This window comes from Sebastes fasciatus, chromosome 9, assembly GCF_043250625.1.
Source record: "Sebastes fasciatus isolate fSebFas1 chromosome 9, fSebFas1.pri, whole genome shotgun sequence".
Lineage (NCBI taxonomy): Eukaryota > Metazoa > Chordata > Actinopteri > Perciformes > Sebastidae > Sebastes > Sebastes fasciatus.
Window position 1 is genome coordinate 20,242,680 of NC_133803.1, and position 243,190 is coordinate 20,485,869.

At 42.1% G+C, this 243,190-nt stretch overlaps 5 protein-coding genes and 3 long non-coding RNA genes across 22 annotated transcripts; 2 read left to right on the forward strand and 6 right to left on the reverse strand.

The window, feature by feature from the left end:
• Positions 1-455: 455 nt before the first annotated feature.
• Positions 456-28,864, reverse strand: sptlc3 (serine palmitoyltransferase, long chain base subunit 3). The gene is made up of 12 exons (XM_074646551.1): positions 28,611-28,864; positions 23,376-23,567; positions 22,007-22,161; positions 20,854-21,002; positions 16,343-16,467; positions 14,278-14,371; positions 10,595-10,700; positions 9,081-9,300; positions 6,053-6,179; positions 3,560-3,695; positions 1,694-1,823; positions 456-1,606 (listed from the first exon to the last, which is right to left on the reverse strand). The coding sequence occupies exons 1-12, from the start codon at positions 28,719-28,721 to the stop codon at positions 1,493-1,495; spliced, it is 1,659 nt and encodes a 552-aa protein (XP_074502652.1). The 5' UTR covers positions 28,722-28,864; the 3' UTR covers positions 456-1,492.
• Positions 25,678-214,539, forward strand: LOC141774164 (uncharacterized). Of its 14 annotated transcripts, none has more exons than XR_012595247.1 (10): positions 25,678-25,776; positions 40,961-41,116; positions 53,929-54,084; positions 54,950-55,097; positions 58,592-58,686; positions 154,011-154,134; positions 198,841-199,056; positions 199,330-199,389; positions 208,822-208,911; positions 209,366-214,539. It is a non-coding gene; the product is annotated as an uncharacterized LOC141774164 (long non-coding RNA). The 14 variants fall into 14 exon arrangements; XR_012595246.1 differs by lacking the exon at positions 25,678-25,776 and adding an exon at positions 27,245-27,447 and having other exon boundaries at positions 40,961-41,127; XR_012595238.1 differs by lacking the exon at positions 25,678-25,776 and adding an exon at positions 27,245-27,447.
• LOC141773505 (uncharacterized) lies at positions 71,862-73,228 on the reverse strand. Its single transcript, XR_012595137.1, has 3 exons — positions 73,006-73,228; positions 72,692-72,776; positions 71,862-72,383 (listed from the first exon to the last, which is right to left on the reverse strand). It is a non-coding gene; the product is annotated as an uncharacterized LOC141773505 (long non-coding RNA).
• btbd3b (BTB (POZ) domain containing 3b) lies at positions 87,646-94,644 on the reverse strand. Its single transcript, XM_074646547.1, has 4 exons — positions 93,648-94,644; positions 92,579-92,669; positions 90,577-90,695; positions 87,646-90,029 (listed from the first exon to the last, which is right to left on the reverse strand). The coding sequence occupies exons 1-4, from the start codon at positions 93,968-93,970 to the stop codon at positions 88,997-88,999; spliced, it is 1,566 nt and encodes a 521-aa protein (XP_074502648.1). The 5' UTR covers positions 93,971-94,644; the 3' UTR covers positions 87,646-88,996.
• On the reverse strand, positions 122,203-131,005 carry LOC141773506 (uncharacterized). The gene is made up of 8 exons (XM_074645366.1): positions 130,950-131,005; positions 130,588-130,713; positions 130,418-130,506; positions 130,161-130,322; positions 129,833-130,029; positions 128,563-128,692; positions 123,978-124,171; positions 122,203-123,221 (listed from the first exon to the last, which is right to left on the reverse strand). Exons 1-8 carry the CDS (start codon positions 130,990-130,992, stop codon positions 122,978-122,980), a joined length of 1,185 nt encoding a protein of 394 aa, XP_074501467.1. The 5' UTR covers positions 130,993-131,005; the 3' UTR covers positions 122,203-122,977.
• Positions 134,684-153,712, reverse strand: LOC141773507 (uncharacterized). 2 transcript variants are annotated; one of them, XR_012595139.1, is made up of 3 exons: positions 153,577-153,712; positions 135,805-135,905; positions 134,684-134,810 (listed from the first exon to the last, which is right to left on the reverse strand). It is a non-coding gene; the product is annotated as an uncharacterized LOC141773507 (long non-coding RNA). The 2 variants fall into 2 exon arrangements; XR_012595138.1 differs by lacking the exon at positions 153,577-153,712 and adding an exon at positions 137,831-137,878.
• LOC141773550 (general transcription factor II-I repeat domain-containing protein 2A-like) lies at positions 181,274-183,029 on the reverse strand. The gene has a single exon (XM_074645393.1). It carries the CDS (start codon positions 183,027-183,029, stop codon positions 181,695-181,697), a length of 1,335 nt encoding a protein of 444 aa, XP_074501494.1. The 3' UTR covers positions 181,274-181,694.
• Positions 214,540-214,900: 361 nt separating the features above from the next.
• Positions 214,901-242,771, forward strand: jag1b (jagged canonical Notch ligand 1b). Its single transcript, XM_074646548.1, has 26 exons — positions 214,901-215,271; positions 215,480-215,785; positions 221,959-222,010; positions 224,430-224,687; positions 225,181-225,241; positions 227,383-227,513; positions 227,610-227,729; positions 229,774-229,887; positions 229,975-230,088; positions 230,182-230,295; positions 230,700-230,746; positions 231,187-231,360; positions 231,740-231,890; positions 232,812-232,976; positions 233,087-233,200; positions 233,347-233,460; positions 233,636-233,749; positions 234,200-234,316; positions 235,085-235,112; positions 235,527-235,612; positions 236,201-236,314; positions 236,408-236,517; positions 238,948-239,187; positions 239,810-239,941; positions 240,192-240,333; positions 240,882-242,771. The coding sequence occupies exons 1-26, from the start codon at positions 215,215-215,217 to the stop codon at positions 241,355-241,357; spliced, it is 3,651 nt and encodes a 1,216-aa protein (XP_074502649.1). The 5' UTR covers positions 214,901-215,214; the 3' UTR covers positions 241,358-242,771.
• The last annotated feature ends 419 nt before the right edge of the window (positions 242,772-243,190 follow it).

Genomic DNA, 243,190 nt, shown 5'->3' on the forward strand with positions numbered 1-243,190 from the left:
GGTGCTGCATACTCGGCATGCTTACCTTCACAACTCTTACGCAGTCTGTGTGTGAAAGAGAACAGCGGGTCTTTAAAACATCAACAATTAAGCTGTTAAGACTCGGTGAATATGAGCAGTCTCGCCACAGAACAAGCCATAACTCCTCTTTTATTCTGCGCGGGGGTTGTTGGGATTTAACTCAGTTGTTAAGTAATTGCTGCATGATCTATTATTTACAGGAAGGTTATCATCTGCCTTGGAGATGAAAGTGGTGTTACGCTGAGGAAAGTTTTACAAAAACAGTTCACTTTGGAACACAACAAAGGCATCTTCGTCATCTCTCGCTCAATCAGTTCAGCCTTGAGTTGTGTAAATAATTGTGTGTCAGGAAATTAACAAAGGGAAGGTTCAGGACTTTTAGACGTCTGTCATCTGGATCATTCATCTACCTTTCTAGTCATAAACACAGGAAGTTTTCATCTGCATTATTTCTGTTTTATTGGAAAAAAACATAAAAATACAAATCAGCAGATTCAACATTTTAGCAATGCAGCACCACAGGGGGGGGATTTCAAACAACAAATGCCTTTTCCATTATTTATAATTCATGTTCAGGAAGTAAATGGGGCTCCGTACATCAACTTCATAGAGACTGTGCTTCATTCTCTAATAATAACCACCACCAGTATTTTTAATAAATGTGGCTGATATTATATTATGCGTTTTTAACGTCTAAATATAGACAAGACGGATTCAAATAACAGTGTAAAAAAGCCTCTGAAAGGCCCTCTCAACTGTTATAACAATATGTGATTTGTCTCCATATAAAAAGGCTAAATGACTCAAGATATTTTACACCGTACTTGAGTTTGAGACCAATCCAGCAGCGCTTGTGCAATAATTTCAAGTGTGTATTCACATATAAATGTATTCAGCAATAAAGCATTTAAATAGTTCATATACAGTATTTTGTTAAGAAGCACAAGTACACAAATAAGTGTTCTATTAAAGATGCTAAATTCGAAATTCAGTGCATATCTATGATTGACGGATTGCCTCCACGCGGCTCCCAACATGGCAAGGGTTGAGCCGGCCGCTAACAGCTAACGGTGCTAACAGTGCAAAAACAACGGCAACAGTGCTGACAGAGATAACGGGGGGGAACCAGAGCGAGTGCAGAGCGAGCGTACAGAGATGGCAATTATAGCCAGTGGGGCACACACTGGGACTAACATGCATATGCGGCCGGACCGGCTACGTAAACAAAGCACAGAGAAACTCGGATTATAATTTACAACAATTTGTTCGCTGCTTTATTAATGCTCGGAATTTTGAATTCAGCACCTTTAAATCGCAATGTTTTCCAAACATATAAAAAGCAGCTGCTAAACATTTGCCCCCTTTTCTGCCGTGAGACATGAGTGTTACTCTGCGTTGTGTGTTTATGGGTCGGCTGTGGCATGGACACTTTCATTTTTGACACTTTGAAATGAAGGTGTCAAGGGTCATATCAGCTGCCCAGCTCAAAGTCTGTCTCCTCATGGAGGTCAGGACAAGAGGAATATTTCAGCCGTGAGAACTTGAGACAGAGATCGTCTCCCACCTCGTTCAGATTGTGCAGCACCTGAGGACAAAAGGAAACGTCTCAGAACATGTGTGTATATGTTTGAGCCTCAGAGAGGAATTTCATGTTGGTAAATGTGTGTTTTACCTGGTTCAGCATGGCTCTGGTGTGCGCTGCAGACAGACAGAAGCGAGCTCGGGCCTCTGTAATCGGCGTGGCTGGAAAGCCGACTACCACTACGCCAATTTTCCTCGCCAGCATTTCTCGAGCAAAAGCACTGTTCAAAAAAAGAAACAACTATCAGTTTTTATATATGCTAGTACACAAATGACTGTAGAGACTAAAAGTAAATCACACCTAAAGTGATTGTTTTCATTTCCTATTTCCAATGCTAAACATATAGGGTTGTTTCTTCTGTTTATGTCTTTTCAGAATTACAAACCTTCACGACAACACGCAACCTCTCACCAACAACAGAACCTATAAACACAACTTAGCCTACAAAGTGCAGTTGACTAGAGAATCGAATCAGGGCAAAAATGGACATCAATAGTCGTCTACCGAATACAAAACTCATTTCTCACATTTTTAAGGTTTTGAAGTCTCCAAAATGCACAGAGACCCCACAAGCCACCTCATAATGTGGGAGCATTCATCATGATCATCTGAATCCTTAATTATTTAGTTGGGATTTGTGGTATCGATAAATTAAAAAGAACACATAGCTAACAATTTTAGGGGCTACAATCAGCATATCTCTGATGGCTTTTACTTTTATGAGTCCAAGCCGTGAATACTTCTTCATCTTGTGGCAAAGTTTGGAGAATTCAAACCGTAAAATGTGCTCCACGAAAATGGTTTAAGTGAATATGACACCGCAAACTTTGACAGTTTTAGTATATTTCAGATGATTGTTGATGTGTGTGGAGACAGTGCTCCATACAGATGCTGATGCAGAACCTCAATCTAACACCAACATCTTTAAGATCTATTATATGTCGTTAGGAAGGTGGCGATCCAAAAAGGGTAACAAGCAAATGGCCACAAGTAGATCTGATATAGAGTAGAATAGCTACAGATCATAGACTGTATATCATAAGTAGTGGACGTAGTCACCGTGACGCCACCCATTGGTTTGTGGACTGCCGTTTTTAATGCCTCATACCCTGCTTTATGGTCTATTTGACTCTAAATGGGACCATAATTTACTAAATGAACATCATGCTGTATTGAAGAAGACTTGAAACTAGCGATTGAGACCATAAAATAAATCAAGTGAGAAGTAGGCTCATTTTCTCATAGACTTCTGTACAATCAGACTTCTTTTTGCAACCAGAGGAGTCGCCCCCTGCTGGCTATTAGAAAGAATGCAAGTTTAAGGCACTTCAGCATTGGCTTCACTTCTCAGATCCTGGAGTTTCCGACTGCTTCTACAGATACATTACTTTTTCATAACAATTGTTATGAAATGCACTTCAGCGTTGTTACAAGACAAAAATTCTCAAAAGCTTGAAAACTCCAAAAAATTATTAAAAAAAAAATAGATTAAGTGAAATTAAACTTTTTTTTCTCCAATCATCATTACTGGCCATGAAAACTGAGCAATGAAAAACCAGAAGCTACCGATTATGGCAATTACTGGGTGGGCTTGACCTTTTCATGGATATTAATGGTGACTGGCATTGAAGGACACTTTATACTCAATTGATTATACCTGAGTGGCTCAAACAATCCTGGGTTATACCTAATCAATACCTGATGTTGCCTCTTAAGTGGTTACAGAAACCCAGTCTTCACAGACACAGTCCACACTGCTGATTCATGGAAACTCTAGTGTGTAATATGGCAGCAGTCCAAATCACTTAGAGATGATACTGACCTGAAATTGCTTGTGAAATCAAGGGATAGTGACGTTGATATTTATTGTTTCAAATTTAGTCTATGCGCAATGAACATCCCGATATTTTTACTCTCTAAAAGAGGCATTGTATGTGAGAGTTTAAGAGTACTTACACCACTTTGCCTGGCATGTAGAGCAGGATTGGAACCACAGGTGAGTCATCATTACCGTAGATGATGAAGCCCATCTCCTTCAGTCTGGCCCTGAAGTACCTCGTGTTCTCTGCCAGTTGGTGGATTCGTCTAATGCCTGCAATTAAAACAAGGATACCATCAGATACACATGAGTAAAACACTCCTGTCCCCTGCAGGGAGGGACATCACCTGTCAGTAGTAGCTAATGTAGTGTGAGATCTCTGTGGTGCCATCTCATTCTGAGTCCTGCACCTCCATCTGGGCCATTCCAGCCTCCACTATGAACTCGCTCATGATTACAACGCAGCTGCGGGCGGCAGCAGATGGTTCAGTTTTGTCCGTCTGACGGCATGGTATACGCTCTCGCACGTTGCCAAAATGAGGGTTTGCAAATTGGATACGATGGATTTCGCACAAAATGAGTGACTGCGGACTGCCGCTGGAGCGCAGCCACGACTGAAACGGAATACAAATAACGCTTAAGTATCACATGTATTGCAGATAAATGTATTAGAAAACAAATCAAAGACAGCAGAGGCGGCCCTGCCCTGCTAACCCCCTGTGTTTCCAAATGATGTGAATCACTGGGGAGCCTGGTGCTTCGTGGCTGAAGCAGGGTTTGGCATGGCTCAGCCTTGGAACACAGCTCTGTTTCCCTCTGATTACCTGGGAACAGATTGGCAGTTCTTTTATGGGGATGTGAGAGAGCACTTTACATCCCCTTATCTCAGCAGAGAGAAAGAGAGAGAGAGCGAGGAAAAAAAACATAACATTCAGGCATCTGCCAAGCCCAGGCCTCATTTTGTAAATCGTTCCTCTCTGCTGAGATAGAGGGCACGGAGGTCAAAAACCTGCTGCCAGACTCAGAAATCATATGAGTAGGTGAGAATGTGTGGATGTTGCTGTCTGTCAGGGCTTTTTCCCTGTTTCAGAGTTTGCTTTAAAGTGCGAAATTCAACATTGAGGAGAAAGATGAGGGGGGCGGAAGACGACTGAGAGAAAGAGGAATAAAAACGTATCAGGCGTGTATGCAGTGTGACGTTTCTTGTCACAGTGGGCTTTTATAGTGTCGTGACTACGGCTGTAGAAGAAATCCATTTGTACCAACCATGTCATACTAGCTTGTCGCGAAGGAGGCTAAATAACACTCAAAAACGTACGCTAAATTTTGGCGAGTAAAACCTGGCAGGGCCATTTTCAAAGGGGTCCCTTGACCTCTGACCTCAAGAATGTGTGAATGAAAATGGGTTCTATGGGTACCCACGAGTCTATGATGATCACATGCAGTTTGGAGCAAGTCACAGTCGAGTCAGCACACTGACACACTCACAGCTGTTTGCCATGTTATGATTTCAGCATATCTTTTATGCTAAATGCAGTACCTGTGAGGGTTTCTGGGCAATATTTGTCATTGTTTTGTGTTGTTAATTGATTTCCAATAATAAATATATACATACATTGGCATAAAGCAAGTATTTGCCCACTCCCATGTTGATAAGAGTATTAAATACTTGACAAATCTCCCTTTGGAAAATGTACCATTAATTTGCGATTAACTATGGACAATCATGCGGTTAATCACGATTTCAATATTTTAATTGATCGACAGCCCTAGTTGTGACGGATGTTTTGAGCCTGTTTGCCGTGTTCCTTGCCCTCTATGAGACAGGTCAAGACTCATTTTTCCACAAAAGCTATTTCGCTGGGCTACGTCAGATGCAAAGCATGTCTGGTTCAGAGCCAGATGAGAAAGTTACTCATCTCTACATGAAACGGCAATACATGTCAACTATACGACCCCAGCCTTTGGTCCTTGGTGTGATAAACCCATCACATGCACCCCACGACAGACATGGTGAGTATTTTTGCCTTGTGGTGCACACTTTAAATCCTGTAGATCTGTGTAAAGTGTATAACTATCTACCATACTACCTCCACCACTACATGCATTAACTCTATTCCCACTAATGCTCCTTGTATTACAGCTACCACCAGAACTACAACTACAATAACTCAAGAAGAATTGCTCTGGCAGTGCTACAACTGGTCTGGTAATGACTACTTCCCTGCCCCGATGTCTGATGCCATTAAAGCAGAAACTTCTCAGAGGTACAGTGTTCCTCACAACACACACATGAGAATGATTTCCTCCACGTTAGGGTCACGTGTGCTCCGGGACTGCACGCCCCCCCCTCTTTCTACCACTACAGACCCCTGTAATTGCTACCACGTTTTCTGACCAAGCAGCTGTTTGTCTTTCCCTCCTTATGTTAACATTGGTACTGTCCTCTGGATTTGGTTTGCTATTGTTTCCATAAAACATTATAGTAAAGGTGTAAAACCTTTTATAAGCCAGTCAGACATAATATTTGTCCGAGTAAAGAACATCAGGTTTGACGAGCATGTGGGTAATAAGACTGAAATTGAGGGTGACGTTCAACGGAAGGAGACGCAATGAGCTCAGACTCTCACCTTCTGTGCTCTCGTCTTTTCCCATGATGCACTTCATGGCACGTATGATCTGCTCGGTGACGGGAGGGGACATAGCCGAGGCGTATACTGCGCTGTGGGAATGACTGCGCAGGTAGTCCACCAGCTCCTGCAACACAGGACACAGTATGTTTACAATACATTTAGAGAAAATCTGATAAGGATTCACAGAAATAAAGTGTTCAGATCTTCTATGAAGCAGAAGTGCAGCCCTGCACTTTTATTTCAGCGCCACTAGAGCGAGCTCATGTGTAGTCAACAACTGAGAATCAATTAAAATACCTCAAGTCATTTCTCTGTCATTAAGACTATCTTGGCGTTGACTGTAAAGTAGCTCTGGACCGTTTCCTGCTCTCTAATCTGAGGTAGCCAGCGCACTAATTTGAGAAAGAACGAATGCTGAAATGAGCCAGAATGAGGACTGCCATGCTCATTATTCCTAAATGTCAGCAGGAGATTAATTCTGCAAGTGGTTGTCAAGAGAAGAGCAGGGTTTCAGGAAAACTGATTCGGTCATGGGTCCCTAGGGCATGTATGTGTAAGTGGTCTGAGGTTGGGAGCGGGGCCTGGAGCTGTGATGGGCTGCTGCTCAGTGGCTGCTCGGTGGCCAGCGGCTGCGGGGTGATGACACGTAGCCGGAGATGCTGTCTGGCCACCATTTCCACTCAACGCCATCTGTCCCCACTGGGTGGAGGCTGCGGCTTCCTCACACACACACACACACACACACACACACACACGAGGGGAGGGGATTTTAGAGGAAATGCTCCAACGTAGGATAAGAACCCTGAAACAACCTGACATCTGTTTTCGTTTACGGCGAGGGATTTTCACCGCTTAAGGGCCCCGCAGGATTTCGCTGCGACCAAGATAAACCAGTTAAGAGAACATGTCCGAAATCCATCTCACGTCTGCGGCGTGGAGTGACAGCTCAGAGTGTTTCCTCAGCCACAAGGTGGCCGCAAAACTGATGTGGTGATACATGTCCACAATGCCACAGTAGCAGGAGCGGTGCCAGAACAGCATACACACACACACTTCAACGGATGTATTTAATAAACCTAATCTCACAGGTTTAGAGTAAAGGGTTAATGACTAAAAGCCTCCTTCTTGCAAGGTTGAAGTGAATTAGAAGGAGCTTGGAGTGTATTTATTGGGGTATTTATTTTTGGTGCTCTCATAAAATAGCTATAACATGACTGTTTTCCAGAACACATCTGCAGAGTCTTTTGTCCATCAACCAGAATCCACTTAATGTAGGATTTAGGGGATTTCACCACAACAACAAATACGTAAAATCTAAAGGCTTTCTCTCTCTTTTCCTGCCTGATCCTTTCAGGACTTTACTACAGCCAGCTGTCAAACCAGGCAGAGTGTTCTTACTTCAAACATTATCATGCTTGTTAAAAGTCATCCTGTTAAATCTGGAGCGCAGTTCCGACGCCTGCCACAAGAAGGGGCTGGCCCTCTGCCAGCTTTACCTTCTTATTATGGCAGAGAGCGGGGCCGAGCCAACATCAGGCAGGAAGGGTCCCTCTCTGAATACCTAATTCAAGCAACATGGCCGTTTCCTCTGTTGCTTTCTAATCAACTGCCACAAAACCAGTGCGGTTATGTACTAAAGTGTACTTTTTAATGGAGTAAAACGGAATTACAAAGGCCCCGAGTCACAGCCTGGGGAACATTTGTTGGACACATGAGAGCTACGACAGAGGTGGGGTGTGATGGAGTGAGTATGGTCGAGTCCCACACATCTTTTAAACAGACCTGGGTACAATAATATTTGAATTGTATGATGTGTTTTAACCTGCGTCGGAGCCAAATGGGTTAATGCTGTTACTGTGCACAGACAACGGCTGCCAAGTTGTTTAAACAATGTCAGGAAAGTATCAGAAAGTCAGCTCAGTTTCTGGATTTTCTAAAAATGGCATTTTACTTAAGGCTGTTGGAATTGCTTCAGTGTGATTAATCCCACCTACGCACATATATTTTGAAATGTATCTTGACCCCTTTGCATAGCAACCAGACTAGTTTCTGCCTGACTGGAGAATCAGCAGATGTATAGATATCACTGCAAACAGTGTTGATGAATATATAACTATCGTAGCTTATTTTTGTCTTATATTTCATGTTAAATGTGTCTTTTTATATTGCCTTGTGTTTCTCGTATATATTGTTTCATGTAAAGCACTAAACTGCCTTGTTGAAATGTGCCAAACAAATAACTTTGTCCTTCCATTGCTTCTCTCGCCTCATGTTTTCATTCACTCTATACCGCCAGCTATCTAAGTGTTCTGAGTAGGCTGACTTTTATAATAAATGTGTGTAAGAAAATTCAGTATAGAATGAAATCCTGTGAACAAAAATACTCTGGTATATAATGGTTTAAAAAAAATCAAAAGGAACTTACATTCATAATGAGAAAACTGTGATATAAATATATGAATATTGACTACAAACGATAAAATGAAAGCAGAGACAGCCCGTTCTCATTCCCAGGGCGTCAAATACCGAGGTTTTGTCATGGGCGTCGGCGTTAGATACCGCCGCACAAGGGACCCTTTTGCGTTAGTAGGAGACGCACTGGGCTTTCCATTAACTACTATTAACTACATCCGCAGCAACAGTAAACGCTCAGAGAAAGTGCTGTAGTGATGTATTATAAAGAGCGTGGATGGGCCCAACAAACTCAAGGCTTTCACCCAGGAGGCCGCTGTTCCCGTACTTAAGTTTCACTTTCACGTTACAATCAGCTGATCGTTCGTAACGTCAAGCCACATTTCCACTGTACAAATATAGTAATTTCATTTCCAAACATGATGTTTTTACCTAAACCTAAATTTTGTTGCCTAATCCTGAGAAGGCGTTTAATTCACAACATGAAGCGTGTGTTTACTGCAACCAAAAAATGACACCGAGGGGTCTGACGAAGCGTCAGTATGGGACGAGGTGGGATGAGAACATGTTGGCAGAGAAAGCTGAAACAGAAAATCCAAAAATCCTCAGTAACCTTATTCCCTGCGATATATCCTCCAGCAGCCCCAAAGCTCTTGGTGAAGGTGCCCATCATCACGTCCACGTCGGCAGGGTTCACATTGAACAGCTCGGTCACGCCCCTCCCTGATGGTCCCACTGCTCCGATGCTGTGAGCCTCGTCCAGGTACAGATACGCTTTATACTTCTTCTTCAGAGCGATGATCTCAGGAAGTCGCACCACTGAGCCCTCCATGCTATAATGACATAAACAAAGAATACAGTTACAACGGGAACACCAAGGGCACACACACTTCATCAATTATAAACCACACTCTTAAAGTGCTTAAAAGGGAAAGAATCTGACCCCGCCCTCACTTTATCCACTGAGGAGCATCTGTACATCTGCAAATGCATATTACATAATTTGACAACCTTCCAAGTATCTTTCTTCTGGCCTCTTTCACTTCACTCCCACCTCGCTCCCATCTCTTCCTCCCCTCTGATGCAAGCCTTTTAAGGCTACAAACAGACAGCATGAGTGAGTATATGGCAGGCGAAAATAGAGCAATCCCAGACCTGCTATCCTCGCTATGGCTGAAAACGTCTGCAGCCCAAATGACACAAGACAGGGTTTCACCCGGGCCGATGTGGACATCAAAGGCAGGGCCAGGATATAGCTAAGCATGCTTACTCTTTATCTGAGCCTTTTGATGTTACAGGGAGGCGAGAGAGGGAGCATTAGTTATTTTAGAGCCGTACAGAAAGGTTTCTTTAATGCCTGACATTAGACATTATTGCCAGAGAAAGCCAGTCTGATTACATGCAATTAAGTTGTCTCTCAAATCACCAGTATTGATGTGGAACTAATAGTTATATTGATGGCCATGTTCAAGATTTTCCTCTCCATTTGATAAGAGGATTGCCATAAAACAAGGTAAACTTCACAGCTGACTGATGGTGTAAATGTGTAGAGAAAAAAGTAACATGTTTTTGTTAAGAAAGGCTGAATGTAGGGCGCGATTGAGGGGTAAAAAGAGGGAAGAAAGGAGAAAAGAAAAATGGCCGTGATAAACAGTTGGAGCTGGGGGTGCAGCCAAGTCAATCTCCGTGGCTCCATTTGGCCTTGATTTGGAGCTAATGAGCAGATGGAGAGGGTCACTAAGACTCAGGATAGCTCACTGCCGGGAGAGACACACGATACCTTTCTCCTCTCTCTAGTAATGAAACGCTACCCGACCATAGAAACACACACACAGATATACACACTGTCTATTATTCAAGAGTAGTGAGGGAAGCGATTGAAAAAGAGACCATTACAGGGACTGCTAAACACAGGTTGAAAGTTAAAGCTCTCCTCAGGTTGCAATTTAAGATTTCTACCTGAGTCTGGCTGTGCAAAAGTCTGCTAAAGACCACCTGGAAGCCTGTACTTACAAAGATTGATGCATTAGCTCGACTGACCCAAGATATGCATCTGTGAGAGAGCGACTACACTAGTGTGTGTGTGTGTTTGTTTGTGTGTGTGTGTGTTGTATGATGACGGCTGACCTATAGATGCCTTCCACCATGATGAGGATCTTCTTCCAGGGCCTGTGGGTCCGTGGCTGCCCTGAGCAAATGGCCTCTCTTAGCATCTTCTCCAGACTGTGCATGTCTGACAGACACACACACACACACACACACGCACACACGCACACACACGCACACACGCACACACGCACACACAAGAGTGAGAGAGAAAAAATGTGAAAAAACAGGCAAGAACTCAACAATCTGAGGGTGCTTTCACGCCTAACCTGTTTGGTTTGGTTAAAACAAAGTCTGTTTGCCCGGTTAGTGCGGTTCATCTGGGCTGGTTTGAAAGATGTTAATCAAACCCTGGTGCGGATCAAACAACCAAGATCGTTTGAAAAGCTAGATTGTTTGTGGTATGAAAGCAAACAAACCAACCACAGGATATTATGATAGCAGATATGTGATTTTAGCATGATTTAAAAATCTAAACTACTAATAAATCCATCTGCTGATGGTGAAATCTGTTCAGGAAGTGAGCTTATAATTGATCTGTATAAAGCCATGATGCCTACATAACCTATTTATGCAAATAACCACGTATCCACGTCAGTGCGGGTATTTTCCCTGATTAATAGGTCTAAAGTTGTTAAAACTACTGGGCTTGTATCTGACTCTGTGTACTTTGTCATTTCATTAAGTCCATTAAAAAGTGTGTGACAGCTTAGTATAAGCCCTGAATCATTACTGTACAAGACGCCTTGTATGTGTCTGTGCACTCCTTAGCGTTCCTACTCGTTCCCATCCCATCTCTTGACATACTAACGCTTTGTCAGACCCTTGGCGTCACTTTTTGGTCGACAAAACCACTTACTTAGGTTTAGGAAAAAACAGCATGGTTGGGCTTAACATTATTACGTTTGTAAAGTGAAACGGGACACGAGCCATAAGCTGATTGTAACGTGAAACTTAATGCACGGGACACGAACAGCGGTCTCCTGGATGAAAGCCTTGTGTTGTAGGACCCATCCACCTCCCCCTCGCACTCGCCCTGTGTGTCTCTTTTGCTCTTTAAACTACGTCAGCACAGCACTTTCCTTGTGCGTTTACTGTTGCCGCAGATGCGTTTACATTGTAGTTAACGGAAAGCCCGGTGTGTTGCATACTGGCGCTCAAGGGTTGCCTTGTGCGGCGGAATCAAACACTGACGACCGTCGGTATTTGATGCCCTGGGAACAGGCTGGGCATTCGCACCAGTCATCTGGGAGCGCGCAAAGGGACTTTTGCACAGTTCTGTCTCGCCCTTAAGGTCATTATTCATAACATGCAGTCTATTTGCAGTCTAATAATGCTTATAATCCGTTATTTCTTTGTGAGCACTTTGTGACGCCAAAGAACATAAATATACACATTAGAAGCATTAAAGTGCTGCATAAACTTCTGTCAGTCACCAGAATTTGATTTCCCCACGTGGTTTCCTGATGATGCAGGATGACAATCACCAACTAGTTACGAGTCAGTCTGTATAACTTCATGTTTACACCAATTGGTTCATTTGTAAAAAGTCAGTGTGAACAGGAACCGGACCAGAACCAAAATACAACAATGTATAATTTTTTCCTCTTGATCCAGACCAAAATGAACAAAACTATAGGTGTGAAAGCATCCCTAAATCTAAATTCAAACCTCATTAAGGGGGAAAAAAACAAAAAACTTAACACAATAATGTTTGCAAGTGTAGTTTAGGCTTGTACTATGACATCACATACAACTTTATATGTACAAAACAGATCTAGTAAATAGAGTGTAGCAATGATCAGATCATAGCTGGCTACCAACTGAAAGCAAACAACAGTAAGTAGAGTAATAACTTCCACAGGGCAGGGCAGTTCACAGAGTACACATGGCACTACTTTATCTGCCAGAAACACCTTCCACAAACTCTGCAGTCTGATGCTAATGAACACCTGCAATGTCTGCATCAGGGAGGATTACTAACTGAGATAAATATGGGTTTGGCCAAAGGTCTCTTCAGTGCAGTCTGTATGGCTGCTTAGAATTAGGATTGAAATTTTGGCTTCAGCAAAATAACTTCCCAGTGGCATTTAGAGTAACGGGTAATGGTAACACTATTTATGATCCTCCGCTGCAAACCAGCAGATGGCAGTATTGAATAGCTGTGGTTTAGAAATCAGCATTACTCAAAATATGACCGCAATCCAACCATCTTAAGCTGTCATAGCTAATTATCTGTCATAGATGATCGATAACGCTCCCTCAGCACAAAAAACAGGAGGCAGCAGATGCTCTTCTGATAAAAAAAATAAATAAAAAATCACTTCCTGAAGCTCAACATAGCAGAGTACACCTAATGTTGTCAATATCAACATTCAGGAAACCATGCAGTGAAAGAGAAATCCACAGTGGTTTGCTGTGTGCAAAGACAAGAATGAGGAAAAGATTATTTCACAGTTAAGCACTGATTTGAGATAAGCCCCGGCCTGATATGAGACGCTGTATCGCTGTCATGAGGGGGATGGTGCTGGAAGTCTTTGCTTCTACACAAGAAACATGCATACAGTTGTGGTGGATACCAACAGAAATGTTATTATCTCATATTTGCACTAACCCTCGGGGTGCAAAAATGCTACTAGCTCAATAAACATAGCCTTTAACCTTCAATTAAATACATAAGTATTTGAATGAATGCCATCCTTCAACATGAGCGTGCTTTGTCTATGACAATTTGAAGTATTTCCGAAATACACGCCTCACAATGCTAGACCGGACAAACCAGTTCATCCACCCTCTGGTTTGAAATTCCATCCTCCCATGTGAAACACACACCACTGAAACATTTCAAATGCCACAAATAAGGGATAGACATTTTAAACAGAGATCGCACCAGTAAATATTATGTTTTTTACTTATCTGTTGATGTGGCTGAGCTAATTGGTGAAACCCTCTAAGTAAATATTGGCCTTGTGCTAATAAAAGAGTGTCTGGTGCTGGAAGTATAAAGGCAGGGAGGGGTCAGCCGCTCAGGTGCCTGAGGGCTCTTTGCCTTTAGACAGGCCTCTGGGATCTGCTTGGAGGACCCATAACTGACTCTGCTTGTACCTGTCAGGACACATTTGCAGCCAGAGGACCGGCTCATTTGTCCTGTCTCCTGGAAGAGCAGCGGATGTTTCCAATGCAAGCACGATGAATGCTCACGCTTAACAATTCTCCCTTTATCATCTATTGACATTGTGTAATTTGATAATATAATAGAGAGCATTTCGTTTAAGTGAGGTGACATTTTCATATATAAATAAACTTGTGTTTTGCTGCTCTGCTGGATGAAACACAGTCGTGACTGTAAACTGAACCCATTTCATTAAAGCTTTTACATTTGCTGCTCTAAACTCAGAATGTTAAGTAGGTCTTTCCTAAGGCGAATCCTGTACCGCACAGAAAGTAATGTGCTTCTCACAGCAGCAACAGTTTGGAACGAATAGAAGGAAAACTAGATAATATGAGCAGTGGTGGCTGCACAAACAGAACTTCATCAACAGATAATCTATGGCAAGGAGCATTGAATGTTAAGCACCAAAGATGTTGGCAGACCGAAACACATTCTTTTTCATTGGTTAAAGCTTAAATAAAGCTGTATATCGTGTTGTTGTAAAGTAGAAGCACTGTAACTTATGCTCAAACAAAAGAGTTGCTGGACTCACTGTTGTGTTTGAACACCCGGATGGTCGCTCCTGACAGTCTGGCTCCTAAGATGAGAGATGTGTGATTCAGCTCATCGCTCAGTATCAAACCACCCTGGAAATCAACAGAGAGAAAAGATTATATTCAAATTTCCCTAAGAAAGCTGAATCACATGTTCTTGCATCCTTGAAGTCAAACCTGTCTTACAAACACAACAGTAATCCTGTATATCAACTCTGTCACATACCTAGGCTTTGTCAGACCCCTCAGCGTCACCCTTCAGTAAACACGTGCTTAACAAGCCCTTTGTCACTTTTTGGTCGCAGTAAACACATGCTTAATGGTGTGAAGTCAACAAAAACACATGCTTAGGTTCAGGCAATAAAACCACTGTAGTTAGGTTTAGGAAAAAACAACATGGTTGGGCTTAAAACTACTACGTTTGTACAGTGAAAATGACTCTGAAAGTTGTGAACACGGGACCCGATCAAACAGCAGATTGTAACGTGACATACGGGACAACAGTGACCCAACCACTTCGTCATTTTGCTCTTAAAGCTACGTCACCTCACTCCCGGCGCACTTTCCCTGAGCGTTAAATAATGACGTTGATGGGTTTACATTATAGTTAATGGAAAGCCTGGTGCCTCTCATACCGATGCTCAAGGGTACCTTAAGCCGACGGCCGTGACAAAGCATCTGTATTTGATGCCCTGGGAATGAGAACGGGCTGTGTATATACATTACACTGACTATTTGGTAGTAATCTCTGATTACTGATAAGATGATGACATTTGCATAGACAGTGTATGATATTGTTTCAGATTCAGTGGTCTATACTTAGTGAGAGAGCCAATTAGATTCTCCCTTGGGTACAGAGGAAATTAATTAGCTTGTAAGCAGTATCATCAGTATAAACGTATACGGATGGAAAATCATAGCAGTGTGTGCTACCCACCTATACAATTCTGTTTTCTGAGAGACTGCATGTTTTTCTATGCATTTCAAATCTGTTTTGTTGCTTTGTACTGTGTCCTTGTAGAATGTGCTGTATAGTAGTTGTTGCTCTATAAGGATCCACCAGGCCAATGACATGTCAGCCCACTCCTCATGCCCTGCTTCCCTTCCAACACGCCGTCATAATCCTCTGCGTCTCTGTGTATGATAATAGTTGAATGTACTGCACACGTTAGTAATTTCTTTCGTGTCTGATGAAGTTTTTGACCAACAGACACATCACAATTTTCGTAATGGTGCCTCATATTCCATAAAAATCAGCATGCAAATTAATTCAGCAGTTCCACGAGATGCACTGGAGAACATTAGCATATTTAACACTGAAGCTCTGAGCATTTGACTGCATTAGTTTGAATGAACTCTTGTAGAGGGTATGTTGACACCGTCTCAGTGACAGATACCCTCGGTTTGGCCTGGGGTCCAGCTGGCCTGGTCCCTGGTCTACCAGCAGCTGTCACTCTAATGTGGCTCTGCCTGCACAGCGAGGCCCGGCCTGGCACGGCCTGTCCCTGTAGGATAGGGTTGGCAGTGTGGGTTGACCCCCAGCCCCCGCAGGGTTACTGTGGGGGCTGCAGCCTACGGGGCCGATACACCTCTTGAGCTAAATAAACGACCCCGTTCTCATCACTTAAACAGTCGACCTCCCCTTCCTCCTGTCCAGTCCAATCACGGATATTCATGCAGTGTGTTGCCCCTGGTAACCCGCGGCTGTCTGTGTGAGAGCCAGGCTGTGTGTGTGCGCCGACAGGCCACAGTATGGGTAATCAAACCCTTGAGTTGTGCTCTTAACAAAACCTGCCCTTCCTTGTCTATGTGATGGAAAGCAGCGATGTATGCCCAGAGCCTCGTCCTTCTGGCTACTGTAATGTTTAATTATGATTTTAATTAATGGGGGTGGGTCGGGAGTTGTTCGCAGCTGAGTTTAGTTGACTGTTATTCATTAATTTAGGCCATATGCAAGGAAGGAACAAAAGCTAGGCTAATTAGATAAATTTTTGCTGCGCTGTAAAAATGACACCCATATACTGTAGGGTTTCTATGTGGCATTTAGTGCGTAAAATCACAAACCTTGCCAACAAGTGCTGGGATGTTCATTGAGTTGGTGGCGAAACCCATCCCAAAAGTCATGGAGGACTCTACTCCGAGGAAATTTGCCACTAGTTTCTCCAGCTCTTTGTGGATGCTCAGGTTACCTACAAGACACAAATCACAAAAGAATAACTCACCCTGACAAGATCACTGTACCTGTTGGCTTATCTGCTAGTCCTTTAGTTTCTTTTTTGTCATCCAATCACAAGCTTTGACAGAGACGAATGCCTCCTGAGAAAAAGCAGGAGACCCACAGCCTGGACTAGCAGCACACATACAGCATCAGCCAGCAGCTCTCTAGGTATTTGTAGAGATTTATAAAGACTCAAGATGTGGCAAATTTGTAATTTCGTTCAACTACCCTTTTTCATCCCAGCAGGTAATATCAAGGCCAGTTCTGCAAAGTCTAAAATGGTTCTGCAGCACATTTTGGGACAGAGGCAGTTTGTTATAACCCAATGTGACAGGTGGGGACCAGAATTCATTTAGAAAATTTATCACATTGTAATCTGTCACCTGACATGGTGTTTTTCTATTTCGTGCAATAAAAGTGTGATTTTCAGGTACATTCAGTACTGCTCTTGTGGTCAGCTGATAAAAAGAAGAATTACAGTCATAATTGTGAGCTACAGGGAGAGAGGTCGGCAGTGAAAGGTTCATATATACTGTATTTTATTTCTGCTGGCTCTGGCAAATGTTATTTATAGGCTTACTGTAGAAATATACTATACTAGAATGGCACTCGGGGAGCGCAGACCTCCGCCAAGGTGCGTGACTTTAAAAACAGATCATAGCTCACAGCTGGCGGTACCGTGAGGTGGTCGGCTTATCATTAACACGGAGTGTTTCCGTGTAACGTATTGGCGGATGCCTCTCTCATTCAGCAGCCTTGTTATGTCTGTATAACGTTACACTACGTTGTCTGTCATCCCGTCATCTACCGCTTTTTTCTTTCTCACCGCGGATGGACAGCAGCTCCTGCACACACCCCACAGAAGGGGGCTGGGTCACGCGTCATCAACACGTCATCAGTCACACTGCGCATGTGTTATACCCTGTGGTCTTAATGCTCAGGCTTAAAAAAATTCCTGAATCCAGATTGCCACCAAAATCGAATGGATTGGTCATCGTGCCACATCCCATCACTCCAAAAAATGTCATTCAAATCCATCGCAAACTTTTGGAGTAATCCTGCTAACAGACAGACAGACAGACAGACAAACCAACGCCGGTGAAAACATAACCTCCTTGGCCCAAGGCCTTTGGCCTTGGCGGAGGTAAATATACAGTATATGTTCAATACATTTTAACACACTCTATACTTAATATAGTTAAAGTTACTCTATATATATGTCCAACTGATACGTACTGTAACTAATACTGTTAACAGGTGTATTAATTAGCGGTGCAATGGTTCAACAAGCCCACGGTTCGGTTCGTATTGCGGTTTCGGTTTGGTTTGTTTTGCACGCTAGGGAGAAGAAATACATAACCATTTCCAATTTGTTTGAACTCCAAAATATATAAATTGATTGATAGTAATACATTATATTTCTATATTATAGTAATGAATGATAAATCTTTATTATATGAAGCCATAACACTGACGTTATACTTGAAATAAGGCAGGCTACTTCAAGTCAAGTAGGCCTATGTTCAGATAATTGCCTCTTCTATGTCTCTGGCATATCATCAAACAATTAATAATACAAGATGTCACTACTGTAAATGTAAAATCAACATCACAACGGAAAGACAGTAAAACTGTCAGTAAAAAGATCTATATTAAATATTTATATCGAGCTCTTTGAACAACTACAAGATGAAATCAGTTACCATCAATGTAAACGAAAAGGAAGCCTGGTTTTGAGATATTGTGAGGCAATCCTCATGAGAAAATAGCACATTCATTTATATATATGGGATACTAAACATTGTAGTCATAATCAATAACAATCAGTAACCACAGAGAGCAAGCATTAAAAAGTTCAAACAGACTGAATGTCTAAGGACTGGAAAATTGGTATTTAATGTGTACAATATAAAACAATAACACAGTGAAGCAGCTCTGTCTTTATCCCAGTTAAATCGATTCATACATTTCCTCAACCACTCAGGCTCACAGACCCCTGCTGGCATGTGCAGCATTTTTGGTCAGACTGCATCGGCATTTGCTCTGGATATAAAACATTTTACTCAAGGTCTGGATACTCTTCAGATAAGAGAGAGCGGAGATCTCACTCACTTTGCTGACTTGAGTTAGCTCTTGAGTCATATGCATCTCATTAAGCTCGGTCCCTCTGTCCTCTGAATCACCAAGGTCCCCTTTGTGCCATCACAATCATCAAAGCTTGTTGACGAAAAAAGAAGCTATACAACAATTGCCAAGGTTGGAAGGCATTATTGTGGAGAGACAATAAAGATTGTGCTTGCAAATCTCCAAGCTAAATCCATCTCTTTCATTGTAAACCTGTGATTGAGGTTTTTCTTCAAAAGGCTTTATAACAAGCCTGGAAGAGTTAATCATTTCTATCACCAACCTCGACTCGAGTCTCAGCAGACAAGTACAACGTTTATGGCTTCGTTTTAGCACGTACACATACAAAACAACCCTATTACATTAATACATTGGTGTACACATTATGGTCAAATACTCAGTAGTGTACTATGTGCTTGGTAGCTGCACTTACGTCTTGGTAATTTGTCATTCATTTGAATACATGACATCATTATCTAATTTACTGTATGTTAATAATTGCAGAAAAGCAGGAAGAGTGAGCTATCCATTAATACAAATCTGTGAATGTTTGACATGTCAGTTTATTTACAGGGGCGAGGGGCGTGCTTTCAGTGCACTTTGTATCTACTTTCACATGCCTATTCAATAAAAAAAATACCTCATATTGCTCTGTGAACTTACATATAGTATTTGTGGGAGAATGTTTGGTAACTTTTGAACTGAACTTGACATTGTGTTTTTCTAGGAGTTGACCCAAAAGCCTAAAATTGAACTGCAGTTTCTAAAAGAATTTAATATCAGATAATTTCAAAGGAGAGATGAGAGGAAACATTTGCATCACAAACATTTGAACTTAAATCTTAAGAGGGTGTCAGAAGCACAGACAAGAGTGAAGTGTAAAATATTCTTTTAAATCATCATCACTTTTGTTTTGAATAAACTGAGTGCTGGTGAATTCAATAAAAACACATCCTGTGTACTGCCGACACAAATCGCTGCATGTGAACTAAAACACTGCTGATGGCGTCACCGCTACTACAGAGATACTTGGCTCTTTAATAATTGATGCTTAATAAGGTCTCATGGGAGAAATGCTTGTTGTTGCTTAACCCTCTCAGTGAGCCAGCTGAAACACGGATTACAAACGCAGGGAAAAACAGTCCCATTTTAAAAGAGAAATAAACATATAAATAAATCACATAAATGAATAATGGATGGCGCAGAGGAGTGTGTGTGTGTGTCTGAGGCGTCCTTGCACTCTGACAAACGAACGTATAGCTAACGATCGCATGCCCCATAATTCCTCTGGTTTTCTCTGTTCTTGTCAAACTGCTGATATCATGAAACGCTACGCAGCCACTCAGCCCGCTCTGAGCTTGTATGTCAGCTCACTGCTAGCCTGCTCTCAGTAGATATACAGCACGGTGGTGTCAGAAGTGCCATAAACGAAACATCATTGACAGAGATGAAAAGGAACTACTTTTTCTCAAGTTAACTTGAAGCTAACTAAGAGCAGCCTGCTCAGTGAGCTCCATAATGTTCACCTATTGGCAGGTTTTGACCAATAAACACACAGCCGACCGTCAGATTTGCTGCCACAACATTGCTATGCAGGAACATGAGATCCTGGCACTTAAACACCATCAGAGGTAAAAGTTCAGAGGATAAAACACCATTCAAAATTCATTAGAAGCCACAGATACCACTTTCTGATCCATGCTGTTCGAACTCTTCCATCACACATATTCCTTTCGCATCTTGCCTAATGCCCAGGGTGTTTCTTAATGTTACATCCCACTATGATACCATTTCCCCCACTCCTCCTCAGTGTGGACCAGTATGTAATGATCTCAGCTTATGCCCAATCGGTACATAATTCAACAAAGGTTGAATAATTCATATTACACTGCAGCCACTGAAAGATAATTAAACACGCGGGCAGTATAACTCACAAGAAAGATAATAAACGATGGCATATGTGATGAGGGAGATGGAGTTTTTATTTCCAGTTTGATACTCAGCCTATTCAGTGTCATCAGGGTCTGCCAGAGACTTTTAAAATAGATGCACTAGTGAGAAATGTGAAGCACTGTGAGATGAAAAGAGCCACCAGCATATGCTCTTTTAACTTGAATTATGAAGCGGACCTTTTTTTGCTCAAGATAAAATGAGTGCCCCTGTTGAAACTAGCTTAAGAGGACAAGTATCACACATTTTTTTTTCTACAACTGCACATTGACCACAAACTCACCTATTTCCTGCCTTGTGCTGCAAACCCCAACCCCATACTGCCGCGTTTTGTCTGCCACCGTTTTCAGGAAATCAGCGTTGTTCTCAGCAAAACCGAGGTAGTTGTAAGAGCCCATGTTGATGGCATTGTGTATTGTCTTCCCGGTAAACCTGCAAGCATGTAAACATTAGGAATCACTTAGCCTTACTAAACATACACACACACTCAGATAATGAATTACATATTCTAAAAAGTAATCAACATTCAATTAAATATAATGCTGATCATAAACTTGTTTCTTTGTCAGTGGAGTTACAAGAGGAGCAATTATAACACTGTTTATATAAGGCAAACAGCAGCGACTGCGTGTGTAAGCAACATTTGTTATTCCTATTTACTTGGACATTTTTTTTTAAGTATATAATCAAATATTCACAAGTGTTTATGCTACCCTTTAATATGTAAGCACACATGTAACTCCACAGAGAATAAACAAGAGAAGATGGAAAATGTGTGCGTCATAATTTCTTGCAATAAGGCAAGTGGAAGTAAGTTCACATGGTCAGTTATGAGCCTCGCTGTACATCAGCATGAGAGTTTAAAAAGTATTTTAGGAGAACTGCTGACCTACTTTTTTTCCACTGTGCATGTAAACCTGCACACACCACAACAAAACCCATCCCCATCCTGTCACCACAGACAAGACAAGCTGACTGCTCCACTTCTACTTTTTCCAGTCACATTAAACCTTTTAAAACATGTAATCCACGCCTACCTCTGTTTCCAGATTCATAATGTCATATCCCCTCCCCATGGCTCTGTTCATATTCCTATTCAAAATATATTCCCTGACCCTGCTGTGCAACACAGAGACATCGCAACTCTATCCAAACATTCAGGACTGACATATCCTTGCTGATTTCATATACCCATGTGCTTTAGTTTCTATCTCTCCCCATTGGCTCTTAGTGCAGGAGCTAGATCTAGCCAATTACATCTTGGTTGTATAGATTCTAGCCCCAGAGGAGAGATGGTTGTGTTCAAAACTACTTGCTGGCCTGTCTTAAGATGGAAATTCTTTTGTAAATTCTCAAATTGAGCAGTACACATATATATGATTATGCGGCTACAGTAATCTGCAGAATGTATATCATAGATGACTGGATTAAAGTACCTGAATGTCCAGTTGTAGTCATCAGACACCCTCTCCATCAGGTCAAAGACAGGTCCTGGCAGGCTGCATACGGGACGGTTCCAGTTGTCTCGTACCCTCATGTACAGGTTTCGAGTGTAAAAGTTCTCAAAATCTTGATAAAGCGGTACGAAATCCTGAGAGCGGGGAGAAACATTTTCACAGCAAGCCAGTAACAGGATGTCAGAGTGGTGGATCACACTAAAAGCTATCCAAGCACTAGAACAAGACAAACAATCCATGTCAAAACTAAACATTAAGAAAAGATTGCTGTTGTTGAGACGAATTACAGCAACTTCTTAGTGATTTTCTTCTTTAAAAAACAAAATATTCTGCACATTCTTTATCGTAAGCATTAACAATGCCTCAGAATTAACAAGAAAAACAAATCTTTTTTATGTTGAACTTGAAGTTATAGAGATTAAAAGCAGACATAAATTATTTGCTTTAGTTTTGTGACCAGATATATTTCCTTGCCCATCTTCTCAAAGTAGTTTGCCATGTAAGAAGGGGCTCTTCCATATAGTATATGATGTGTGTTTGATGCTCTAACTCTTTGAGTCCATACAGGTGTTCATTATATGGTGTCTACCTCTGTTCATGGCAGGTGACTTATGTAATTACCTTACATTCAAATCATCAGTTTTTCCCTTGGTAAGAGAGTTAGATCTACACCACTGTAGCCTTTACATGTACTGTATGTTTTCATATACAATGATCCCCTGACCCCGACAACGCTATATACCAAGATTATTAGCCCACGTACAGTAAAGCTCTTCTTCACTTTACTTCATGCTGTAAATTATCGTCGTCAAACACAGGGAGCAAACTGCCTGGTTATTCCTGCTTTATTGTCTCTGCCCATGTACCTGTCTTATCAAATAATAACAAAACATGGTCACAGCATTTGTTTTTATAAGGTCATAGCTTTTTTAATATGAGCCACAAAAAAAACAAATCAGTAACTACTACCAACTTACAATTTTTTTAAGATTTAAGAAATCGAATCTATGGTAATACAATGGCTCTTATGTGGCAGTAGCCTTATCTTGGATGTGAAGCACAGTAACGAAGAAAGAATTTGAATCCTCTGAGATTTAATTAGGTCTTCAACAGATATTCTCTGTGGTGTCCTGTCTCACCCATGGCAACATTATATTGCAGAGGAACATGAAGGAAGGAGGCAGAGAGAGAGCTTAAGAGCAAAAATTGAAATAATTAGGGGGAAACAAAATGTGTTGACACCCAAGGCATGCATGCTCTTCTACTCCAACTGTCTGAGTGCATGTGTGCGTCTACAGTATGTGTGTATGCCTGAAATATGCCTATACTGATTGCATGTTTTACCTACCTTCTGTTCACCTCTTTCCTGGGCAAGGTGGCACTTCTCTAAGCCCACAGCTCTGAGGAAATCTCTGAGGTAGCCAAACAGCGTGACAATGCCAAAGCCCAGGTATGTCATAACAGCCACGTACATCGGCGCCTGTTCAAAGAACTCCTGCCTGTGCTGCCTGGAGGCGACACCAGTCCCTGGGCCATTTTTCTATACAACAAGAGGGCCACATAAGGAGTCTTACATTGCAGACGAGACAAGAGAGAACAATACCGTTTGAATAAAAGTGGCTCGATTTCAAATGAAGGGTTGTAGTTAACGCACCCATTAACCTAAATAATAAGGAGACAGACAGAGGCCTATACTTGTGCACTTACAGAAGTCATTAACACATATTATTCAACACTGAAGCGAGCAAATTGGAAGACTATCCGTAGTAATGTAACACCAGAATATTGTCACTTTGCATCGTTAACATTCAAATAAGTAGAAAGTAAATTTACACTAAGGGGTAATTTTGTAGACACACTGATTTTGTGTATATAAAATCAGCTTAACAGATACCTCTGTACCCAACTGAGCCAATTTTGGTTCAAAATGTACCTTTTCTAAATGAATAAAGTCATAACATGTTTAAAGGGAGTAGAGTGTTGCGAGTGAAGCAGAAATCACAATATAAACTAGCATAAGTGAGATGTTAATATGGAAAAATTATTGTTATTAAGTTACAGAGATACAGAGATTGTACTGTAAAATTATTTTATTGTGAAAGGACTACATTTTATTCTTTTATTTTTCTTCAACCAAAGATGGCAGCTGGGAGAGACATTTTTGTTTTGAATGACAAATATGAAAGGCCTCATTACTTGTGAAAATATAAATAACGTCAATATATGCCTTGATAGAGGAACCTGTGGTGCAATTTTGGTAATGCCTTGTTTGACACCACCAAGGGGATATTGTCACTTCTGGCTGCCATTTTTGTTTAGCAGTCGCAGTTTGAACATTTGGCTTGGATATCGTATTAAAAATGTGCTTTTTGTGCAACAGACGGAATATATAAACTGGGGGAAAAAAGTTCGGAAACTTGTGTTTGGTGGACTATTTCTCTGTTGTTACAATGCTAATTGGCATTGTATTTTACATCGTTGGAAAGCCTGTTTATTTACCTTCACATTGATGTCCAACTTGTAAGGATCATGCGTTTGTGGGATGAGCAGCACAGCTGATTATATGGGTAGCGCCCAAGAAAAAATTGCCAAAATGCTCTGCCAATGGTAAACAGTGTATTCTCCTGTTGGAATTGACTCTTGTTTTGAGTTGTTTGGTGGATTGGATGATTGAACTCTCTATCAGTAACAAGGAACAAACAAGACATATTGGCTATTTGACACTTTATTCATTTAATACACCGTCAGGAGCCTCATTAGCGGGTGGAAGATCCATACGTAGCCACAACAGCTGGCATCCTCCTTCTCATGCTGGTCACCAACCTGGTCACACGTTGCTGTGGGATGTCATTCCATTCCTCAACCAGGATTTGTTGCAGGTCAGCCAGCGTGATTGTGTTGGTCACTCTAACACGTACAGCACGCCCAAGCTGATCCCACAAGTGTTCAATTGGGTTGAGGTCTGGACTCTTGGCAGGCCGTTCCATTCTCTCTACTCCCAAATTGTGGAGGTAGTCTGTGATAACCCTGGCTCTGTGGGGGCGAGCATTGTCATCTTGGAGGATGAAGTTAGGTCCCCGATTGTGGAGATATGGAATCGCCACTGGCTGCAGAATCTCATCCCGATATCTCACTGCATTGAGATGGCCTTCAATGATGACAAGCCTTGCTTTGCCAGTGACATCATTGAGGGAACACACAACCACGCTGGCTGACCTGCAATGAATCCTGGTTGAAGAATGGAACGCCATCCCACAGCAACGTGTGACCAGGTTGGTGACCAGCACGAGGAGGAGGATGCCAGGCTGTTGTGGCTGTGTGTGGATATTCCACCCGCTACTGAGGCTCCTGACGGTGTATTAAATTAATAAAGTGAAAAATTGCCAATATTGTTTGTTCCTTGTTACTGATAGAGAGTTCAATCATCCAATCCACCAAACAACTCAAAACAAGAGTTAATTCCAACAGGAGAATACACTGTTTACCATTGGCAGAGCATTTTGGCATATTTTTTCTTGGGCGATACCTACATAATCAGCTGTGCTGCTCATCCCACAAATGCATGATCCTTACAAGTTGGACATCATTGTGAAGGTAAATAAACAGGCTTTCCAATGATAACGATAACAACAGAGAAATAATCCACCACAAAACAAATTTCCAAACTTTTTTTTCTCAGTTTATATATATGTTTTTCTACTATTTGCAAAGGATATTTGGATAATATTTGGATAAATCTCTAACCAGCGGTAAGTGATGTTGAACCTGCCAGCTAATGTTAGCTTAATGCTAGTTAGGTAAAGTTAGCAGTTTGAAAAGTCACCAGTTAATGCTAGTTAGGTAAAGTCACCAGTTAATGCTGGTTAGGTAAAGTCACCAGTTAATGCTAGTTAGGTAAAGTCACCAGTTAATGCTAGTTAGGTAAAGTCACCAGTTAATGCTAGTTAGGTAAAGTCACCAGTTAATGCTAGTTGGCAGTTTGAAGTCACCAGTTAATGCTAGTTAGGTAAAGTCACCAGTTAATGCTAGTTGGCAGTTTGAAGTCACCAGTTAATGCTAGTTAGGTAAGGTTAGCAGTTTGAAAAGTCACCAGTTAATGCTAGTTAGGTAAAGTCACCAGTTAATGCTAGTTAGGTAAAGTCACCAGTTAATGCTAGTTAGGTAAGGTTAGCAGTTTGAAAAGTCACCAGTTAATGCTAGTTAGGTAAAGTCACCAGTTAATGCTAGTTAGGTAAAGTCACCAGTTAATGCCAGTTAGCAGTTTGAAAAGTCACCAGTTAATGCTAGTTAGGTAAAGTCACCAGTTAATGCTGGTTAGGTAAAGTCACCGGTTAATGCTAGTTAGGTAAAGTCACCAGTTAATGCTAGTTGGCAGTTTGAAGTCACCAGTTAATGCTAGTTAGGTAAAGTCACCAGTTAATGCTAGTTGGCAGTTTGAAGTCACCAGTTAATGCTAGTTAGGTAAGGTTAGCAGTTTGAAAAGTCACCAGTTAATGCTAGTTAGGTAAAGTCACCAGTTAATGCTAGTTAGGTAAGGTTAGCAGTTTGAAAAGTCACCAGTTAATGCTAGTTAGGTAAAGTCACCAGTTAATGCTAGTTAGGTAAAGTCACCAGTTAATGCTAGTTAGCAGTTTGAAAAGTCACCAGTTAATGCTAGTTAGGTAAAGTCACCAGTTAATGCTAGTTAGGTAAAGTCACCAGTTAATGCTAGTTAGGTAAAGTCACCAGTTAATGCTAGTTAGGTAAAGTCACCAGTTAATGCTGGTTAGGTAAAGTCACCAGTTAATGCTAGTTAGGTAAAGTCACCAGTTAATGCTAGTTAGGTAAGGTCACCAGTTAATGCTAGTTAGGTAAAGTCACCAGTTAATGCTAGTTAGGTAAAGTCACCAGTTAATGCTAGTTAGGTAAAGTCACCAGTTAATGCTGGTTAGGTAAAGTCACCAGTTAATGCTAGTTAGGTAAAGTCACCAGTTAATGCTAGTTAGGTAAGGTCACCAGTTAATGCTAGTTAGGTAAAGTCACCAGTTAATGCTAGTTAGGTAAAGTCACCAGTTAATGCTAGTTAGCAGTTTGAAAAGTCACCAGTTAATGCCAGTTAGGTAAAGTCCCCAGTTAATGCTAGTTAGGTAAAGTCACCAGTTAATGCTAGTTAGGTAAAGTCACCAGTTAGCGTTAATGCTAGTTAGCTTTCACAATAACTGATGCTATGATGCTAACAGTCATATAAGACTCGAGAGCTTTAGCTAGCTCACTTGAGTGTCAGCTATAATACATGTTTTAATTACAGCTACATTTGATATGGCTCGGCTTGGATATCGTATTCAAAATGTGCTAGTTGTGCAACAGACGGAATATATGATTTTTTTCCTACTATTTGCAAAGAATATTCCTATATTATTTGGATATATCTCTAAGCAGCGGTGAGTGTTGTTGAACGTTATACTGCCACCTAACGTTAGCTTAATGCTAGTTAGCTAACGGTAGCTCAATGCTAGGTAGCTTAATGCTAGTTAGCTAACGTTAGCAGTTTGAACAGTCACCAGTTAATGCTAGTTAGCTTTCATAATAACTGATGCTATGATGCTAACAGTCGTATAAGACTCGAGAGCTTTAGCTAGCTCACTTGAATGTCAGCTATAATACATTTTTAATTACAGCTACATTTAATATGTAAATTGCATGATTCTAAATAACATATACAGAAATTCAGAATGGCTTTGAAGCCTCAGCAAACCAGGTAAGAGACATCTAGCTAACTCACCACATTTACAGACAAGTTACAAACAAACAAACATGTTAAAGAAAACACAGGGGCTGCACCTTTCCCCACCTTCCCCAGCCTGAAGGCAAAACAAAAAACCTGCTTCTGCAAAGGGGAAGAATGTCAGGGCGCGGTCCAACCTTCATTTATATCTGTTTACTATGTTATCAGGAAAACTAGCCAGTTCCTCTGCTTAAAAACAAGAACAACAACTCATATAGCTAATAGTTTGTTTATAATGTAACTAAATACAACTTCAAGTCGCCTAAATATCATCTGCACATGTATTGGCACTGTAAGAGCTGGAAAAAACAATGATCTTTTACTTGCATTATTGCCAATGACTGTGTAAGTATAGTATGGATGTGTGTTGTTGTTATTGTCGCATGTAAGCAGATGTAATTGGAGCATAATGTAATTGTAATTGGTGATCAGCCTCTATGGTTACTAAATGTGCCTACGTCAGAGAGGTCGTTTCAGGTAAGAGCTCCAATGATGCTCAGATTCAAGACTATCTCTCTTAAGAAAATGGTAATTTATTTATTTATTTTATTAGTTTATTTAAAAGGGAACCATGCACAGTTTAAAACATAAATGTCACCATTTGATGCACCGTACCTATATTATAGCTTAAAAGCTAATTCGCATCTGTAGTCCCTTTGGCAGGTCAAAAACAAAGAAACATACTACAGAGTCATACAAGAAATAAGTGCGGCGAAATAACTTACATTACCTTAAAGCAGGTGCACGAAGTAATTTGCTGCACGAATATATTTAGTAAATAAATCCACAGCGCCTGACAGACAGTTCACGTTAACTCACCTCTCTCCTGTTGTTGTGATAGCCATTTCTCTTGATATCCTCGCATTTCACTCCATTCTGGTGGCTCAAATGTGGTTTAAAATTGCCGTTTACTGCCGAAGTTATTGCCATATTCCCCCGAAAGCACAACAGCTTTCGCGACTGTCCCGTCTTGTTTGACTGTCAGGTGTGTGCTTTGCTGAACTTACAAAAGGTGACTTCCTCCTTTTTGGTCGCTTCGGTTCAGCCTCTTGTGATCGCTGTTCCGGGCTTCTCTAAAAAAAAAGTCACACTTCAGTTATTGCACTGTTGTTTCGATATCCTGGAAATGTGCCAACTGTCTTTCTCTCTTCTCCTTTTATCTAAAAATGAAACTTGCGTGCATTTACTTAATTACTGTACTTAAGTAGAACTTCCATTTACTGTAAGTTTACTTTATACTTCTTCTGCTACACTACATTTTATAGCAAATTGGATTCTTTATTACACTGCATTTATTAGACAGCTTGTTACTTCTCAGATTAATATTTTTGTACATGCAAAAACATCATGATCTTATAAAATATGTTGTTTTACAACCACTAAACATATATAATGTAGTTAAACTTATCCCCAACTAATGCATCAGTATTACCAATACTATACTGCACTATAATGTTCTATATATAATGATATAGAACTCACAGGGCCTATTTTCCTGCGTAAAGCATACTTTTTCTTTTTTCTTAAAGTACATATTGCAAATAATACTTGTACTTACTTTATCTTGAAAAAAAAAAAAATCTACAAAAATGGAGCTAGGTAAATATTACACAACAGTAAACATGTTTTTATTTTTTTCCTTTTTTTTTAAAACTCTTTTCTGTCGAACCTCTACACAAAACCAAAATTCTTGGTCTTAATGGCTAGCAGGAGTTTCTGTTTCAGTATCTGTTTTGAAGAATAGAGTACTTAAGTAAGTACAAGTACTAAAGTAGCCGGTATAGATACAGGAAAAAAATATTATATATAAAAAATAGATAAATAAGTAAAAAGAATATACACAAGTAAAAAAATAAAATTAAAAACAATAAAATTAAATAAAATCTATTTATATATACATATATATACTGTATACACATATACATACATATACGCACACGCAGTACATACACATACAGAAACACATATAATCAATAAAAAAAAATCAGTATACAATTCAGTAATTTAGTAAATTTACACTGAGATATTTGTACTTTTACTTGTACTTGTATTGTCCTTTGTATAGTGACTACCAGTGGCGGCTGGTGGATTTTTTTTTGGGTAGGGCCAATCAATTTCAACAAACATCCTAGTACGATTCAATGCAAAAAAAGGTATCAAAAACGCATTACTACTTTGCAGTTACATTTTTATCATTTATTCCAACACTGACATAAGGACAAGATCATTTATAAAGGAAATGGGCTGTGAGAGAAGAGAAGTGGAGAGAAGCGAGAGACGAGAAGACAAGATCACGCGAGAACTGACATGAGCCCTGACGAGAACAGAGAGAGACACACGTGAACGTGCGCGCGCACACCATGGGCCAAATCAGTTTGGCCCTCCCGGAAGTCTTTTTTACGGCGCTGATTGGATGAATTGTATGTCATTCATGCTTGTAATCATATATCTTTAATCAGTGATTGGCTGTACTGCTTATTAGACCCGCCTTCCTTGGGCCAAATCCATTTGGCCCCAGAAAGTGCACGTGCAGCAGAGCAGCTGAGAGGTGCACTAGCAGAGAGTTCAAGGAGGAAAGCAGATATTTGGCGCAGTTATCCTATTTTACAAATATTACGGGTATATTCCATAGGTCAAAAACACACATATTGACAATTTTTTGAATTTTTAGAATTTTTAGAATTAATAATTTTATAATTTTTTTTTTTTTTTTTTTTTTTTTTTTGGTGGCTCAAGGTGGGTGGGGCCAGGCCCCGTGGCCCTCTATTGGCCGGCCGCCACTGGTGACTACTATCATTTAAAAAGCAGCTAAGAGGCTGAAGTAGGCTCTTGACTGTGTGACTCTTTCCAAAAAGTCCAAAAGTCCAAAGAAGAAGAAGAAGAAAAGAAAATATCCAAGCCTATCTCACCCTCTTTGTCTAACTCCCGCGGTCCAAGTAAATAGGTGAAACCACACTCCTGTTCCAATACCGAAAGTGATAACCAAAAGAACATGCAGCCTAAACAAATAATAATAATAAACAACAGGCTAAATACACACTTTGGCTCCTACAATTTGTTCACCTAATTTTATATATAATATATATCACATGGCTGGAGAGTATAGAAAACATATTGCTGTCCTAAATGTACCGTAAGTAATAAGAACATTTTATTGACTACATGCAGCCAAATGGATTATGCGTCAGGTTACAGCTTTAAGCAGTAATGTGTAACAGTTCAGCAGCTCAGCCTAATGATACACTTTACACCTCCCTACAGCTACTGTGGCATTGTTTTTGCAGAGCACAGAGACGTTTAGAGCAGGAAGGTGCGCCACAATTTGCTGTCACCGCAGTTAGTCTTTTTGGTTGATGATTTACTGAAGTGTCATAAATCAGACGCACATGTTCTTGGCATAGGTCAAATCAAAATAGCCTGGAAAATTTACTTCTGTATGCAGGCTGTTGACAATTCACTGTCCGCCTGCATTGTTGAGATTTTCCCTTCTGGGCAAACACAAAGAGATTGTTTGTTAGTAAAAGGTCAACGCCTACTCAGTGGTCTCTGGTGCACTTAGTTTGTGGGTACACAGTAAATAAGAATATGCACGGTATTGTGACAGACAGTAAGTGTAATGAGGCCTTTTCTTCACATATTTACATTGACCTGTTGCTGTTTTGGAGAGCTTGTCTCTCGGTGGGCGTTCACAAGCTGCATATGAGGAGCAGACAGTCAAAGTGATAATGTTAAGGGAACGAGTTTGGAATGTAAATGCATGTCTGAACATTATGCTGCGAGATTAGGAAATGTTTTAGATGACAGTATCTGCTATACACTCTCTACTTACTCTCTGTTGGGCTATTCTGCTGGTGTGTGTTTGGACAGGGAGCAATTGGACTGAAGAACTGCCATATGGGATATTTTACAGCCTGTCTAATATCCCCCACCTCTATGTCATTTTAACACAAATCATTTATCACTATAGGTACGAGACTCTTTTCTTCACAAGTATTCACAATTCGACAGACATCATTTCCTCCTTTCCCAACCCTCCACAAAAGGAAATTGTGCTGTCTCTTTGACATGTGTCTGTAGTTCTTAAGTCTTCATTTGAATTGCAAAGCTGGTAGAATCAGGCCTTCTTTGAATGCATTGTGTGATGTTTTGGCTGAAAACACTCAGGCCCTGTGGGATGACACGTGTCATCCGCTCTTCAAAGCTGCCCTCACTTCACACTAACTGATGAGGGTTGGTGTTGTCTAATAACTCGGGACCCTAGTCTGGAAGGGAGGGGTTGAGACGCAGGCTGACACTTGCATGAGGGTAAACTAGGAAGGCTGACAGGAGAGTGCTGGGAGATCGTGGGTATTGCAGTTTGAGTGAAGCAGAGAGAAAACGACATATTGTGAATTCGGAGTAGTCGGCTTGCATCCAACTGTTACAGAGAGAATGATTGAATGGAGGGTAGCATACTGCAGTCTTAGTAAATTAAAGGTATCCGCAGCTCTCACCTCCTCTTAGCTCAACTTGGATTCTTGAATGGAGCTGTCACAGCGGCTGGTGCCTCCCTGCCTTCACGACAGGATTGCTTTCTTCCAGTGGGACCAGATGTAACCTACATCTGTCAGGCTTCATTAGTTATGTCAATCTGGAGATGGCACTGTTCATTTTGGCTACACAAATGTTTTTATTGTTAATTCTACTATTCAGTTTGCACATTTAGGCAATTATGATTTGAAGTTTTCCAGCATTGAACTTTTACTCGTACTTTATCTTGAACATACTGTCATTGTGTGTTTAACCAAAGTTGATCAGTCTTTAAGGAGGATCACAAAATTAGGCTCATCTCCACAGGGAAATTCTCCATTTTACACTTCAGCAAGCATCTTTCATGTTTTTCAGTGTGACTGAAGATTGGACTTCATTTCTTTGCTTCCTGTTTGATATTGATTGATGTTTTAATTTCCTAACAGGATTGATCCTTGTATGTCTCACCCTGACTTCTCTTTTTCTGCATTTAAGATTATTAGATGCGGTTTCCCTTTTTAAGATGTGATGGGGAAAATGATTTTGAAGCCTCCATGAAAGAGAATTCCCACCATACAGATGAATGGTGAAACGGTGTATATAGGGAATAAGCTGCCCACGGCGCCCAGTGGGACGTCTCCATCTACATTGCTTTCATGTGAATGTCATGTAAAATGGGCTTTCCTTAAATACATGATGAATACTAATCCATATTTGATATAATTGCATATTTTAAATAGACTCATATTCACAATTTTGCAAGCTTGACAAAGTATTTTTTTTTAATTCAATAAAAATAAGGTTATGTGTGTTCATAAAACACGTTGTAGAGTCCAGAATACTCACACAAGAGTAGCCTACAATAGATATGGGTTGTCCCTCCACCTAGTGGCAGTGCAGGAGACAGCACCTCAGCCAACACACACAGCCCTATTGCCACTTCCTACACCCCACCCATGCTTTCCCAATGCTGAAATATTTGATTATAAGCCAATACGTTTGCTGAAGCAGATGGACAGTTCTTTACTGACATGTAGTATATGCTCACTGTAATACTTGTGTAATACCATCCAGGATTTAAGTGTTTATGGATGAACTCATGTCACGCTGTGCTGTTCGAGGCCAGTTGTAATGCAGAGCTATATTTAAACTTCCCCTGGGGTGCCATTAAATCATGTAATTTCTTCGTCAGGCCTGGCTGACCTCATTTTAATATCCACATCAGACAGCATTAAGAAAAAAAACATTAAAAAGAGGAATATTGAATTTTGTATCTACTGTGCTATCTTACATTTACATTTTAAATGTAAGCCCTTTGCAGACATGCTTATCATTTGAGACTTACTGGCAGAATAAGCTGAAATTCCTTACATTTGGATGTTTGAGCGGCAGGGGCGTTATATTGTGTGCTGTGCTGTGATACGGTTGTGTTTGTGTCGGCTGCCAGGAGGGAGAGTTGAAAGCGCGTCTATGTATAGTTCTGCAAAGCGCACAATCCATTTGGACCACCGAGAGAAATGAGAAAATCATAAAAGGTTGATGCATAAAATGGCTGCATTGTTGTTTCTTTTGCTTTGCCGGGGATAGGAATACAGAAAGCGTTTTTCACTCAGCTAAATAGGATTATAAAACTTTAATTGTGTTTTGGTGTATTATTTTGGGGAAAGAAGGGACAGACTGAAACATCACATTGTATTACAATGGTATAGACTGTAAAATCTAATTTGGCTTTAGTTTTATTTGCAGATAAGTGAGTTTGTTTTTGACCTATTAATGCTGTGGTCTGTACAAATGTCTTCAATTAGTCCTGTATGACAGTAGAAACCCTGGGATGTTAGCTCGTTGCAGCTGCAGTACTCCTAACCTTGAGTGGGTGTTCACATCCACAGGGGATGGAAGATTCCCCTGTTCTCTTTAAAAGCAAGCGGGAGAGGGGGGAAAGACAGACTCTGAGACAGATATTTATAGAGAGAGTGGGAGAAAGTGAGATTGTGGCTTGAAAGGTTAACGTAAGAGGGAGCAGCAGAATGACAGAGAAGGAGAATGACAGAGTTGTCGGGTGAAACAGAAAGATGATGGAAAATAAAGATGAAGACTTAAAAATGGATGATGCTGCAGACATCACCAGAGGGTGTGTGGACCCTGCTGTAAATTTCTGTGCCTCTGTAGGTCAGGTTGCCACTTTATTGTCTCTGTTGACCCTAATTAAGTCCTGCAGATATTGTGAATGAGTCACTGAAGGGCTAGAGGAAATATCTTCTTAGGGTATGTCCTGCATTAATGGTTTCTCCCCTGTGTCATCCACTCCTCGGTCTATAAACATTACTTTACTGTGCTGATCCTAAAAGCAGATTGTTAATACCATGAGAGAATTTTAAATATTTATATGCTGCAGAAATAATATAGCTACCTGAGTTTATTAGCATAGTCAGTTGAAGTGAAATGGGCTTTGCTGAAGTGTTATTAATGTTGAATGGCTTATACATAAGTCAGAATGTGAACTCAAAGTCGTAATATTCCCATCTGGGTAGAATTGTGTCACTAAGCAGACAGCTAAAACAGTAAATCCCCTCCTCTGAAGTCAAATTTGCCCAAATCTGCACCTCTTTTTTCTGCTCTGACAACTGAGGCAACCATTTGTCCCAGGCACCCAGGAATCTATTGGCCTTATGACATTGAATCTCTGCAGGGCTCCAGACTCCTAGCGAGCCTCCCATCCAGCTGTAATTACAGTTTCCTATCTACCGGGACTGTCCCGACCCGGCCCACTGAGACTCCGCACTAAATCTCCTTGATATCGTCAGTCAGTCATCCAGATAGGTAGCCGGACAGCCAGGAAAAGGCAGGGCCTCCTGGAAGCAAGCTCCTCTCCAGGGTGGTTGATATATGGACCGTCATGGGCTGATTTTAACGGATGGTCTCTCCTCCCACACTGGGCCGTTCTGAAGTCATTGTCACACTGGGAAAATGTGTCCGTGAGGATAGATGGGAGTTTGCCGTGTTCAGGATAGGGTGGAGAAAATGTTGTCTTGTGGACACACGGCTGATGAGATGGCGCAGACTGCCATTTTCCTGCCGTAAAAAGAAGGAGTTTTGTAGGAGCTGGGCTGTCAAGAAAAGGCATAAATGAGGATATGTGGAGGGAGGTGTTAGTTACAACTCAGATGTTCAGCATTGTACTTGTACACTGCGTGTGTTTTGTGAGTGCAGGTACTGTATATATATTACAATTATTTTGATCAATGGTTCTTTTGCAGGGAAGACATGGTTAATGCAGCAACATAACATGTAGTTTCAGATAGAATAATTCATAGACAATCTTGGAGGAAGTAAGAAAGAGGAACAAAGGAGTGTAGAGAGCTTAGAGCATTAATTAGTGTTAAGTTTGTTATACATTTTTTTTATTTAGTCTTAGTCCTGCGTCAAATGTCCTTGATAAGAGAAGGTAAGATAAGATGTACATCATTATTCCCAAGGGGAAATTTTGCTGCAAAACAATACCGTACATGGCCAATAAGACAGTACAGGGGTACACCAAAGACGCAGTAGAGAGAGATATGTAAAATGCCCTGAGAAATAAAAAATATAAATACATATAGGCATTATAAAACAGGAGAGAATAATAAAAGCCATAATACATGATACATAAAACAAAATGTAACAGTGCCTCCTTCCTGTGAACTACAAAAGCAAGGATTAACCTGTTTTCTGGTTGAGTAGTGTTATAGACGTTGGGAGGAAAGATAGCTTGAAGCAGTTGTTTTTACATTTACTGGCTCTGTAACGGCTATCTGTAGTAATAGTTTGTATTCAGAATACAGAATGTGTGACGGGTCCTTCAGAATTTGTTATTCATTTTAATCATATTTAGTCAGCATCATCCTGTTTTCTTTAGTCAAGTTTTAGTTGACAAAGTATGGGCAGTCTTATCTTAGTCAAAGAAATCCTTTACTATTTTCTTATATTTAACTAGTTTCTTTCTCCTTAGCTCTGTTGTTCAGTCATTGTTAACTTTAACTTAAGTAAGTAGTTACTCCAAGTCCTCCTGACTGTGCTCATTGTGTGCTGCCGGTGTAGTCCTGATATGGCACGCGCAACACTGGACATGAAACTGCTGCATTGAAAAAAGTCTATAATATTTTGTCTCCACTTTTTTTGTCAATGAAAATAAAGAGATTTTGGTATAAAGTTTTTATTTTTTTAACTACATTTTAGTATTGTCTTTTTAAGGACATTGGTACATCTCATTATCGCCTTGTCTTCTTAGTCATGGAAAAAAGGTTTTTGTTAACGAAATTAACACTGATGGGTATGTGGATGTTTCACTTTCCATTTGTTTCCAATTATTTGAAATAACAAGTGTTCAATCTGGTTTTGATGTAGAAGGCCAATTGACTGAGGGCGCCGTTGAATTTTAGTGGCATACGTTTCAATGTATTGTTAAAAGGACATTTGGGGCTTTGTGCTTCCTTTATGTTGAAAAGATCTTTTTAAAGGACATGAATTAGACTGAGATGTAAAACATTTCATTGAGCTTTGTTGCAGGCTGAGAGGGGTTGATGTTAAAAGGCGCTGATTGTCTCAGTGCCTTTAGTGTGAAATATTGATTTGTTTTTATGTTGTTGTCCAAAAGTAGATTAAACACTTTTTAAATCGATGCATGGCTTTTCAAAGTAAACCAAGATGAAATAATCACACTTTCTCAGTGGAACAGGTTGGAAGATGGCTATTCATTTTTTAACACACCACTATTGTGTGTTCAACAAAAGAAGATTAAAATGTGAAAAAAAAGTGACACTGTACACAATTTGCAAAAATATAAAGCACTGATAAAGCATATACAGTAAAACTCATTATCTAGAGTTATTCACAACCATGGATATTGTCGGTACACAAGATAAGTGGGACTGGTTGTGCTTTCAGCTGGTCTGCCATGCAATCAAATTTGCATTGGTACGAAAAATGAAAGAAATAAAAAGAGAAAGACAGATAGCTGAAGGGGCTTTTTTTTAAAACCCTGCTTAGTCGAGCACAGTTATTATGAGAGTATCAATCCACATTACGACACACTGCTGTTCCACTCATTTACAACACGCTGCCAGTCCTCAAATGGGAATATCACAGTTACTGTATTTAAAAGTCACATTCAATATTTGTTATTCTCCCAGCTTCAGTTGGAGAGGAATGTTAATAAGCCTTATATGCCATGCAGAGTTTGACTCCTTGTTACTGCACTGCAGGTTTTATCATGGCTTGTGAGGCAACATGGTGAGAGCCTGACACCCATGCCTCTTATTTTCCCAAAACTGGGTGCAAATGCAGTGGCCAGTAAAAACTGCGGGTGCAAGCTTGCAAAGAAGTAATTATTGCAATTTTTGAAATGTGAAGAGGAGGCTGGAGCTGGATGCTGGATGAATTATCAGTAGGATGAAGACAGTATCAGCAGGTGGAGTTCTGGTGGGCCTCCATAAAGGCCAATCACATCAGCTCTTATTTCCTTTAAGAGCCTCAGATAGTCTTATAGACCAGGGCTCAACACTAACTTTTAAAAGTGGTTGCCATGCTGGCAACCAGGCATCAGCTTTTGGTTGCGGAAACTGAAATATGCAGTTAAACCTGCAGTAGGCAGAATGTTTTTGGCATCATTGGGCAAAAATTCCATAATAACCTTTCAGCATATTGTAATTCAAGTGCTCTGAGAGATAACTAGACTTCTGCACCTCCTCATGGCTCTGTTTTCGGGCTTTAAAAAATCTAGCCCGTGACAGGAGACTTTGGCCAATCACAGGTCATTTCAGAGAGAGCCTTCCCATTGGCTGTGCTCCGGCTGGTGGGCGGTGCTTGGTATTTCCTCAGCAGATCTCAACATGGCTGCCGGGTCACAAACTTTCTCATTTAACAGCTAAACAGTACACAGAAGATGATTCTGAAAACATTTGAGGTGAGAAATTAACACTGATGGGTATGTATACTGATGGATAGGCATTACAGTAACAGAATATTGATTCATTTTTGATCAGCGCTGCTTAGTTTGACCGTCTGATCGGAGTTCGCGAGTGATTGACAGCCGGCTCATAGACGCCAGCTGGATGGCAGACTCCAGCTCGGCTCTGATTGGTTGTTTTCCTCTGGTCTGTGAAATCTTGCAGATGCCATTAGGAGCACCGGAGGACACAGAGGCACATGATTTCTTTCAGATTACCTGTCTCATGCACTACTGTCAGGAAGAGTGACCGTTTTATAAAAAAAAAAAAATGTTAATCATATTTTCTCCATTTCTACCCACTGCAGCTTTAAGGTTGTTGCACACCGGCAGCATTTTTTTTTCTTGGGATTAATTCGCACGTCAATATATTTTGTCGAACTGTTGTTTTTGTCATGAATACTTTCACACAGAATGTGAATATTATGCGGCGATAAAGCGACAAAACGTTTTTCCGGAATAAGGTTGATTTTCTGAGCTTTCGCATCACGAATAAAGGCATCAACCTTGACAAAGGTTGATCTTACCTTTCACAATAAAATCAATAGACATATTATATTATCAGGCTAGTATATCGCCTTTTTGTGTCGTTTATTCGTGTGTAAAGGCCTTGATACGTCAGCTTAATAATGAAAATGGAACATAAAATAATTAAAAGCTTTATTACAGTAACTGAACAAAATTCTTTGTAGGTTGTGTTTTTTCTGAAACTTAAACTTAAACTTAAATTTTAAGTGTTGTCAGTTAACGTGTCAACCTTCAATTCCTGGTACAAAATACAAGTAGTGCAGCTGTTATGTTCTTCACAGATCCCTCAAAAATGAATCCAGCAAGTCACTGGTTGTTTGTTCATCCGTTCTCTTTCTTTCAAATTGTGTGCTGATTCCCAGCACAGATCAACTGGCCCTTCATCATTGAAGTCTTGGATTGTGGGTCCCTCAAGTCCATTGTCTGCTTTCAGAGTTGACCTCCAAACTGTCTTCATCCTATTTAAACAGCTAAATCCCCTCTCACATACAGTACGTTTTTTTGTCCCTCTTTCGATATGTTAAAAAGCCAGTAATTGGTTGCCAATTTCTCAAAATGGTTATATGGTTTTGTATAATATACGCCTGAAATTAAAGGCCTCTATATTCTTTGAAGCTTCTGCTAATCTATGGACTTTCCAGTGTCTACAGTTCACTTCACTCTCAGTAGTACTCTCACTTTGGAAGAGTCCCAGAAAAGAACGGGTCAATACAGGAAACTCCCAGAGCAAAGAAGGAAGTTAATGTTCACTTTAACCCTATGAAAGAGAGATCAATAAAACAAATTGGTGCATTTAGCACAGTATTCCTCAAATGTCTGGCATGTTCTTCAAAGAAACACAGTAGGGATCGGGCTGGTTGCTGTTAATGTATGAAGTAATTCTACCAGTTTGAATCGGTTAGAAATGTTTTCTGTACAGCTTTGAATTTCAATACTACACCATGAATACATTCATCTCTCTCTGATCACATCCATCCTCAGTGGTTTACAATGGTTCATGTTAGCTACAGTAGAATAAACTCACACCATTAAGTGATCTTTTTCCAAATCTTGCCTCTGATTTGGTGTTAAAAGCTGAAGTGCTAAAACCTTCACAATTTGCACAATGCCTTGCTTGTGCTAAAACCTGAGAAATTGCATTCCTGCAGCGTGTCTGCTCATGTTATCATCACCGTGGGTATCCACCAGCCTGCCACACACATATGTTGTGGTTGAAGCTATGACATGCTGTGCTCTGATACTTCTTTTACTGATGTGCTGAATATCAACTATTTTCATGCCACTAACACAAGGTTTTCTTAGTCTGTCTTTATTTCTGGGAGAGCAGGGAAAACATACTGTGAAGTTCCTTTAAGATTAGCCGCCATTCAGAGCTTCCCCCACCTATTCAATGGTATGGGAAGATTGAATTAATTCAGCACAAACATTTGTGACAACCTGATAAATAATAGTATTTTCCAGTATTGAAAAGTGATGGTTGGACTTGCTGTGCTGAGTCTGCAGTTGAAAAAGGGACATTGAGAATGATGGCGGCTGGCTGTGACACTGGTGGCAACAGGCCTGCGAGTCTGGAGGCAAGGGGGGGAGGGTTGCGTGCAGGCAGAGGGAGGGGAAAAGGAGAGGTGAGTGACTGATGGGCATGTGTCAACCCTCCTTCTATGGTAAATGTTGAGAGGGAACAAGGGTGGCTCGCTAATTGGGGCTAGATGTAAAAGTCCCTGTCACTCATCATCATCTTCACTAATATGTTTGGAGGCAAAAGTCAGCTGAAGCATAGGGCTGAATGATTAGTCACTAGAGTCGGAGGCAGCCGAATGAAGGATGCATTTCCACTCGCAGCATCTTTTTTGGACGTAGATCTTGTACTGATAAGATTGGAACCACACTGTGCCGCTGATCACAAAGCTTCTGCTTTAATTATTGAACATCTGTACATTTAATGTGCAAGGCAATTTCAGAGAGCAACACTTGTGGGACCAAGTCTTGTACTGATGTTTTTTTCTCTTTTGAACAATCTGTCCAACAGTGAATCACTCCAGCAATGATAGCAATGTCATGGATTATCATGATGGTCATAATTAAGAGTCCAGATCTTTCCCTTCTAGCATCTATACTTTTTCTGTGACCTTGATTTGTCCCCTTCTTTCAGAACCCTTCATGCAATGTCCTGAGGGAAATAATGGCAAAGAGAAGGAGAGCGGGATGCAGCCTCTGGAATTGACTGTGAAATTAACGAGAGGCACGTTATTCCAGCGCGCTGCTTAACCGGTGTGAAAAACAGATAGTGACAGCGATAACGAAGCAGGTAATGAAATAGTAAGTGCTCTTCTTACTGTTGTATGTGTTTATCACTTTCTTTACTTTGTTGTAGTCTCACCTGATTTTAACAGTGGAACAGCAATGTAGCGGTTTCAGTTCATGATTGTAGTCACATTAAAAGGCTAAATTTGATTACGAGATGATTTCATTTTACACCATCCAAAACATTTTTTTTTCCTCACACAAATTAACCATTGCTTTCAAATACTGTAACTGCAAAACTAAGCTTCAACAGGTTTAATTAAGCTCAAATTACCATTTAATTAGATAAATATGCTACCAACAATTCCCAGTCTCCTTTTTAATGGCTCTTTAATACTAGTAGTTGGCAGTCTCCTCTCAGTAATTCCTGCTCTTGAATCTAACGATCCGAACAAAGCCGACCAGTTATATTATCTAATTTGAGTGGCTTTTAAAACCTGCTAAGATCTCATTTCCATAACCCTCTAACTGGGAAAACAACAATTATGGGAGTGATATTAGCATGAAGTGACACCCCTGAGCTGCAGTCATGCAGCAGGTGGGTAATTGGCCCTGAACTGTACAGTGGGCACTCTGTGGGACTGTCCTTGTCTCGTGATGGGGACACCGGCTGCTCCACAGGGTAGACTTATCAGCCTGCTGCCCTCTGAGCCAGATGCAGCATTTCATAATTAACCAAGTGAGACGAGCGGGGTCAGAGAGAGAGAGACGCCGCGGTTCTGTACTGTAACTAGCTCTGCTCAAGCCGCGATCGTACATGTACAGTAAAGTCTCTAGTCTGCTTTTGTTCTCATTTCATCAGATGTACAGTATGTAGATTATTTGCATGCAGACAGTGTGTTAGTGAGGGAGACAGAGAGTTTTATTGCTGAGAATGAAACTGGACTCCAGAGGCCTCCCTGGTGTTAATTGAGGTGTAATGTGATTTGTTTTGCTGGCCCTTCAAACAGCCCTTCCCAGTCCATTGAATCAGATCCCCTGCGATTACTCTCTAATGGCCTGAGTTACGTCTGTGTGCTTTAAAACACCCTACAACTACCGAAGATAAAATGATAAGGTTAATGCCGCAATGACACTATGCAAAGTGAATAATCATTTAAACTGACTATCTTTACTGCACCACTGCATTGTACTTAAGAGTAACTACTGTCCTTAAACACAAAGACTGTTTTCAAGCAGATGTAAAAGGGCTGATGCAAGCACAACACCATTTGTATTTGGTGGACATCCATATTTTTGTGCTTACATAATTACTTAACCCACTGAGTCTTGCAGGTGAGGTGGTGTGAGCAAAGGAACAACCAACAAAGAGCTATAGTTGGGAAAAGTACACACAGAGACCTTTCCTTGTAGGTCATGCACTGTAAAAGTCGTCCCTTTCAGTTCATTAAATACCTGTAGCCATCATTCATCATCATCCACTGGACATAATTACTGTACGCTAGTGATGCGTGGGTCGACCCATAATTGTGAAGGTTCGGGTGAGCTTACTAGACCGCGAGTGGCGGCACCCAATTACGTTTGTCTCTGTTCTCGTGTCAGACCTCAGTCCTGACATGTATTGTGCTACAGTACTATAATACATAAAGTTTGCGGTTTGCAGGCCGGGTTTGCTTGGTTGATTAACGTATATTTTTGCGGGTCAGGTGGTGCGGATTGACTCTCATAACGGGTCAGGTGGGTACGGGTAATAAAAAGCCCTGAGTCCTGCATCACTACTGTATGCACTTCAGCAATGTGACTATGAGGAGTCTGGTAATATCAGTAGAACTTCATCCTAATGCGATTATGCCCTCGAAGCACCAAAGAATTAAATTAGAAGAAGTCAACATGCATGTCTCTTTTCAAATACGATGACATGGTTACTCGTAGTAATCCACAGACCTCATTGTCTTCTTTTTATTTACTTTTTACCAAATCACGTCTGCAAGCTGTTTAGCTCTGAGTAGAAGGAAGAAACTATTCATGACAAGGTTTGTTACTTATTTCCACTGATTGTGTCATTTCATTTGGAAAGACACTTTGATATTAAAATTTACAAATGCATATTTTTGGACCTTCGATTGAAACCGCTATCTGCCACGTCTCAAGGTCCCATTCACGAAAGATTTTGCGATAATGATATTACAGCGCAAACACTCCCATAAAGTTTTGCAGCTGCGTGTAATTTGCCCTTTTTTTTGCGTCTGATTGTAATAACCCATGTGGCAAAGTATAAATGTTGCCTTTGCGCCAAGAACACAGTAGGTAGAACGATGGCACAGAGAAAAAGAAAAAGACCTTGAGCTACAGGTCCTGACCGACGAGGTACAGAGGCATTCCTCAAAACTTCAGGTAAGGAATTTAAACGTGACAGAGAGAAACCATGATTCCTGGAAAGTCTGGGCATGACATTCCTTATAAATGGGCTTCAGTTACACCAACTCTCTGAAGACGCTGATAATTTCACTGTATGCATGTGGCTATTAGTGGCTATTTGTGGATTGGACTGTTGTTGCGATGAGGCTCATTTGCATAGAAAGGGGATAAATTTGCACCAAATTTATGCTAAAGACGTGCAAATAGCACAGGAGCATCGAGACACTATTTGCTTGGCAGCGCAGTTAGGGGTGGATTTCAGCCGTTAAAGGGCATTTGAGAGTTTTGAGTTTCCTTTTGTCGTATTTGTTCAGGTTTAGCGAATTTGCCCCCGAGTCATTTTAAAACAGAATAAGCTATGGTCAATATCTCCAAACCTCAGCAGATAAAAAAGATAGATGTAGATCACAGTCTAAAAAAAAGGTTCTGCTGTGTTTTAGGTGAACTGCCTCTGTTAACGATACAATCAGTGACCTCGTCATTTAAAGACACAGCTGTTGGATGGGCTTACATTTGGCTGTGCTGCATCATTTGCTTCAATACCATATTCAGTAGGGACCATGTGCAACAATGGGATTCTCTTTTTCTATTATGAAAACCTTATGGCTACCAGGTGCAGGTCTGTGGGGAACGTATTTATTTATTATAGACAGGCGTGTTGATGCGCGGAACTATACCCGACTAAACCGATCATTCTTGAGTGACCTTTCTGTATTGGTGCCACTGCACTGCAGTTCATGAATGTTTAATGGAAATGCTGGCTGTTTTGGGCCTGCCAAGCTGGGTTTGCTGCCTGACAGAAACATCCTAACTCAAAGGCAGAATGGAGGTTTAAAACAGTGGGTGCTACAAACAAAGGAGACCAGACACAACCTCTGAGAAGTAAACACCCCTCAGACCCACAGAAAGCAGTTGACCCATATAATATTAATTAATGCTATCCGATATCACTCAAGAACACTAGATAGATGGCTAGAATGACAAAAAACAAGCACAGGCAGAGTGGAAATGCATACGACTAAGTAGATAATGAGAGAGGGACTTTGTAGAGAGAACAGGAACAACAGGATGCACTCCTGGTGAGGTGTTGTCGCGACGATGTCTTCTTTACATTTGCATCCCCGACACCTTTTTTTGTCTCTTTGTATTTCTTGCCTACCACCATATACTCTAATCACGAAAAACCTTGAAATACTTACAAAAGAAGACAAAAGCAAGAAGCAGTTTGCTAAAAGAAATGATATTAAAAGAGGACGGGGAAGATAATTGGGTTTGAGAGTGAACTGAGATTATATATGAAATAGTGAGAAAATATGTGGAGGAGAGGTGCTGGTTTGGCAGGCGGACAGTAATGCAGATAACAATTACCTAATTTATTTAAAAAAAAAACACACACACATATCCCTGAAACAAAACCTCCACCAGTTTGTAGATGCCATGTTTGACTATAAAGGCACAAACAACATCAAATCAAATCAAAGTCTTTTACTCTCTGTTTGCCAGATAAACACAATCAGCTTTTCATATCTGTCTGACAGCATCCCACTCTTCCAGCTTTATGGAGGAGACAGCACAAAGGGAATACTAGTCAACTGTGTCATGAAGTGTGAGCGTGTGTGTGAGAGAAAAAGAGAGACACCAAGGCTACCTTCAACACCATCAAAGTGTGGGGAAACTTTTACTCCAGTGAAGTCTAACATTTTACTTCCAGTGTGGCATGACGAGATAAAACCTTCAGCTCCGAGCGGAAATCTGAGAGAGAGAACAACTGCACTAACAGAGTGGACGGCATATGAATATGATTTCAATAAAAGCTCTCTACTTTAGAGCTCCTACATATTCAGTGAGTCCAACTGTGGTCACTCAGTTTGACAACTTTAGCATAATATATGTCTAAAAGAAGGGGAAGCAACAAAAAGAGGATGATATTTGAAAGGTCAGATCAGATCTTGACGATATACAGTACGTTATGCACATGATGAGAAGCAGCAGAAATTGTTTCTAATTATTATTTGCACCTTTCAACTTGCAAAACCCCTAAACCACTGCAATGACAGCTCACTGCACCTTGAGGCGTCTCGTTAAATTTCCAGTGGTTCTTAGTGGAGAGAAGCACTGAAGAGGGAAATAAATGATGGAGCCTTTTCTGTCTGGGCTGAGTCTGTGATGCAGAGAGCGGGTCTCATTGATAATGCATCAGGAGAAGAAATCCATCAGGACCACATCCATTTAATGCATGAAGCAGATATTTATGCATGAAAATGCGTGTGGCCTCCTGCCCCAAACCTGTGGCCAGGCTAAGCGGGGCTGTCCTCTCCGGGTCGTCACCGAGTACAGTTGCTCCGGTCTCAGGGACACAGCGACTCCCCTAGACATCCCCACTGCCCAGGTCCAGACAAAAGGATGAAACATTCATGAGGTGTCTTTGCGACAATGGCAGATTCAACATTGTTTGGTTACTGTGGCCTCCCCGCCTCTTCTTCCACACTCCACTCCACCCCCCCTCACACACACATCATCATATCTGTTGGCCCATTTGATGGAGCTTTCAGGTGAAAACATAAACCCGGTGTGGAGTGATTACCGAATGTGCTCCTGCAGAGGAAGGACTGGCATTTCTCTCTCTTTGTTGTGCCTCTGACCTTTTGAAAATATCACGGATTAAATCTTTAATTATTTATGAAGGCTAGTTGTGGTGATGGGAGAAGAGAGGGGGGTGTTGCCACATGTGATGGGGCATTTTACTGTAAGAGAAAAGATTGACGTTGCGGTTGGTGTCGTTCTAATCCGACAAGTGCTGAGATGCCCAGTTTGCTGTTTGACATTATCAGATGTTTTGTGTTGTGCTTTGCCATGTGTTTTTTATGTCCCTTCAGATATTTGTACTCTAACATTGGAAGCAGGGACCTCTTCCCAACATGTGTATCACGCTGTTTAGTGAACTTCTAAACAGCAACCCTCAGATCCTCCTAACTCATCACGTCACCTACCCTCGTGCTGTAAACATTCCTGACACATTCATTTTAAAATAATCAAATAATCATGATGCGAGAAATAATAAACAAACAACAGAGAAAATAACCATTCTATATGGGGAAAAAAGTATTTCCCGGGAGAATGGTTTAACCAGTGTTTGATATGCAAATGCTCTTTTTCATCGGAACCCCCAGTAAATGTCAGGAAGGGACACTGGGGAGGGGCTGAACATCTCAATTAAAGAGCGCTAACATGCATCATTCCAAACAACCCATGAAATGAAAGGCATCATTTAGATTGATCTACAGCATCACTGAGAATAAATCGGAGCAGCAGCCTAATAATGCAACACTCCAGGGTGCGTCTGAATATTGCAGATAGGAATTCGGAACAGTATCTGCATAATGATGTTCCAGCTGATGAAGTTGGCCATCAGTATTTGGGAGGCGGCCAATGTCGCTGTGAAGTTAAATGCTAAAATGTTTCTGTGGGAGAAGAGTTAGTGTATACGACTGTACCTCTCTAATGGCTGAATCGTGCTTACAGTTTGTTTTCTCTGGACCAAACTGTGGTTAAAGGCAATTAAATGATTTGTCTGCCCTCCCAATTAACCTTCTCCGGTGTTCATGCCAGTTAAGCACTTTCACAGAGTTTGGAAATGTGCTCCTTGGCACACTGGGTCTGTACTAAATAGTGGGAAGATGCTTAAAGTTGGCTCTTGGATAATTGTAGTATTTTAGTATTTAGTTTTCCAAGCATAGGAAGCTCCTGGCTATCTGTTTATTGTCTTAGAATAACCAAAACAGGTTGTGCTCCTATACAGTAATTACCTAAGTTCTGATTATGTTTGGACTAGTGCTGTCAAAGTTAATGCGACAATAACATGTTAACGCAAATTTGTTTTAACGCTACTAATTTCTTTAACGCATTAACGCAATCGATCTTTCGGAGGTTGTAGCGGTCTAGCTTGTCACGAAGGAGGCAAAATAACTCTCCAAACTTGCGCTAAATGTTGGCGAAAAACTGGCATGGCCATTTTCAAAAGGGTTGAGCATATTTTTTATGCTAAATGCAGTACCTGTGAGGGTTTCTGGACAATATTTGTCATTGTTAATTGATTTCCAATAATAAATATATACATACATTTGCATAATGCAAGCATATTTGAGTATTAAATACTTGACAAAATCTCCCTTTAAGGTACATTTTGAATGTGCGATTAATTTGCGATTAATCACGATTAATTTGTGATTAAATATTTTAATCGATTGACAGCCCTCGTTTGCATTTGTGACAAACTGCGCCACATATTTTGTGGTAGACCTCTTTCTTGAGACACCACATAATTACTTGGTTAAAAGAATAAAACTAAATCTGTACTTACTGCACCTATTGACTTTTTTCATACAAACCTTTTTGTGTGTTTCAAAGTTAACACTCAACCTTTCTTTTACCACCATCAGTAAAACCAAAATGAATATATTTTGGCACAGTCCTCTCACACAATTTGATGGGTGAAGGCGTATCCTATCAGCTTAAGTTTTATAAATGGTTTCTATTTTGATCAGGTACAGTCCAGAATAATGTGTCTAGCTACCCTAAAGGACAGATCTTTGTACTCATTACTCTTATGTCTAAAAATTGCTCACTTGCAAGTCGGGAGACGTTCTTTAAAAATTACTCAAGTGAACATAAAAGTACTGACTTTCATTAATCAGAATGTGAATTTATTGGCCCAGTATGAGAATATACTTGGATTTATCTGGTGGCATCAGTGCAGGAACATGGCAATAGCTCACAAAGTCTAATCAAATAAAGTATAAAGTATAAAGTCTGGAGCTGCTCAGTAGACAGTGAATGGGAGATTGATTTTATGGACCTGCAGAATATTTGTTTTTCTTTTTTATATCCAAATGAGCTTTATTTTATTGCAGTGTTCTCATTTGTGAAACAAAAAATATCCCCATATACTCCGAACATTCCTCTGGGTGTTCTCATTGTCATCTATAACATCTCTCCCCATTTATTGTCTGTGGAGCAGCTCCACACTTTATACCCTATGACATCACACATTTGAGTTTTAACACTCTTTTGTCTGATTTGGGTTGAGTTGTTCATGTTTACTAATACAGTATAATATAATTAATAATAATATAATATCATTTTTGGACTGTCTTAGATCATAGGAATAACATGTATGTTTGAAAATGGGCGTCGTTCCCCTGTAAGCCTGCAGTATACGTATGACAGTATCAACTGTTATATTACTTTAACAACCCCCACTGAGAATGACCTAATTATCTGACCATGGAGTGGGTGAGATTTTAGCGACCATGAGAGGTTTTACCACTGATGCCACCTCTGATTGCTCTGTTTGCCCATGTGGAAAGATCTATTTGAGGTGTTTAGAGGTGGTAAAAGATATTTAAGTAGCAGAAAGTAACATATCAAATGATTTGCAGCCTCTGTGTACTATATTGTAGGATTAGTTTACAGTAATTGGACGATGATGTAAATATATGCCTCTCAATACATGCTCTTTTATTTTCCACTGGATGTACTGTATGTTTTCTGCTAGGTCAGAGTGTTCTGTCACATAGTACGACGCTGTTGGGGGCATGACCACCAGTTCTGCTCAGACTGTAATCTGGGACAGTTTTTGCTTGTTACACTGCTCAACATATTCTCCAGCATCTAACGCAAATACGAATGCAAATACAAGATGTTGAAGATTAAAAGAATTACTTGGAATTTGAAAAAAAAGACTGCATTTAAGGCTTTAGATGACCCAGTTTCCAGGCATCTAGTGGCTTAGTTGCTCTGGAGGCTTCTGAATGTAGTATTTGTGGATTCAGTGTGTGTGTTTGTGTGTTTCTGTTTGTGCATATGTGTTGTCAGCGCAGACACATAAATGCAAAATGCTTTTTTTGTTTTCGTGTTCTTGCTTATATGCAGCGTTTTTTTCCCCCTGCTTGTGTCGGTTTGTACACATCCTTAGATCTCATCAAAAAACAGTGACCTAGATATAATTAACCCCTTCAAACCAGCAGAAAATTGTATTTAAAAGTAGCACACACCCATCAAAATCTGCTCTGCATGTCAGTACGGAGCTGCTCCCCGTGTTAAAGTCGGGTTCCTAATAGAGGGAGATATCGTGGACTCCCTGCAGCATGTCAAGCTGGCGGCACATAAGGCATGCGCTCAGAGAAATGTTGTAGACAGGTGATGGAATGAATAAGCTCGTCTCAGGGCAGTCTCCTGGCTGACAGCTACTTCACACGAAACACATAAATTCTAGAAAATAAGAGCTTCTGTTGAAATGAGCATCGCTTATTGAATAGCAGAGAAACAATGAATGCCCTGAACCGTGGCTTTTGCTTCTGTGGCTCAGATGCTTGAGAGGGATTGAAATTTAATTTATTCTTACTCAGATAGCCACTTGTAAGACATTATGGGGTGTAATTTTCCGTTGGCTAAACAGCTCCCCTCGTTTCCTTTTTAAGGTGAACGAGCACACACATCACACGGCGCCTTTAAGAATCTTCACTAACGCGTAAGATCCTCATTACACTTTGCCTTTAATCTAATAATCTGATTCAATTGGACCATTTGTTCATGCATATCAATGTGGGAATACAGTACACGTTCAAACCATTTTCTTCAGAATGGTAGGGTGACTTATGGATGCTGTATAGTTATTAAGATAAAAAGACACCATTCTATCTGATCAGATCAGTCGTTTTCAGTGTTCACTTTTTCACGTTCTTGTGAGATTGATTTCCTCTGAAGACCTCTTAGAAGATCAAGATCCTCTTAGCAGCTCATGCATGTATCTGTTTGCATAAATTATGAGTTACATCAACTGTTGCTCACATGTTCACAGTATGTCATGAAGTAGCTGCTTAGTCAGAAAAGGGGGAAGTGAATTCGAGGATATGAAATGAGGATTGATATGATTACAGGCAGAGAACTAATGCTCCTCTGAAAAGGAAATTATCAACTCCACCAATCCGTAATCATACAAAGGGTAAATTCACTGGATTTCAAGCAGCACTCTCAGTTTCTTTAACAAATTTCAATTTCTCTCTTAGTTTTACACAAAAAGGTTGAAATGAATGTGGCCACAGTTGGTGGAAAAGTACAGATTTTGTACACTAGTACACAAATACAATCAGTTCTTCTATGCTTCATTTGACGAATTGAAATAATTTCCTTTTTTGTGCATGTTGAGAATGTAACTCAACGTCAAAGTTGCGACTGTTATTTGTGATGTGAGCATCCTAATGCGGATATTTCTTCAGACCAAGTTTATGAGAGGCACTAAGTAGCAGATTTGTCTTTTTTTGTCTCAGATTCTGCTCAACTCTTCTCAACTCTTACCAGGCTTATATCTTACAACACAGCAATATTCTGCAAAGAGCCTTTTTTCCGTCTGCTTTTTTCCTGCACAATGCGGCAGTGCTGATGCGTGGTTTCCTCACCCTCCCTGTGGGAGGTGTGAACCAAGGGAAGGGAAGGGAAGAGACAGGAGAAAGTGGAGGCGGAGAACACAGAACACAGTAAACTTCAATAAGCACAATGTCCTCATCTTCTTGTTCTGGAGATCAGAGTTTCCAGTTTTTTGTCTAGGAAATGAAGAATTGGTAATCCAATACCCCTGATATTTTGAATAGTGTATAATAATTAGATAATGGGGTTGTCATACAGAGCTGTGGTTAGAGCAGGATCTTCACACACTTATTACATCTGCTGATTTTGTTTGATGAATCAAAGCAAACCCATTCATATATTGAGACTGAATCAGACAAACTGTGCCTCCAGGGGCATTTTATGATATAGCTTAAAGATAAACATCAAAACCCTGCGTCTGTTGGACTTTGTGGAAAGTCAGAAGAAGACTGGTGCATCCTAGAATTAAATAAGTGAATATATTTATCTTAATATATCTTTTCTCAGTCTTCGTCAGAATGGCAGCACTGCTGAGAATCCTACTGGCACACAGTCCTACCCCGGGGCTCGGGGATTACATGTGCTGCGTACACGTTAAAGCCTCTAAACCCTCGCCTCCGCAGAGCTGATCTGACTGCACAATCATCCCCCTCACTCTCAGCTCCACTCCATCGGCCACGAGGCCTCCGTTCTCCCAGGATGCCAGCTGCTTACTTCCAGATCAGCAGAGCTCCGCAGTGCCCGCGAAGGTCGGACCATGAGTAAATTTGTCAGCTTGCCTCTGTGCTCACTGGCTCACCTGGGAGTTGACCGTCTAGCTCACCATCAGTTCATAGAGTCGGACATTCTGACTGGAGTGAGGATTTTTCAAAATAAATGCATCTATTTTTATACGTCACTCTATTTTTAGAAGAAAAAACAGGCCAAAAGAACAGTTGGAGTTATTGTTTTGCTCATTGCACTTGAACTCCCACTCACTTAAACTGGGACACGTGCTCAAATACACCTATGTGTAGTACAATCGCACGTGGCTGCACAAAACCACTCACTCACACCCACGCACACTCTCACGCCCACCCACACAAACACACAACACATCTGCAATTTCAAGGGGTGGATTGAGGACCTAGAGCCAAGGAATACCGTGCAGGGCAGACCATATTCAATTAGCCCCTGGCAGTTCTTCACCCTTATCTATCGTCATTGCATCACAGTTCAATATTGCACAGAGGTGTGCCGCCAACGCACTGCTGACACATCAAAGGGCTGCGGCAAATCCACACTCCTCCTCGGAGCCTCACAGCTATGTCACAGCTGTTCTGGGGTAGGCCAGACAGGCGTAGGGAGAGGCCAGGCATGACTAAAGACCTTAGCAGACATATTAAAAAATGGATTCTCTATTTCCCATTTTGATGAGTTAAAGTTCAGGCCAGCCTGTGGGTAGAACTTGATGGTTTCCTGGTTCAGCATGGCATGGTTAAGTCTGAGGGTTAAGGAGAGAGATGATCTGGATCATGAAATGTGTACGACAGGGTAGATGTGATGAATGAATTTTAAGTGTAGCACTTTATCAGAATACTTTTTTTTGGCCTAAAGTTAGTTTTCTGATGCAGCTAACTTAAAGGGAAACTTCGGTATTTTTCAACCTGGATCCTATTTTCCTAATCTCGCAAGAAAGTTTGGCCTCATCCACGTTGTTGAAATCAACTAAATATTCAGCCATGACACTGAAAATCTTTTAGATAACACTAAGCTACACTTTCTGTACTCCTAGGGTCCTTTCCATAATGTTGTCAGACACTTTCATATGATTATAATCTGAGCCGGTCAGTGTCATAAACAAGCACTTTTAGTGGACACATATTGATTATGTGCAATTACACCTACATTGCAGCCTGTTTTGTGGCTGCCGGCTGCAGCACTCTCGCTCAATACCGGACTCATTTAAAAAATTGTTGTCGCGATTAGGCACTTAGACTAAAAACATGGGAAAATAAGCTCCAGGTTGAAAAATACAGAAGTTTCCCTTTAACCATGTCCTCTATCTATGAAGTTGGTACCCAAGTACACTAGTACAGGCGTGGTGCAAAGCAAGTAGTCAGTCCATTCAGCACTGTGATGACAGTCATATCCTCATTTCGTACAATAAATGAGTGCAAGGGCATAAGTCCAAGACGTGATGTAGATGGAGGCGCTACGGGCAGCATTGGCTCACTGAGATCTTAATCAGGATATAGAAGATACAGATATATTTGCAGAAGCAGCATTAACAGAGCGAGTTAAAGTTAAAACACTGTGCTCATTTGTTGCCGCTGGCTTTGCCTCCTTACCTCTGCATTGTCTCTTCCCCTCTCTTTTCTCCTTTACTGTTGGCCAAATGAGTTAGGGCTCTAAATTGAATTCCATCTTCATGTATTTCTTCCAGAGGGCTTGCTAATTAAGAATTTAATTATGGCTGAGAGCAAAACAGGCAACAAAACCCCCTCATGTTTAAAACATGATCACCATCTCTCTCTCCCCCGCTTTGTCTTTCTCTCTCTGCTTCCTTCTGCAAGTGGGTTTTCTGCAAGTTTTGAGGTGAACTGAAGGTAAGACATACACTAAGATGGTAATCAGAAAGGACTTTACCAGAAATTCTCCAGGGTGAGCATGTGATGCATGCATGATCAAAGAGAGTCAGGAGGTTGGACCGTGAAAAAGATATTCAACGCTGGTTGATGTTATTAAAATGATACTCTAGGCCTGTTTGCTTAAAGTAAAAACTTTCATTGCCTAAATTCTCCAAAATAAAATTAATATTTGATGATTATAACAATAAAAAAAATAGCACAATGTTATTAGCGTCCTGTGTTGTACTTTGTACTTTGACTTTGCGAGCACTGCTCTGTGTGATATTCTACAATTATGACAATGTCTGCTCTCTGGTGACACTCTGCCTGGAGGATTGTTCTCGTGCCTAGGGGCTCTCCACTCTGTAGGCCTGTCCTGTTCACCTACTGTACTGTACCTTTTCTCCCTCTCTCCATTACGCAGTCCTTTCATCTTGTCTCTGTGGGCCAACCCTCCAGCAGCTATTTGTCACAAGCAGATGTTTCAGAGAACCATGACCTCCAAGTGTGGTTGCTGGGGAATGGGAGCTTGGCGCCACTTCTGATTGGAAACCTGCAGAGCAGAGAGGGCATGGTCAAGGTGAGTAATACTAGCTCCTCTCGGGCACTCAGGTCAGCTAATCTCCCATGGCAATCAGGAAGGCAATAGAAGGAGTAAGAGGTCCCTGAGTGGGGCTGTCCAGGCCCTGACATCGCAGTGATGGGGCCAGACAGGGACCGACTTTCAGGGACGATATTTAATGTCTCCTCTCCCACTCACACTTATTATGGGATAAGTTGTACGGTCTATAGAATGGCATCAAATGTGGCTCCAGAAATCTATTGAGGTGGTAAAAATAAGCAGATGCATGTTATTGTGGCTGTAGGATGTATGGATAAATTTGAACCTACACTAGTTATATCTAATCTGTATTATAGATGTTTACAGAAGTCTGTAAGAAAGCAACAATACTCTGGCATCGAGGGCATGCTGGTTTCTGTTTGGGGGCCAGGTAGCACTAATGAGCAACACATTTGAACAGGAATTGGACTTAAAATGTGCAGGTAAACTGTCCTTGTGGAGAGGGAACCAGGAACACATTGGCTGAAATATCTTTTGGCACTGAAAACATCTTCTTAAAGGATAACTTTGGTATTTTTCAACCTATTTTCCCATTTGTTTGTGTCTAAGTGACTAATGGGAACAACACGTTTTGAAATAGGTCCAGTATTGAGGGAGAATGCTGCAGCCGCCAGCCGCTAAACAAGCCTAATATAATCATTTGGGGCAACCTGGCACAGTCATTTTACATCCACTAAAAGTGCTTATTTTTGCCACTGACAGGCTCAGATTGTTATTATAAGTGTCTGACAACATTATGGAGAGGGCCCTCCAGAGAAATGAAACCTTTTTCTTATCTTTTGCTTTCTGTTTGTCATTGTGTCATGTGACTTGTTGCTGGAAGACGACGATGGAAACATGAGTGAGAGTTGGAGAGAGAAGTGCCACCGGACACCTAGCTGATTTCGACAATGTGGATGCAACGCGAGCTTTCAGGGCGAGGCTTCTCCAAGCGAGACACAGAATAACAAACAGTCCGGAGCAAGTGAAAGGTATTCAAATGGGAAACGGTGGACTTTTGTTTGGATGTGATTGAATGCAACTGATACAGATTGGTGAAAAACAACATAAAAGTAAGATGTTGGGCCACCACGAACTGCCAAAACGGCATCAATGGCAAAACTTGTTTAAACTCTACTAAAGGGATGAACACCATTCTTCCAAAAGATATGCCCTCATTTGGTGATTTGATGATGATGGGGGAGAGCTCCAAAATACAAATGTTCATTTTCATTCATTCAAACCATTCAATCACATTGTGTTACTCCACTTTTTGATTCAGGTGTTTCATTAATTTGAATATGTATATATCAGATGGCATGGGTATTGGTTATCCCCCCCCCCAGAAGCTAAATTGTCTTAAGCTAGCTAATAGCTAATTTAATTTTGGTCACTGCTTAAGCTGTAGAGCAGTGTAATATAACGTCTTCTCCCACTATGTCTACAAGAACACACATACACGCCATGATGGCGGGATGACGTGATGTACATTTCTACCAGCTGTGGAGGGTGTTAACAGTTGGTGGCAGTAATGTGCTCTAAAAGTAGCAATATGACAATAAAAGAGAAGAAGACCACAAGCCGATATAAATAGTGCATTCAAAAACAAAGACTTTGCTTTATGAGGTAGGAAATGACTTCAGCATGTTTGTTAGATCTTCAAGATGCAGACAATGCATTTTTGTGAAAAACTTAAAACGTGACAAAACCATTGCTGTTTATAATGAAAACTCCACATGGTAGCATCAAAATGTCTCTTTCTCTATTTCTCTCTCTCTCTCTCTTTCTCTCTCTCTCTCTCTCTCTCTCTGACTCACACAGACTGTGCCACCTCATACCTTGCAGGTCATGTGTTATTACAGTCCATTGTTGTGTTCCCACAGCCACGAGTGAAATGATTTTCCAGTGGCCTGTTGCATATAATTTTGTTTCAATTGGAGAGAGGTAGAAAGAGACAGGAAAGATAAGGGGACGTTTTGTGGGCCAAGTAGAAAGATAAGGGGACATTTTGTGGGCCAAGTAGAAAGATAAGGGGACGTTTTGTGGGCCAAGTAGCCATTGTACAGTCCATAATGAGGCATGTTCCTTGGTAGGCATCGTAGTTCAAATGTGCACTGTGAAAGTACTTGTCAAAAATCTTGTTTGTTTACAGTGAAACCGTGTGTTTTTTCCAATTCAAACTACAGTGTACCATTTAAAATGAATGAGTGGTCAGTCTGTAAGCTAATAGAGCAAAAACACAAGCAACAGGTGTAACTGCATTGAAGATACATTAAAGGTGCTAAATTCGAAATTCAGAGCACTAATATAGCAGCAAACAACAATTTACTATGTTAAGATATAGTGGAGTAATGGTGTCCTGAAAAGGGATGGGTCATGATTTTTGAATAGTCATTCAATTATAAAATATGAAATAGTTTATGCGACTATCGTCATGTCTTAAAAATATATATTTGTTCTTGTTTTTAATCGTCGCAGGCGCCTGGTTGTAACGTTTCTACCGGTAAAACGTGTGGCACGTTCAGTTCGGCTCTTTCCCGTCGGCCCAGGTGTGTTTGTGTGTGGGTGTATGTGTGTGTACGCGGCTCCTCTCCCTCCCCCCGTAGTTTCAGAGGGTAGATCAGCCATTACAGTTTCGGAACATTGTAAAACACACTTCGTCACACTTCTTTCAAAACAGACAGAAACAGAATAAAACTCAGCAAATCCATCTTGGTTAGTCTCTCCACTGGTCTCCTCCACTGGGGGGGTTTCAAAAATTGATCGACTAGTTCGCAGTGATTATCGAATTGTAATTTTGCTTGAAATGCACATCCTTAGTCCTGAGCAGAGAATGAGGTCGCTCTCTGTCAGTCTGTGTTGTAATCCGAGCTTCTCTGTGTTTTGTTTATACAGCCGGTCCGGCCGCACGTGCATGTTAGTTCATTGGAGTCTCTCTGTTGTGCCCCACTGGCTAGCTAATGGCCGACGCTCTGCACTGCGCTCATACGGCAGTGACCACTGATAATGCCGTCCCGACCAACGGCTTCCTCACTGAAGCGTAACGGCCACCCTCTGGTTCCCCCCAGGGTTAACACTGTTAGCTCTGTCAGCACCTTTGTTTGCACTGTTCGTGCTGTTAGTGCCGTTAGCTGCTAGCCGGCTCAGCAGTCGCCATGTTGAGTGCATTGAGAGGCAATAGAAATGCTCCCAATCGAGTATTTAGCATCTTTAATAATAAGATCACACATACAAAATGAACGGAGACCCCTCCAGGTAGCTCGCATAGATACTAATGAATTGCGATAGATGTGTATATAGGGGAATCAAAAATAACAAAGCAGTAATTGTTGGTGGCGAAGGATTATGTATTAAGGAAGAAAGAGTGCAGCACCAATGTGTTTTGATGTAGGAAGGAGAATCAGTATGTATCAAACAGATATTATTTTATTCCAGTGGAATACATATCAGGATTCCAATAGATGCATGTTAATGGCTGTGTTAAAGCACTGTGAGCGCAAGTGCAAAATATATTCCAAATATATCCAATCACTTAATCTTGTTCATGATCATTAATATGTGGAGTGTAACCACATACAATGTAATAGTGATTTAAAATCTATGACGCAGTGTACCATTTTAGCCAAAAAGCAGTTTCAACCATGCAGAGACATTCTGTTACATTTAACTATCCACGCCTTATTAGTTGCTATTGCCAAGTCTGTGGTAACAACTTTATAGTTACAGATCTGTTTTGCATCTCATATATATTTTATTTCCATCTTGTGTTCTACTTCTTAGTCATAGGTAACCGTATATGAGCCATAATATATTTAATACTTGTCTGAATTACATACCTTTTGCATCACCTTTGTGGTAATAATAATCACAGCGAGCAGCCTGGGGACGGGACTCTGAGACTCTGCTATAAATATAAAAGACATATGTCGAGCAATCATTTGATATCGTATTACAAATAGAGCGCAATAGCAATATGATGATTACTCAGACTCTACTACTACTAACAGGGAAGTTGCTTATATGTAATGTGATTAAAACAAAACTCTCTTATTCTCTTCATTAGCAAATTACTGCCACCTCTGTGGCTAAAGCATCGCCATCTGCATTCTCAAAGAGCCAAGAGGGAATGTGGTGTGACAAATTCCCCTAATGATATGATATACATACTGTAATTCATTAAAGGATGCATTTGCTGAATAATATTGTAACTTTCATAATGAAGATAATGAAGAGCACTCATCCCTTTCTCCTTGAATTACTGCACAAGCATAGACTGTGGTTGTATAATTAATATGTTCTGAAATCAGTAATTAATAGAAAGGTTGGCATGCACATAATTCTGTGATTTAATCTATTAAGCCTTGGATTTCAGAGTCAAATCACTCTGCCGTGAAACCACTTTGAATTTTAATTTGTCCTTTCACGAGCTGTTGTTAGCGTTTACATCTACCCTTGTCCCTCACTTTGTCTATCTCACTTCGCTTAGGGTTTTAATGAAGATTTTGAGGCTGGAGCTGATGACGAGTCTATTTCCCCGGATTTGATTCAGCTGTTTCTCCATCTGGCGTTCGAGCACCTGGGGTAAGCCTTCCTCTACAAACTGCTTTCCAAGGTCTCCCTCTGTAAACCCATTTTCCATTTTTGTACGCTTTGTCTTTTCTTCCCTCTTCTTCTGCTTCTCTGCTATCTCCTGGTTCCCAACCCTCCTGTGTGGATTTCCACCAACACATTAACATATTTAAAAAGAAAAAAAACAAACAAAACAACAGGAGAACATCAGCACCTATTTCTGAGTAATTTCAACACAAATCTTGCATTCAGGAATGTCTGAATGGCACAACACCTTAAATCTTTATCGATTGCATTACAATTGCATTTCCAAAACTACTCTAAAGATCTATTTAACTTAAACTTTTGATTTGACCAACATGAATGTGAGCACTGAGCACTGATCCGGCGACTCAAATTGGAACTTGCAAAGTGAACAGTCTGAGAGGCCAGATTTGATAACACAGTGTATCACAGAGCTCGTCAGCCCTAATGAACACTACAGATGTGTCAAGCAGGAGAGGAGGGGTATGCCAACAGCAATGTAAACAGCAGCCAATTACCTGCCTGGATGACGATTCTTTACTCCTGCTTAGTGCATACACGTGAAGAGGCCAGCGCATCTGCTGCGAGGCCTGGCACCGGTGTACTACACACACCAACATCAACCACAGAGCTGCCGTTAGACACGCTGCATCTCAAGCACGTCTTCTTTCATTGTCACTTCTTTCAGTTGGATGATTCAGTTGGTTTTGGAAAAAATATATAAATATGATCCTGTGATATTATTTTAACATATTAACATGCAAGATCGTGGAAGTAATGCATGACGTGCTATGCGAACAAGCATACTCTTTGAGAGTGATGGTGATCTGTTGTGCTTTTGAATCAAATTGGACGTGAGCATGGCACACGGATGCAGATACAAACATAACGGGATAATGCAGTGAATGTAAGTATGAGAAGCAGACATTTAGTGGGTAGTTTAAGCATTACAACGATATGTTTCAGCTCACACTGGCATTATAATTGTTCATGTGGCATTGTTATTAAGCAAAACAGGCAAAATACGATTTGAACAGCAGTCATGAGTCAAACAGGGAGAAGTAGAGAGAGAGAGAGAGAGAGAGAGACTTGCCATCTGGATGTCTCCTGATCTCAGCCTCAGGCAAGATTGGCCGATGTGAAGGGCTGCCCTGCTGTAATCTAGATGCTCTATAGTTTGGTTTTGTTCTTTATGTAAGAGTTATATAACAGATGCACTCGAGAAGCTTATTGCCTCCACATTTTGGAACCATCTGTTTTAATGTATTCACACCTTTTAGGAGAAGTTCCTTCTCTCAAACATACCTGCAAAAAGTAAGCTCTTCTTGTGCACCAAGTCTCAATAAGTCAGATTTGGCAAGCTAGCGTTGCTTGCTCCGACAACGTGTTAATGCATACACCTTTTTCTTGGCCACATTTATGTCGTCCTCCAGCAATTTTATCGTCTTTGATGAAGTCATTTCTTCAGAAAGGAGAGGAAAATAATGTCCACTCACTGAGGAGAAAGAAGCTAACGTTTAGAAAATGAATGAGGAAACCAGATGATAACTTGTGTAAAGAGCTAATCATTTCAAAACTTGACATTTTGATGGCACTGCAGTGCAATACTACGTGTTCAGAGGAAAGATGTTCCTGCAAGTCAGGCTCGGTCCCACAGCTGAAATTGTGATATAATGTTAGAAACAAGGCATCCATATCCATCTTACCCTGAGGTGCTACCCTTTATCTCTGTTTCCCTATCAAAATAGCTCCTTATGCATAGACGTATGGAACGAATAAAACTGAATAAACATTAGATGTTGATCATATGAGATGAAGAAGCACAGATGACCGAATGCAAGCCGTTTGCACAGTGTGCCTGTTTTCCAGCCTGTCTGCATGTAGTCATCTAGCCGATGCATTTAAAAGTGCCTGAAAGGCAGCATGGCTTTCATTTGGTGTGGTCCGACAGTAATGCATGGTGACAGATCTTGACTGAAGGTAGCTCATTATAGTGCACTATAAAATAAAAGAAATCAATATTAGTGATGCCTGGCTTCCCACCAATAGGGATACTGTACAGCACTGCAGCGGTCGGCTCACTTTCATGTCCACTATGCAATATGTTTAGAAATAGAGAATGTGACTGTTTTTATTAAGAGATATTGCTGATGCACGCTCCTGAATTGGGTAAATAAGAACATCCTTATCATAGTAGGCAGGGTGTTTACAGGGATTCATCTCTTTGAATTCAGCGAGCTGTAAAAGTGGTACTCCTCGCTGCGAGCGGAAGAGGAGCTACTCCCGGTAAACGCGCTGTTGAGCGATATACTGTGGGACGGCTACAATATCACTGACGGAAGGAACATGCCTCTCTGGAGTCTATAATCATATTTCACTGTGGAATGTGGCGATTCAGATATGATGTAAGTCTGTTTTGCGCTGCAAGGCAGAACACGCGCACCATTGTTTCAGAGGTTTCTCAAAGGCAGTCACACTTTATGATGCAGAAAGCATAAATCTCATTACCTTTAAGTGCTATAATGCTGACACACAAGTCGACAGTGCCTCTGCTATGTGTGAAGCACAACGCACCCAGAACTAAAGTGGCCTGACTTTATTCTGCCGGGACAAAAGCCAGCGCCCATCCAGGCCTCCCAGGGGTTTAAATTAGTTACACCCGTGCCTCTCTGTGGCCTCTGAAGCCCTCTCACTTCTACTGCATAGGGTTACACCATGTCTCTGGTGGCAGGGCTTACGTAAAGCCCAACCCACATATTGTACCAAGACATGAGCTATCTTTGAAAATAACCTTGAGAAAGTAGGGCTGGAGGGGAGGGTTTTGGTACACTTGATTTGTCTCCTCTATAATAAGACTACATGATTTGGCCTCTCCTGAGAGCCTGTCACAGAGCTGCCGATGCTGAATGCTGCCCTCTAAAACTGTTGGAAGACCAACAATGCATTTAATGGTTTGGCTTAATGTGGTGCAGTTATGTAAGCACTGTGTTAAACAAAAATGAAAATGTGTGGGTGACAATGAAATAGCGCCTAACCAAGCACCTTATTAACCAGATAAATATGGCGTAGCTTTGTGTTGTACAACGTCTAAGCTGTACTGTATGCTCTGCTTTCAAGAGGAGAAGCTCTTTAATAAGCCTACAGGGGATTTTTTGTATTTGGGTAAGTCACTGCTCAACGTCAGCCAGGAAAGAAGCTAACTCCTCTGAGATGTGTGCACTATGTTAGATAGTTGAATGTGTCAACTCCTCTTCATATGGTGTGCACATGTGTGTCCATATACAATACTTCTCTATGAATACTAATGCCCCCCCAACACCCCTCTATACACTCTTTCTTCTGTCTATCAGAGCTGCCCTGTGGCCAGAAGTACTGTCAGCTCTGAGACGCCTGCCATGAAATATTCACTATACCATGAGTCATGTTCAGACTGCAGGGAGAGCTGTGCTTGACTATCCTGTTCCCGGATCAGACCTGGCTAAGAGGAGTCGCTGTTCACTTTGATCCTCTGCTGGGCCTCCTGACTAAAAACTGTCTCTCCACATGCCAAGCTGGTTCCTTATACACTACTTTTGTCCTTTACCAGCTGCGGCAGCGTGTGGCGCGTATTGTTTTCACCTTGTGAGTCTGTGTTTGTGTCATCGTGGCACAATGTGGTCCTGGAGACACCTACTGTAGCGGGAACTGCCACAGAAGCAGTTTTGAGTACTTTGCCAGGTGTTCATATCTGTGTCTGTCTGTGGACAGAGCAAGGCGCAGGAAGTAGGGGGTAGGAAGTGGGGAAGGCACCATTGGCTCCGCTCTTTACGCCCCTGGCCCGATGTGACATTGCGGCTGATGTGATCCCATCACAAGATAGTCTCTAGTTCTATCTCAATTCAACATTTAGTAGTGGTAGTTGCCAGCTGTGACAGCGACGCTGGTATTATTTTCACCTTGTGAGTTTGTGTGTGAGTTGCCAGGTGTTATATTTCTGTTTGTGGACAGATCTTGTCACCGCGATGGTCTACAAGTGTTTATATGTCAGTCTGTCACTGGACAGAGCAAGGTGCGGGAAGTAGGGGGTAGGAAGTGGGGAAGGCACCATTGGCCCCGCTCTTTATGCTCCTGGCATGATGTGACATTGCGGCTGATGTGTTCCCATCACAAGATGGTCTCTAGTTCTATCTCAATTCAACATTTAGTAGTGGTAGTTGCCAGCTGCGACAGCGACGCTGGTATTATTTTCACCTTGTGAGTTTGTTTGTGATTTGCCAGGTGTTATATTTCTGTTTGTTGACAGATCTTGTCATCACGATGGTGTCGCAACCGTATAACATGAAGTCATGAAACTTAACTGTTCTGTAGTTGAGATCAAAATGAAGGTTGACTTCGAAGTTTGCCATGATCCGAGCAAGGGGGGCGAGGGGGCCTTTGGCCCTCCCACTTTACGCCCCCACTTTTACGGCCTTGGCCCGAATTGGCGTCACAAAACTTTACAGGTGTGTAGTTGAGATCAAAATGAGTTTGGAGATGGTTGTGGTCCGAGCAAGAGTGCTGGAAGTAAGGGGGTAAAAAAGTGGGGAAGTTGGTCTGATTTGGTGTCGTAGCAGGTGTGATCCCATCACAAGATGGTCTTTAGTTCCCAGCGTTAGATAACTCCTGAATGGTAATAAGAAACAATGCTGTAGATAGATAGATAAAGAGAAAGAAGGAAGGCAGAATAACAGCTTCAAGCACCTTTTTGTTACACGGAAGCAACCGTGTATTAGCCCTGATATCTTGTTTATGTACAACTCATCTTGTTGCTCTGAACATTTGCTAAAGAGGTGCCTAAGGAGCTGTCGATGATTAGTGGCGTACAGTATGTGAGAGGCGTGATGTTGGTTCAGGGTCTTGGCTGTAAAGAGACCATAAATTACCAGAAACAAAGAATATCATCCCCCTCAGCAGCAGTGATTAATCTTACTTTGGGCTTTTAACTCTGGAGCCGGGTAGCTGCATGTTCCGAAGTCAGGCAGCATTTGCTTGGCCATTTATCCATTAGAGAGCCCTAAAGAACATCCGCTGGAAAAAAAATTGTCTTTCATGTTTTGCTGCTCATTAAATCCAGTACCAAATGTCATTTTAGTTGAATCACATATGTGACATTCACAGTGGAACCATTGTATAGACAAACACAAGCTGTTTTTGATTGACAATGCAGTTTGATTTATTTTTAGTAGTAGACCATATGTGTCACAGATTCTCATAAGTCCTTAATTCTTACTGCACACCCTGGAGGCACACACCAGAGCGACAGTTCATTTACTGTTAAAAGGAATTTGCTCTACCTGCAGAGGAAACAAAGTGCACTCTCTTTGTACTCAGTCACTACAACTGCATAATTGGACTATACACATCTGCTCTTTTACTCATTATGTCCAAACTATGTCCTACTTTCTCAGACAAAAGTGCTCTTAAAGGTTTAAATCCACGAGGCTTTCCTCAAAACCAGTAGCCAACTATCATGTCTTTGTTCAGTCTTTGATTTTCTCCTACCTCAAGTCAATGTGGTCGTTAGTCTGTATGGCCTGCTTAGAGTAATAATAAGCCACAGTTCATCCACTTTAAAAAAAACTTTTCAGTGTGTTGTACTTTTAAAACACTGTGAAACAATGTGAACAATGAAAGTCCTCCAAGGACAAACAGGGCTTTCCAAAGGTGTCACAACCAGTACATTTGTTGTCCAAAATAGAAATAAAGAGTCAAGTGTCCTTTCGTGTCTGATAAGAGAACATGTTCTCTGCCTTCAGTTCCCATTGGTGGTGAACTGGTTAAGGTCCCCAAATTGATCAATAGAGGTACAGAGCCTCTCAGAGGATAAGCAGTTATGTGACTTAGTACACTTTCTCACTTGGCACCACTAATCCGTCGGCCTGTTGTTGTTATTTCTGCAGTTGTCGAGTGTCAAGAAGCTGACATTTCTTTTGTAGAAAGTCCCAGTAGTTTCTATTTTTCAGCCTAGATTGTTAGGGAAGAGAAAGGCTTTTTTAGAAATGACAAGAACTGTTCAGCTGCCTTGAAAGACAAAACTTTTAAAGAACATTGTGTCCTTGCTTTTTTTTTTTTTTTACCCACTAGACCTGTTCTTCACTTGTGGCTGAGTGAATAAGTGGCTGATATTGACTTTGGAACAAAAATGTCAATGAAGACTGAATGACAATGCTTTGCATACTTGTGACAAGCAAAAATACACTCTAGCTATGAGAGCAGAGGGAGGTTATTGAACCTGGCACTCATCTCACCAGAGTGCTGAGATGTTAGTGCATGCTGTTAAAAGAACTCCTAATCAATGATTGACAAACACCAAGAATTCTCAGCAGGGACTTTGCTCCGCTTCACAAAAAGGACCAAGCAAGGACATCCTATGGTCTCTCTCGGAACAGAAACAAAAGATACCGCAGGCATTTTAAAGGACATTGATGATTTAAAAGCGAAAACGCTCCTTTGTCATTCAAGTTAAAATATTTTCCAGATTTGGAGAGTACAATTAAAACTCTATATTGTCAGTGAGTTTGCCTGGGTCTTTTTAAACCAATCTCAAACTTATTTGAGTTCTTTAATAGCACATAATTATGTAAGTGTCCTTATATTTGAATTGCCTTAATGAGTGTAATTTGGAGTGGTGCTCTTAGCATCAAGAGGCTGTAGTGTTGTTCTTTCGACACCTGCTGCCCTTGGGAGAAACAGGAAGCCCTTTCAAGAAAAAAGTCTACTAAAGAACCAATTAACCAGTCTGACAAGTTCCCATAGTAATCACCACTGAAAGGATGGCACCACTTAAGGCCAATCAAAGAGACAGGCAATCAGAAATTAAAAGACCATTAAGTTTTAGCCTTTACTTGGACTCGTTGGAGAGTGGATAGGAGAGAGATTCATCATGTCTGTCAGTTTTGTGGGAAACGTTATAATGAATGTTTTGGTCAGGTTTGCTGCTCAAGAGTCAAAGTGCTTTTTGATTTGGAACTTATATACCATAACAAAATGTCTGGTGATGTATGATGGCAAACAAATTGATATATGCATGCAACCATGAATGTAGGGGCCCTCTAATACCAAACATAAGGCAATCAAAGAGTTAAATGAGGACACATCACCGGTTGAATGCCCAGATGAAGACCTACAGTGGTCGAAACATGTTGGGTTTTTAAACAATTTAGCCACTACAATAAAGGCTTTTTAGTATATTTCCTTCCTCGTTGCCACTTGTTTTAGTATTTTGGAGTGCCTGGATTGCCTTCCTGTCTATCCTGACCTTTTCCCCCCGTTTTCCAAGAGCACCTGACACGTTTTGCCTTACGGTTGAATACACAGCAACCAGTCATCGCTCTTTCCGAGGAGACATCACTCTTTTATGATATATGAACAAAGCATAAAACAAGAGATGAAAGGACAGCTCTAACTGAGAAAATATAGAAAATACAGCAAACAATTGTCTCAAGTTGGAGTCATTTGGAGGTAATATCTAATCAAAAAGATCCGGGTTGACTCACCAGATATATACAGCTTTATAAATCCTTTTATCCATGCCTATTGTAAACCCTCCTTTTTCATCTTCCTGTGTTGCCACTTTTTGAAAGATCAGTATCTATGAGTTATTTTAAAGATATTCAGGCAATACTCTTATCATTTATACTTGAATATTTTGCACAGATATTCAATTTGTATACACGGATACAAATGTTGTATGAAGAGAAGGCTGAACTGGATGTGAAGCTTGGCAGAGACGTACAGTAGTAGAACATTGCAGCGCTTACAGTTCCCCATCAATTGCGTGGCATGAAAGAACATTTGTAGCATATCTGCTGACATACTAGAAATGTAATTTGTATTGATTTTTGATGAAATACAGTGCAGATAAAGCAGGAGTGGTCGCACAGAGAAACAACGATTGCGGAGAGATCAATATAGAAGAAAGATGTACGATGAATTAGTCATTGCTTCAGAGATGTTTTTGTTCTTGCATTGAAAAATACAGTTTTTTAAGGAGCATTAAAAAATTCTCATGATATCCAGTACTAAAATAAAACTGTGGCAAATCCTTCTCTTGACTAGCATGAAGTCTCAGCAGAGTATCACAGTTGCTGTGATCAAGGTCAGCTCTCATCCTCCAGACCTGATTTTCCTTGTCGGTATTCCAAGCACCTCAGAAACTGTTGGCAACAGTTTTTACTTGGCAGATACCTCCCCGACCCGATAGGGCACATGGAAGAGACGCACTCTGAATAGTCGATTCTTCCAACCTGTGGTCAGCATTCCACATGCGTCCCTCGGAGCTAAACGCTCTTCCTCTGCTCTCCTTTTAAGCCCTCTGACAGGAAGGATGCGATATTGCACCTGGCCTCTTTCATGGCTCCCTCCCCCCTTCGCCTCTGCCTCGGCGTGGAACTGTTCCACCACTCCACACTAATTGTTCATTCCTTCTCTCCCTCTTATTCCGCTCTGACACCTCCTCCCTGTAGAGCTCCACTGCTCACGCCTTGAGAAAAGAGGACAACTCGTTATTCAAACTGTTAAACAGATGAGTTCATGAGCAAGAACAGCTCTGCACCCCGGGATACAGAAACAGGGAAACCTCCCTATAAATCTGTTTTGATCTGGGCAGAGTTTCAGCGCAGTAGACCTTTCTGATGCCAGAAAGATAAACATAAGATCCTACTGCTCAGCCTCAATAAGTCCATGTTGTTTAATGAAGCCCCATCAGTGGGAACAACCTGGCAAAAGATTTCAATCAAACTTCATCTTCTTATCTAATGACTCCCTGTGGGACTTCCAGGTCCTGGCCTGATGCACCTCCAGCTCCATGTCCGGCTTTTCTAATAAGCATCCGGAACCCAAATGTGAATCTGTACTCATTAAAATGCACTAAGTCACACAAGTAATACTTTTTTTTTTATATGTTTCATACTTCAAGGATGATTTAGAAGTTGTTACAAAAATGCACTCTTCATTTCAGTTTCTCATCACAAAGTCTAGGTAATGCTGTTATTTGCTCTTACATCACAGTACAGTGGGCTGTTTTTTAATGGCAGTGTAGTGTAAGTAATGTGCATCGATACATGTGGTGTGTGGGCACTGAATTTCAGGATTATCAATTTATCATTATCCAAAGAAGACAGTGATCATTAATTTCAATATTTTACATGGGTAAAAGGTGTTTGAATTATTACACAGTGGTTTGTGGTGGCTTGTATTAAGGCCCTGACACACCAAGCCGACGGTTGGGCGTCGAACAGTTTGGGGCCGCCGGTGAGCGTTCGACTGTCGGCAGTGTTTTTTTGACAGATTCAGCATGTTTATGCGGCGGCGCCCATCAGTGAGAGAAATCTCTGTGATTGGCGGTTCAGCTTAAACGAATCGGTGGACAAGAAGAGAAACGGAAGTTAAGAAAGTAAGCCAACGAGTAAAGTCAAGAAGAAAAACACAGAAGGCTCTTCTCATTTTTCATCTTCATCTCATCTGATCATTCTGATACACGGATATTTTCACAACGACATGGACATCTAGAATGAAGCTGAGTGGTGAGTGAGAGTGGTGTGAAAATGGTCGGCAAACGCCACTTTATTTTATGTAAGTATCATAACAACAGCTTGTATATCCGCCATCCTCGGTCTTCCGGTTTCCCTATTTGAATGACAAATACAGACTACCGCGACCTGCTGGTGTGGAGAGTTATTTCATCTTACACAAGCGCAGAACGTACGTGGTAGTTGGCTGTCGGTTGTAGTCTTTGCAGTGTGTTTGAGTGCAACTTTTTGGCCAAGACACAGGCGACATGAGGCGACGCAGCTGGTGGCTTTGGTCGCCCCTAGCTTTTTTATGTCGGCTTGGTGTGTCCCTAGCTTTACGTGTGCCTGTGCACTCAGTGATCTCAAATTGCTGAGTTTCTCTAGGACAGAACTTTTAATAAATACAACTCAAATAAAAATATAGTCCAAACAATATTTTATATGTAACACAGTTCAGTCAGTACATTAAAAACATTTTCCAACATTTACAGGCAAGTATACAATACAACTAAGACTTTTTTTGTCTGTGGCTATAAATAATGAACTAAGATGATTTTAGTGACATTTAGTTATTCTTTACACGGATCAAGAATATAATAGTAGTAGTTTTTTTATGATGCAACCAGTGCCACTGGAGCACAAACGTTATTCAAGAAGTATACGACTCCAGCTTCCTAGCACAATACGCAACCTTTGTGATGATAGGTGGAAGCTTGCGGATATAATTCTCAACTGATTCTATGCTTGTTTACAGCAGATGTACAATTTAAAACAGGATTTAGTCCACAATAAGTATCCCGATTTCTTCTGATGCTCAAACCAGAGCCAGATGCACGCATAGAATTAATAGGAAAAAAATGATTTAGCAGCAAGAAATACTTGAGATGCAATTTTCTGTTTATTTTTAAGCATTTGTATTCATTGTCCGTGATCCTGCCACATATGAAAGTGATTAGGGATTCTTTATAACATGGCCTGTCAGTGCTCAGCCTGTGTACATGTGTGCAGTGGATCAATGGTGATTCTCCAGCATGGAGCCTGGCCTTGTCGTGTGGCGAGGGGGTGTGCATGGAAGGAGCGGGCAGATTAAAGCAGCTTTGTCTGTGTGTAAGTGGATTATCAGCAGGTAGAGTGCTCCCTGTGTTTCTGCAGCGATTGTGTTAGTGCACTTCCTGCCTGGCCACAGAGAGGACCATCTGCCATTTAGCTCTGATGGATGGTCCCAAGCAGACGTCAGTCTCCTCAACGCAGAACACCTGCTGAATCCTGATCAGAGTGTTGGCTCGTATTAGTAAAGCCCATCACTTTGTCATGATAGCATCCGTGTCTTACTGCTGAGGTTCAAACAGGAACAACCATGCACACACACACACTAACACACGCACACACACTGTAGAACAAGGTGAACAGATTTGGGTGCTTAACCAATATGGCATTGTTCCAATACATACTACACCAGGTAGACATATAAACAAGCCTCATTATGGGCTGCATTATGTCCATTGCTCATTATATCAGTGAACAGACTGTAATATTTTGACTGGCATCAAATGGACGTAGCTGTGCCAATTCCTAACAGGATTGTGTGTCTTGAAGCATAAGCTCACCCAGTGACAAAGTACAGTATGTCTACTTCTTCCGCACAATAGATAAAAGAGAAGCAGAGGGACAGACAAGAAAAGAATACCAGAAGGAGGAAGAGGAGAATAAATATAACATGCAGTATATCGAGAGTAACGTCACTATAAAGAGGAAATATCCAATTGATCTAAGTTATACTGTAACCCCATGGATCAGACTAGAGGATCACTCAGACATTAGACAATAGAAACTTTAGAAGAGGAAGACATAACGGCCTTTCATGTGACAAGTTGGGAGACATAAATCAAAAGACAAAATGTATCCATACATAATAATAGAGAAGAGGAGATCTTTGTGCAAAGAAAGTTGAATTCTTAGATGACAAAAAATTGCTCTTGCTTGTCAAGTGACCATCAACACCTGCAAGACATGCAAACTAGAAACGGATCATTTACAAATGGAAATTTCATACAGTAAAACGTGTACATTTGGTATATTTGAATATTCAAATGCAATATGTGATAGTAGGGTTAGTGCTTGATATGATAAAATAAAACATAAGGCTTGTCTGTCTACTTCACTGGGCTACCTCCGGGTCTGAAAAGTGAAGTAAGTGCCTTAAACTGTCATTCTCTCTAATAGCCAGCAGGGGGCGACTCCTCTGGTTGCAAAAAGAAATCTACTTCTCACTTGATTTATTACCTCAGTAAACATTGTAAACATGAGATTATGGTCTCAATTGCTAGTTTCAAGTCTTCTTCAATACAGCATGATGTTCATTTAGTAAATTATGGTCCCATTTAGAGTAAAGTAAACCATAAAGCAGGGTATGCTTTAGGGCGTGGCTACCTTGTGATTGACTGGTCGCTACCACAGCATTTTCCAGTCTGAGAGTTGTCTGTGTTTTTGTGTTAGAACTTTAACCCTTTCACAGTGTGTTTTCAGTTCATGAAAGGCAATTGTACTGTAACATTTTATTGCCTAGAAATGTCTTATTCACTGTTCGGTTGTACTTAGCTCCACCCTCTCGTGTCCCTTTTGGTTGCAAAAAACAAGATGACGACGGCCAAAATGCCAAACTCCAGACTTAAAACTGGCAGTCCACAATCCAATGGGTGACGTCACGTTGACTATGTCCACTTCCTCATATAGTCTATGGTCTGCTTACACTGTGTTGAAGATCCTGTCATACAGCTACATGTGTGTTAATAGATAAAGTCTGTCACCAAGACACTGGTGCATTTTTTATTATTACCTATTCTACCATTGTCACATTGATAACCATCTCCCAGTTTACCTCATATAGAATACATCTCTGATTCAGCTTGCTCTTTGTGTATTATTTTTTTTTTCTTTCATCCCCCAGAACGAGAAAGCTTTTTCCCTATTAAGACATTTATACACTTAACAGCAACTATATGTGTGGTGAATCACTGTCAGTCACAGAACAAAAACGGGGTTCGTTGCATTGTGAGGGCCATTGACCCTCTCAGTGTGGCAGGCATGCTCTCAGCCAGATCAGAAGCCCTGATAGCCACCAAAAGGCAGCCAGAAGAAAGACCCTGTCACCTCCTGACAGCCACCTCCTACCACTCGTCACTTTATCTCATCAAGCCTGTCAAGGAATAAATTAGAATACAGCCGACGCAGGGAAAACAGAAGCCGTGTCCTTTGTGGCACATGTGACATTAGCTGACAATCTAGTTTTGCCATGAATGCTTCCATAATTTCATGCATGTGCATTTTGAGATTGATTACAGTTTGATGCACAGCTCTGGTTTGTTGATATAACGCTGTTGCCTTTCAAATTATACAAAATGAAATGCCATCATGTTGGTGTGATACTCATAACAAATGTAATTGCCACTGAAATTGTAATTTTCACAGCAGTAGAACTTCAATTAAAAGAAAAAATGATTTTGAATGAGGGAGATTTCTTTTTCAAAATAATATTTAAAATTTTACAGAAATGATAGTAGTGAGTGTAGTTGTAGACTAAGACATTTCTTAAACTATTGATTTTTACCTCTACTTGTAACACTGGATCCCAGATGTGCTACCTGAAATCAGACACAGGAAGCACAGCAGCACAGTGGTGAAGAGTCTGTAATAGGTCAAAAAGCAAGAATCAGCATTGTGAAAGCAGTCAGACCAGAGGGTCAAGGCAAGCGTGCAGTTGTGAAAATGTAATGGTTTATTAGAAACCAGCTCCACTTTTAAGTGGTACATGTAGCTTATAGTGTTCAGTTGTCAAAAATCTCTGAAGGTGTTGAGCATATTTCCGTGATCTTTCTCTGCTGCGGCTTCCAGCTGTTTCTGCAGCTCTGCAAACCTGGTCACCCACAGTCGAACTCTTCATCTCACAGTGATGAAGCCTTTAGCTTTCTCCTTCTCTGCATTTCCAAATCCTATTTATTAAGCCGCTCTGTGAGGGAGATGTGTTTTGTACTTTCATCCAAAAAAAAAAAAAAAAAGTCCTTTAACCACGAGGAAAGCCGGACATGGACTTTAGCTTTCTTAGCATCAGTTAGTGGGTTGCCATCATCCAGCATGTGTGAAACGAACGAAACAGTCCTGATGGGAGTGTGAGCAGTAAACAGTACCATCAATCAAACTAAATAAGACAGGCAATGCAACTGCTCACGGCGTAATATGGCATTCAGAGGAGAGGGCACTTCAACATAATCAAAAATCACTTGCATGTGTGCCCATGACTACGCTACTACTTGCATGCCACATTACCAATCATTTCCAATCATTCTCACCAAACTTATCTGATACAGAAAGAACAGTGAGTGAACAAATATCATTTATTTGCAGTAACTATAATGAAAATTCTCTGTGTTGCACCTTTAATCCTTAGTATAGGTTATATTTCTTACCGTGCTCTATGCTGTCTGTTGTAAGCTTTATGGTCCTCTAGATAAAGTAATCAGTCCTGGAGGGGAGGACTCCTATCTCACCAATCTGAAACAGATATCAAGCCCATGCCTGTGTGTTACACCATGCCTGCCTCTCAATAATAACCCTAAATCTTCGCTATAGCTCTCCATCGGCTGCTCACTGCCTCAGGCCACTTATATTCTATCAAAACAACCAGCATGGACATCTCAGTCTTCCACCACCTGCAGTGCCTTTTACTGCCCTTCCCATGAGCGCCGGGGCGCTGATGAAACTGAAATACACACCCACTCACCTAACTGCCGACAGGTGGAATGGTTTTGCCGTCAGCACTGAACGCACTATAGAGGGGCGAACGGAAAAAACTTTGTTTCTCTCTGGTGCCTCCAGGATTCTGATTTCAAATCATCACAGAGAATCAGTGCGACTTCTGAAGTCAGTATTTAATCTGTGAATGCTTGCTTAACCCCAAGAGTTCTCGCTGAATGTTAACAGTCACACCCAGCCGGCATCCGAAACCAAAGTGATCCGGTTGTCTGTCAGATAAAGCCCCCCCACATCTGCCCCCACCCTTCCATCCCTTTTTGACCCAGTGCTGCTTTCATCTTCCTCCTTCGAGTACAAAGTGAATGCTGTGCTGGTGCTGGGACTCAGCCAGTCAAGGAAGAAGTCTACCACTCAGACACTGACTACAAACTATAAAATCACCCCAACTCTGCCTCGACTCTCTCTCACCCTCTCTTCTTTCTCTCTCTCTCTCTTTCCAAGCTCATAAACACTCAGGCTTCCATTTTGCAGAAAAGACATTTTGCCGTAACTGCTGTGCTGTTCGTTTTCTGGGCTGCAGGATTACAGGTTATATTCAGGCCGCCAGATATACACTGGCAGACCAGTGTCCCACTGACCCTCCAAAGCCTGCAATTTAGCAGGGTTATTTATGGGGAGAGAAGAATACATCCTCCCCGCCTGCTCCTCTGCTTTCATGATGCTGGACAGCCGCAGAGGCCCTTCACACTTGTGCCTCAGCCCTCCCCTGCTTGGTGAGCATGGCACTTTCTCCGTGAGTCACAATCCTATTACCCCTCTACGGCCCGCGTGGTGGGGCGATAAGAGCAGCCCGGCGCCCTGCAAGAGGGGTAGCGCTGAGCCCCCTTTAGCTGCGGTAGGTGGCTTAACCATGGGAAGAATGCTCCACAGAGCTTTTGCTCTCATCATTTCAGTGGGAATTAGCTTTTGCAAAGAGGTGTGTATGTTTGTTAAAGATGAAATTGCCTGCAGAAAAATAAACCAGAATATGACTGTCAAAACATATGCAGCATAAGAGACTTTGAAATAGACCTTATGATTTAAGGAAAAGGGGCAGGAAATAGTCTTCTGTGGAGAAAACTGAACTGAATTTCAATTTTTAGAACAAAAAAAAAATGCAATACCATTTTGAAAAACAAGAGTTTTGATTGAAGCATATTTGATACCGTCTGTCTGTCAGGGGTGATCTGCTATACATTTTCACTTACGGGAACACTGCACACCTAATAGGAATACGGTCTTTACAAAACCTTATTTGGGTTATTTATGCCCGCATCTCCTCCTCTACTCACTGAATTATAGCAACAATGGTACAATGCTAGTTGTCTCATAAGGTAAAAGAAAATGTACATCCTCAATTTAACATTCACTCACATACAGTATGCAGTAGATTTTGTACACTCTGAGACAAGAACACAAACGGCAAAACAGTGACGCATTCACTTAACACTCAATGTGATATTTATCCACATCGTAATGCATGTTTATGCAAATAGCAACAATTTTTGTGCAGTGATTTGAAAAATGCGGTCGACTACAGTATATCTCCCTATGTACTTGCCTCTGCTGTGCGCTACCAGAGGCTCTGACACTGTTAAATATATTAAAAAGCAGACAGCCTATCTCATCCTCCTCTCACCACCTGAAAGGAAATGAATGTCATATCATTGAGATTGCCTCTTTTTCATTGCAAGTAATATTTCAGATGTCTATATGCTATTTGGGGCTGCCTCTGCGTCCCCGCATTTTGAACTGCACTGGCCTTTGATTACATTAAAGTCTCTTTATGCAAAAATGCATTTGATATTTCAGACCATATTTAGTTTAGTGTACCAATTTCTTGCTGCTGTGTGTCCAAGTTTCGTGTAAGGCAGCTTGTGTGTCATCTGACAGGGTGTTTCATTGTTACATGTGTTAGAGCGAGTGTGCTGACAGTGCTCTTAACCCTCTCATCAAAGCCCCAGCTTTCCTCTGAACCCCCTCCTCGCTCAGGCCTTTATGTGAGCATCAATCCCTGTTCAGCCCCGTACACTGCGCCTAATTATGCCGAGGCCAGCATGAGAAGTAGAAGGATCTTCCACAGTACGACTCTAACCCTGTCAAGAAGGAATAGGAAAAAAAATAGGGGCGGATAATTAGGAATCTGGTCCGTTTTCCTTTTCCACTTTCGCTCCTCTCCATCTCACCCTGCTTCATCTGCATGTTTCAGAAGGTTTCTCCAATTACCGAGGCAGTACCCCCAACCGTTACTCCATCCGCCACCAGGGGGGAAAGTAGGAGGGTGAGTGTGAGGAGATGAGAAAATGGAAGGATTCAGAGAACAGTGTGAGTTTGAATTAATGGTTTAAATTAGCAGTTCTATGAGAGAGCGTAAAATTGAAGATGAGTGTTATCTGCTCTATTAGGGCTGGAATATGGCCAGAATCCTTTATCACAATATAGGTCATTTCATATCTCAATAACGATATATATCACGATATAGCATGTTTTCTGGCAATTCAGTAAGTAAATAGTCTATGTGAAATAACCACATGGTAAAATATATTTTTGTACACGCCTGTTTGATTTAAATACTTTATAAATAGAAAGTATTTCTCATTTTAAGAATCTGAGTGCAAAATGAACATAACAGTTTTAAGTGGAATTATAGAGAAAAAATAAATAAATATAGGCCTAGCCTATATTGCAATCGAAACAATAAGATACGATAAGACATTTCATATTGTTTTGACAATATATATCATCATATTGCCCAGCCCTGTACACATTTCAGGTCAGTGACAGTAAGAGAGCTTACCTTTATATAGCCTTGTTTTTACTGCCAGCTTGATCCACACATATGCTACAGTAGATATTTCCCCGAAACGCTCTTTAAAAATGACGGTGTGACATCAACTAAAGCAGGATATGGTGTGAATCAGTAGCCTTGAGGGAGCATATAGATGTCATGCATCGTGCAGGATTTACACTTCTTCGTATGAGTCATTGGCTTCTGTACCTCATGGATTATCAGTCATCAGTGAGGACAGCGGCCTTTAAATGGCAAAGCAGTAATATCAATCTTATTGAAATATTGACTGATTAGAGACATCTGAGTCTGTAACAGCCACTGCAATATACGCACAGTGTAGATTACTACCACATGCACACCACATAGACATACACACACACACACACACGCAGTAAAACCCCCCCTCACACTCTATATCTCATTTCTCAGTTTTGCAGAATCAGCTGTAGCAGAGGTGACAATATGATGGTGCTGAGGGGAGGATGTTGAAGGTGAAAATGACTGAAATCTGGCAGGGAGGGTGGACTGGTGATTTGGATTTAGTGTCACCTTTTCACACTGATTGGAGTAGAGGTTAATGTTGTTCTGGGGGAAAAAAACATCATGAATACTAGCTCTAGTAGTAAGCAGTTCTGTCACTTCTGTATGAGGTAAGCAGTTCAAATTGGTTGACCACTGAATATGCCCTTTTTGTACAAATAGCCCTTCCACAGTAACTGTAAAACAGAGGCTTTTAAGAAGAAAAGTTGATAGCTTTTATAATAGATTTTCCATCAGTCCTAATTTCTTCATTATTTCCCAGCTTGAACGGCGGGCATGGAAGCTCTAGATGACTGCACGGCTGCCGCGTGAAACCCTTTCACTGTGCCCGAACAGAGAAAAACTGTTTTAAAACAGCCAATTATTACACTCTAATAGTCCCGACTGCTTAAAATATCAGCTTTGATGGAAAAGGGCTCTTTGATGGAAAAGTTAGGTGTGCTCGGCTTAATGGTAATAATGCATCTAGAGCAAGAATTATAGAGAAGAGCATTTGTGACAGTAACTACAACCATTATCTTCCATTTTCACCTGGAAAAGGCATTGAATGAAGGACTTTTTCCCCCCGATGTCCGCTTCAGCTACTTTTACTGGATCTGGAGTCATTGTTTCCCTGTTCAGTTGCCATTAGTTTCCCCCTAAAATAGCAGACGGCAGCAAAAAGCTCTGTAGCTAATCTCCTCCTTCGTAGTTGGTCAGTATCAGCCCTGTCCTCGCTCTGCCGCTCACTTTCAGCAGAGATTAGGATGTATGAATTTATTGGGCTGGCTGTGGCTGTAGTCGTATAAAATGAACACATGTGAGCTTTGTATCTGGTCTTGTGTGCTGCACATCCACGGATACACTATCACTTTATTTTTCTGTTGACCCCATAATTCTCAGTTGTCCATGATTTATAACTGAAAATTGCTACAAAATCCCCTCCACCACCGCATTCACGCACAGAAACCAATGAGAGGCATGTCGTAGCTTCTTATGAATAAAAATGGATAACATTATGGGGGATTCATTTCAACCATGTAATGTTGCTGTCATTTCTACTACTAGGAGCCCAATGTATGCCACACCAGAGAAATATCCCCCAGATCCCAGGAGAGAAATATTCATTCTCACACGGCCATAAGTCAGCAACATCCTCAGAATATGCAATCAGCCTGCAGGGATGGATGGAAACAAAATTGCTTCTGGGTATAATAGGTAGACCTATTAAAAACATACTGCGGTCATGGGAGGAGTTAGTGTGGTTACAAGGTCATGGTGGGGACCAACCTAATTTACCCGAGCCTGTAATGTTGCCTAGAAATGATCTAAAGTACTTAACCAGCAGTGTGGTGAGAGAAAGCCTCTCCTAATGCATTAATATCATGGCATTACTAATTACTAAATGACCTGTATGAAACCAGTGCCCTGCCACAGATTTGACCCTTTCAGCGAAACAGATTGGTAGAGTGCCTCCAGCATATGCGGTGGGAAAATAAAAAACAGGGGAAGGCTGAGAGAGAGAGAGAGTTAGTTTTAAACAACACAACACACAACAGATTAACAAAGCACCATATTAACCTTCAGGTGCATCTAATTGTTGGGAAATTGAATGCAGCTCTCAGTGAGGGGGGGGGGGATCAATATATCGAGCTGGCCTGGCTTACAACCTCTAATCCTGCAAATCTTCTTGAGGTCCTGAAGTGCTGTATTGAATATCTGAATGACTCGGAGAGCACTGCTTAAGCATAATTTATGTAATGCGCCTGCTTGTGTCAACATTCATTCCCACTAGTGCCTGGTGATTTTTCAAGATCAGTCAACCTTTCTCCCATCAAGATATATTTAGCTGCAGTGAGGTTAGATTACCGTCATCATATCAAATATTAAAAAATAAGATTTGAAAGGTTGAAAGTAGGTGTAAACTATGGTTTTAATACTGAAACGTTTTGATTTGAATCTGCTCTTTCAGCTTTGCATTCTGGGATTTCTGACGGTGTTTCAACAGGGGAAAGGAGTTGACAGCAACGCTGAAAACACCAGACCAGCCAGGGCGGGAGCTCATCATTTAGATGGATCCCTGTTAGCTGATTGGCTTACATTCTATTAGAAGCCAAGTGAGTGGTTGGGAAAACATGAGCTTCTGCCCAGTCTTTCGGTGCTGCCTTTTTTCAGTTTTTAATAGTTTCTTCTGTTGAAAAACCGTCAGAAATCCCAGAATGCAAAGCTGAAACAGCAGTTTTGGTTCCCTGAAAAGACAATGAAAACATCACAATGCAAACATTGTCAGACTAAAGCAATTAATTCAGATATTTAAGTTATTTCCAATTATTTGAATCCCATTTTTAAGTTTTAAAACCATAATTTACACTTTAAAGACTTAGGTTCAACCTTTCAAATGTGTTGGAAGTGTTAATTCGATATGAAACATTAATCTAACCTCATAATTTAGGCCTTGGTACAAACACTTTGAACCTGTGTTGCTTTATCTGCGGCTTGCCCAGGCTGTTGTGTGCAGAGTACCTCTTATCTGTTCCGACCTTATCAGCCATCGGCTTGATCTAAATAGTAATGATACACAGCTAGATAGGGAAACATCTGAAGCTATTGATCACAGTTGGTTCAGCCGTAGACAAATCCAGCATGGCACAGAGAAAGTGAAATATCCTTTATAAGAGCTGAGTGAACCCTGCACGTATGCTCTGCCTCCCACGACGCTAATGTTTATCATGACCACAAACTGCCTCCTCTCTTTGTTTAGAAGCTGTGACGCTGCATGAGCTGGTATCAGAGGAAATAACAAATGTACGTCTCACTACATTTTTTAATTGCAGATGTGTTACTGTTAATCAAATGATTTCTTATTTGTAAATATAAAAACACATTTAGTATCTTTGAGTTTCTTAATCCACTGAGTCGTGTCATTTGTGCAGGGTGACGTGCCTTAAAGCCTCCTGTCTGTCCTCCAATCACAGGTTATTGTGCCCCTGTCATCTGCAGTCAGGCCTGTTATTGAGAGGCTTCCCTCAGGCCGCCTCTTTGTCTTTAGCGGCTCGATTAAATTAGAGTGACACCTGGCGTGGATCCTCAGCAGTAATGGCCCTTCTTTTCATCCCATCCCTTTTTATCAGCATAATAGACCTCTGATGAAATATTACAAACCTATAGCTCCTTCTCTGCGCTTCACTGAACTGTGTGGGGTCGAAAGAAACAAGTCATTGGTTCATGAGGCTTTAATGATATAGCAAATTAAAAGAATGTATTCAAATAGATATGAATAACATCTGGAAATAGCAGAGCGTCTGCAACGCTCACATATTGTACTCATTGGATAAATTAGTTTTGAAATTACATGAGCCCTCTAATCACATTAAATGTATGGTTAGTGACTCGTGCACACTTGTCATGTAGAGGTAGTGGTGGGTGGGGATATTTTTAACCTCTCAAAGGCAATGGTGGGTATTGTGCTGAAGCGTTTTGCTTCTATTCCTGGAAATAGAGGACTGCGTCGAAAAGACAGCCTTTTTGTGGCGGCTCGCAGTTACACTTTGCCATATATAATGCATTTTATGCACCTTTGTTATGCAAAAGAGGCATGATGAAAAGAATTTCATCATTGAGAAATGGAATTCCAGCTGCCCCTCCTCCTCCCCGTGGTCATGAGTGCTGCTGGAGGTGCAGCACTGCACACTGGAGGAAAATCCCCTCCACTCCAATCTCGTTGAGCTGACGTACATGGCCTTTTGATATTTCATGCGTCTCTTCTATGCAATAGAGGGATGGGCAGGGAGATGCTAACGGGGCATGTTCAGAGCAGTCAAAACCTTTATTCAAACTCATTCAGTTTCCTTGTAAACAGAGAATTCTGTGGATGTGAGCAGAAACTACAGACTGTGCCTTTTCAATGAACCTAGTGGTATTTGATGAAAGATATTAATTATTCACACAGTATCTTGCTTACAGTATCAATGCACATTTCCTGACCCTGCACATTTTTTAGAATATTTTAACTACTTTCTATTGTTCCACCTCCATTCACGAATGCTAATTCTGCAAGAACTGCAAACGGTTGTGCAGTATTTAGCAGTGGATGCTTGCAAATGTTTTGTTCTTGCTCCGCTTGCTTTAGTACTGCTCTGGGTGACAACATAATAATTGATAGCCAAAGAAATAATGTCAGAATTAGATGCACCACTGGTTGGTTGATATTACATCTCTCTGTTGACTCTTTGTTGCCTTGCGGTGCTCAAGATCTTCTGTTGTGTGAGAATCTTAAGGATTCATATTGTTTTGCTCTCATAAACTCAAATTATTTGACAGATACAAATGAATTACATTAAGATTAAAAGCTAAATATGTCAACAGCAAATCTGACAATCCCAGCTTTTATCATAGCACTTTTCTGTGGTGGTTTGCAAACATGATTATACACTTTGTTGTTATTCTACCTCTCATCCCACTACTACCATCTACTAGATAAACAGGTTCAGCGTAAATGCCACTGAAATGACATCTGCCCACACATTGACGATATATAGTGTGCCTCCTCCACTACAACCATGTGAAATAACACACAAAGCGTATATTCCACCGGCCCTGAATGAATATATAATATTCATCCTACGCCTATATACATGTATGATTGCCTGCCAGTACAAACACACATTACTCACAGTCATGCAGACAGCGGGTCTGTTTGGGATGAGCGCTTCAAATAAAGGTCTGATGCTCTCTTTATCTATCATTCATACATAATTTCAGTATTTTCATAGGACCTACAGTACAAGCAGCTTTATTTATCAGAGCTGTCACCTGGCTTTCTTCTGTACAAAGCATGTATAATACATCAAGTTAAAGCTAGACTGACTGCACAAAAATACAAAACAGACCAAGTCAAACTAGGAAAACTTCCAGAAAAACACAACTCTTTTATTCATCTCATGTCCTGTGATTATTTCCAGCAGCTCAGAGCGAGAAAAGCTTTGGTATCTCAAAGGGAAGCGAAAATAAGGGGAAGGTAAGGCACGGTGAAGCTTAAATTGAGGCCATTATTGAGGGCAGTGAGGGAATAGTTTGGGGCTCGACTCAAAAAAGGCAGAAAAAGAGTTTTAGTTAGGTCAGATGAAAAACTGATGGCAGCTCCTATAAAACTCTGAAATGGTATAAAGGTACAGAACATTGACCTGCCACTTAGACAAGATATCTGTCTTACATTTTACTGGTAAAGTGAAATCATTTGATGTTCCTGTGCATTTAAACCTTGCCTGATATATTTTTCTTATCCGATTCAATGTAAAGAAATAACTTCTGACAACTTTGAAACTGGCTTTCTGTCTGACAGTTGAGGCAGCTGCAGCTAATTATCTCAGTTAATGGTAAGATGAGAAAAGATTCTTTGCTTCACCAACAACAGATTCATCATCAGCTTGACAATTAGGCCGGGATCGTGCAGCTGTGGTGATGTTTATGCAGACAGATTATGGAAATGTGGGGCTGCTGTAAATGCAGGTGTTTTACTCTCAATCCCTCTTTGATTGAACACAGAATCTCTGCTTCAAAGTTACTGTACTGTATAATGAATTGTGGGACACCAGCTTTTACAGTATGCGTTAGGACAGAATCGCCTAGGTAATGCGTTTCTGAACGATGCTAATTGCATGGACTTTTGGATACAGTAGCTGGTTTTCCCTGTGGTAAGCAGGACATGAAAAAGGGCAGAGAGGAACAGGAGAAAGCGCTCCACTTCTCAAATTAGGCCACAAAAACAGGCTGGTAGAGTTGGATTTCAAAGAACTTGGGTGCAATATCACTCCGCTATAGGTGTTATTATATTACTCGCCATAGTTCAGACAGAAATTGCCAGTGTAGGAAAATGTGCGGTCATGTTTAAGGTTAAATAGAGAGAAAATGGGCATTCAGCAAATAAAATCCACCCTTGTAAATGTGTATTCAGAGGACAGGAAATGCATTTCTTTCTTTAGCACTGTTACATTGTGCTGACTCCCGGTCTAGTTGATATTTCGGATTTGTTTGACAAAAGAAACACCTTGTTCCCAGTATAATGTCTCTGTTGATTACCAGATTCCCCGCTGCCAAGTGATAAAATCCCAGAGTAGATAAAGACTGAATATGAGAAATGGCACGGTTGACGCATTATTCTCTCACAGTACATTTCTATTCACATTTATAAATGCAAATCATGAATGCAATCATTTTAAAATCTGTCACTTCACATTTTCTTTGTGCTAACAGGAAATAATTAAACTGGAAAGCCAGATTTCCCGTGTTCGAGCTCTGAATGAATGCTCACAAAGCTAGACTCCTGTGCCTCTCTGTGATCTTTCTCCATCCCCGTATCACTCTCTACAACACATTAAAACACATTAGCCCTCCCTCATACAGCTCACGGAGAGAGAGCGAGAGCGCGAGAGAGCGAGAGCATGTGTACAAATGAATCAGTGCTGTTTGTTGTACTGTTTCAGGCTCGGGCTGTTTCAAGTATCTTATTTGAGAGAGCTGCAGATCATGTTTAGTAAGCTCACCCTCATTATATCAGACCCTGGGGAGAGAAGGGCCCTCTCACTCCATACTATCAAAGCCACGGAGCTGCCTTAGAGGACATGCTTCAGTATGAATAGAGGCTCTAGAGTACATACAAAAAGTAGCATGCTCAGCCCTCATCACCTCTCTCAGTGGGAAGCTGCCAACATTCAAGGTTTTGATCAAGCCTTGCCGTAATGGCTGTGGGTGACAGGTATACGAGACCATGGTTGTGGGAATAAATAGCTTGATTAGCATAATGCATCACCAACAAATTCAGCTTTCAGTGCGCGTGAAAGAACTACTTTTTGCTTGAGTGCAGCATTCATATACCTTCTGGGATCGTATTTCATAGGACAAACACACAATTATGTAAACAGGGTATTTACCTCCGCACCATTGGAAGGTAATATAATTTACTTCTAGTGTGTGCCCGATACTCCGTCACCATGTTGTCTGTATTTCTGGCTGCTTTGAATAAGCTCCGCAGCTCCCATTGTCCACCAAAAGCGTATTTCCACTCTTTTCAGCCATCATAATTCACCTGATACACGCAGCTCTTACCTCCAGAAATCCCAGCCATATTGATCCGTTTGGAGCTGAGCGACATCGCTATAAACAGGCTAATCTAACATAAAAGCTGGCCTTTCAATGCCCCAGCCTGTTGAAACGATTTAGCTCTGCCTGGTAGCAATGAATAAATAAATAGATAAATGAGACACACAATCGCGGGCTCCATCCTGCGTTGCATCCCAACCGCATGTGACTGGAGGCAACAGCTCTGAGATAGGAGATTATTTGGAATAATATCCCTCACTATTTTGCAGGTCTTTAGCACTGCGGGGTTGTGTATGAGGATGAGGAAGAAGTGAACGTGACTATCATCAGTCAAACTCCTGTCTTCTCCCTGCTTCCACTCACACCTTGCATTTGAACTTTTGACCTTTTGCCATTCTAACGTGTGATTAATTGCCACTTTGACTGTCCTCTAATAATCTATGTGATAATTATCAAGGGAATGAGCGCTTTACCTGAATACTAGTCAGGCCCAATCTCAGAACCAATCGGCTATCGACGGATAAGCTTCTGGGGGCAAGGGGCTATATTTCTGGGGGCTCCGGTGTAGCCGGCGGATATCCGAGCCAAGACTTCCTTTTCAGTGCACTGCTCGTTGTTTACAGTTTGATTAGCAACTTGAGATGCGAGACTGGAGTGGGGGGTTGAGAGACGATGTGTACGACCGGACTGTTTCACAAGTAGCCAGTTTACAAGCTAATTTCAATCCAATAAAAAGCTAAATCATCGCCAGACGAGAGCTGGTGGGTTCAGAGATTGCATTTCGGCCAATGCGCTCTCCACACTTGCGGTTTACCTGCATTCTACCAAAGCCTGCTCGAACGTGATTGGTCTAAACTACCCGGACTACAAACCAGAATGCTTCCGATGCCAAAATCTTGTCCCGATGCCTACTGATTCTACATGTGAATGCAGAATCTGTTTATAGAGATTAAGTCAGACCAGACCACTTACCTCTGTCTCCCCCTTTTCCATTCTCCTCTCACCCCCTGCCTTGTTCCTGCTTGACTGGCTGCCAGTAAGCTGAGGTTAGCGTAATAAGGGTAGTGGGGGGGCTCAGATACCCTTACATCTGTCAGGATTACAGCAATTCATTGTAACCTTCAGCAGCCCTTGCCAGATGCTCTCACTCACTGGGCACTTTTTGCGCTTGGACCAGTATACTATGTTGTATAGATACATGAGAAAACATATGGTTTAAGGGGAGGTAGGGGGAAAAGGGCTTTGAGATTTTTCCTTTGAGATTTGTTGAATTAAAAAAAACAGATTTTTAAATTATTTTCTTTGATGAATTCTTTAAACCCACAGCTGTGTTTCCCTCCTCTCTTCGGACATTATTAATTCATTGACATTTTGCTAGGATGGAAATTATCAGGATGTTGAGGAGTGGATATGTGATTGCCTGCAGTGAACAGACCGATGTTTGATATGGTAAAACAACAGAATGTGGTTCCTCTCACCATTTTCTTTTCCCTGGTGTGGCATTTTTTCAGTTAGGTGGATTTAGGAGACATTTTTATTCTGTTTAACCACACACCATAAATATGCCCAGTAGTCAGTGAGCTGATTGTTTGTGCAGAATGATAATCACAGAGTAAAGAAACAACACCATCCCTCCTAAGATACCGAAGGACCTTTTGGTTCTGTTCACAGACGTACCTGCACTCGGAACAATCAATCTCAGAGAGCATAAAGAATGTTGATCAGTGGTAATCCACAGTCCTCCCTTAAGTCAAACTGAATCTTTTCATCCTTAATTCGTATTGAACAGTGATTAAACCCTCAATGAGACTTTCCTGGGCAATATGTGCGCACTCTGTTTTCCCTTCCCCCACTAAAACCACATGTTTATTCCAAAACTTGCCTATACAGAATTCACTGTCACATTTATGATTAATGATGAATAGTACATGTCGTCTTCCTCTATACTCTGATAAACAGATGTAAGACTGTAAACACTTTGAATTATATATTAAAAATTCAGTGGTAGAATCAAACAGGATGCCAGCACTGTATATGTGAGTGAGCAATCCTAAAAATCTGGAAGATATTTATAATTTAATTTTAGCATTTGGAGGAAAATATTATATCACTACCCACACTGACTTCCTCATCAGTAATACATGGTCTCTCCTATGTTTTCCTTCACTGACAAACTAAATATAATTAGATGCCTAACCATGCATTTTATTCTTAGCCCCGTAGGATTTAATTGCACTTCATTCATAGAATTAAAATGGTTTACCACAATAATTGTCACCTCTCATAAAATAAAAATGTTTTCACTAAACATCGCCTATTACCTAATGAGTCTATGATAGATTTATATCTTAAAGGGTTTTGGAATACTAATATCTGCTATGTAATAGCATGTGATTAGAGCTGCCAACATAACTATTGATTGAAGTCTATCGATCCAACTGTTATTTTTGTGCTCCATGAAGAACGGAGCTGTTTCCATCTCAGTTCTGGCAGTGATCTGTTAGCTTCTGCCAGTACTCAGCCTGCCCTCTGAGTTAACTGTGACCAACACACAAAAAAAATACCAGGTCTATAGGCTTCAGTGGCATTTGTTCTAGGAAAAACAAAATAAGGAAAGGTATTGTGTTTTTGCTCCAGACGTGACGTGATTTTGCTGCCACAGACTAGCTACGTTTGCAAAATGAAACTATGCGTGTCTCTGTTGAAAACAGGCCTGTTTCTGACGTCTGGCACATTCTAGTGCCCCGCCGCCTCCAGCGCAATTAATGATCTTGCTTACAACATTAGCGCCACAATCATGAAAAATCTCACTGAAGCACCGAGTGCCCCAACACATTGAGCTCAATTCATCAAGGGCTTCATGCTCATTGGCGATGTCAAACTTGGTCTCGGCGTTATTGACTGCCTTGGTAATCAAGTACCTGCCATAAGCTCCCAGGAGTTGATTACCAGTTCACGATAGATATGATTTATGATATGATATATGATATGAAGAGATACTTGTCCTATTTTTGAGTTTTGCAGCATACTGTATCAGGTGCTCAGAGGAAGTAAACTCAAAAATCTATGAAGTTTCTTTGTTAATCCATTGTTTTGTCAGTGCTTGAGCAAGTGTATCTGTGATTGGAACTTTTAACTTCTGGTGCCTTCAAATGGGGTCGTGTCTACCGTGTTCACGAGAAGAGTCCATATGAACGCCACCCTCTTGTGGTTTTCACGACCTCATAAGTAGAACGTTTCTGAAAGCTCTGAGTTCACGTCTTGTGACGTGCTTGTTGACGTTGTCAGAAATGGTGGAGGCCTTGGAAGTACATTTTTCCGTACATAATAAGTGAATATATTGTAATTTAGTCGTATATTGTAATTCTTCGTAATTGTATAATATGTCTGAGGAAAATGTTGATATTCCCAACGGCCTCATCTTTTTCCTCTGTCATTATGCCTTTGCATTTCCTAAATTATGTTACCCACTTGCTGGCTTGCTAAATTGTTAGCCTCTGTGCCTTCTAGACGCCAACAGTAACGTTAATATTGCCATTGCTTAGCAGCGGTGTTCTCAAGACTTAACCACTTGAACACCAAGCATTTCGGGTACACGACTTCCCGTGTTGTAAACACAAGCTCACATGTTTCATTTGAAGGCACCATTCATCTCCACAGAGAGAGTTATGAACAGGAGTAGAAATCCTCTCCTAAGACTTGCTGTCCTTTGTTTTTATCAGCAGACAGACACACCAAGATCGACCATGGGTCAAACAATGTGGTATGCTGGGAATTCAACATTTAAGGGCTTTTAGGCGTTCAAGATTGTAATATCATTCTCTCTCTATCTCTTAAAACATATGATGGCTGTATCAAGGAGACATTCTTTATGACCGCAGTCTGTAAAAATTCAAGATTGTAGAGAGTGTTTGCTATGCCGTCAATGTCTTCAGACCGTGATCATCAAAAAGCCTTACTTTAGAGTTGTAGCCTATTCAAATTTATATTAAGGAGGAGGAGGTGTACTGTTGTGTAGTTCAGTGTGGTGCAGGATAGAGTTGGAGTTTGACAGACAAAAAGCAGGGTGTATAAGTGGCATGAAGACAGCGATCATCAATCAACAGACAGCTCTCCTTGGCATTGTGAATCGCTGCAGTGCCGAAGGGCATCATCTGTCCCCATCCTAATTTCAAACAAACTATGCAGCAATCTCTTTTTACAGATGGGATGAACAACCAATATGTACCACTTGTTTTGTTTATTTGCATCATCAACAATCATACACATTCGTTGGTCTCCCAGCACTGTAGCACGTAAACACAGGACATGAACACCAGTTTGCCCATCCATTGTCATCGGCAGACAAGCCTGTGGATGTTTATCCTACACCAGAAAAAAAATATTCAGTAGCACAGTAAACCAAAAGAGTCTGCCTCATTAAAAAGAACAAGTAAAACAAAACATATTCGATTACAAACCAACATCAGTGCAATTCTGTAGCATAGACAGTATGCAAATACTGATACTGTAGGGTCACATTGGGAGGGAGTGCTCAGCAGTTCAGAGTTTTTAACAAAGAGAAGTAAAAGTCCATAAGATAAACAGTTTCTAACACTGAATCAATCATTGATCTTTTTTTTGCTGTAAACAAAACCAAGGCGCCAGAACAATTAGTAGTACACATTAGCTGAAATGGAACAGTTCTGCCCATGCTGTAAGTATTGCAATGCAGGCAGATTAAACCGAAGAAATCTTTCACTCTACCATGTAGTGGTGAATGGTGATCACTTTAAGTAAAATTTCATTGTAAACATAATAACACTGATCTAAATGAAACCTCACTAGAGTGACTGAGATGAGTGTAGGTGCAGAGCGACATGCTACAGAGAGAGAGAGAGAGAGATGATGTATGAGTTATGTGTCTCATTATATCTAGTGCCCCCTAAGCTAAGACCCCTAAAACCATCTCTAAGTGCCCCGTTACTGGAGTCAAAGTATCCAAAAGCTGCAGATTCAATAGAAACCACTCAAATACAAATGCCTAATGAAATTTTATGTTGGTATTGAGTATCATACAGCCTATTTTCACTTCCATTATAATGCTGATGGTCCAGACTGAGTCATGACATGAAATGCTCACTGAAGAATATAGGATGTGAAGTATTGCTGCTATATATGTGCATTCTATGCAAGCATAGAAATAATAAACATACTGTAGCATATTCATCATATAAGATATCTTTGTGGCCCGCATTGGCCACAATTGTGGCATCATATACATTTCAGAATTTACATATATGCATATATACATGCACATCTAGTGCAAGGTATTTTTAATCTTTTAGGACTTTTGTTCATCCACGTATTTGGACAGTCCAACATCTTGAGACATCTATCTGGTCCTACTCAAGTGGACCAATTGCTGAAATCAAAACCACACGACACCCCATCACAGGTCTGAAATTAGATTTTTTTCCCGCACAATAGTGAAAAAAATAAATACCAGAAAGTGACACTATGCACAAAGTGATAATTTTTCCATTTTCCATAAGTGCACTGAGAAACCAGTCAAATGTGGATACGGGGGTTGTCAAGCGTAAAAGATGAGCTCAGGAATCTGTCCCCCTTGTACCCCGGTGCCGTTAGTGCTGTCCGAGGAGCACTGGAACTGAAATGTCACTTTCCCACACTGCACCTCTGTCATGCCTTCCTGTCCGAAGTAGCTGAGCTCGTTCCCATCCAGAACCACACTGGCAGTGTAGAAGGTATCGGGCTCGATTTGGACTGGATACTCAAAACATACCGGGAAGGTGTTGCTGGAACCATCAGAGAAGTATTTGCTGAGGTTTTGTCCCAGCAGTACTCCTTGACGTTTCAACTCAATCTTGGCACTGTACTCTGCTGAGCCACAGCTAGATCCATACAGTCCAAACCCAGCGATAAAAACTCTTTTATCCACTGCAAACTGTATGCTGTCACAGCGGCCCCGATAGCGCCACTGATTGCTTCGGTAGGCACAGGACTGGAATCTGTGGCAGCGCTGAGGTGTCAGGCCCTTCCTAGGCATGCTGACGAACTCCAGCTCAGGCTTCTTGGCTGCTGTGTACCACAGGAAGATGTCATTGGTCTCATTAAGCGTCAACACGCCCGATTGGGCCGCTCCATTGGCAAAATCATCCAGAGCCATCGTAGGGATGCGTATCAGATACATGGCCTTGCCCAAAACCTTGCGCCTGTTGTCAGTCGACAAGGTGAGGTCCTGTCTCTGGCACTCAGCCTCAGCCCAGCTGAGCGCCGCCTCGAAGACCACTATCTCTTTAGCATTGAGTGTCTCTCGCTGTAGGATACTCTCCAGGGTCTGGGTGTCGATGTCACAGAAGCCCTCCGAGCGTAACGCCAGCTCGGCCTGGGCATCAATCACCTCCCAGCAGCGCTGTGTCAGGTCTGGCTCCTCGAACAGGCAGCTCTGGGAAAGTAACACGCAGGCATTCTTGGCACTCAGGCTGGTCTCCAGGAAGTTGACGCAGGCACGTGCCAGGTGAGGGACAATGTACTTCTTGGCAGCATAAAGAGTGGCCAACACTGTGTCAGCGCTCAGGTCAATCTCGTCACAATAAATGTACCTGTTGGGATAAAAATTTGACTTTGTCAGCTTTACAGACAACAGATCATATACCAGAGAAATGACATGCAATAAGACATAGTGTAAACATGCAATAACTTAATTTGAAGCGGACTGATATTACAGTAGTGTAAGCAATAGCATTGCTGCATCTATTCATATCCAGATTGGAAAACAATTAAATGAGAACAGAGTGAAATCACTGCACAAACTAATCAAATGGACCAACAAAATAGTATTCCTCCCACATCCTCGTCACCTACCTACTTTAGCTCTGGCTCTAGGACACAGCAAACAAAACTCAGAAATAAACATGATGGAGGAACAGCAAGGAGGATGGATGGTGTGATTTTTGTCTGGTGGGGTAAAAGCGAAACAGCTTTGTCCAAGATGTGCTAGTCTAGTTTCATCAAACCATGCTTTTTTCCACCAACATTACATTGCAATAGCAGTTATGTACATAAAGATGACACAGAAAACACTCAAGAACAGGGCCAGTTGAAGGAAGTACTCTGTGTTGAAGAGTTAAGATAGAGGAGAATCCTTACTTCAGCATTGCCAGAAATGCAGCTGGTTCCACATCTGGAATATGAATTTCATCGTTGTTCTCAGCCAGTTCACCATAAAACATGGCGTGGAACACTGAGCTGCCCACAGCCAAAACGTACTGTTGGAAGAAGAAGAGAAAACAGAGTGACAGAGTGAAAAGAGAAATGAAAACATGCCGTAGTTCATCTGTGATTTCACTGGAAACCACATGACATGTTTTAACACTCGGTTAATGGAGAGAAAGATTATTTGAAATGGGAATTGTACTAAATCCAATTAGTTCACATGTAGCGCTTACTCTTTCCATAAAAACATAAATCTCTTAGTGGATATTGAACAATGCCTCAATTCTAATCACTGACTGAACCTGTTGAGTTTCTCACATAATGAGCAGAGCTCAGCCAGTTACTATTTCCCCTGAGGACAGAGAGGCAGATTTCTAATGAACAAGATTGCATCTGATAAAACCCCCCACCAAAAAACAGGAAATCCTAATAACACAACTGAACAGAGTGCAGCAAAAGTTCAATTTACTGAAATTAATGACTTGTCTGAACTTATGATAAAATCAGATGCAACACAAGGCTAATCATTCCAGTGATAAGCACTGTATACAAGGCTCTGAATTATTATATTGAAGTACATTCATGTTTTAGTATGTGCATGTCTGTGCTGTGTGTGCAACACAAGTATGTGTAGGTGGGTACGTGGGTGGTATAAATTTTCTCAAAAAAGGCACACAGACTTTCTCTTAAAATTGCAGTGAACCCAATCTAAAAAAAAAACTTGCAAATAAGGGTTTTTGATAACAATGCCGTTGTTGTTATATACTGGAATTCACTGAAGGACGAGTATATAAATACTGCATATTAGAATAAGATTAGTCCCACCTCTTGACCTATTGTATTTTTACAGATGTTCACATAAATTACCGCTTTTAGCTGCAAGCAGCATCCTCCATCTTGTAAGGATATAACTTTGTGAATTAAATCATAATGCATATCTGAGTTCCTGCCAAATGGACACAATAAAGATTGCTGCGGTGAACGTCATTATATCCCATTGGCGTAATGTCTCAGCATAAAGTGCAGTCACGTCATCCTCTATGTCCTGCCATAATTGCTTTCTATAAATGCACTAAAGAAGTGCACTGCAGCTACCAATCATAGATAATACATGTGGGTCCCATATAAAGAGGAAAAAAGATGACCCATGCAGGGCTCATCTGACAGGGTGGATGTCGAATGGATAGCCGAGCCAAATTCATGGCTGCAAAATCACTTACCGGATTTTATGTGAAATGTTATAATCATATTCAAATAGAGTAGACGTAATGATGTGCTTTTAGATGAGGCACATGGTCTAGGCAACTATAAACCTTCATCATTTATGTGAACATCTTGGAAAAAGCAATGAGGTCAGAGGGCGGACTAAACAAAGGAGCATGTCGACCTGCATGTTGCAGCTGGCATAAACAGGAAGAATATGGGCCCAATTATAATAACAATGGCTATTTATAGTAGATTCATTGTACTGTCAACCCAAAATTCAAAAGCTAATCAAGTAAATGAGTACAAAAGTATTTCTGGGATGTGGGATAATGTGAGAGTTGAATGCATCTTATCATAGTAACTGTGTGCCGTTGGATGTGTTTGATTAAAAGTTGAGTAATTGCAGGGCTGTGTGTGAAAAGCTGAGCTAAATCAGAGACAAAGGCGATCCATTCTGTGTGAGATGACTGCTGAAGAGGATATCCCTTCCTCCTTCGCTCCTCTACCCGTCAGCCTCATTTACATAAATAATTGAGGACTGTCTAGAAAAGACACATGGTGCGGAAGTCAGAGTGGAGCACAAAGGATTTCACTTCCATTACCGCTGGCAGTGAGGAAGATTATTTTTTACGCTGATATGATATGAACAACACTGGGCCGGGCTGGTTGATTGCTCGTTTGCTAATTTCCTCCCCGCTACCGTGACTTTACTGGTTGATGAAATTCTTACTCTGTGTCCTGGCAGCCGCTGGGTCCTTCCAGGCTGACCCACCACAAAGTGAACATCTGCCATCAGCTCATTGTTGAACATTACTGAATTTCTAAAAAGGGAGAAGAAAAAACAGTAGAAAATGAATTTGACATATTTTACCCTGCACATTTGTTTTAGGAGAAAAGATAAGAGGAGAAAAAGCATAACTTGGAGATATAAGGGTGAAATTAAAGGAGGATCAATGCACATAAACCCGTTTATATGTATTTTATGTGAATAATAAAACTCATACTAATTAGTCTTTGACAGAAGTTGACGCAAAAATAGTAAATTACATGTACAGTATATTAAGCTTTACTCTGTTGTAAGATTATGTAAAGTGTCCTAATTACTTCAGGTAAGACTAAAGACATTTCATTGATTTAAAAGTATTACTAAAACACACTTAAACTTTTAATATCTACATAAAAACAAGACAATGAACCAAATGGAAAATCCCCGCTGTGAAAGAATGGGACCAACAATAAAGCTGCGTTCATATATTATTGAATAGTGGAATATGTCACAGGGGTGGGTAAACAGCCCCATGAATTTCTGGAGAGACAACAAAGCCAGGTTGAAAGCACACATTTTGCTCTGGACAGCTGGGGTCTTTTACTGATAGGCCAAGGTAAATATTTAGCTTTTAGTGCAGAGCAGCTTCAGCCTGTTGTGCATATCAAACGCACCCGGTGCCTGTCCGCCCTCTGTTATGTCAAAGCGGCAAAGTCTGCAGGAGCAGGAGAGGGTGTAAACAGAGATACCCCCAGCAGATTAAGGGCAGGGCAGAGGGAACACCCACCCATATTCACACCCACACCCACACAAACACACACTGACCTCAGTATACAAGAGCAATTACCTTACATGAGTGTTTTGGGATACATTTTTAGATTTAATGGAGGTTCTGTTCAGAAAACTGGCAATTAAAATGCAGTGGAACATGCGTCTTTTAACTTTATGAGAAATTTATAATTAAAATCTCAGATTCTTCTTCCCTGAGTGTCCTGTTGGGAGAAGCAGTAATGGTTCCTGTTTATGTACCTACCTTTCTCTTATAGTGGAGTAGAGTCCTTGCCAGTTACAGTTCTGTATGGTGTTGTTGTTGTTGAGGTTCTGCTGCTGGTAGTGTTGCACTGTGGTGGTGGTGGTGGTGGTGGTTGCCGGCTTTTTGGTGGGAAAAATATCCGCTGCCATCTTCTTCTTCTTCTTGCTCCTCAGGGTGATTATCTCATAACAGACAGGGGGCAGCTTGGAGCTGCCACTGGCATTCCCTTTCTTGGAGCTTTTACTCGACTTGCTTTTCACTGACTCGGGAAGCATTAAGAAGAAAGTCAGACATTTCATGTTCCTTCCCTTGGCATCGACCATGAGTGTGTTCAACTGCCGAGCAGTGGGATTGCATGCAGAGAAGACATTCACCAGGAGCAGGCAGGTGTGAGGGAGGATCTAGGGGGGACAGCAGAGACTTGAGCTGTACTCAGTGCTGTAGTAGTCAGAGTTCCTGTACGAGGTTTCACCTTTCGGGAACTAACAGGACAACTCTCTTTTTTGCCCCTTTTCTTCACTCCTCTGAAGAGACTGGTGATCCGAAGGCACTTTTCCTGTGTGAAGTTTGATCTGCTGACGGCGCGGCTCTCGGGGTTCCCATCCCTGCCTGTCCAGAGTGATGAGATCAGCTCTTTAAATCACTTCTTTTTCTCCTCTGCTCCCTTGCCTCTCTCACTCACTGCCTCGCTGAGGGTTGGCCTGACAGCCCCAGATTTAGTACAGCTGCAGTGGTCCTCAGGCAGGCAGCGATGTTTACTCAATTCCTTTCATTTCCGACTCTTACTCCTTCTGCGCTCCTCTTCTTCTTTCAGTCTCTCTTCATCAGTGGATCTACCTTTTTCTCTCCAGCACTTGTCCTTTTTTCCCCTCTCTCTCTCCTCCACGGAGCAGAGTCATCTGCAGGATGCTGTAGCCGAGGATGCTGTGTAGCTCTGCTCAGCCTCTCGTTCTGCTGACTACAGAGGTTGAATGGGAGAGCGCAGAGGAGATGGAGAGCACCCCTCCCCGCCCCTCACAGCACAGTACACGGCTCTCTCCGTAGCTCAGCCAATGGCAGCGCGCAGCATCCACGATTGGCTATCGCAGCCTAGTGCAGCACAGACTTGAATATGCAATAGTCAACGTCTCAATTAAAGTGACAGCCGTGCCCCATAAGAATGATATATTTATCTACAGTGTTTGCTTCCTGTGTTTGCTTTACCTGGAGCCACAGCATTCACTTTGCACTACAGTGAATATAGAGTTCATGTTATGTTTCAAAAGGGCAATGCAAATTTACATGCTCTTTTTAAGGGCAGAATTTGCTTAATTCATGCATCCTCTAACAGTCATACTTCTTTTTTAATGAGATTTTCATGAATGTATACAAACAGTTGAATTTGTAATACTTTGGTCTTTGCTGCTTTAATTAGACTTGTGACCTCTAAACAGTTTTGTCAGTGCAAAACCTTTTAGATGCAAGTGTACATGCGATTTATAGACAAAATGTTAACGGCAAAATGAACACAAGCTTATCTTATACTACTAGAATTAGATAATGTAGCATAATGCAGAGAGCTAATATTTCTGTACCTTTTAAATATTTTAGATTAGAATTAATGTCCAGTTTTTGCATTTTAAATATGTGAAATCGCTGTGAAATACTGTAGACTTTCTTTTGAAAAACCAACTGCTTCCAGTCTCAACCAAGAATATGTGCATGTGCTCAAGCTTTCTTGTTTAGTCATCTCTTCAGGAGAGTACGTGGGGATATAAATGTAATGCACTCGTTGCACTATGTATAATGCATACACTTCCTTTGCTCTTCTTGTGTAGTTGGGCTTGTGCACAGTGGGTATTCTATTTAAAGTGCTGCGATGATTTAGCTTTTTGGTGGTGGTGCTTTAAAATGTTATGAAATGCTGGCATATTGGATGTAATATGTTTTATTTATTTTATTTGATGGCGTTTTGGTAATGCTGCTGCTATCGTGTAGCTTGCTTTAATAATAGTATTGTCTTAAGTAGCACTATTACTACTATTAATAATAGTTCATTTGCATATTATATTTGTAAGAGTGAAAATCAAACAGACAAAAAGAGCAGGATGAGGTGAATAAATTTGATTGAGAATGTCTTGAACCATGTCACAATATTGATTTTTCCATAAGCCCTACAGTAATTAACTGTCGTAGTGTTTGCTGCGCTGAGGAGCGTTAGCCCGCTAAGCTCCCTTATACAGTGTGTGCTGGAGAACAGAGACATTTGCTATGGTAACATGGAGCCAACATTAGGGGCACCATACTCTCAAATTGCAGGCCACTAGAGATGTTACCTTGGTAACCGCATCCACAAGCAACAGCAGGACAGAAATGTAGTATACAGACGGAACATAAAAACATAAAAACAAGGAAAAGGCCTAATAGAATTCTGCATCTATAGAAAAGTTGATTTATACATAAATTTGTGCTGTGATTTTTCTGTTATTCCACAGCAATCCAGTGTCATCACTAACCACACAATAGTAATGTTTAGAAGCAACCTTGATAACTGGCAACAGAATACACATGTTAAACCAACAGTTCTGGGATTTATCTGGCGTCCTTGTCTAGCAGCCTATATGATAAATAGGATGTGGTTATATATCGCCTTAAATGGCCTCCTGTTTTCTTTAATTACATTTTGTCTCCATTCATCAGCAGAAAATGTAATTGTGTTATTCACACTTTCAGAGCCAGGAGTGAGAGGAGGAAGTAATAGTGGTCTTGTCACAGCGTTGACATCCCCTATGTCTCGCACTTTGTCATCACATAATCACACTTTTTTACAGAAAAGGAAAACATTAGCACAACTGTAGTAGCACAGCAATCAGCATTATGGTCCACAATTAATCCTTAGTTAATCCGTGGTGCTAAAATAATATAGAAATTAACACAAACATTGACATAAGTGTGCACAAAAAGGATAGACATTTATATTACAGTTTTTTATTATCGCTAAAATCCTTTTGTCCAATCTGTAGTCACATTTTCAAATCTCGAAACACAATTAGCACAACATCAGGCTGTTGGGGTCCAATTCATGTTGTTTTCACAGAATATGCAGTCAATTAACATGTTTTTAAAATGCATACATTTTCGTAACATACAAGCTTATCCAAAACCAAAATGATGAATCTTTCTTGTCCTATTTACAAACACAGCATGCCAGAAATGAAAACCTAATGTTCAAGACCTTGAATACAATATAGAGCCTCTACTTCTGCAACAACAGCAGCACAAAAGCTATATTGAAACAGCTGATAGGCATCTTTGGATGAACAGATCATTGAAACATTGAGAAATAGCTGATTTACTCTAAGTTGTGTAAAATAGACTGCCAGGGTGCACAAGGCATACCAATAGTTTTTATCCAAGGCTGCATAGCGAGAGACAACATGAGATGTGATGTGGCAGCCCGTTCTCATTCCCAAAGTGTCATATACCGACGGTTTGTCACGGTCGTTGGCGTTCGATGCCGCACAAGGCGCCCTTGAGCGGCGGTAGGAGACGCACCAGGCTTTCCATCAACTACAATGTAAACCGATCCGCGGCAACAGTAAATGCACATGGAAAGTGCTGTGGTGACATATGATAATGAGCGAAAGAGACACACAGGGTGAGCGGGAGGGGAGGTGGATGGGTCCAACAAACAAAAGGCTTTCATCCAGAAGACCACTGTTCGTGTCCTGTGCGTTACGTTTCACTTTCACTTTACAGTCAGCTGTTCATACGTGTCCTGTGTTCACAACGTTAAGTCACATTTTCACTTTACAAACGTAGTTATTTTACTGTAAGGCCAACCATGTTGTTTTTTCCCAAACATAACTAAGTGGTTTTGCAGCCTAAACCTAAGCACGTGTTTTTGTTTAATTCAGAACATTAAGCACGTGTTTACTGCGATCGAAAAGTGACGCCGAAGGGTTTGACAAATCGTCAGTATGTGATGAGTTGGGATGATTATTGGATGTGGACGAGAACATGTGGCCAAACATGAAAAGCAATTGTAAAAAACTGTAACCATCTTGATATAGTGCTCAGCATATCTCAACTGTCATTCTTTTATGATTTTGAGATAATAAAACTATGTACTTGCAGTACTAACATATAAGATCATTTTATTTTCTGACGCAAGTTTAAAAATTTCCCTCATATTTCAGTGCCTGGCAGTAATCCAGCCTCCTGTGTATTATCTTCAAAAAGTGAAGTTAAAAAGCAGCAGAAGTCCAGCTGTGCCTTTGTTGATAGCTTTTTGATGACAGTACTCAGTGCAAACCTTTATCTTCAAAGCAGTTATACCGAGACACCTTCGTCTTTTAAGAAGTGACTGCAGCTGGTGTGAAATACGTACAAGCCGGTACAGGTGGAAAAAGTAGAAATAGTCAGATACCTCAACCTCTGCTGTTTTTCACACCAGCACATGCTTGTTTTTTAATCATTTTTCAACAAGCTCAGCTGAAGTAAGTATTATTATTATTTCAAGCTTGATGCATGATGGCTAATTTAAAAATAATTAGTGGCTTTCAGACAGCGGATTATAATGACTGGCTTGTGCTCACAGCACTGTAAGATATCAATCTTTAATTTAAGCAATAAATGGAAGTACTGGTTGTAGTTTTTCACTGTAAAAAGCTCCATGGAATTTGGTGGAAAGATCTCAGGAAAATTTCTCCAAGCCCCTCTGAATACCGAGGTCTTTAGTCGTGGTGTGGAAGCGAGTGCTTGCCATTCTGAGTTTGAGCAAAGAGATGCGGCAGTAAGTGTGTGTAGTGGCAGAACTCTTCTGCAGAGAGACACCTGCTGAGAGGCTTGGCTGAGCGCAGCGGAGGAGAGAGGAGGCTGTGAAATGAACTGTGATGCAGGCCTGGCACACGGAGGCAGGGACAGGATCCAGCAGCTCGTCCAGCGTTCACCCCCACCCCCACAGCCGCCTGCCCTCTCCGCCGCCGCCATTAAAGCAGGCAAGGGCACCTGACAGGTGGAAGGGGCGGAAGTGATGGCGTCTGCCCAGAGACGGGGCTTAGAACTCCTGAAAAAGAGAAGCGTTAGTCAGCGGGGTCTGGGAGAGAGCCGGCAGTCATGCACGAGAACAGTGTGAAGCTTGTGTGTGTGTGTGCATGCGAGTGTGTGAAGTGTCCATATGCAAGTTAATGTGTGTTTATGGAACGGAAACTTGTGTTTTATCCAAACTCTCTCTCTCTGACACTGAACTCTTTCTCTATTTTTCTTTTCTGCTTGTTCACAAAGACCGTCAATGCTTAAATTCAGCCAATCGTTCAGAATTTGAATAACAAGTTTTAATGACAGGATCGAAATTTAATCAGACCAGCTGTATATTTTAACAATGTCGTGTCAAAAAATAGCCCAACACACTTTAACTGACCAGAGAAGACAACTGCACCACAGATGAGATGATAGCCTCTCCTTGAGCTCACAATCAATATGTCACAGTCACAAGATGTATGGGGGTAATTTTACTTGCCTAGGGAGCACAGAGAAGCCAGGGACTGTAGGAGGGCTGCAACTTCTCTGGATCACATGCACAACACTAGAGCAACCATTTCAACAGAGGCATTTAACATTCCCCCACACATGCAGCATCAATATATCTATCTGATATATCTAATCCAGCAGCCGTGCATGTGTGTGTGTGCTGCTGAGTGCGTGGACACAGCAATGACAGTGTAGAAAAGACCTTATAACCCCGGCCCACCACGCGCTGCTCACACGCTGACTCCCACACACTTTCCACCATTGCTCACTCATTGCCCTCTCTCTGCTGTCATATAAAACTTGATAGCCATATGCCAGTGTGATTAAATGCTCTGAGCGTAGCATGAGGTGGTCTTCGCAGATGTATTACATATTCTGCCCTGTGGTTAGTTTGGTTTATTTGTTTGGGCGTAGTTTGGTTAACCTGGCATGCCAGATGGTTTGTTTCACAGAACCATCTGAGATTGGAAACTGTTTGGAAAAGGGCAGGCACTTTCACAAAATACTTGGCAGGTGATTGGATGAACCATCTGTCTATGTCCGTCTATCACAGGTAACTTCAACCAATCAGCGGACCACGAGCGGAGCCAGTTGGTAAATCAAAAAACATCTTTTCTATTGAGAAAAGCCTTCAGTGCCGTTCAGTTCTGATATAACTGTTTGTATTGTAGCATCTACGCTAAGTCGCCTCTTCTTGTCGTCAAACAAACCTAAACCACGCCCGTAGCTGCCAGTAGCTCCTCACAGGGCGCTGATTGGTCAAAACGCATTACTCAAAGACTGACTAGATAGATTTTGATCTTGTGATCCTGTAATTCCCGTGTGATCTGGAGATATTGTGAAAAGCCAGCTTCTGTGCAAGGTAATAGTTTGGTGCCCCCTTAAAGAAATTCCAGTTCTATTGTGATAGTGTAGACTGTCAACGCTATTTTCCAAAGCCTGTTCTTGGTTTGCATGTGCAGAACACCTAATTGGTGCTTCACCTATCTGCATACGTCAACCTTCAACCTGCACAATTATACTGAAAGGTTACAACATTTATATTGGCGAGTGAGAAACCTGTCTGTACCCAGGCTATGTTAGAGGACTGTTTTGTAGATAATTCGTAACAAATACCATGTTCCCACTTTTACAAAAACGAAAAACACACGAGCAAAAGTGTAAGGAATGGATTAAAAAGTGTTTTCCCCAATATAAGCTGCAAACATTAGCATGTCTGGCTAACTAGCTTACTACTTACAATAGTAATGTAGCATGTAATTAGCTAATTACATTATTTTGTGGGGTTACAAGTTTATTTATTTATTTATTCTTTATTTGTCTGGCTGAAGCTAATTTGCAGCCCCCCCCCCCGTAGGCTTTTAAATCTAGATTAAAACAGCCAAACAAATGAGTTGGTAGAACAGAATCAGGATAAAGCCAACAGAGTACATGTGTGTAAGCATATTTCAGTGTGTGTATGTGTTGTACATGACTGTGTATAGATTGAGGTGTGATTGTGTATGACTAAGTATGAATACAGTATGAAAGCATCGACTTGATCAAAAGTTGTTCAGTGTTCACATCTTTGTTGTTGTCTAAGCCGGTGTTTCACTTGTGTAGTGAAAACTTTATATGCTGATTGCGATTTTAAATCAGGTGGTCAGTTGCTCCAGGGTTGCAAGCGTTTTACTGCAAAAGCCCTCTCTGAATGGCATTTATTGCTACCAGAAAACTCGAGCAGGGTGGACTTTTATTGGTGCATTTCAGTGAGTTCAGGTCTTGTGAAGATCAAGATTATTTGTGATTATTACATATTGCGTGTCCCGCACAGACACATCCTCTTATCCTCTTTCTGAGTCTACTACCATCCAGATCAATATTTAATTCATAAATTACAAACGCTTTTGGCAGCAGGTTTACTCTGGAGTCTGACCGGAAAGATATGCTTCTTCACTAATTTACGAGAGTAATAAAGTACTACTTTATGAGCCCATATCGTTCATTAAAATCACTGACTTGGAATGCACTAAATAACGTAACCAACATTGATTGTCCTGCAATACTAATCCAGTCTGGACACAGTTTATCTCCTTTGCATAGATCACTGAGACAGTGCCAGAGCTCTGCAGCAGAAATGCTTGATGTTCTGTTGACATGAATTTTAGGACTGAGATCCCCACGAGATAAGTGTGGGTGCTGGGGCAGCTACAGGGAGCTACCTAGTTCTTTTTACACTCAGAGTGAGAGATGCTTTAAAGTATTCAGCTTTCACTAAAGCTTATTCAAAGTTGGTGTTTTATACAAACAGAAATCCAGGTGCAGCCGCGGTTTGTGGAGTGTCCATTTTAGCCTCTTTTGACTGATTGCAGATGCACACAGGAGTGCCACTCAGGTGGGGAGGGATCAGCTGCCTCAAGTGGATTGTCCTCAAATTGAGGACTCAGGTATTTGGTGTCTCTTATCTGTTGTTTTTTCTTGTGAAGAATTTAAAAATAGAGGTCAACCGTGGATTTTTAAAGACCAATATAATAACGATAGTTTGGTGCAGGAAAAAGTCGATTAATCGGCCGATATATTACCTTTTACACTGTTAAATGCCACTCTTAATGTCCGTGCATATTCCCGGGGTAAGGGGGATCCTAAAGTGTGCGATTTAATTTCATGAATGGATAGTTACGTGGCTGGTAGGGATGCACTGACACCGATACTGGATTGGATATTGGGCCGATACTGACTCAAATAGCTGGATCTCGTATCAGTGTCAATGGGGCTGATCTATTCAATTCAGTTCTATGTTTTATACAATATACATTATATACTGGAATTTGTACGTTTTTGACCAATTTGTGCTGCATTAAAAAGGTTTACACTTGAATTGTAATTCTTGTTAATTTTGAAGATTTTTTTCCAAGTTGCTGGTGTACCATTTATTATTTTAATACAATTCAGTAAAATTGTATCTATGTATTTATTTGTTATATTTTGTTTTACAAAGTTAGAAAAACAATGTTTAAGTCAAGCCTGAGCCAGTCACTTCCCACAGTGAGGCATACAGCTTATTAATTAAACACTGGTATCGGATCGGTACTCTGTATCGGCCGATACCCAAAGCCCAGGTATCGGTATCGGGACTGAAAAAGTCGGATCGGTGCATACCTAGTGGCTGGATTATTTGGAAGAGAGAACGCCATATTGATAAGCAAGTTAAAGTAACAGTGAATGATTTATTTTCCTCCCCATCTGCCTGTCTTGTATTGTGGACTAAAGCTGATAGTGTTGCATTATATATTCGAGAGATAACTTTTCTGGGGAGAAATAAACTGAAAACAGGTCAGATATGATACAAATACTGCTTGTCTGCTTGCCGTAAAATCAGCTGTTCACCGGGACGGCAAAGGTTCAGCCAACATTTTCTAACCCTATCGCCAGATAAAATAATGCGTTGAAAGTTTCTGGAATTTTTATGGAGTAGAGAATTGCTTTCTGAAAAAATTATCTCTGATGTAGCGTACATCGAAAAACGTAGACTACAGCGCCCTCACAAACTTCTAGTCCATCATCTGATGCACATAAATTCACCTGCAGTACCACTCAGTTTGTGTCAGGGACGGGGTTTAAATCGTGCAGGTTTTCTTTCCAACCAAACATCACAACAGATGATTTCACGGATTACACCAGAGGCCCAAACGTCAACAAGACAGAAGGTCTTTTTCATATAAAATCAGCCGTTTAGTGATCTTTAGGAGCTAAAACCTTCATATTCTCTGACTACATGGCTGCCTATTCCTGCAGTAAGGCTCAGCTATAACTAAAATATGGAAAGAAAGGTGTTGACGAAGCTGTTTCAGTGTTGGCAGGAGTCCCACCGGCACTGGAACGGCTGACCATATGGTTCGTCCTGTGATGTGATTTACACTAACATGTCTGCAGCCCGTGCAGATGCAGGGACTGGCGTATTTACACAAGAATCCCAGTCATAATGTGCACCTTACTGTATCTTCAGCTTATACATTTATGAACCGCATATTACCAGAGGACTTGTACTGTCTTGGATTGTGATAAATATGTATATGAGCATCTAAACAGACTCCTTATGTGTTCAAGCTGCGCCAAAGGAGCCCCAGAGGAGCAGAGTGCTGACCATGCACATACGGGCAAAACAGAGAGAGAGAGAGAGAGAGAGAGAGAGAGAGAAAGAGAGAGAGAGAAGGAGCAGACAGATGGAAAAGAGATATAGAGATAGTTTGTAATGAGGGTCCTTTTGTCGAGGGAGGAGGGGACATCTCCTTACTGTCTTAATAAAGCAGGAGGAGAATGGCAGCGGGATAACTGTAATGATGTGCTCACCTGTCAAGATCGCACCCATGGCGTTTATACAAAGAGAGAGGGAGAGGGAGTGACAGAGAACAGTACCATGTAAACAGACAATAAACATGTGAAAGCAAATATCTACGTGTTATTTAGCTGAATGTTTACTAGGTTAGATCCTGGATTTATGTCGCCGTGAGAAGCTGCTATTAAAATGCTGTAGCATTGCGGTCAGACGGTGTAGTTTGTTGCAATGTGGATGCTGTCAGGGGACCCCAATGTTCCATATTGCAACATGAAATTGTATGTGGGTGTGTGTTTGTGTGTGTGTGTGAGAGTGTTAATCAACAGAAACCGCTGGGCAAGAGAAGGTCAGGGAGGAGATTGGGTTTTCTGAACTGAGTGAAAACAGTCCCTATAGAAAGCCGTGGAAAAGCAAAACGTGAGATATGGTTCTGTGGAGCACATGGGAAAAACCCTTCAAAGCTGATTCTTAATCCTTTCCTACCCCAGACCTCCTCCCTTCTCCTTCCCTCAGTTTAATCTCTGACACCGCATTAACATTTACATTTTTTCACAGCAATTTGAATCTAGTGTACGCCATGACCACCTAGATTTATTCATTTACACTAATTACCTACTGCTGGGATGGGAGTGGAGGGTTTAACCTTCTCACAGCTAATTTCTCATGATTTCTCCAAAGCCGCACACAGCCCCACAGGGGCAAAATATGACCTTTTCTTATTTTATTATCAGCAACACAAACAAAATGACACTAATCAGGGTAATGTGGTGGCACCTTTAAAAAGCATTTCATTCCATTTCAATTTGTTGCAATACATGACAATAATGAAGATTGACCTTAATGGAGAATGGTTTATTTTTTTCAGTACCCATTTCTGTTTGTTTTGTGGTGTTTTTTTGGTCATCAAACATATTCTCTTGCAGTCGGCCAGTGTGTTATATTCACTGGGATTGAACAACTAAAGCGCTAAACCCGATGCAGAGATCGCCGTGGAAGATTGTGAAGTTGTGCTGATTTGTCCTTCCATCTACAGTAGCCACACACAGTGTTATCTTTAAGCCTTTGGTTTGCTGCTCCTGGCAAAGACAAAATAATGGCTATTTGAGACAAAAGGACTAGTGTAGCCTTGAGAACCATACAATATGTTGCAATTTCGCGAAAAGACCCAAGGTGAAGCAAGAGAAGAGACGCCACACAGGTTCAATTGAGTTACATTTTATTATTAACTTATTTTTTTAAATAAAAGACTATGTTAACCGACGTTGTCAGTCATAATGCCAGTGTATGGCTGGGTAAAAAGTGGAATTACTCTAAGCAAAACAGTTGGAGGAGTGCAAGGAGGATTAGAAACAGAGGTTATTAAAGCCACTTAAAGAGTCCTGAGGGCCAGTTGCCCAGATGGAGAACGTCTCCCAACAAGACCTCCAGACTAATTGCTGAAATAGGTCATTTGTCATTGCCTTCCAAAATGACCCATGAGAGCTTTTTCTGATGGTGTCCCTACTGGCAGGACGACTTCTTTTGTCAGTTTTACAAACCCTCATCACTACAGAAAGGATTCATATGATTCATATGAGACATATGAGATCATGTGTTTTCTGAACTGTCACCTCTATGATCAAGGTTGGGTTTGGCATCAAAACGTTTTGGTAAGGTAAGGTAAATATTAGGGTCAATGCTACATCTGAGAGCCACAAGAGGCGCTTGTCAGGTAAATGTACACATTTGTTGTTTTAGGCATTTGGACAAATAACTAATACTGGCAAGTTTCATATTTCCTGGCACCGTGTCCCAATCTGAATATTGTTTTCTGTCCAGTGGGCAACTCCGCGTCTGAAAAGTGAAGCCAATGCGGAAGTGCCTTACACTTGCATTCTTTCTAATAGCCAGCAGGGGGCGACTCCTCTGGTTGCAAAAAGAAGTCTGATTGTATAAAAGTCTTTGGAAAATGACCCTACTTCTCACTTGATTTATTACCTCAGTAAACATTGTAAACATGAGTTTATGATCTCAATCGCTAGTTTAAAGTCTTCTTCAATACAGCATGATGTTCATTTAGTAAATTATCGTTCTATTTAGAGTCAAATAGACCATAAAGCAGGGTATGCTTTAGGGCGTGGCTACCTTGTGATTGACAGGCCGCTACCACGGCGTTGTCCGGTCTGGGAGTTGTCCTTGTTTTCATCTTAGAACTTTAACCCTTTCACAGTGTGTTTTCAGTTCATGAAAGCTAATTATAACCTTTTTGGTCGCCTAAAAATAGCTCCACCCTCTTGTTTCACCTACAGTTGCAAAAGACCAAGATGGCAAGGTGCCAAATGCCAAACTTGAGGCTTCAAAACAGCAGTCCACAAACCAGTTGTTGACGTCACGGTGACTACATCCACTTCTTATATAAAGTCTATTTTTCTGACCCAAGAAGCCCCATCACCCACACCGGCAGAGGAATTGATGTCACTATGGACAAACATAGACTAACCTTTACCTGCATGCAAATCAAACATATGCACAGTCCCAATTAGATTGCCAACTAAACGTTTTTTTTCTGTTTGTCCTGTGTCCCAAGCCCCTGGGCACCGGTAATTTCTCAGCACAATTAATTTGAGTAAACTTTGTTAAAAGGTCAGCAGTGAATGATGGATTATGGCTTGTTCTAATTAAGATATTTGTTTCTGTGATGCCATTGAAAGTGAGATATTGAGTCAAAACAAATGCTAACCATTTTTCACCATCTTCTTTACCTGGCACGACATGTGACACAATGGTTTGGATCTATCTGTTCATGCTGTTTTCATCTCTCTGAGGTATATGTAGCTGCGCTGATGCACATTAAAACACTCTTTTATAGTCTTTACTGCAAAAAAATTTAGGTACGGTAAGGTAAGATTTTACCCTGAAGCAATGTCATATTTGTGGTTTGAAAAACCTTCATATTCTCAGAAGTGCTGATGTCAATCAAATCTAAAGCCACTATGGCTCCAAAACAATCTATTCAGACCTTTCACATCTTAATTTCTCTGGGAAGCGGAGCCAAAGCTGACTAATTAGAATGATACTGCTTTTGGAGAGGCATGCTAGTTTTACTTTCTAATTTCAGATTTGTCTGACAGTGGTGCAGCCCATGTGGGTGGTGTAAATGCCTGGCTGCTCACTTCCAACATGCCGAGAGAAAAGACTGCACATACTTATTATAAGAGTCGTTGTCACATTTTAAGATGGTACAAGAATTTATATTTTTGTCATGTCATCGATCAAATCCTTCAGGAGAAGCTTCACATTTCTTTGTGTGCACATCCTGTAGAAAATAACATACAGTACACGTGATTTAATCTCTAATACACGTATACCATTAAGGATGGAATAAAAAAATGATTAGCATATACAGTATATGTTTTAACAAATGACAATTTAGAAAATGCCCAAATCATCTCTCAGAAAAGCATTTTACAGTTGATTTAATGTAAAAGTATGACACCTCTAAAACTACCTTGATGCAGAAACTCCCATCCATCTGTAATGAGTGTAAAATAAACATTTGCACCTACTGTTTGCTGCAGGGTATCTAGCATTGTACAGTAGGTGTGGTGCAGCCTGTCGCTGCTGTATTCCACCCCTGAGTGCTGTGAAGCTGATTTATAAGAGGGAGGGGCCCGTGAGCTGCAATCAGCCCATTTCCATCAGCGTTATGGCTGCCTGACAACATCCAGCTGTCCCTGATGTGCCACCAAGGGCCGACGGTGCGCTTGTCAGCTCTGCCGTTTTACTGCAGCGCTCACTGAGACGAAAACATATACACATGCATACTTGCCCACACGGTCACACGTGGAGACACGTATGCTCCCCCACACACAAATGAAATACATCATTGTCTATTCCAGTTTTGTCGTGAAATGAGATCTGTAATCGTGGTGTATGACTGTAAAATTGTAATGAGAAATGTCACATCCAAGTGTAAGAATATTTTATAAGATACAAGTTTCTTTTACCAAAGCAGTGTCTGATATGCAATAATAATAATATGTTTATTTATAGAGCACTTTTCATACAAGAGATGTAGCTCAAAGTGCTTTACAAAAGAAAAGACAAATGCAACACATTCAAACAAGAGCAGATAGGCAGTAAAATTAGACAATAAGAGGACAGCAGATGATAAAATATATTAGTGAAATTAAAAACAGGGACCATTAAGCCATAAAAAAAACATAATAATTAATAGAGTCACATTAATTATAAGCCAAATTAAATAAATAGTTTTTTTGCTGTCATTTAAAAGTGTTCACAGAGCCTGCATCTTCTATTACCTTTTATGTTAATCCAGGACATGATGACTATAAACATATAAACATACATTTTGATTACAGCATATTGAAAATAATTACAATATTTACTCTCTCGTCTTTGCATCACACAGTGACTCTTTACAGTAATTCCCACACTTACTGCCTTCAGACTCTTTCTACTCTACATACATTATCTAGTCTGCATTAACATCAATGTTCCATATTATGAATCCCAAATTTTACATGTGATTTCTTTCTTTTTTTATATGTTTAAATGAGTTATTTTCCGACTAATATTATAATGTAAAATTATTATAATGCACACAAAACAATACATTTTCTCTTAGGATTATTTCAGAGTTGCACAAGGGACTGAGCAGAAACTTCTGAGTTTGGACGACATGATGCTCTGTTCTACTTTCAGACTGAGAGCTCACCTAATCAGAGCTCTGACTCAACAATGCATCAGTGTTGTGCCTCATCAGTGCAATCTCTCTCTGCCCTTTTGCTGATGTCTCCTCTCCAGCTGCTCCCGCTAACTTATGATATAATGACATTATACTGTAACCCGATAAATTGTGAACCCAGCTGGCTGAACCTTATTTTGCTTTTACAACAGCTGGGATGCTACGTGCACTGGGCACCCACCATGCCGCCGGGGCAATGCACGACAACAAAAACCCACCTAACTACATCATTCTACTTTAGTGATTTAAACGCTCAACCAGGACAGTCGGGGATATTTCTGACTGCTGGTTCTCTGAAACATGCTACTATACTGTATGTCGGAACTGATGTATGACATTATACTCCAATATATGCTACTATCTTGATGCTACATACTTATTATTATATACTTATTTGAATGCATTTTTGTTAAGAGAGCATGATACAGACACCACTGTCGTTTGGTTATATATTAAAACACTGATACATTCACTCAAGTGACTGAAATGAGTTGTAGATACATGTGTCAGCCATTTGGGAAGGACTTAAAGTCTGTAGCAATAGTAGGAGGAGCGCTGTGACACTGTAATACATTTTCAATATACAAAAGAAATTGTCGGGTGGATGAAAAATGGAGAAAGTTTTGCTATTCTTCGATTCTTGTTACTTGTAGGGCTGAAAATGAAACGTTTGGTCCGAGAGTAAAATAAAAGTTATGTTGTTACCTAAATCAAAAAGGGTTTACTGGAACCGACATTCACGCAGCGTTTGTCCAGGTGTGTGGAGGAGAGAAAGTTGCCAGGGTTTGAACTCCTCCCTTTTGCCTTCCCTTCTTTTTTCATTCTTTACACAACTATTCCTGTTTCTTTTGAGTGTACAAACACGTGCAACACTATGAATACCTTCTAGGAAAGTCTGAAAATGTGCTCCATTATAACAATATTTGCATGATTATTGTATCTCCCCCGTCTCTATGACGGCCCGGTTTTTCATCCCGGGTCAAAGGTTGTAAGAACTAGTATTTTCATCGTAACTCTGCACTTGGTGTAGTAGCATTATGCTTGAAATACAGCTGAGGCTATTATGAATATGGGAATTCGTTTTATGTTTATATTGAACTAAACTTAAGCTTGAACTCAAAAAGTACAAATATTGTCACATACTGTGGAATGGATGATTTTATTATTCCATCATGTCACATAAATTACTTTCCCTGTAGTTTAGTTGTGTTTAAGACATATTATCTTCATCACGTCATTGACAGTCAGCGACTCCAGACTCTAAACATAATTTATTATTGTAGGAAATTGCAATGAAATCAATTGCAATTCTGACGTTTTGTGATCATACTTGTCCCCTTATGTGCATCGAAGACCCGAGCTGGGTGCTGTAAACAGAGGATTGGTGTGCAGAGAGCGTGGCCGCGTGTAGAAAGTAACCATTTCTAATGTCTTAACCTAACCATGGTTAAATTCTGTTCTCTTGGCAATTTCATTTTTAGACAGAGCGTGAAATAAAAAACGTGTTTTTCCAGTCCGGCAGGCTGACAGTGCAGGCATTTATTGATTTTGCCCATTTAATGCATTCAAGATATAATACGATGGCTCCACTCAGCTGAGGAACTTGTCTATCTTTCTCTTATCAAGCATAACTAACAGCTTACATTTCATTTGGAGCATTTTTACCGCAGTTGGATGATGGTCGTCTAAAACAAGTGGCTATGCCTTCACTGGATAAAGATGCTGGAGAACCTGTTGAATTGTTAATATGCATACTGCAACTGTTTGTCACATTTGACTTTAAAGCTTGCATGCATTGCAGCATTTGCATTCCTTTATTCGCAGTTAGATATAATCAATAAGACACTGGAGTAAACAGGATTTAAACAGATGCAATTCAAGTCTATTGAGATCAAAAGCAACAAACAGAATCTGTGTAATTTGGCGGACGTTTAAAGTAAAAGGAAAATGATGATAATTGAAATGCAGTGTCGTTTGGCAAACCGCTGAGCTGAGGAAATTAATAAATAAAGAATCAAATAGTTCTTAACATCTTCCTCTCATTTTCATTTTATCTCCTGTTAAATCATCCAAGAGACAGTTATTACTTGTTTAAAAGTGAAGACAATATTCCCTTCTTCTCAAACAGAGAGGTTCAGATCACAGACTAATCAGATTTAAATGGATGTAACGTCCGTTTCTCTCCTCTAAAATACCACAGAGATGTTGTAATACACACTTTAGCTGTTATTATGCCTGAACTACCACATGAAATTGGTTTGTGTATTTTTCTTTCTTGCCCGTATTTTATGGTTGAGACAATATAAGCAGACCCCTTACCTGAAGAAGTCTACTTGGCTTTCAGGATTTTAGTAACCACATTCAAAGATAACATGTCCTTTATAAACAGTATATATATTTAGCTTGTCAGTTTCAGGGTGCTTATTTTACTGAGCATCCATGTTGGACTCATATAATCACAGTGGTGATGACTGGTAGAGAAGACGCAGACAAAGTGCTCTTCCTCCATTTCACTTCAGTGATAGATAGAAGAGTGGAAATGAGAAAGCATGCTGTGGGTGGGAAAAGGCCAGTTTCAGCCCCTGGGCTCCTTTATGCCTCCTAGAAATGGAGCTAGACTGATCAACACCACCAAATTATCTGTGGTTGTGTCCCAAAATTGAGCTTGTTGTTGATCAGGTGTTTGCCAAGGCCAGGTTTGTAGGATGTAGCTGCATTTTAGATGTCTGTGAAAGGTTTTGTCTGATGTTGTCATCCAAAGTGACTCACACTAAGAGCAACATGAAGTAAGAATCCTTTATTTTGTTAATCAGCCACAGTTATAAGCGGAGGTTTCTGTCCTCTCTTCACCTTGAATATCATAGCACGCACTTTGAGAAGAGGATGTTTTTAATCATTCCACAGACGTATTAGCGGGGGTATTTCTAAAAACCTCAGGCTTTTGAAAAGACACCCTGCACCGCTGCGCATTGTGTGCGTTGTTTGTGTTTAATTCATACTCGGCGTCTGCGGCAGATTGACTCACAGGGGGCGGCTTGCAGACATTTGAATTAAAGCTGCAAAACTATTAAAAATGTATGGTCTGTATGAATGCATGACCTATATTTTCCAAATAAATAAATAAACAGGGGGTTTAGGGAGGATGATGCAAATCTTCAGAAGTGGGACACTGGATGAGCTAATGACGTTAGAACAATAAAGACTTTGGGTTTCACACTGAGAGCGTAATGGAAACCAAGCCTGTCTTTCTCATTCCCCGCCTTTGCTCTTCGCCTCTCCTAGTTCAAGTGTATATTGTGTCTCACCTCTCTCTGCACACTTCAGGACTGCAGAGAGAATGCCTTTGCTTTAATGTAGTGGTGTATGTCTCTAGAGCTGGGATATTGACACAAGGTGGTTTTTGGAGTCTTTGTCTTACTGACGGTGATGTGGCCTTCCTCCTTCACTCTGTCCCTAGACCACGTCTGTCTGTCTCCTTCTTTCTGCCTCTCTTTATGCTCCTCTCCCCGCCCTGTCTGAACCCCTCTGTTGTCTCTGTAGGTTTCTTCTTCACTCTGCCATTCAGTCAATGTCAGGGACCATTGCAGTGAGAATAAAGGCCACTGGTTTCTCTCGCTTCATGATGAACTGTCGCTGTCTGACTGAAGCAGCCTCTAAAATTCACAGAGAGAGAGAGAGAGTGGAAAACAAACCCATCAACTATCAACAGCAACTGATTTGTGTGAAACTTTCACAGGCCTCGGCTGCAGGAGTTATTCTGGTTGAGAGAAGTGAAACCGAAAAACCCTGGCTGTTTGGAGGAAGGGTAGAGGGGTTTTGAGTCAAGGCATTAACATCAATTTGTCATCTAGATCCTGTACATGAAAAGGTCACCTCGTTATCTCTCACATGGTCTCACGTGGCATTCGTTTTCATCTTGAAATCTGTCTATAGACCACTGAGCCAGGGACGTAACACTGACCCTCAATCTGTAACAGGAGAGTAACCTTTAACCTCATGTTTTCTGCAAAGGCCATCCTGTCTCTGAAGCAGTGTTTCATACCCTCTGTGTGTATGTGTATCCATGTATGCGTGTATCTCTGTTTGTGTGTGTGTCTAAGTTCAGGCGAGGCTGTTGGCTGTTTATATGAAGCAGAAGAGTGTATCCATGCTGAAATGACTAATTGGGAAATATAGTGTACAAGCTCATTTGATGCACCAAGCAACTTATTCCCTTTGCATGAATAACTGCAGGTTTATACACTAAATATAGTTCTTCTGTGTAGCTGCTTCTTACTCCACTTGCAGCCAGTGTATTGTTGACTTTAAACCCAGTGATAGATTATGAGAATCACTACACAGCATTATGCTTTTTTGCTTTCTTGTGTGCATTGTGTTTTCTACCCTGAGGGACTTCTTCCCCCCTCCTTCTGCACCTCTGCTCTGGCTACTGCCACAAGCTTGGCATCAAAGGGCCGTTAAAGAGGCTTCTTCTAAATGAACTTGACAGCAAAGCCAAGGCGTGGTGATATGGGTGGACATGCAAATCAATATTTCACATCATCAGCCACTGGTTGGTGGAGAACGGGGACAGGATGACGAGGTGCGGGCCAATACTCTCATTGATTTAGACCGCAGAAGAAGTCAAGAGGGGCTTAGCGGTTGCATCTTACACTTGTACTAAAGGTATTGTGGAGGTAATCAAAAGCCAGGGATCATCAGGGGGCTGTTCTTTCTGTTTCAGTGCTGAATCCACATTCTGTCGTTCTGTTCTGCGGCAGTTCGGCTCTACAATTTACTGCAAGATGAGTTGGAGGCTGTTGATCACAGCGAAATGACATCTGCGCTTTGTTTATCCACCCATACATGCCATAACTGTCTGCAGCCTCATTGTAGAAAGAAAGGATCAGTGTGTAAGCAAAACAGATGGAAGGCGTATGTAAGCAAAGACAATTCCCCCCTCATTGAATCGTACCATTTAGTTCCTACAGACCGGCTAAGCAATGTGTCACCACACTAGCGCCGTTGATGCGGTTTGGCAGCCCCATGAACAGCAAACATGTCATTCAGTTGTAAATTATGTTACACGCAAGGTCACCTTGTGTAAAGGTTGAGAAGCAGGAGGAAATGAGCTGAGGGTGCAATTCATCTCTTCATGTCAGAGATATATATCACACGGTGGAAATCGAAACACATGCAGTTAAACTCCCAGATAACGCAAACACAAACATAGCACAGATGTCTATATTTATGAGCCTATTAAACCATGCATCTCAAGACTGTCAATCCTATGTTTATTGCTATAAATCATATATCGTAGTAAATTTCACTTTTATCTGCATCGCTATAAACAGTATCATTTGGTATTGATTTGTTATTAAAGGGATAGTTTGAGTGTTTTGAAGTCGGGTTGTATGAGGTACTTATCCATAGTATAAGTTTTACTTACAGTAGATGATGGGTGGCGTGCCCCCAGCATCGAGAAACAGACAGGAGCATCGGTACCGGAGCGAAGCAATACAGTGCTGTGGACGGGGACAGCAGAAAAAAATTATTTCAGCCGCCTAAAAGAAAGGCCCACCTACAACAATTAATATCTGTTTTAAGTGTACGCTATTATTAGAATATTTTCCGATGGCGAACTGAACTGAGAGAGAAAAGTATCTATACTGTTTTGTCATCTGAGCCTGCAGACTTTGGAGAGAGCATAGATAAGAAGAAAGGGCTGTTTGACGGCAAGGTAAAGCTGTACAAATATTCTAAATATAGCGTAAACTTAAACGGATATTGATTTTTTTAGGTGGGCCTTTCTTTTGGGTGAAAGAAACCTGAACTATTGCTTAAAGGTGAAGCACAATCAACGAATATAAACGCAGCTATTCAAACAAATTTTTGCAGAAGCAGTGCTGTATGTCATCCAGGACTTGGTATCTTCTTGTTGGCCCTGCTAAATCTCCGTCCTTGTGTGACTTTCAACTCCAAGCCATGCTCCCTCAAGGATACATGTCTTAGCATAATACAGACAGCTTAGGAGCCATTGAGACGTGGTCCCTCTACACCCATAGGCAGACACTGCCAGGCGAGGAATCCCCCTCCCCCAAAACCAGCTTGTTGCCAGCACAAAGCCAACTCTGTGCCTCTCCAGCTTTGGCACCCTTGACCATTGACTCTATCTCGTTGACACCTCCCCTCCCCCAGACACACAGGATACAGTGTGGCAATGTATGGTTCACATCTACTTTAGCAATCCTGTCTGTTACCATCACATTTAATGTCGATAGAAGGGCTGTGCAATGGGACATCTAGCATTCTCAGATTGAGTTGCTCACATTTTTATCTTTTTTTCCGCCAATATACACAGTTTTTATCATCTACTATCACCCTTTTGCTTGGTACCGTGCCAGATACGGGGAGACTGGCAAGGTCAAATCCATCCCCACGGTCCCCAGCTGGCACTAGCCCCAGTGACAAGGGTGTCTGGGAGGGGGAGATGTTTTCATGCTGGATGCACAATTTGTCTAGTGTTTACTCTGCTGTCCATTTGCATCACTGACTGTAGACCTGATTGACATCAACATGAAGCCGCAGTCACAGAATGCTACTCTTTTTTTTTTCTTGGTGAGCATCGAAATCTTCTCCTAGATTCTGCACATGATGCATGCATGATTTCCCAGCATGCAAACTTGCACAGTATCTTATTATACAGACCTTTCCTGGATGAAATCCACTCTCTAACTTTAACCATCACCACTCTACATGTCTAACCTAAACCCAGTGTTTTCCCTTTATTCATCCTGCAGCATCACACCGCCGTGAGTCCATGAACAAGGCATCAAGTGTCTGTGGTTAGTTCACATGTTTGTAATAACAGTAGGACAGTCCAGTGTCTGTTATCTAAACTGCTAAAGTCAGTTGAACGAGTGAAGATAACGTTGTTGGTGTTACGAACTCAGTAGAGAACGATGCGCTAACGAGCTGACGAAATCAGTGTTGTTGTGTTTTTAGCTGAGCTGGACCAGATAATATTCGGTTAAAGCAGACCGGTGATGCTGTTCGACCCTCATTGTTCCTCGTGAAGTTTGACAGAAGTGATGTACTGTAGCCCCGGTGCGTTTTATGTGGAGTGAGCACTCTGCTGGACTCCGTTTAAATGCTCCATTACTTGTCAGCAACTGGTAACTTAATGGTAACTTAGGAGGCAATTTGGCCTTGTGTGCTCTGATTAATTTGGCATGCAGTTAACACACCAGTCCTAATATTGTGTTAATGAAAACTCAACTCCTGGCATTTTCTCCTGGTGTTTGTCACCACTGTTTTGGAAGAAGGAAATAATGGGAGTAACAAGGCGAACCGGCTTTAAAAGTGACGTATTTTCTTCTTAAATAAGTGACGTGCAGTGGATCTTATTTATGCCGATGTGAAGAGGGATTCCGAAACGCGACTGATGAATATTTGGAAAAGTGACTGATAAATATTTGAAGAAACTTTAAAGTGTTAAATTTGTGAATGGCCCATCCGCCAAAGTAGTCAACCTAGGTGAAACCCTACTGTAACCTTAACCCAAACCTAATTTTAATCTTAAAGGAATAGTTAGACATTTTGGGAGTGAAAATTTTAAAAGCTTAGCGTGAAGAGATTGGTATCAATCTTCTCATCTAACTCTGGGCAAGAAAACAAATAAAACCGAAGTCTTAACACCCCAAACAGCTAAAATGCCGTCACTTTACATACATGTTTTGAGTCTGAAGGTTTTGAGACACATTGGTAGTGCATGTATACATGTTCATTTGCATCTTTTCACTTGCCAAACACTTCAATACATCACAGCATATTAATGCAGTGTTCGTACGTCATTCCACGTTGTTCTGCTCCTCACAGACGTCTTTGAAATAAACCCCTTAAATGTCATCAAAATTAGCAAAGACCCACTGCAGTATATGTAACCCATCTGAGCAAGATTATCAAGATACAAAACTGTGAAATCAGCTCACTGAAGATGCGCTTTTTCACACTGAATGCTTCCAAGAAAAACCCTAATCCAGTGATTTCAATCAGTTGTTTTACTGGGTTACAATCTTTCATCCTTTTATGTCACACCAGCATCTATATATTTTTTTTTCACAGCTCTATCAGAAAATATCAATCTGAGTGCATAGCTGGATGTGCTTATTTAATATTCAGGTTTGCTACTGGGACAGTATGGTCCTGTATTGTTTATTACATAAGCACAACAGGGCTCCTTAACCCTGCAAGGAAATGTATAGTCACACCTGATGATGAACAGGATGACCTGATTTCCTGTATCTCCAGAGACATCTGTGCAGATGAAGGAGCGCAGTGCCTCCATTTCCCTTCTTCTACAGCCTGTCATGGAATCAATCCTACCTTTAGATGTGCTCTCTATAGGGAATGAATCAGGGAAGGTGCTGTGGTTTAACCTTCTCTGTCTTTCTCTCGCTCTCTATTTCCATCTGTGAATAGATCTATCCATCCATCCTTATATGTTGTCATCCTTCCTCTTCGTCCTCCTCCGAGATTAGCTCTCTGCCTCTTTCCGCTCTCTCATGCCGACTTTCTTTCCGCCTCTCTCTCTCTTTTTATCTCTCCTTGTCTTCTCCTCCCCCTCTCCCCCTCTCTCCCTCTGTCTCTCTCCCCTGTCTTGGTAGCGCGGCAGCTCTTGGAGCTGAGGGACTATGATTAGGACAGAAGAGAACTGGCTGTAAGACAGAGACAAACTCAGAACTGGGTCATCATTGTTTCTGTGTGAGGGCCCGCTCTGCAGATGAAAAGCTTCAAGACAAGAGGAGCAAACGATGCTCAATACAGCACCGGGAGCCCCAGACATTTCTGGGCTACAGAAATACTCATGCGAAAGGGGGTATCGGAACTGCAACACAGAATTTATGTAATAAGGGCTGAATAAAACATACTGCTGGCCCGCTTTTCTATCTCTGAACCCTTCAAGTTAGTAATCACCCATTGGATGGCTATAGCGGCGCGGCAGAGATGCAGTGCACAATCACAGAGAAGTGCAGCGGTCAGGAAGAACAAGACAGGGAAAACCTTGGTTGTCACAGGGTAATAGTATTTTGACACTGATCGTCATTTTTCTCCTGCTCTCTCATGCTTTATCTCTCTTTCTTGTCCTCTCTGCAGTCATCTCTCTCTCTCTGTCTTCCACCCCTTTAGCAGACAGTCTGACAGGGTCTGTCCCACTGGCCAACCATTCAGCACTCATCATGCGCATCATTTCCTCTCATCATTCCCCCTGGTGTGCTTCTTCCATCTCCTCTGGCCTGTTCACTCGCCATCAACCACTCCCCATAAACCCTTTTATTTGTGACCGTGTGTGTGTTTGCGCATCACTGTGTAGTGTGTAGGCATAGCTATAATATAGGTATGCATACTATTACACGTAACCTGCTTCTACATATTGTTCGTGTCAGTGTGACTGCACATAACATTATCTCACCATACAGGATGTCACAGTGTGCGGTGTGGGGTAAAACGGGTTGTGTTATCAGTTTGAAACAACCAGAGCTTGATGATAAAATATAAACTGTCATGTTTTTTAAGTCAAAGCAGAAAATTATGGTTTTATTTATCGTTTCACACATCGCGTTGAGAGCAACAAGTATCTCACCACAGATTTCTGCCGTGACAACTTAACGTCTACTGCTGTTAGTAAGAGCCACAGTCTTTGGCTTATGTGCTTATTAACAGCACTACTTCTGTACTCTTAGCTGCTCCATTAGATGGCAATGTCTCTAAAATAAATTAGTTGAGCAATGTGACATAGTCATCCTTTCTTGATTCCCACAAATATGGCTTCAAATGGAATATCCTGCATTTGCATGTTGTTCTTGTGTTTTCTTCAACCTGATAGATTTGATGTTGCTTGTGTCAAACCTTTATTGCGAATCAGAATTAGTGGAGCCTTGGCCTACTTTCCAAACCATCGAGGAGCAAATAATCAGCCCGAGCTGAGGATTTGCCTGGCAGTCTCTCAAAACGTGGAAGCATCCTTTTTGCTGCAAGTGTTGAGTTTCACGGAGAGACTCTCAAGAGCGTTCAGTGTTGCTGTCACGGGGAGAATACTGAGACTTTTACTGCCATCTAGAGTGTAATCGCAGGCGGTTCATGAGAGAGAGCTGTGTGGTTAGAAAGGATTTCTAAATATGTTTAAATGATTTATACGTTATACGTGAAATGAAATAGCTCTACTGTATTCGTGCATGTCACAGGTCAAAACTTAGACATGCTTTATTTCCCTACTTTTAATATACTGATTACAGTATTTACTCCAACAGACAATATGATTTTTTACTTTTTTTCTTTTGTGGTCTCTTTCGCTGCCTCTCCGCCTCCTTCCTAGACAAGCCGACTCCTCACAGCACAGAAGTAATGCCAGAACAGTTCTCAGTGCCAGGAATTGCCCGGAGGTTTATAAATGAAGTACTTGTTGTTCCGAGTGTGGGAAGATTTTTCTTTTTATTATACAAATAACCCAACGCCAGCTAAAAAAAGAGAAAGCCAGGGATCATCAGAAGCTTAAAACTCTTTTGCTGTATTATCCACCTCATTTGATTTCTTCCTCATGTTATGAATTTTTCTTCTTTTGTATTCTGCCCTCTGCTTCTTCCGCACAATTCAAAATATCCCGGCCACTCTTCGCTTATTGTGTTCCACAATGATTTTTCTAATCACCATTTTTCATCTTGCTTTAATTAAACCTTTTATTGGACAGAGACACGGGCCATTATGCTCTCTATATTTCACAAAGAATGGATTTGAAAATGACTAATACCTTATGCTGACCTTTCTCAATCACTGCCTGCTGGCAAGGCTATGCAAAGCAATTTCACCAACATATTTATCTCATCCAAAGCACACCTTAGACTTAATCCTAATGGCCTTTTCATTAGCCTTATAATTGAGCAGCGTGGAGTGTTGAAATGTCTCTCAGCCCTATGTCAGATCCAGCCTAAACACATTAATTTGGGGTAGTTAAACCCACGTTAACCTCCAAGCGTAGTCACCAATCACGCACGTTCTCCCTACTTCATTCGTAATCTGACTGTGTGACGTAGTAAATAACCTGCTGAATGAAAAAGAGTCTGGCTCACATTTACATATCAGCTATGTGTGTCACAGGATTGGGGAAAATTTTATGTAATTACTCGGGTTGTCCTCAACCAAAGAAATTCTTAGTCGACTAACACTCAAACGATTTTGTCGACTAATCGATTAGTTGATTTAAATCTGTAAAACTGAGTTTCTCCATGAAGAATCACATAAAAGCACCACTTTAAATCTTGTGTTTACCAGAGATGTGCTCATACATTTCTTGGAAATAAGTCCTTCAGCGTGAAAAAGCATTCAAAAAATGACTAATCGACTAAAGAAATCTTTGTCGACTGAGACTCAAACAACCGATTTGTTGACTAAGAGGGTGCGGCCCTAATAATTACATTAATAAAAATAATATCATTACAAAATGACGACTGTTCTTTCGTTCAACTACTATAAAACACATCACAAATCATAAATAAATGAGTATAGTAAGTATTTAACTGTTTTATATGAATGTTAGACACACAAAAATCAATTTAACCAAGAGTAATCAGATTAATCTGATTCCTCTGTACCTGATGAAAAGCCAATTTCACTACTATTCCTAATGTAATAAAGCAGGAGATTTAAAGGTTGCTAAACTGTGTTGTAAGTCCTTGATAGGTAGAAATCATAGTTTCAGTTTTGGACTCTGCACCTGGACAAGAAAGCTGCGTGTGTTTTGCACATTAATCAGATAAATCTACCATAGGATTACTGATTACAGTTCGAAGCATGTGATTTTCCCAACCCTGGGTATTCATCCAGACATGGAAGATGATTGTTATACATCGCCTGCTCTGTATGAATAATAGGATCTAATCAGAAGCTCTTCATAATCAGCCCCAAGAGGCGTTCTCATATGTGCCCCAATTCAGAACAATGGTGTAAAGTTTGTGGGACGGCCAGTAGATGGCAGTACTTCCTCAGCTTGTCTAGACTGGCAGTGAACTCAATGAGAATATACCAGGGACAAAGGTCAAATAACACAGCGCAGTTGACCAGGAGAGGGTCAACACATAAATATCCCCGGGGACTTTCTCAAGTGCCTAGTGCGCCTACTTAGTGTGAGATTTTCCAGAGGAAAAGGCAGAAGTCCCATTTCCACCTCAGCAAAATGAAATCAGAAGCCCCTGGGATTTACTCTGACCTTCCTGGCTCTCACTGCTGCTGAGTGATTACTGAAATATAAGAGGCTAGAAGGTGTATTAACTACATGCGGGTTTACAGGACAGAGCTACATGACAATGAGAGACGATTTACATATATTAATAATGATCATCTTCTAATTAACATCTCACTAACTACCTCATTAACTGTAATTTAGAGTCTCGTGGAGCAGGCAGACAGTCACAGACGCACAGAGGGATTATTATGAAAACAGGAAGATACTATAGTGTCTGCATTAAGCAGCAATCCTTTACCGTACAGTATAATATAAGGCCAATGCCAGTCTTGTTTGTTTAACGTTTAGTGGACAGGAATTCCTTTGGTTCACTTCAGACCTGCATGCATTTTATTGGCTTGTGTGGGATTTGGGCAGGAAACCAGAGCTAATGCCCCCTCTCCCACTTCAAACGGATGCCAGGCACCCTTAAATGTCATGGGGTGGTTAGAGAGTTGAAGGAGGTGGGAGGGAGGGAGGCGGGGGATTGAGGAGTGAGAAGCTGGGGCTCGCTGGGCGAAAGAGAGAAATCCAGCCACACCGGGCTCGCCTCACAGCTTATCAGTGTGTGTGCTGGACGTAGCTTTACCGAGGCTGCTAAGGCAAACCAGATGCAGCGTAGGTTGCTCTGTGCCACTACGTGTCAGGTACAGCCTGGGTCAACCTGAGGCGCCTCGGTAGTGTAGGAGGAGGCCACTGTACAGTTCAAACTCGCTGCAGATGTTCCTGACTTGCATACAGTAGGGTGTTGGGTCCTGCGGTTCGTCCTCTTGACTTGACAGCATCTTTGAGACAGTTTTGAAGGTTTCATGGTGTCACTTCAATTACTCACCCCGGTGGAGTCCCTCTGCGTTTTAGATTGACAACTTGCAGCGGTTTATAGTTGGAGTATCAAAGCCTGTGAGTGTGTGTTCTGGGGTGTGTTGGTCACTGGGAATCCCGCGGCGTCTTTCTACTCTTGCCAGCAGCAGTGTTTATAGGATTTTGTCTCATTTTCTCCAGTGTTAATTTATTTCCATAAAGGCAGCCATGACACATTCTCTCCTCTGCCTTCTGTCTCTTGTGTGGCTTTACTTTACTGAGCTATGAAGTCTCTCTGTGCTGAATGGAAGAACAAACCGGGTTGACCTCAGTCAATGCTGCATGGTTATTTTGACGATGAGCATCATCATCATTGTCAATTTCTCTGCATCTCTGCGTCTCTCCCTTCTATCTCCCACCATCTCTGTCTTCAGCTCGACGTGTCTACACCCTGCTATTGCATTGTTTTGTGGTTTTGAATAACTTCTCACCATATTACGCTTTCTGAGGTTCGTCATTATAGTTAATCTAGTCAGTGGGTAAATGAACATGTTGTAGCATGGTTGACTTAATTTCGCATGTCTGCGACTAAGTCTCTCAAATCTCCAGTATCATACTCCTCCCTCCCTGTGGGACTGTTTGGCAACCAGAAAAATACATCTCTCTTGTCTTCAGGATTATATGGAGCTCATTTGCCTTTGATTGCAAAACCATTAATGCACAAATGTGTTGGTGACTGACCTGTGACCTTTCTCATCCGCTGACAAGCGAAACTGGTCTCATCATTTCTCCTCTCAGGCTCTTTGGACCCCAGGGGTCTGGGTCACGGTTTGGTAGTGTTTGTGCTGTCTTTCTGTCAGACTTGCATGATCCACTGCCACTTAACGACGGAGAACAAGGCTGAGAAATGAGGCATTTCCGGGCCCAAGGGTTTATTCCTACAGCACAGTGGATTACATTACAACATAGAAAGGGGAGACGTGACTTATTTTTTAAAGAAATCGTCTGCTCTGAACACAGTTTCAGACCATCCTAGTGTCTAATCTTCAAAGAGAAATCAGGATACAAAGCTTTCGGATGTGTCTTTACACTACGTCACATATTTTCTGACTCTATCCTGTTTCTATCTGTGCTTTTAAAAAGGTGAAGCATGCTGTGTCCTCATCAGGCTTACATTGTTGTACCCTCAGAAATGACTGAGAATGCTAAAAAAGAAATGTTTATCGCATATCCAGCGGAGCAAAGCTCTGCCTCTTTCTTCCTTTTACTTTTCTTTTACCCACATGCCACAAATATGATGTAAAACAAGAGGATGAATAGAAAGAAGGAGTGAATGTAGTCTTTGTTTGTGTTCTTGTTTTTTTTTCTGGAAATATGTTTTTCATAGGCAATGTTATGCACATACATTGAAACAATATGGATTACACATTACTACCTACCAAGCTCAAAGTTATGTACATGTGGTGAAGCTTTAAAGTAGGAAAAAAGTCACATAAAAACACAGCCGTATTACTGTTTGACATTCACGACTAAAAGACTTTTAGCAGCAAATCTATGAAGTACATTTCAACACAATAAACATGTTCACATGTGGAGGTAAATAACTAACTAACATTAGATGACATAGTATTTCACATTATGGGTCATCACCACTGTTTCTCTCAGTCTCTGTAGTCGTCTCTTTTCTCTCCGTCGTATCATCAGATGGCCATCACCTTCCGTCGCGGAGGGGTTTCCATGGTGACCACATCCCTTTCTGGGCAGATTGTTTGCATGGGATCGGGGTTGACGATGCGCTGCAGGACCAGAGGGTGCTGCTGGGAGGTGGGGGTTGGCGGGGGCTGACGAAGGACAACAATTTTAGCGCTGGGTCCCTGCAGCAGGATGTCAGTCAGCTCTTCCTGTGTGGAGTCGACCACCGGCACACCGTTCACCTCCACCAGTCTACAAGTTCAATAACACACACGCAAAAATACAGTATGTCAAACAAAAAATGTAGAAAGTTAGAAAAACACAATACATCACAGGATTCTCTCTACAGGTAAAGACAGGACCTTTGTAATGCTTATTTATCAAGCAACAAATAATAAAGAGATCACCTTTACACAAAGCTAATTAAAATTTCCCTTCATTAGTTTTATTTATAGCCAATCGGATAACACTGACAGCGAAATAGCAACCCTTTGTATTTCTTGATTAGCTGTTTAAAGAGCATTGGCACAGATGTTGCGATAAGTGAACACACACAGTGAGGCTCAAAGACTCTTTTCGGCTTCTGTGGTTGTGTCTCTGCACCATCATGCAGACTTGTCTTTCTTACGGCGGGATTATCTCAAAGAGGGACGTCAACTGCACTGTGTGTGTGTATGTTTGAGTTTGAGAGTGTTGTGTTTCTAAGCATGTACTTGTAATGCAGTAATCGCTTAATTATGTGAAGTTATTTTATCTGCTCCTTTTCACTCTCTTCTGCATCCAAGTATTACGTTACAGTGTTTGCTTGCTTTGGGGCTAATATCGGATGGGTTTCCATAGCTACCAAGCATAGAACAATAGAGCGGTGAAAGAAATGGGAGGGATGAGTGACATACTGGATATCACTCTCACTATCTACAGTAGGTGGCCTCTGTGAACACTAACCAGGTATTTGCCATTAAGCCTGGATAAATTACTTGGTTTCTTTTGTATGAGTCTGTGTGTTACCTGTCTTCCACACACAGGTGAGAGTTGTCCACTTTGACCACCACTAGTCCGCTGCCTTCTCTGTAGCGCCACGTGAAGCCATAATGGCCATCACGATTGTGGTTCTCCTGTACAACCAGCAGCATGGCGGGAGACTGCGGTGACACCAGCTGGCTCAGGCTACCAATGGCCAGACTCTTTTTCCGAGCTTTCTCCTGAATGTAGAAACAAGCAAGAACACATCACAAATGAAAGGGCACACACTGCTTCAATGCAAATGGTTCAGATTTTAAGCCATTGCCAATTTGTGGTGAATTGATATAAATGTCATGTGTGTGACACAAGAGGTAGTATTTTTATAGGCCAATTTCATGCTTTCATTTTTCCACTTAAGTCATATACTCTTACCCGATGTAATAATAGCTCACTTGTAGTATATTTGCATTAAAGGAGCAGTGTGTAGGATCTGGCGGTATCTAATGGTGTGGTTGCAGATTGGCCGATGCAAAAACGCAAATGGCCATCTCTAGAGACAGTTGTTGTAAGAGTAGTGTAGGTCATTTGGAGCAGAGATGGAGAGCGGGTGGTGAAGCAAGAGAGAGAGAGCGGCGGTAACGGCTGCAAATAACATTATTGACTCCGGCCCAAACAGGAAAAGTTGACAGTGTTTGGTTTGTCCGTTCTGGGCTACTGTAGAAACATGGTGGTGCAACATGGCAGACTCCGTGGAGAAGACCCGCTCCCTATGTAGATATAAACAGCTCATTCTAAGGTAACGAAAACACAATTCTTATTTTTAGGTGATTATACACTAAAGAAAACATACTTATTAATATTATATTCCATTTCTGTCAAATGATCCTCCTAATTGTTACACACTGGTCCTTTAAGTAAAGTAAATAGCTCAGCATTTTGGGAAATACATTTATTAATTTTCTTGCTGAGAATTAGATGAGATATCTAACAGCCAGGAGAGGGTTAACGTATTTTAGCATAGAGACACAGGGAAACAGGGAGAAACAGCCACCCTGGCTCTGTCCAAAGGCTACCAGCACCTGTAAAGCTAACTAACTAACATGTTTTAACTTGTTTGTTTATTCAGTACAAAAACCGAAGTGGAAAAACGACAAGTTGTGTTTTTTACGGGGAGTTATGTGCTGGATTGTTTCTTGGCCAGGTGCAGTGACTACCCGGAGTCTTGTCAACACTGTGAGTTTGTCAACCACACTGGGATGACATGAAGACCCTTGTAAAAGAACAACTTGTTGCTTTTATATTTAGGTTTTTGTATGGACTATACAAACAATATGTAACATGTTCATTAGTGAGCTTTAGAGCTCAGCTGGTAGGCAGATGTTTTGCCTTTGGACGGAGCCAGGCTCGCTAATACCTCCTGTTTCCAGTATTTATCATTTAACTCTGCAAGAAAATGAAAAGTGTGTTTTCCAAAATGTTGAACTATTCCTTTAAGGTACTGTTAATGGCAGATAGTTAAAGAGATTCAAATAACACATTCTCACACCCAACTTGTCAAATACCACCGCTTGGTCAGTGCCCCTCGGCGTCGGCGACCGACGCACGGGGTGCCCCTCTTTTGGACAGACCAAGGATGGCGTGTCAATATACGCTCGTTACATGCATGGTGTCCTTTCAAAATAAACTTCTATTTTCACCGAAAATTAGGTTTAGGCAACACAAGAAACGGTCATGGTTGACATTAACTTCACTGACTTACGACTAACGTGACTCACAATACTGACGACTGACTACAGACTACTGTCTTTACTGACTAAAGACAGACGTGACAAAAAAGTCAACTTTACTATTGGTTTCACATGGGACACGACCTCTGGTCTCCTGGTCGAAAGTCTTGTTTGTTTGACTCATCAACCACCCGTTCCACCTGCCCTGAACGGACTCACTTCATCACACACTGTTGCTAAAGGGTGCCTCCGTGCGTTGGTTTGCGACGCCGAGGGACACTTACCAAACGGTGGTATTTCACAAGTGAGAATGGGTTGATTCCAAAGTAGCCAAGAGCAACCGACTGCATTGTTATCTTTATTATCTTTATCACAACTCTATTGAGTCATAGAGTCATTAAAACTTTCAATGGTCTGTCTTTGTACCTCTGAAACATTATTTCCTCAAGATAAAACTGTAACATTAGTTCTTAGAAAAAGCTTACAAATCCCACTACATGCAGGTCCCCAGGAGATAAGACTTAAGCTGCGTCAAAGCCAGAAGACCACCAAGATGTAATGATTAGCTTTCAAAGAGATCACACCACAAGTAGCTTGCAGGGATCAGAAATAACTTGTGAGTCTGACCACTGAATTCCAATGTCCCCTTATCCAGCCTCTTGGCATACTCCTCCCCAACCCCCCTCTCCCTGAACGGCATGTGAATGCCTCGCAGCAATAGATGCCGCCTTGCCAGGGTCAGGGGTCAAAGCTAAGGCTTCTCTCCCCTCAGACAAGTTGGCCAGACAGGATATATCCACGGAAACGCAGCCCAAGCCCCTTGAGAAGCACACTCTAATGCGCATCATTTTCCCTTTTAGTTTGCCTCGATGTTGGACGCACGCCAAGAGGCCAAGAAATTTTCTCTTCATATTTTTCTTGTTTATCTACGAGATCAAATCCTAACCTACCTGGGCCAGACACAGGGCACATATCCCATAAACACAACAGACACGACCAATGAACTGCTAGTAGGCAATAAAACAGGGCTGTTCAAGATCACAAAGGTGGAGAAACAATGGCTCACCATTTTTCTCTATAAAAAGAAAGAAAGTGATTTTAAGTTGCAAATCTCTTAAACACCATAATTTGCCTCCATCACAGGAAGCTACAACATGATCTGTGAAAAGACTTTGTTTCCCGCAGTGGGAGAAATGATCCTCCGACAGCTCAGACAACATAGATGCTAAGTGGAAGGGATTGCATTTCATTTATAATGATGGGTGTTGGTAGTTCTGAATTCAGTGGTGTCATTCTGCTCCAACAGCAGGGATCTTTAACACAGTCAACCTTGGTGTAGAAAATGGAGGACAGATTAATCGGAGACAATATGACCACCATGATCAACCACAACTGGTATCATGATGTTTCTATTTAAAAACTGGAGACATCCTATCCATTCCTTAAACTCAGAGGCATGCCATGGCAAAGAGGTGGCAGATTTTTCTCACAACTCAATCCATCCTCAACGGACATGTGAGACTGAATAGTGGGCAAAAACAGTAATTCTCCCAATTTCCCCTCTTTAATAGTCTGTCTGAAGTTTTTGAGTTGTCCAAGCTAAAGTGCTTATTTAAAATAATTTCCGCTATTTGTTGTCCTTCCCCTCCTCCCTTCACTCTCTCCTTCTGTTTCTCTTTCTCCTTCCCTCTCGGATCCTTTATTGATGCTCTCCAGTTGCAATAGATCCCCGAGATTAGACTGCCCATGATGAAATATTTCCTTATTGTCTGTAATGCGGGGCAGCCTACGAGACCAAACACGGGGCGGTCTGCTCCTTATTAGAGCGGCAGCTCCATCAGTTCCCAGGCTGCTCCTCAGCTCTGACCTGTGTGTTAACTCTGATTAGGTCATATGATAAACATTAGCGCTGCTGCTTTTCCCACAAACTCAGCACCTAAAAAAGCGTGGCCCCGGGGCGGCAACGTGACACGGGGCACCTTTCAAAGCCGAAGCCGCGTGTGTCCTTTCATGGCACCTCGTTAGGGCTTCTCCAACGGGATAAAAGAGCCACATTAAAAAAGAAGTAGGCTCCTCCGGGGATAGATGGAGATAGTTTTACACATGCTGGCCCACTTCTCCATTGCACTCTCCCAGTGGCTTTTGTCACACACATTCCATTGTTGGTATGGTCACAGGCTCTCGGATGTCAGCGCTAAACATCATTTTCTCCGAAAAAAAAGTGCGTGTTCATCCAAAGCACTCCCCTCAGCCTTGTATAGCCAGTCTCAACTGCACAACTTACCGAAACAGAGTTGACTGAATGGAGCATTGTGTTGTCACTCAGGAGAACAGTGAGGAGAAGATCAAAGATGATGGACATAATAGTGTCACGTAATGATCTACCACATCAGGAAGCTGTTACCACCTTTCCTAGTGGGCTAATTCCGCTGCTGGACAATTAAATGAACTAATATATGAACCTCACATGTTGTCTGTGATTATCACAATATGGCTTTCATTAGTGAAGAAAAGGCCAGTTTTCTGTGCATGTTTCACAAGTTGTTGTGATATGGTTTAAGACATAGGGGAAACAGTATTGGCCTTGACGTTATTGTCCAAAAATGGCAATCTGTTTTATCTTCAGCAGAAGTTTGATTTTAGTATCCCATACCAAGCATGCTTCTCTCAATAACTAGCGTCGTTTCTGTGCAAATCTCAGTTTCTCATTGTTTATTTTTAGCAATCAAAACATTCTCTGACTCAGACCGTACAGCTTTCCCACATATTGGTGTGACTGTGTTTCACATGCTATCGATTAAACTCCGCTGACTGAGCTCCAGACCTGCAGCTTGTGGGCTAAATTCTGCAGCAGTGCAAATGATCTATGATGAAAGGTATTGGTCATCTTTGATCAGTGGTACCTTAACATAGCTTTCTTGCAAAGCATTTTGGAGGTGAGCCACCTGCCGGTTGAGATGCACCATGGAAATTTCCTCCTTGAACACTTGGCAGTTCAGTTTCATCTTTTCCAAGAGACGAACGTCCAACTGTCTGAATAGCAAAAGACCACATTTCAGAAAAGGTCATGGATATACATATATACAGTACAGTATGGTTTATGAAATATGTAGTTAAGGTTTTGTGTGAATTTCACCAGAGTTAAATAAACATAGCAGATGGTTTAGTTTCCTTGTAGGGGCAATGCTTTGACAAATTTGGACTTTTTTGACTAAGTGGAGTAGCCATATCTCTACAATTGAACTCCTGAGTGCTGCAAGAATGAATCCTAAAACCAGGAAATGAGTTAGCATTTTAGCACTTCCGGCTCCCTTGTCTCAAGGTTAATGTTTTTTAGTTAGATGCCTGAAATAAGGTCTGTGGTTAACACAAGCTTAAGAGATTTTAATATATTGTTCTATGAAAATAAAATACGTCAGTAAATATCCCACTCGTGAATTTTGAAGCTTTTACGTGTTGCTAACAAGTGGCTAAATGAGACTACTAAATGTCATTGTGGCGACTCGTCCGCATTTACAGCGTCGTTGTGCATACTCGACTTCATGCGACCGTGTTGTAGTTAGTTTATAGCTTAACATTAGCTTTTTACTTCTGGCGAATGCATTAACACTTCAAAAATCATGAAAGTGAGATTATCTTACTGAACAAAATGTGTAGGTATCACAGACGTGTGTTTGCCACAGAGTTTATTTTCTATTACCAATAACCCAAAATCCAATGGAAAAATCCCATTGGCTTTTTGTCGAGGGAACCAGTGCGATGCTAACTTCTGGGTTGGCCTACAAAAATATGTCATCCTGCACCAATCTATTGTGGAGACCTGCAGGTAGGACTACATTTTTTCTGTCATTTTTTTTTAGTGAAACAAAAGCCACGTCCCCTAAAAGTCTCAAAAGATTATTAGCTACCATTAGCTATCTATTCACTTATTCATTAACTGTTTCCATCCCCTGATCACGTTTAGGTTTACAGTACCATCACATATGGTATATTCGGGTGGATGATAGCCTAACACAAACAAGACATTAGACATTTGCTCAAATTTACAGTACATTCAGATCAATGGGCATTTTGTAATCTCTCAACTCACTGCTTTTTAAGTCTTTGGAAGGTGGACGAAAAGTTTAATGCATTGTTGAACAAGCTACTAATTAACAGAGGCAGTCGACCTACTTCTTCCTGTGAGCAGTGGCGTTGTTAATGTTGTCACTGAGGGTCTGCAGACTCTGCCTCTTGTCATCCAGTCGGCTTTTAACTGACTCCAGCCTCTGCTTCAGTTCAGCAGAGCCGAGTTCGTCTACATCCACATCTCCATCCATGTTCTTTATCTCTGAGCAAAACGCTACCAGGCCGTGGTGGAGCTCCTGGACCTTTGGGTTCAAAACATAAGTGGTGATTATATTCACTACTAAGTTAATACATTCACCACAGTTATAGCAGCATGAGATGAGAGTGTTTCTTTTACATATTTGTATAGATGTAGCTGAAGAGCGATATTGACCTGCAGGATGACATTTTGTAGCGAGTCCACCTGTTGGTTTAGCTCCCTGATCCTCTCTTCCTTAGCTGGCTGGTTCACCTGGACATTTTTGTTGATGTTGCTGTTCTCATTAGAGCTGTTGACTTCTGGATTATTTTGTGAAGCAGTACCTGATGACTTGTCCTACAGTATGATGCAAAAGCATACAGAAAGGTATCTTGTTAAATGTTATATGTAGGGTAAAGTCTGGTATCTTACATATAACTGATCAGCGTTACCGTTTTACACAAGTGCAGCTCCAACTGTCTGTTCTCTGATGTCAGTAGGCTCCCAATCTGCTGATCGGGTGCAAGCTCCTCTGATGAACCTTAAAGCCAAAGCACATGTACAGTATATGAATATGTGTCTGTTTTGTTTCTAGATAAAAACTACATAATGTGCTGTGCACCTTTCTTTTCTTTCAGTATGAAGAGGCTCTTATCTTCTGTCACTCCCAACATTTTGATGCATGAATCCATGATTTTTGCCACTGTTGTTTCCTTTGGGGTTCTGAGATGAACTATCCGCTCTGATGCTGCAACACAACATGACACAACAATGGGAAGTATTATAGAGGCCTGATTTATTCTCACAGAAGTGGCTATTATGAATATCAAAGCAACAACTAACCCACAGGCCACACACTGCATGATGTGGCTGTGTGTGTCCATAAGTGAATATTTAGTATTCACATCCACATATATGCTGTAAATGTAGGTTTTCTCCATATCTTAGTTATATTACACTGCATATATTTAACCTTTTACTCACCATTAATAGTAATCTCTATCAGTTGAGAATTCCTCTGTGTCATGTAGTTTGGGCTGTTGTTTATTCAGTGGAAAAAAAGACCAAGAGATTAAAATGAAGCTTGTTTTTTTGTTTTCATTGTATATATGAGAGGCTGTATACCGGAGCTTGAGGGAACGCCGATTCATGCTCAGGCAGCTCACATGAGGAGCCGACTTAGATTTGCTCATTGACACTAATGTTGCAGTGAATGTCTCAACATTGTTAGGGCCCAAGGATTCTATAGTAAAAAAAGAAACATTAGTAAACATGCTTCATTTGCCAGCTGTCTAGGTAAATGTTCATTTGTCATGTTGTAATGATAAAAGTGTACCGAGCAGAGAGTTGAGTCTCTGGGTGTTGGTGCTGGGAGGGTGCAGCTCATTATAAATGGCTGACAGTAGCTGCTCCCTATCTTCCGGCGTGGCGATATGGAGGATGTCCAGAGTGTTCACATCCACAGAAGCTATGTCTGCTCCACACAGTTTTACCTCTGAAAGAGAAACATTCAGTCATACACCTATATAGTTAAAGACATCTGAGAGATGTATCGCAGCCAATAAGCTATAATCCACTGCAAACATTTGAAAAAAGACTTGACAAACATGAAGAAGGCAATGTTTGTCTAAAAGCAAATGACAAGTCTTTGCATACCTGAATGCCATTTCATTTTTAAAAAGAAAAATGTGGAAATTGGGCATGTAGTAATATACAAGTGACATCTTTATAAGAGAGAAAGTAGAACACATCTAAAAATTAATATTTAACTGTTAGCATTTACAAAAATATACTAAGTTTTATGCCAAATTCACAGCAGGCAGAGGCAAAATGTGGCTTGCCGCAATAATTACATCTTTCTGCGGCCGGAGGCGTATTCATGTGTTTCAGATGTGAAGAAATTCTTTGTAACATAAGTCAACATGTCACAAGATCTATTTACTGATCGGCTGTGGGTCCTCTCCGGCCGCACTGTGCCGCTAAATGTTAAACTTTTCCCAACTTTTGTCTGGCCGCAGAATGAAATGACTTCGGTTCACTGAGCTCAGGAACGGCCGCAGCAGCTTTTCATAGACATTGCATGGCAGCACACCGCATTCGGCGTTACAGCCGCTTTTCACTTATTAGCTACTTTACTACATTGCTAAAGGAATGTAAGACAATAAATATTATCAGAAATTCATCATGCTGGAACTAGACAATGGAGAAAGGCCTAAATGTAGTTTTTCTTAAGGTAAAAGGGAAACTCTAATGACACATATACCTAATAATTTAACCCAAAGCATAGACTACAAGCGCTATGAAGGATAGTCAGACAAGTTTCTTATTGCATAATAGGGATGCTAATTTTGAAAAATGTTCTTAACCAATAACCGAACCTCGTTAACTGGTTATTAACCGTTAACCGGCAAGATTTGTGCCTCGCATGCAGCAGTGCGCCAGCTGCAGTGTATGAAGACAACAGACAACTGGCCGCCAAGTTCAACCATACGGGAGCGTATGCTGCTTTCACTGTCTCCAGTTCACCGTCCGGGAGCGTTACTTTAGCAGGCAGCCACTTTCCCAGTAAAAGTCTCCACCACACATTTAGTTTAGTTTAGCAGGTTGTTCGCTGTGTGTCTGCCCGACGTAACTACAAATCTGTCTGTCCGGATTAATGATAGCGATTGTCCTGCAAACAGTGTGTGTGTTTGCTTCAATCATTGCAGGTGGCTCTGTGCCCGCTGTAGCCACACACATACTCTCTGTCAGCGGGGCGTAACTTCAGCGAGTTTCCGACCGACTGTGTTGTCGGTGAATAAATGCTATGAGGCTACATCTCCTACGCTCAAGCGAGCTATATACGGGAGCCAACTTCCTGTATCTGTAACGCCGGCTCAGACTCTTAAGGTGGGCTCTTACGGTGGACCAGCTATTCCCCTTCAAGTGACGAGATTTTCTCAGCTTTTTAATTAATTATTAACGTTTCTTTTAACCGTTTTAACCGATAGCGTTAATCGGTTAAAATGCTTAATGTCGGTTAACGGTTAACGGTTAAACGGTTAATTATTAACATCCCTATTGCATAAGATGACTTATGCAGTAATGGTGTCAAGTTTAATCTTACATTATCCTCATCTCCTTTTCTTCTTAAGTAATTGACGTTCACAAAACAGTTTTGATTTGATTTGTGGTTTACATAAACCAAATTGGCAATGTCTGCTTCTGTTATGTCACCAAAGGGCTGGGAGAGGAGGCTGTCAGAAAAATGTGTTTTACCTCTGATGAAAGGAAGACATTTCTGCAGTCCAATACTGGTAAACCAATGGCAGACTTCCTCTGTGTTCAGAGCCTTAAGACATTTGGCCACTTGCCTGTCCATGTTCTGGGAAGAAGGAAAGGTTACATACCTGCTGCTTATACCACATTCTACGTGGAGCAACTGATTTTATTCACACTACACTGCAGAAAAACAATCATTACAATACAATACAATAAAACTTTATTGTCCACCAGGGTGGAAATTTGTCTTCGTACTGTCATAGTACTCTACACACAAGCAACATATTCTTTAAACCATTGTTTTGAGATGTGATACAGTACAGTATATATGTATTTTAAAATGTTCTCAATCCAAAAAGTATGCAAAGGTTGAGAATTGCAAAGAGGGCGAACCATGACGCACAGAGATGATTCAAACTGCTGCATGTGAAAACCTATTCAGTAGGAGGTGAGACATCAAGACGAAACATTGGTTAAACTCCAAAGTACTTTGTCATCGTCTGTGTTACTAATCCATTCAAAGAAAGTATGACTGTGATGGATATCCGTGTTTCAACATATCTACACAGCAAATAAACACATGTTTTTGTGTTAACTGTAAACAAATGTTTAAAAAGGACAAAGAAGTGTTTACCTAAACACAGGTTTCCATGTAATCGTTGCCTTAGTCACAGATTCTCTGTTTATGGTGTTCCTGTGGGAAGAAAACTACCGTGTTCCCTGCTGCCAATAGAGGCTTTACAAGGTGACTGTGGAGTGATTAGATGAATTGAAGTGAGAGGTTTGCCATGTCTTAGCGATTTCACTATTATGTTATAAGACAGAGACTTTTGGAAAAAAATATTAGGTCATAATTTACCAAAACTACATAAATAATCCATAGCTTCAGCCATTTTTGTGTAATTTGGGGTCCCAGTGTGGGGCTCTAGTGTGAGTTGTGTCTGCTTTAAGATACATGTTGCATAAATTACTCATACTGTATGAGGAAAATAAAACCGTTGATAATGTGTGGAGATAATAAGTGCAGGATGTGAGCAATTTGCTTTTAAAATAAGAAAACATTTTTTTCCGTTTTGTGTTTCAGCTAACACATAGATCGCTAAGGAGACGAGCAATCTTGCTTGGCAAATCCTGGACACAAGGATGAAAATCCTGAGACTATTTGCAGAGTCATTGCTTTGACAGATCAAGGGAGCAGGGAAATATAAACAGAGCGTATTCTGTAATTGCGGCAGCCCTGGGCTGTGTGCTGATGCCACCCTGAAGGCCCTGCTTTGATGGTTTACAGTACCTTCTCAGGGAAGTTTCCATTCTGATCCTTAGACTGAGGCATATATGATGCTGCATGAAAGGCATCCAAAAACAGAGAGTTGTGTTATTTTTTAATGACATATCAGTCGGAACAGTAGAATTATGTAGAACAAATTTGTTTGTCCATAATATAATATTACCAGACTCACCAACGGTTTTGCGTCGTTGAAGCGACCCCTCCTCTTCCTGGTGGTCTGTGGTCTGGGTTAAAGCGTGGAAAGTGGCGCTCCTGGTCAGCGTGTCCCCAAGACTGCAGGAGCGCGTTATCGACCTCTGTCACGTAATACAGGTTTCAGTTAATATTAGACTGGTAATCAAGCCCAGTCTAATCAATCAGTCAGTATGTATTTTGAAGTCGTAATACACAGTCATAGTCTAAATCAGATAAAGTAAATTTCTTCCAGGAATGTGTATTGACTCTGTAGATACCTTTAGATTAGGGCTGTCAATTGATTAAAATATTTAATCGTGATTAATCTCATGATTGTCCATAGTTAATCAGGATTAATCGCAAATGAATCACACATCACAAATTTTGTTCAAAATGTACCTTAAAGGGAAATTTGTCAGGTATTTTATACTTTTATCAACATGGGAGGCGGCAACTATACTTGCTTTATGTTATATTTTAACACAAAACAATGACAAATATTGTCTAGAAACCCTTACAGGTACTGCATTTAACATAAAAAATATGCTCAAATCATAACATGTCAAACTGCAGCCCAACAGGCAACAATAGCTGTCAGTGTGTCAGTGTGCTGACTTGACTATGACTTGCCCCAAACTGCATGTGATTATCATAAAGTGGGCATGTCTGTGAAGGGGAGACTCGTGGGTACCCATAGATCCCATTGTCATTCACATATCTTGAGGTCAGAGGTCAAGGGACCCCTTTGAAAATGGCCATGACAGTTTTTCTTCGCCAAAATTTAGCACAAGTTTGGAGCATTATTTAGCCTCCTTCGCAACAAACTAGTATGACATGGTTGGTACCAATGGATTCTTTAGGTTTTTCTAGTCTCATATGATGCCAGTATCTTCACTCTAGCTTTAAAACTGAGCCTGCTACAACCTAAAAATCTGAATGCGTTAAAGAAATTAGTGGCGTTAAAACAAATTTGCGTTATTATCACGTTAACTTTGCCAGCCCTAATTTAGATACATTTAAGATGTGTGTGGGGACCATAGAGCATGTAATATACAGTATGAAGAGATCATGAGAAAAGCTTTTGGGTAAAAAATGTTCATTGCATGGTCTTCATACCCCTTGGTGTGTAAATGTGTCCATGTTTGCAGCGAGAGGAAGCCGGCAGAGTTCAGCTTTCAGCATGTCGGAGCAGCTCACATCTCCGTTGCTCAGTTCATCTGCATAGTAATAGAAACAGTAAGTCAATAAATGAATACGAATTTATCCAAGTTAGTCCTGTCTTAGTTAGTCACTGTGTGGGAAACAAACTATTTAATGAAGAACTTGTTTTCAGCCTTTTAAGCCACTCTACACTCATGGTTTAGGCTTCTCAGCCTTCATGGCGTGCAGGTCACCAGGTCTATTTACAGTGCATTAGCTGGTGCTGATACTGGACACAGCTAGATGGGGTTGCTTGGCAACCCGTCATGCACACTAATGTCCGTCTGGTTGATGACATACTTCTCCGACAACCCAAGTTCTTTCCCACAGAAAGCTCATATTCTTACATTTTCCAAATGTCACTTGGTCAGCGAGCAGATATCTTTTTTTCTGCTATCATAACAAGCAAGACGAATGAGGCTGAGAATATGGCATCCGAACTAGGCCCCGGCTTTCTCAGGCAACACAGCGATGTGATGTGATAGATGTTGGAATGTTTGGTGCCCAGAGTTGTAACTACTTTAAGTTGTATATCTTCACAGATTGAAGCGTAACATCCCCCGTACAGTTTAAAACAGTAGTCTTTTCAAATAGTTTACCCAACAAAAAAATTCTGCCTAATTTCTTAAACACATGTTTTTCATTTCAGAGGCCTGTTTCTGAAAGGCTGGTTTGACATGGATGGGAGTTTAGATGGAGTCAGAATCAGATAAGACGGTGTAATTGGTTTATGTGTGTCAGCAGTGGAATCTTGTCTGGGTCCTGGAGAGACAGAGGAGTACAAGGAGGGGGGTGGACGGCGAGCTGGCACTCTCTTCATCACCTGGCTGGCCTGTGAATCACTGTAGAGGATCATAAAGTCTGGCCTACAGCTAAGCAAATTCAGAACACTCTCCATGCACAACACAACCGTTTGAGTAGAAAAGCGATGAGTCTTGGCTCAACGTGATGACATGTAGGAGCACCCTCCTCTAGCTGACCTCAGACACAACAGTGTGTCTATGAAATCCTGAGAAAATCATTTCCAGTCTCGCTCTGTGACGTCTTTTCACCGTGCATGGTGGGAAGACACACAAGACGGGGAGCTGTGTGAGAATTCTAATGGTGGGTAGCAGTACACCCACACCACAGCCATGTTCAGACTCCACACAGCCTGAGTCGTCCAGGAAAAGCCCAATCAAAACAAAGAAGGACAGGAAATTTTTTGGGCAGGCTTAGGGACACACAGCCTGATGTTGCCTTAAAGGGTGAAATCAGTAACGGAGAGATGGACATCATTCCCAGCCTAAGTTGGCTCAGTCAGGACAAGTCGAAGCATGAGTGAGTTCTCTCACCCTTGACTGATTAGTACAGACAAGCTCATTGCATCCTTGCACGCACACATACAAACACACTGAGCAACCTAGGTTTGGTGGTTTATAAAGTTTGACAACCAGTTACACACAGACACTCACAGGGTTAATGACAAAGCAAAGCTTTAGAGTCCGAACTTTTCAGCACATTTATGTAATGGATAGGCAAAAGCGATGCTTATCGTTTCCAGTATTATTGTCCTCCTTTGGTTTGAAAAGAAATTAAGCTCTCTGTGAGACGACTGAGGGAGGAGAGCATGCTGAGTCACAGGAACCCAAAACCTGGGAACCGCCTGCCCAACCACGCACTGGGAATACACACACAATGGCTAAAAAGGGATTCCAACAAAGGGGAACTTCTGCAACTCCCAAAGGAGGCGTTCGAGGTACTGTAGCCATGTCACATAATGACTGCCATTTCATCTGAATGGGAAGCTGAGATCAAAACGAAGAGGCAACACATGAGCTCAACAGCTGGATGGAGCGAACCATCATCTGGTGCCATTTTTACCTCTCACCTAGAGTTTACCTAAATGGAAACAGAAAGGTTTAAATACAAATACGTGCAAATTTACCTCAAGAAAACTCACCCAAGTTGTGCTCAGTAAATGACAAAAGATTTATCCCAGTGTTGAAGAAAGAAAACCAAGACAACCTTTGTGACAACAATTCCCTTTGGAATAAAAAAAAAGAACATTAAAGAAAGATTTTGGGAAACGCTTGTTTTCTCTCTTGCTTTTTTTTACACCAAATTAAATGAGGAGAACAGTGTCAAATTCATCTTTATGTGTTCTGTCAAGAGATAGGTCTTTTTAACAGTAGACATTTTGACTTGTCATAATAGGAAAAGCACAGGGAGCCACTATGTACAATACCAGGACCCTGAAACTGAATCATTAATGTCAATATTTACACCTTTGCTGTCCTACTGTCAAAATGCACTCTATGAAAAGGGCTTATTGTTCTAAGGTGTGTTTAGCAGTTAGCCTCCTTAAAAAGAAGAAATCATACTTTGCAACAGCTCAAAGTGTGTCTAATTAATATGTTTTATTTTGTTGGCTAATTATAATCACCTGGGTTTTGTTCAGTGAATATACACCGTTTCAACAGCATTGCATTGCTAGGCAACAACTTGGTTCCATGTTTACTTCCTGTCAGCTGATGTCACTCACATAGGTTGCGTCTGAAATTCCATACTAACATGCTATTTACGCTAAAACAGTATGTGAGATATTTTAGTATGTCCGAAACCTTAGTATGAAATCAGTAGTACAAGAACTGCATACTAATTCTGGTGAAATATTACAGTATGCAACGCTGGTTACTATGGCGGCATAAATATCCCACAATGCAATGCGGTAGTGACGACAACGTTCACAACAGACGTTGACGACAGCTCTGTCACAGCTATATACTGTATATTTTAAATTAATTCAGACTTTGTTTCTCACAAACCATCATTTTGGTCACATGAAGCAACAGCATGCTAGGCAACAGCTTTGGTCCACGTTTACTTCCTGTCAGCTGATGTCATTCACATACACTGCAACAGGAAATAAACTGGGACCCATTTGTGTAATGTTTATGTCTACAACTGTGAAATGGTCTATAGCTTAAATGTCTAATTTAAAATAGTTAGTGTGACACTTTTAGGTTGCTGTATGCAGTCACTGAGCACAGCTGCTGTTAATTGCTTGTTAAACCACAACGTCTCATTTTCTATTTCTACACGAGTTAAACACACAACCAGTAAATAGGACAACTTTGGAGTCATTGGGAGTTAAGCTAATTGCTTCCAGTGTTTCTGCTAAGCTAGGCTAAACACCACGGAGGTACCTCGCGTTGAACACAGAATCTAATTCAACATTAATCATCTCGTCTATATCCTAGTAAGAAAGCAAACAAGTTTTGCTCTATTTTTGGATTTCAATGAAACAGCACTGGAGATGTTCTCACTGTTGGACTCACTTTTCTGAGGGTGCTCAGGGAGAGGAGCCACCTGGTAGGCGCACCGTAAGAACCAGGACTTTATTTTCTCTTTATCCCCCTCTCTGGTTGTCACCGCCTCTCTTTCTGCTCCAGACTCATCACTCGGGCCCTCTTCAGGCTCAGCTACATCATCAGCACTGACCTTATTCTCAGCCAGTGTGAATACCTCCGTTGACTCCTCTGCCTCCACACTCTCCATCTTTCCCTCATAACTCTCCTGGTCACTAGCAGCAAAGCTTCCATCGCTGCCAGATGTGTGTGCCACGCTTTCCTCTGAATTAATGTCAAAGAACTGATCATCGTCAACGACGTCAGAGGGAGTGGGTGGGATCAGATTAATGACGGGTGGTGTCAGGAGGCTACCAGACGCTGGCGTGCTTTCAGTGCCGCTCTCAAACAGCAACGAGTCTTCCTCCTCTTCTTCATCATCTTCTCCACTGGTAGAAGTGATGGCCTGGCACTCTATAGGGAGTGAAGAGAGAGGCTTCAGTCGTTTCTTTTTCAGAGCCCTCGGGCAGGCAGACACAGAGCTGGCTAAGCGGGCCATGCTGCTCCTCGAGGTCAGGGGGTCGTCTTCGAACAGGCTGAAGCTAGCGTTAACTATCCCCAGATCCTCTACTGTAATCTGGATAGCCTCCCTCTCACCTGATCCCCGTTGATCCAAGCAGGGATGTTGAGGTCCCCCATTAATCTTCTTTTCCTGCTGCTGCAGAGGATCCCCCTCCTCACCTCGCAAACATGAGCAGCAGAACAGCCTGGGCAAAAGACGTTGAGTGCTCTTTCTCCATGGGCGCTGCTGAGGCCGCTGTTTCTCTGCATTTGCACTTGCCATAGCAGTGGCTATACGCTGGCTAAACTGCTAAACACACCATTCTTCAGCTTGATCAGACAAAACCTCTGCAGACTGAAGAGAAAATAAACAACCATCCACACCTCAGAGATATAAGACTGCCCCGTGATAGAAGCCACAGCATCTGTACACAACACAAACACTCATCTGCAACATGTGTTGCTTAGGAGAGGAGTGACATAAATGGATCAATTCATGCTCCGGGTCAGGTGAACACTTGAAATGAATGCCGGGCTTCATCAGCCGGCTTTGATATGTTAAGCAGCATCATTGTAGATACAGCTCTTGTTTCAAAGGGCTCTAATAAGACCGTAATACCCTGCCAAAATACAATCTTGGCATAAACTATATGTGTAATGTAGATAATAATAAGGAAAGTAAATTGCGCTTGTATGATTATACTGTGCGTGTGTTTGTATTGGTGCACGTGTCCATGCATGATAGTGCATGTGATGATATTATTACAAGTTGGTGTTCAATTTCTATGTGGGTCATCTGTCGGGGACTTACAGCATGTATGGAAACCGGTGAGAATATGGGCTGGCGGATGCTTGGCTCATACAACCCCTATGGCATCAGATAACATTTCCTTCATTCCACAGGCCCGGTCCTGTTCTCTGCTACATGATAAGTCACCCAGCATCAGCTTAAAACCCTTTTGCCACACCACCCACATTGAGAGCTCTTATGAAAAGATGATATCTGTGTGTTTTTCTCACGCCCATAAAGTGACAGTAACGTGATAGGAATAATTACTCCTCCACAAATATCTACCTCTCATCTTGCAGTCTCTCTTTGTAGTGAACGGAAGCATTGACTACTGTTTGTTTTTGTTTAGCTCTGTCATTACTTTCCTCAGTTTCTTCCATTTCCACTCCCTTTAAAGCTTCAGTAGGCGTAAAGTTTTTGGCATCACTTGGAAAAAATTCCATAATAACCTTTCAGCATATTGTAATTCAAGTGTTCTGAGAGAAAACTAGACTTCTGCTCCTCCTCAAGGCTCTGTTTTCAGGCTTTAAAATAATCTGGCCAATCACAGGTCATTTCGGAGAGTGCGTTCGTATGAGTGTTCCTATTGGCTGTGCTCCGGCTGGTGGGCGGTGCTTGGTATTTCCTCAACTGATCTCAACATGGCTGCCGGGTTTTTCATTTTAAAGAGTACACTATAAGATGTTTCTGAAAACATTTGAGACGAGAAATAGGCATTACAGCAACAGAATATTGATTCATATTTGATCAGCGCTGCCTAGTTTGACCGTTTGATTGGAGTTCGCGATTGATTGACACCTTCAGCTCGGCTCTGATGGGTTGTTTTCCTCCGGTCTGTGAAATCTTGCATTAGGAGCACCAGAGGACACAGAGGCACATGATTTTTTTTCCCACTGCTGCTTTAAGAAATTTAGCTCCAATAGGCAGTGTGTTTACCTGCCTACAGTGTGTAAAATCCAGATTAACTTCCTTCAGTTTTAAAGTTATTCTACATATATTTCTCCTGTCATAAAAGTTAAGTGCCAATGCAATATATTCCCCACACTCATATGGAAAACTCAGCTCTATGTTTAAATTAAAATCTACCACAAAGGTTGCCTTAATTGGGGTTTTAACTACACTGACTCTTTTTTCCCAAATAAAAGCTGACCTCAGACACTGTAACTATTCTCAAATTAGGCTAAACAATTTGTTGGCGTGCAGTTGTATAACTTGTGCACACTGGCAGCAGATTGAAGCAAAAGTAGTTCCTTCTACTTTTCTAGATACCCCGAGCTTTTCAGGTAGTAAAGTTCCAGAGAGACTTAGTTGCTAGGCACAAATTACAGCACCTCGAGGTGATTTCAGCGGGAGGCCAGCTGACTATTGACCAACTCAGTGCAAGGGCTGAAGACTCTTTGTAGTGGAATGAAAAGTGCTTTTATACCCATGTCACTCAGAGACCCACATGATGGTGTCCACGGGGAGAAAAGGTGATATGACGTGAACAACATGGCCTCACAATTAGGGGAAACTATTTGGGTTCAGTTTACCTCAGATTTAAGCGTGACACAGCAAAGCTAAAAGGCCAAGACACACCCAAGCCGAGAGCTACAGTACATTTGGAGAGGTGAGGAGGACATGCATTAGAAAAAAGAAACCTGCCCTCCACTTAAAAACAGCTGCAAACCATTTTTGGAGTCAAGCATTCAAGAGAAAAAATATATATAATGTATGTAAATTGTATGATCTGCAGTGTTGAGAACAACTGTGTATTGTTAAAACATTTTTCAGTAATGTATAAAGGGGGGAATTTGGAAGTAGGGGTCTGTGTGACATAATCCTGGTCAATACTACGTGCCCAACAAAGGGGGGCAGTACAGAGCAGATGCACAACACTGACAGGACATAAAACAGAACCCACCACTTCTTAGAACGACCTCCTGTGGTATTCACAAGTCTGGATAAAGTTAAACCACACAAGTGCTTTTCATTCGCAGCCTAGCGAGGCCGGCTTTCATGATATCTTGATCTGGTATTTGCAAGAATATCAAGTTTTGTCATAATCCTTTTTACATGTTGTTTGAATATCCATAAGCAGTAGGGGAACGAAAAGATATATGTAGGATTAATGTTCCATCCCCTTTATACGGGCTATGTTTGAAATTAGCTGAAAATCTGTGACCTTTACTGGCAGATTTAGGAAAAATGAGTTCCTTATGATAAATGTTGAGAGGCAGTGTAAGTGACAGACAGACAAAAATGAATGTTTCACAGCTGCCGTAGCCTGGGGCCATCTGTGGGAGAGATGACTGAGACAGACATGGAAACCCACCCGTCTCCACTCTCTGAGTGACGATGTACATTTTAAACTATTCTAATTATTTGTCTTTAACTCAGCCTCTTGAGTTTGTTTGACTTTTATTCATGCATTCGCAAAGTTACATCACCGAACTCCATTGCGCTTGGTTAGTTAGTCTACATGTCCAGACATAGGTCCGCGAGTATCTGAGCATGCTCTGAGTGGTAGATTGTGAACGGGTCCCAGACGGCCGTGCAGCCAACATCAACACCAGCCCTCAGCTCTGGGAGGGCTCCTCTCTAAAACACCCTCACCTCTTGCTCAGTTGCAGCACAGTGAAACATGTTGAACATTTCCTGTGACAGTCATGTTTCCATATAGGCGTCAAGACTCTGGGTCCATAGTCAGCGGTGGGTTCTGTGGTGAACATAACCCTGTTTGGCGATACAGAGAACTCACACAGGCACACACAAAAAAAGAAAGAAAGTCTTTTTCTCCGCTCTAATTCACAGAAGAGGACAGAACAGTCTGTAATTGCATTTGCTAAACAAGACAGCAGCATGAGTCACTTTCCAGAGGCAAGGAATGTCACCTCTTCCTGTGAAAGCAGGAGGAATGGTGGGAGTTATTACTTCGGAATAACATCCACAACCCTCTTTTATATTGTCAAGGATGTTGAGCAACCGCAGAGGGCCAAACAACGCGGCGGCATTCTCAGAGCAGCGAGGGGGGTCTACAAAAATAAGCATATTTTTCAACCGAGGATGTTGAGTTCCCGATTCAACAGATAAATCAACACATCACGCATCGAGCCCTTTCACCACCGAGTTTCACTTAAACAGATGCGTCCATTTTGCTTACACAGATCTTCCTGTTTGTGCACGCCACCACCAAACCTCTTGGAAGTCGGACCAAGTGTGCCAAATATTTGCAGTTTCCCCTGTGGCTGATACCTAATAGCATGAGAAAAAGGAGTCCGGCGGGGGGAGGGAGAGGGCAGTGACCTTGAGAACTTCTGGGTTGAACTTTCCCCTCTATCCCGCCTCCCCCCACCTTCACCCGCCAGTCCTGTGCTCCCTAATCAATTACTGTTGGCAGTCAGGAGACCACCAATGATTAGCAGCAGCAAGGCAGACGTGGTTTGGGGGTTGGAGTGTGGGATGTGGGAGGCTGGGAGGGTGGCGCGTGGGGGGAAAGGAGAGGAAAGAGGTCCTACAAACGGCTTTGATCAAAACGCCGCCTCGAGAAAAGCGTAATGCAACAGGACCCCCCTGGTTTAAATGACCCTTGAACAGTTTTATTTATCTATGAGAATGAAAGCCGGCATCCTTTTGTATTTTGTCTCTCAGGCTGTCGCACGTGAGCGGACAGCTGTAGATCCCAAATAGTGTTTACACTCACACATGCACAGTAGAAACCAGCCGAGACCGACAGGCTTAAAGACAACAACACAGAAACACCGCACATAAACACAAACCTTTTTTGTTGTTCAGGTCTTTGAAGCAGAAGGGAAATAATTTACAGGCACTTTTTTTTTTTATGAGAATCTGTGCCGTTCCCACGCCCAGTGTGGCAGGAAGGCTCGACAAAATCATTTGTCTTAGATTGGCTGATTGGCTTGCTGGAATCTGAGTATGTCTTTGACGGATATGGAAGTTTAATTTGATGAGAGGAACTTTCCCACCACACCCACCCACAACCGGTCTCCACTCACTTTTTTATTCTTTTTTTTTTCCTCTCCATCTCTGATTCTTCCGTCTGTCCCCTCTAAGTTTATAGGTTTATCTTTTTTTATAGAGTGAGAGTGAAGCTGACAGAGAAAAGGGGCCCACACTCCTGCAGATGTCAGAAATGTTTGTGTCATTAATTCTCCCCTCTTGTTTTATGGTCAGGGGTAAGATAGTGAGACACAGTTAATGTGCATGGGGGAGAGAGTGAGAGAGATAAACAGAGAGAGAAAGATTAAATAAAGAAAGATAAAAGAAGAAGAAGGAATAAAAGACTGAAGATATGAGCCAGAGCCGACTGCTCACACAAACCTGCTTTACAAGTTGTGGCTTCCTCCGGGGCTCTCCATGGCTAGCCCTTTCTCCAACTCTCCCTGCACACAATTAATGGTATTATGAGCACCACTGGAAAGCTTCAGCTAAACAGTTGTGTCTACAGTTTTCCCATGGGAACACAATTTTGTGTAGATGCCAAGCACTTTGTAGTGATACGGTTATCTGTTTTCACTGATGTTCTCCTTTGGGGACTTGCACTGTTGAGATAGCTTCGAGGTAATAAAGTCAAATCAAATTAAGTTTTATCTGTAATTTCAGAGCCAACGAGGATTACTGTATCATGATACATCACTGAGCAATGCGGGCTGGACTCGGGCAGTTTTGGAATCCAGTCCGTGGTATTGTTTGCTGCTCTGGGTTTGTCTTTGTCATGAGATGTTTTTCACAGCCAGACAAGTATGGTCACTGTGATGTCCGCAGCCAGAGCATCTGAGCCTCATCAGGCAGGCATTTCAAAGCTGCTGTCATGGGTATTTAGAAAGGGGCAGACCAAGGACAAAGGCCGACTATTGGCAACTTGTCCATTTTGTAGCCCCTTTGAGGTTTCCTAACGATGCCTGTGCCCTCATAGAAATCACTGCAAATTAATTTTAACACTCAGTGAAAAGACAGATTAGTGCCGAGAGGATGGCACAAAGGGTGTTAAATATGGCGAGCAGCATGCTGGACCACAGGCCAGGCCCGGGACACATTACCCACAGCTGCCAACACTGACCTATTTTCACCAAACCAGCTTAAAGATTTTTAGCATCCTCTATTGTGCAAAGGCCCTGCAAAGCATACCATTGAAGTCTTATCTGCATGACCCCCTTTGGGTATACGGTGGCCTTTGATGCCTCTCATAAAGGCAGTGATGGGGTTTTAATTAAGTGTGGCAGGTGATTAGATGGTCCATATTGATCTGGAGGGTTAGGGGCAGATGTTGCAAGACACAGCCAGGGGGAAATGGCTCCATAAAGAATACAAACAAGGGCCCAAACCATTGTGGGCAACCCTCACTCTTAAACCGAGAGAGAAAAGTGATTTCAGATTCAATTATCTTCTGTGCAGGAGGAAATAGTGAGCAGATGGCAACAATAGTCACGGGCCTCACAGCGATCAGCACTGTTCATGGACATCTTTTCTTTGGGACAAATTTACCGTGGCCTCATGAGGTTTTCATTGAAGTGTTAGCACTAGGAGGTGAAGCTTGCCAACAGGTCAATAGCATTAGAGACATGACAGAGGTCTAGAGCGTCAGAATATGTTATGTAAACTCCCTCTGACACCCCTTCCATAAAAGATTTGCTTTGTCTGCTTGCATTTTGTCAGTTTGATTCTTTGGGGCGGGAAGTGATTTTTTTGTTTGCACAGGAAATGTGCTTAATGTCTTTTAACTTCCTTTACTGCCTATCAGATCATGTTAAGCAAGTATTGACATGGTGGAAAAACAACCATGTCAGCATGTAGGTCAGTCCGGAAAAATTATCCTCGTGTCATGCTATGAATCACAATCTAAAAGAGTGTAAATGCCCGCAAACCAAGTTACAATTTACAAGGGCTTGTGATGATGATTGATGGGGTCATGAGATGACTAATTTGTAGTTACAGTTCGTGGGAGAAATTTATGAAGACAAAGACTTGGAGGCACGTCTGTCTGAGCTTGTCTGCTGGCTACCACTATGGGAGCGGAGCGAGAACCATATTTGAATGATGACCACGTGTTTTAACACAAATAAATGACCTCCATTTAAGGGTACATAAATCGGATCTTTTGGAAGGGCAGTGGCCCTTTTGAGGGAGCACAGACTAAACTTCTAATTAGATTCATGCCATGGCTGAATGAGAAGGGAATGTGTTTACTTTTTGGAAATAGCCATGAATAAAAACAAATGGGACCTGGGAGAAATCCTAAAACTTTTATTGAGGAAGAAGTAAAGAAAGATTCAGAGGGTTCTAACAGACACGTTATCTTCAGTCTAATGCTCGTTGTGGATCATTACTCATTATTGTCAACATTTGGCAACGTGTCTGCACTGCCACCTCAAATTAGTGTTAAGGTGTTTGCAGGTGTCAGGAATGCTTAAGGAAAATGCTAAAGTATCTGCAAGGTCCTTCTCTTTGCCTGCAGTTATTGGCAGTCGCCTTCATGAGGAAGGCTTTGTAGCTGTGCCTTTGGTCCTGTTCAGACCTGGTATTAACATGCATCTTGGATGATCACATTCTTTTAGCAGTGTGTATGCAAATGTGTCCTGCGTCACATTAAGGACCGCCTACTCAACTGACGTCCCGCTGGGATCCGCAGGGTTTCACTGTGCTCGTCATGAGAATAGACAGGCAGACGCCGTTGCCTGACCACCGGTAGACAATAAACTTATGTTTAGATGTTAATAAAATGTACCCAAATTCATAAATATGTAGGATATTACTTCTGACATTCCTGTAATATTACGTCATAAAGTCTGCTATATTGGTCGTGTGTTTACTACGTGTTTATTTGCATATAGAGCGGGGAAGTGAGATCGGATCACAAGTGGTCACTCAAGACGCATTTGGAGATGCTTTCTAAAGCCAGGTGTGAACAGACGTACTTAAAGTTGTCCACTTGCGATCCGATCACCCAGGACGCATGTCAATGCCAGGTCTGAACAGGGCCTCTGATTAGAGCAAAACAGCGGTATTGAAAATATGATTAAAATAATTTGTATTTGCGTTATGCAGGTCATTTACAACATTGAAATGTATGTGCGTGTGGTACGTAACAGTATGAGAGTAGAGTGAACTACAGGCAGACTTTTCTCTGCCACTGTTTTGTTCACACGTTAAGTGAACTCATACCTAAAAATACATTTACTGTGTGACGTTTGAGCCTGTTTATCCACTTCAGTGTACCAACCTGTCTGATTGGTGTGATATACAATATGCTGTAGTCATTTAATACAGGGTGTGTTACTTAAAAAAAATTTGAAATATTTATGTGTTTAGATTTTTTGCATAATTACATATTACATCCAGCACACATACACACTTTGTTGTAGCGTGTGAATGTGTGTTTGCATGCTTATCAGCGTATATCTCGGCATGAGGGAAAAGTCAGTGAATAGGAAAGGGAGACACACACACTTTCTTTCTCTCTCCTTCCTCCATCTCTCACTGGAAGCTATTTATGAATGTCTGGCAGTGCTGATGCAGGGTGGCACAAAGGCCACCTTTGAGAGCATAATATCAGAAGTAATCAGCACCTTGAATGGCTTTAACAAAAACCTGGAAACACAATGGGATCAAATGTACTGTATACTTATTAATCACCTGTGACAACCGTCAGTGTTCATGCAGATTGCCAACATTTGAGGAACGCGGGCGGTGATCCTTTAATTTCACAGAATGAAGTGTTGAAAGCAACCTGAACCTTCTCAGCAGCTAAATTAGAAAAAGGGCAACACAATAGTTGCTCATTTCCTGCACTGAATAGACTTTTGAAATGACCTCAAGCTTATTCATCCTCTTACCATTATCAGAATTAGCATGACACAAAGTGCTGTTCCTGTTAGGAACTTGTAATGGTCATATTTGTAGAAATTACATTCTTGTCACTTCGCACAGGAAATTACTATCCGCGTCAATGCATTGTCTGATGGTTTATTAATTTAAAAATACCGTTAACTCATCACATCCAGGTTTGTGTCAGCGACAATGTACGTTGTACCATGAGAGACATCGACTGCCGCTTTGTGAATATTCTTTCGTTAAAGTGTTAGCGTGGAGCATCCAGGCGAGCGATCTGCTGGGGTTACATAGATATTTTTTGTGCTCTAATTTAAAGGATGAGTTCACCAGTAGACCATTTTCCTAAAATCTTGGAGTAATCCTTTAAAGCACACGCTTCTAGTGTGCTGTCACAGACATATAATCTCCTCTGTCCTCTGTACTGCTGGGGTGTGAGCGGGGAGTATTTGTGTTCTTTTCCTCCTGTGCTGACGGTCCTCTCAGGAGGCCATTAATGCTGCGTGTCTAGTCACGCTAGACGGCAGCAGGCTGTTTTAGTACTCAGGTTGCTGAAGGTTGCTCTCTCACCTTGACCCCACTGAAACAGGAGAGCTTGAATACTGTCTTCCCCCATTTGTTCAAATAGCAACATCAGGGTTTTTTTTACACCAGAATAATAACCGGAAAGCAACTGTATCTTTGTATAGAAGCACAATATACGTATCATTTTACATTATTTGTTGTTCTTTCCTTTTTTATCCTTTGCCTCCTTTCTCTGTTTCCCCTGGTTGTTATTGAGAGCAATAAAGGATTAAGCCTCTTGTTTGTCGCAGCCATCTTATATTCCACTGTTTGTTGTATCAGCAATATACTTGTGGGACATTAGGAGCTACTAGTAGCATGTAGCATTTACCAACATAGTCTCATAGTGTTCTGATAATAAACATTTTTTCATGAACAATTATTTGAATATTGATAAAAATAAACAAATATGTTAATATGAAATATGATATATTGCCTCTGAATTTTATGTTTAAACATCCAGTAATATTATAATATAACCATTTGTGTAATACTATTGTGTCACACTAAATTGCAATTTTCGTAATAGATGCAAAATAATAATTACCTAAATATGATTAATAAACACTGGTGGACTTGCTGTTTATACACACACACAAAAAATCATAAAATGTTCTTCGTTGTTAAATGTACTTTTATTAAAGGGACAGTATGTAGGAGTTAGTGCCATCTAGTGGTGAGGTTGCAGATTGCAACTAACTGAACTGAACTCTTCCCTTTCCAAGCCTGTTGGAGAACTACGGTGGCCTTCAGGTAAACATGAAAGGCTCTCTCTAGAGTCAGTGTTTGATTTGTCCGTTCTGAGCTACTGTAGAAATATGACGGAGCAACATGTCGGACTCCGTGAAGAGGACCTACTCCCTTTGTAGATATGAAGGGCTCGTTCTAAGCTAACGAAAACACAACGATTCTTAGTTTCAAGTGATTATATAACAATGAAAACATAGTTACTAATATTATATTATATTTCTGCTAATAGATCCCCCGAAATCCTACACACTGTTCCTTTAATTTTGCCTCATGCTGTACTTTAGTATTATTAGTCTAACAGTCGCACTACCTTGCAACCTAACTAGGTGCATAGCCTTTATAGAAATAGCTGGCGTCAGCACTGTTGAAACAGGGTTTAGACCATCTCTAAGCATCTGTTTCAGCAGGAAACCAACCCCACCACAGCTCCAGCTCCCTGATAGACAGATCAGACTGAGGGTCAGCTTCTGTGTCAAAAGAAGAGAACAGGTCCATATTGTCAGTTTGATTAGGACTCGTACTCTTTCACTAAACCCTGTCCCCAGCAGCCCCCTCACCTCATCCCGGGCCTGGTTGGAATGCAGGGGAATCTGATGGCAGACAGGAAGTCCTTATTGTACTAGCGCAGAGATCCCGGAGCCAGACAGCATACGGGAGCGATGTCATCCCTGGCCGGGCCAGGCATATCTTTGTGCTTGCTCACCGCGTAACAAAGACGTAAATAAACACTGTTACCCCCACCGGTCTTCAACTGTCATTTCAATTAGGCAGGGTAGTGATCGAAAGCCACGGCCTGTGTTTTTCCCAGCCATGCCGTTACCTCTGACCCCCGCGGCTCGTGCCTGAGGTGATTTTCTTTATTAGTCCATGGGGTCAGTATTTAGCCCCATAGCCATCAGTAGCTGGCTTAAATCTGCAGAGTCAACACTCTGCCTTCCTGGCTGTTAGCTGCATTAGCACACTGAAGCCCCACAGCCCTCCCACTCCCACTCCCCAAACATCCTCCCTAAGGCCAGATAACATCTCTGTCCTGTGCATTCATGAGCCGGCCAAAAGCCCTGTGGTCTGACGTTGGGCTTCTGCAAATGTTGATGCAAAGGGCTTTCTAGGAAGTCTATTCAATTTAAATATGTGACACTAGACAAAGGTTTTAGCAACAGTAACACGTTTAGAGTTGTGTGAAAGATTAGAAAACGCATTGGCTGCTTAAACTGGTCTGACTCTCTGCGGTTGCTGATGGATTTTCTTACCTTGAATTGTATTTTGACAACGAAACGCAGCCTAATGATAAAAGTTATTAATGGAGAAAGGGCAAAAGGTTACATAGAGGCTATAATCTATCTCACAGTTTTGAAGGTCTCCTGACACGAGCCATATACTAGCCTATTGGAGGTCTTGACTCTCTAAACCCTAGAACTGAGGCGAAGAAGTTAACAGAGCTGTGACCAAATGATCCATTTTCCAGGAAACCAAGCCTTTGGGCTTGAAACAGTAAATGTTTTGTTACTGTCAATAAATCATGACATTGTTTAATTAGCATCCTCCAAATTCTCATTCATTGTGGTGCGCCTCTGAGATGTTTCCCTCTTTGGCTTTTACTTGCATATTTCTCAAGATATTCCACCCATCAATTTTGCCACTGAGAGCGAGATAGAGGCAAACGGTAATTACACAGGAGGGAAATCTGGTGAGGAATAAAATGGGCCATTGTGATAATCCTCTGGGAGGGATTTACAATCCCTATCAGATAAAGAAACAGCCATTTGCCTATCTGGCTTCTTTCTCATTACACACATTTTTCAACATTTAGCAAAATGATGTACATAATTACAACTTCTGTTGCAGATAAAACTCCAAATCTAGTATTTAAACAAGTGCAGTCTCAGCAAACTGTCTTCTGTTCTCACAGCAACAGCCTAAAACACTGATGAAATACCGTCCCTCCCTCTCTCCTTTAACCCTGGGCTTCACCTGAACCTAATCTCACGGGGCATCTCAGCCATACAAAACCCTGTCAACCTGAGTAAGACGATGCCTTGTTGGTGGTGGTCTCTAAAGACCAGCGGGAACAATGGATCAAATACAAACCGAGAGGCTTTGAACTATTGTTGTAACTCTCTTTCTTTCTATTGCTCATGCCCACCATGACCCTCTGCTCCTGATATCTCGCTTACTATCCGGCTGAGTGAAAGTGTCTCATTCTAGAGGAGGAGGAGGAGGAAATGGCTGATTTGCCTATCTGGTCTACCTATGACCTAGATAATGGTGGCTACTCAATGAATACATGTAGATTTAACAGCCTTCATATTGGCTCACTTGTGTTTTTAATCTGATAAAAATCTACTTGGAATTCCCCTACATCCATCTCAGAGTCATAAAACAAAAGCAGTTTGGGAACCATGGGCGTGTAGGTAGATCAGAGGAAGGAAAGAGGAAGAAGCGGGATTTGGGAATAACCGATGACATGATACAGGATTATATGGAATCCAAATAATTATCAGTTACGACATAAAACAATTATAAAATTCTCATTCTTTGCATACATGCCTTTTGTAGTTCATTGTCTGTTCTCCCCGCCTCTACTTGCCCATTAAACACAAGCCATGAAACATAAGTCATCCACAAAGCTGCTCAGACACAAGTGTGCCCAGGAGAAAAGCTTGGCAAAATATCATTGCAATATTTAACAATAACAGCCTCATAACTGCATGGTCACAAAAAAAGCCATAAAAATTTCATTATGCATTTTCAGAAATAAGCCATGCACTGACAACTGTCGAAAGGAAAGGCGGGAGCCTGTTTGTGTGTGGATATTGCAGAGCGCTGCCAGCTTTCATGAATAACACAATAAAACAGTCAAAGAGCGCTACGGAAATCTTTCAGGTTTCCAAGTGTTTGAAAAATGGGACTTTCTTTCGCAAGAGGAATCCCGAGGAATCTGATCCCTGGATATCAATCTCTGTCTGCGTGATAAAGACACTGATGACAGAGGAGTTGATCACTAGCCTAGGGTGGGGTCTATGCATATTTGTCTGCAGTTCTACAGTAAATGCTGCTGTCTCCACCCAAACTCAAACCACTCCACAGACTTGTCTCTCTTCCCGAGCTGTCTGCAGACATCAAGTCTAACATATTGTACACTCGGCGTTCACCTTCATTCCAACAAGCATTTCCACAAGACAGGACCGCGAGGAGCCTCGGCTAATGAGAAAACAACATGTATGTAATCAGCTTGAGAGAACGGGGGGAATTCTGCAAACCTCAGTAAAGCTATCGCTGGCAGAGGCTGCTCATGATACAGGCTTGTCAGTTTCTGCCAGCTGGCACAGGCAGCCCTGGCAAAACCATGCCTGGTGGTTAATGGATCATAAAGGTTTGCTGGGAGCCGCTTCACAGCTCGAGTTGATTTAGCAATGTAACACAAACCCATTAGTGCAGCTTTTCTGTGTAAGCGAGCATGGCATTCAGACTACATGCACCATGCAGGCTCCATGCAGCAAAACACAGACTTATAGCCCTCGTAAATCGTCAGGTCTGGGCAACACGCACAAAAAGGCAGTTACACATTTCATCAAAAGAAATGATACAGCTTATCACATAATCACTGTAAAATTATTGGCATGCCCGAGGCAATTATTCTCAACTGCTTCATGTTAAATCATAGGAGCAATTTCCTAACCATTCTGTCCACAAAAACGATCCATTAAATCCAAAATGATGCTTAACTTATTATAAAGAGAGGTGCACTGCCTTCACCGCATATTTAGAAAACTGGCTGCATTGTTTTGCCTCCTATTTTCATAGCACTCTATGCATATAAAAGTTGAATGTATCATTAATGTGAAGAAGAAGAGGGTTCACTCTTACCTTAATACAAAAAGACCCCAGAGCATCATGATTCCAGGAGTGTGCCGTTAAACAGAAGACATTATTCATCCCTTACATTCTCTGTTTGAAGATACGTGACACGCTGTAGATGGTGCGTTGGCATGAGGACAAGCCTGGCTGGCTGACAGAACGGGATTAAACAGTATTAAGAGTGTCCAGATGCAGGGCCACACGCACGTCCGTTCATACTAATACTTCAACATACTGACACGCTGCACTGGAGGATGAACAATGATCAAAACCATTATCTCATCACTCAGAACCAATACCCATCCTTCCACTGTTTTTACATAAACACTTGCACGTTGGATCTTTACAAATCAAAGCATTTGAATAAAGATAGTCAGATGCTAGCTTCTGTAGCTAACAGTCTGTTTTTACACATGCGCTTTGTGTCGTTTTGCTGTGTGTAGATCTGTTGTTCAAAGCTGATTATAGTCGGCCAGATGGACCCCAGTGCCCACGCCTATTCTGTGTCACCAGCCCCCCTCCCCCCTCCTCCTCGGTGAAGGATACACATCTGGGTCATGAGATTTGGTGAGTACAGTATTTGTTTTTCAAATTTCTGCATCATGATCATGGCTTTGGAAATATTAGAGAGCGATTATAAGTTAATCAACACCCACAAGATGATTTAATAATCCCTCTATGGCCCATTTAAATATTACTTTTCTATGAAATCTACATTTCCTCTGAGGTCAGTGTAGGAAAGCAGAGTTTATGAACCTGTAGTGTAGTTACAAAGGCCAGAAATTGCCCAGCCGCAGCTCTGGGGCCGGCCCTGCTCCCTGGACGGCCTCCCCTGGAAGTCTCCTGTGACCTCTCAGACTTTCCATAAATCTGCTGAGTGATTGCGGTGGTCAATTAACGCTCTGTGAATTGCTCCCGGTGGAGAGAACGGTCACATCCGTAACAGCAAGAAACCAAAGCCGCGGGTTCACTCCGAGTTCTGCAATAATAACACAGTGAACCTGGTACAATGAAAAATGGGTTGAGGGCCCACAACTATAATAGCAGCTATTGTGCTGGTGGTCACACAGTCACTCAAGTGCAATATTCAGGAAGGCCATTTCATTACATCCAGTAGAGCCTCAATCATGTGTAAAATTAGCAGTTTGAATGGGCTCGCTATCATATCACTCATCAGCGGCTGCAGTGAAGGCTAATGGAGGTCCTTTCTTCCTGCTGACTCTTTTGGCTTAATTTAGTGCTTTTTTAAATCAAGACAGGCCTTTGAGTCAGTATTGTTGTGCTGAACCAGGGCGCTCACACCAATATGTTTCCTGAAGATTAGACGAAAAAATAGAATTTGTTCTGCTGAAGGAAAGAAATCAGTCAAAATGAGTGTTTGATGTCGAGTATGGCAGTGACCCTGCAAAGAATTTGTTTAACTTTCACATCCTGAGTTTGGACAACAATTGTATGCCCTACTAATTAAGAAGAACAATCTTTAAAGGAACAGTGTGAGAGTTCTGGCGGTGAAGTTTCAGATTACAACTTCGCCCGTGTGCCAAGTGTGTAGGATTACTACAGTGGCCCACGCGAAAACGTGAATGGTCCTCTCTAGAGCTAGTTGTTGTAAGCGTAGAGTCCTTAGAGTGTGTGTGTACGTGGAAAGTGAGTGGTGAAGCAAGAGAGAGAGAGAGCAGCGGCGACGGGAGCAAGTAACTTTATTGACTCTGAATCCCAAGCAGGAAAAGTTAAGTGTTTGGTTTGTCCGTTCTGGGCTACTGTAGAAACATGGCGGTGCAACATGGCGGACTCTGTGGAGAGAGGACCTGCTCCCTATGTAGATATGAAGGGCTCATTCTATGGTAATGGAAACATGACGATCCTTATTGTCAGGTGATTGTACACTAAAGAAAACATACTGAGATATGAGATGAGATATATGAGATATAGATCCTCCTAATTGTTACACACTGGTCCTTTAAGCATTTTGGGGGATTTAGAATATGAAGTAGTGTTTAGCCATGTTAGCGCCTGAAAACTGGTAATGTCAGGTCCACCACTTTGATCCAGACTGAAATATCTCAACAACTATTGGATGGATTGTCATGAAATTATTAATTATGTGGTTCACATTTGTTGTTTTGAGTGAAATGTCTTCACAACTACTGGATGGATTGCCATGAAATTTGAATTGTAACAACTTTTGTCATCACTAAACCAAATTTTAACTTGTCTAATATCTGGTTTATGACCAAGTACCAGCTAAACAAAACTTTGCATCAGCCTCCGCTGTACTGTATTTTCATTGCTATAGGCTCTTACACATGAGTATATATAAATGTAAGCATTGAGTATGCTTAAAAAAAACTTAGTAGTAGCCTCCTCCTGGTTGCATAAATTAGTTAGCTAGGGCGTTAGTGAACGTTATTTGCCAGATCTCATGAGAGTGTTGCTGAGACAGAAAGGTCTCGAACAAAATTAATTTTATTCCTGATTTGTCCGTCTGAAAAATGCCATTTTAGTGTCAGAATGTTTTGAAGATATGTGGCTTGTGAAAAATGGGTCCAATATTTACTTTAGTGACTATGGGGCGAAAGAATCAGTCATTATCTGTTTTCACGCTCACTTCTCCCATTGGATTGAGTAGACTTAGGACATGCCGCTAGTCTCCTAAAGGTGGTGAAACCCACGTGACACAGATACAGGAAACTGACTCTCAGTGAGCTGTCTCCTTTCGGTCTCTGATCACGCTGTCTCCATGATCTCTCTGTGAAGTGGGGTCGTTTGTCCGATTGACAGTTTTTGAAAGTTACAACATTTTGAGACATGCTCCCCCCCAATTCTGACATCAGAAAGGTGTTGTGGAGAACAGTTTTAGGCGCTGTTTGACATTCCGACAAGTACTTCATTTGAAGCATACTGGGGCTCTGACGTGTCCCATGCTCCTCTGTCTATCAGAGGCCCATATCGGGCATGAATGGAGCCACTTTATGAATGCATACATGAGGAAGTGTACAGAAGAAGTTTGAGATTGACTCAGCAGCTGCAGGAAGCAGAGGAAGCCCCAAAAGGGAAGTGATGCAGTCGGCATAATCGCACAGATGATTCACAGAGGCTGTTTAAAAAAAGCACCCAAGCTATTTCAGCTTTTAGCTGTTAGTTTTTAATTGTGGACATTTTTCTTTAATAGTTTTTGCTGCTCTTTGTGATGGGTTTAATCAAAAAGAAATCTCTCACAACTAAGAACTCTCACAAGTATAAAACATTGCATGCGTCTCATATAAACAACAATTTGAAGTTAAATTACTGTACTTTGGGATTTCCAGTCTTGGCATATTATGTTTATTGAGCCAATAATACATTTCTAGGGGACAAAAGTTTTAAATGAAAACAATAAGCAACCTCCATTTTTAATTTGATGCACAGCTTTTGTCCCTCGGCTCCAAATGCTCATTACCCTACAATTACATCATCTGTGGTCTAACTTAAGGGCTATGTTGTGACTTGGAGTGTGGAAAATAGGTGGTCAGTACCCCCACAAACCCCTTAATTTGCACTTTGTCGGCCTTGTTTTTTATGACCCTGCGAACAATTATGTATACAAGGAACATCCCATAAAAGACTCCAATATAAACCTTTTATGACTGCAGACAATCTTTTCCCCAGCACAACGACATTATAGGAAGTAAACACATGACTTCATCATCTATATTTTATCGCTAGAGTTAATATATACACCCTGCAAGGTGCTTGGCAAGAAATCAATAGCAGACACTTGCGTTATCCCAACGTGTAGTTCAGTGTTTTCTTGCTGGTCAAAGTGTAATCCAGCTTTGCAGAACCCAGCTGTGGCTTTTGGTCACTAGTAAAATGTTTTTATGTCTAGACGTCGCACCAAAATAGAAACACTGAATGGATTTAGCTGAGAATCAACTGTGTCCTACCCGCAGGAACAGTGTACTTTCTCATGAGTGAGAAAAGCACTCTTCTGTTGTGTTATTTGACCTCACAGTTCAATAGACCTGTCAGCTGCAATTGTAATGTTGATACAGCAGTAATGACGGGTGAGATAACAATGATATCTGATCGAGATTTGAAGGCATGCATGGAACACTGAAGTGAGGGTAATAGAGTAATGTTAATAAGCAAAGTAAAAGCTTGCATAAACACAAAAATAAATGCCTCATATGACTGTGTTTAACAATTAAAAATTGTGTGTCAAACTATGACATTTAGGAATGCCCTGCATGTATTAGCAGAGAATTAAGTCAAGCATAGTGTCGCCACCATATGCTTTGTGTTGAGAAACAAGTTGGATTGTAAGAAAATATCGATACGCACGAGTATCATGATATTATTTTTCGCAATACTGTATTGATTCTCCAAAACGCTGTATTGATTTTTAATTAACCTCTTAAAAATCTGGCGGACCCAGCCGCTATTCTGTCTTTCGGAGGTTGTAATGGGCTTTAAAAGCCAGAGTGGCATCATATGAAACCAGAAAACCTAAGGAATCCGTTAGTGCCATGTCATACTTGCATGTCGCGAGGAATGCTAAATAACGATCCAAAGTTACACTAAATTTGGGCGAGGAAAAACTGGCATGGCCATTTTCGAAGGGGTCCTTTGACCTCTGACCTCAATATATGTGAATGAAAATGGGTTCAAAATGGGTACCCACGAGTCTCCCCTTTACAGACATGCTCACAAAAACCATGCAGTTTTTTGCATGCAGTATAAATGTGTTGTTTTTGCCTATTTTAAAATGGTGCATTTGAATATTTCTTAGAATTGCATTAATTGGGTATGACTGTAAAGCTGGACTCTTGTGGATCCAATGAGTCCAATTGTATTAATGTGTAATGATGTTAGTCCCCGCAATAACCATTTCACATAGGGACTTCTTTTTTACTCAGATTTTATACTATGACACTTTTCATAAAATTAGATTTGAAAAATTGCAATATATCGCCTTGCTTACAGTATCGCAATATTTCACAATATATTGAATCGTTACCCCAGTGCCATGATATCTATCGTATCGCCAGGTTCTTGTCAATACACAGCCCTAGAAACAAGTTTCAGAAACATGAGAAAAGAGCACATTTGGCTGAGCATTCTCCTTTGCTTCTCCCAGAGATGAAAAGCAGAGAGTGCGTGCAATTTATAACTTGTCCAAAACCTATTATTTTATTGGTCCTTCAATAGTCTATTTCTTTTAACTGCTGACACATTGTTTGGCCAAAATGTCTCTGGCTTTTGTTTTTCTCTCAAACTTGGGAAAAAATATCAAACCTTCTAAATCAGTCTGCAATTTACATTGCCAGTGGACTGCTCCTTGCTGAAATTTATTTGAAAGGTGCTTGCCCAGGGAGCTTATGAGTCAGGGTTCAGGAATCCCCTCATTCACAGCTAATGCACAGTGACAAACAGCGAGGATGGATCGGGATCTCCAAACATTCTCCACAGGCTTCATAGAGCAATCAATTTATCACAGGCCTGGCAGAGCGGTGCCAAGGCTTTTAACTGCAACACAAGACGCAGTCCGCACTGCTAACAGGGGGAGAGCATGAAGATTGATGGCCAGATGAAGCTCTATTATGACTAACCCCACTTGGTGGTTTTCAGACGGTGCCGCCGGGCTGCTTTGAGAGTGCCAGTGGTGCTGTCGGAGCAGCGCGACCCTGCCAGTAAGAGTGACAGGGAAGAGTGGCACAGCTACATACTGAGGATGTTTTGTGGAGTCTGAATGATGTGATCTGCATTGTGTTGATCTGCAAGTCAACAGACAGTGGCCCAGCGCTGGCAGCGGTCCACGCTAACAAATACCAGCTTTAACTGTGGAGAACAGATAGTCTCCACTCTTATTCTGAGTAATGTCTGCCTCTCGTTCACTTGGGCGGCGCATGAAAAGTTTTCAGACACCGGGGCCATGCCAGAGGTGACATCACACCATATTTTCTCCTCCTATGAGGCCGACTGCAGCAGGATGTTAAGGAGGGTGACATGACAAAACCACCTCTGCTTACGAACGTGTACGTGTCAACGCCCTTTTTATATGTGTGGTGTGAGAGCGCGCGTGTGCGTGCCGCTGCTTGTGCCAGACTGTACGCGTTTATGATCATGTGTGTTCGCCGTTTGATGATGGTGCAGGTCTGTAAAGCCGTTTTCCTCCGTAGCGAAGTTAAATGGGGTAGGGGAGAATTACTTGAATAAAAAAGAGATTTATTGGACCACAGGCATTATTCTACTTTCTCTGAACTTTTTTTTTTAAGGAGGTAGAATAACTCATATTTCTGAGATCTACATCCAAGAAAGAGCCGTTGATGACTAGGGTTATGCCTGATGTGCTTGCAAATTACATACATTATACATTAGAGGATACAATTTCCCCTATTGAAGATATATACTTACCCCCTCTTCAGTTTAAATTAGTTTGCTTGTGATTGCCTCATATTCAGTCTTGATATAATTAAAAGACAGATGTGTAGCTTGTTCAACTTTACATGTCTTGTGGTTGCTCAATTAATCTTATTTTAAGGCCTTTGTAGACTACGTTTCTTTAACTCGCTATAGGCAGTGATTATGATTATACACTTTTATGTTCCATCCATTGTAAGCTTACTTTTGCCTGAGCCACTCCGCAGAGTAATTTATATTTCAGCGCTGACTGCAGATAAAGACAAGGGCCTTTGTGTCTGTGACAGATGGAATGTAACCAGGAATTAACCGAGCTTCAAATGGCCTAATACGGCTAAATAATTACCCACGATGATTGCAGTTTGTTTAAGCACAAGATAGAGAGTGCTTCAGAGGTCTCATGTTGCAAAACACTGTTTTGCATCACGTGTTCTTGTTCAGATCATCACTTAGGCTAGACTTGTGGTACTCCCTGCGGCTGATATATGGAAACATAAAACAGGCATCACACCTACAACTTCCTCCGTGCAATCAGGACTTGTCTCTGTGGTCGTCACGGTGGTTTGACTTTCAAGTTCATTGTTTTAAATGCCCCTCCTCACTGCACATCATTTAGTTATTAGACTGGGAAGGAGAGAGTGAGGTAGGAAGAGAGGAGATGGGGAAGGAGGAGTATGTTTGCAGGATTTTTCCCCCCTCAACTTAGCCTCTCTTCCTTGCCTTTCTGCTGCATTCCCTTGTCCTCACTCTGCAGTCTCTAACAGAAGAGGGCTTCAAGGAGAGGCTGGTCGAAGTCAGACAGGGATGGGCCTGAAAGAGGCGTATTGTGAGGTCACATTCTTCCCAAATGCAGGCAGGAGCCAAGTCAGTAGCTGGCGGAATTACCCCCATGAATCATGCCCATTGTGATGCCTACCCAGGATGAGAACATGGAAAGGAATTAGGTATGGCAGTGCCTTATCAGCTTCCCATTCGGAACCGGCCGGTCGCTCGGTGCGAGCAGCCGGACAGCCTTTCCCATCCTTGCTCATGTAGAGTGTCCGCGAATGTGGAATTCCTCCACTGCCATGTGTTGTTACTTAAGGGTGTGCTGCAGCCAAGTTACTGCGCACTTTTCCATCCACGCCCGTCCTCCTGTCTGTGCACTTCCTTCCCTCCCATTTACCCAGAGATCTTTGTGGTAGGTCCTGGAGTTCAGGCAATATTAGGTTGCACCTCTTAAAACATGTCAGGCTTTGTGGTGAAAATTAAAGAATGGAAAAATGATGAAATGTAACATTTTTGCTTAGGGCTTTTTTCACATTCAAGCAAAAGGGAGAGAAGATGAGACGGATGGAAACACATTTGACAACTTTTATCATACTGGGTTTATTTTTCATGTACAGTCCCATTTGTTTCCTCTTAAACAGCTCTCTGCAGGGTCCATGTTAACTGGTATGTCTTGGGTGGCATCTTTGGTGTTAGGATCAACCAGTTGTCTCGAAAGTGAGGAAGACGTGAGAAACAAAATATTTTTGCAGCACAATTTCGAGGGATTTAATATATCATTATTTCAGCTCAACTTTCCATTTGAATCCATTCATAAGTTGCTGCTTGCAGAGACCATAAATCCCCCTTGACTCTGCTCTTTGTGTCTCGGGGTGAGAGATTCTTACACGATATGACAAATGAAGTGAATTTCATGGTGAACAAAGAGATGTGTTTGTCATTTTTGTCAAGGAGGATGAAAGAGATAGACATTGAGAATGAAAATGCTGTAATAGAAAACACTCCACAGCGAAGGCATGCATTCCCACTTAAAAAATAACCCTCTGGTGATTTGAATGAAAAGAGCCAGCAGAGGATAAACGAGTCTGCCGCATGATAAACTATGCTATGCAGCTATCGAGCCTTACATGACTCCAGCTAAAGGTTTTAGCCCTCCAGGACTTTGTGATGGATGGTAAACAATCCTGAACCGTTTTGAAGCTTGTATGAATGAGGTAATAGCAGCGAGACAGGAAAATGGACTGTGCCAGGAAGTCTCATGTCAGCATTTTCAACTGTCCATGAGAACAAAAGAGAAAGAAAAAATCTTGCCGGGTGAATCTAGCTATCCTCTGTCTGTTTGTGTGGTTGTGTGTGTGCGAAGTTTCCATCAACGCCAGGCAGGACAGGACAGGGTGTGGGCAGGAGTCACCCCCTCCACCCTCCACCCTCCACCCTCCTCCCAGCCCTTTCTGCCTGGGAAGGGCAGGCCGGGTGGGGCTGGCAGAGCTGTGAGGGCCCCCATACCTCATAAGGGCATGACACAAGCACTGACTGCATACATCCGGGGAGTGAAGTCTTTGTCATAACACAGCTCTCCGCAAAATAAAATAAACACATGAGAGGGAGAAAGGAGAGGGTGGGGAGAGATAAGGACAGGGTGGGAGCTAGTGGGAGCAGGTAGGGGGGGAGGGAAGTGGAGAGAAAAGACAAAGAATGGGAGTGCTAGAGAAAGGTGGCGCATGAAGCCCCCCCAAGTTGATTACTATTGAGTAAGCCCTGAGTCCATTAGCCCAAATAACATCCAGGTGCTGCTGTGGCTATGGTGGCTTTTTTCACTGGGGTGTAAACGACCTGCTCCTTTTCATGCTCCAACACGGGAGGCCGGGAAACAGGCCAGACAAGCGCCATGTATCCTTGGGCTATTCCTCTCTCCCCTTCTCCTCTCCATCACCTGAGTCCCATCAGGATTCCCGCTGTTACTTGAGTCATGTTCTGTGCATCTGCCGCCTTTGACATCACCCGAAAAACATCGCCGCTCTCTGATCTGTGTGTGTGTTTTGAATGTAGGTGTCTTCTCTCCCTGGGCGAGACCTCCCTCCATTAACCGTTACAGTTCCCTTCCCACAACTGAGCCGGGGGGCCCCCCGAGCTCGCACTAAACACGCTTTCTTTCTCGTGAGTTTAATGAGGAATTGGAGAAAGAGAGGGAGAAGGAATGTTTTGGCAGAAAAAAAAGGTGGAGGGATTTTTCAAAACAGCCACAGAGGATTTATTTGACAGGGGGAGAAAGGAGAGGGAGAGTCAAGAGACATTCTGGATGTGGAGACAAATATGTGCTCATGGAACCACATTACACCCATGTTACCTCTCATTACCTCCAGATAAGCAGCAGTACACCACAGCTGGCTGCTGTCTCTCAGTAATGACCACTATAGTATAAATTAGTGGCTGTAGCCAAGCCCAGTCCCTTTGGCTATTAGGCCTGGACTCTACGTCCTCTGGGTCTGTGTTTCACAACTGAGAAACAAGCTCCAATGTTTGTCATTACATCCCATTTGAGGCTGCTAGTCATCCAGGCCATAAAGTCCCCTTTATTCTTATTCTCAGAGTTGTGAAGTAAACGTAACAGGATTACTGTAATCTGGTTACAAAATATAATAAGTGAAATCCATTAGAGGCAAAATCTGAATCAACTTTATTTGCCAAGTACACATTTACAAGCAATGTGACTGCTAAGACACACACACACACACAAACACATATATAATAGCACATGCACATGGCTCAGGATGGGACCCCATTAGTGCCAAAGGTACAGTTTACGCAGTAATATGTATGTATAGTATAGACATTTGACTGTAATGTTTGTCACATATGGTACAGCTTCTAAAGAAAATGCTGATGTTTTTGTGTTGGCACAGAAGGCATATTAACAACTCATTTACACTATAGTATTTATTAAACTATGATAATTACTAGCTGCACAGTGGTGCAGTTTTTAGCAGAGGGTCGTAGGTTCAAACCCGGCTTGGGGCCCTTCTGTGTGGAGTTTGCATGTTCTCCCCGTGTTAGCGTGGGTTTTCTCCGGGTTCTCCGGTTTCCTCCCACAGTCCAAAGACATGCAGGTTAGGCTAATTGATGACACTAAATTGCCCGTAGGTGTGAATGTGAGCGTGAATGGTTGTCTGCCTCTATGTGTCAGCCCTTTGATAGTCTGGCAACCTGTCCAGGGTGTACCCCGCCTTCGCCCAATGTCAGCTGGGATCGGCTCCAGATAAGAATAGGATAAGCGGTTACAGATAATGGATGGATGATAATTATTAGGGCTGCATGTGTACTGGCAAGAATCTATTGATACGTATCATGATACAGGGGTTACGATTCAATATATTGCGATATATCACGATTAAGGCTGTCCTTGACCAAGGAGATTCTTAGTCGACTAACGCTAATATGATTTTGTCAACTACTCGATTAGTTGATTTAATAAACAGATCTGTGAAACTCCACAAAGAATCACACAAAAAGCACCATTTTAAATCTTGCGTTTACCAGAGATGTGCTCATAAGTTTCTTAGAAATGAGTCACTCAGCATGAAAAAATCATAAAAAATGACTAATCAACTAAAGAAATCTTAGTCGACTAAGACCAAAACAACCGATTAGTCGACTCAGAGGGGGCAGCCTACTTGCGGTACTGCAATCAAGGCGATATAATGCGATTTTTTTAAATTTAATTTTTAGGAAAACTGTCGTAGTAAAGAAAACACACTGCCATATGCATAAAGTCTGAGTTTATACTGTCAGAACAGTGGGATCTGCATTTGCATTTATCAAAGTCCTTGTAACATCCAACATCATAGCATTGCATGTTAACAATTAATTAAAAATCGATGCATTGCTTTTGAGAATCGTTACAGTATCACAGAACATAATATCGCGATACACTCAAGAGCATCGATATTTTCTAACATGCCTAATAAATATGGTAGAAGTATTTACAGTTACAGTTAATTACATACTGTATAACCTGTTTAACAGGCAGTTATGAAGCATTTGTGTGACAAAAGGGACAAATTAGGGGGAAAATCATAATTATTCCAACAAATATGTTACGTTATCAATCTCGCAATATATAAATCATTTCTCAGTCTTAGTAGAAAAGTCGTTCCGTCTCGTGGATCCCTTTGATAATTTCATGATAATTATTTGCTGTAGGTGGATTATTCTGCACAGTACACACACATATTGTTTTATGTATTATTATGTTATTTGTATCATGAATCATACATCATTTTAAGTGTGTCATGTTTTAAGGTTAGGGATAGTGTCCCTCTAAACACTGCTCTTCCACTATGTCAAAAATTCGGACCCAAAATTGACAAAACAATCTCATCTCAAGGTCCATTTAGTAGCTGTTCTTATACTTTTGATCATTTCATATGATCTTCATCAGCAGATGTAGTCGCTCATGATGTTTTACTCACCTTTTTTATGGCCACTTTAAGGAAAGTTCAGTTTCAAAGGTCATTTTTTGCCCCTTAAAACAGCAGTTGACAAAACAACCTCACCTCCAGGTCCACTTAGTAGCTGTTATTCAGCCTTCGATTGTGTCGCATGATCATCATCAGCAGATGTCTTTTAAGGGTTTGTGAACATAGACAGAAGAAAAACTTTTATCTGTTCTCAGTTTGCGTCTTCGTGAACTTGTGTACAATGTGACCATAAATAAAAGACAGACAAAAGACAGTAAATAGATGGCTGCTGCATGCTCTTCACTATTGCGTGTATACTCAGGTGACTGTACATTGTATGGAGGTGCTCAATCACCCCAGCCTTCACCATTGCCCTCATGTCTCCAGTATTCCTTTCTTGTATATGTATTGTGCGTGTCAAAACAAGAAGTTCAATCCTCACAGGTAATGGTCCTGCGAGCCTCCCCTCCTTCTCACCGCAATATTTGCACGGCGAGCTGCTGCTTTGTGTCCCCTATTTACCCCTATTCCCCTCAGCAGCGCTTCACCTCTGGGTCGCCCTTTGCTGTAAAACAGTTTGCGTTGTAGTACGAGCTCGGTGTCATCCTGTGTCAACTCCCTATGAGGATGTCTGTGAAACATTCACTCAGCGGGGATACAGGAGGCTGTATTGAGGAGAAACCAGGCAGAAAATCCACTCATCCCTGGGGTTACTATTAGATGTGGTACACTGACATGATATGGGAATGGGTGGTGTTTGAGGTGAGGAGGCCCGGTCAGAAGAGGTAGCTCACAGTCTTGGAGGATCTCAGCCTTGAAGCACCATGACAAGGGAACAAAGCCAAAGCTCTGATCCTTAAGCTCCATAATGACTGGGTGCATGTCATCCATAGGGACTGATCTCATTTATGTTTGCAGTGTTTCGCTCTGTGATCCTCATGCTCTTGACTGCTCTCTATAGTTGCACAATATCAAGCATTGTTGAAGGAGTGTCTGGAATCTATCCAGCTTCTTTATCGCTTCAATACAGATATGTGAAGGAGGGTGTGTCTTGATTTGTGAGCACTTTGAGGGAAATGTGCGAGCGTAGCGTTGGGTGGAGAGCACACAGGTGAACGCACCGTAAAGGTGCTGTGTGAATACCACGTGTTTGTTCATATTTGTGTTTGTACATGCCACTGCTCCAGAGCTGTGAGTTTGTTTAAGGCATTTATCTGCTACTGGAAGCCTCCAGGAGGGAAAGCTGTTTCAGCACTGAAACAGTTGTTTATGGCCACTTTGACAGATGATCATACAGGAACTGTGCACACGGAAGCCAACTCCAAGTACTTGGCGTAAACACGCCGAGTGGTTCAAAAAGCTGCTTAATAGTACAGTGAGGGTTTTTCTGTAGCAGAGAATGAGGAACATGGTTTGGACTATGTCAAGGAACTCATTGAATGTTCGCTTAGAAAAGAAAGTTTGTGAATGAGGAGTGAGTTGAAAACATGCAGTGATGGAAAAATCAGACATGAGGATGTCACAATGTAGAAAGAAATACAGTATGTACAGTGGCAATCAACAGCCCTGTAACCCTCAGGGTTTCAGTGCTCTGGTTAAAAATTCAGCAGTGCCATTGCTCAAACCTAAATGCTCCCATCACTAGAGGCCAGATGGAGAAGCCCTGGGTTGATTTACCGAGTTGATAACCACGGTCGTAGGGTCACTTAGCGGGATCGCAGTTGTTAGGGTTAGTTAAGCCAAATAACAAGAAGATACCCTGGGTGTGTTGAACTTGCTTCGTAGTACAGGCCTCTGGGCTCGTTCTGCCATCAGGCTGCCTATGATGCAACGAGACAGTAAATCCACTGATTCAGTTGAAATCAAGCATGTAGTGACAGGTCAAAAATGATTGCATATCAACATTTGCCAAAACCAAGAGTCATGATTGCCATGGCATTGTCACCCCAGGGATAGGACTGATGTCATCATATTATGTGATTGTTGATGTCATATTTTTAATTAAACTTGTTGCTTTCACAACACAGGATTTCAACATAGATGCACAGTAAGTTGCTCATGTTTAGGAGAAAGTAACACCTACGCCAATGGATTTTTTGACGTATAAGTTACTATGTCTTTGTGCAAAAACCCAAAACCCTTTTGGCTCTCGTTGCCCCTTCTCTGCCCTACTCTGATGCACTCTAGTCTACTGCAGTACTGTACACTTTATTATACCTTATTATGTTTGATTTGTGCAGTAAAACACACTGTTCCCATGGCAATGGCAAGGCTCTACAGTGAAAGCCTTATTTGTTTGCCGGATGGTTTCCTCGCCCGCACTGGTTCACTGCCTTGGGTTGGACTCGCATGTTTGCTGGATTTGATGAGCAAATGTTCGCTGCGTTTTGGAAACAGTCCATTTCTGTCCCAATTCGCCGCTCTACAGTGTGAGCTAAAATGCCATATTAAAAAAAAAACATACTGTAGCTGGTGTGGCAGGGTCATTGGAGACATAACGAAAAAAAAGCTGTGTGTGACATTTTTGCGTTCATTGAGTGCATTCCAGTTACTTTCCAAAATGCAAAATTCCCCCAGCCTCAAGCACATGGCAATGATAGGTACTGTAGTATATTGATTCATGCTCTAAGTTCCACATAACCCATAATTAAAGCCACATGCGCCATGATGCACTGTATTCCTGAAAGACAAGGTATCAAAATTATGGTGCATTCCATACTCAACCATTAAAGGTTAGAAATCCAACACAGGTGACCAGCAGATTCCCCAAGGAAGTTTTTTGTTTCCATTACAGTGACAGAAAATGCATCATCGTGTTTAACTGCTCTGAAGGAATACAACATCATTAGCTGGAGGTTCTCAACCAAACTACAGGGCATTTTTACAGTGGGACTGGCTGAATAAATCAGCTCTCTTGGAGTTCTCAAACTAAGTAGGTTTTACTTGGCCTCTTTGATCTCTGCAGAGCACCTGCATCCGATGTCTCAGGGAAAATCCTTTAAAAGTCAGAGGCATGTTTATGTGGCTGGCACAGAGACCTGCTTTCTCATCACTTTATTATCAAGTCTTTTAACTTTGTCTTTAAGAAACCAGACTGAAGCTCCCGAGCGGTACCAAAGCACGAGCATGAGGAAATACCTAAAGACATAATAATCATTAAATGATTAAACCAGGAAAGCGGGCACTGAGTCATCTCATGTGTATTCAGTGTAAGTGCTGCAACTCTCAGGAGGCACCTGTGTTCCATCAGGATGCCATTAGAGTCTAAAAAGATCACGTCCAGGATCCTGCTAACATCCTGTTTCTCTTGACTCGGTGTGTGTGTGTGTGTGTGTGCGTGTGTGTGTGTGTTACAGTCCATGTGTACTGTATATGTGTGGAGGAGTAGGGGGGTCTACAAGGCTAAGTTGTTTTGTTTTAATCAGTTTCGCCTGTAATCACACTACTCAGAGTTGGCAGGCGATGAGACTGGAGATGGGCCCGATGCGGGTAAAATGACTTCCTGTCTCTCGCTCTCCCGCTCGCTCTCTCGCTCTCCACAGGCTGACTCATAGCTGGGGAGCGGCCGTGCATGTGAGTGTGAAGACGAGGGGAAGTGAGCTCACTGGTGGGCCGACCTGGCCCTCTTGGGGCCAAATCGCTGCCCGCTAATTAACCACAGAGTGGCCCCTTCCCAACTGGACCCAGCAGGGACTCTGCTCACCACAGCCACCGAGCTAGCGGAGTCGATATATATGCAACTTTGCGGTACTTTCTTGTACGAGCGTGTTGAGGATAACTCTGTGCACAAGTGTTGATCCTCTCGCTAATCTAAAATGTACCTGGCAAAGTGTAGCAGGCATCTCCGTTCCACACTTTGAGTGACATCAGTTGTTTTCTTTGAGCTTCGACCTTGATCTGGCTGTGGTCCTGGGACCATGTTGCCCATGTTGCCATGACAGTGTGTACCTTGTGTTGTGTAATGCGTTCCAGATGGATAGGTAAAGCCAAACATACTACGTTACACCAGCGTCTGGTAGAGTAATCGCCCACCACCTCCAAAATGCTTTCCTTGGATGCAGAAAGGAAGTGATGATCACGATTTACAACAATCTGCTTTGATTTCTGGAAATCTAGACCACCACCTTGTCTTGGCTGGCAATGACTTATAAACTGGCGAGATGGGAGTCTGTGGCTTGAAGCTAATAGGTTGACGAACAGCCAAGCCCACCCACACCTGATAATCCAGGGTAATATCCAATAAAAAAAAAGGCAGGCTTTAAGTGAAAAGGGATTTGCTTTTTTGATTTTTACACACTCTTGAAAAGTCAGGATAACTATTTAAAAACTCACCGCAGAGTTTGAGAGCTATTTTTGCTCATACAATAGTAAACAATGGATGGCAGTCTGACTCACGAGGGAAGCAAAATGCTGATCGAGAGATAGTTTCAAGGAAAATCAATCCAACATGGGCGTGGGGACGATTGACAAGGTCAAGTAAACAGAATAATCTTTTTGCATAGTTCCTCTGGGGTGGAACGAGACCTTGAATACACGCTCTTCAAGACTGATTCTGTTTACCAGCAGTGCAGTTACTGTACACACAGGGAACTGCTTAGTTTTTGGACTTTGTAGTAGATAAGGGTAATTTTAAATGTATTTTGTAACAGGGAATAATTGCTGTGCTCACCAAGCATGATCTTTTCCAACTATTGTCCCCCGTTTGTGTTTCAATTACATTCAAAATTTGATTATTACTCCAAATTGAGGGGAATGTCAGCAGCAACAGGTCTCCGTCTGTCTGAAGTAATGAATCAAAACTCTGCAGCAAAATACAAATTCTCTCCTAAAGAACGTGGATCTCAGATAAACGTGAGATATTTTCTTATCTTGTACGTCATCATTGATGGTTTCTTTTTCATTGTGGACCACACAGGAGGTAAACTGATATGCGGACAGTGTCAGAGGAGGATTATGAGACTGACATATTAATATTGATACATGTTTTAATAAAGACAAATTAAATAGACATGAAATCTATACTAATGTCTCTTTAATCCCTTTGGAGCCCCCTCTGTGCACTTTAAAATAGAATCATTGTTTAACTATCTGTTACAACACAGCTTGAGAAATAACCAATATTGAGAGCCGTATGACAACCATTGACGGGAAGCGCATTAAAGCTTTGCATCATGGGATGTGTCATCAGTTGAGCAGTTGGCGTGGCACTATGTTGATGTAATATGGCAGTCATTATCTTCCACAGACCCTGCCAAAGGAGGAATACCCTTCTCGAATGTCAAGTCACATCAGCTCTGTGCAAAACCGCGCTGACTACAGTACAAGAGCCAATTTGTCACATTTGCAGCATGCGGCTCCACCAGCTCCAGTAACATTCATTATTGCCCTGATTGGCCCTCATTAGGAGAGCAATAAAATGTACCGACTCCCTACATCCCACTAATCATACAGATATTGCATTTTCTTTTCATTGTCAAATTCAATTGTTGGCCATGGGATTAATTTCCATTTTTGGCACACGCTGCTTTGACCACCACTTCTGAATAAAGCAGCAAAGACACTTTAATTGCCAAGAAAAATAAATGTACAGGAATTTGTGTTGGCGCTATTAGCGCAGAGGCACATGGACAATATACAGCGTTTAACAGAACATACTGACAGACATACAGTAGAACAAGGACAACGGGACCTCACATAGTGTGTGCAAGGAGATGGAAGACATACTATGGAAGACACCACACTCTTACATATATATACAATGCTTAAAACAATAATACTTTTTGGACTAATGCCTGCACTAAAGTTTGTTTTTAATTTGTAAGTTCCTTTGAATGCAGAAGGCATGACCTCCTTCCATGTGTGCAGCTTTCAAACCCTCCTGCAATACAAAACACTTTGTACATTGTTTTCTTTAACATAAAGAATCTATGTCAGTGCCAGATGGATACTTTTTCAGTTTGCAAACCGTAACTACTCTCATTTCAATTTCAAATTTTTGTGTTTTAAACAATTTCATATAGCATTTATAGTAGTATAGTATAGTTTTGCTCAAGTGCAAAGATGGTTTGTGTGAGTGTGAGTGTGTGTGTGTTTTGGCACACAGCGCTGATGATTATGCTGTGCCGCGTTGAGCAATGCTATTACTGCTATAGCTAGTCCTCTATATCCAGAGGGCAGGCATGGGATGACTCTGAGAAGCATCCGGAACATACCTTTCTGTTGTGATTGGGCTGAGATTAAACTACTGAGGCTACAAACACAAATGTGGACCACATATGAATTAATGCAAACTGCAACCATATGACGCTGATGGCAGACGAATGAAAGAAAGAGAAAATAGACAATGACTGCAAGGTCTATTGTAATTAGAAGCAGTGGGCTTGCTGGAAATACCCCACTGAATTGATGAGATTGACTTTGTCTCCGTCCGCACACACACACGTCTATAAGTACGCACTTATGCATGTGCAAACGTGCACGCACGCGCTTGTATGTGCATGCACGAAGCTTTGGAGGATTTACTTTTCCTGGCATGACTACCGTACTAATACTTTTATACACTGAAGTGAAAAAAAGAGCTTGTAGTCAGGCTCTTTTGCCAATAGCTGTTGCAATACTTCTCTCATGCAGAGTGAAAATTTGGGGTTGGGAATATGAATCCACAGTGTTACAGATATACACTAAGTAGGCAAGCCAGAAACCTTTCTACAAAACCACCTCTGCATTAATGGTCCTATTCACTGAACAGCTTTAGGTGTTAATATACAAGTTCTGTGGAAAACATTTAAAATAAGGGGCCAAACGGCTTGGATTAATTGAAATTACAATTCAGTTCTCTTCTGTGAATACTCTGAAAGCCTGCGCTCAGTTAGATCAAGCTTACTGTAATTCCTTTTGTAACATACATATATCTAAATCATCTTAATTGTGGAACATTTCCCTTACTGAGATAAGGAAAGGTACTGTAGGAGTATGGGAATGCAGAGCAGCAGTTGTAAGAGAGCCCAGCCTTGATTTGCCTTCAGAAAATAATAAACCGAGCCATTTTTGTAAAGGACACGCTCTTCTTGGTCAGGTTTGTACATACAGCTAAGCTTTCAGTCTGCTTTCAATATTGTTCCACAGCAGCTGGCAAGCTACAACACACACCTGGGTAAACACACTATGCTCTAGCTCTTGTCCTGTTCGCTCTCTGTGTAACCGATGAAGATCGTTGGCCGTTGCAGGGGCCTTCGTTTGTCTTCACTCTTCATTCTGCTCACTGTCACAGGGCTGCGACCGTAGATCAATCTCGTCTCACCAGCAGCACAGTCCATCTAGACACCAGGGGAACGCCGCGTCGAAAGGCCCACCCAAAATCCCCCCAAATCCTCCTCATGCAGAGCAAGCAGAGCTCACAGCAGTGTGCATTACCTCAGGAGGCTGACATAGCCCAGCCCCTCCGCTCTGGACTGGTGGGCTCGTTTACAACCAGAACTTTGATTGTATCAGCTCTGGTGATGTCAGCCCGCTCCGCTGCTAACAGCTTTTTGCCACTCTCTCCCAATTCTCCCTCTCACTCCGCATGTCAATCCTGCCAGCAGATTAATCCACGGCTCCCCACCGCACACTCATCACTCTCCCAACAACAGGCACAAACTCACACTGCCAAAAGCAGGATATAGGCTATTAATGTCACACCTGACTGACATTTACATTGTGCAAGGCAAGCTGCCCTCACCCGCTCCAACATTACTATTTGGTTCAGCAATTTATTTTGCAGTATTGAAAAAAGCCTGCTCCTGCGCTGACCTCCCCTCAATTGCAGCAAGGGCCTCCAGATGCTGGTGACTTAACCCGTTGCCTGTAAAACACGAGCAAGAAAAACACACTGGTTATGATGACTATATTGGTGGCCTCGTTCTCCCAGGGAGCAGAGGCTTGGCTGAGGCTCTGTGCGACTACAGAGGGCCAGTTGGTATTAGTGGTTTCTGTTACGTTTTTTTGGGAGTAATTTAGTTTGGTATCAGACCAGAACGCCACCGCTGACCCTTCCCTCTATGTCGTACCCCTTGCGGTCCCCCCTACCGTTCCCCCTTAGACTGGGGAACTCCATGTTAGGGGTTTGTAGATCTCACCGTTATGTATTTATGAGTGTTTAAATGCCACAGCACCCTGGCAAGGACTTTAATGGAGGTGAGACACTCCCATGTCGCACTACTCCCCTCAGTAAAGTTTTACAGCGTCCCACCACACTCTCCAGAGAGGCCAGGGGAAAGTGACGCCATAGCCTAGGAAAATACTCTGTACTCATGCCTGGGCTGACACTCTGGTCCAGTCAAGTCGGGGGCTGTGAGGTACCTTGAAACTGTGAAACTGTGGTTTTTGGTATTGCTTTTCTTTCAAACAACTCCAAATGTTAACTGTCGTCAAATATCACACTTTAAAAAGCAGGAATGAGCTGCTAAAATCCAGTCAAAACAGAGGATTGCGCCACATTTGATCGCAATTATCACAACATAATGTCCCTCGTGTAATGTCGCCCTCTCGACTTGTTCCAATCAGCCCACAAGCCGGTCGTGTCTGTCAGGCTTCACCACCACTGCGGCTAATGGATCCGCACTTTATCACATTGATTCTCCCTGTAAAGCCAGCCCCCCTGTCAACCCACCCACCTTTCCCCCTTCCCTCATATGGCCTTGATGAGATCCAGACTCTGTGTGGAAGCATATTAAAGTGGCCCAACAGTGTCAGCAGGAGAGCTAAATGGAAGGTAGTGAAATCTTTTGAACCTCTGTTACATTATAACAGTTCTAAACACATCCAGCTGGGTCCAAAGTTCAGGGAAGACATAAAAGCACCATTGCATGTTACCTTGGAGGATGATAATAGCCGAGCGCCACTAAAACTACTAAGACAGTCCACAATCAAAGGGCCCAGAGGAAGGACTCCCCGCACTTCTTACTGGTTGCTAATGGCCTGTGTGTGTCAGAGACAACCTCTCTGACAGTCGTTATATCTGCTATAACACACACTCCATGCGTTGTAAAGACAGGGAACTTTTTCGGTGTTAGTGATTAAACTCCATTAACTTTGGGTTAATTAAAATACAAAAGACTTAGAAGAGCAGTAATTACCCTGCACCAGTCTGGTAGGTCACCTTTAAAGCAAGTAACAGCGCACTGATCTTGATGGGAGGCTGCTCATATTGTGACTTCATGGCTGCCAGACTTGTTTTACAGGAGTTGGACTGCTGACAATATTGCTGATTCTGTCTATATTACAGAGGAGATGAGCTGGACAGACATATCAGAGCGAGGCCAGACAGCATACGGCATGTGTGTGTGTGTGTGTGTTCCTTGAGCTATGTGTTGGCTGTGGCCTCCTCCGTGGCGTTTCAACCACACACGATAAATATGAGCTTGTGGCGAGGCCGTGGTGCCCCAGGAATGCTCACATGTGGTGGAGCGGCTCTCACCACCATTGACACGAGAGTTAGATGGCTTTTGGTCATCGAGATTCCTGGTGGGGAGAGCTACATAGGAGGCCGTGACTTGAGGCCGTGGTTGCAGATGCCAGTTTCCTCTCTGGCTCAAGTCTCTTACTAAAGCGTGTGATTTGTTTACTCCGAACTCTGACGCAGCAACCGATCGCACTATTGTTTACTGGCTGACTGATCTCGGTCAGCGCCAAAAATGCACTTAATCACCAGTTAGCAGCGTCTGAAACAAACATGGAATAGCAGGGTCGACAGCAATATTTCCCAGATCAAGTGTAATTCTACGAACGTCTTTCCATATTTATTTATACAACTCAGAAATGCTCTCACAGCTCCCGTGAGACCAAAGTTAACGCCGGCACAGCTAGTTTGGCCTGAAATGTAGGATTTGGCCAAAAAAATGAGCAAGTGAGAAGTTTAGGAATCTCTGCAAGAAGCCAAACAAAATATGAGCCACGATAAGATCAGTCTTAGCTTTAAGGACATTCATCAATAAGACGTTTACACGAAGAAGCAGCCAGAATAACCGCACCCATAGGCCACCAGCTATCTGTGTGTACACTCCTCAGTCGCTTGTTGTCTTCTGGTACTTTGACGTAACTGGCCTTTCAAGACATAACAAACTTTAACATGTTCAAACTGGCCGAGTCAAACGCGACTAACAATATCTGCGACGTGTAAATTGATGCACAGCAGAAACCAAAAAGAAAAACAATCGTCCTGATTGATGTTGCAGTGATTGGGCTGTCTGTTATTTTAATATCAATTTCTAGAAAGATAGAGCCAAAGTAATTTGCTACCCTCAGCAATTGTGCCAAAAATATTTCTATGGATCTATTATTCACACTGTAACTGCCGACATTCTCAAAATGATGCCTGTTCCTGAAATAGCTCTTTGAATGAGAGCTCATTAAACGCTGGCATAAATTATACACCAGAAGGAATTTTAAAATTGTTTCACAAGCAACTACAAGAAAACAATTACCAAAGTGATTTAATTTGGGCCAATTATGTTGCGGTCAAGCTATTAAATCAAATTTCTACCAAACATCAATAGTTTTAGGAAGGAGTCAGTGTAAATCATGGGACTATGAAATGCCCTCCTTCCACACATCCGTCATCGGAGACCAATCTGTTGTCTCCCATAACTTTATGGCTGACATGGGTCATTCGCCTGAGGCCCTGACGGAGACTATATCCCCTCTCTGGACAGATGCAGTGGCATAAGGGGGGCCCGGATGCCCCCCTCTCCTCCTGCTGACCTCTCCCTCTCTTCCAGAGTCTGAGAAAGGGTCCCGAGGTTGAGAAGGTCCTGGGGACTGGACACATTGCGGCATTAATTACACACTCAGTTACCATTGAGCCTAATGTTTGGCCTCCCCCCCCTCCCTGCCCCCCCGGGGTTAACTCCTTCCTGACAAGCAGGGAAAGTAATGGGGCCTCTGTGGCTCGTTTGCCAGCAGTCAGCCAAGACAGCTCCTCCATGTCCTCTTCCGCGGCCCCGTTCTCGCTGACTGACAGCAGCTAAATGCTTCAGTCCCGCGTCGCTTTGCACGGGGAATCACACGCGGGGAGGAGGAGACGGAGATAATGGGAGGTGTGAGGCGGTGGGTGACAGGCGGGGGACGCTTCATCCCATCAAAGACTTTCTTTTGCTGGTCGTCTTGTGCAAACAAAGAGGCTTCTTTGGAGCGTTATCTATCGGTGGCTTCTCCTGCTGACATCCTCACTGTGCCCGAGACAGCGATTGGCTGAGAAGACACAGAAAGAAGAAAGAGAGCGTGCATCGACAGGATATCCCCTTTGGTTAACAGTAAAGTAAACACAGTAGAAAGAGAGAGAAGGAAGTCTACCTCTGTCACACAGGCTCGAGGTGAGACGCTTGCAGATTTCCTTAGATGTATTAAAGATTAGTTCCTGAACTCTGGCAGGGCTGGCGTTTCTTCTCCGAAGCGCTGCTGGCTACAACTATAATCGCAAGTGTCTCTGCCCATTGCTGAAGTAATCCGATTTCTGTTGACAGGGGCTGTAGTCGGTAATCTGATAGGAGAGTACTTAAAATATCAAGGCTTGTGTTGCGTTTGATTAATTCATAGCCTACAGGGTCTATGAGATAGAGGGAGAGCGCAGCATGAGATCATGACCCTGGAATTCTAAACAATAACCATCTGTGGTGAACCGTGTTGAGCTCCATCCAACTCTCGCTTTTCCTCTCTCACTTCCTCTTTCTCTTCCTCCCTTGCAAGATAACACATTAAAGCACACCCATGCACCCACACACACACACACACACACACCTGCAACAGCCGTTTTCCATGTAAAACCAACCAACCAAGTACCAGAACTATGTCACAACATGCACGCTGTTGAAAATAGCATACTTGTGCCTGAGGCACATATCACCATAACACCTGAGCTAAATTAGAGCTTCTGTGAAACTCTTGTGCACAAAACTCTCTGCCTGTGTCATCTTACAAGCAAAGTTGAGAACAAAAATGGACCTGATTCACTTTCCCGTTTAGAGTATCATGTAATTTAACAGTTCCTTAAATATAATCAGCTTGGCAACAGTGCTTTACCCTACACGCTGTTAGTGTTAACAGCAAAGAAAAATCATCCCAGTTCCATGTTGGATTTAATGAATTAGTCCACTGTGCTGGAAAAAAAAACGCTGCATGCTTGAATCAGACTTTTTCAAAGAGGGATGGTCTGAAATAAAAGCTTTGAATTTCTTTCTTTTTTTTTAATCCACAAAAAAGAAAACAACATCCCTGTAAATGTCAGAGCTCTTCTAGCATCTCCTTCGTTGTTGAGAAAAAGTGACGTGGTTTGTTCTCTTTCAGCTGGTTGCCACAGGGCCGAGAAATGATAGATGAAGTGTTACTTTGTGAACTATTTTTAACTTTTCCAAGTCGATGCTCAGACGTCCCATCTGGACAGGGTTAAAGGCAAGGCGGCGCAAGTTCTTTGCCATTAGTTACAGTAACAGACACCGTGAGCCCTCCTCAGAGGTCAGAAAACAAACATTATACTTGTTTATGTGCCATGGCATGGCTGAGATGATGAGTGCAGCCTGGTTAGCAGAGGTGATGCGTGACTGTTTAATAAGCTTGGACAAAGTTGTGTTACATGTAGAGTGTGGTTTCAAAAACTTCAAACAGCTCTCTCTGTTCATAAGAATATCGTTGAGCTTCCACAAAGCTGGACTGTCTGTTAGATCATCAAGTGAGGAACTATCATATCTGGGTTTATGTTCAGGAAAACAGTATGTTAACCTGTGCAGGATACATCCAGCATGTTTCTCCGGATAACACATCGACTATACAGTATATAATAATGGACGACGCAGCTCCACTTCCTGCCATCTTGAGATTTTGACGTCATTTGGAGCCTGAGTCTGCGCAGTAGTGATCAGGGGGGTGGAGCTGCTGTATTGAGGTCCCACCCACACACCCGCCCGAGCCAATCACAAGCCGAGCTTGTTAGCGTGAGCCACCTAGCTGCTACGTTAGCACCACGGTAGCTGTTTGGCTAGAAAGACACAACAACTGAACATAATATCTCTACAACGACATTTATGGTCAAAATGACATGTTCTATTGCACAGACTCATGATAAAAGTTACATCTCCTCCCTCGTGTGACAACTTCATTCAGACAATCATGACGTCTCACCCCCTTTTTATAGCATCAAATAACTAATTAAAACCAAACTTATCAGTAAAATGAACACTTTAACATACATCAGCGTGATAGGAACTACCTAAAATGATAGAAACCATCTTTGGGAAAAAATGTATTTGACGTGTTCTTTGACTTTTTAGTTTGGCTCATGTCCCATCCACTAACATGGAGGAGACAGGATTTATGAGCCAGCCACCAGGGGACAATCCAGATGTTTTGGCTTCACTTTTGGGCAGCTGTTTTGTCATCCATCTTTATAGACAGTCTATAGTTTAACAGTAACACATTTGAATAATTATCTTTGCCAATATAGTAGACAGACAACATGGGTTGCAAGGATGTGTTATCACGGGATAAGTGGCATGTGTTACGCTGTATCGAGCTGTGGTGTCCTGCTATGCGTGTCTTGAGGGCACACTTTAATGGCTGTGCTTTAAGCCAGGTATATTTACATTTATATTACATTGTACAGGATCATTTCAGTCTGTTACTGTGGTATAGTCGAACTGGGTTTGGATTATTTGGAAAGGAAGGTCTACATCTCAAAAACATACACATCAGCTCAGTAGAGTTGGATTAGGCAGATTTTAGAATGTGCCACTGTGTGTGAAAAGGCCTTTTTTTACATAGTGAGAATAATTGGTTATAATTAAGGAACGTGTTTTCTTTCTCTTTAAATACCCTTGAGTAGGTCCAAGTCCCATAGTTCTTATATATTTTTACAAAAGAAAGATTGTCTTTGCTTCTTTATACCTGTATTTGGCTGTCATAAGCACACTGAGTGGAATAAGGAAGGTCCTTACGTGTGTGTTTCAGTCTGCAATTGAACACGTTTAGAATATTTTTCAAGGGATGAGGGTAGCTATTGTGGTCAGTGTTCTTTATAGATACTTAAAGTGATAGTTTGGGTGAATTGAAGTGGAGTTGTATGAGGTACTTTACTCTGGTACTCCTGTCTGTTTCTCCAATCTTGGGGCACGCCGACCGTCATATACTGTATGTAATACACCTATTATGGATAACTACCTCATACAACCCCACTTCAAAACACCCGAACTATCCCTTTAAGGTCATTATGTAAAAATGGCATTTTTGCTAATAATCCATGTATAAAGAAAATATGTTTTCGCTTACAACAATAAAATCTTTGGTGTTCAGAGACTGAATGTGCAGCATAATATTTGACAAAAGGGGATTGAATGAGCTCGTAAGTATCTTTTTTTCTCTCCTAGCCGCCTCCCAGCCAGATTTCTAAAATTATATGACCTGCAACCGGCCTCCAAAGGCTTTGCTTTGACCTGTGACAGAACAGGATGAATGACCTGTGAAGGATGGCCTTCCCAGAGAAGGACTGTCTAGCTATCAGCCAGGAATCTCGTAATGTTTATGCTTTGAGGGGTGTGTCAGGATGAGAGTGTTGGGCTGAGATTCTTTGAGAGAAAGGGAGGTACACCCTGCCTCGCAGCTTCAGTTGAATGTCAAGTGTAGATACGCTGCAGAACAATGCAGCGGCAACACCGTCTTTAAAGAAAAATGTCCTCCTGTCTGCAGCTGGAGCACAAGTGGCCCTACAGAGCCGCTCTAATACACTAGATTTCCATTCTGTTATTTCATTTCCAGACTAACCACAAGGTCCACAAATAACTGTACGTTGCATGTGATGCATTTTATCAGCAGAGGACTCTCACTTCATACCACTATTTTTGACTTTATAGTGAGAAAGGGAGTTCCCTTGATTATGGTTATACAGCGAACAATAACTGGAGTCAAGTTTCCCTCTGCGCCCTGTGAGCCTCAAATAGCGTGTCCACCGCAGAGAGAGCCTTAGGTTTTCAATTTCACTCTCAAAGTGGTCCCCGATCGCTCCTCCTGTCACAGGTGGTGGGATGTAAGTGGAGGGGCAAAACCTGGTGTTCCATTTAAGAAATATGTGGGAAAAACTGACCGTGAGCCCTATTTGTTTGGAATGTTTTATGGTCACAGATGTAACTCCTACTGCGCCAACGTCACTCTGAACTAACAATGTCTCTGCTCCGCTTCTAACCACTAATTATAGCATCACAAGTGGGACTAATTAACACATAGCTTAACCAAAGAATACTGTTGGCTGTTATTATTTTGCACTTCACACAAGATATTGTAAATATAGAACTCAGTAGTCTAACTTTCATGAATTTCAATAAAAATGTTGTTCAATAATCTCACCTTAATCGGATCTTAAACACTTTCCCTGTCAGTTCCTGCCACTATGCGGTTGGCATCTGCCCGGGTGGCCCCATATTGCTTTGGGGGGTCTTGGGGTACACAATATTATATAAAAGTCCCACCCACCCTTCTCTCTCTCCACACTCATCTGTAATACATATGTTATTTGGTGGGGGGGCAGCGAGCCACCAAAGTAGAACACAAACCACTCTCCCAAGAAGCTTTGTGTTCAAGAGAGAAAAAGAGTAAGAGACAAAGAGAGACAGCATTGTGCCTGTTCTCCTGAACCAGAGAACCACGGTGCTTCACCAGAGGACTCTAAAGGGGAAGCCCACACAGCAGGAACAACAGTACAGTACAGCCTGATGGGAAAACATCCACGGATTGATTTTCATCAGTTATAACAGATACCCAGAGAAAAAACAAAAGAAAAACACTGACATGCATATCATGCTTAAATCAGCTTGGCTTCCTTTGCGATATGTCATGTGTAAAGCTATATCCTGTGGTTCTGCCTGGTGGTCAGGCAGAGTGTCTGCGGGGGCCCCAAGTCCCTCACCAGGATTTGGAAGCAAACTGCGAGCTTTACCTTGGACCAGCAAAGGTCAACGGACAGAGAAACGATCGTCCCTTTGGCTGAGATATAATCTCCACACTGCAGCGCAAAGCCTTGATCTACTTTCAACAACATGAGGGAATGCGTGAAGACCAGGGGTGGGCAATTCATTTTTACAAGGGGCCACATGAGAAACCTGAGTTGTGTTGGAGGGCCGAACCAACAATAACTTGAACTTAATTCTGCTCAGTATTAATTTTGATTAATTGATTTTAATTGTAAAAAGCATTAAATTATATATTTTTGATTAGTTGCTACTGGTAATCAGAAGAATAAGGATATTCTGTAAATATTTATATAAATATATGAAATTGTGGTGTAGGTCATATAGGAAAATACTCCTATAGAAGTAATAAACAGTAAAAACAATAATTGCATCAGTGTTTCATTTTATTTTTAACATGTTAATCTTCCCAAATACTGAATAGGTGTTTTACAGTATGTTAAAGATAGGCAATTGTCAACTTGATGCAAAAAGCAATAAATGCTTTTAATGTTTTACAGTTCATTTTACTTGTTCAGTGGGAAAAATCCAGCCTGCTCTGGGCTTGAACAAGTGCATTGAAATCTGGCTGAATGTCTGAGGTGGATATGCGAAGGACAGCTGAGAGGTGGTCATCAGTGATAGAGGATCTGTATCTGGATTTGTTGAACTTCATCACTGAGAATGTCTGTTCACATACGTAGGTAGATCCAAAGAGGACTAGAATCTTCTGAGCATGCCTCCTCATGTGTGGAAAGTTCTCCTCTTTGAGGGAAGAGTAGAAGTCAAGTAGTGAGACTGACCTAAAGTGCTCTGCCAGAAGTGTGTCAGACTGCAGGTCAATCAGTTCCATCTGAACATCACTGGGTGCATTCTCCACACTGCAGGTGAAGGGAGAAGAAACCATGTGCATCTCACTCTCAACTGTTTTAAAGTCTTGAAATCGCCTTGAAAACTCACCATGCAGTGCTTCTAACATGGATGAGTACTTGTCGAGGTGATCAGCTGATTTTGTGGCTTCCTTCAGTGTTGGCAAGTGGGTGAGAATGTTGTCCTTCATTTGGCTTGAGAGAAGCTGCAACTTTCTCATGAAAGCCTTCACTGCGCTGTACATTTCATGTACAAAAAGGCCTCTGCACTGCAGTTTGACATTTAGTTCATTCATTAGTGCCGTCACATCTACAGCAAAACCAAGGTCAGCAATCCAGTCTGCATCTGTAAGCTGTGGAATGTCCTTTCCTTTCTTCACACAGAACTCGTGAATCTCTTTTCTCAGGTCCCAGAAACTTTTCAGTACTTTGCCCAGGCTGAGCCACCTGACAGCTGTGTGGTAGCCTATGTCACAATGTTCAGTCTCGCTTTCCTCCAAAAGTGAAACAAACTCTCTGTGATTCAATGCTCTTGCCCTGATGAAGTTAACTGTTTTAGTTACAACATCAACAACATGGTTCATTTTTAACACTGACTTACACAACACTTCCTGATATATAATACAATGCAAAAATGTCAATTTCTGCTCAGGGTTCATTTCTTTCACTTTATCCTGCATTCTCTTCAAAAGTCCAACATTTTTCCCCGTCAGATTTGGACAACCATCCGTTGTCACACCTGCCAGCTTGTCCCATTTTAGTTCCAACTTGTCCAAACATGCATTTACCTCCGTGAATAAATCACTCCCGGTTGTTGTCCCTTTCATTGACTGCATGGCTGCCAGCTCCTCCGTGATTTTAAAGTCCATAGATATCCCACGTATGAAAATGAGTAGCTGGGCAGTGTCACGTACATCGCAGCTCTCATCCAAAGCCAGGGAAAAATAGTCGAAGCTGACCGCTCTGTTCTTCAGCTCACAGCCGTATTGCGTGCACAGCATAAATAGGCCTATTTTTTTATTTATGTTCTAATTTACTTGTCCTCACGCGGGCCAGGCAGGGACAGCCAACGGGCCGGATGTGGCCCGCGGGCCGTAAAATGCCCAGGTCTGGTGAAGACTTATGGATGTGCCATGAAGGATCATACACTCAGTAGTGACCATATACTGTATGCATACGCATGATCTATAGGTCTTTTTTTAACAAACAAAAATGAGGCTGCGAGTTTATGCTTAAGTTTCTTATATCATCTTGACTTAAAGGTGGTAAATTCAATATTCAGAGCATCAATATAGTAGCAAACAACTATTTGCTATGTAAAGATATAGAGGAGTAATGTCTACCTGAGCAGAGCATGAAATCGCTCACCCTCTCTGTGTGTGTTGTAATCTGAGCTTCTCTGTGCTTTGTTGACATCGCCGGGCCGGCCGGGCCTTTTAGTGCATGTGCGCATGCTCCGCTGGCTACCTCATGGCCGCCGCTCTGCACTGCACTCAGATGGTTACAGCTGATAACCCCGTCCTTTCACGGAAGCTTAGCACCCACCCTCCGGCTTCTCTCAGGTAAACACTGTTAGCTTTGTCAGTACTGTTCATGCTGTAGCACCGTTAGCTGCGAGCCACTGGCTCAGCCGTCGCTATGTTGAGGGCCGTGGGAAGGCAATAAATATGCTCTGAATTCCACATAGAGAACCTTTAAAGGAATAGTTTGACTTCATCTCTACACTTAAGAAATTGTTTGACATTTGAGGAAATACACTTATTGGCTTTTTTGCAAAGAGTTAGATGGCAAGATTTTTGGCCAACGCAGTAAGACTTGTGATAGTCGATGAAGACAAGACTCCATTACACCACTACTCCATTAATGAGCTTTAGATGTGCTGGTAGATGGATTTTGTTACCTTTGTTCAGAGCATTGCGAGCTGTTTCACCCTGTTTCCTGTCTTTATGCTAAGCTAAGCTAATTGGCTGCTGGCATTAGCTTCTTTTTTAGCGCACAGACTCCGTTGTCAATTTTCTCATTAAACTCTTGAGAAAAAAGCAAATGAGCATATTTACCAAAATGTTTCATTATTTTTTCAATTAAGTAGTTTAGTGTGCCAGGGGTTATGGTCATCGGTCATCATATAGTCTCCCCCACTTGCAGTTATGAATTTAATCCAAAGATATATGTGTTCAGGGATAACCCTACAAATCAAGCCTCTTCAGAAAACCGTCACGGAAACTGACCCCTTAAAAGGCAGCAGTGCCCTTTGACCCCTTCCATCCTTCCTCACAGGAACACCCTTCTAGTCACACACAGAAACACACATTCACTACTCTCATTAGCAGTTAGGATTCATTAGAAATTGGAAATTTAATTAGTGGTTTCAGTCCGTCATTGGGTAGCATTTCCTACGTCTGAAAGCCAACCACACAGGCAGAGTGGTGTCCAACGCCTGTTAGCAAAAAGGGGTTTGAAATGGAAATGCTATTGTGGCCGTTCTCCACACCCTTCTATCATTTGTCTTAACCGAACCCGCCCAGAAATAAAATTACTGAAATGCAAGGGGATTTTCAATTATTTTTTTCCCTCCTTTCTATCTTACACTCTTCTACTTCTTTTTTTGCAAGTGGAAAAGCAGCACGCTTTGCAGAATTCAGTCGCCCACGCACTCTGTCAGGACACTTGATTCCAATTAGATATTTTTCTTTGCTTTCTTGTTCTAGCCTGTCTGGGCCTCCTGCTTTTATCCCTCCCTCTGCCCTCCCCTCTAACTCCCTCACTGTTGAACTCTCCCCTCCTCTCTCCCATTTCCTCGCTCGTGTCCTCATTCTCTCAATCTCTATCACAATATGTAGTTTTGTGAACCTCAGTACCCTGCTTTGCTTTCATGTATTCACTCATACGCAGATTTCTCACAGTCCGACATCCTGTGACCGATTTTAAACTTTGACACTGACACATACAACACATCAGAGCTGTAAAACACTGTGGCAAAACTGTTACAGCAGACAAAACCGAAACAGTTTTCATAATGATAAAGCAGGCATTCAGAAGTAGCTTTAGAAGTTTGCCAACCGCCTTTGTTTTGCTCCTAGGCAGTGAATATTTATTAACCTATGGATCCATTTGATTACAGTGTGAGGTCAGCTCCGTGCTTTGAAGGTCCTCCCACACATTCACTAATGACAGCCTAGCCATGGAGTGCACACAATACATTTTACCCAGAGTGCAGTAGCCACATGTAATACCTCATCCAAATTACTGTAATTAAAACATTCCACTATCCTTTATGTGTAATTTCTCCCTTCTTGTGCTGTTGTTTCTTGTTTCGGCTCTCTTTTAATTCAACGAATCAAATATTAGTCTCACAGTAGAAGAGATTTGCATTCTTGCATTTGGAAATCCTTGTAGCGTCTAGCGACATTAATAGTTCTGCTGACTCATACAGACTACACACAGCCGTATGGCACAGCCCGAATACAGGAAAGAAACATCTCTCTGTGTTATTATTAGCTTAAGAAAGACTGTCAGTAACATTTCTGCAGAGATGAGAGGGTTAGCACTTTGAAAGGCTTTTGTTGAGTCCATTTTTCTTTTGTTGCCGGCCACAGACAGATGATTTAGAGTGCATCTCTTCAACCTTAATTGTTTCCAAGCAGGGGGTTCCTCTGCAGCGTCCAGCCCATCACTTCACAACTGAGGCCTCGACTTTCTGCTACATTTCCAAAAGCTATTGAACTTGTCAGCCACATTTATCATGTACTTGTACAACTCTGGAAAATTCTGTGTTACAGTTTACAATTTCATGGCTAACCACAATAATAGAATAATAGGAATATCTAGTATATTTGGTATTATAGTTATATCATTAGAGTTTGGAGATGGAAAGCTTGCAATTGAATTTGCTATTGAGCTGGAAAGGTTGTGTTTCTTATGCAATTGCTTGATGGTGGGCTAAATTAATTTCTATTGGAAAAGCTGAGCTTAAGAGTCCCCTCTGGTTGCCCGCCTTCAATTAGTCGGGATTCTGGATGGGATTATGTTACTGATGGGCCAGCTGAGGTAGCGAGCTCTAATTAGGACTGATACTCGGGGGACAGATTAGTACCGCGAATGCATTAAGGGGGAGGTATATGCACGTTTGTTTATCCTTCACCTTCAGTTGAACATACAGACTGCAGAATAGCTGGCGTTGAGCAATAACATCTACGCCGGGCTGTAGGTACTGCAATGAAAAGTACTTACTGCTCACTTGGGGCCGAACCATTCATCACACGGAAAAGAGGGATGGATGAAAACATACCCCCTGGTCAAGGAGAGAATACATTCAGTAAGTCAAAAAATCATCAGATTGCCTCCAAATCCAAAACACATCCACCTCATCCGGAAGATAATATCTAATGTCGTGCATGAGCTGGATGTAGATAGCAGATGGACCTGCAGATGCACCTCTATTATGTACTTTCCAGATGACAAGGTTTACCCACAGATTCAAAACTCTCAATTACACTGTAAAGCAAACTATGTTCAGAGAAATTACTTCTGGAAGATGAGAGGCAAAATGATATCAAACAAATCAATTCTGGCCAAAGATAGTAGGAAAATAGTCTGTGTCCAGATTTAAGTTGGAAACTTGCATGGCAGAAATAAAAGTACAGTTATATGCTATGCAATATTCAAGGCTTTTTGCTTTCCTTTCAATTTGCTAAAATAAAATAAAATTCATAACAAACTAAAACTAGGAATGCTGAAATAATTGTGTCCACTTTTAAATTTGCATGTTTCCCTGCAGCCCTTTATTCAAATAACTGAAGCTAACAGGGAAACAAGAATGTTTCCAAGGCCCTCTAAGAAGTCTTTCAGGATTTTGGAAATGCCAGCAGGTTGGAGTTTGACTATAACTGAATATCATTTAATCTAGCATGTGCCTTTAGACAACCATTACTTTAAAATTGTTTTAAAAGAATCTCGTCTCGATGCACTTCGAGGAACCGAGAGAAAATGTTGCGCTGACAGACGTGTCATCAGGGAAAGTTTGGACCACCCTTCAGGGCTCTTCAAGGACGGAGCCATGCAGGCATAAAAGATCTACAACTGGTAGAGAAGCCTAGCCTTGCATCCTGCCTTTTAAAAAGCACTCGCTCTCCTTGAGTGTCTCCAGAGTGGGACAGATGCAACAAGGCAAGGCGACCTCTTGGAGGGGTCAAGGAAAAAACACAGGGACGCTTGGGGGTGGGGTGTGGAGTGTTTGACCTCACTGGAGGTACCTATCATTCACTGAAGGTGTTGGCACCTTCAGCAGACGTACACACACATAAATGCACACGCATGAAAAAAATCCCCAATACACACACTCGTCCATCCTGTTTTCATGACAGGAGGTCTCTAATGAATGTGGCACTCAGAAGACCCTTGAGAGGAAGCAAGGCCACTCTCACTCCTACCACTGACTCTGCAGGGCACATAGAGGCCCTCGCATGTCTGCATCTCACAAGATAACCAGATTGAAAAGCCGTCTCCAGACAAGTGTGCTCTGTCAAGGGCTGAGGGCCGTTTTTATGTCTCCCTGTCGCTGTCTGACGGAGACGCGGAAGGTCGTCTCTGAAGGAGCGCTTGTTCACGGCTATTACAGTCGCTGGTACAGTGACGGGGCCCTTCGACTTGACAATAACCACATTATCCGTCTCTCTCTTTCCCTGCCTCTACTGATGTGCGCCAGGCACTCTGTCTTGATACCCAACACACACTGTCAGCGTGTTATGGCCCCACTCAAGTGACTGTATAAATTCAGATTATGGAAGAATTATTCTGGTCTGTCTGGCAATTAAATACGCTCATGTGTGGCTTGCCAGGGCAGCCAGCCAAGCTCTCATCGGCACCAGTCCCAGTCCAATCTAATTCTACCAAGCGCCTCCCTTTGTCTGTGGTAATGCACTTTTATCAGAAGGGAATGTGTCTCATAGGATTGAAATATCTCTTTCCACTCACGCTTCCTGAAACCTACAGTACAACAGCAAAGGCATGGAGGATCGCTTTTGGTCTGTGTGGCTGCGTCGGTAAATCCAAACAAGATGAGGCTGTCTCACAGTCATCTGAAGTTTGTGTGATCTCCAATTCATTTAATTGTTATTTAATACTCATAGTGGCTTTTTCCCCTGGGAGATAAAACGTCTCCGTCTTGACTCCTCTGCTGCAGAACTGGAGAGTGTAATGAGCGTCTGGCGGTGGATAAAACGCAGTGAAAATCTATTGAAGGGCCAAGTAGATATTCTGACATGGTGCAGGTTACCCGTGGTCTCTGGGTGTGTAGAAGATACATGTTTATTTTGGAGGTGAGTGACAGTGAACACTAGGCCCAGACCTCAGAGACAGGAGACATCACGTCAGAGCTCTCCTCACCACAGTGGGAGCCACTAACGAAGGCTCGCCCCCACCAACATGCTTGTAACGCACACACACTCTCACACCATCACCTTCAGAAGGGACCCACCACCCTGCAGCGGAGCCTGGCACCTCGCCAGCAGAGAGGGAAGAGGGGGTTTTAAGTGCGGAGCCTGGCCTCGCCTCATCCAAAACGCAGAGACCACTTAAAACACATTCCTGCAGCTATTCAACACAGCGGCTCAACGCAGCTCAACAGCTGAGGGCTTCCAAACTCTGAGAGCAGTTGAACTGGTTTGGGTCGGGGGGCAGAAGGCTGATACAGTGTGGGGGGCTGTGGGATTAAACTATTACTTTAACCACAGGAAGTAGATGAAATATGATACCTACTAATTCCACCAAACCTCCTGTTGAGCTGTGTGTTCCTGAACAGGTCCTTATTGCTAAACTCTTATCTCATACTTAACGTTTCTTAGTTGTCATTGTTCAGAAACTATGATCACAAACCTAGAAGCCTTCCCTCTGGGACATGATGTCCCCATCATAAAATTGCTGAGGTAAGCATCTGATCTGGTAGCATAAAACTTTTATGTCCATGACAAGTAGAAGCTTGTCACGTTTGGATCCATCTGTATTCACCTTGCAGCCATGTACTACATCGTCACACCTATAGATAAACATCATGATTCGCAAGCTTTAATGGGAGTCCTTGCTTTGCACATTCAGTCTTCCTTTGTAATAATGAAAGGTTTTGTACGACATTCATTTCACAATGAAAATGTAGAGGACGATGCTCTGCAATACCAAACATAAACAGGTACCTCAGGTACCCGATCGAGTTTAATTACACAGAAAAGTATGAGCTTGAACATGAATTTTTTGGGGGATCAAATGACACATGAGGACACACTGAGAGGACAATATATAATCTCCATCTTGTAAGGGAATCTAATGATTTTAGGTGACCTCTGGGTATTAAAAGCCTTTGCGATTGCTTACATGGACTCTTAGTGCATTCAGTTTATGAAAGAATCCCTTAGGGGAAAGCATATAAAGGATTCAACCTTGATGTTTGAATAAATGGAGTAACTGAGGTCTCTATTTTGAAGAAAAAAGAAAGAAAGGAAGAGAGAAAGTCCCTCTGGTTAATCTGACAGAGGTGGTTATAATGAGGAGGACAGATAACACATGGGAGCATGTGGAAAGAATCACAATCACAGACTGAAACACACGCAAGAGCAGGCACACAAACTTCCTGTCACAAACACTTCTTCCACACACTTAAACACATGCAATATGAAATTCAACCCATCCAAACACGTCCATATACACCAGCACTTTTATATTCTGTTTTACCGCACAACTCGCCTCTTACACAAACAAACTCTTTCTGTAAGATGACTTGTTACATACTGTATGGCCATTTGCACACACACACACACAGACGCAGACACACTGGCCTCCTTTCGTCCTGCACTGGAGCATGGACAGGCCAAAGCTCACTTTTCAAGAGGGGATGCTTTGAGTTCCAGAGGGGTGCACATGAAAGAGCAGCAGAATATAAAGGAGTGCCCAAGGATACACTGCAGCGCTCAATGTGAGGACAATTTAGCCCTGATGGAAAAGCCGGATCAAAGGCCTGGCCTCCATAATTGCACATTCCCCAACAAACACTGTGCCATTTGAAGAGTGGGCCAGACCTCCGGACTCCTGAGACCTGTTCCCGTGCACAGACACAGGCAGCCCCATTCCTTTCACCTTGCTATGTTCTCTATCTCAATGTCTCGCTAAAAGATTAGAGAAATGCTTTCATTCCAAAAGTGCTCACGATTTCTCTTTGAATGTCAAGATACTGCCCGAGGCCGAGCCAAACAGCCCTCAAATTTTCTCCTCTCTCTTTGTTGTTAAAGGGCGCCAAGTCATGGTTGTCGCTAATGTAATTCATTGTTCAAAATGACAAGACTCACACCTACAAATTCATTAGATGCACTTCATTTAAAGATCTAGGCTCGTTTTGTAAGGTGAACTTCAGGTTGCAGTGTGCTAGATCAACAATAAGGGCACCTAAGTGTTTTGGTTACATAAGCAGCTCACAAATTACTGACTGCACCCCTCTGCTGAAACTCCAAAACAAGTTCCTGCTTTTCCTGACTAATTGTAATGATATTAGGATGATCTGTTTAAACTCGTGGGTTTATCTTTATGAGAGAATCCGTTGTGTGCAGGATATAGCTCTCTGTGTACTTGCCTGTAGATGATGGGACAGGAAATTGTTTTAAAACTAAAAGGTTTCTTACTCCCTTGAGCCCGGCCCGCAGGTTTATTTTCTCCTTTCAGCCACCAGAATGCAGTTTCAGAGCTTGTAAATCTAGCTTGGATATCTTCACTGTGCTGCAGGTGGGAGACCTCTGGATATTGTGGAATGTCTTGGCTCTGCTACGAAGGAAACCATCAGTAAAAAATACTATCTGTTGGAGTTGTAAGTATTACAAGTGAAACGGACAAAAGAAAAAAGGAAAACGGACATATGCCTTTTTGTTTGCATGTCGTAAGCAGTGGGCAACTCCGGGGCCTGAAAAGTGAAGCCAATGTGGTAAAAGCACTCCTTTGGTTGCAAAAGGAAGTCTGATTGTATAGAAGTCTATGAGAAAATGACCCTACTTCTTACTTGATTTATGACTTCAGTAAACATTGTACATGAGTTTATGGTCTCAATAGCTAGTTTCAAGTCTTCTTCAATACAGCATGATGTTCATTTAGTAAATGATGGTCCCATTTAGAGTCAAATAGACCATAAAGCAGGGTATGCTTTAGGGCGTGGCTACCTTGTGATTGACAGGTCGCTACCACGGCATTGTCTGGTCTGGGAGTTGTCCATGTTTTCATCTTACAACTTTAACTCTTTCACAAACCAATGGGTGACGTCTCGGTGACTACGTCCACTTCTTACATACAATTCTATGGTCGGAGGATTTTCACAACCACACTTAGTTTTGTATGTTAATTCCTTTTTCTTGTAGACCATTGGCATTTTTATCACCGTAACTCATAAACTGGTGGATAAGATAATGACCTAGGTGTTGCTTTTGTTCTTGTTCTACTACTGTATGATGCCTGTAGTGAACTGGCTTCCTTTTACCCTGTCACCATCCATTACAATCAATGTACTGATGTTTGCACTAAATCTCTCCTAACTGTGCACAGACAGCAGCAGAAAACCAACGTGGTTGAGCAGCAGACACTGACAGTTCTGTCCATGAGAGCCTGTGAGTGCTTACTCCAGGACTTTTGATGGTTTTATGTTGCGTCTAGACTTTAATAAGTGGTTGTGTTTTCCTGAAAGCACACCCCAAATCTCCCCTGAAAGTCCTATGGCGATGCTTTAGTAATAAAATACTATATGCATGTGTTGTTGAGCCGGACTCAAATAAACATGCTCCTAATAGACCCGAGTGTGGCAAACCTACAGAAAGTGCCTTGTCATCAGAAACACCACTCAGTGTGTGTGTGTTTTTCTGTGTTACTACATCCTAGCACATGCTTTGAAGAGGTTTTTTATGAAGTAGACGTCACATGGGAATACTACAATGTAGAAAGTTATTTCTTTCTTCTGAACTTTCTCTGTTTTTAACGTTTGAAGTCATCGTGGGAGCATTGGGATGCATAAACAAACCTGCTTTTAATATTGAGCAACTGAAGTTCGACTTCTGATCTACTGCTTCGTAGCTTTAAAGCCAGACGTTGAAACTTTTGAAAGGACTGACACGTTCTTCGTCTTTCAGATGAAAAGTTTAATTCATAATTAATAAAACACTCTCTTGCTCTATTACTCTGGTGCAATCTAACTATAATGCGAGGATTCTCTGTCTGTCTGTCTTTCTGTATGTCCTTCGCATATCTCGAGAACCATTCTTCTGATCGACTTCATACTTGGCGGGTGTATTGCTCAGGACCCAAGGGAGTGCAATGTCGAATGTGGTGCAATTTGACAAGATGGTGGAGCTATAACAATGGACTTTACGTTTTGGTCTGTAACTTCTTAACCATGGGTTCAGACGAATCTATCCACGTTTATTTGCGTCTAGATTGATTTTCTGCCATTTTAAATTGTGTCCAAATCCGATTTTTCGCTACGCCTCCTACACATTTTGAGCAATCCTCACAAAATGTGGTGCAGATCATCTCTTGGCCAAGCCCGAAAAAGTTACTATTTTGGATTGTTGTAGTTTCATACATTTTTGCTACTTGGTGGGTACAAGCAGCCATACCTTGGTTCTCGACAACACTGCAAGCAGCACTTGTGGGGGCCAAGCAATCATCCCATTCCGGACAAGCACGCACTCCAGACAGGACTGCAATAGATTTAAATAATGTATGATCCATGAGAAAATAAAAAAAGCAAGTTAAATACTGTAAGCTGACTGATAGTTCAGATATAACCCTACAGCCTACTACCAGTAGTTTATGAATCATCATTATAGACAGACTGAGTGATACACATTCATCTACCATCTGTGGCTCACCTGTGACCCAGTCCTATTATACCTTCTAACCAGATGGACCATCAGATAGCCCCTCTCCTGAGACTCTGTAAATGCATAGGCCTAAGTCCTCCATTCAGTGCTGACCTATCGTTAACCTGCGAGGATTTTCTTCAGTTGTCAGTGAAAAGTATTTGAGTGGGTCAGATTGAATTTCTCCTTTTTTTGACATTCAAGTTCAAAGCAATCATGTCGAGTAGGTAGAGAGGTCCAAAAAATAATAGAATTTAAGAGGTGGTTTGAACATTTTTCAAAAGAACCACAATGGAGTTATGATGAAGCATAATGATCATTTCCTTGCCGCTCTAAGCTTTGAGGAGAAAAAAGCCGACTGAGCTCGTCCAAATTTTATTCCTTTTTGGCTTAGGTGAAACCTGTTGAGGTGCTAATAACAAGACGCAGACTGTCCACAGACTCGGTTTTGACAAGTCCGCAGTCTCCATTTCACTCAGAGGGTAGGTCACTGTAGAGATGAAAGCCGGGAAGGGAAAGGGGAGGCCTTTGGTGTTAATCAGGTGCTGATTGGCAGCTTGGGAGCCTTTAAGAGCTTTGAAAACCCGTAGAGAAAAGAGTCATTATCCACGAACACCACTGCATTTCCTCCTTATTGTTGTCAGTGGCAGCACTGGGATCAGGTGTTCCATCATTATCCTCTTTAGTTCAGCAACACCTATAGGGAGCTCCTGTTTCGTTAAAGTCAAACTGACATTTTGCTAAGAAATCAGTTTATATATTCTTGGTGTTTGTTGCAACTCATTTACTTAAGTCAAAAGTATATAGCGCCCCCTATATTAGTGTATGTGTGCATGAATTTTTGGTTCTGCGGGGGAACCGGCTTGGGGGCCGACATAGTAAGTCGTTGCTTAACCCCATCTGTGATTTTAGCACTTACAATACTCTGTGACTCCAAACCTCACTCCTTGTGATTCACATCAGGGGGTAATGTGCTGAGGTTACAGGAAATCTTCTAGGAATAATTGTTTTGGGGAATATTTTGGCTGTCTGGTCATTTACTATCACCACATCTGGACCCTTGAAAGAGAGAACGCTAGCAAGCCATTGTTTCTGTAGTGCAGGACAAATACAACACTGAGTGTGCAGGATGACTCAGCAGATGTTGAAATAACATGAATGAAAAGTAACATCTAGTGGGAATCAGTGCTAATGCTAACTAGCTTCCATTTTGTGAGTGGAAGGCAAACTTAAGCTTAACAGAGTGTGCAAATGTTGACTGCTGTATAGCGACAGATTTCTTTAATCGTTCTTGGCTTAAATCGTAGCATTCTCAGGATATAACGTGTGACCTCCAGTCAATATTACCACATGTTGACAGCGTGTTTCCTATCAGTGCCGACCCCCAGATGTCAGACAACCATTGCCGTGGGAAACGCCCACCCAAAGGCTTGTAGCTTTGACGCTGTTTCCAACTTTTAAATCCCTTTCAAACCTGCAGGAAATTTAAATTTAAGTCTGACTCTTCTTTACCAACCCAAACCTGAGGACTAAAAAGATGTCTTCCTATGCTAAACCAAACCATCCAGCTAAACACTGTGACTGAACCTCAGCGGGGACAGGAAGATCACAGTCTTTCATGCCCAAATACAGCCCCGCTCCAATAAATATGTTCTCGAGATCTTTTAGGAAATGGGACACAAGTTGGCTAATTGGAGGGGTGGCAGGGGTTAAACACTTCCCTCAACGTTTCAATCTGTCACTCCACACCGCTGCATGCTGGGACTAAAGCCTGGACCAGAACGTGGGAGTCCATCTGAGCCTTTCCAAGGACACTAAATTGTAGACACCCCAGAGAGGCTGCCACTGCCGCCTCAGGAGAAACACACAAACCAGCTGTGTGTCACAGACACCCAATCCATCACCTCAGGCTACATCCACACTAAAACGATCTCTGTATACACAGGCGTTTTTGCACCGTTTTAGAAATAATCTCCGTCCATGACATGACTGTTTACATACATTGGACATGCCGGTGTAAACCGGAAGCAGAGTTGTCGACTCTTCAGTCACCATTTTATGTCCATCGCCCTCTTCAAAGCCACAAACCGTGCCTTCAAAGGTCCGCTCCGTAGGGCTGATAACGCCGGTGTACTCGCAAATTGCTTGATTAATAGCTTGCTTCCTGCATGTTGGCAGTAGTAGCATTATAAAATGCAGAATTTAACTGCACAACAGCTGCTAGCATAGACAACAAGGTCAGCAACGTCTGTAATCCGTTATCATTGTTGAATTAATCACTGGTAGTCGCACGGTAATCACGGCTGATGTATTTTCTTCCGGGAAAAGTGTCACGTGATAGGGGCGTAACAAATCAGGAAAGGACACCTCGTGCGTGATGATACTCAATCAAGAAGCGAACGTTGGTGTCTGCGTCATCGTTTTCAAAGTCTCAGTTTCTGCCCGTTCAGACTAAAGCGCAACCCCGGAGTTTTAAAACTAAAACGGCATCAGCAGCGTTTTCAAACATCTCCGTTTTAGGAGTTCTAAATGCCGAAGTAATGTGGACACTACGCAGTAACGTAGCAAAAGATATGCGTTTTAAAACAAAAAACTAACCGAAAAACGTACAAGTGTGGATGTAGCCTCAGTCTTCATATCCCTTCACTGGTCTATATAAATTATATTTATTTATTTATTTATTTATATGGCGCTTTTCTAGTCTTCTGACCACTTAAAGTGCTTTACACTACATGTCAACATTCACCCATTCACACACATTCATCTGATCATTCAGGATCTAATCTAAATACTCATTCACACACTGATGGGTAAGCCTTCAGGAGCAATTTGGGGTTAAGCCACAGCCGCCCTAACCAATATATAACCAAGGTTAACAGGAAGGAAAATAATTTTTTTTTAAAAATTATAAAAGGACACACAACAAATAAAAAAAACAATAAAAAGGCTACAGACATTATATCACAAAAAAAAATACACAACTTTATATACCCCCCCCCCCACCCCCCACCCCCCGCCCCCCCTCCTCATAACCCTCCTGTCTATTGAATTCATCATGCCATCACTATACTAAAATCTCAACTTAAAATGTGATTTCTCGATCGAAACCCCACAAACTGTAACGAACACATTTTCTCAATAATCGCTGTTTCATTTCCGTCTAAGCTAATGTCATTCACGATAGACTGCCAGCAGAGAGTTTTCCTCTTTATGCTGTTGGGGCCTCACACTGATTGAAGTCTTGTTCTTGTAGCTTAAGTCAGCCTGTTTTAACCCCAGGCCCTTGCAGGATATGGCATGAATTACATGTGCACACCGCACTGCTTAGATTGTAATCTTTTGATAATATACAGCCAATTTCCCCCGTGTTATATACAGCTGATTGGCACAGAGTTAGTGGAGCACATAGATATAAAGCCGTCCACGCCTTCCTTCACTATCACACTACTTTATGAATGTGGTAGAGTTTAAACAATCAAGTAATGAAGCCTCTCATCAAGATGCTCTGCATAGTTTTCTCCTACCCGCCCCTTTGTCTCACAGACTAATCATTGTTTCTCTTTTAATTAGGCAAACACAGTTCTTTGTATACACAATTATACATTTATAAATTACACTTTGATTAGTTTTCCACTGAGATGTTGCAAGAAAGCAGTGGAGATGGCTAAGGAGGGAGGGGGCTGTCACATATTTGCTGCTGTCTTTCAATACTAAATGAGGGGTGTTTTCTGTTTTTGGCAGTTTGTTTAACCACTTATATGATTGGATTGCTCATTAATTCTCATTCTGTCACGTCCCAGCATTAATCATTTTTTTAACTGAGCCTTTAAACTGCCACCCTCAACATCTGTCTAATGATTTAATGTTGACATATTACACAGTGAGTTGTTTTTCCGCCACTGATGTATTCTGATGCTTTGATGCAGTGAAGCGTTGTAATTCATTTTAACCAAATTAGTGCTCCGCGTCATATTAGATTTGATATGGTGAAGCTCGGGCACATTCTCTGCGGAGCGTGTCCTGAAATGTGTGTGTGACCCTTTCCTACAGTTCGTTTTTTGTGTGTTTTAAATGACCAAAACATGTAAAGTAATGTACCAAAAAGTACTCTTTATTAGTAGGAAACACAATGACAACCAAGGCTGCTTAGTAAGACGTGAGAATGTCCAAGATCCTTATCGTTGTTATCATTAGCTCTCCCCCTCCCCCTTCCCACCGCAACACACCACTTATCTTGATAAGCTGTCAACTTTGAATTGGCTTTCAGCATGAGGCCGAGGTAAAGAAAAGTCAGTATGTGCAGTTTCTTTGCTTCATATTGCTCTCTGTATGTGTTATTGTGCTATGATTTCCCAACTCTGTGGCCACTAGCCTCAATAGCCACAACCCAGCTGAGTACTGGTCACCACACCTATAGGAAACACACCCACAGGACATGCTTTACGCCTTAAAATATTGAAAACATTAACCACATCCTTGTGTTGGATAAACAAATATTTTACTGGCCAAAAAAATCCATCAACTTACGTTAAACATCCAGAGGCTTTTGCAACACAATTGTCACTGGCTTTGCTGTAACTCTGGTGAAACAAATAAGAGAGTGAAGGTCTTGCAGCTGTGCAAATCGTTGTTTACTTTTTGCTAATATGCAAACATTATCTCCTCATCTTTTCTCCCAAGAAATGTACAAACAGTGACAAATACGCCTTCATTCATCTCACCTCATTTATCTCTGCAAATCTTTGTTTTTGCAAAGTTTACTTTTCTGCAATATTCAAACTGTTTGTCCTCACAACTAGACTAGCATTTCCAGTCTGGTTTTCATATAGAACATTTATAATGCTCTTAAAACAGGTGGAAACTCCAACCATTTTATGCCCAACAGGGGAGTTAGAAATGTACACACAGAGTCACACCACGTTAATGTCAACTCTGTCTCCAAAAAATTACATTTCATAATCAAGTCAAGTCAATTTTATTTATACAGCTCAATATCACAAATCAAACATTTTACAGACAGGAGCCCTGTATTCTGAGAGCCTCACACGCATGGTAATCCTGCTAACAGACAGACAGACAAACCAACGCCTTCAAGGCCTTTGGCCTTGGCGGAGGCAATTATGTAAGTCATCAGAGGGACCTTAAAATCTGATCTGACACGGATCCGGAGCCAATGCAATGAAGCTAAAACTGGTGTAATATGGTACAATTTTGTAGTTGTAATTAAAGGTGCTAAATGCGAGATTGGGAGCATTTATATTGCTCTCAACGTGGCGACGGCTGAGCCCGGTGGCTCGCAGCTAACGGTGCTAACAGTGCAAACAATGCAACAGTGCTGACAGAGCTAACTATTTGCCTAAGGGGGAACCGGAGGGTGCGCAACGCTTCTGCTACGATGCCATCGGTCAGGACGGCGTTATCAGCTGTAAGCGCTGTATGAGAGCAGTGCAGAGCAGTGCAGAGCAGTGCAGAGCAGTGCAGAGCAGTGCAGAGCAGCGGCCGCGAGCTAGCCAGTGGAGCACTATGTCAACAAAGCGAGGAGAAGCTCAGATTACAACACACACAGAGGGAGAGCGACTTCATTCTCTGCTCAGATAGACATTACTCCTCTATATCTTTGCAAAAGATATGGTGGAGTAGCAGCAAATAGTTGTTTGCTGTTATATTAATGCTCTGGATCCTGTATGGGGAACCTTTAAGATTCATGGAAACATGCTGCGATTACATGTTTTATTGTCAACACGAATTCTCAGCGGTATAAGAATGTTACACGGAACAAATTATAGCCAGTGAACATAAATCAAACAGCAAATACATGTTTTCTCAAACATATTTGGCATTGTATTGTAAACGCTGTTGATTTGTTCATTTACAACTACTTCTCACTTGCATGTTCCAACTTTAAGACCAGTGTATGAATGGTTTGACACAGGGGAAGGACGTAGGCCAGCTGTGGTTCTGATCCAGCCGTTCACTTGTGTGGGTCCAGACAGATCAGTGTGAGGGAGGTGCTGCTGCTGCGAGGCTGCTCCACCTAATCCCAGGCTGCATTACTCAACCAGTCCAGTCAAACAGCACACAGACGCGGGGACTTCCCCTTCCCTCCAAAGACGTAGAGGAATACTGTATTGCCTCATGCACCACTGAGGTAATATCATTACTTCAGCAAAGTCTAACCTGAATATCGTCTTACTAAGTGTCCCAAACCAGATTGAGAGTATATATGCAAGGACCAATTTGTCCTAAGGAAGTCTAAAGCAATGACACTTGCATTATTGTTGCATCTAAATACATCTCACGGTGCTCTGTAGCAAAGTTTTCTCTGGTTGTAACATTAGCCTGCTGAGAGAAAGCTTTACTTTGACTCCTGCCAACAGTATCAAACAATGCTTTTAGTCATTTTTATGTTTTCCCCCGACAGATACCAATCAAACCTTCTTGAGGGAAAATCTTTCACATGGGTGTGCAGCAGCTTCACGAGGTATAGTCTCTTGCACGCAACTCTAAAATTACTACTATCCAGTGTTACTGGCACTCCTTCAACACCTTCAGGGTGTTGAAGGGTGTCATTTCTAAACAGCTCAGAACACTGTAAGTAACAATATTCAAATCTGTTGAAATGTGGCTCATAAAATCCACCACCTCTCATCATATGCAGTTTACAGGGGCATTATTGTATGTAAGTGCGGTTTTTCTACTTTATTTTTAGCTTGAAGAAAGGTGAGAAGTCACAGTTTGAACAGAATCTGTTATATAATCCTTTCCATGAAGAAATGTGACACTTAACAAACTTTCATATCGGATGTTACTGTGTGTAATAAAGACACTGGCAGGTTAATTCCTCTTCAGTGGCATAATGAGGGAAGAGACTGTGTAAAAAGTAGAAACTGGATCTGCACTGACATATTTCCCTCGATAGATAAATATGAACTTGAAGCAAAGCGTTGGGTCTATCTCTGAAAACAAACAGGGCCATATATTTCACTTGGAATAACAGAGATCAGCTGTATCAACACTGGTCCTCCTACTGCAGCCAGCCACCTCAAGTGAGAAACCATCGAGTCTGAGAACCGTCCTCTGAGTGCTTTTGAGCAGACGGCAAACCTATTGTCATTCAGCTGAGTGAACTAATCATTGTTTGATACCAATGACTATCTGGTTTAATGACCAATCTCAACTCAATACAATAGAAACATGTCCCGACAAAATAAAAGAATCTACAAAGAGACACAGCTGAAGAGCACTTTACAGTTGTTATGATTTGATGGCAGTATTATGTTAGCGAGGTCTGTCTTACTTTTCACTCACAAATAATCTGACTGCTGTTTGCACTGGCACAGCTGTTTGCATTGCCTTTGTTCAGCTGTCTGTGCACTCCCTCCCTTTTCCCAGTTTGATAACATAATACTCTGAGTATGTTTCTAAAGGGTAATAAAATGAGAGGGAGCCGCTATCTGCTCTTTGATTGAGCAACACCACATTTAAACGCATCCCATGAACCTGGAACATTTTTACCAGCCAATGTTTTCTCTTTCTCTCATACATCCTGAAGACGTGGAGCGTGCAGCGGAGTTGAAAGGCTCAGAGAATTATTTTCTTTTTAAGGCAGAATCCACCCTCAAAGAGATTCAGATTTGTTCAGCCTTTGATGTTGAACATTTGTCATTTAATAACAGTAAAAATAGACTGCAACCATGTCAAAGAGCTACAAGAGAAACACCTTAAAAATTGTGTTAATAAAATTTGTTTGCATATCAAATGCATTTTTTTGTGACAATGCAGCCCGGTCGCACGGAAAGGCGTGTGAACGATAATGCACAAGGCAAAAGCGTGTAATAACAATGCCATTCTTGCTTTAGGCATGTTATTTCCACACCATGTAGTCTGTACTTACTGCAATGTAAATGCATCCGTGTGACTATGCTACGCTCAGAGCTAGAGACGTAGAATAAAAAGGGAGAAAGACCTTTTATGGCAAGCAGGAGGGCGGATGGATGGGTCCAACAAACACAGGACTTTCAACCAGGAGACTGGTGTTTGAGATAAGTGTTTGTTTTGTAAGTTACGTTAATAACGTTTGTGACTTGTTTGTAGTGACGTGTTTTCCGTACCGATGTTACGTTGTTTCTAACGGGACTTTCAACCAGGAGAGCCGGTGTGTTCAAGACCGGTGTTTGTTTTGTAAATTACATTAGTGACTTTTGTCACACGTTTTGTAGTGATTTTTGTGACCTGTTTTCCGCACTGATGTTGCGTTGTTTCCATAAGGATTTGACTTAGTTTACATGCTTACGTATTTTAGGGCCAAAAATTCAGTTTTTTTTAAACCTAGCTAAGTGGTTTTGTTGCCTAAACCTAAGTGAGTGATTTTGTTGCCCCCTGCTGGTGCTGCACCTTCATACACGTGTGTCATATTCACGCCTCAGTGAGGCAAAATGGGACACTGACACACTATCCTGGACAGGCGGGTCTATTACGCGCCTTGCCGTGACATCGGGTTGGATCATAATGCCAGAGATGTTTTTATCAACATAACAAGGAAGCATTTATATTTAATATGTGTGCAAACTTTTCACTTCCAACACAACATTTCACCAACAGGGTGGCTGTTTTTTGTGTTGTTTTTCTACCTTAAAAGACCAAAAAGTGTTCAAAAACCATGGGTAGCAATGTTCACATCTGTAGGAAACACAATGATTTTGCGAGACTGCTTAGTGTAAAGAATATCCAACTTTCACTGTGAGTCAGCAAGATCCTTACAATTATAATTATGTCTCCCCTCCCACCTCAACACACCACTTATCTTGATAAGCTGTCAACTTCAAAATCAGCATCCTGCATGTGACCGAGGTGAAGGCACGCTAATCTTTGCTTTTGTTATTGTGTTATAAATTCCCAACTCTGCGGCCACTAGCCTCAATAGCCACAACCCAGCTGAGTGCTGGTCACTAGACCTATAGGAAACACACCCACAGGACATGCTTTATGCCTCAAAATATTGAAAACATTATCCACATTTGTGTGTTGGGTAAACAATATTCCAGTGGCCAAAAAGTGCATCAACTATACTGTTTATTATTCAGAGGGAGTTGCAGAAGAGCATTACTAGCTTTCCTCTAACTCTGGTACATCAGCGTAGGGAGGAGGTCAGGGTAGACGGGTGGGAACACCAGACTTTCTTCCAGGAGACACGGGTTTGTATCCCGTGTGAAACCAGAAGTAAACGTTGATTTATTTGTCATGTAACTTCCGTACTTAAGTTACGTCTCTTCCTGAGTTATTTTAACCCAAACCACGATCTTTTCCTAAACCTAACTAAGTCGTTTTGTTGCCTAAACTTAACCGAGTTGTTTGCTGTGAAGCCAGAAGTTTATTTTGAAAAGACTGGATGGAAATTGACACGTTGCTGGACATTCGTAGGAAAACCGTAGGAAATCTTTTCGTAAGATATCATACGAATCGTTGTATGAGTATACGTTGCATCATGACAATCTGTTGCTGCTTCCCACTTGTCTGTATCATGAAATAAGTGACACTGACAAATGATGTCATCTTGCTTATAGGGGACCTGTTTTGTCTTAAAGTCTGTAGGACTGAAATGTTCACACCAACCCTGCAGAATGTATTTCATTTGTTTTCCCCCAACAATATCTGCTACTAAAGCATATTTCAGTTTTTAATGATAGTGTTTAGGCACAAGAACATCATACTCTCTGGATTGAAAAAAACAAACATTGCCAGTAAATGTAATCCAGGTGTGGCAGAGCAAATTATAGTATATAAACTTACTTTATAGGAGACGGGGCTGCTCCTGGATGTGAATGGGGGAGATGGAGCTGATACACAAAAATTGCTTTTTTATCTCATAGAAGGTCAAAGAATTGTGATCCAGCAGATCCACCTTTGACCTCACAAAATCATTGTTATTGTCAAGACTGTCTGGTCTTGTGTGCCATCAGTAAAGTTGCTGCAACATGTGTTGATTGATGACCGTGGACTCTATTTTAGAGTCTTATTTGTAGCTTTGGGAGTGAGTTGTTAATGTACACACATCTAGACTAAACACATACAGTAAGAAAAGGGGCACAAATACTCAAACTTTGGGAGCTGCAGCCTTCATACAAGCATGACGGCGTGCTTAGTCACAGACCTGCAGGCTATAGTCTGGGGGGGGGGAGACTCTGTGTTTTGTTTCAATCATCAAAGCTATTGGGTTTAGGGTCTCCTCTCTGTGCCTATCACTCAGCAACACTCATGGCCACTCGGACCCTGAAATTTTACTCCGGGCTGCTGAGAGGAGCGGGCGGTGGGGCTGAAGAAACGTCTCCTTGGCCTTGCTCTGCACTGCCGGGGGTCACTCTGCCATTCTTCTGTTACACAAAAGACTTCTTCAAGTGCCTGTCTGACAATGGCCTTTAGATCACTGGAGCGTAATGATTGCTGGTTAACGTGAATGCACTCCGTATTAATTGAGCCAGAATTAATATGAAGTTTTTAGTGTTTTTTATGAGTTGGCAAGGAAACTTGTTAATGGCGTCGCGTTACCATGACTAAATGTTCATGTTTTCTTTTTTTGCATAGCAGACATTATTGTGGTGGCCTCATTCTGAGCCCGTTAATGAGCGCAACCTCTCACTTTCAACCCGAAGATCTAACATAATGTCACTCGCAAGCGCCTCATAATGAAAGCGCACAAACCACATGTCCACAATAGCAGTGAAGCATGATTTCACAAGACATGCCTCTCAGTTAGCACAAAGGAATGTCAGATGTGCTGACACAAAAGATCTCCCTTCTCTCTCCCCCTCTTGATTTACATAAAGCATAATAATGCACCGAGGGAGATGAGACTTTCAAGAATTTGCACACCACATTAAAACACACTCAGGGATTCTTATTAGGTCAGAATGAAAAACATTATCAAATAAAAATAATTAGAACAAGATTTGGAGTCTATGGTTTCCAGACTGTTTTTGTTTAGCCGTCATCATAAACAGAGTTAGCTGTGTCTGTCAGTGAATTAAGAAAACACTGGGCCCCTTCTGCTGCGCCGACCTCGATTCACAGATCCTGTGAGACTTGCCAGCGGTTCGCTCTCTTTCAGCACAAGTCGACTCAGCCAGTGACAGACAGACACCCTCATGTCAAAACACTGTCTGCTGCTGCCAACCTATAGGCCGCCCCAGACAGCATGCAGCGAAGCACAGTCACCCTCAACATCACTAACATATTTATGTATACAGTATGTTTGTGTGTATGACAACATATGCAATATATTAAAAAAGAAATATGTTGTAAGACAAGAAAGCAGCCAAGCCTAGTCAACAGTCATTTATGCACACTGTTAAATGGTTTGTGGAGCTCCTCCATGCACTGTTTTCTCTCAGCCTTTATCTTTTAGCTCCTCTTTCCAAAACTACTTTCACTTAAAAGTTTAATCTGTGCATTTTAAAACTTTGAGTAATTTCATTAACATATGCGGCTTTCTCACGTTTTACTCATCAACATTTCAATATGATTTTTCTCCACGTCCCGTGTGCTGCTAATTGGAGCACTTTGCTCGGGTGTTTTGGACCATTTAGTGTGGAGTAACCACGAGAGGACAGAACCAGGCCGAGATGCCAGTTTGCTGCAAACTGACACCTCTTCAAAGGGCCGCGAGTCTGCCAAGCATGCAGAGGTATCCTCTTTCTGACCCGAGTTCAAAAGGCAAGACTCGCTCTCACACTTAAAGCTGATTGGATGTTTAGCTTGACAGCGCTATAAAGGAAGAAATAGCAACATGTTTTAGACTTTTAGACATGCTCAAGTCTCTTTTAATTCAAGATTAATTAATAGAGCAGGATACTGGAATAAATGTGTACTCTTCAACTGTTTCTTTGTACCTGTGTACTCTGAAAGCAGCCAAACAAATGCAACCCATTTTCTGGGTGTCTATTTTATTCCCATTTCAACCACAGGAATGCTCTGAGGTATAGGAAGAAGGAAATTATGAGCCTGAACATTCCCATTTCTCACTTTTCATGGTGCCTTGGATGCAGCACTGTTGTGCACAGAATTTCCCTGCCTTCACATGGTGTAGGAAAAATTATGTAGCCAACATGTTCAACGGCAGAAACATGGAGAATTTGCTTGAGGATAAAGGAATTGGCAATTTTCTATCTTTAACAGTGCAGCCCGTTCGTACGAAAAGGTGTATGAATGCCACAATAATGCGCAAGGCATTTAGCGTGCAATAAGAACGCCTTTCTTGCTTTTGGCGTGTCGCCATGTACTCTGTATTGACTGCAGCGTTATGCCCAGCAGAGCTAATGACGTAGAATAAAAAGTGAGAAAGACCGCTTATGGCGGAAGGGAAGAGGTGGATGGGCCCAACAAACACTTTTAACCACAAGGCCGGTGTTTTGTTTTGTAAGTTACATTAGTGACGTTGTTTATGACATGTTTTCCGTACTGATGTTGTTTCCGTACATATTTTACGTACAAACGACACGCAAAAAGCTTAAAATGCGTACTCATGAATTGTAATCTTTGCAATATTGTGGTATTTACACGTCTTCCTGTTAGACCGGGTTGAGTAGTGAGAGTTGAACTCATTTCCAGGTTAGCTAAAAAAGAATTAAAGAAGAAATATGTAGAAGAACTATGAAGAAGAACTGGGAACGAGATAGTAGTGTGCCAGTATTTTTTCATTCTTTTGAACCGATTATTTTTACCCAGAACCTGCGAAAAAATCATGGAGGTGCGTGCGTCCTCTAATGATTAGCTAAAAAGGTGAAAACTATGTATACCAACTTTGACCGCATGCCTTTTGAATTGAACGGGTGTATGATTAATTAACTATAACCTTGGACTCAATTTGCTCAGCCAATAAGATTAACAAGAACAAGACAGCAACCGCAATAGTCTAACCAGAGAGTTATTTTCTCTTACACCAACAAAACAAGCAGCCTGCAGAGTACAACCCAATGAGCCAAACTGATAATTTGAAGTATTACACATTGCAGTACAGTATATTGTCTGTATGACACCCACGCATGCATTGCCTGCATACTATTTGTCATCATGCTGTGTGGAAAATATTGCTCCCACTGACAGTTTTATGATTACTTCACACAGCATTTTGAGAGTCATGGCCAAGAAAAAAAAGAGATGGCAATAAAACTCTCCTGTTGTCTATTAAGTTATAGTGAAATCTAACCATACTGAGGTTTACCATTGATCGTGTGTCACGGCTCCTATTCTACAGACTGAACAGAAGCATGACATTTTCTTTGTCTTCACAAACTTTTTGAAAAATGTCAAATTTTTCTATAATACAGGATATGGTAACGACATAAAAGGTCTAAGTCTGTCAGCTCAAGTAAAAAAAAAATCAACAGTCAGATGTTAGTGTTGCAGCTTTCATAACTTGGCCGAGGCTGCACATTATTCAGTTGCAAGTTTGTTTAATGTCATTGCCTGTCTGCAAACACAGTTTAAAATCAAATGAATGTGTTTCCTTATTGGCCTGTTTTTCATGTTTTGTCGTCAGACGTACATTAAAACTAAATTATAATTGAATTAACTGGTAGGTAAGGTAAGTGTGCTTTCACTTCAGTGGAGGAACACAAAACACATACATACTGAGCTGGAGGTTAGATCCAACAAAGCATTAGTTAATCCAGTTTAAAGCAGTTATAATCAATATTTTTATATTAACAATGAATCCCATGACTACTTGTATATGAAAGGTGTCGCTCAGGGTGACGAACCCACACCATACCAAGTTATTACTGTGGGTGATGATTTCTCATATTCCCAAGTTGACAAAAAAATCAGTTATTATAGCTCACGACAGGCCGTGCTATGTTGTGATAATATCACAGCTAAGGGGCGTTGTTCGGCCTGACGCGGCATGATACTGAAAGTGCAAAGGTTAGATGCGTCATAGCAGTGGTATGTGGACATTTTGTCACAGCTATGAACCAATCGGGTTGCTTGATTTGAGCTACCCGTTTTCATAAATTGTATTGTATGAAGCTAGTGCTAACAGTCGATTAGCTGGAAAAAGACTGGAAACGGGGAAACCTGGCTCTGTCAGTAGTAAAGTCAGCCTACCATCTCTAAAGCTCATTAATTAACACTTTACATCTCATTTGTTTAATCTGTTTTAGCGTATGTATAAGACGCACAGGGCTTTCAAGTAACTACAATATAAACACACCTGTGTCAATATTAAACGCTCAGAGAAGCGCTCCGGGAGTGTGACGACGTAGTTTAAAGAGCGAAAAAACACAGGGAGGGTTTGTGGCTCCAACAAAAACAAAAACACCGCTGTTTGTGTCACCTGTTCACAATGTTAAGTTTCATTTTCGCTTCACAAACGCTGTAATTTTAAGCCAAACCATGTTGTTTTTTCCTAAACCTAACTAAGCGGTTTTGTTGGTTAAACCTAAGCAAATGTTTTTGTTTGAATCCACAATGTTAAGCACGTGTTTACTGCGACCGAAAAGTGACACCGAGGGGTCTGACAAAGCGTCAGTATGTGACGAGTTGGGATGAGAACGCGTTGTCTGTACAAAAATATAAAAATGTAAAAAAGACAGTTTGACAGGCAGATTTTTTTCATCTTTGGACAGAGCCAGGCTGTTTTCAGCCTGCTTTATGCTAAGCTAAGCTAATTGCCTGTTGACTGTAGCTTCATATTTAGTGTACAGACATGAGAGTGGTATCAATCTTCTCGTCTAACTCCCGCCAAGAAAGAGAATAAACGTATCTCCCAAAATATCAAACTATTTCTTTAAAGTTGTAACGGATGAGTGTTTCAGTATAGAAAAATTCGGACAAAGGAAACCGAGGATCCAACACATACACAGCTCTGTTCTACCATTAGACCTTTTAAACTAGCAGCACATTCACAATGGGAATGAAAGTAGGCTCATTAGTTTAACATTAACAGGTAGTTGTCATGCTCCAGTGAAGTGGACCCGTCCAATATTCAGCTTTGCCATGAGTCTTGTAAGTGAGCTGTTCCCACATCTTTCCCTGTTCTTTGTGACTGCTCCACTTCTCCTGCAGCGCCGTCAGACACACGTCTATAAACAAACTGAATATTGTCCTTCCCTTGTTAGTTGACACTGTATAATCTAATTGTCAGTATATTGACTCAGTAACTGTTAGCGTTGGGTCTGAGCCAAGTACTAAATATGACAAGAAATGAGTTTATTGTTGTATAAAAGCAGAGCACACTTGAACTATATTGTAATTAATTACTGTGAGGAAAAGCGCAAAGTAAACATTCTGACAGGCTCCTTCTATTGAATTCAAATCTCATATTGGTCATATTTCTACTTCCTAACACCGCATATTACTTTTTAATGTCATACATCCAGTTTCCTGAAATAACATTGTGGCTTTCAATCTGCAAACGTACAAAAACAACATCAATTCAAACCACCTCACTCAAGAGTGAACAGATTGAACATGAAAACATATATCAGCTCGTGAATGCCTGTTCTATCTCAAGACTCATTCCTGGTGTGTGATCACACTTTCTGTACGTACGTGTGTGTGTGTGTGTGTGTGTGTGTGTGTGTGTGTGTGTGTGTGTGTGTGTGTGTGTGTGTGTGTGTGTGTGTATGTGGGAGAGCCGGTGGATTTTGTTTACTTTAGAGGAAAGTGAAATGCCGAGGTCGCCTATATTAAAACTGACAGGCCCATTTGGAAGCAATCATCAAATGTGTCATGGAAAAACCGCTACGTCATGGTGCGAGGGACGTCAAGACATTGCCAGCATCAATATTTTTCCTTCAAGGCTGGCAATGGATGTCGTTTTGACTGGGCTCATGTACATCAAGTTCCTCTCGGCGAGCCTGCAGGTCATTTTTTTTCAATAAGAGGATTAATTGTCTCTCTTTCTTTTCTCTCTCAGACATGATCCAAAATGTAACGTGATCGACAAAGAGGGACAAAAGAGAGGAAGAGTTTTATCAGCGTCACCTCCTCCAGATAGGAAGTTCAGGTAATTAGCCGCACTCACCTCAAGCGAGGGCCAATATCCTGTTTGAAGAGAGCACTGTTCTGACTCACTGATCCTCAGGGCAACACACACAAGCCCTCCGAACTCTGGGAGACCACCTTGGATGGTGTGATGGGCCAAGGATCTAATCTTCCTGCCTGAATAGTTTGCATCCTCCCATCTGAGACTTTGTCACATTGATCAATGATTTAAGCCGTAAACATTCCTCGGCTAGCTTGTTCACGAACCTTTTCCACAAAATCGAATCAAACACACTTTGACTTTACGCACACAAATCACTTCATCACATGATTACAAGGGTCAGCTCAGCAGTATGAGACCTGGTATTGTTAGCCAGGTAGAAACGCTATGCTGGTGAGTAGTAGGCTACTAGCGTAAGCAGAGATAATCTGATTTGTCTCACTGACTGCAGCCCTCTGGCCTCTTCTCCCCTCAGAGGATCAAACACCTCCCTGGCCATTAAGGACACACACAGACTGATGATCCATTCAGAGGTTCTTTACGCAGCGTGCTGATCCAGTCTCTTGTGACGCTGTTGATGTGCACGCTCGAAAAAGTAAATCCATGACTTATTAATCAGGGAAAATATCCACGCTGACGTACTTATATACATGGCCTTAAATACAGATCAATAAGATCACTTCCTGAAGAGATTTCACGATCAGCAGATGGATTTATTAGTAGTTTTCGCTTTTGAAATCATGCTAAAATCCCATATCTGCTGGTGGCTGGTTTGCTTGCTGTTACACCAGAAACGAACCGCACCAGAGTTCACTTGGAAGCTGACCAAGACCCGGAATTTCAGGTGGACCAGAGTTTGGTTGTTTGATCCGCACCAGAGTTCGAATGAGCTTTCACACCAGCCCAAACAAGCCGTAATAACCGGGCAAATGGACCTGGGATTGTTTTAACCAAACAAAACGGGTTATGTGTGAAAGCAACCTTAGTGACCTGTTTTGCTATAGCAACGGGAGTGAATGCAGAGAGAAAAAACATATAACTGTAATCTGCTCGCAGGAGCAATTGATGATGATTTTCTCCATTAGTTGGTCATACATGTATATCACGGTTAGTTAGCAATACAACCCAAATTTCTACCAAAGGTCAGTATCACTTTAACTGTGATTAGAGGTTACTGGCGACCCAGAACTTTATCCAGCGTTATCTCTGTCAATTTTACTGCTAATGAAAAGATGGAACGCTGAAGATCTTGCCGTTCTAAAGGTGTATTGGTTGTCATTCTATCATGAAGGCAAAGGGGTGACCCTGAATTGACTATGCTCCTTTTATTTGTTTTTTGAATTTTTCTCAGGTTAAACATTTTTTAAAAAGCACCCTTAGAAAATAAAGAGGGAAAAAACAGGTTTATGATCATCAAATCATCAATCACCAATAAAATCATCATCATCATATAAACCTACGTCTGTGCCAAATGTGTTGCTTTTATCGCAAAATTCACAATTGTTATGCTTAAATGCCCTGCTAGTAGTTCTCCAGTGCCACTGACATGCATAATACCACTTTGGGAAGAAGAAAAATGAAAGAAAGACAACTAGAATAAACATGACATAAATGAGTCACCCACAGCATCACCACAGCAATTAAGCACAGTTTGAACCAATGAAAATCAAAACCCAACCTAACCTTCTATAATCCAATTTTTACTTAACGTAGCAGCTGGACTCCCTGCGCACTAACCGCATTGAGGTACTTACCACAAACACACTCAGACATCAAAATACCATCACCTCACAGAACGGGCTCTCGGATAAATGTTGAAAGTAACAAAGCGGCCACCTTTAACAGTGGAAAATAATATTTATCTGAGCGCCGATTGCTGATACCATCTGTGACACGTTCTGTAAAAGCAGCTCCCATAAACACACCATGTAAACACTGTGATACTTTTAAATGGCCCGACACTGAAATACAGAGAGATCCTCCCCGTCTGTCCTCCTCAGATGTGCTTCTTCACCTCGCACATTTTTCACTCACACGCAGACGGACTGACTTTACTGTGTAAATTCACTCTAATTCTTTATGCTCGCACATCTCTGGCTTTCCCACCATGACACTTGGACTATATATCATCGTAGAATTTAGCTGTTGATCGTCATAACACCACCACAACACCAGATAGATGAGACGAACATTATTAGACCATGTCGTGCGTTCGCTGTAAACCTCAAGTGATAGTGTTTATCTCATTCACTTTGGTATAGAGAGTGGGGAGGATGGCGTTTTCACTGGAAATGGCTCCTTCTCCAACATAGAAAATTCCAGACTGACTTCCAAACTAGTTGTGATGTGTGACAGATCGGCTGACGCAGAAAAGTAAATTAGCCTTTTCTCTGTCACACGGTGCTTTCTTGTTTCTCACTGTTGACTGTCCACAATAGAAGTCCTTGTTGATGCAACATAGCGAATATAAGAATACAAGAGGGAATACTCTGTTCTCTGTCTCTGGGATCCCAGGCAATAATGTGATTAAAATAAATGAGATAAGATTTAAATAGAAGGCCGGTGGTTGTAAATCTTTTTAGGAGAGAGTGCACCACAGATTTTAGTAAAGGTAGGGGGGAAGGGAACGCACACTAAGCACCTAATCCACCACATTCTTGTTAGGGGTCCGAGTCTGAATTCAGGCAGGCTTCAATGCCATGCACTGCGATAGGAGGGGTTGCAAAAGGCTGAGGTAATTGGATTGGAATACGGCATTGAGTGTCAGACAACAAAAGATATCCATCTCTCTCATGGCCGTTCAGCTCTTTTGTTGCCGGCTGGAATTTATTTGGTCATTCACTCTACTCTTCCAAGCCCGGTGAGGACAGAAGAACAGGGGCAGGCCACCAGGACCGGCTCAGTCTGGTGGTCTCGTATGCGAGCCAGTGGAGTCACAGCGCCTGTGCAGCCGCTGTTCGAGGATGTGTGAACACCACGGATCCCCCAAAGCCCAGGGGTCATTTGTGTGATCATTACCATAATCACATTAAGGCTGCAGGAGATTAGCACCATGGCCTCAGAGGAGAAACCCTGTCTGTGCTCCATGACGACTACAGACCATGCTTACAGGGAACAGTGAACATGCTGCTTGGATACCTAGAAGCTGTGTGATAGACGGGCAAAGAGGCAGTTAAGTGGAAGAGCTGGATAAAGCAAGGAGGCATCCTTCCTTGGCTTGTCCTTTGTGCAAAATGTAGTTTTGCCAAAAACAGAGACACAATTAACTTTTTAAAAGTGTGTACGCACATTTTGTACGTATTGTATAAATATAAATGCAGGAAAATACTTTTTTGGTTAATATTGTGGTACTGAAACTCATGGTCAGGTCAGACATTTTCTCACAGAAAAACAGGCTATCAACATGTATCCTTCTTGCGGACCAATTGGGGCTGTCAAAGTTAACGCGATAATGCATTATAACAAATTAATTTTAACGCAACTTCCGTACCCAAGGAATCCATTGGTATGTCATACTAGCTTGTTGCGAAGGAGGCTAAATAATGCATGACAATCATGCGATTTATAGCTTTTAAATATTTTAATTGATTGACAGCCCTATGACCAATAGATTAATTCAACAAGATGTCAAATGGTAATTTTTCTTTCGCTTACATTCATCATCATCCCAACATGAGCATCATCCCGTCACATCCCCCCCCCCTCAATCCATCTGCAATCTCTAGACTCAATTTTGGCTTTTGGCATCAAGGGGGAAAAAAAGCTCCCAAGGGTTAAAAACTTCTCCAATTAACCCTAATTACCCGGAGAGAGCATTTCAATGAGGCCTGTAACCTGAGATGTCTATCAGTTCAGCGACTGAGGCAGGCGGAGAGGAAGCCGTACCTTTCATCTTGAAGTTCAGCCACAGGAAACGTGACATTTGAATATTGACAGCAGTGATTTAAGAGCTTACAAGCTTTCCTCTTTGAATATAAATACATTTTACCACAATAATACTACACCTACTACTACTATTAAACAAGGTGTTTCAAGACATACACTTAAGGACATCTGGGGCTCTCCCTGCAGAAGCTATGCTTCACATCTTTGTGTCACTGAGGCATCTAAACTAAAGATAAGATAAGCTTTGCTGCCATGGTGAAAACAATGAACTAGACCTTGGTAACTTGCACGGTTTCTAACAAAAAAAGTAAATAAATGCCATACCTTTGTGCTTATCAGGTCCAATTGCATACAGGAGAGATGTGTGACACCGTCATAAACAGCTATAAAGTGTGATGGTGAAACATTACATAGTTACTGATTGATGCAGTCTTCTCTCTCTGCAATGCCACAGCTCCCAACTGTGTTTCCTTGATTGTGACCCATTGCATGACCTGCGTAATTGGTCCACAGAAATCACTAACCACAGGGGCAGAGGGGGTTCCCATCCTCTCATATGGATGTTTGTGTGTGTGTGACTATGTGTGTGTGTAGTCACTGATCCAGTTCACAGATTACCTTCTTGCAGAGGTACACCCGGCCGCAATTGCCCTTTGACACCAAAAGGATACCGGGGAAATAATATATTTCAGCAGTCTGTTAGTCTGTTTCTCTCAGTTTAAGCTGAGTTTAAGCTATAAATCTGGTCATTAGGGGTTATTATCCATCCTGGCGTTATGTTTGGCCATAAACTACTGGGTTGATTGTTTGAAACAGCCTCAGAAAAGTCATTTCAAATGTGTGGCATTCCTCAGGCAGGCATAAAACGTGCAGGTCTGCCACTCTGGGGCACTGTTGTGTGCACTCCTGATAACATCATGTTGACATTCAGAGTTTATTTATGTTCCAAAAATGACAGTAATTTGTTGTTGAAACTGAAAAATATGCTGAAAATGTGCATTTTTCTACTATGGAATAAAATGTTCTTTATCCAGGGCTCGCATTACATGAGGAAAGATGTCTAACATGCCATGCGCTTAGCAAAATGCCCTTGACTCAGCCACTGGCCTTGATGCTCATTTTTGCAGTCCACATGATTTAGCGTGTTACCTCATGGCACAGAATAAAACCAGCTAAACTCAGTCTACCTACCTTTTAAACCTGCAGTAGGCAAAATGTTTTTGGCATCAATGGGTAAAAATTCCATAATAACCTTTCAGCATATTGTAATTCAAGTGTTCTGAGAGAAAACTAGACTTCGGCACTTCCTCATGGCTCTGTTTTCAGGCTTTAAAACTTTGATCAAACGGTCAAACTAGGCAGCGCTGATCAAATATGAATCAATATTCTGTTACTGTAATGCCTATTTCTCACCTCAGATCAGCGCTGCCTAGTTTGACCGTTTGATCGGAGTTTGCGAGTGATTGATAGCTGCTCAGAGATGGCAAGGCTCCAGCTCAACTCTGATTGGTTGTTTTCCTCTGGTCTGTGAAATCTTGCACCGCTGGACACAGAGGCACATCATTTTTTTCAGATTATTTTTTTAATATATACATACATTTGCATAAAGCAAGTATATTTGTCCATTCCCATGTTGATAAGAGTATTAAAAACTTGACAAATCTCACTTTAAGGTACATTTTGAGCAGATAAAAAAATATGCGATTAATTTGCGATTATTCAAGGACAATCATGCAATTAATCTCGATTAAATATTTTAATCGATTGACAGCCCTACAAAAATATATTTTTAAAATTATATTTGCTCCTTTAATTTTTACCCACTGCAATAATAGCATAAACTGTGGTGAGTATAGTATGCAGGATGTAGGTAAGGTAAATTGATGCTTTTCTAAAAATTAATTATGTTTAAGTTTGTGGTTGTAATGACTTGTGATTATCAATATAGCTGCAGGACATCGCCAGTGTTATTTTTCCACCACATCACTAAGGTTCAATCTGTGAGTGTATGATTATCCCCATAATGTGAGAGGAGGCGGTCTCTCTGGGTGCTGCTCATGAATATGGAGACTCGGAGCTCTGCAGACACTCCCTCCCTGTTCAACTTGTGTATCCAGCTCCAGCTCTGGCCAGCAGTCAGTCAGTAAGTCAGTCAGTCAGCAGTGGGCTCGGCTGCCGCATGGCCACTGTGTAAAACTTTCTTCTTCAACAAACAACAAGGTGGAAAACTGTCTGGATAACGGAGAAGAGCAGAGCAGACGCTCAGGAAGAGCTTCAGGAAGAGGTCGTCTATGAATCTGCAACGTGTGCTCCGCTGATCAAAGTGTTTGTTTTCCTCACTCGTGCATGTTTAAACCAGAGAGAGAGAGCTCTGGTGCCGTGTGTCGGCCAGACGACTGACTACTAACAATCGAGTGGCAACAGCAGTCCGGAGGAGGCATGATTCTGAGACGGGGCTCAGTCGTTGCTGCCTTTTTACTCTGCTTTCTGGCCAAGGTATGTGGATCTCTGCAGGGTCACTCAGTTCAGCTGTTTGGATGCACTTTGGATGCATGTTTATGTACATGTAAACCCATGCGTAATGCAAAAACACACTGTGCGTAATGTAAAAACACACTGTGCGTAATTGTCTGCTAACCAACTTCTTCTTCTATATATATAATGAGGTTTTTTTCCATTGCATTTACTCTTGTGTCCTCAACAGGTGTCAGAGGGATCGGGACAATTCGAGTTGCAAATGTCCTCGATGCACAATGTGAACGGAGAGCTGCTGAACGGCCTGTGTTGTGATGGCGCTCGGAACACGGCGGATAGAAAGTGCACACGGGACGAGTGCGATACGTTTTTCAAAGTTTGCCTGAAGGAATACCAGTCGAGGGTTTCTGCTGCAGGGCCCTGCAGCTTCGGTATGGGATCTACGCCTGTCCTCGGAGGGAATACCTTTTCTTTCAGGAGCTCTGTGAGGAATGACAAATCCAGGATAATTTTGCCCTTCAGTTTTGCATGGCCGGTGAGTTGGACACTTTCTTTCTCTCTTCTTCTTGAAATGTTTGCAGGGCAGTTATGTGCAATTAGTCAGTCAGTCATTCCCACTCCCATGAAAAGTGGATCTGTGAATTACCCATTTGAAAGAAACGACCCCCTGGTCTCCTCATTATCTGCACCAATTAACCAGGTGCAGGTTTTTTGTTTTTCTCCACGCCTAGACCTGTCTCTTCTATCTAAATAGGGTGTTAAAAGGGCTTCACATCATCATAAACACATCAGTGTTAAGAATGTAGTGGGACATCTGAAAAGGTGGGTTTCAAAACCACCACATTCACCAATAAGATTAAATGTTCTAGTTTATTCCCTCGACCATAAATAATTTTTTTTGCAATGCAATCTTGAAAATGTTCCTCATAATAATTCCTCCTTGTCTGGCTTGACTCAACTAATAAAAAAAAAAAGTTTAGATAAAAAGCTGCATTTTCCCAGATTTCCTCCTCCTCCTCCTCCTCCTCCTCCTCCTCCTCCTCTGCCTCCCTGGCAGCTGCTCATGTTGCACAGTTCACTAACTCCAGAGTGAAAAACCCACTTTCTGGTTTCCTCAAGTGTCAGCTCTTCTTCGTAGAGTAAATAAATGGGCCTGACAGGCCTGTGGGAGAGTTGTAGCTCGGCGAGAAGATATGATTTGCCATGCTGGAGCACATTTCGATGCAGTGAAAAAAGCAGGGACTGTGCACAGACTGGCTGGCCCCACAGCTTGGCCCGCAAACTCCTCCACTGTGCCTGATGGGTGAAAGGCACAGTCTGCTGGTATGTGTGTGTCCAATTACATCAAGGCCTATTTTTACCTCAATCTTGATGGAAGTTCTTGTTGTAAATTCAAGCAGCGATGGCCTGAAACGGCCCGAATAAGTGAAAGAACTGGATGATTATTGCTTTTTAAGTTCATTTTTATGTGCGTTACCTGTGGGGCAGAACAGATCATTTAGATTTGTGTTTTTCCCTATGATCCGATCGCCAGTAAAAACAGTGTTCTCAGCAGGGTAGCATGCAATTTGATATGTTCTGTATTTTTTATTTGCTCTCCACTTAGACACTGGCGCCTCGCACCTTTTTTAAAAGACAAAGGTTTCTGTTTGTGTTCACGCCATGGCAGCACTAACTTGGCATGAAAGCTCGGAGCCAGATTAGTTTCATCTTACAGGTTGAAAAGTCCTTCCTACTTGAAAACAGCACTTGTTGACATTGAAATTAAACCTGGTGCCATTTCAAGTTTGAGGTTTTTTGTACTCATTTCTTTTCGGTCATTTTGATAAAATGGCCTACATGTCCTAGACCTAACAGAGGATGTTCTTGTCATTAATGGCAGGAGATCCATGGAAAGACCAAATCTAGGAGGTTGTAGAAAAAGATGATGTGTTTTGTTGTAGTCAATTTCACATTTAGGCCTAAATAAATTCATTTATTTCAACTCTAGTGTAGGAAACGGGAGTTTGGAGCAGCTAGGCTGAGATTGGGTAAAGAGCAGAGCCGCCCGTTAGATTCTCTCATCCTTCACTTCAAGTGCTTTACTTCAGTGCACATTAACAATCGTCAGGTTAGGTATGATATCACTCTTTGTCCTTTTCATCAGTTGATTGGCTGTTGTGGACAGATGGCAGTGTGGTGCAATTGGGTTGTCGGGTACTCCGAGTTCATGAAGCCTTTTTTGCCCCCCCCCCCCTTCATCCTCTCTTGTGAGCTGCATGAAGTTGGCCTCTTGTCCAGGCCAAGGGCTTTGTTTAAGTCACGCTCGGTTGGACCCCAGGCATTTCATCGCTTTAACCTTGCCACCCACAGTAACTGCTGCACTTAATGAGGCTACACACATGTGCTCCCATCAGGTAGGGCAAGAGCCAGGCGAGGCATCCATCTGAACGCCAGCGGCTGAACATCTTTAACGTTAATCGTTGTTTTAGAGCCCTGCGTGGATTCGCCGATGTCTGCTTGGTGCTTTTATTCCACAGAGAAGTGAGGGCCCTCGCAGTGTATCAAGCGGGGACAATGGTGTGCCCTCAGTGACTACAGTGAGGATTACAGAGCATAATAGAGGCAGTGCAGCTGTAATGCCAGCGCAGGGCAAGCAACAGGAAGCAGTTGTAGTAGACTCAGCAGTGATGAAGTTGGCTCTCAGGCGCACTTTGCCTCTGTGGCCACCTCAGCATATTTGCCCACCTATACAAAGAAAGAGAAGACTTTTCTTAATTGGATTAGAGGAGCTTTTATAAACACTTCCCAACTAGTTTCTTTCTTGATTTATCTGGTCTTGCATCTCAAGCCCTAGTTGATCTGGCATCCCTGCTCGAATCTGATTAAATTATTACATTTAATAGCTTAATTTTCCTCCACCTTTTCACTTATGCAGGCGTGTTCTCACAGACATGTAGGCATCGCCGCGGTTTGATTTGTTGACAAGCCTGAGCGGCCTGAGAACCGTGATCAGGTGAGTCGCAGCAGTCAGACAACAATAGTCAGCTCAGCCCGGAGGGTAAACGCCACCAGCAGCTCTGGGGTAATGACATGTTTGTATTATATAGTCTGCTCTGATGTGGCAGTTAAGTGCAAATTACTCCAGTGAAAGAGGGAAAATAAACGTCTTCTTTTATTTTTTCCACTCCCTACCTCACCCCGTGAAAGGACTTTTTTTAAGTGTACTTGCAGTATTGTGTCAGTGTGAAGTTACATAATGGCTTCGCTGCTTATCACAGTTTTACCAAGCTGTATGGAAGCATGACATGCATAGAAAATGCACTTAATTGGTGATCCACCTGTGCTTTGTTTTTGTTTCCCTTGATGGTTAATAACCCTAAAAGACAGATGCTTGTTTAGTTAAATGCTCGATAACACTTTCATTCCTGGTCCCGAGTTCATGCTTTGATCTTTGTTTGCTTTGCGAGAGATCCAAAATCTGTTTGCCGCATCTGTTGTATTAGTTGGCAAAAGGTGAAATTCTTTCATTGGGGTGAGGTTGAGTCGTGTCCCTGTGCTGATGTACCTCGTTAATAAGCTGTTGTACACTCTTTCTCTCCAACTCTTGTTGTGATGAACATCTCTTGCCAAACAATGCATTCCTTCCCTCCCTCCCAGTCCGGCAGTGCAGCCAGTGGCTTTAATGGCGATTATGAGAGTTGTCTTTTCATGACTGAGCCTGTGTTTTACGGCAAACAGGGGTGTGTTACTTAGAAGTCCCAATCATTGGTTAGATCTCAGTTTGATACCATTGAAGTGATTGACTCAGAGAAACTGATACAGAAGGTCAACATCCCTTTTGACTGTGCTGTTTACATTTCCTGTGTGCCGAGTGTAGGCCTAGATCAGTCTAATCTCTTGTGCCTTGCCTTTATTTAGAACTTTGGCTTTTGCCTGTTATTCCGTGAGACATGTCTCTCTTTTTATTTTGTTGGATTATCTTGTACCGGTACATCAGATGGCTTCATTTTCAGTTGAGGCCTGTTTCTCTGTGTGTGTGTGCGGGGGGGAGGAATTCCCCTACTGAGAGGATTCAGTAGTGTTCTTTGGCAAGTCATTGTGATTCGAACTGGAATGATCTTTATCGCTTATGTTACATGTCTGTTGGACAGTGTCTGCTTGGCCAAGAAAAGATAAGAAGACATATGGCCACACTTATTGCACTTGGACGTGTGTGTGTGTGTGTGTGTGGGTGTGTGCGTGAGGGAGTGTGTGCTCTGTAGTTCAAAGAGAAGTTGTGAGTCAGCTGGGAGCCTGGGAAAAGTGAACCTGGCAGTGGCAGACGGTTCCAAGCTGATAACCGCCGGAGAGTTATGGCGTGTTAGTGAATGAGGAGTCAGGCAGTATCTCACTCTCTGGAAGCAGTTATTCGGTCTGGAACTAAACATCCCAATAATGGCGAGGCTACTTGTTAGATCAAGACGCTACAACATCATTGTTGGATAATACAAAAGGCTGTGGATCTTAAGATGTAGTTTACTTCATGTGAACAGTAGGTGAATGGTAAACTTTCACCAAGGCCACTATGTTTTTAGAATTTGTGTGGGCCTCAATCATGTTTATGTGGTTCCAATACGTAATCAGTCTTTGGTGATGCTGCAATAGCTTCCATGTTGAGGCAAGTCCAAATCGTGCAAGATATGGGTGTGTCATTTTGTTGCAGACCTGCCTTTAAAGAAATAAACCAATAACCCATTAAACTTTATGCCTCTTGTCTTGACAGCTTTCTACCACAAAATTATTTAATTATTTTTTTTTTTCCATCAATCCTGGACACGATGTGAAGTTTCGATGTGTAGCAGGTGAACCAGGCTTGTTGACATTTTCACTTGGCAGGGATCCATTGTTGCTGCCTGTAAACTGATAATGTGCTGTTAAAAAAAAAAAAGAAAGATTGTTCGAGAGGTCATTGACGGTGACTGTAGTAGGAAAAAAACGACGTCAATGTAATGTTGCAATGGTGACTAATATTAAAATTTCATACGTATTCAGTGATGTAGCGTTTGACTTCCCGTTTTTAGGATGAGCTCACCACGCTCACTGCGCCCCAACCCAAAAATATTAAAAAAATCTATGTAGTCATGCAGGTGGGTGTGCAGATGCAGTGCAGTTGCAAAGGCTGAGTAAATGACTCCCCTAATGGGAGTGTTGGACACATGACGTTAACACCAAAGACAGAGGACTCTTGTTCTTGGTGTTAATATAACTATCTGTAGGTTGGGTCCTAGTAGGGGGTGAGAAGGTATCACATTACCACTGACTCATTCCCTCTGTGTCAAGCGATTGCAGCCAATTGTGAATCAGGATCTCCTTTAAAGACTGCGTTGCTGATGAGCACTGCATTTCAAATAATAGCTGCCCTGATTACAGTGAAAAGCTGGCACAGGATGAGATAAATGCCTCCTGGAAAGATGGAAAGTTGAATGGCAAAACAAGGTAAAGCCATGAGAAACGTTCCAGGAGTGAATCATACTTCTGTTTTCTTTCTGTGGAAAGTGAACAGGGGGTTTCCTTCTAGTGAAGGTTTGTTTACCATGAAGTCATCGCAGCGAAGAGGGCCATAGTGGCAATACAGAATATCTGAAATGCCTCCACGCAGCGCTGCTAGGAGCGAGCATGTGTGCGACTGTAACAAGTAGGTGTTTTCTAGTGGACGCTGGAGCACTTGTAAGTGGATTACACTTTCTCACAATCGCATACTTTCCCTCTGACTCTGTCCTGCGCGCTCGCAGACACATTGTTCGCTCCCTCATGACTGTGGCACAGGGCAGCGCGAATGTGTAAGCTGATATTGGTGTGAGCGCTACCGACCCTGAATCAGACAAAGCGTTTTTGGGAGTGCTGAAATCAAGACAGGTCCTCCAGAGTGTAGCACTCATTCAGTCTCTCCCTGCCTTTCTGCCTTTCACCATTCGCCACATACACTGTTTTTTTTGTCTCTTCATTTTTCTACCTGTCTTGACTTCACCTATAAAGCAGCGTCCTTAAGCCATTTGATTATTTACATCATTCTTAGCAGAGGGCACTAGAGGTTTATAAATTAGCGTGACATTGACAATCCCATATACATTGCAAAACCGTGTGCTTTGTCAGAACATTGGAGATCATCTACTGACTTCTCTCACCACATTTTATAAATATGTGGAAAACTATTTCTAAAGAGAGCGTGGCTAAGCTGAAGACATATTTTTGGCATTGCAGGGTTAAGTATCCTTTTCTTTGTGCTATTTGTTTTATTTTAACTTACTCTAGTCATTAGTCCAGTGCAGCGCTGCTATATCTGGCTGTTTTTTTGGTGCATCAGACACCCTCCTGCTGGGTGGGTGTCCAGCTAGACCAGACCACAGAGACCTCTGCACCACCGCCAGCTTATCCTCACTTAATCAGATCAACAGGTCCTTTGTTAGAAGTTAACAGTTAGCAGCTTCTGTCCCGTTGTAAGCTACCTCAATGAGAGGGAGATGAAACTTCATTGGCAAGGCTGGTGGGAATCTGTTTCAAATTAGTTTGCACGGTTACTAACAAACAAAAGGTTGTTAACTGCTCTGTGGCTCTCTCGCACAATGAGTTTTATGAAATATTTATCACTTCATCATTAATGTTTATAGTTTTGTTTTATGATACAGTGATTGCTTGATGATCCTGCTCTTGGCTAACACTCTGTATCTCTTGTCTTGTCTTCCTCAGCGGTCTTACACTTTGATAGTGGAAGCCTTGGACTTCAACAATGAAACCAGTGGTGAGTATGTGTCCTTGTCTGGCATCTCCATCTTGCCTTCCCCTCTCTTTTCTGTCTTCTGTCTCCCCCCCCTCCTCCCTCCCTCATGGCAACGTCTGGGAGGAGTCGTGTGTTGAAGGTCAGAGAAGGAAGTTTATTCTTCCTGAACCCCCTGCCCTCTTCCACATGGTCCACTGGGTGTGCATGTGTGTCTGTGTTAAGACAGTGTGTTGACAGGTGCCTGTAAGGCGGGAGAGCAGGACGGGGAAGCGAGGGGGACGAAGAAGAAGAAGGAGGAGGAGGGGGTGCAGAAAGAGAGAAGGAAGTGTGGCGAGGTAGAAGAGGGGAGGAGTACAGAGGGGGCCGCGCTGCCCCCCTATGAAAATGTTTTCATTTAGCCGATGACTGATGGCAGGTGCTGCCAGCCAGGGTCGGGGTCACACTGTCTCACTGTCACTGAGACGTGAAACACAGAGTTCATCCGGCCGCCCAGCCCGCCGCTGCAACTAGCCTACAGTCACAATGCGGGGGGGCCGAGGCCTCTGAGCTGTGCTCACCCGTAGGTTAAAGTTACCTCTGGCACAGGTGGGCTGCAGACTCAGCTCAGTGTAAGACTTTTAGTACTCGAAGACCGTGTGCGTTCTTCCCACGAACACGTTGTTAACATGCTGAATCTAAATTCTGGTTGCCGGGTTCGGTTTCTGCCGTTAACTATACTGGGATTCCTGCTGGTTGGCGGTCAGATTGGCGACAGCGTGGTGAGGGAGGGCCCAATCCGATTCTTGTTTGCGCAGGTCCGTTCGAGGTCAACAAGGTTTCGGTCTTTTCTGCTGTATTTGCCGCTCCCCAGAGAGCTATTAGGGCATTGGTGTGAAAAGCCCCCTGAATGTACACAGTCAATGCTGGTTAAGCCCCTCTGAGCTCCACCAGGCTAGCTCACAGCTCCGATAGCTTCATATGTCTGTACTATCCTACCTGATGGTTAAATGGCAACTGATTCCTAATCACAATTAAAGGCTTGATTTTAGTTTTATGTAAATTTTAATATTTAAAAAAAAAAAATCCTATTCCAGACCACTTTTCTGTGAGTGTATATCCGGTGTTTGATAAAAGTAGTCCCTTTTTACAGCTTATAAATGTAGATTTTCTCAGTATAAAATTAATTTGATGCTCAAGCACGACCTCTCTAAGCTTCAAAAAGCTTGTCTGATTTATGTTTAGCTCCGAGCCAGGCAGCAGGTAGTAAGGATGTGCTACTCCTGACACCGCGGGTCAGCAGTCGGTAGAGAAATGCCACACAGCTGAGCTCTGGATTCCAGACCACTGCGAAATGTTACCGGGCACTGTGATTTCAGGACGCCAAACCCTCCGACCCCCCCATACACAGCACAGTAAATAAATGACAGCAGGCCGTCCCCCCTCTGCATTACATTGCATCATACTACACAGAGGAGCGATTCACCCAGCGGTCAGCCACCTCTGCTCATGTGAGCGCAGTAAATAACAGCTTTGACATATTTTTCATTCTCTCCCAGGTGGAAGATTTAGATATCAGGTAGCGAGTGCTACGTGTGCGAGTGAATGAGTGGTGTTAATGCGCAGGGCTCATATGTATGTGTACAGTGTAGTGTCTGGAGACTGGGCTGAGCGTGTTTGCTCAGTTTGAGTGTTTGCTCTGTGTGTGAAGCTCATTACAGCCCTTGGCTCCCAGGGCAGTCCTTGCCCGTTTGACAGAGCCGTGACCTCTTCTGTTTGACATGAAAATAAGTGGGTTTCTGGGTCCAGGTCTGTGTGTTTTGAAGTCTCCTTTGGTGTTGCACAGTCACAACATCGGCTCGGCCATTTGAAGTATAGATAGATACTTGTAAGTGTGTTGGCTCGAGGCCTTTTTCACTGCTGTTACAAGAATGTATATGAGGAAAAAAAGTGCTGATGGCACACTGGCAGGCTTCCCAGCAGTGACTGTGGCATCGGTGTCCTCCTCACACTGTAATTTATGGCGGCTGCGGTTCTGTCCTCGCCTGAGCAGATGCAGAGGGCAGCATCCGAGACCAGTAATATCCTCAAGCTGTAAACCTGAGAATCAGAAACCAACTAGGGAGAGTTGGAAAGGGAGCGTGAGAAAAAAAGCAGTTAAGAGTGCTCATTACAGGCAGCCTTTTCCTTTTTTCTGCACTTCCTCCTTGTACTTTTCTTCCTCTCTAGTTGCTTTAATTACATATAATCTGCTATCTAAGAGATCTTCTGCAATTTGTGTCCGAATTTTTGGGGCATTTTTGGGTTCCCACTGTATGATCACGGAGAACATTGCACCTCCCAAATATGTAATGTAGGATGCTGCATTCCACTGCTCCCTCCCTGGCTCAAACATTTGATGAACAGCAACATGGAGAGGAGGAAAAAAATAAATAAATGTGTTATGTTGATTGTGATGTTTTAGGTGCAGATGGGAAGTTGATAGAGAAAGCCTCTCATTCCGGCATGATCAACCCCAGCCCGCATTGGCAGAAGCTGACCCACAACGGCCCCGTGGCCCAGTTTGAGTACCAGATCCGGGTCAGCTGTGACGAGCACTACTACGGCTTCGGCTGCAACAAGTTTTGTCGGCCCAGGGATGAGTTCTTTGGGCATTACACATGCGACTACAACGGCAACAAGACCTGTCTGGAAGGCTGGTCCGGACCTGACTGCAACACAGGTAAGCCGTGCTGAAATGGCAGCATGAAGTGATGGAAACACTGATGAAGACAGCAGCTCGAGACAAATTAGTATTTATGACTCTGAATGAGTCTTCTAAATCTAGCAGCCAGACTGTAATCTGTGATTCATGCTGATACACTGTCTGCTGCGTAGTTTGCGTTGAATGAAAGGCTTTGTTTCCCAACTCTCGCAGAATTTTTCCCTTTCCTTTTCCATTCAAATAAAGTCACTGCCTGTATGACCAGGAACAAACTTGTATCCCCAGGAAATCAGCGTGGGCAGCAGTCAATTCATTCTTATTAAATATCTTTACTGTGTTATGGCAGGGCAAGCTTGGCTGTCTGTTGATAGCAGTCTTTGTTCACGCAGGCTGAAATGTCATAGAGGGTTGTAATTATATCATTTACTGCTATAATTAAAACGTGCTAAAACACATGGAGCCAAGTTTGAATGTGGTTACCAGGCAGTGATTATTCTTCTTCCTCCTCTAGCAATATGTCGACAAGGCTGCAGCACTGAACATGGATCATGTAAGGAGCCAGGTGGATGCAAGTAAGTGTGTGATTTACAAGTCTGTTACCAATGATTTTGATGCAGTTTTACTATGTAAAATGTCAAACATGGTTTGCTCAAGTGCTTTTACTTATTATGGAGGCCCGTGCCAGAAGCCTGTGGTGTGGATTATTCCGATATGTAGGGATTGTGTCCAAGAACCAGTTCTGTCATGGCATGGATCTCTCCCTGTATATGCTCGGTTTTCTGGCCAAGAGACTATCAGTACCAGGGCTTTAGCAGAGATGCAGGCTGAGCTGCTTGTAAATCTCTCATGGAGCTTTGGACCGGAGCGGCCAGTCTGAGAAAAAGGGAGAGGCTCAACTGCCAAGACTCCCATGTTGGAAATGTAGCCTATGGGTTTCCCCCTAATGAGTGTTATCAGTCAAGTTTTCAGATGAGCATTAAAGTGTATTGTTTGTGTAGCTAATGGCTTCCTAATGCTGTTTATGCACACAGCCAGAGGAAAAGCCAGGCGCAGATGGATATCAGAGCCGGGGCATTGTGTTGCAGTAACAGTTGTATCTCATCCTCATCCTGGAGGAGGCCCTGCACTGCCCGACTCTTCCCACAGCTCAGGCATCGGTGGTTGCTTTCTTAGTTGTCTGATTTGGCCATAAATCAAGCACAGGGACGATCAGCTATGTTGTTTTTCCCAAGCTCTTGACATCATCAGGTTTCTTGTGAGTGCTTGTGTGGCCACTGGCAGAACAAGAGGTTGAATCGCTTTAGTCTCTGCACAGGTGTGGCTGTATTTAAAGCTCTGGGTTTAACTCTGTTAACTGTTTATACGCACTCTGCCAACAAACTCTCCAAGCAAGCTCTACTACTGCTGCAGTCGGTGAGCAGTTTCCCATCGTTGGGCTGTGGCAGAGTGTTAAACAACAGTGGTACATAGCAACATTGGCTGCAAGCCGGGGCTGCCGCCTTGTCACTAAGTTTCTGTCAGCAACGCCACAGCTAATGACGCTCCATGGGATTTTGGTTTAGCCTGGAGTTTTTAGTGATACCCGCAGCTTTCATTGGTACTAGTAGAGTAATAACAGTGCAGCCGTGGACTTGCCACAGTAGAAAAATGGTTTGAAAAGCATTAACTGCACGGCCACAACATGCAGATTCTGAACAGAGGTCTGTTTTCATGTCCAGGGTTAAAAACTTTGTCACATTCCCCAGTAATTTGTCTGTGTAATAACCGTAAATGATTTGGGATCCTGCTCCGCTTCTCATGGAGAGGATAAGCACACTTTTAAGAATAGCCTCTTTAATCACAGACCGAGGTTTACTTAACCACCGCGTTTATTTTTACAGTCCGTCCGTTTCTTGGGGCTAATCAGTGCACCGCTCCCCCCAGAGGGACACTGTTTCCTGTCGCTAGGCTCCACAGCAGCAACTGTATCGCCACCTCGCCACCTTTTTTAAAGAGCCGACTTATCAGTCAGGCTGGATTGCCGTCTTAATTATGGAGCCCTGGAAGAAAAGGGCAGCATTATCAGTGTAATTATGGACCTGGACATTTCAGTGGTCAGCAAAGCTGTGGTCCCCTCCTCTTCCTCGAGGCACAAGCCCGATTCCTGACTCATGGGAACCAGGATGAGCAGCAGTGTAACCCTCCTCTCTGCGAGGGACTGCCAAGCCACAGGCAGAGTGTTGTTAAAGGGAGCGTCTGGCCGCATGCTAATGTTAGCTGTGCTACAGGTCCCATTGGAGCTGTAATTTACTGTTTTGTTTTTTTCTGTTTGGTAACATGCTAAATACTCCTCTGTTTCCCTGTCCCCAAGTATTGTTTAAAAGCTGTTGCATAAACACCCTGCTGCTTAAGATTCATTTGTGGTCTTTTAAGACGCAGCCCAGTTGTTGTGAGGGCAAGAATACTGGCTCTTTGTTTGTTTCATTGGTGCAGCTCCATGCTGTATATGCTAATGTGCAGTTCATTAAGTTCAGATTATTGCTTGTGAAGGAATTTGGAATAAACAGAAGCTTAAGATATTAGCATTTTCAGGGATTATCTGATCTCGCGGTGTGATTGTTGTACATTTTCCTGAATGTTCTGCATGTGTCGCCGTGGCATGTGTATTTGGGCTGTTTTGTATTTTATGTCCCACCTCCGAGGCTGACGGCATGGCTCTCTGTGTGTCTTGCAGGTGTCTGTATGGCTGGCAGGGCCAGTACTGTGACAAGTGCATCCCCCACCCTGGCTGTGTACATGGCACCTGTGTAGAGCCCTGGCAGTGCCTGTGCGACACCAACTGGGGCGGCCACCTTTGCGATAAAGGTTAATACCCGTCTCTAATTTCAGTTGCAGTCAGTTCAGGAGCGGTCCGTGTTGTGTCAAAACAAACTAAAGCTGTGTGAAATGCTCCTTTTGCAGATCTGAACTACTGTGGCACTCACCAGCCATGCCTGAATGGAGGGACGTGCATCAACACAGGACCTGACAAGTACCAGTGTACCTGCGCTGAGGGCTACTCTGGTGCCAACTGTGAGAGAGGTGAGTGTCGGTGATCTTCTGCAAGATAACTTTTAGCTGCGTTTGTTATTGTTAGCGAGCGTTAAAAGGCACTCCACCAGTTTTACAGATACAGTTAACTCGTCATGAGTACTCGTCAGCCTGTGAAAACAGTTTAATGTCTTCTGTAGCCAGGTTGGGAGTTTTCTAAAGTCTGAGAAAATAACCCTGATGATGGCATCATGGAGAATCTAATAAATGAGGCTATCAAGTTGCATTGTGGGAAATGTAGAAACCAGTCTTTGTTAGGGCTGCACGATTTTGAAAATTGCGATTATTTTGACAGATATTGCGATATGATTTGCGATATTAGAGGGTATGATCATTTTTACATCATTATTCTCATTTTCATTGAAAAACATATTAAAATGTTTATGGTGTGATTTTTGTGGGGATCTGTACCAAACAAAGATGTTTCTCAAGGCTGTAGAATATCATGTGTAGGCCAGGACTTCTCTGCAGCACCACACACATTTCTCCTCCTCATCCTGTGATTTGAAAATTGCATCAGGCCATATTGCCAAATTGTGCAGCCCTACTCTTTGTGGAGGTTGACTCATACGAGAGACTAATGGTCACAGACATATTGTCCTCTGCTGCTTCTATTTTGACCATTCTTTGCTTAATCTGTCTTTCGCAAGTCCCCCAACTTTGTGGAAGTGCAATACTAAGTCGCCCGACTGCTCCTTTTAAGGCTATTTACATCTTCAGTGACTAAAATAAGTCATGTTGCTTTGGCTAAATCTTATTTTTATTTTTTTTATTTTGTAAACAAAATGTAGGCTCCAAGATGGCCAGAACTTCCCTTTTTTATTTTATTTTTTTATTTATAAGACGATTCTACATTTGGAAGCTAAAATCAAAAATGTATTCTCATGGGGTCTCAAACTCATGCTTGCAGTTATAATAAGTGGGCAGGTTCTGGGCTTTCTGAGCTTACAGACAAAAAGGTCAGAGGTGCCTTGAGTTTGTAATCAGAGGAGGTGGTAACTCGGCAATAATCTTGTTTCCACTCCAGCGTGAGTGGCCCCCAAGTCAGGTAATCCACCGGTTTGATCTTCAGGGGCCGGTCATCCCTCCGCTCCTCAGGCACTCGAGACAGATGGGTGTGGTGCTAGGGTTCAGCTGCTGCGAACACTTACCATGGAGATGATGGTTTTTTCCTCATTAAATCTGAGCCTCGCGGGGTGCTGACAGCTTAACTGCAGAGATGTCAGGAAACCGTGCCCTTCCTTAACAGGAGGTCCTCGGACCAGGGGAGACGGCAGGCTATTGTAGCCCAGAGGCCCCAGGGTGCAGCGCCGCATCCCCTCCCTCCTCCCCACGGCATACCAAGGCCCGTCCACTGATCACCTCCAACTGCCTAGTTATACCCACAGTGAATCATTCATTTTTTATTCATTTGGGACCCACTCATCCTTAACTCGTCCATAAAGGAGAAACTCCAGTGTAAAGCCCCCCCTCCCTCCCCTCTCTCCCGCTCGCCCTCCCGCCAGTCTCTCATCTTGTGCCGCCTCTCAGAAGAAGAATGGCGGGGAGTCAGAGGGAAGTCACGGTGCGTTGGTCAGGTCAACTTAGCATGAAAGATGATTTCCTGGTGGTGTGGTCTGCCGGGCGGGTAATGAGAGTGAGATGGGGGGATTTTGAGCGGTCTTTTGGGGCAGGGGAGGAGGAGAGGAGTAGGTGATGGGTGAGGGAAGTCGACCCCTGGGTGTGCTCTCTCTGCTGACAGAGCTGCCTGGCAGAGGAGTGCAGTTTTCCAGGAATGAGAGTCAGAAGCTTAAATGCATATTTGCATCCGATTTGTTTTTCTTGTGAATAATAGGTCAAATGTAGACCGCAGGATGTCACAGTGAAATATGCTCATGGCAGCTCCTCAATAGCCGAAAAACATCAATCTAAATATCAGATTATCAGCCAAAAAGGCTAAAATCACAGAATAAGTGTCATAAATTGACAAATTGAGTATCCAAATGTGGATTTTTCCTTTTTATAAAGTGACTCACATGGGTGTTTCTTTTTCTAGCTGAACATGCCTGTCTGTCCAATCCATGCTCTAATGGGGGGAGCTGTTCAGAAACCAGTCAAGGCTATGAGTGTCAGTGTGCGCCAGGCTGGAGCGGCCCCTCCTGCACTATCAGTACGATTGCACACTACCTGCACCCATTAAATGTCAGCACCCCTCAGAAGAAATCAAGTTATTCAACCTGATCTTCTCTATGTTTAGATGTTGACGACTGCTCTCCAAACCCCTGCAATCACGGAGGAACCTGCCAGGATCTGGTCAACGGTTTCAAGTGTCACTGTCCTTCACAGTGGACGGGGAAGACATGTCTGATCGGTGAGCCACACAGCCTCTGTTCCTCTTTCCACCACGTCACTCCTGTCAGCTGCACATGCAAATGCCACTAACCCCTTCTCTCTCCCTCTCTAGACGCCAACGAATGCGACAGCAAGCCTTGTGTCAATGCCAACTCATGCCGCAACCTGATTGGTGGATACTTCTGCGAGTGCGTCCCCGGTTGGACGGGGCAGAACTGCGACATCAGTGAGTTGAAGGCTGTCAGCTGCACCTGTCCAGCTCCTGAATCCTTTGTTTATTTATTTCTGTTCAATCAGTACAGGCTGAATTCAAGCTGTAATATGAAGACGTAAAAGGCAAACAAGAGCAGCCTGCTGTGTAAATGAATCTGCTTTATCATCATTATTATTATTATTTAGTGTGTGGCCAAGGCTGCGATCACAATCCCAGGACTAGTTTCACTTGGCAGCAGACAGGATTGCTCAACACTGTGTGTTGCACTGATTGTGCAGCCACGTTATCCAACTCTCTCTACCTCTGACAATGTTTTTAAAGGCCCTTAGCATGGGAAACATAAAGCACAGGCTTGTTATCAAAGACAGACTACTCAGTCAAGCTGTTGAGAACTAATCCTCATATTTGTTTTGCAGATATTAACGACTGCAAGGACCAGTGCCAGAATGGGGGAACTTGCAAGGTATGTGTCGGGTCAAAACGCTTAATCTGGCATCGCTGCTTCGTTTGTGTTATTGTGTCTTTTTGTCGAAGCTCGAGACATTTACAGTCATTATATAAATAGCTGCTGTAAACCGTGCTCTCCAAACCGACAGTGGGATTGTTGTGGAATTCCTCTCTGAAATCAGATCTGAGGGGAGTGGGTTCAGGGGGGTTTCTAAGGGAGGGACACAATTCCTTGACCACACTAGATTGAATTACCATAAACATTATTGTGTTGAGCCCGTGCCAGGAAAATGTGTTGAAATAATTGCAGAGCTGTGATGATGTCCCTCCGAAGTTGGCGCATTCTCGCTCTGTTCTCTGGTTTGACAGTTATTGTTTGGACTCCACCCAGTCAAAGCAGTTAATCAAATGTGGTGCTGCATGAGGTTCACCCTGCTTTCTCTCTCTCTCTTTCAGGACTTGGTAAACGGCTATCGTTGCGTGTGCCCCCCTGGCTTCGCGGGAGAGCATTGCGAGAGGGACATCGACGAGTGTGCGAGCTCGCCGTGTCTGAACGCCGGGCGCTGTCAGGACGAAGTGAACGGTTTCCAGTGCCTGTGCCTGGCTGGCTTTTCAGGAAATCTCTGCCAGGTGAGACACAGCTCCCACCACTACCCCTCCGCCCCCCCCTTTTCTGCCAGCATTGCTGTATCTTCGGGTTTGCTGTAAAGTTTTCCTGCCCCACCCTCTTAAATGGCTGTTGTTCCACAGTCCTCTTTTTAAAAGGGAGTGCTTTGTTGAAGCTGCTCCTGGCTACAGCGGGATACATTCCTCAGTGCTGAAGCCCAGACTCAGAGGACGGCTCCTATGTCTCTGCCTTGTTTTCCCCTTCCTCCGAGTGCTGTGCGTGTGTTGTTTCCTGGCACAGCCTGTACGGAGGATGCTGTGGGTTTTGCTCTGTTCAGTGTAGCAGAAACCATGTCAGCTATCAGGTTCACCACTCTGTATTCAATACCTTTTTCTGCCCTAGCTGGATATCGATTACTGCTCCCCTAACCCGTGTCAGAACGGAGCGCCCTGCTTCAACCTGGCCACAGACTACTACTGCGCTTGCTCCGAGGACTACGAAGGCAAAAACTGCTCTCACCTCAAAGACCACTGTCGCACCACCACGTGTAAAGGTACGTCTCCTGCCTGCAATAACCACAAGCTTTGCACTCGTTGTCTTTTTCCAGAACATTTTTGTAAGGCGATCTACATGGCGTGCTGTAGTAAAATGCTGAATAAGGCCAGGTCTTCACCATTTGCCTGAACACTTTGCCCACATTTTTCCCATGAGGGCAATACCTATATTTTAGTTTTGTGCGCTTAAGTTTCTTGGCCAAGGTGAGCAGGTTTTTTTTTGAGTGTAGCTCCCTTGATGAATGCCCCCCTCCATCTCCTCAGCAAAGCTTTTCCAATGATCCTCCCCTCCTCTGAGTTCCTTGAAAATCTGGCAAAAGTCTGATAGCACTGTGTGTGTTCTTGGTAATGGCTTGGTGGGCTACCTCTTCTCTCTTTTCCCCCTCAACGACTGCGCACATTTTTCTGTGTGTGTGTAATTAAGTGAGTGGACCAACCACGGAGTCAGATACCAGACGGTGAGATCCTCTCTGCTCTTGGCAAGAATTAAGTGATTACAGGGGAGAAAATTCACCCCGCTCTCCTAACCTGATCAGACAGGGGGAAAGGAAGGGATTTCAGTGCAGAATGAGAAAGATCACTCTGAATTGCTTATGAAAGCATAACAGCTTAACGCTGTTTCTCCTATCATTCATTTCTTTCTTACAGTGATACTGTTTTTCTCAGGGGATTTTTAACCAGCTTATTGGCGTTATCATCTGTAGATCTTTCTTAACATCTTCCTCTCTTGCTCACTCTTTGTTACTTGTTGGCTCTCACTCCTTTTTTAGTATAGACTAGCAGACGTTTGTTCTCATTTCATAACAGCGATAAATCAAATTCCCATCCGTCCTTATCACGCAACCACATTTTATGATTTGGAATGAGGATGTTTATTCAAACAAGGTTCGTTATTGTCTAACTGTCTCTCCTCTCCGCAGTGATTGACAGCTGCACAGTCGCAGTGGCGTCTAACAGCACGCCGGGAGGAGAGCGCTACATTTCTTCGAATGTGTGTGGACCTCACGGCCGGTGCCGGAGCCAGGCCGGTGGCCAGTTCAGCTGCGAGTGCCAGGAGGGCTTCAGAGGCACCTACTGCCACGAGAGTAAGACCAGACTCCACACAATACATAATACAAGGCACAGCTGACCGTGACAGATCAGATTGGCCTCCGCAAAAACACTCACAATTTTCTTGTCTTTCCAAAAAAAACAGACATCAACGACTGCGAGAGCAACCCGTGCCGCAATGGAGGCACCTGCATCGACAAAGTCAGCGTGTACCAGTGTATCTGCGGCGACGGTTGGGAGGGCGACCACTGCGAGATAAGTGAGTAATCCATGACCTCCAAATAAACCTGCACCTCCCTCATGGGATAGAGCAGTCATCATCAACATTTTATGTGACATTATAAAAAGTGTGATGTGTTTGATATGCCGCCCATAAATCACACTCCCATCCGATGTCTTTACCAGACATCGATGACTGCAGCACCAACCCCTGTCATAATGGAGGGACATGTCGAGACCTGGTGACTGACTTCTTTTGCGAATGCAAGAATGGCTGGAAGGGAAAGACGTGCCACTCCCGTAAGAGCCTTTTTTTTGTTTTTTCCACACCCGTGTAGTCTGTCTGTGCAGGCTCATGGTATGCGCTTATGGCTGTATATAATTACTTCTATACCGTGTGTGTGTGTGTGTGAGAGTGTGTGTTCATTCTGAATAATGTGAGTACACACCTTAAGATTTTAAATGCTTCTTGCAGGTGAAAGTCAGTGCGATGAAGCCACATGTAACAACGGCGGCACCTGCCATGACGAGGGCGACACGTTCCAGTGCAAGTGTTCCCCAGGGTGGGAGGGTACGACATGTAACATAGGTGAGTCACACAGCCGTGGCGGTTTGCTTCAATGCTTCACACACACACACACACACACACACAGAAGACTGCTTTGTGGGAGAGCTCCGTCTCAGATATTAATCAGATCTGTCAGATCTGCGAGGTCCACAAACAGTTTTTATCCCTTCACTCTGTCAACGCTGCCTCTCCTCCCATCTCCCTGCTTGCCCATTTCTCCCTCTCCCGTGAGTGCTGACAGATATCCGCTTAAAATCCCTGATTGCGCTGACAATACACTTCAAAGTCGTGGAATGCAGATTCCCTCAGAGAAAACGGAAACCCGATAGAAAAAAAAAAATAGCCAAACCAACAGCAGTCTCCTGTGACTGTTTTAAGGTTTATGAGCACTGATTTTACTGATAATCCTTAAAGATGGGGAAAAAAAACTCACTGACAAAACCTTTTTTTTTTTCCTTCTCTTTCTCTCAGCCAAAAACTCAAGTTGTCTTCCAAACCCGTGTGAGAACGGAGGTACCTGCGTGGTGACTGGGGAGTCGTTTACCTGCGTCTGCAAGGAAGGCTGGGAGGGTCCCACATGCACCCAGAGTAAGTGCTCTTTAAATTGTGTTTGGGATAAGGGTGGACAGTTACTGCTATTAAATGATGATAAACCTCCTGCTACCTAGTGCAGAGGTGAAGTCCTGCAACTGATTAAATCTGACTCTCCCATCCCCTCTTGATCCGTACCTTTTTTTTTTATCTCTTTATTCTCCCTGGCTGCTGCCGGCCATGAGAGGAGAAAGGAGGAGGGAGAAAGGGGCTCAGGAAAGTGGAGACAGATGTTTCTCCCCCCCCCCCCCCCTTCTCTCCTCCTCCTCGTCCAACACACACCCGTCTCTCCCCTCTCGTCGTTGCATTCCTGTCCAAACAGTGACATGTCGGCTTGTTCTACAGCCCTCCTCCATTTCCCTGGGATCCCTGCCCTTGTATGCATGTACTCCAAAACATAAATTCCCCGACTTTTGTAAGGGAGGGAGAAGCAGCCGTGGTGGGAATCTGGGTGTGGAGGTGTTGTCAGTGGTGGCGGCTGCGGTGGTGGTGGTGGTGGTGGGTGGGGGGGGAGCTGGAACTCATTTTTGAGGGTGAGAGTCGACTCGATTGTTTGCTCTGCGTTGTTAATAAGGCAGAGCAATCAGGCGGCGTGGAGTCCAGGCCCGACCGGCCCAACACGCCTTTGCACACACAAGCTCAGACGTGCTCTTTGCGCGTCATGTGCACTAAACACTCATACATGAGAGAAAAAACAACAATACACTCACTACTTTCTGTCTCTTCTCTCCCTTCTTTTCTCTCTATTTTTTTTCTCTCTCTCAGATACCAACGACTGCAGTCCCCACCCATGGTAAGTGGAAGCCTAACATTTCCTGTAGATTTTGACAGATGTAAACAGGGCGCTCCTCCTGTATCGTAGAGTCTTACCTGCGGGCTTTTTCGCTCTCGCCGTCTCAACGCTGAGAACCAAGCATACAACCCTTCCCTGTCATTCCTGGGATGCAATCAGCTAACTCTCTTTTGTACACTCCCAGGCACAACTCATATTTAACCACATACCACAGAAGCTCACTCCCATGCTCACTTGCACAATTAAAAGAACAAGTTTGATTGCCTTAGATGAGGAATTATTATGGTTTACTAACGCGATTAATTCCCATCCAAGATGTGTTGATGTAAAAGAAGAGATGATAGATGAGTCTGTAAATAGCCTGGGGGTATGCTGATGTACAAACTGACATCTCAATCACTTCTTTTTCTGCAGCTACAACAGTGGAACCTGCGTCGACGGGGATAACTGGTACCGCTGCGAGTGCGCCCCAGGCTTCGCTGGTCCAGACTGTCGGATCAGTGAGTATTAAAAACTGCATCCCTGTTTGAGCCGTAAGTTAACGCAGACGCGGGCCGCAGGACCATCGCAGTCGCTCCAAATGGAGGGTCTAGCCGGCCAATTATCTGTGCGTTGGGCTGCAGGCCAGGCCGAGCCATTTCGGTGTCACTCCACCGGGCCCTGCTGCTGTCCCCGGGGGAAACCGGCTTAGCAGGCCAACAGCTAATCAGCCATGCTCTCTGACACTGATTACACAGATTGTTTTCCCTCTTAAAGGCTTTCAGATGGCCACATTCTTTCCCATTGCAAACCCTTTGTTCTGCTAAGTCCAGCCTTTAGCTCCTGCATACCTGCTAATGATGCTGCCTTTTAATAAAGCTGCATGGGGCAAAAAAAAAACGTCCAGGACTGATTTAAAGCATGTTTGCTTGTTTTTTATTAACTGGCGTGTATGTGTATGTACTGTTCAAATGACACATGACCTCCAGTCCATTTAGCCTAGGAATTAGATTTGTGTGCTTAACCCAATATTTGTGTGCCGTCTGGCTGCGCTCTTTATTCCAAAAAGGAGCCACGTCTTAACCTCTCGCTCTTCTCCTCTGTGACAGATATTAACGAGTGCCAGTCCTCTCCATGTATCTTTGGCTCCACCTGTGTGGATGAGATCAACGGATATCGCTGCCTGTGTCCGCTAGACAGGACTGGACCCCACTGTCAAGAAGGTAGAAGTCTTCACAAGATGATAGAGCACCAATCTACATCACAAATACACCTTCTCTGATATATTTCTAATGCCGTGGTTCTATTTAACACAGTGACAAGAAGACCTTGCTCTGTTAATGGACACGTCACGCCTGATGGACTCAAATGGGAAGACGACTGCAACACTTGCCACTGTTCGAATGGGAAAGTTGTGTGCACAAAGGTAGGTCCAAACGAACTAACTCTGTATGCACTAAATGTAGAAGTAAGAAAAGTATTTATCAGGGCTGCCAAAGTTAACGCAATAATAACACGTTTACGCAAATTTTGTTTTCACTAATTTCTTTAACGCAACTTGCAATTTTTAGGTTGTAGCGGGCTCAGTTTTAAAGCTAGAGTGGAGATACTGGTATCATATGAAACTAAAAAAAACAAGGAATCAATTGATACCAACCATGTCATACTACTGTAGCTTGTAACTGCGAATGAGGTTAAAACAATATTCCAAATTTATGCTACATTTTGGTGAGGAAAAACTGGCATGGCCATTTTCAAAGGGGTCCCTTGACCTTTGACCTCAAGATATGTGAATAAAGCAAACATATTTGCCCACTCCCGTGTTAAGACTATTAAATACTTTTACATTTTGAACAGATAAAAAATGTGCTATTAATCGCGATTAAATATTTTAATCTATTGACAGCCATAGCATTTATGATGGCTCTGTACAGCCGTGAAGCACAACGTCATTGTTTACCAATGGGAGAAGGGCTGTGGAGAATAACCGTGCAATAAAGAGTTATAGACCCAAAGGTTGCGTGGGCGGTTGAGTCTCCACGATCCTCAGAGATCTCAGGTAGGGCCACAACAACAACTCTCTGTCACAGGGTGGAGTTGGCTTGGGAGTGTCAAATTCTATACAGAGATGATGCAGTTTGTTTTTGAAAGGAAACACAATGGCACCATTGGAAATGGGTGTCAGATGCCAGTTCAGAATCTCCCGAAGTCACACCGGGTGAAGATTGGGTGATATACGGTAGAGGCCTGAAGTAGTGCTATCATTATCATGCTCGTCTAACCACCGGATGAACAATGGCGCCTCTCTGACTGATACTGCTGCCTTCAGGAACAAAATGCATCATGGGGTGAAAATGATCTATGGCTGTAAGGTACAGGCTGCCATGTTAAACATAGTCTGATACGGGAACACAATTATATGTGGGGTTCTTACCGTACTTTTGCTGACAGTAGCTCATATGTTTCATGCCGATTACTGAAGCATTTCCCTTGACATACAAATGGGGGGAAATAAATCTTTACAGAGCTGCTATTATCCTAAACTGGGACAAACTGGTGCCATTAATTATTTTTCTAATCTGTTTACCAGTAGTGTACTGTAACAACAACTTTGTTGCAGTACTTCAATATTTTTTGGGACTATCTGTACTTCTGTCAACTTTCGCTTTTACTCAACCACATATCCCAAATAAAATTTCTAGTAATTTCTTGTTACTCGTTACTAGAGTTGCTCCGATACCGAGAGAAAATCAACTTGCTTAACCAGAAATCAAGCCTTCTTCGCCGCTCCTGTTTTAGAGCAGCGAAGGAGAACTGATTGCAGGTATTGTGTCTCGTGACAATAGCAAACAACAACAGTGCGGTGCTAGTGGAGAGTGTTACGGTAGTCAGAGCGAGAAATATGTCAGCCGTTTGGCAATATTTCAAATCCAACAATGAAAACTATGTATTTGTTCATGTTTTACAAAGGGTTTAAACTGAGCCAGCCATATAACAAAGATAGTAATCATATCACATTCATTCATGGTCAGTAGTAAACAGCTGTTAAATAATAACTATATATATTTTTTAGCACGCTGGTATCGGATGGGTACTCCGTATCGGCCAATATTGCAAGTTCAGGTATCGGTGTCGGGAAGGAAAAAAATGGTATCGGAACATCTCGTTACTATTGCAAGCAAGCAGGTTTGGCGATTCAGTGGTCCTAACTTGCAAGTTACGTCATTCACGTGATGGGCAAGCTCAAACAAAGTGCTCTCAAAGCCGTTATTATTTTGCTCTTTAAATACTTTCAGTTTTGGAGACCTTGTTTTTCTTCAAGTGTAATGTAGCCTCCATTTTAAAGGTGGTGTACATATTAAGAGCAATCATAAGGGCACGGTCCAAGGGCAAATGTTTTTTCACACTTTTGCTCGCGTAGAATGGAAGTTAACGGGAGGCAAGTACTAGTTTTGCGTATGTGTGACCGCCCCATAAACTTCATTAATCTCAAAATTCTGACTTTTTTATTAACAGCATTTACTTGTACTTTTACTTTCAATACTTAAGTACATTTAATATCAGAAAATTACTTTGGATACTTAAAGACTTTTACTCAAGTAATATTCTAATAGGTGACTTTAACTTCTACTAAAGTCATTTTCTGGTTACATATCTGTACTTTTACTCAAGTGTGGCTTCTCCGGTGCTTCATCCACCGCTGCTGCTTACAGTCTGGTTTAGAGCTGGGTGTTGAATCTCTGGTGTTCAAAGTGGTGAACCGACAGACCTTCATCAGCCCTGTTTATATTTGTTTAATTAAAAAGGTCTGTGACATTACCTAACACTGTTTCCTCTGTCATGTTTTTCTCTCCAGATGTGGTGCGGCCCTCCATCGTGCCACCTGGGTGCCAAAGGTCGAGGCGGGTGTCCTTCAGGCCAGAGCTGCATCCCCATCAAGGAGGGCCACTGCTTCGTGAAGCCGTGCCTCGGCCTCGGAGAGTGCTGGCGCTCCAACCCTCCCCCGCGTCCCACCAAATGCCACCCCAGCTCCAGTTACCAGGACAACAGCTGCGCCAACATCACCTTCACCTTCAACAAGGAGACCATGCCTCAAGTGAGTTACCTAGGCACCAGGGAGGGAGAGATTGAATTAAAGGGTTTCGGGGTCATTTTTCATGCCTCTCCCCCACCGCCACTCTTCAAATGAATGGGAGCAGCAAACTGTGAAAGATCAGGTTTTCAGAAGAGCTCAACCATCCCTCCCGGGCAAAAGGATTTCTCGTCTTAAGACTCCTGAACAATTCAGTCACGTATTTAAATGTGTTCCAGGAAGGAAAAAATGTGGGGATATTTCTTTCTTTTCTCCCTTTGTTTTTTGTTGACTGCATCCAAGTTTTGGTGTTCCTGAGAATCAGGCATTCCCGACTCCATGCCAATCCCCTCTTAACCCGACCGCACTGCGAGATTAATTTCAGGATCATATGGATTTGAGCTAAACAGGACCACTGGCGACTCTGTCACCACATAGGATCATCACTCGCCAGTTGCCTAACAAGCATGACAGCAGATTGTGACAAGCATACGAGCCCGTGGTTTTTAATCTAAATGAGGTGGATCCCAACCATGTTGAACCTACTGCCAAAATGCAGGCCCAGTTCTTCCTTTTTCCTTCTTGATTGCCGTTTCTTTTTCCATATGCGTTAACATTCGCTTCATTTCTTCTTCTCCGTGTCCAGAGCTTGACTGTGGAGGATGTGTGTAAGCAGCTGAGGCGCTTGTACGTAGTGAAGAATTTCTCCTTGGAGCATACTGTGTCCATAACCTGTGACCCCTCATTCTCAGCCAGCAACGAAATCCACGTCTGCATCGTAAGTACCTCCTCCCACTCCCAGTCTGCCATGTGTCTGCCTGCCTCTATTCAGACATACTCAAAAAATCCTCTTTGATTTATAGCCTGCAGTGTACATTCTTAGCAGCATTAAGACATGCTCTAATGAGATGTGTGGTGGATATAGGCTTGATTTGTTTTGTGTCATCAGTAGACAGCATGTAAACACGATTAATGGCAGACGAGATGGAGATATTAAACAGATTTCACTTTCTTCTTGGCACTTATAGTCTATGGAGGACCATCGTTTGGACCGGAGCCCCATTAAGGAGATCACAGACCGGATAATCGACCTGGTTAGCAAACGCAATGGGAACAACACCATCATCACCGCCATCGCAGAAGTGCGCGTGCCAAGCCCCAGCAAAACTGGTATGTACCGCCTCCGAACTCTGGTTGTTGCTCGTGAAGTTTCCCAGACTTGCACACAGTGGGTGGGAGGATTCTGCTTTTCTGAGACGATCAGATTAGATCGAGCCAAGCCCTTGAGTGTGACGGCGATGCCGAGCACCAAAGAAGTGAAAAAATATAACTCCCGCATAACTCAGGCCGCCCAGGTCTGCCATCTCATGTCAGTTGTAATGGAGCTTAGAAAGCTTCTAGCCAGGATGGAAAGAGCAGAGCTGCTTGGCTACCTGGCTTTAGATTGGCTCGCAGTGCGACTGGCTGGACTCGTAGTAAGACTCCCGCATGTGTCCGCCATTCATCAACGCGGTGACAGCAGACTGACGCCACGGCCAAATGGAAGCAGCCTCCTCTCTTGTCCAGGGCTCAGAGGTCAGGTTGCACTGGCAAAAAGCATGCTAATAATTTAGCGAGCTTGACGTAGTAATATAATAGAACCCTTTGTGTTGTTTGACTGGGACTTTTCACTTTTATACTCGTGGCGTCTCTTTGACCGTCTTCTTTTCTTCCGTCAGACTACCTAGTGCCCCTCCTCAGCTCCATCTTCATCGTCATCTGGGTCCTCGTGCTGGTCTCCATTTTGCTGTGGTGCATGCGCCGCCGGCGGAAACAGAGCAACCACAACGGGACGGCGGCCGTCAGCGCCGAGGACAACACGACCAACAACGTGCGGGAGCAGCTGAACCAGATCAAGAACCCTATAGAGAAGCACGTGGGCCTCACGGTGGCCATCAAAGACTACGAAAACAAGAACTCCATCATTGCCAAAATAAGGACAAATCATCCCGAGGGGGATGAGGACGACAAGGAGAGGCACTTGCAGAAGGGCCGCTTTGCCAAACAGCCAGCATACACACTGGTGGAGAGGGATGAGAAGACGCCCGTCTCCCAACCCAACCCCACATCCAAACACCCTAATTGGACTAATAAACAGGACAACAGAGACTTGGAGACAGCAAACAGCATAAACAGGATGGACTACATTGTATAGCAGACAGCTGTGTTGCTGTGCAACCAAGCCTTATGCCTTCACACCCCGGTGGTGGGTGAAACGGGGGAGCTTTGGCATGTGTAGTTAGCAAACTGTCGTGTCAGTCGTGACCCCACAGTATTTTCAGATATTCCCCGTGTTAATTTAAGTTTTGACAAGCTGGCTTACACTGGCAGTGACAGTTGCTTTGGTTGGCTGGAAACACAAGGCACTGGTATACATTTCACTGTAGAACTAGTCGCAAAAGTGTCCTCCTCTGCATTTCATTTCCCTTGTTTTTTAATTTAGTGGACACATGGAAGGGGCTCCTGGTGTAATTGTTGTACAATGACTAAAACTACCCGACGTGTTCAACGCTAGAGCTAATTATTTTTAGTATGTGTTTGAATTCTTTCCAGTTCTGTTTGGAGAAAGTGCCTTTTCAGCTTTAGACTTCAGCAACTGTCAAATGAGAAAAAAAGATCAACTTTATTATTTATTTTTATTTTTTGGGAGGGGGAGGGGGAGGGAAGGGTTCAATGTCAGCCGTTGCTGCCAATATGAAGAATTTATGTCGATTTAGAACATGTAGATATGTACATTTTTTTATTAATCATTGTGTATATTTGATTTATTAACTTAATAATCAAGAGCCTTAAGATATCATTCCTTTTTATTTATATGTTCTGTCTAGTTTGAAGGTTTTGATAGCTGTGGAAGCCTACCATTTCTTTCAATGACTTAATTTTCATTCTATAAAAGCCAAATTTCAAAGAATTTCAAAGAAGACAAAGGATGGGCACTTTTGGCCTGAAACACTTTTTTTTTGTTGTTTTTCCACACATTTGACATTTCATTACTTGTTGCCAGGACCTTGATTGAAGGCAAGTGAGGTTAGGACAACAAAAGATCACGGCTGCTGCGTGGGATGGACATAGTGGCAGACATATTGCTTGCCACTAATGGATAAATACTTAAGGGAACAAAAATCCTTCAGCGGCTTCAGTTCAACCCATTGACACATTTCAGAGGCTGTCAAAATCCACCAACTTGCAAGGCAAGTCACGTCAACATGACACGCCAGAATTCCCATCTGCTTTAGTCAGCGTAATATCCTAAACTAGGCCGTGAGTACTTGAACAGTCGGGGGGCAATGGGAACACTGTAGAATCAGATAAAATACACTGCCTTGCTCCGCAAGAGTCTGCTTCATTTCTGTGCAAATTAGTTTCTTTTTAAAAAAAGTGAGGCTCTTAAAGACAAACATGTTTTATCTCATTTGTTAACCCTTTGAGATCATGGCAACATTTTGTTCTATTTTTGACTTTGTGTTATGAACTTGAGAATTATGTGTTGATCTGGCAATATATTTTTGAAAGTCATATTTATTAAATATTTTGTATGAAAAGAGAATTAAAGTTGTCTTTGTTCTGGAGAGCGAGTGAAGAGTCAGTCTGTGATGCATCAAGCCGAACATGTCGGAGCGTATGAACGCTTTCTCATGCAGCTGACGTGGGAACTGCTGCTGGAGACACATCATAGACTTGTGCAAGATCTCTGTCCAAATGTGTTTACAGCTAATTACGTTGTATTAAGTCAATCCTGGAGACAAAATACCCTCGCTCCTCATGATCCTCAGACAATGTCGCCCTTGTTGGTCTGGTTAAGTAGCGGGCTTAACTATAACCTTTCAAACTAGCAGACCTGAGAAGCCCACGTAGTAGAGATGAACTGATTTTACGTCTCTGCAGAATTTGTTTAAAAGGATTAAATCCAAAGCGAGAGATTATCGTCACCTCTTAAACCGTACAAGGACTTAAAACAGTAGGGTCAGTTTCACTAATCCACCGTGTT

What these genes read in the sequence shown, in the direction of transcription:
- sptlc3 (XM_074646551.1), bottom strand. Translation starts at nt 28,721, where the DNA reads ATGGCAATAACTTCGGCAGTAAACGGCAATTTTAAACCACATTTGAGC. An exon ending in CAGCACAAGGCAGGAAATAG is followed by an intron (nt 16,468 to 20,853) that starts GTGAGTTTGTGG and finishes TGTGTCTTGTAG; the next exon opens with GTAACCTGAGCATCCACAAA. An exon ending in TCCCAGCACTTGTTGGCAAG is followed by an intron (nt 14,372 to 16,342) that starts GTTTGTGATTTT and finishes GTTGATTTCCAG; the next exon opens with GGTGGTTTGATACTGAGCGA.
- btbd3b (XM_074646547.1), bottom strand. Translation starts at nt 93,970, where the DNA reads ATGGTCGATGCCAAGGGAAGGAACATGAAATGTCTGACTTTCTTCTTA. An exon ending in AGCGGCTGCCAGGACACAGA is followed by an intron (nt 90,696 to 92,578) that starts GTAAGAATTTCA and finishes TTCTTCCAACAG; the next exon opens with TACGTTTTGGCTGTGGGCAG. An exon ending in GCATTTCTGGCAATGCTGAA is followed by an intron (nt 90,030 to 90,576) that starts GTAAGGATTCTC and finishes TTATCCCAACAG; the next exon opens with GTACATTTATTGTGACGAGA.
- LOC141773506 (XM_074645366.1), bottom strand. Translation starts at nt 130,992, where the DNA reads ATGACACAGAGGAATTCTCAACTGATAGAGATTACTATTAATG. An exon ending in CATACTGAAAGAAAAGAAAG is followed by an intron (nt 130,507 to 130,587) that starts GTGCACAGCACA and finishes TTTGGCTTTAAG; the next exon opens with GTTCATCAGAGGAGCTTGCA. An exon ending in GCCACTGCTCACAGGAAGAA is followed by an intron (nt 128,693 to 129,832) that starts GTAGGTCGACTG and finishes TTTGCTATTCAG; the next exon opens with ACAGTTGGACGTTCGTCTCT.
- LOC141773550 (XM_074645393.1), bottom strand. Translation starts at nt 183,029, where the DNA reads ATGCTGTGCACGCAATACGGCTGTGAGCTGAAGAACAGAGCGGTCAGC.
- jag1b (XM_074646548.1), top strand. Translation starts at nt 215,215, where the DNA reads ATGATTCTGAGACGGGGCTCAGTCGTTGCTGCCTTTTTACTCTGCTTT. An exon ending in CGGACCTGACTGCAACACAG is followed by an intron (nt 224,688 to 225,180) that starts GTAAGCCGTGCT and finishes TTCCTCCTCTAG; the next exon opens with CAATATGTCGACAAGGCTGC. An exon ending in GGAAAGTTGTGTGCACAAAG is followed by an intron (nt 236,518 to 238,947) that starts GTAGGTCCAAAC and finishes TTTTCTCTCCAG; the next exon opens with ATGTGGTGCGGCCCTCCATC.